This window comes from Moschus berezovskii, chromosome 10 (genome assembly GCF_049115385.1).
Source record: "Moschus berezovskii isolate FMDL1 chromosome 10, NW_MosBer_1.0, whole genome shotgun sequence".
NCBI classification, from domain to species: Eukaryota; Metazoa; Chordata; class Mammalia; order Artiodactyla; family Moschidae; genus Moschus; species Moschus berezovskii.
Window position 1 is genome coordinate 83083182 of NC_142469.1, and position 287966 is coordinate 83371147.

The 287966-nt window shown below is 41.7% G+C and overlaps 3 protein-coding genes across 6 annotated transcripts; all 3 read left to right on the forward strand.

Annotated features, from left to right (window-relative positions):
- The first annotated feature begins 38628 nt into the window (after positions 1–38628).
- Positions 38629–221747, forward strand: ARFGEF3 (ARFGEF family member 3). Of its 4 annotated transcripts, XM_088840780.1 has the most exons (35): positions 38629–38842; positions 45608–45659; positions 86201–86282; positions 90334–90465; positions 113831–113899; positions 124016–124147; positions 127332–127454; positions 130720–130762; positions 133046–133124; positions 141953–142057; positions 142934–143267; positions 152566–152678; positions 153430–154340; positions 163620–163786; positions 165031–165196; positions 168485–168592; positions 168936–169151; positions 169312–169422; positions 171103–171253; positions 173484–173801; positions 175291–175424; positions 178124–178269; positions 179715–179894; positions 184150–184294; positions 185853–185975; positions 191759–191862; positions 195390–195534; positions 198279–198407; positions 202131–202307; positions 205431–205545; positions 206332–206434; positions 206604–206735; positions 208963–209084; positions 216584–217802; positions 219534–221747. In XM_088840780.1, the coding sequence occupies exons 1-35, from the start codon at positions 38758–38760 to the stop codon at positions 219723–219725; spliced, it is 6663 nt and encodes a 2220-aa protein (XP_088696906.1). In that variant the 5' UTR covers positions 38629–38757; the 3' UTR covers positions 219726–221747. The 4 variants fall into 4 exon arrangements, with proteins under 4 accessions (XP_088696906.1, XP_088696907.1, XP_055289698.2 ...); XM_088840781.1 differs by lacking the exon at positions 127332–127454; XM_055433723.2 differs by lacking the exon at positions 124016–124147 and having other exon boundaries at positions 38630–38842.
- A 31681-nt stretch (positions 221748–253428) lies between these two features.
- SMIM28 (small integral membrane protein 28) lies at positions 253429–257025 on the forward strand. Its single transcript, XM_055433011.2, has 2 exons — positions 253429–253539; positions 256639–257025. Exons 1-2 carry the CDS (start codon positions 253429–253431, stop codon positions 257023–257025), a joined length of 498 nt encoding a protein of 165 aa, XP_055288986.2.
- Positions 257026–274923: 17898 nt separating this feature from the next.
- Positions 274924–281744, forward strand: HEBP2 (heme binding protein 2). Its single transcript, XM_055433606.2, has 4 exons — positions 274924–275333; positions 275841–275976; positions 276700–276880; positions 281209–281744. The coding sequence occupies exons 1-4, from the start codon at positions 275232–275234 to the stop codon at positions 281405–281407; spliced, it is 618 nt and encodes a 205-aa protein (XP_055289581.1). The 5' UTR covers positions 274924–275231; the 3' UTR covers positions 281408–281744.
- The last annotated feature ends 6222 nt before the right edge of the window (positions 281745–287966 follow it).

Here is a 287966-nt window from a genome sequence, read left to right on the forward strand (position 1 = left end):
AGGCTGAGCACCGAAGAACTGATGCTTTTGAACTGTGGTGCTGGAGAAGACTCTTGAGAGTCCTTTGAACAGCAAGCAGATCAAACAAGTCAATCCTATAGGAAATCAGTTGTCCTGAATATTCCCTGGAAGGACTGATGATGAAGCTGAAGCTCCAATACTTTGGCTACCTGATGCAAATAGCCGACTCATCGGAAAAGACTCTAATGCTGGGAAAGATTGAAGGCAGGAGTATAAGGGGATGACAGAGGACGAGATGGAAGGACGGCATCATCAACTCAGTGGACATGAGTTTGAGCAAACTCCAGAAGATAGTGAAGGACAGGGAAGCCTGGCATGCGGCAGTCCATGGGGTCGCAGAGTCAGGCACAACTGAGTGACTGAATAATATTCCAATATTCCATTTAAAAATATTATAAAATATTGGCTATATTCCCTGTGCTGTATAATATATCCTTATAGCCTATTTATTTCATACATAGAAGTTTGTGCCTCTTAATCCTATTTTGCCCCTTCCCCTTCCCACAGCTGCTGCTGCTGCTGCTAAGTCACGTCAGTCGTGTCCGACTCTGTGTGACCCCATAGACGGCAGCCCACCAGGCTCCCCCGTCCCTGGGATTCTCCAGGCAAGAACACTGGAATGGGTTGCCATTTCCTTCTCCAATGTGTGAAAGTGGAAAGTGAAAAGTGAAAGCGTAGTCGCTCAGTCATGTCCGACCCTTAGCGACCCCATGGACTGCAGCCTACCAGGCTCCTCCGTCCATGGGATTTTCTAGGCAAGAGTACTGGAGTGGCTTGCCATTGCCTTCTCCGCCCTTCCCACTGGTAACCACTTATTTGTTCTCTGAGTGTTTGTTTTACTTTATTCATTCATTCGTTTTATTTTTTTTTTAGATTCCACATATAACTCATACAGTATTTGTCTTTCTCTGACTTATTTCACTAAGCATAATACCCTCTAAATTCATCCATGTTGTTACAAATGCAAAATTTCATTTTTAAAAAATATCCCATTGTATATATATAGAGAGACATATGTATGCATATGCAATGGCAAGCCACTCCAGTACTCTTGCCTAGAAAATCCCATGGATGGAGGAGCCTGGTAGGCTGCAGTCCATGGGGTCGCTAAGGGTCGGACACGACTGAGCGACTTCACTTTCACTTTTCACTTTCACACATTGGAGAAGGAAATGGCAACCCACTCCAGTGTTCTTGCCTGGAGAATCCCAGGGACGGGAGAGCCTTGTGGGCTTCCGTCTATGGGGTCACACAGAGTCGGACACGACTGAAGTGACTTAGCAGCAGCAGCAGCATATATATATTAGCATATATATATCACATCTTTATTCATCTGTTGATGGATACTGATGTTGCTTTCATATTTTGGTTATTGTAAGTAATACTGCTGTGAATACTGGGGTGCATGTATCTTTTGGAATTAGTATTTTTGTTTTTTTCAGATACATTCCCAGCAGTGGAATTTCTGGGTCATATGATGGTTCTATTTTTGGTTTTCTGAGGAACCTCTATCTGCTGTTTTCCATCATGGCTGCAGCAATTTACATTTCCACCAACTGTGTACCAGGGTTCTCTTCTGCACATCCTCACAAACATTCGTTATCTGTGGGTTTTGTTTTTTTTTTTAATGAAGACATTCTTCTCTGACAGGTGTGAGGAAATATCTCATTGTGGGTTTGATTTGCATTTCTCACATGTGAATTCCATACATTTTCCATTTCAAATTAAAGAAGTGGAAAATATATATCAGTGTTTAATTTAGTCTCCTGTATTTCAGTTTGGTATCCTCAATAGAAACAAAATACTGTTTTGTGTTATGCAGTTCTCTGTGGCAATTTTTGAGGATGAATAAAATAAAATTACTGAGCAAATATCTGAAGCCACCTGAAATAATTTCCCCAACCTTCATTTTACATAAACCAGACTCACATATTTTCATTAAAGGCAAATATTTTCACTTTCAAGGGGGTATTCTGCTGAGAGTTAACTGCATACCGTGTAGACTGTGTAAAGAAAATGTTCTGTTTTCAAAAGTAGTGAAAATATTTGTTTTATTAGCTATATAATAAATGTATGAGGAAAATCATTTTCTTACAAATCAAAGTACTGATTATGAGCAGATTTCAGGCAAACTGAGTGTTTCTTTGGTGTTTTAACCTCTTGGAATAATTTTGGACTAGATATGACTTCTTTTTCTTGTTTCAGTATGTTTGAGGAAAAGAGCCATTAATGCTGAAATGAAAGCAAGCAAAGTAGCTCCTCAGAATTTATGGAAGAGACCCAAATTGACAATGGTTGTTTTCCAACAATAACGTACCTCACATATGATTCCCAGACTATGGAACCAGATAGCTCAAGTTCAGATCCTTTCTCATACTTGCTGTGTGACACTGGGCCATTTCTTCGCGCTTCAGTTTCCTCATCTATAAAACAGCTGGTGCTCACCCTACAGCATCATTTTTGCTATTGTTCAGTCGCTCAGTCATGTCCAACTCTTTGTGACCACATGGACTACAGCATGCCAGGCTTCCCTGTCCTTCACAATCTCCCAGAGCTTGCTCAAACTCATGTCCCTTGAGTTGGTGATGCCATCTAACCATCTCATCCTCTGTCGTCCCCTTCTCCTCCTGCCTGCAATCTTTCCCAGCATCAGGATCTCATTGTAATAAAAATCAAAAGAGCTGGTATATATAAAATGCTCAGAATAATGCCTGCATTCACACATTGGAGAAGGAAATGGCAACCCACTCCAGTGTTCTTGCCTGGAGAATCCCAGGAATGGGGGAGCCTGTTGGGCTTCCGTCTGTGGGGTCACACAGAATGAGATACGAATGAAGTGACTTAGCAGCAGCAGCATAGTAAGTCATGACAAAAGAGTTGCTGGTGATGATGATAATTTTCATATAGGTTTTCCACTTTAATGAGATTGGAAATGGAACTTTTCATGTTCATAAGATGCAAATTCTATGTACGAATATTAACCAAAAATCATTATCATAGACAATGCAATCATTCATCCAGACATATTCCTGAAATGATAGCTTATAGTTTCCCAGGTGACTCAGTGGTGAAGAATCTGCCTGCCAATGCAGGAGACATAGGAGACATAGATTTGATCCCTGAGTGGGGAGAAGAAGGAAATGGCAACCCACTCTAGTATTCTTGCCTGGAGAATCCCATGGACAAAGGAGCCTGGCGAGCTACACTCCATGGGGTGGCAAAGAATCAGACACAGCTTAGCGACAGAGCTTCCATGCTGGCAATGGAAAGTAAACAGTTAAATTGCTCCCCCTACTGGATAACATATGGGTTGCAGAATATTCAGTAACATTGTTTCTTTAAAGTTTTCATAAATCTGACAGGTGTATGGTTATATAAGTAATGAATGTTATAAACAAAAATATGTAAATATATCACTTGAAAATGAAAATTCTTAGTTGGTTTAACCTCCCATCCAGAAAAAGTAATAGTAATCATAATAGTAACAGCTAACTCACATTTGCTGGGAGTTTGCTGTGTGCCAGTGTTTCGCACCCACGCTATGAGGTATGGACCCCTATAGCCTTCACACTGAGAAGACTGGGGTACAAAAGCTAAGTGGCTTGCCCAAGATCGCACAGTCCCTGAGTGGCAAAGCCACACGTCACCCTCAGCAGTTCAACACCAGGGACAGTGTTGTTTACGACAGCCACTCATGAGAGTCTGGGAGATATTTATACAGAAGTTTCTTTCTTTCTCTTCTCTCTTTGCCCTCATAAACATCCAAGACACTGCCAATTCTCTCCCAAGTGAAAGTGTTATTTACTCAGTCATGTCTGACTCTTTGAGACTCCATGGACTGAAGCCCGCCAAGTTCCTCTGTTCATGGGATTCTCCAGGCAAGAATGCTGGAGTGGGTTGCCGTTCCCTTCTCCAGGGATCTTCCAAGCCAGGGATCTAACCCGCTCTCCTACATTGCAGGAGAATTCTCTACCATCTGAGTGGTTAATTGACCCCCATGTAAGTTACCGTGTTCTCACTAGTAAACCAAATTGACATCAGTGCAGTAGAAGAGACGATCATAAAATAAACACGGAACAGAAGATCAGTCGGTCGGAGTTCTGGTTCTTGCTGACCCCGTGTTTCCCCTCTAATCCTTGTCCGAGCTCTTCTCCCTGGTTATGCAGCCTTTTAATTATCTCTACTGTCTCTTTCCTTTTCCTTCCTCAATCAACTGTATCTCCCTTCTACCTAGTGATGTTATGGGCAAAGTTAACCAACTTTCTGAAGAAAAAAAATCCTTGATGTATAGTATTTGCCCATTTCCATTGTGTAGATACTCCCCATGGCTGATTTTCAACGGCGAATTTGATGTCACTGAACACAGAGTTAGGAAGAATATATATATAACCATCTGTCTCAAGCTAGTAAGAGCACACCACTGCATCTACCCCCAATACCCTACTAAAACTCCTCTCACAAAGGTCCCCAGGAAGCTATTTGCCAAGTCCAGGGTATCACTGGCCTCTTTGTTGCACTAGATACTTTGGTATCTTCTTCCATGAAACTTTCTACTCTCCTGGCTTCTATGAAGATGTTGATCTCCAGTGCCAAGGACCACCAGGAACACATTTATAGTCAAATAAAGTTAGATTTACTGAGTTCCTGCAGAAAGAAAGGCTGAACACTGTGAAGATGTCTCAGTGAGAAGATGGGGGGATGGCTAGTAATAAGATTTGGCTTATACTGGGTGATTTTGAAGAGTATTCATGGGAGTGGGTATTGTGTTCTGAGTCACATTATGTCCAAAAGAATTGCATGGTGTTTTTATTTTTTCAGCACTCAAGTCTGATTATGGAGTGGTCTTGTTTTTGTCTTGTTCTGCCACTGACTCAATGGACATGGGTTTGTGTGGACTCTGGGAGTTGGTGATGGGCAGGGAGGCCTGGCGTGCTGCGGTTCATGGGGTCGCAAAGAGTCGGACACGACTGAGCGACTGAACTGACTGACTGACCACACAGAGTAAACTTTTCTGTTTTAAAAGTCTGTGCAATTAACTATGCTCAGCATTAGATCACTTGTTCAGTCGCTCAGTCGTGTCCAGCTCTGCGACCCCATGGACTGCAGCACGCCAGTCTTCTTTCACCATCTCCTGGAGTTTGCTCAAACTCGTGTTCATTGAGTCAGTGACACCATCCAACCATCTCATCCTCTGTCATCCCCTTCTCCTCCTGCCCTCAGTCTTTCCCAGCATCAGGGTCTTTTCCAGCGAGTTGGCTCTTCATGTCAGGTGGTCAAAGTATTGGAACTTCAGCTTCAGCATCAGTCTTTCTAATGAATATTCAGGGTTGATTTCCTCTATAGTCTTGGTTTTGGTTGCCAGGCCAACTACCAGATGTGTGAGATGTTTTTTTCTTTCACACTGGTTCTCCGTTGCATCTTTCCATGCATCCCTTCCCTGTCTCCTTAATATGCTAGTCTTCCTCTGCTTCCTGCCTTCCTCCAGGGTTGGATTCTCTGGGCTTCTTTCCTTGCACCATTTTTCTGTCCTTTCTATACATTTGCTTTGAGTCACATCACACACTTTCATGATTTCTACCCCTACCTACATACTGATGACTTGAAAAAATATGTAATCTCCAGTCCATACTTTTCTCTATGCTCCAAACTTTTATACTAACTTCCAGCAAGATGGTGTTCTCCCCAGATTCTCCCTCGAACACTTTAAGCTCAACCAGTACAGAATTCAAATGGCCCTTTCTTCCCTAAACCATTCGTTTCTTTCTGTAGCACTTCCATCACCTTGGTCACCAAAACTAAAACTCCCAGATCATCCTTGACTCTTCCTTTTATATCCAGTGCATCAGTTCAGTTCAGTTCAGTCGCTCAGTCGTGTCCGACTCTCCACGACCCCATGAATCACAGCACGCCAGGCCTCCCTGTCCATCACCAACTCCCGGAGTTCACTCAAACTCATGTCCACAGAGTCGGCGATGCCATCCAGCCATCTCATTCTCTGTCGTCCCCTTCTCCTCCCGCCCCCAACCTTTCCCAGCATCAGAGTCTTTTCCAGTGAGTCAACTCGTCGCATGAGGTGGCCAAAGTATTGCAGTTTCAGCTTTAGCATCAGTCCCTCCAATGATATGTGATACTTAAAGATCTGCCACCTACTTTACCTCCCAAATATTTCTACAGTGCAGACTCCCTGCTGCTCCTACCCTGGTCCGTTTGTCTTTACTGCCCCAGCTGCATTCTCCCTGCTCTGCCTGTTTCCAGTTCTGAACACTCCCCCATCCCTAATTCATCTTCCACAAGACCTTTAACATGAAACAACCAAATGTGAGCCTGACACGCTCTTCCAAGACCCCTCACTGCTGCTCCCTCACTTCTGTGGTCAGGAATGAGATTTCCAGAAGGGACACACAAATTCCTCCACGGTCTGGCCCCTGTGAGCCTCTCCAGCCTCATCAGTTACCTCTGCTTACTTTACACTTTATTGTTGTTATTGTTTTCCCCTCATATACCCTCTACTTTCTGATGTTATTTCTGGAATACTTCTCTTCCTAGTTCCCACCTTATTCACCCATTTAGTTCTTGCTGAAGATCTGCTTAAGTCCTCGTGTCTTCCAAGAAAATGGCCCTGAAACTTGGCATATTCCCACCTCCAATCTAAGGTAACTATGTACTCTTTCTCTGTGCTCCCAGAAGACTTCAAGCATACTTATTAATCCCTTTGTTTTATAATCATCTTTTTCTTGCCCCCATTAGATGGTGAGATTCTTGAAGAAAGTGATCATTGTCCCAATTGTCTTTGTACCCCCAGCACCTTTTCTAATACAGATGTTAAAAAATTGCTTGATGAATATATAAATTCATGAATGGCTATGTCAATAGCTGCTTTGGTCTTTCTGATCCTCAATATACTCATGTATTTGTTGAGGTCATTAAAGTAGCTCTAAAAAAAGTAACAGTGTTAGTCGCTCAAATAGTTCTAAAAAAAAGTGACAGTGTTAGTCGCTCAGTTGTGTCCAACTCTTTGTGATCCCCGTGTACTATAGCCCGCCAGGCTCCTCTGTCCATGGGATTCTCCAGGCAAGAATAGTGGAGTGGGTAGCCAGCCATTCCCTTCTCCAAGAGATCTTCGCAACCCAGGGATGGATCAAACCCAGGTCTCCTGCATTCAGGTAGATTCTTTACTGTCTGAGGCGCCATAGCTCTAAAAGATATAGATAAATGAAAAAATTCTAATCAAATTGAAAGCAATTTTATTCAGAACAGTAGATGGCGGTAGAACATTGTTATTCAACATAGCATTTGCACAACTTAAAATCCATCAAATAACCGCAGAAAAACTATAGTCACAAAGTAGGATTTTTAAGATGACTCTGTAACCTCAGTTAATAACACTGTATCCATATTGATTCATTAAATGCAACAGGTGTACTATACTAATGTAAAATGTTAATAATAGGAAATTAGTGATTGTTTATGGGAACTCTGTCCTGTTGCAAGATTTCTGTAAATCTGAAACTGTTCTAAAAATATTTTGTAGTTTTAAATGCCTCTATATTACTTGGTAAATAATTTTCCTCATACAAAATGAATATTCCAGTGTCAACTATTTTCCCCATATAAAATTAAATATGAAACCCCCAAATCAATAACTAATCTTCAAATTTTAAAAAGATTTTTAGACATCCAGTGTCAACCAGAAAAAATGTCAACCGAAAAGTTGAGAATTATGTTTTACTGGAGACATTACTGAGGACTTAAGCCTGGGGTACAGTCTCTAAGATAGCTCTGAGGGAATGTTCCAAAGTGGTAAGGGAGGAGCCATAACCATGAACAAAGGATGCTGCTGCCACCATGGCGTTGGCCAGTGAAGCCATGTCCACCCAAAGTGCACCTTGAGAGAATTCAATTCAGTTCAGTTGCTCAGTCATGTCCGACCCATGAATCACAGCACGCCAGGCCTTCCTGTCCATCACCAACTCCCGGAGTTCACTCAAACTCATGTCCATCAAGTCGGTTATGCCATCCAGCCATCTCATTCTCTGTCGTCCCCTTCTCCTCCTGCCCTCAATCTTCAGGATGGAGAAAACCAGGATACTGGCCCTGGAGAGTTAAGGTGCATATCAAAGGAATGATTTCTTTAAGCTCAGACTTTTCCTGTACACAGAAAAGCACTGAATTCATTAACCTGAGATGTCTGGTTTTTCTTTAATTAGCAGTAATCTTTTAATGTTTGGCTGCATGTTTGTTTGGTTTTTTCGTTTGCTTGCTTGCAAAAACTCTTATATATCCTGGCTCCTCCTACCTCAAAATATTTTGATTTATCTCTTCTTTCTATTTCTCTTTTTTTTTTTCTGTATGGACACTGTCAACTTAAAAAAATAGTCACAACCTAAAAGTTGAGAGTTATGTTTTATTCAGTGGAAATTTTTAGGACTTAAGCCTGGGAAGCAGTGTCTCAGGTAACCCTAAAAGAACTGCTCTGAGGAGGTGAGGGGAGGAGCCAGGTAATATAGAAGTTTTGCAACAAAAGACAGGAAGTCTGAACACAGAAGATTATTGTTAATTAAAGAGAAAACTAGATTCCCAAGTTAAGGAATTTAGCACTTTTCTACTTATGGGAAAATGCAAGAGTCTTGGCTCACTGAAATAATTCTTTTCATATGCATCTCCATTCTCTGGGGCCTGTATCCTGTGTTTTTCACATCCTGAGTTCTTCAGTGCTCACTGTAGGGAGTGGCTACAGCCTGATGGCTACCAAATTATGCAGTATTCTTCTCCTTCCCGAGTGCCCTTAGGGCTCGGGAATTCACATTTGAAGGGCCAGAATCTCTGATGATTATGACATTCTTGCTTACTGATATGGCAGGAAATATTCCATTCCTCAACACACATATATCATACATATGTATTGTACGGATTATATATACATATTGGTTTTTACAAAATTAGGATTCAGTTCAGTTCAGTTCAGTCGCTCAGTCGTGTCTGACTCTCTGCGACCCCATGAATCACAGCACACCAGGCCTCCCTGTCCATCACCAACTCCCGGAGTTCACTCAAACTCATGTCCACAGAGTTGGTGATGCCATCCAGCCATCTCATTCTCTATCGTCCCCTTCTCCTCCCGCCCCCAAACTTTCCCAGCATCAGAGTCTTTTCCAGTAAGTCAACTCGACGCGTGAGGTGGCCAAAGTATTGCAGTTTCAGCTTTAGCATCAGTCCTTCCAATGAACACCCAGGATTGATCTCCTTTAGAATGGACTGGTTGGATTTCCTTGCAGTCCAAGGGACTCTCAAGAGTCTTCTCCAACACCACAGTTCAAAAGCATCAATTCTTCGGCGATCAGCTTTCTTCACAGTCCAACTCTCACATCCATACATGACCACGGGAAAAACCATAGCCTTGACTAGATGGACCTTGGTTGGCAAAGTAATATCTCTGCTTTTTAATATACTATCTAGGCTGGTCATAGCTTTCCTTCCAAGGAGTAAGCGTCTTTTAATTTCATGGCTGCAATCAGCATCCACAGTAATTTTGGAGCCCCAAAAAATTAAGTCTGACACTGTTTCCCCATCTATTTCCCATGAAGTGATGGGACCAGATGCCATGATCTTTGTTTTCTGAATGTTGAGCTTCAAGTCAACCTTTCACTCTCCTCTTTCACTTTCATCAAGAGGCCTTTGACTTCCTCTTCACTTTCTGCCATAAGGGTGGTGTCATCTGCATATCTGAGGTTATTGATATTTCTCCCAGCAATCTTGATTCCAGCTTGTGCTCCTTCCAGCCCAGTGTTCCTCATGATGTACTCTGCATATAAGTTAAATAAGCAGGGTGACAATATACAACCTTGATGTACTCCTTTTCCTATTTGGAACCAGTCTGTTGTTCCATGTCCAGTTCTAACTGTTGCTTCCTGACCTGCATACAGGTTTCTTAAGAGGCAGGTCAGGTGGTCTGGTATTCCCATCTCTTTCAGAATGTTCCACAGTTTATTGTGATCCACACAGTCAAAGGCTTTGGCATAGTCAATGAAGCAGAAATAGATGTTTTTCTGGAACTCTCTTGCTAGTTAAATCTCAACATCAGTTCCAAGGTTTGAAAGCCATGAAACAAATGAGAAACATGAGACAGAAATACTAAGCCCCAAATTGTCACCTAGAACCCAAAAGTTTAATTGTGGCTTAGTCGCGTAGTCTTGGACTGTAGCCCACCAAGCTCCTCTATCTATGGGGTTTCCCAGGCAAGAATATTGGAGTCGTTGCCATTTTCTTCTCCAGGGGATCTTCCCGACCCAGGGATCGAATGCACATCTCCTACACTGCAAGCAGATTCTTTACCGCTGAGCCACTAGGGGAGCCCAAAAGTTTAATTAGAAATAATAAATGCTAACATTTTTTGAGTATTTCAAGGTACGTGGCACTATTCTTTGTATATGATGTATATTAATTTCTTTAGTCTCAGAACAACCCTATGAAGTAAGACCAATTATTATGTCTACTTTGCAGATAGAGATGCTGAGACATAGATAGTTTAAATTACATGTTTAAGATCATTCAGTAGCTTAGTGTTAAAGCTAAGAAAAGCCCAGACCAACTTTCTTGATCCAAGAACTCAGCATCACTGTGGAAATAACCAAAATAGCAACTAATGCTTCTCTAGCACTTACTATCGGAGAAGGCAATGGCAAGCCACTCCAGTACTCTTGCCTAGAAAATCCCATGGATGGAGGAGCCTGGTAGGCTGCAGTCCGTGGGGTCGCTAAGGGTCGGACACGACTGAGCGACTTCATTTTTACTTTTCACTTTCACACATTGGAGAAGGAAATGGCAACCCACTCCAGTGTTCTTGCCTGGAGAATCCCAGGGATGGGGGAGCCTGGTGGGCTTCCGTCTAAGGGGTCACACAGAGTCGGACACGACTGGAGTGACTCAGCAGCAGCAGCAGCAGCACTTACTATATACCAGTCCGTGTTTTGAGAACACATTCCTTTCTTTTATCCTCACAATATCATGAGCAACATACAACTGTTGCTTCTACATTACAGATGAAGAAACTGAGGCATAAAGAAGTTAAGTGATTTTCCCCAGATAACACAGCTCGTAAGTGGCAGAGCTGGGCTTCAAACCCAGACATTTGGCTCCAGAGTTTGCACAATTAACTCCCAAAACTCAATTTATTGTGCATATTCTTAAATTTATTGGAGCACATTTGAAATTTGTAGAGCATAGCCAGCTGTCAATATATATTCTAAGACTCCAGTTATCTCTCCAAACCAATTCCAGAGTATGCTCACCCTTCCTCCCTCTCCCTCGCTCTCTCCACCTCTAGTACAAAGATGATTGTTGCACGCCTGGAATAATGATTTTACCGATCGTCCTAAAATGCAGGCTATACAATCTAGGTTTCTTTCAGCCTGGAGAATTTCCAATAAATATTCAGCTAAGACCTAAATGAGTAACACATGCCCTTAAAATACTCCTTTAAAAAATAGCCTTGCAAGATAGAGAAAAGGATGAGAAAGCACAGACCCAGGCTGAGCAGAAACTATATTAAAGATTACACAGACTTGCTTCTTTAGAAAATTGAAGGCATATCAGAGTTGTACTAAAAATTACTTTAACAATGGAAGGGAACATCAATGTTTGGAAGAATTTTTGTATTTAAGATTTTCACTCTGTCTCTGAAATGGGCATTTTGTTTTATTTGGCGTTTTCTGGGAATTCTTCCCAGCTTACATTTGACCCGTTTTGTGAGGTCACTTCTTCCCATCCCATAATGACCTTTCAGAGCCCATTTGGTTTTAACTGTTGCCTCTTCATACATCCATATCATCTCCCAAACTGACCTTAAAACCTCCAAGAGAAGGTTTGTGTTCAGTTGTCCAGTCGTGTCCAACTCTTCATGATCCCATGGATGGCAGCACACCAGGCCTCCCTGTCCCTCACCATCTGCCAAAGGTTGCCCAAGTTCATGTCCATTGCATCAGTGATGCCATCTAGCCATCTCATCCTCTGACACCCTTTTCTCCTTCTGCCTTCAATCTTTCCCAGCATCAGGGGCTTTTCCAATGAGTCAGCTGTTTGCATCAGGTGACCAAAATATTGGAGCTTCAGCATCAGTCCTTCCAGTGAATATTCAGCGTTGATTTCCTTTAAGATTGACTGGTTTGATCTCCTTGCTGTCCAAAGAAGTTGCAAGAGTCTTCTCTAGCACCGCAGTTCGAAGGCATCAATTCTTTGGCCCTCTGTGTTCTTTACAGTCCAGCTCTCACAAATATACATGACCAGTGGAAAGACCATAGCCTTGACTATCCAGACCTTTGTTGACAAAATAATGATTTTGCTTTTCAGCACACTGTCTAGGTTTGTCAGTCCATGACAAACCTATGACAATAAAAGGTTTATACTTCTCTGTATTCCTACAATTTGCACTTAATCTGCCAGGCTGTATCTCTCTGGATTTCAGGAAATAAAACTACCAAATAACAAATTGTTTTGCCATATGGATAGAGATAAAAAGAAAAATATGCTTAAATATATAAATGTTATGTAATATTTAGCACCTCTAACTACCCCTTTCCTTGTTTCAGGAAGTCCATTCTGCCACCATTATTTGATTATCTTTTAATTGGGGCTGGAAATGTTTTCTGAATTTTGTTAAAAATTCAAAGCATTATCTTTATATGCCTGAAAAAGTACAGAATATATGTTAACATTTTGTATTTATGAATAGTTAGTTACAAGTAATTTTTATTTTCACTTTTTAATACATTAATATTTTCTACAATGAATGTATTTACCTTATTCACTTTTCATTATGCATCATAATTCCGTGGTTATAAAGCAACCTCAGTTAAATCAAGCATTCTATTGATGGGTATTTAGGTTGTTATCTGCTTTTTGCCACAACATCCTCTTGCATATTTCTGCAAATATTTCCTTGGGATAAATATCAGTGGAAATAATAGATCAAAGATGATATACAAACATCATCTTTTGACATTTACAAATTTCCCTCCCCAAAGGTAGCACCTATTTTTATTTCCACCAAAATGAAAATGCTTGCCAACATCATATTTTATAAATGATGTCATTTTTGCCAGTCTGATAAGGGAAAAATTAGGCATCTCCTTGATTTGATTTTCAGCTCATTTTAAGTGAGTTGCAGCATGTATATTGGACATTTGTATTTCTTAGTGATTTATGTATAGCACTGAAGTGTGCTATGCACATGTGAAGTGCTTCTGCACACTGAAATTAGGTTGGCTACTACTCAGAGCAGAAAGTGCGAGGAAGGAGGAATCTCTCTTTTATCTGAATTCATATTCAGTGCCCAAAGACCTGCTACCAGTGCTGATTCTTGTAAGATTTATAGCCGTCACTGAATATCTGTGGAGCACTGGTTCTAGGAGTTCCGTGGATGCCAAAGTCTGTGGATGTTCAAGTCCCTCACATAAAGTGGTGTAGTGCACACAGCCTTCATATCTGCAGATGTAGAACCCAGGGATACACAAGGGCAGCTGTCAGTGAGGCTGCAACACAACTGAGCCCCTTCATAAAATGAACCTCACCCAGTTAAGACTCATTTACTTGCAATAAAACCCAAACTCCTTTCTGAGACCTAAAAGCCTTGCAGGACCTGGCTCTTGCTGCTCTTCCCAACCCCATCTACGGCCGCCAACACCTCTCTCCCCAGCCTCTTGCACCTCTTTGCTGTCCCTCTGACAAACCAGGCACTTCACTGTCCCAGAGCTTTGCAGTTTCTCATCCCTCTGCCTGGAAGATGCCCCCTTAAGCTCTTCACATGCTCACCAGACTCTCATCCCTCAGGCTTTAATTCATTCCCCCTCTTAACCAGGCACCCTACCCCTGCCTCGTCAGTTACTCTAACATCACCCTGTTTATTTCATTTAATATGGTTTGTGTCTAGAGGTCCTCCGAGACCATGCTCAGACTCAGTGACTCACTAGAAGGAATAACAGGGCTCAGGATAGCTATTATACTCAAGGTTATGCTTCATCAAAGTGAAAAGATACAGAACAGAATCAGCGAAGGAAAATGGTGCTTCGGTGAAGGCCAGGAGAAACTGGATGCATGCTTCTAGCTCCTCTCCCAGCAGAGTCACGTGGAGATGCCATTCATCCTCCCAGTAGCAGTGTGTGACAACACTGGTGAGCTACTGCTGACTGGGGAAGTGGTCCTGAGCCTTCGTGTCCAGGGCTTTTATTGAGCATCAGTGCCCACGTGACTGCTTACTACTCAGCTTCCAGCTCTCCTTGCCACAGAGGTCAAACTGACACAGCATGGCCCAAGGTCGCAAGCATCTGAAAACAGCCTTATCAGGCACCCTTATCAGGCTGGCCCAAGGGCCAGTCCCCCTGAAAACAGGAATTTCTGGAGAATATTCAGGGTTTGAACAACCTGGGCCTGTTAAGCTAACCCCTTGCTGTACAGTCTGAAATGTCCCCGTTCATTTACTCATTGCTTCTTGACTATCTTCCCCATTAGAAGACGGTTCCATGAAGGCAGAAAGAGCTTGTCTGTGTCCTCCCGTGCTACACAGCCCAGCACCTGGCACAGGAAGGCATTCGATAGATACTTGCTGAGTGAATATGCTGCTGCTGCTGCTAAGTCACTACAGTCGTGTCCTGCTCTGTGCGACCCCATAGATGGCAGCCCACCAGGCTCCTCCGTCCCTGGGATTCTCCAGGCAAGAACACTGGAGTGGGTTGCCATTTCCTTCTCCAATGTGTGAAAGTGAAAAGTGAAAGTGAAGTCGCTCAGTCGTGTCTGACCCTTAGCGACCCCATGGACTGTAGCCCACCAGGCTCCTCTGTCCGTGGGATTTTCTAGGCAACAGTACTGGAGTGGCTTGCCATCGCCTTCTCCGGAGTGACTATATGAATGACTGAATGAAACATCTATATAAGTATTTACAAGCTCCTCTTACCTCTACTTCTTATAGGAGTTTTGTCACACTCACACACATTGAGAGCTTGGAAGAAAGTCGTAAAACATAACACTTTCATGAAGAAAAACAAGCCTCTAAGTTAAGTCCTCATTAGCATAAAATTCCAAGCATTTCCTTCAAGCAATGTTTTAATTTCATAATTATTTGACTTGGCGTGAAAATTCTATCTGAATATGTCAGAGGTTTGAAAAATAATTTTGGCTTTGTAATGAATCTCACTTTATTGCCGTGCCTGCCTTTCTCAAATTATACTAATAATTCTGCTTTAATGTTTTCTGAAACATTTATGAATTCCTTTAACTTATATTTCAGTAGCATCTTAATCTTTTGAACTTCTTGATGCAGAAATATCTTTTTATCTGCTGTCGTAATTACTTGCAATGTATTCCAGCAGAGTAAAAAGAAAAAGTCCTTCAATAAATGAAATAAGTTTCCAATTTAGAACATTTCTGCTTTAGGGGGAGGGGTGTTTTATGATTACATTCCCTGATGCTTAGTTTTTGCCATCTGCTCTTCCTGCTCATTATAAATGACAGGAGAACTCACAAACATGTAACAGATAAAAGTGATTTAAAATCCCTATATCTGTTTCTTTCATTGAAAAATGCTGCTAAGAAGACATTTATGATTATTCATGATTCAGGCATGAACCATGGAATGAACTGGTCATATGTGACAGACCAATTTGTTTCCTGGACTAACGATTTTCTAAAGCTAATATATGCTGGAGTAGGACTATTCTGAAAAGTTCATAGCTTCTTCAGCATTAAGGGAAGATGCTTAGGGTAGGGTTGATAACACAGAGGTAAGTAGTTTCAGCTGTATTCACTTTGTGGGTCTCTGTTTTGAGATGAATGGTATTGCTAGAAAAAAGAAAACAAGATATGATTATATATCTGTATGCTCTGTAGATTCACATAATCAGAATAATAATAAGTCCTGCTGTAGCAGAATAAAACCTACTGCAAACAATACATTTAAGCTCTAATTAAAGCCACAGTCTCATGATAAGCACATTACTCCTGTTTAGGCAAGTGTAGGTCCTTTGCTTTTCAAAAAAATATTGCTCTGCCCTTGTAAGCCAAGTACTGATATAGTAGTTTCCATATGAGCCCATGCTGTGCTCTACGCTGTACTCAGTCATATCCAGCTTTTTGTGACCTCATGGACTGTAGCCCACCAGGCTCCTCTGTCCATGGGATTTTCCAGGCAAGAATGCTGGAGTGGGTTGTAATTTCCTTCTCCAACTATAGACTTGGGTAATAATGAGAATCACTCGGGTGCTTATTAAAATCATAATTTTCAAGGCTCCATGCCTACAGAATGGGTTTCTATAGGAAGGAAAAGGTGTGTCAAATTTGTCTTCCAAATATTATTCTGGGCCAACAGGAAATGACCTTGATATGCCAGACCATATGGTCATTGACAATAGATCTGGGTGTTTATTTACCAAGAATTTCATGTGATTCTTGTGGAGAGAGAATGGGAATGCTCTTGAAGGAATCAATCCTCTCCCTCTGTCCCTTGGGACCTAGAGCGTATCTATTAATAGGAAGAGTTTCTACCTGGAGGGAACCATCTGCTCTGTCACAGGGAAAGGCCTTACCCAGAGAGTGAGCAAAAATCTGGCTTCCCTGATCCCCTGGGAAAGGGAACTCTCAGTGCTAAAGTCAAGTCCTGGACAAACGGAGATCTTATCACCCTATCATGGAAAACCAGGCAAAGCAGCTTCTCCAGAGACTGCAGGACTCGAGACATCGAAAGAAGGAAAAGTGTGACATATTGGGTCCGGCCTCCTGCTGGTCTCTACTATTCAAAACTGTTTGCTTGTTTTAAATATCTATTTATTTGGCTGTGCCGGATTTCAGCTGTGGCAAGAGGAATCTTCAATCTTAGTTGCCGTATACAGGATCTGGTTTCCTGACCAGGGATTGAATCCAGGCCCCCTGCATTGGGAACACAGAGTCTTAGCCACTGGACCACCAGAGAGAAGTCCCTCAAAATTGCTTTCCTAGAAGAGAGGCCTCAGTTCTTATGAATTCCTTTAGTCCCAAGACCTCCTCAGAGGTCAGCAGACACTTTGGGTACTATATCTCACTTAGAAGGAGCTCGGGGCTGGTGCACTGGGATGACCCAGAGGGATGGGATGGGGAGAGAGGTAGGAGGGGGGTTCAGGACGGGGAACACATACACACGTGGCCGATTTATGGCAATGTATGGCAAAACCACTACAATATTGTAAAGTAATTAGCCTCCAATTAAAACGAATAAATTTATTAAAAAATAAGATACAAAAAAAATCTTTTGTAAAACATAGGAAATTAAGATATTTGATGGACTTGTATCTATTCATTATCAAAACACTGCGCTCTTAGTGCAAGCCCCAGTGAGTCTGTTAGTTCCTGGAGTTTGTGTACAAGTCCCCTTCTCTCCCACACCACCCCCATTTCCAGCTGATAACCTCCCCTCTCTTCACCTCCCCAAGGAGTGAGCATATGTAGTTCTAAGACCTGCCCTGCACAGCTTGATTCCAAAGCCCTCACGGCCTAATACAAAGCCTAAGAGAAAGACAGCCTGAGGTTGGAGGGACCTCATATGACTGGGAGTCCTTACTGAGGGAGGCAGGGAAAATTGCCTCTTTAATAGGGGTCCCTGGAGGTCAAGGGTCCAGGGACTTACTGGAAGCATAGCTACCCAGACCATCAGTGGGGATTCAGAGAGAAGTCAGAGAGACCACGCGTGTGACCAGAGGTGAGCAAAGATGGGGCCGTCAGGGCTAAGGAGAAGAGAGGTCACTGGAGAAAGAATTGCGAGAGATGCACGACTTCAGAGCACGGGTGCTCAGTTGTGTCAGACGCTGTGACCCCATGGACTGTAGCCCTCCAGGCTCCTCTGTCCATGGGATTTTCTAGGCAAGAACACTGGAGTAGGCTGCCATTTCCTTCTCCAGGGCATCTTCTCCACCCAGGGATCAAACCCATGTCTCCAGCATCTCCTGCCTTGTCAGCAGATTTTTTTTACCACTGCGACACCTGGGAAGCCCTTCGGGGCTTCAGTAGTGCAAGTTGGGGCTTCCCTGGTGGTTCAGTGGTAACAGTGGTAACATCTCCTGCTGATGCAGGAGACTTTGGTTCAATCCCTGGGTCAGGAAGAGCCCCTGGAGAAAGAAATGGCAACCCACTCCAGTATGCTTGCCTGGGAAATCCCACAGACTGAAGGAGCCTGGAGGGCTATAGTCCATGGGGTCGCAAAAGAGTCAGATCTGACTCAGTGACAAACAACAACAAAACACAGGTTAAAGAGCATGGGGGGAGAGGGTCTGGTCTGTGAGCATGCACCTGAGAAAAGGGCTGTCAAAAGTACAACTGTGGAGCAAGGAGCCCATCGGCCCCTGTAAAAGCTGCTTTACTCCAGGATGAGGTGGCAGCTCTCAGCCTCTACAGACTGTGGAAACAGAGATTTTTCACCCTTGCTTGCCTCTCAAGGGGCAAGAATAGTAGCAGTCACCATGTGAAATAATAAAATAATTATTTCAACAGTGTGTGTCTTTACAGAACATTGCACTTTGCAAGTCTTACTGAATGAAGTAGAGTATGCTTTTAACCTTTCAAACGGGCTTTCTATTTTATCCCAGATTGCAAAAGATATTTTCTTTAATGTGTAGAATAGAAAAGTTCACAAAATCACAGTCGATTTAACTTCTTGTAAGGGCATGATAATAGCTCATTCTAGCATATATTTATGTGACTCACAGGAAAAATAGATCAAGTTTGAGGAAATTCTAATCATTTTTTTCTATGTATAGACTACATCATGGTTTTCAGAACTAAATTTGTAGAGGATTATATTAAGACAGTTTCGAAGATACCTTAAAAAAATAAAAGATACCATGTCATTTCATAAAGCTTTTTCTATATTATGTGGCAGTAATTTCTTGTCTAAATTTTTTGAAGAAAAGACAGCTGAACACAAGTAAATTTATGTAAAGTTTGGGTCCCAAGAGTATTAATATTCGAGAGATGACAATAATAGAGCTTCCCAGGGTAAAAACATTCGTTCAAAAATTCCTGTATTCTCACTCAGACTCTCCAGTAACTAACCATGTAAACTAAACCTTCTTTAATATCTATGTAACTTAGAAGTCTTTCCTACGAAATAAACATGATATATTCAAGAATTAGCCATTTTTAAAGTATGCCTCCTTGCCCTGAAACCCCAGCTGAACTTTCCTTCTGACTTGTCTCACTCATTCTAGCTGAAAATTGCAAAAGACTAATACACAACCCTATTTCTTCCATTTCTGAGTTTTGAAATAAGTGAATGATCAAAGCTGGAATCAGACAAAGAGCAAAATACAAGTTAGATTACTGGTTGAAGATGAGCTAGTGAAGGTAACTTGCAAGTGCTGTAACAAGGGGGCTCCTTGTATATCTATCATTTGAATCACTGGCCCAGTTGGGCCACCTCAAACCTTGCCACACTGATGGACAGAGAATATATATTTGTCCTGCAGAGGGACAGGGTCTAAAGGGAATTGAAGTCCAAAAGGAGCTGAGCCAGAACATTCAGTCCCTTTTTAAAAATGTACCAACCACTTAGGTCATCCTCTTGCCACGGGGAGGAGGGAGAAAACAGAGAGGAGCCAAGCAGATCCCACCCCTATTTCTGTCTCCTACAAAATGGAATAAGCATTGTAAAAATGTAGTTGATAATCGCATAACTCCCTGAATACATTACAAAGCAATAAATTTTACACATCAAATTCATAAATTGCATGGTACATGAATTGAATCTTCATAAAGCAGTTACAAAAACTCAATGACATAAAGGATACATGGAGATCCAACTGCAAGGAAGTCCAACTAGTCAATCCTAAAGGAAATCAGTCCAGAATATTCATTGGAAGAACTGATGCTAAAGCTGAAGCTCCAAAACTTTGGCCACCTGATTGGAAGAACTTACACACTAGAAAAGATCCTGATGCTGGGAAAGAATGAAGGCAGGAGGAGAAGGGGATGACAGAGTATGAGATGGTTGGATGGCATCATGGACTTGAAGGACATGAGTTTGAGCAAGCTCTGGGAGTTGGTGATGGACAGGGAAGCCTGGTGTGCTGCAGTCCATGGGGTCGCACAAAGTCAGACACGACTGAGCGACTGAACAGAACTGAAAGGATATAATTATGTATATCAATTGATTTAAATGGAATTCATTGAAAACCATGTTACTAACATTCACTCAAGAAGAAATCGTCTGAATAGCCCCCATATTTATTGAAGAAATTTTATTTATAGTTACAAACTCCCCCGTAAAAAGACCAGGCCCAGAAAAATTTAATGGTGAATTCTACCAAAGAAGAAATAATAGCAATTTTATACAAATGTTTCCAGAAAGAAGAAGGAATACTTTCCAACTCATTTTATGAGGCCACCCAGCATTACCCGATACCAAAGCCAGAGAAGACATTATAAGAAGAGAAAACTACAGACCAATATCTTTTATGTATATAAACACAAAAACTCTAAACAAAATATTAATGAATGAAACAGTACGTAAAAAAATACATAATAAAAAATACATAATACATCATGATCATATCAGGTTTATGCCAAGAATGCAAGCTTGGATTAACATTGATGATCAATCGATGTAATTCCCCATATTAAAAGCTATATATATATATATGCACACACACAATTATTTCATTAAATGAAAAAAGAATTGGAAAAAATGGAATTTTCATTTACAATAACAGTGGTGAAAGACTGAATGTATTACTCCTAAGATGAAGAAAAAGGCAAGGATGTCAGGTCTTACCATTTCATACATTCATTTATGAATACGTCTGTAGCTTGATTCTTTGCAACCAAAGATAGAGAAGCTCTACACAGTCAGCAAAAACAAGACCGGGAGCTGACTGTGGCTCAAATCATGAACTCCTTATTGCCAAATTCAGACTTAAATTGACGAAAGTAGGGAAAACCACATTTAGGCATGACCTAAATCAAATCCCTTACAATTACACAGTGGAAGTGACAAATAGATTCAAGGGATTAGATCTGATAGAGAGCCTGAAGAACTATGGACAGAGGTTTGTGACATTGTACAGGAAGCAGTGATCAAAACCATCCCCAAGAAAAAGAAATGTTGTCTGAGGAGGCCTTAAAAATAGCTGTGAGAAGAAGAGAAGCAAAATGCAAAGGAGAAAAGGAAAAATATACCCATTTGAATGCAGAGTTCCAAAGAATATCAAGGAAAGATAAGAAAGCCTTCCTCAGTGATCAACACAAAGAAATAGGGGAAAACAATAGAATGGGAAAGACTAGAGATCTCTTCAAGAAAATTAGAGATACCAAGGGAACTTTTCATGCAAAGATGGGCACAATAAAGGACAGAAATTTTACGGACCTAATTGAAGCAAAAGATATAAGAAGAGGTGGCAAGAATACACAGAAGAACTGTACAAAAAAGATCTTCACAACCCAGAAATCACGATGGTGTGACCACTCACCTAGAGCCAGACAGCCTGGAATGTGAAGTCAAGTGGGCCTTAGGAAACATCACTATGAACAAAGCTAGTGGAGGTGATGGAAATCCAGTTGAGCTATTTCAAATCCTGAAAGCTGATGCTGTGAAAGTGCCACACTCAATATGCCAGCAAATTTGGAAAACTCAGCAGTGGCCACAGGACTGGAAAAGGTCAGTTTTCATTCCTATCCGAAAGAAAGGCAATGCCAAAGAATGTTCAAACTACCGCACAATTGCACTCATCTCACATGCTTGTAAAGTAATGCTCAAAATTCTCCAAGCCAGGCTTCAACAGTACGTGAACTATGAACTTCCAGATGTTCAAGCTGGATTTAGAAAAGGCAGAGAAACGAGAGATCAAATTGTATCATCTGTTGGATCATCGATAAAGCAAGAGAGTTTCAGAAAAACATCTACTTCTGCTTTATTGACTATGCCAAAGCCTTTGACTGTGTGGATCACAACAAACTGTGGAACGTTCTTAAAGAATGTGAATACCAGACCACCTGACCTGTCTCTTGAGAAACCTGTATGCAGGTCAGGAAGCAACAGTTAGAACTGGACATGGAACAACAGACAGTTTCCAAATTAGGAAAGGAGTACATTAAGGCTGTATATTGTCACCTTGCTTATTTAACTTATATGCAGAGTACATCATGAGAAATGCTGGACTGGATGAAGTACAAGGTGGAATCAAGACTGCCAGGAGAAATATCAATAACCTCAGATATGCAGATGATACCACACTTATGACGGAAAGTGAAGAAGAGCCTCTTGATGAAAGTGAAAGAGGAGAGTGAAAAAGTTGGCTTAAAACTCAACATTCAGAAAACCAAGATCATGGCATCTGGTCCCATCACTTCATGGCATATAGATGGGGAAACAGTGACAGACTTTATTTTGGGGGCTCCAAAATCATTGCAGATGGTGATTGCAGCCACGAAATCAAAATATGCTTGCTCCTTGGAAGAAAAATTATGACCAACCTCAACAGCATATTTAAAAGCAGAGACATTACTTTGCCAACAAAGGTCCATCTAGTCAAGGCTATGGTTTTCCCAGTGGTCATGTATGGATGTGAGAGTTGGACTATAAAGAAAACTGAGCACTGAAGAATTGATGCTTTTGAACTGTTATGTTGGAGAAGACTTTTGAGAGTCCCTTGGACTGCAGGGAGATCCAACCAGTCAATCCTAAAAAAAATCAGTCATGAATATTCATTGGAAGGACTGATGTTGAAGCTGAAACCCCAATACTTTGGCCACCTGTTGGAGGAGCCTTCTTATTTGAAAAGACCCTGATGCTGGGAAAGGTTGAAGGTGGGAGGAGAAGGGGATGACAGAGGCTGAGATGGTTCGATGGCATCACCAACTCAATGGACATGAGTTTAAGTAAACTCCGAGAGTTGGTGATGGACAGGGGGGCCTAGTGTTCTGCAGTCCATGGGGTAGCAAAGAATCGGACATGGCTGAGTGACTGAACTGAACTGATGTAGCTTAAATACCTCTTCACAGGTTTATTGGTCATTTGTATTTCTTCTTATTGCCCAATTTTCTCTGATGTTACTCTTACCAAATAACACCTCCTTATTAGGTATATTAAACCATTATCATGTATATTGCAAATATTTTTCTTAATTCATCATACTATTTTTAGTCAGTTGCATTTTAATTTTGTTTTTTATTTTCTATAGAAATTAACATTTTTCTGAAGTCTAAATATTATCAGTCTGTTTATTGCCTTTTAATTTTTGAAATTAAGCTATGGACATCACAGAAGATTTCATTGTAGTTACCAGTCCACAGACAGAGGAGCCTCATAAGCTACAGTCCATGGGATCGCAAAAAGTTGGACATGACTGACTGATTGAGTGCATGCATATGTTCACACCAGTCAATCAGGTCTTCTTTCCAGGAATCTTTATTTTTTAAATCTTCTCTGTAAAGATAGGGGAAAAGAAGAGCTTATTCCAGTGAAGATACAGATAACTTTGTATAAGAAGGTCAAGATATTGAATTTTCATGACAAATGTCAATTTTGTCATTTTTTTTCATGAACACTTAATACGCATGAATCACTTTCCAATAACAAATTTAGGACTTACCCATTTTTCCAGATCAAGTATTTCCAAAGTCATTAGAGTAAAATTAACTGCTCTACAACACCTGCCAAATGGTGCTGTTTGAGAGAAGTGCTATATATCCACTTTAGGTGGTTCTAAAGATCACCCATACCTTTTCATCTTTGCATCTGTAGACTTAATATTGTACTTGTTGAATGAATTAACATTCCAATTAGACTAATTGGAGTGAAATGTCTAGAAACTATTATAGGTACAAACACCCCCTGACTGATAAACACTTGACTCAGTAGTACACTGAATGACCACTCCCAGAAATCCTCTCCTGTCACCGATATCCTCTTCTCCAAGAACCTTCCCTTGCTGCTGCTGCTGCTCAGTCACTTCAGTCATGTCTGACTCTGTGCGACCCCATAGACGGCAGCCCACCAGGCTCCCCTGTCCTTGGGATTCTCCAGGCAAGAACACTGGAGTGGGTTGCCATTTCCTTCTCCAATGCATGAAAATAAAAAGTGAAAATGAAGTCGCTCAGTCGTGTCCGACTCTTCACGACCCCATGGACTGCAGCCTACCAGGCTCCACTGTCCATGGGATTTTTCAGGCAAGAGTACTGGAGTGGGTTGCCATTTCCTGGTACCTAATACATGAAGCCCTTTCTATCTGCTGTTGTGGAGACCAATTAGGAGCCCCTGTTTGGGACCTCTCCAGCCAGTGGCACCTCCATCCATTCTTCCCATAGTCAAAATCACCAGGGATTCAGTGTCTCAAGACTCTCAGGGCTTAGAATTGAGAGTGTGAGGTGGTGGTCAGTTCTCTCTTTCTGGGAATACTAAGAACTGTACCCAGGAATATTTTATCCCTGTGATGGATTAAATAAGATTTGGTGAGTTTGGCTAAGAATGTAGCCACCATTTATAATCTTAGGCTTAACAAATACTTTTTGGGTTATATACCTCTCATAAGTTGGGGTTACCTGTAGGATGAACATTAAAAGTTATAGTAATTTGATTTTTTCTTTTCACTTGATAAAATATTAAATCAAATACACATTTTATTTTTAATATTAAAGCCCAGTCCAACTGTAAAGATAAAAAGAGAAGTGTTCCTTTCTGGGCATGCCTGCAGCTAACTCAAGGGATCTGCCAGCCATAAAGGCAAGCAGAATTTCTTTCCCTTCAAGCACATGGCTTGTCAATTCCCTTCTACTTTTGCTTGTTTGTCAAAACCCTAAATTTCTTCGGGGGCATGATCTGCTCTTGTGAAACAATATACATATTGTTCCCCAAGTCAAAAAAAACAACCGAATTGCAGAGAAGAAACATTCAGCCTTCTCCATTTCTGAATTTCTTCAAAAATATCTTCAGGGTTTGCTAAAACATTCAGAACAATTTGGGGAATACCCTGGGCACACAATGTTAGAACTCGGCACTGTCACTGCCATGGCCTGGGTTCAATACGTGGTAGAGGAACTAAGATCCCACAAGCCTTGTGCCATGGCCACAAAAAAGAGAGAAAGAAAAAAAAAAAACATTTCTGCAGTATAAATATCCACATGTTACAAGGAGATCATAGTAGAGCTCTAGAGAAGATCTCTGCAGACTTTTACTACCCAAAAGGCAATTTCATGTCTTTCTACTTATAGAACCAAAAGTTTCTTCTCTTAAACAGCAGGCCCAGGATAAGGGTTCTTTACTTTCAGCATCTATCATACCCTTCCAGGCAGACAGCTCCACCAGCTACCATCTCCATATATCCTGGACTCCTAGACTCTAAGCCATACCCTGCAGAGTTGTAGTCAAGGAGTAGCACATTCCTCCCCAAGTTCCCACAGGTCAGGTGTGTCTGGTCAATTCTAATTCTCTTTCCCAGTTCCCCTGACTTCTATACCCAGCCATAGATGAGACCATTTGAGATTAGAGAGGTGAAGTCCTTTTTCTTTGGTTCTTAAGTTTCAGTTCAGTTTCTGTGAAAGTCGCTCAGTTGTGTCCAACTCTTTGAGACCCCATGGACTATACAGTCCATGGAATTCTCCCCGCCAGAATGCTGGAGTGGGTAGCCATTCACTTTTCCAGGGGTTCTTCCCAACCCAGGGATCGAACCCAGGTCTCCTGCATTGCAGGCAGATTCTTTACCATCTGAGCCACCAGGGACACCCTGGTTCTTAAATCCACTCCTAAATCCCAAGAGAAAATTCAGTTCCGTTCAGTTCAGTTCTGTCGCTCAGTCATGTCCGACTCTCTGTGACCCCATGAATCACAGCACGCCAGGCCTCCCTGTCCATCACCAACTCCCGGAGTTCACTCAAACTCATGTCCATCGAGTCGGTGATGCCATCCAGCCATCTCATTCCCTGTCGTCCCCTTCTCCTCCCGCCCCCAACCTTTCCCAGCATCAGAGTCTTTTGCAGTGAGTCAACTCGTCGCATGAGGTGGCCAAAGTATTGCAGTTTCAGCTTTAGCATCAGTCCTTCCAATGAACACCCAGGATTGATCTCCTTTAGAACGGACTGGTTAGATCGCCTTGCAGTACAAGGGACTCTCAAGAGTCTTCTCCAACACCACAGTTCAAAAACATCAATTCTTCTGCGATCAGCTTTCTTCATAGTCCAACTCTCACATCCATACATGACCACGGGAAAAACCATAGCCTTGACTAGGCGGACCTTGGTTGGCAAAGTAATGTCTCTGCTTTTTAATATACTATCAAGGTTGGTCATAACTTTCCTTCCAAGGAGCAAGCGTCTTTTAATTTCATGGCTGCAGTCAGCATCCGCAGTGATTTTGGAGCCCCAAAAAATAAAGTCTGACACTGTTTCCACTGTTTTTCCATCTATTTCCCATGAAGTGATAGGACCAGATGCCATGATCTTTGTTTTCTGAATGTTGAGCTTCAAGCCAACCTTTTCACTCTCCTCTTTCACTTTTATCAAGAGGCTTTTGAGTTCCTCTTCACTTTCTGCCATAAGGGTAGTGTCATCTGCATATCTGAGGTTATTGATATTTCTCCTAGCAATCTTGATTCCAGCTTGTGCTTCTTCCAGCCCAGTGTTCCTCGTGATATACTCTGCATATAAGTTAAATAAGCAGGGTGACAATATATAGCCTTGACGTACTCCTTTTCCTATTTGGAACCAGTCTGTTGTTCCATGTACAGTTCTGACTATTGCTTCCTGACCTGCGTACAGGTTTCTCAAGAGACAGGTCGGATTCCCATTTCTTTCAGAATGTTCCACAGTTTATTGTGATCCATACAGTCAAAGGCTTTGGCATAGTCAATGAAGCAGAAATAGATGTTTTTCTGGAACTCTCTTGCTTTCTCCATGATCTAGCGGATGTCGGCAATTTGATCTCTGGTGCCTCTGCCTTTTCTAAAACCTGCTTGAACATCTGGGAGTTCATGGTTCACATATTGCTGAAGCCTGGCTTGGAGAATTTTGAGCATGACTTTTCTCTTCCAACCACTAAATTGTTGACTTGGCAAGTCTCTCAGAGCTTGTAACAACATGCAATTCTTTATCTAAAAGTATACCTACTTCCAAAAAAGATTTGAAATAGTTCATGTGTCCCCCTAGTAAATGAACAAAGTTTAAATATAAGCCAGAGCACTGAATCAAAACATAAAGTTAGATGTTTCCAGACACCTGGAGTAATGTTAGTATAATCTTTCACTCAAACATTCATGTATTTTTATTGAATAACAACTATGTGGCAGGCATCAAGTTAGGCACTGGCCTTCGGCAATGAGCAAAACAGGCATGGTTACTTCCTTCTTGGCTCTTAAACTACTTGCACTTGGAAGAGATGGCTGAGCTGGAGCATAAGCACAGCAATAGTGTCAAAAGCTCGGGGAGTGGGCGTGAGAGCCTGTGAAAGGTGAGGAGAAATAGGAGAGGCAGCAAAGAGGGAGGGAGACATACAGAGAGAGAGAACCGTAAGAAAGAGAAAGCTAGGATTGAAGTGCGAAGTTACTCTAATGAGAACCAGTAAACAAAATGGAAGCACAGTGAGAAAGTACAATTAGAATAATAGAAAGTCAGGGGAAGGGGGTTTCACAGAATCCAACAAAAGAGTGTGTTTGAAGGAAAAAGTAGTCAATAATATCAAATGATATCACATAAAGAGATGCAATAAAATGGAGGGCTTGCCTAAAGAATTTAAAGAAGAGACTTGGCAGGAGGGGCAGGGTGGAAACCAGCCCTGAAACCAAGCACTTAGCAGAGGAGTCCTTGGAAGAAGCAGAACACGAGGAACCTGGAACCCTCGCTCTTCTCTATGGTCACCTGGTTCTCTTCTACTTACATTCAGGTCAAAGCTTAGATGGCGCTGCTTGCAGAAAGGATCCCAACCCCCAGCCTTGGTTAGGTGTCCCTCCTATATGCTTTAAAAAATAATTATTATTTATCCATTTGGCTATGCCAAGTCTCAGTTGTGGTACAACAGGATCTTGGATCTTCATTGCGGCAAGCAGGATCTAGTTCCTTGGCCAGGAATCAAACCCAGACCCCCTTCATTGGGACCATGAAGTCTTAGCCACTGGACCAGTAGGGAAGTCCCCCTTCTATATGCTTCTCTAAGCACTGTTTACTTTCTCTCATGGCAATGACCACATTTCTTCAACTGTCAACAGAAACAACTCTGACAAACAAGCAGAATGACAGAAAGGATATTTAGTAGTTCACAGAATTTTCATGGAAAGGCTGTAGAACGAAGCTTAGGAAAACAGGAAAAAATCCAAAGGACACCCAGCAATGTGGACTAGTGTCAAGGTCAAATCTCCAGGTATGGGGTAGGTTAGCCAGTCATCCCCTACCTGGTTCCATCACCGCTATTGCCACCAGATGCTGGGTGCCACTGCCATCATATCACTGCAGGAATGAATTGCAGACTATCCCCTGTCACTTCACTTTATTAAGTTGTGGGGGAGGGGGAACTTACATATAAAAGAAGAAATATAGCATGTATAGTTCAAAGAATAATAGAGTGAACTACTTGTGTAGCTATTGCTGAGTCATGATTTTGAAGCCTCTTGAGTACTCTTCTGAAAATTTAACTATCACTTCCTAGAGTTGGAGAAGTCTTGATTTCTGGGAAGGCATGTCACCTGCTTATTTCTTCTTCCTCGATAGTGGTTTGGCTCTTCTCGACCTTTGCTTTTGCAAATGAATTTTATTTTACTTTATTATTTTTTATCTATAACATTTTTTATAGTCACCCAGTCATGTCCAACTCTTTGCAACCCTCCCAGATTCCCTCTACTATCTTTTTTAAACTTTTTCTTTTTTTAATTTTCACCCATTTCTCCCACCCTGCCCTGATCCTCTGCCCCTGGCCACCATCCTCTGTTCTCTGTATCTATGAGCTTGGTGGTTTCTGTTTTGGAGGATTTTTTAGATTGCATATACAAGTGAGTGAGATCATATTGCATTTGTCTTTTTCTGTATTTTACTTGCCCTCGAGGTCCATCCATAATGTCACAGATGGCAAGTTTCATTCTTTTTATGACTGAATAAAATTCTATAATGTATATACACCACATCTTCTTTATCCACTCACCCATTGGTGGATACTTAGGTTGTTTCCATAGCCTGCCTATTTTCAATAATGCTGCAATGAACATGGGGGTTCATATATCTTTTTGAGTTAGTGTTTTCATTTTCTTCAGATAACTACCAAGAAGTGGAATTGCTAGACTGTATGGTAGTTCTATTTTAAAATTTTTGTGGAACTTCTGTACTGTTCCCCACAGTGGCTGCACCAATTTACATTCCACCAACAATGCACAAGTGTACCCTTTTTTCCACATCCTCATCGGTACTTGTTAGTTCTTATCTTTTAACTAAAAGTCATTCTAACAGTTGTAAGGTTATATCTCTTTGTGGTTTTGATTTGCATTTTCCTGATCATCAGTGATTTTGAGCATCTTTTCATGTATCTATCGGCCATCTGTATGTCTTCTTTGGAAAAATGTTTATTCAGATCCTCTGCCAATTTTCTAAATGAAATTTTTTTTTTGCAGTTGAGTAGTATGAGCTTTTATACATTTTCAATATAACCCCCTTAACAGATACATAATTTGTAAATATTTCCTTCCATTCAGTAGGCTGCCCTTCCATTTTGTTGATAGTTTCCTTTGCTGGGTAGAAGCCTTTTAGTTTGCTATAGTCCTAGTTGTTTATTTTTGCTTTTGAAAATGCTTTTGCTTTTGGTGTCAGATTCAAAAAAATCATTGTCAAGATCTACACTAAGGAGTGTATGGCCTATATTTTCTTTTAGGGGTTTTATGGCTTCAGGTCTCATGTTCAAATCTTTCATTCATTTCTAGTTAATTTTTGTGTATGATATAACACAGTGGTCAAGTTTCATTCTTTTGTATGTCACTGTTCCGTTTTTTCCAAAACCATGTACTGAAGAGAAAATTCTTTCCCCATTGTATATTCTTCACCATATTACATTAACTATATTCAAAGTTATAGCAATTAAAACAGTATGGTACTGGCATAAAAATAGACACATAGATCAGTGGAATACAGTAAAGAGCCCAGAAATAAGGCCACCCATATGTGTCAATTAACTTATGACAAAAGGGCTGAATGAATTTTAAATTCATCCATTTCTGCTCCAAGAAAACACCTGTTGGAAATTTCACTAGAATTGCTTATTATTCAACATTTTATCTTCTTTACAGGAAATGAGGTATGTCTCTTCATTTTCTTGGATCCCCTTGCTGCTGCTGCTGCTAAGTCACTTCAGTCGTGTCCGACTCTGTGTGACCCCATAGACGGAAGCCCACCAGGCTCCCCCATCCCTGGGATTCTCCAGGCAAGAACACTGGAGTGGGTTGCCATTTCCTTCTCCAATGTGTGAAAGTGAAAAGTGAAACTGAAGTCGTTCAGTCGTGTCCAACCCTTAGCGACCCCACGGACTGCAGCCTACCAGGCTCCTCCATCCATGGGATTTTCTAGGCAAGAGTACTGGAGTGGCTTGCCATTGCCTTCTCCGTGGATCCCCTTAAAATTCTTTAATAAAGACTTTGAGTATTCTGAACAAAGGGCTTGCACACATTTCCTTATATTTATTCCTAGCTGCTTTATATTAATTTATGCTACTAATTTTGGGGGGTTTTTGCTGGAAAAATAGAAATCCAAATTGTCTTTTTATATTAATACTACATCTAGAAATCTTGCTAAACCCTTATTAATTCTGAACATTTATCTGTAGGTTCTTTTAAAGTTTCCTTGTATATAATTGTATCATCTATACATAATGACTATTTCATTTATTCCTTTTCTAATTCTTGCACATTTTTCATTGTGCTGCCTGAGATCTTTAGTCAGTGTACAGTTGAAAAGAAGTTGTAAATGGAACATTCTTGTCTCCAGACTATGTCCCTTCCTTCTTCTTGGTGCTTGCTTCAATGTGTCTAATGGACACATTGATGAGGAATAATAAATGCTTCCATAATATGAGGTAGGTTTCTTTCTCTAACCTTCTGAGTAATTTTCAATACACCGTGATGCTGAAGAATAGCAATATAGATTCTCTCCTGCACTGTTGGTGGAAGCAAACATCCACATTCCTTGAACATATTCTGGCAATAAATTGGCAGGCCCTTTAACTGTGTATGCTTTTTGACTCAGCACTTCCACATTTAGGATTTTACTTTAGGAAAGTATGTGGGGAAGTAGGGTAATAATTTAATAACTAAGTGTTCATTGAAGTCTTCTTTATAATAGTAAGAACTGGAACCAAAATATAGATGAGTCATATAACAGAAATGATAAAAGTGAAAGTGAAGTTGCTCAGTACTATCTGAATCTTTCTGACCCCAAGGACTGTAGCCTACCAGGGTCCTCTGTTCATGGAATTTTCCAGGCAAGAATACTGGAGTGGGTTGCCTTTTCCTTCTCCAGGATCTTCCCAACCCAGGGATCGAACCTGGGTCTCCTGCATTGTGGGCAGACGCTTTACCATCTGAGCCACCAAATGATTAGTTCAGTTCAGTTCAGTCGCTCAGTCGTGTCCGACTCTTTGCGACCCCATGAATCACAGCACGCCAGGCCTCCCTGTCCATCACCAACTCCCGGAGTTCACACAAACTCATGTCCATAGAGTCGGTGATGCCATCCAGCCATCTCATTCTCTGTCGTCCCCGTCTCCTCCCACCCCCAATCCCTCCCAGCATCAGAGTCTTTTCCAGTGAGTCAACTCGTCGCATGAGGTGGTCAAAGTATTGGAGTTTCAGCTTTAGCATCAGTCCTTCCAATGAACACCCAGGATTGATCTCCTTTAGAATGGACTGGTTGGATCTCCTTGCCAAATGATAAGCAGCCATTAAAAAGGAAGACATGTCTGTGACAAAACATTGAGTAAAAAGAAACAGAATGTTTAAGAGTGCATATGATGTTACCTCATTTGCATAAAACTACATCAATATTTGGAATTCCCAGGTGGCTCAGTGGTAAAGAATCCGCCTGCCAATGCAGAAGACGCAGGTTCGATCCCTGAGTCGGAAAGATCCCCTGGAGGAGGGCATGGCAACCCACTCCAGTATTCTTGCCTGGAGAATCCCATGGATAGAGGAACCTGGCAGGCTACAGTCATAGGTCACAAAGAGTCAGACACAACTGAAGTGACATATAACACATGCATGCACATCAATATTTGTACCTACATACACACATCTAAACACACAGATTTATCACAACTATGAAAAGAATGTTCATTAAAATTTTATTAATGAGCTGGTATCAAGCTTTTGGGGTTTATTTACTTTATTGTTTATAATGTTATGTGTAATTTTTCATGCTCAGTAACTCAATTGTGTCCAACTCTTTGCCACCCCATGGACTGTAGACTGCCAGGGTCCCCTGTCCATGGAATTTTTCAGGCAAGTATATTAGAACGGGTTGCCATATCCTCCTCCAAACCCAGAAATTGAACCTGCATATCCTGCATTAGCAGGCAGATTCTTTACCACGGTGCCACCTGGGAAGCCCACTACTCATTAGTGGATTGTGAAATCAATTACCGTTTCATCAGATTATATTCTTTTCAGAAATAAAGTAATGTGTAACCTTCAATATCAGAGTGCCATGTGTATATATATTTTAAGTGTTGCTGTCCACATTGCAGCAAATACTGAGCTGAGTGACAGCTGGTAGAGGAGATGTAATGACTATATGCGCTGGCTGGGAGCCAACTGGCCATTCACTCTTCTGTTCATTGGTATTTGGTTTGATTTTCTGGATTTGATCATAATTGTATCTGGAAGTCAATGTTTTTTAGTTTAATGTGTGTCAGTGGAACTTACAGTTAATCATGAAGTGAAGTTTAGAAGAATTTATCCACTATTGGTCAGGACAACAAGACTTTCCATCAAGTTTAGGTTATGTGTTTTTTTAATTAGTTGTAATTGTTAGGCATTTTTTGGCTTTGCAATAACTGTACATTTTAATCAAACTTGTATATGTATGTGTGTGCTCAGTGATGTCTGACTCTTTGCAACCCCATGGACTGTAGCCCATCAGGCTCCTCTGTCCATGGAATTTTCTAGGAAAGAATACTGGAGTGGGTTGCCATTTCCTTCTCCACAAACTCATATACGTTATCTTCAAATAGTTTTTTATTAGAAGAAATGAGAACAACAATGTAAAAAGCACAGAAGCATGTTCTGACTGAACTGCCAGATCTAGCCCTATAAATAGTGACAACATTGGGAAAAATATTTCTTTTAATCAATAAATTTTAAAATTTGAGCTAGTCTAAAAAAACTCAAGCCTTTTTAATAAAGATTAAGTATAGTTTGTCAAATACTCAAAACCATTGAAAATTTATTATTTGTAATATTTTTGCAAATGAAAGCTAAAAATTGTACACATACACAAACTTATAAACTTGTTTGTAAGATCTTCAAATATTTTCAAAGAAAGAATAAAAGACATAAATTCACCAGGTCTAGTTCAGGTCAGTTAATGAAAAAGTGTTAGTATCATATTTAGTTACACATGTGCGGCAAGAGAGAAAATTACTCACAAGGTTTCTGAAAAATCTATTCCTGGCATAAATAGGTTATGCCTTTTTAGAGAAATGGATACATAATTTATGATGTATGTCTTCATAAAGCAGCAAAGTATATAGCCTTTAAGAACAATGTGGAAGAAAAAAAAAGAATAATTCAGGAGAGGAATATTGAATGACATGAAAAGCAGTTTCTACTGTGTAGAAATAGAAGCTTGTAAAATGCTATGTACTTCTTTGCAATAAATGAGCCCAGTTGTATTACTTAAATATTTGATATAGATGCATGGGTAAGTTTTAAAATACATACATATATAAATGGAAAATAAACATAAATTATTAACAGTCTTTTTTCTCTGATGGGGTTATAGGTGAGTTTATTTTTTCCTTGAACATTTTTATTTTTATTATTATAAATTAATTTTTAAGTGGTGAGAAAATGAAATAAAAGTAGAATAGATTCTTGATACATCAGCTGAGAAATTAAAAATTACTTCTCCATGATAGCACATTCTCTTAAACACATTTGTGGTTCTAGGAGTCATTCAGTCGTGTCCAACTCTTTGTGACCCCAAGGACAGCAGCCCACCAGGCCCCTCTGCCCATGGGATTCTCCAAGCAAGAATGCTGGAGTGGGTTGCCATTTTCTTCTCCATGTGGTTCTACAGAACACACAGAATACTTATTAGGCAGATGTGAGCAGACACAGGTTTTGTGATTCTACTTAATGAGAGCACTAATATTTCTATTTTATTTAACAATAGCTATTGTTTTAGATGCTTTTGAACTGTGGTGTTGGAGAAGACTCTTGAGAGTCCCTTATACTGCAAGGAGATCCAACCAGTCCATTCTAAAGGAGATCAGTCCTGGATGTTCATTGGAGGGACTGATGCTAAAGCTGAAACTGCAATACTTTGGTCACCTCATGCGACGAGTTGACTCACTGGAAAAGACTCTGATGCTGGGAAAGGTTGGGGGAGGGAGGAGAAGGGGACGACAGAGAATGAGATGGCTGGATGGCATCACCGACTCTGTGGACATGAGTTTGAGTGTACTCCGGGAGTTGGTGATGGACAGGGAGGCCTGGCGTGCTGTGATTCATGGGGTCGCGGAGAGTCGGACACGACTGAGCGACTGAACTGAACTGAACTGAACTGAATTGTTTTAGAAGTAACACTTTTGTTTCAGTTTTTTAATCTACCTATTCATACACTTATATGTATACTGGGTGGATGCAAAGGTCATTTTCTAGTGTAAGCTGACATTTTTTTAAAAAGGGTCTTTTAACTATTCTACTCTTACTTCCTTCACAGACAACATTTTGAGTGGATTGTTTAGACATGTTTCTACCTGCTCTTAATCTACTACAACCAGGCCTCCCCTGTGATTCTTCCGGGGCAAGCCTCCTGACTAAACTCCCACATCCATCGAATCCTTGGCTGTGTTTATCTTGTTGCCTGGATACTTTTATTTCATTTTCCCACCACTTAAAAAATAATTTGTAATCAAAAAAATAAAAGTGTTCAAGGAAAAAATAAACTCACCTATAACCCCATCAAAGAAAAAGACTGTTAATAGTTTATGTTTATTTTCCATTTATATACGTATGTATGTATTTTAAAACTTATACATGCATCAAATATTTAAGTAATACAACTGGGCTCACTTAGTGCAAAAAAGTACATAGCATTTTACAATCTTCTATTTCTATACAGTAAAAACTGCTTTTCAAGTCATTCAATATTCCTCTCCTGAATTATTCTTTTTTTCTTCCATATTATTCTTAAAGGCTATATACTTTGTTGCTTTATGAATACATACATCATAAATTATTTATCCATTTCTCTGTTGTATAGTTTTCAGTTTTTATAAGTGACTGAATGACACACTAAAATCCTTTAAAACAATCAAACAAAAAACCTTTATTCACTTCCATAATCACTTGCTTAGGATGAATTCCTAAAAGTGGGATTTTTGGGCTGGAGCCATATCTCTGCTATATCCAGAACCCCTCCAGGAATGGGTACCAAGGCCCCTTCCACCAGCACCCATAACATGAAAGAACCTAATTGGCCAGCTCCTTACTAACACTAGGCAATTGTATGTAAAATCTCTCAGCTAATTTTATTAAAACAAAAATTACATTTTATTTAAAAGTCAGTGCTCGCTTGAATTGTAAGTCATTTGTATTTATTCCTCTGTGAACTGACTTCATATTATCATTGTGATTTTAGAGTGTGCATCTGTTTTTTTTTTAATACTTTGTAAAAGCTTTTATTGTTGTTGTTTAGTCACTGCGTCATATCTGACTCTTTTGCAGTTCCATGGATTGTAGCCTGCCAGGTTCCTCTGTCCATGGGATCTCCCAGGCAAGAATACTAGAGTGGGTTGCCGTTTCTTTTTGCAGGGGATCTTCCCCACCCAGGCACTGAACCCACATCTCATGTGTGTCCTGCATTGGCAGGCAGATTCTTTACCATAGAGGTCACCTGGGAAGCCCCAGAAGCTTTTATCCAAAGGTATTTTAAATCATTTTATCTCTGAAAAATTATTTTCCTAGTGTATAATTGAGTTTGTTTTAATTATAAAAGTAATGAATAATCTTTAAAAATGTAGAAAACGTAACCACATAAAATTAAAAGATTTTACTCTCTTTTCTCTTCAGTCTGCCCTTCAGAGTGTCATTTGCTTTTTATTCTTTGTGTGGAACTTTTAACATAAAGCTTCTACATATTGAAATAGTCAAATCTGTTTACCTTTCCCTTTTGCCAGTTTCTTCCTTAGCTAGTCTATTAAAAATAATTTGAATGCATTAAGATAAGTATATTCACTTACAGTTTCTTCTAAACCCTTTATGGATCAGTTCTTAAATTTAACTCCTTAACACATTTGTAATCTACTTTTCTATATGGTATAAAGCTGTGATATATGCACAGATGTGTGCGTACAGTATATATATACACTATTTCCAAATAGTTAAAATGTTGTCTTACATAATTATATTGACTACAATGTTTTTAATTTTTTCTTAGCACTGGAAACCTTTCTTCAAATGATGGCATTATGAGGTATGTGGATGAGTGGAGGGTCCCTAGGGGTCTAGGACTTCGCAAGTTTTGCCTCCTCACCACCAAGTGGACTTAAGGAGCAGTCTGAACACCTCCCTCCCATCTGTTGGACACCCTCCCACGACACTCCCTTTCCTCACTGCCCTCCTGAACCACAGGTTTCTAACTACTCCTTTTCAGTCTCCTCTGTGGGCACACGCTCCTCTGTCCATCATCTGAGGGTAAGAGGTCCGCCAGCGTCCTTCTGGCACTGTGCTCTTTCCATTTTATCTACTCCCTCCCGGTAACCTTTGTCAAATCCTAGGCATCAGCAATTCTCCCTACTTAGTGGCTTTAAATCCTCTTTTCTATCACAGAGTCCTATCCTTAGTTCCTACCCATAAATAAAACACCCTATGAGTGAATGAAAGTCACTCAGTCATGTCTGACTCTTTGTGATTCCATGGACTCTACAGCCCATGGAATTCTCCAGGCCAGAATACTGGAGTGGGTAACCTTTCCCTTCTCCAGGGGAATTTCCCAACCCAGGGATGGAACCCAGGTCTCCCACATTGCAGGTGGATTCTTTTATCAGCTGAGCCACAAGGGAGGCCTCAAACACCCTATGGATACCCTAATTGCCATTTCAAACTGAACTTGTTCATAACTGAACTTGTTCATAACTGAACTCATATACTCCCTGGATTCCAAACCTTTCTCTTCCTTTCTTCTTTAACTTACAGGATGGGACCATCACCCTCCCATTTTCCCAAATAAGAAACCTGGAAGTCATCCCATATATTACCATCCCAATCAGCCAGTAAATCCTACTGCTTCAATTCAAAGATCTCTTGTTATATTTTCCTCTATTCCTTTCCATCTTCCCTTGGCTTAATTTATTTCTAGATCACTGCAGATCTTCTGACTCTTTTCCCAGCTGCCCAGTCTACTCCTCTGCAATTTTACTTCCTCAGTACCATCACAGCTAAATTTCTAAAGAAAAACAAGAACGCCCAGAATCCTTTCTGAGTTCCCAATCACAGCTTTCACAACGGGGTGGGGGGAGAGACTCCAAATAAGACTCCTGCTTTCCCCTCCCTTTTTCCTCCAACATCCATCCTAGGGCCTCCATCAGTGAAGGACTTGAAGTGACTGAAGCACTCTCCTAAGATCTGAGACTCTGCCTCAGGCTGCCTTCCCCCATCCGGCCACCCTTGTCCCCTTCCAAGGTCTGCCTGACACCCTTTTTTTTTTTTTAAGAGGATAACAACTCAGGTCAACAGAGGATTGGAAAGGGAAGGAGGAGAAATTTTTAAAAAGGGTTTTGGATTCAAGAGTCCAAATTTTGTTGGTTTGGGAGGTACCTTAACCTCTCTGGGCCTGATTTCCAGCGGTGTATAACGGGGATGTTAATCCTATCATCACACACACACAGCCCTGGTTCACACCTGGTTTCCTCCTGTGTATAATGGGGATGTTAATTCTACCATGACACACACACATGCACACGTGAGATGGTGTGGAATCCATGGTTGGGCAGAATCAGTCTGTTCACAGGTAGTGCCCGATCCTGGCACCGAGGGCGGCCCAGAACAAGTGAGCCTGGACCGCGGGATGCCGCGGGCTGCGCGACAACAGCAGGCGCCGGAGGTGGGCTCCTCTAGCCGAGGCCGAACAGCCCCGACTCCGCCCGCCCGGGGTGCGGGGGCGGGGGCAACGACGAGGCTCCTCCCCGCCCGCCGCCACGCTCCCTCGGGCCGAGCCCGGCCGGCGAGCCAGCCCAGGACATCCGCCACCAGCTTCCCGCGAGCCTCTGTGCCCCGGACCTCGGCCTCCGCTGCGCAGCCCGCCGTCTCCAGCGCGGCGCGCGGGGCGCACCTGACCCTGCGGGCGGGGCGGCGGGCGGGGCTCCGGGCCTGACGCGGCGGCGGCGGCGGCATGCAGCGGGCGTGATTCATCAGCCGCCGCGCGGGGCCGGAGCGGGGCGAGCGCAGCGGCCGCCCGGGCGCCCAGGGCCGGGCTGCGGTGGCGGCGGGGTCCCCGCCGGGCCTGGCGCGCGCTCCCCTAGCTGTCGTCGGCTGGCCCGCGGCAAAGGTCAAGATGGAAGAGATCCTCAGGAAGCTGCAGAAGGAGGCGTCCGGGAGCAAGTACAAAGCCATCAAAGAGAGCTGCACCTGGGCCCTGGGTGAGCGCGCCGCGCGGGGCGCCGGGCACCTGCCGGCGGGTCCTGTTCGCCGCCGCCGGAGGGCCGCGCCGGGGAGGGCTGTGATGGCCCCTCTGCGAGGTGCTGGTGGGGGGCTTTCGCTGAGCAGCTGTGACCGATGCTTTTTCGCGCAATTGCGAGAGTTGCCTCGGAGAATTGATGGGTGATATGCGAATTTGGATTCGGGCGTGTACATCCATCCGCCTACCTTCTGGTCTCTTTATCTTCTCCCAAACCTTAATGGGGAGCCGCCGTGCTCCCCTCCTGGCGGCCCCTTTTTTCAGGTCCCCTGCACGGCGGACGACGATCACCTATCTCCGAGTTCGGATCACAAGCCGGTGGGAAAACACCGGCCTGATTCCAAAGCGCCTGTGGGCTAGAGGGAAGTTGAACCGTCAACCGCGGTCTCAAGTACCTTGGCGAGTGTAACCAGGAAGGAACAGCTTATTTGATTTTTCCTGTTAGAGGCCAGCTTGTTAAGTATTAGCTTTCATGGTTATTGTAAATGAAAAATAACATACAGGTGGGATGGTGTTACCTCTGCAATTCTATTGTTGTCTGCCCTTCAGACAGATTTGATTTTAGATTTGTGAACTCTGCAAGCACTGAAATAAGTTCCAGGTAGCAAATTTGTGTTTATTGTCAGACTCGGATTGTAGAACTCAACCTCGGAGAATTCGGCAAGACATTCCAATTAGGCAAGAATGTGGGCAATCAAAATTGTCTGGGTGGGAATTCAGGGGGTTCAGGAGCATACTTGGAGTAATAGTGATGCTTGAGGGAGAAAAGGAAAGGCCAAGAAGAAACCAGGGCAGCTCTGTGGGCCCCTGGCCTTCCCCAAGCCTGCATGTGATTCCTTCGTTGCCACCCAGTCAAAACAGAAAATTGAATCCCTTTCTCTGTCAACCAAAAAGCCATCAGTGTTTGTCATGACACTGCTGTGGTACAGCCTGGGAAGGGCCGTTAGCAGGTTTTCTACTAAATGGAGAATTCTGTTGGTGCTCTACGCATCTCGGTTAATATTTAGAAAGTCTGAATTCACATATGTTTGAGTGTGTGTGCACAGACCTTCACTTTTTTTTTTTTAACTTCTGCCTGTCATCACAAAATTTTCTAGAATATTGTCTAGGAAGTTTATCTTGTAGGCTGAATCAGAACCTGACCATTTGTTTACTGTTAGAGGGGGAAAAAAATGGACCAGATACATAAGTGAGCAGCAAGGCTCTTAAAGCCACAGTACTGTTTTTGCATTGCCATTGTCATTCAGTCGAGTGATGGGGTAGATTCTCAAAGGATTCAAATGAAGGGTCACAAATGTCCGGGTAACATAATCTAGCAGGTCCTGGCTGCACTCTAGACAGGCTGTTACGTGTACTTGTTATTATTTTGCTGTAAATTAAGCAGATTTAGATAACATGGGGGAGGAGAGGAATCTAGCATTTTTAATGTTTGGATTTTGATACTCTACATCTTGTTAAGTTAAAGTGCAATGTTACCTAGTTTAGGTCCTTGAAGAAAAAGCCGGGTGCTGAGGCAGCTAGATAATGTAAGCAGAGCCTGGAGTTCAGCCTGATGGGAAGAATAAATGGGATTTTTTTCCCAGGGGCCGTTCTCAGCAAGAGATGGGAGTGCATGAAACAGTTAAATAACAGTGCTTCGGAGCATTCATTGTGCAGGTTGGAAGGAGTAAACCAGGAAAACAGATCAAAGAAGAGGGAGTGAATGTGGGGTCAGGGGTCGGGGGTGGGGGGACTGGTATGAGTTGGTGGGCTTTTGAATCAATTGGACTTGAAGAATGGGTAAGCTGTGGGTTTCTGCTTTTCTTAGCTTGTGTAGCAAAGATTTATTAAGACCTCCTCTGTACTGAGCAGTGGGGAGAGAAAAATGAATAAAATGCTTCCTCCCTATAATTAGCTTGTTAGGAGGGTATGTTGGAGGGAGAATGCTGCAGAAACAAAGACATGAAGGTATGGCCTCCTGTTCTCTTTCCCACTCCAGTCCATTTTCCACTGTTCCGTCTTTTCTTTTTTTTTTGCTATAAAATACTTTTCACTTCTCAATCCCCATACTGTTTTTTTAGAGTAAAGTGTGAATTCCTTAGAATGTTCTTCGGAATCTAGCCCCAGCCTTCTTTCCTGGCGCCCTCACAGCAGGGGTTCATCGGTCCCCAGTAAGCCATATACTTTCTTGTACATACTGTGTGCTGCATTTTCCTCTGCCTGGGCTCATGCTAGTCCTTCTGCCACGGCTTACCTTTCCAGACTCCCAAGGCTCAGGTCACATACGAAGGCTCCCCTGAGCTCTGCAAGTGAATTGGTTGCTCCTCTGTGCTTTTAGCTCTGCCCTCAGGATCCTCTGAGAGCACCTGTTCTTGGGAATTATAGTTGGTTATGCCCACAGCTACTCTTTTAGGGGAAGGATGATTGAGAAATATATTGGATTCAGGAGACAAAAAGAAAACACTCAAGCAGACTTAAATCAAAATAGAATGTTTTCAGTCTATGAACTAAACAGCCCTTGGAAGCCTAGCTGTGGGTTGAGTTTGGTTCAGGGATTAGATACTGTTACAAGGATTTTACTCTGCTCTTTTGGGCTGACAAACACACTCAACATGAGTCTCCAAAGCTTTGAGTTCATCAATCATCACACTTAGACCATCTCAGGAAAGAGGACTCGTCCCCCACTTAGACCATCATGGGGAAAAGGGGTCATTTCTGTACTTAGAGCATCTCAAGAGAAAGCAGTCATCTTATAAGCGAGAGGGATCACCATGACATTTAGACCATCCCAGGAGAGAGTCATTCTTATCAAAGCTACCATGGGAGAGAGGGGTCATCTTCACACTTAGTCCATATCAGAAGAAGGCGGTCATCTCCCACTTGGACTATTATAGGAGAAGGACATTTAGATCCTAACAGGGGAGAGGAGTCATCTCCCACTAAAACTCTCATAGGAGAGAGAGAGCGCATCTCCACATTTAGGCCATTACAGAAGGGGGTCACTTTCCACTTGGCCAATCATGGGATCATCCGAAGGGAGTGGAGCTCTTGCAGTCACTCCTGCCCAGTCCTTGGTGTTGATGGGTTGAGTGTGTATCCCTGAACCAGTCCTCTAGCTAAGGAATGAAACAGGCTAGCTGCCTACAAGGCCCACTGAAATCCCAGAGTCAGCCAAAGATGGCTTCCTCAAAACAAAATTAGGGTTTGCAACTTGAGAGGCAGGTGAGTGGATGGTGGTCAGCCAAAGCAACACATGTCCACAGTGTAGACATGAGCTTCCTTAGCATAGGGACTGTCACTTAGGCTTGTTTGTGGCTCTGCACCTACAATATGAGAGACACATGTTCAATACATAAATAAATCAACATGTGAATGACTTGTTTGGGTTTTAAGTGATATTAATCTTTTTTTTTCTTGTTACAAAAGTTATATATAAAGAAAATAATCTCATCACCCATAGAAAACACTAATCATATTTTGGAGTATTTCCCTTCTGCAAAGGGTTTTTACCACATATAATGGGTTATTAGTTATTTTTTATTTTAACTTCAGGATTTTCTGAAAATTAGTTTTCTTAATGGCTGCATAATAACTGGCAAGGAATATGTATGTGTTTTTTCTCTATTTTGAGCTATCTAGATTATATACTTTTCTTGTCAGTGAGGAAGTGGTCTGACTAAGGAATAGAAAAAGAAAAAGGGACTGGGCCACTGTGTGGAGGGCCTTAGAGAAGATTCTCCTTCAAGGACTGGCAGTCCTGGAGGTGCGGGAGCTGGGAATGGCAGGTTGGAATAGAAGGGCAGATCATCAGAACTGGATCACGCGTCTTTTAGAAACTTTGAGTGTTTTGCATATACCAGGGGCTCCTGTTGAATTGATTTAGAAAATGGAGAAGAGAGAGAAAATTAGAAGTTGGGACGCCAAGTTAAGGAAGAAGGATGGTCTGTGTCACCACCATCCCTTTTTCTTTCTTTCCACCCGCCTTTCCTTCCAACCTCGGTGTCTGCTACCTTCACAGCCAAACTACTTAAAAAGCGGATGTGGTGCCTGTGTCCACGTCCTCACTTGCTGCTCACTCTTCAGCTCACTCCACTCTTTCTCCTCTGTCCTTCCACCTGTTGAAGTATAAGGTACTCAGACCTCAGAGTGTAGCAGAGCGTTCTCACATCCCTCTTAGAGGTTCTCTTGGCCAGTCTGGGCATCTGCTTGACCTTGGCCTCGTGCCTTCACTGTGCCGGTTTTGATTCTGCTCTTGAGTTTTTCTGTCTCCTTTGCAGTTTCAGCTCCCATAGTGGGTGTGTGCTTAGTCGTGTCCAACTCTCTGCGACCCCCATGGACTGTAGCTTGCCAGGCTCCTCTATCCATGAAACTTCCCAGGCAAGAACACTGGAGTGGGTTGCCATTTCCTTCTCCAGAGGATCTTCCCAACCCAGGGGCTGAACCCACGTCTCCTGTGGCTTCTGCATTGGCAGGCAGATTCTTTGTTACTGAGCCACCTGGGAAGCTTCAGCTCCTCCCCAGCCTAAAAGTTTGTGTTTCACAAGAATTAGCCATGAACCCTCTTCTCTGACTCCCAGCCCACCTGGAGTTGAACACTTTCAGAGCCGCAACTTCAGTTTCTGAGAATGCGATATGCACATTTAGATCCCTGGGCTTCCCCTTGCTCTGACATCAGCCCCGTTCTTCCTCCAATACAACTTCCTACCTGCTTCTCTTCTGTGACTTTCTCTTTTCCCTCTCCTCTCACTCTTTGCTAGCACTTGCAGGGTTGGGCACTGTTGCACAGCTTGAGTTAAATATAAACTCCTCTGTCTGATGAGGAAAACTGCAGCGGTTTGGCTGTTTGCTGTCAGACCCTCTTCTTGGGAAGCAGCATCAAGTTATCCTGGATATTGGCTGTGCCCTGCTGACTGCTGGGCCAGACTCACCTGCCTGGCCTTTGAGCTGCTCCCTGTACCTGAATCTCAGGGTTTTGTTTTATGATCCTGTCTCATCTCAAAGAACTGACCTCAGTCCTTCTACTTCCTCCCTTGCCTTGTGACCCCTGCACCACTGACTCATCCGAGCATCTTTCTGTTCTGCTGTCTTCCTCAAACCTGCTGCTGTGTCCCATGGACCACAGCAGTCCCAGATCCTATCATCATGGTTTCTGTTCTTACTCCAGAGTCTCAGGGATACATTTGGTGCCCACTGTTCCCTCTGATCTCTTAGCCATGCGGGAAGAGATGTTTCTCCTTCCCCAGTAAAAGTAATTTAGGTTGACAGGGCTTGTTGACTCTAAAACAGTGGAGAGAGGAGACAAGAGTTTGAACAGAAAAAGTGGAGACAAGTTGGAGCGTGTGATGTGATTTATGATAAGAAATATATATTTGGTCTTGGTCCCTGTTTCTGGCTCAGAGCTTCTAAAATCCTTGGAATTTCCCAAAAGAGAGAGCTAAAAATGTGATTCTTTATGTTAATGAAGTAATTTTGGACCACATCTAAGGATGGGGGCTGGTTGCCAAAACCATCCTTTTTCAGTCCCACTCCCCCTGACCTCCGCAGAGGGGAGAGGAGCTGATAGGTTGTACCTGTGTAATGAAGTCTCCATAGCACCTAAAGGGATGGAGTTTGGAGAGCTTCCTGGTTGACACCCAGAAAGCATGAACTCTCTTTGCCCTTTCCCCATACCTTGCCATGTGTATCTCTTCCACTGGGCTATTCCTGAATTACATCCTTCTGTAACATACCAGTAATCTAGTAAGTAAAATTTCCTGTGAGTTCTGTGAGTCATTCTAGCAAGTTAATTAAACCCAAGGAGGGGTTTTTTAGAAACTTTAATTTATAGCCAGTCCATCAGAAGCACAGGTGACAACCAGGACTTGAGATTAGCATCTGAAGGTGGGGAGGTGGCGGAGTGGGAAGGTTGCAGGGGGGAGTGGGTGTTACAGGCTTGTAGGACTGAGGCCCAGCCTGTGGGGTCTTACGTTCTTTCCAGGTAGATAGTGTCAGAATTAAGTTAAATTGTATGACACTCAGCTGATGTCAGAGAATTGCTTGTTGAGGGAACCATCTCCCCTACCACCCCCTAATCCCACAAACACACATTGGAATTGGGTGCAGGATTCTTAAATCTATTGAAATAGAATAGCTTTTATTTTGAAAGAGAATAGTGAATGTTTCATTATCACTGTAATTGGAGGCTGCAAGAGTGTGAATATCCATAGGAATGGTAAAGTGTTGAGCATCCAGGTGAGGTTAATGAGATTTGGGTGTGAGCCTTCCAATCCGTATTCTTCAATACTGTGTGATTTTTGAAAAGTTTCACCTGCTGTGACATAAATGTGAGATGAGCTGTTACATAAAGTGCTTTGTGGACATGAACGTATACTTATAAGTTATTATTTAAAGGTATTAAAACAGCATTTTCAAGGAAATAGCTCTCCTTTCTCTATTGTTATTGCAAGAATATAGCATTTTTAGTCACTTGTAAATAGATTACATTGGCATTCTGTTTCAGGTTAGGAATTGACTCTGTCTCTAAGGGAACTGCGTCCTAATTTTTAAGGTCTGAGAGGAAGTCTTGTGAGCTGGAAAAGGCAAAGGAATTTTAAGTGTGGATGATTTGCATGCAGATAGTTGAGAATTGACTAATTTATAATTATAGGAATTTTGGGGTGGGGTAAGAAACTAATAGTGAGATTTATGTACAGTTTAGATTCCAAGTCCTCACATATTTATTTTTAACTTTGTAATTTTCCTTTTGCAGAAACCCTCGATGGTGTGGATACCATTGTCAAGATCCCTCCACACTTGCTGAGGTAAGGAGATGGGAGTTGTTGAATATAGTAGAAGTAAAAATGGCCCCCCATGTTTTCTTGAAGGGCCCAGATAACCTCTTTGGCTTATAGCATTTTAGTTGCTGACTGTTGACCTTTCTGCATCTGTGAACTGGGGTATTTCTTGAGTGTCTTAGTGTCGGTGAAATCTGTATTCCAAAAGAACCAGCTGTGGAAGTCTTGGATGAAAGGATAAAATTGGTCAAGGAGAGAAATGACCAAAAGCTAAGAGAGGATGTGGAGACTGTGGATGTGGATACTGTGGATGTGGAGACTGTGGGTTAGTCTGCCACCATGAGTTAGGAAATGGCGCCCACTTTGGGCTTCTCTAGTGGCTCAGCTGGTAAAGAATCCGCCTGCCTTACAGGAGGCCTGGGTTTGATCCCTGGGTTGGGAAGATCCACTGGAAAAGGGAACGGCTACTAACTCCAGTATTCTGGCCTGGAGAATTTTGTGGACTGAATAGTCCACGGGGTCACAAAGAATCAGACACAACGGAGCTACTTTCACTTTGCGGGGAAGCAGTCCTGCCCCGTGTGGGGTGGATTTAAGCTCTCATTGGCCCCTTGGGTGGACAAATTCACAAACTCTGTGGCCACCTGCAGTGGCCCTGAGACAGTGAATCTATTTCCCCAGTTCTTCAACTCTCCCCACTCCCCCTACCTCCATCATTGTGAGAGAAATACATGCCTTTTGTGGAAATTTGGAAAGAGCATACGAAAGTTGCCCGTGATTACACCAACCTAGAATAACCACTGAAAACAATTTAACAGATTCTCTTAACAGACTTTCCCCCCAACACACATACATCTTTTTACAAATTAATATGAGGCTTTGTTTACGGGTTTGTTTCCTGCTTGGTTTTTTTGGTCAGCACTATAGAAGAACGTTTTCTAATGTCAATATATATTCTTGAAATATTGCATATTCTTTTACTATATGGCTGTTGCAACATAAATTATTTAGTAATTTTCTTATTAAACATTTTGATTGTGTCTAGATTTTTCTTTGCAATTATTAAAAACTAAGTTTTTTGAGTATAGTTTCTGTATTGTCAGGACACTTATGATTTATTACATATTTTCTCTCTTTTCAAATAGATTGAAAAAAAAATTATGCTTCTATTTAGAAAATGTATTACTTCTACTGTAGTGCCTGCTACAGCTGATACGTTTGTGTGTTAGTCAATTCATGTATAAGGGAATTCATGCGTTAATCAACATTCTTACCCAGAGGAGGGGTATTCCAGCTGGGGTATGCATGCACATAAAGGAATGTAAAAAATCTCCAGGAGATACAAAGGTATAGATGGTTGAAGGGAGATGATTTCCTGGTTCCTAGTTTCTTTAGTTAACCTGTCTTAAAATTATTTGCTTCAGAATTGATTTTGCTGTGTCTCTTTTTCCATTTCACCTCTTCCAGTCACCCTTCTCCCTCTTGACAAAGGACAGCAGAGCTGTCTCCCACCCCATCCTGACTCTGACCCTTGTGTGTTTTCCTGGTATGCAAAACCCTCTCCCCACCAACAGAGAACTATGAAAATATTAATGCCTGTGTTGGTAAAGGGGTTGAATATAATGACCAAGGCACACATCTTTTTGCAGGTTAGTTTTCATTTCTTGGCTTTCAGTGAAATTGGAAGAGGACCTAATCTGGTTATAACACAGAAAAAAGATTTTTTTGATGATGAATCGCCTTCATTCCTTTCTTACTTATATAAATGAGGTTTCTTAGTGCTTGCATCTTTAAAAGTGGGGAAAAAAGGTATGGAATTTGTATTATATTATTATTATAATAATTCAATTTCATCGTATTATAACAGAGAGTATTCATTCATCAGTATATGAACTAGTTGAGAAGAAAGAGACAAATCCTGTACATTTCTTTAGAGATACATTTCCAATAAATTTTTAATTTCCATGTTAACTATATTAACATTCTTATAAGTAATTATTAATGTTGTTTGGATCAGTTGTGTGCATTAGTAATGATAGCTCAAAGAAGAAAATGGAACACTTTTAAGCCTGACAGCCAGAGGAAATTTTTAAGAATCACTTTATATCCACTTCTGTTGCAGGGAAATATAATAGGAAAATTCATAATAAATATATTAGATTGAGAGAATTCTGTGTGGGGAGTAAAATGGAAATACAAGTTCACGGAGATAACAGTGCAGCCTTTTTGCAAAGAGAAGTTTGTTCATGTATTTATTGATGGGTGAAGATGATTTGCAAATTGCTGTGGTATTTGGATTTTATTGGATACCTTTAAGTGAGTGGTATGTTTTAATTAAAATTGTACTAATTCCAATATGCCAGAATTACAGCCTTTGCAGTGAATTAAAATTATGGTTGAGAAATTTAAATGTCAACTTAAATGTGTGAAAAATAGCACTTAAAATTTGCAAAAATGTTTGATGACACTGCTGTGAAGGTTGTTTCTCTATCCAAGGGGTCGTTGAAGCTAGGTGCAACTTTCTGTGGTTGTGGATCTGTGATAAAAGGTTTGCCTTCGATGTTAGAAGGAAGAAAGTGACAGTGATACCAGAAGAGGCTCCTGGTACAGTGGGCATGAAAAGACAACTGGCATTTTCTACCTCTTAGTGGGTGTGGAACCACATGAGCTGGAGAAAATGCATTATTAATGGGCTGTGTTTGGTCCCCTGCTTAGCCACTGAGTATTACACTTGTCCATGATATCGAGCCCAGAGCCAGCTGGCCATCTTGTACGACCACAGGTTGTTGCTCAGCCGCTGAGTCATTTCTGACTTTGCAGCCCCATGGACGGCAGCACACCAGGCTTCCCTGTCCTTCACTATCCCCCAGGGTTTGCTCAGATTCATGTCTATCGAGTCGGTGATGCCATCCAACCATCTCATCCTCTGCCATGCCCTTTTCCTCTTGCCCTCAATCTTTCCCAGCATCAGGGGCTTTTCCAGTGAGTCGCGTCTTCACATCAAGTAGCCAAAGTGTTGGCGCTTCAGTTTCAGCATCAGTCCTTCCAGTGAGTATTCAGGGTTGACTTCCAAAAAGAAAAAAAAAGTCATCCACAGGCACATCCACAGCTGAGGGTTGCTTCCAGCTTTGGCCCAGCTTCTTTGTTCTTTCTGGAACTGTTTCTCCACTGTTCCCAAGTAGCATATTGAACACTTACTGACCTGGGGGACTCATCTTCCAATGTCGTATTTTTTTTGCCTTTTCATACTGTTTATGGGGCTCTGGAAACAAGAATACTGAAGTGGTTAGCCATTCCCTTCTCCAGTGGACTGTTTTGTCAGAACCCTCCACTGTGACCTGTCTGCCTTGTGTGGCCCTGCACAGCATGACTTAGAGCTTCACTGAGTTACGCAAGGCTGGGATCCATATGATCATTTTGGTTAGCTTTCTGTGATTATTGTTTTCTTTCTGGAGTCTGTGGGATTGTAGTTCTTGCTGCTTCTGTCTGCCCTCTGATGAATGAGGATACGACTGTAAGAGGTAGTCAAAATTGATGGGAAGGATGCCAGATGAGGAACCGTAGATGAATACATATATATGTGTGTGTGTTTACCTGTCTTCACCAATATTAGAATATAACTCAGAGTGTTTGTCTGAATGATAGAGAGCTGGTGATGTCATCCTGTATACGGAGGAATGTGTGTTTTTGCATTCCAGATGTGCAGCAAAGTCTATCAAGCATGCTTATACAGAGAACTGAGCTGTGTGAATGAGACACAGCAGATGTAAGCATTGCTCTCAGAGGTTTTACATTCTCCAAGAGGAGACTGAAAACAAATGTAGCTGGGAAAAAACACTTATGAGGCAGCAAGTATAAATTGATTATGGAATTTTATGCCTATCAGAAGGTTTCAGTTTGACTATGACTTGTAATAGTTGGGAGCCTTTCAAAGCCTGTTTTAGCCTATGTGAATAAGCCATGATCAAACAAAAATGAGCTATTGAGTTAATGAATCTGCTTGACTATTTGATATCAGGGAAACACCATAATGGACTTTCCCCCTCTATGGTAAATCAGTTTTCCTTTTATCCTTTGCTTCTTCTTCCAGGCATTTTTAAACCCACAGTGTACTTGCTCTGTCCAGTACTGTGTTTAACTTGTTTGAGCACAATAAATTTAAAAAAAATTTTTTTAATTTAGGTGCTATAATTGTCTGCTTATAAGTAAGAATTTGGATTTGTTATTTTTCTTCAGTTATACTTCTATTTTAATGTTATATTTAGTATATGAGAAAGAAACCAGATTCATAAACTATTTCTTGGAATTGTTCTGGTTTTATATTCAGATTCAGTTTCCATTTCTGTTATGTAATCACCTAGAAATGATTATTTGTAAAAATGTTTTGTTGTTTCAGGTTTTGAAATGAGCCATCAGGACTAAATTAAATATCAGCTACTTTTGCCATGCTTTTTTTCTTATTTTTTCTTTTGCCATTGATTGTCTTTCAAGTTAAATATGTTCGCATTCTGATAGATAATTACTAATACTATTCTGATCAATTGTGTACGTTAGTAATGGTAGTTCAAACCAAAAGAAAATTGATACCTTGAAAGAACTAAGGTTGTATTATCTTTTTTTTTCCTTTTACCATTGATTGTTTGAGGACTTCTTATGCAAATGGAAGTCCACAAGTCACGTGAATGATTTTAGTGACTCTGGTGACTGGATTTGGTCATGCCCAGGGCACTGTATGGGAGAAACCTATGAAAAAAGGTTTTGGATGGAATGGAGTGGTCAGAGGCATTGCTTATTTCTGCCCCAGGCTCGTTCACTGAACAAATGCCCAGTCTTACTGTTGATACGGTGAGCAGCCTTAGCAACCAGGATGGGGATTCACGTAGAGTACACCGTGAGGTTCAGCGTCAGGGATGGGGGAATGGCCAGGGAACTCGCCCTATAGAGTATTTCCTGAATTTGTTAGTAGATAGTCAGGTGAACATCTCTCCATCTTCCTGCCCATAGTCTTGCTTTTTGATCTTGGGAGTGAGATTTAAGTATCCTTATCTTCCTCCTTGAGGAGCCTGAACCCTCACTCCTTTTTAAGATTTTTTTTTTTTTTTTTGGCTGCCCATGCTTTTTGTTGTGGCTTGAGGTTGAATAGTTGTGGTGAGTGGGCTATAGAGAAAATGGGCTCAGCAGTCATGTGTGGGCTTAGTTGCCCGATCAGGGATTCAGCTCACGTCCCCTGCATTGGAAATTGGATTCTTAACCACCATTAAGTCCCTCTTTTCTCTCTGCTTAAACTCGGGTCTTACATGTCTTCGCAGGGTTGAATTAAACCTGTGAATCAGTGGGCAGTGGTGGTGTGCCCATGCTCAAGGAAGAGGCCTTGTTCAGGCTGGGGTTACCTTCTCCTCAGCCTTCTTGTTTGACTGGCAAAAGGCAGTTTAGGATGTTCCCTCAAAGTTGACGGACTTGATAAAATATCTCTGCCCAAGTCAAGTTACGTCCAGCAGTTACTGACTCCATCATTGTTAGTTGCTGGTTTTTCAGCCAAGTAAGAAATGGATTTGGAAGCTATTGATCAAGAACTATTAATGGTTAACAATATTAAATGTTTTCTCTTCCCTTTTTTCAGCTTTCTCTCACCCTGCACCTCTTACTTTTCCCGCTGGGGTTTGAGAATCAAGTAATGGAACCAAAGTAACCTGATCAGTTATGGAATTTTCAGGGCTGCTCTGGGTTTTGTTATGAATATTCAGGGTTGGTGTCTGTGTTTTGTGAGGCTATCACCAGCCACCTGGAGGGCCCACAACTTCTGTAATGTTTAACTTGTTGCAAGTTGATACATTGGTCTTTCCCTTTCATGCCCTTTGTGATGGCTTGGTTATGATGATATCTAGATCTTTCCCTCTGAAATATTGAAGAACTTATACTTTTTCTAATCCTATGTGTTAAAAGAAAAAGGGCTTATGTCATTTCTGTGGACCATTCAGTACCATTGTTATTCGCAATCACTGGCTCTTCTAGATCTTCTTGACCTGCTGGCAAGTTTCTGAGGAATGTTCCTCCCTTTCCAGTGGACTCCTATGGTGTCCTTCTGCTTCTGAGTCTTGGCTGGAAATGGTCAGTCCCTCTGCTGGCATCTGACCATCAGAGAAACAAGCTCTTCCCGTGACCAAGACCATGTTTAGTAAGAACCCTAAACATGGTCTTAATCATGTACACATGCAAGAGGGTATAAAACTAGAGTTTTACTGAGGGCCTTTCCCAATCTCTGCCCCTCCTCTGGGAGCTATCTCATACACTGAAAAAGAGCATACTTGTTATGAGTCCTCTTCCTTTTGCATGCCAGGACCAAGACAGCAGGTCTAGAGGTCCATGGTTAGCAATCCAATGCTACCCTTTATATGGGACACTGAAACACTGGGGACATGTTTTCTGAGCTGCTTTTTTCATCAAAATTGTTCACTGTGTGTCTTATGCAGTATTCCTCACTTCCTCTTACTACTTATCCTTGAAGACTGACCTATGGTTAGTGAAAGTGACCCTTCTTTCCTTTGTGCCTTCACTGTTTCTGTCATGAATTTGTCATGGCATTTATCATTCAGGTTGGTAATTGTTTAGGGGGTCTCTATGATGAAAGTGAAAGAGGAGAGTGAAAAGTTTGGCTTGAAGCTCAACATTCAGAAAACGAAGATCATGGCATCTGGTCCCATCACTTCATGGGAAATAGATGGGGAAACAGTGGAAACAGTGTCAGACTTTATTTTTTGGGGCTCCAAAATCACTGCAGATGCTGATTGCAACCAGGAAATTAAAAGACGCTTAGGAAAGTTATGACTAACCTAGATAGCATATTAAAAAAGCAGAGACATTACTTTGCCAACAAAGGTCCGTCTAGTCAAGGCTATGGTTTTTCCCGTGGTCATGTATGGATGTGAGAGTTGGACTGTGAAGAAAGCTGATCGCCGAAGAATTGATGCTTTTGAACTGTGGTGCTGGAGAAGACTCTTGAGAGTCCCTTGTACCGCAAGGAGATCCAACCAGTCCATTCTAGAGGAGATCAATCCTGAGTGTTCATTGGAAGGACTGATGCTAAAGCTGAAACTGCAATACTTTGGCCACCTCATGCGATGAGTTGACTCACTGGAAAAGACTCTGATGCTAGGAAGGATTGGGGGTGGGAGGAGAAGGGGACGACGGAGAATGAGATGGCTGGATGGCAACACTGACTCTGTGGACATGAGTTTGGGTGAACTCCAGGAGTTGGTGATGGACAGGGAGGCCTGGCGTGCTGTGATTCATGGGGTCGCAAAGAGTTGGACATGACTGAGCGACTGAACTGAACTGATGAGACCCTTTTTCCAAGGAGTTCATATACATAAGTTTTTCATCTTTTTACCTCCTAGTTCAGTGCCCTCTAAATGTTCAGAGGATGAAAAGGCCTCTCCAGATCCTGCATTGTGCATCTCAGTGAACCTGTGTCCTTATCTCCTAGGTTCTTGGAAAACATAGTATTTGGAAGAATCTGTGCTTTGGCAGTAGAATCTCAAATATCTCATTGGCTGAAAGGATAGGTCCCAAAGGGTAGACCAGAAATCCAACACCCTATCCATTGACCTCAGCTAGTATAGTCTTAAACCCCTTACTCTCTTCTCAATCAAAGCCCTGGCTAGTCTAATGTCTCTTATTGATTGAGGTTGAGTGTTTGTGGTAGTTATTAATGTCATGACCTGATTAATGGTCTGTGTCAAAGGACACTGAATATACAAGGGGTTCAGCTCTCATTAGGTTCCCATGAAGAGTCCTTGGCCCACCTGGGTGAGGCACTCTGCCTGCCCTACAACCGCCCCCAGTGTGAATTTGACTTGGAGTCAAATTTCTGTTCTAAAGAAATAAAGAGTCTCCACCTCCATCCCTCTCCAGTCCAGGATCTTCCCTTTCTCTGAGCCCAAGTAACTTACGACAGGACTGGTCCAGATGAGATAAAACCATCAAGGGAATCCTTGAGCCATCTTGTCAAAAGGCAGCCATTGGCAGCAAACCTCCTGTTGGCATTTCTCAGTGCCTTTTGGGAACAATCCCTGACATCACTCTGGCCATGACCCAACTGCCATTTTGCTTACCTTCTCCATGATTCTTCAGAGCCAACCTCAGCCTAATTGCTTTTCTCCTGCCAGTTGCAATTCCCAGAAAGAATATTTAACAGTCCTACTTCCCATTTGTCCTTCCCATATGTGTCCCCCACTCCCTCCCATCCCCACCCTGGCTGAGCCTCTGCCCAGCCCTGTAGAGCAGTGGCCCCAGCCTTTTCGGCACCAGGGACCAGTTTCATGAAAGACAGTTTTTTCCATTGATGGGGGAGGAGGGATGCTTTCAGGATGATTCAAGTGCATTACATTTATTGTGCACTTTATTCTATTATTATTGCATCAGCTGCACCTCGGATCATCAGGCATTACATCCCAGAGGTTGGGGACCCCTGCTCTAGAGGCTTCATTTTGCCTGCCTGGTCCAGACACTTCTTTCAGCCCAGATGCTGATAGGTTCCTCCTTGTTTTGCCTTAGGGACCTACTGATTTTTCATGGAGGGTGGGAACATGCTCATTAGCATTCATGTTTGGAAAGAACCATCTGTAATAGCTTCCTATTCTTTGTAAGGCTTTAATTGTTTTTCTCTTGCTTTTATCTATTTTAGGGCTTTAGTTCTGTGCTTTGAACCCTGCAGCAACTTCTACAGGTTGTGCAAGTTTTCTGTTTGTTTTTTAATTGAAGAAATAAGTGTCTCCATATCAACTGGGAAGGACTGTGTGTGATTTCAAATGGATCAGTGGGTTTTGGCAGGCAGTTTCAATCTCATCATTGTTGTTTCTGCCTTTCTGAGGACACGGAGAAGTGTTGGGCTCCCCTTGCTGCCTCCCACTGTCAAGAGGTGGAATCAGAGGCTGCCAGTGTAGGATTTCCGGGTCCTGTCTTCAGCTTGTGCTAACTGAACGGAGGATGTTAGCATAAATGCAGGACAGGTGCTTCTGGTGAGGCCTCTGCATTAGTCCAGGTAAATTGCAAGTATCTGTGCTTCTTCCGGATTAGAACTCATCTTGAGGTCTCCACTTGGTGATTTCTGGTTTTCCTCCATACTATGGCTGACTTCTCTTTGCAGAGGCACACACATCTAAGTTTTGACTCCTGATCTTTTTCTGGTTTGGCACCAGAAAATAAAAAGAATAGGATGCTTAAGATACTTTAGTTAGTCTAAGTCTGGCTCATTTTCAGTCTTAGTGAAGTCTTTATCCCTCCCAGCCATGAAAGGAAATATGGAGGGAGCCGTCAATCTTGCCTTGGGTCAGTGGGAATCATTTAAGTGAAAAAGGACTTGCCATGGAGTCAACCTGAACTGTTCCAGCTCCCTGGGATCCAGCTTCCTCCAAACAGGTGAGCAGAATGACATTTCTGGCCACAAAAACCAGTTGGCAGGGAGAAAGTGGCGTGTGGAATAGCCAATAAGTAGCCTATAAGTCAGTGTTTGCGAGTGGTGGGGATGCTGAAATCCATATTAGAAATCAAGGTGCCCCAAAGATCTAGTCTTTTTTTTCTCCTTTTATTCCTTTCCCTACTGTTATGGAAACAAACAGTATTCCCATCACCTTTTAGCATAGTATAGATGACAATACTATATACTATTCCTAACTTACAAGCACCTCCTTCCGTGTATATGCCAGCCTATAAAGCGAATTCTAATGATTTTCATGTTCTAACCTCTTTGATAAGGAAGACCTACAATTAACTTTCAATTACAAAGCTGCTTCTTGTTAATAGCCCTGGACCTCAAAGCACTTTAAATGATGTGGTCAGTTAGAGAAGTGCATAACCTACCCAAGCTGGGATTGTAGGGGTTGTTGGGCTTGAGTGATATTTTGGGATGTGAGCAAAACCAGCCATGGCCACTCATCCTTCCATTATAACAGGTGATTGATGCCTTTATTTTATGGCACTTGGCTGTAAAGGGAAGTGTTAGAAGGAAACATAGAAAACGTGTAACAGTCCAACCATACATTTTCTTTCTTCAGTTTTCATTCCTTTTGAGTGGAATGAAGGTAGGATTTTTGCTGTATGGGTTGTTCTGTGCTTGCTTTTTATAATTGTGTCTTACAGGCAGTTTAGGTCCAAATTTCCTGCCTTAACTTCAGAGTATGCCTTTGAGAAACTGTATTGATGAGTTAAAAAAATGGATTCCAAGAGATCAGTAGGGACTGGAGGTTGTTAATTCAGTGACGTAAATGACTCGGTGAGGTGTTTGTATCTCTCACTCTCCAAAACCTTTCTACTGGGAATGGGGCAAAGACTAGAATCCTGTTTAGTTTCTTTGGATATCTTTATTAAATATTTCCTATTTGTATTGTAGCGCCTATTTCTGTGTAGTTGGTCTTAACTCAGTAGGGTTATGTAATTACACAGTGCCCTGATGTATGTTTTCCCAGTCTAATAAATTTCACACAGGAGATCTCCTATTACTGATTTTATAACTCAGTACTCTGTTAATATGATGCCTCTTGGCATGCTTAATTGCTTGTGATTCACACGGTCTCAACTAAATTTGGGATGCTAGAACCTACGTTGACATTTTTCAACCTTTATTATGTGCCAAGGACTCTTAGGTATTAAACATGCTGGTCTCCATCCTGCCTTTTCTCTTGTGAGTTAGGGGAAGTCCTGAGGCTTGGAAAGACTCCTTGAACCAGGCTGGGTCAGTCAGAGTTGTTAGAGTCAAAGCGCATATTCTTAACACATTACAGAGTATTACCTCTCTCATTATGGACAACACAGAAGTTCATGTTTTCTGATTTGTAATTTATGTGAAATGCTGAGATATATAAAACTAAATTTCATGCAATAAGTTATTTGATGAAGCACCATGATTGAAAAGAACTCTTGGGAAATGGGCTATAGTTAGCTACTGCTCATCCCATAAATGGGACTTCCCTGTGGCACTAGTGGTAAAGAACCTGCCTCTCAATGCAGGAGACAGGAGAGAAGTGGGTTCAATCCCTGGGTTGGGACAATCCCCTGGATGCAGGCATGGCAATCCACTCCAGTATTCCCACCTGGAGAATCCCATGGACAGAGGAGCCTGGTGGGCTACAGTCCATGGGGTCACAAAGAGTAGGACACGACTGAAGCATGCACACACTTCCATGAATACAACTTTCTAATGTACGAGTATCAGTGAGGTCACTTTGTATTGAAAACAATTTTAAGTGCAATTTCCGAGGAGCTGGAGCTTTTAAAGAGGGAGTATCTTGTATGGAGACTGAGGGGCGAGCCATAAGTTATTAGAGCTTTTGAGATAAATGTGTAGATGTGACTTTGCCAGGAAATGATCAAAATTGACTTTTCTTCCCTGTAAGGCAAAAAGAGAGTTACGATGAAAGAGACTCTAGTCTGGGATTGATGTGAATACCCACTGGGAAGCCTGGGTAATTATGTGATTAAAAAATGAACCCGCATGTCTCCAAGTTTTGGCTCATGTGGCAGAGAGAAGAGTCTAGCGACTAAGATGCTTTCTTTAGGAATGGTTAAGATGAGCAAGGGCTTCTCTGGTGGCTCAGCAGTTAAGAATCCGCCTGCCGATGCAGGAGATGAGGGTTCAATCCCTGGGTTGGGAAGATCCCCTGGAGGAGGGCATGGCATCCCACTCCACTATTCTTGCCTAGAGAATCCCATAGACAGAGGAGACTGGTGGGCTACAGTTTATAGGTTCACAAAGAGTCAGACATGACTGAAGCGACTTAGCACATGCTCACAAGATGAGGAAGCCTGCAGAATTACCAAGGGAAGACTTATGATAGGGCCTAAACTAAAGGAATATTTCTAGAACAGGTTATATTTAGAGTGGCTCTAAATACAGGCTCATTTTTAAGTTAATGATATCCAGAGAACTGTTGCATTTCAAAGATTTTTAAAATTCTGCCTGTTGCTTCCTTTGCTTTGTAAGCCCCATTTTCTTTTTCTATATTTGCCAGCTGGGAGGAAAGTCCTTCGAAAACAAAAGGGGTTTTGTGTGCTCATTTCAGAAAGGTTGATAGAGAAGCTGAGAAACTGGGCCCAAGGGTCATGGGGGAGCAGGCAGAGGGATGGGCCTCAGCACAGAGGCCGCCCAAGTTGGGCCTTGGAGGGCAGCTGATCCTACTGGACTTTCACTCCATCTCACTCTGAAATAAAGCTGGATGTGGACAATAAGGCCAGTATCATGACATTTGCTTAAAAGGAGGAGGAGAGCATTCATGTGTTTCAGAGGCAGTAAAAATACAGCTGTAATTAAAGTCAATAGGATATTTGATTAAGAAAGAAAAGGATTGTTAGTTTAAGGTATGTGTGCTGGAGTGGTTAGTACAATGGATGCATTTATAAATATTTGTTCCTGCTGATTGCCTTGCATCTCTGGGTCTTGAATGTCCACATCTCTGTTGGTGGCACCAGGAACCCTGATTGGTAGTAGGAAGAGAGTTCAAGGGAGATCTTGGCTCTGGGGAGGAGGCTGTGGGTTAGAGGGGACGGGTACCCTGGGTTTGGAGCCAGGGCCAAGCAAGCAACATTCTGTGTGCTGGGAACACAGTGGGAAACGTAACAGAAACTCTCCTGTAAGAGCCCACTGCTTGCTGAGGGGGAAGGAAGCATCATAATACCTTAGGTCCTGGGTGCAAGTCCTGGTTCTCCCATGTGGGACCACTGGGCCCCTGAGCTAGTCCTTGTGCCTGTCAGCTTGTATGAATGGAGGAGGACATGGAAGGATGGACCCTGATGAAAGTAGGTGTCTCTGTTTCCCCGCGGTGATCGTGGACTGAGCTGCAGATGTGGAGGAGAGAGATCTGGAGAGACCCCATCGCAGGCCACAGGTGCGGATTCAGCATGCCTGCCTCCCACCTCCTTGCAGGGAAGAGCCTCTGTTCTACCTCCTCCATCTTTCATATGTCCTCAGCATCCTAGCAGGAGAGCAGCTGCACCCGAGGGACTTGTCTCAGGACCCTCTGTGTCCCTCACACACACGTATATATTATATATATATCAACTTTATTGAGATAAAATGTGTGAATTTAAGGTCTGCAATGTGATAATTAAGCACATATTGTGAAAGGATTACCACAATAAGGTTAGTTAACATATTCCTTAGCTCACATCGTTTGTGTGTGCGTGGTGAGAACTCTCCTAGCAATTTTCAGATATATAACACATTATTATTAAACAGTCACCATTTTGTACATTAGATGACCAGAACTTATTCAGCTTCTAACTGGAATTTTGTACCCTTTGACCTCTTTCACCCATCCCCACACCCCATGTCTGTGGCAACCACCAACCACCACTTTGTTTTTATTTGTTCAATTGTTTTACATTCCATATACAAGTAAGATCATGCATCTTTTCCTGACTTCTTTCACTTAGCATACTGTCTTCAAGGCTCATTCATACTGTTGTAAATGGCAGGATTTCCTTTTTTTTTTTGTAGCTGACTAATATTTCATTGTTTGTATATGTAAATTACTGTGATATTGTGATTTATAGAATATATATATACACACACACACAGCTGCCCCTTGAACAACACTTAGCTGGCCTTGAACTGTGAGGCTCCTCTATTTTTTAAAGATTTGTTTATTTTTGAATGGACTGGGTTTCTTTGCTGCACATGGGCTTTCTCTAGTTGCAGCAATCAGGGGCTACCCTTCGTTCTGCCGCGCAGACTTCTCATTGTGGTGGCCCCTAGGAGTGGAGCACAGGCTCAAGGTGTGCTGGCTCAGTAGTTGGGCTGCATGGACTTGGTTGCTTCTCAGCATGTGGGATCTTCCTGGACCAGGGATAGGGTCCTTGTTCCCTGCATTGGTAGGCGAACTCTCAACCACTAGTCCACCAGGGAAGCTCCGAGGCTCCTCTTATACACAGACTTTTTTCACTTCATGCACTCTACAGTAGCACATGAGGTGGGTTGAATCCAAGGATACAGAACCAAGGCTGCAGAAACCGCCTGTAAAGTTTTACTTGGATTTTCTGCTGTATGGGTGGTTGCCATCCCTAACCCCGGTATTTGGTCTTCATCCCATTCTGGCACCAGAGCACCTAAAACTCTTGGAATTTCCTGACAAGAGCCATACAGGTGATTTTGTTCTGTTAATTAATGAGGTTAATGAGTGCCTTTTGGAAAGCACTTCAGGGAGGGCTGGGTGCCCGTAGAGCGAGTGTTGAAGCTCTCAGCCCCCCTTCCAACCTCTGCAGAGGGGAGAGAGGTTGGAGCTTCCATTCAGCAGCCTAGAGCCAGTGATTTAATTGCTCATGCCTGTGTCAGGAAGCTTCCAGAATTCAGAGAGCCTCCTCCTGGAGGTTTTGCAGAGAGTGGAGGACGTTGGAGAGAGCAGGGAAGCTCCTTCCCACACACCTTGCCCTCTGCGTCTCTTCCATCTGGCTGTTCCTGAGTTATCTCCTTATATAATAAATTGGTAACCTAGTGAGTAAGATGTTTCTCAGAGTTGCCCTAGCAAATTAATCCAACCTAAAGAGGGTGTGCTTAGAATGTCCAATTTGTGCCAGGTCCGATAGAAGCACAGGTGACAGCCTAGACTGGTGATTGGCATCTGAAGCTGGTGTAGAGGAGCGAGTCTTGTGGGGCTTGACTGTGGAACTTGATGCTGTCTCTGGGCAGACAGTGTTTGGAGTTGAACTGTAGGACACCTCGCTGATGTCAGAGTTGCTCGGTGGTGGTGGGGACTCTCCCATAGGAATTGGGTGCAGAGCCCTGCTAATCACATTTGCTTTGTTCTGCTGAAAACTCTGCCTCTGTGCACCGGTGCTGAGTCAAATCTGGGAGACAGAGTTTTGGAAGTGTTGATAGAAAAGAATAGTTTTATGGCTTTACCAGGCAAAGGGAGAGACAATGGGCCCGTGCCCCTCAAAAACTGTACATTCCAACCTGGGAGGATTTGGTGAGGAGTTTTATAGCAATGGTTTGAGGGTGGGGTTGCTGATAATATCAGTGTGTCTGCAGGGTCTGCACTCCTTTAATCAGGTCTCAAAGGGTCTCCTCCTAATCAGCTTCTCTGGTTCCTCTGATCTGGCCTTTTTTGGTCTCAAGCTTCTCTGGTTCCTTTACTCTGGCTTCAGGTGGCCTTCTCTGGCAAGAACTCTAACCCGTTTCATTTGTTGACTCTCTTAGTTCTGTGGAGAGTTCAAACATAGTGTTAGGTGTATCCCTGGAGGGGAACCAGGACCCTGCCGCAAGGCTGCATTATTGTATCTTGGCTATAGCTCCCCTGTCTCTGCCTCCCTTCCCTTTCCAGATTAGCAACTGTTTGAGTCTGCCCTTTGGAACTCCTAGAAGGTTGCGGATGCTGGAGTCTGCTCCTTACAAACAAGAAATGAGGAACAGGGAGGCTTCCATACTTAGGAGCCCCACAGGGTCCTGCTTGGTTTCAGTTGGTTCGTTACTTCAATGCAGCAGTTCTCAGACATTTTGGTCTCAAGACCTTTGACACTTTTAAAAATTGAGGATCCCAGAGAACTTCTTAAGATCTTTTGGATTGTATTTACCACATGAAATGTGAAGTGTTAGTCACTCAGTCATGTATTTACCATATTAGGCATTAAAATAGAAATTTAAAAATATTTAATTCATTAAAAATCAGCCCATTGCATGTCCCCTGTAAATACTTTTTTTTTCCCTTAATGAAAAATAGTTGTTGGTTAGTCGCTAAGTCATGTCCAACTCTTTTGTGACCCCATGGACTGTAGCCCAACAGGCTCCTCTGTCCATGGGATTTCCCAGGTAAGAGTACTGGAGTGGGTTGCCGTTTCCTACCCCAGAGTATCTTCCCAACGCAGGTATCAAACCCGAGTCCTGTGTCTCCTGCATTTACCCCTGAGCCACCAGGGAAGGCCTTCATGAAAAGTAACTGCTTTCAAAACAAATGTAGGAGAGCTTTGCATTTTTTCCCATCTCTGTACTGTCTGGTTTAGTAGAAGACAGCTGGATTCTCCGCTCTGCTTCTCCATTCAATCTGTTGCCGTCTGTTGCTTCGGTTGAAATAGATAAAGCAAATCCAGCCTCTACAGATAAGTGGTTTAAAACAGGAGGGGAATTTTAATCACTTTTTTGAATAATTGTGCATTATTCTTTTTTGATAAACTCTAAGGAGATCCAACCAGTCCATTCTAAAGGAGATCAACCTTGGGTGTTCATTGGAAGAACTGATGCTAAAGCTGAAACTCCAATACTTTGGCCACCTCATGTGACAAGTTGATTCACTGGAAAAGAGTCTGATGCTGGGAGGGATTGGGGGCAGGAGGAGAAGGGGATGACAGAGAATGAGATGGCTGGATGGCATCACCGACTCGATGGACATGAGTTTGAGTGAACTCCGGGAGTTGGTGATGGACAGGGAGGCCTGGCGTGCTGTGGTTCATGGGGTCGCAAAGAGTCAGACATGACTGAGCAACTGAACTGAACTGATACTCCTAAGAGATTGAGAGTGAAAAGTTTTGACCTTATGGATCTTTGACAAGGTCTCAGGAGTCTAGGCTATATTTTGAGAACCATTTCTCCGCATGTCAGAAGTGAGAATCTTAAATCATTGATTTTCTGGAATCAACCAATTCTTCCTCTTTTCTGAGAACAGGAGTTACTCTCAACCCTGCCTTCTCAGGGCCTTGCCTTGGCCCGCAAAGCTTTAGGCCTGCGCAGCAACATGCGGCTAAGCTTTGGTGGGAGGTGGCTGTTTGTTCTCCTGCCTCACAGTGAAACTGTGACTGGGAATTTTTAGAACCACTAGCCATGGAAATTGCCCCATCATAATTCTGTGAGCAGTGTCCTCCTTACTGGCGTCTTCTAAAGTTTCCTTAAGATATCAAATAAGAGAGTATTTTGCAGAATGGACAACAAATCATAAGTGAAACTTCCCTTTGATAAAATAGGCTGATGGTGCTTTGGCAGCATGATTGAGGGTTGTTTTATTTCTGGTGCCGAGTTTCAAAGGGTGATTGTTAGATTGAAGAACACAGCTCTGGGAGCAAAGAAGCAGATAAGAATCTGGATTTAAGTAAGTGTTATTTCCAATTTCCAAGAATACAAAGAGGCCTAATTGATCTTTGGGAATTATAAACAAAGCCTGAATTGGCAAGATCTGGAAAATTTCACTGTGGCCCTTACAAATATTCTTTAAAATAAATTCTGGCATTTGGAATAGGGAACCAGAATCATTATTTTTCTGTGGAACAGAAACCTTTGTTTGCCTAACCATCCTCTACCCCAACAGGTCTGATTAGGTATCAGGAACTACCTTTTTTAACTTTTTTAAAAAAGATTTCTTTTTGGCTGTGCTGGATCTTCGTTTTTGTGCGTGGGCTTTCTCTGGTTGCGGGGAGCCAGGGCTACTCTTTCCTTATGGTGCTCGGGCTTCTCATTGCCGTGGCTTGTCTACGCATGCGGGCTCAGTGGTTTTGGTGCACAGGGTCAGCCACCTCACAGATTGTGGGATCTTCCTGGACCAGGGGTCAAACCCGCGTCCCCTGCATCGGGAGGCGGACTCTCATCCACTGTGTTGTGTTGTGTTGTGCTCAGTCACTCTTTGCGACCCATGGACTGTAGCCCTCCAGGCTCCTCTGTCCATGGAATTGTCCAGGCAAGAATACAGGAGTGGGTTGCCATGCCCTCCTCCAAGGAATCTTCCCAAATCAAGGATGGAACCTGTATCTCCTGCATCTCCTGTATTGCAGGCAAATTCTTTACCACTGAAACACTGGGGAAGCCCCTTCATCCACTATACCACCAGAGAAATCCCAGGAACTTGCCCTTATCATCAAGAGCAGGTTGATAAGTAGCCCCAAGCCCTGTGCTTCAGAGGAGGCTGCCCTCTTGCAGCCTGGACCAGCTTGTCTGGCTATGGGCTTGCCCTGTACACCATGTATCAAAATGGAGTATGAGAGATGCTCTCTCAGTCCTATGAAGGTTGAAGTTGTCTTCCTCTGAAACTTGTCACATTTGTGTGTTGCTTGTAGCAACTACAGCTGCTTTGCCTCTATGAAGGGAGCCAGTCAGGGGATAAGGCTGACACATCGAGGGTGGATTAGCAGGAAGATGGAAAGAACCTGGGTTCTTGGTTGTGCCACAAGAGCATGGACTTATCTCATCCTGGAGCCAGCCTGCCTCCTTGTTTAAGCCCCTTAGGGAAGTTGGATCTCCTGTCACTTGCACCTGAAAGCACCCTCTCCAGTATACTCTCCTAAAGGAATCCCCCTGACCCTTAGAGACCCAAGGGTAGGAGATTGCCCAGGTGAACATGGCAGTTGTTAACAAACCTGAAGATCTATTAGTGGGATCTTTTCTATCTCTTCTGGCATTGTTTGGCCATTTTGTTGTCCTTTTTATTTCTTCTGCAGGTCAAGATGAAATCTAAATTGAGTGTTTGGTAACTGGTTGAATAGGAGAGCTGAAACAACTGTGACATTTAAAGATGTAGGCACTGAGAGATGGGGCCAAGCTTCTCTCCTACACCATGGTACACAGGTAGATATCATAGCCTTGTCCCACCAGCAGAAATAACTGATTTACTTGTGCGTTCCACAAGCTAGACCCTAAATGCCACTGTCTTTATACTCAGGGGCTCTGGTATATATATAATGTGCCTGCCCTCACAATACTGAAGGCTACCAATTTTGGAGCCTTCATCTATGCTGAGAATTGTACTAGTGACTTTATGCACTGTCTTTATTAAATTTTACCTCATGCGACGAGTTGACTCACTGGAAAAGACTCTGATGCTAGGAAAGGTTGGGGGCAGAAGGAGAAGGGGATGACAGAGAATGAGATCGCTGGATGGCATCACCGACTCTGTGGACATGAGTTTGAGTGAACTCCGAGAGTTGGTGATGGACAGGGAGGCCTGGCGTGCTGTGATTCATGGGGTCGCGGAGAGTCGGATACGACTGAGCGACTGAACTGAACTGAACTGAATATAACATATTTTAGTGATAAAACAGATTGGAGTGATAAAAACCATTTGCTTGAAGTTACATAGCTAATATGGGCTTCCCCAGTGGCTCAGTTGGTAGAGAACATACCTGCAATGCAGGAGACCTGGGTTCGATCCCTGGCTTGGGAAGATCCCCTGAAGAAGGGAATGGCAACCTGCTTCAGTATTCTTCCCTGGAGAATCCCATGGACAGAGGAGCCTGGTGGGCTACCGTCCATGGGGTCACAAAGAGTTGGATACAACTGTGCAACTTTCACACACACATAGCTAATATACAGTAGTGGTTCAAATACAGATCTGACTTGAAAATTGTTCTTTTAACCAATATATTCTATGTCTTTGCATATTTGCTGAATACCTGTCATTTATATGTGTTAGGATAGGAATGAATGCCCCTATCTATTCCTTCGTTTCCCCTTTCATCTTTGGTCAATGTGTCGAGGCAGAGGCACATATGAGATTACTTAAATATTGGCTGTTCTCTAGGGATAAGTTTTATCAGAGTGTATGGGTTATAAATGCATTCAGTGGTAAATAATAGAAAGCCTAACAGTGATTTGAGGCTTTGGAACTGTGATGTTGGAGAAGACTCTTGAGAGTCCCTTGGACTGCAAGGAGATCCAACCAGTCCATCCTAAAGGAGATTGATCCTGGGTGTTCATTGGAAGGACTGATGCTAAAGCTGAAACTCCAATACTTTGGTCACCTCATGTGAAGAGTGGACTCACTGGAAAAGACTCTGATGCTGGGAAGGATTGGGGGCGGGAGGAGAAGGGGATGACAGAGAATGAGATGGCTGGATGGCATCACCGACTCAATGGACATGAGTTTGAGTGAACTCCGGGAGTTGGTGATGGACAGGGAGGCCTGGCGTGCTGTGATTCATGGGGTCACAAAGAGTCGGTCATGACTGAGCGACTGAACTGAACAGTGATTTAAATCATATGGGGCTTATTTTCCTCTTATAATTCCCAGTCTGAAGGTAGGCCTTTGGCACTGGTATATCTAGGATTCTGTTGGCCTTTCATTATAGTTGGCTCTTCACATCACAAAAAGGCTGTTGCAGTTCCAGTCATCACATGTTCATCCAAAATAGAAGGCAAAAAGACTGAAAGCAGAAGGGCAATGCCAGCTAAACAGGTCTAGTCCTTTATATCAGGAAAGCAAAAGGTTTTTCAGAGCCACAGGAGAAGCTGAAAAAGTAGGAAACAGGATTCTTGGGAAAGGCTTAGATAATCTTAATCTACCATTTGGGGCTGATCACACTATCAACCACTATCAGGGGTAGAATTGATGCTTTTGAACTGGGTTGAAGAAGAATCTTGAGAGTCCTGTGGACTGCATGGAGATCAAACCAGTCAATCCTAAAGAAAATCAGTCCTGAATATTCATTGGAAGAACTGATGCTGAAGCTCCAATACTTTGGCCACCTGATGCAAAGAACTGACTGGAAAAGACCCTGATCCTGGGAAAGATTGAAGGCCAAAGGAGAAGGGGATGACAGAGGATGAGATGGTTGGATCACGTCACCAACTTGATGGACATGAGTTTGAGCAAGCTCTAGGAGTTGATGATGGACACGGAAGCCTGGCATACTACAGTCCATGGGGTTGCACAGAGTCGGACACGACTGAGTGATTGAACTGACTAACAGTATCAGCCAAAACAAAGATGGAATCTGGTTGCTAAGGAAAAGGCTGCTCACACTGCTAACCACACATTTCAAAGTAGAGGCTGTTACAATTTGAAGAGGTGATAGAGATATCCCTGTCGTGTGGATAAAACAGTTGAGACTTAAAAAGAACACAGGTGCCTGAGTCAGGACTAAAGTTTTCTTCAAGTGTACTTCTCTTAACACTACGCCTCCCTGATACTTCTATAAAGTGTTTGATTTAAAACCCTTTCAGGGACTTCCCTGGTGGTCCAGTGGTTAGGACTCTGTGCTTGCTTCCACTGCAGGGGGCACAGGTTTAATCCCTGGTGGGGGAATTAAGATTCCTCATGGTGCAGGGCGGAGAAGGCAATGGCACCCCACTCCATTACTCTTGCCTGGAAAATCCCATGGACGGAGGAGCCTGGTAGGCTGCAGTCCTTGGGGTTGTGAAGAGTCGGACACAAACGAGTGACTTCACTTTCACTTTTCACTTTCATGCATTGGAGAAGGAAATGGCAACCCACTCCAGTGTTCTTGCCTGGAGAATCCCAGGGACGGCGGAGCCTGGTGTGCTGCCATCTATGGGGTCGCACAGAGTCGGACACGACTGAAGTGACTTAGCAGCAACAGCAGCATGGTGCAGGGAGGCAGGGGCAAAGAAAAGAAAAGCCTTTTCATATCTTCCCCTCAGTTCTTCTGTCTCATCGAGAAGGCTGGGAAGGGCAGATCCTCCCTGGTGTCTTGGGAGTAGAAGCTATGTTCCCCAGAGAGCTCAGCAACATGGTTAGGATTATACCCTATGTTTGTTGGCCAAAATGAAATCCTAAACCTCCAGGTTGCATCAGAGTTCTTTTACCAGACTCCATTGTCTCCCACAGTTCTGTGATCTTCCCTATGGCCTTCCCTCTTCCATCAGAGCAAGGGGGCTCTCTGCCCAGAATCCTGAACTTTCAGCTGGGCAGATCTGGCTGCCTGGACACTCCAACAAGAGATGGTTCTGGGGATGACTGAGTGGAGCTCAGCCTACATAGGGACGTTCAGTCCTTCTTTGTCTCCAGGGAAAGAGGACAGCTACCACTGTGAGTGTGGCAGTGAGTAAGGGCCCATAAATTTGAGCCTGAAAATTTATTTCCTGAGTTGATTTGACCCTGTCTTTCAGCACCGGGGTCGCTGGTCATTTTGATCTTGTTCAGCATGTTCCTGCCTCTTCAGGCAGGGACTGACAGTGCCATGATGTCTTCCAGTATGCTGGGGAAAACACCATGATGTGGACAGTGGGCCAAAGTCACCCTTAGTGACAGGGCATCTTGTACAGCCAGAAGAGTGTTTACGTGGTCGAGTCTGTTACTTTCAGTTTTCTGAATGGGGTTCCTTTCATTACCTTGGAAAAGGAGATTCTTTTCTTTAGCTAGAAGAGTCTATAGAATATGATTTTATGGGTAAAAATAGTAATTATGGCAGAATCATAATTACAGTGTTTAAAATATGTGAATACTTGATAAATTCATTGACAAAGTTCCTTTTCTACCGTATGAACATCTTTGTCAGCCTTGAGGACCTCAGCTGGTCTTCAGGCTGGTTTTGTGGCAAGCGTATTTTGCAAACTCACTAAGTTTGTAGTTGAATTTAGGGCATTTACAGCCAAGCCTGTTGGGAATGGCTCTGTTGCGTTTGTTCTTTGTGACCTGTGTTGGATATGCCTGCCAAGAATAACACCCGGAAGACTTGTGTTAACGCCCACGAACAGGATCCGGACAGCCCTCTTGGTTTGGTCAGGGCTCAGTTCTCTGCAGTCCCATCCCCCAGCCCAGGACTGGAATTGTTGTCAGGCAGCCCTTACTGACTTTGTTTACTGTCTTTTGGTTTTTAAAATACTATGAAGACAGTCTGCTACCGTTTCTTCCCTTCAGTGTGTTAACAAATTTCTTTTTCTTCCAGTGCATGTTTCATTTAGGAAGGTCATGCAGTTACAAAAAAGATTTAATATTACCTTGAGAAGAATAAAGCAGCCCGTGGCTGATGTAAATACAGTTGCCTACAGGGTAATCGTGATTAAGGCAGTTTGAAACAGACTAAAAGCTAACTTCCCAAAGTTTGAAAACTGAAACTTTCAAATTGGCACTGTAATGCCCATCACAAGCCCAGCCTTTAAAAATAAATTTAATCTCGAGACACAATATGGTCTTTGCATCAGGTGGGGCAGATTAATGTAGGTCTTGTTCAGCCAACTATACAGGCTCAGAGAGGGGAAGGATAGAGTACATAATGTGTTTAAAGCAGGCAGCCGGTAAGGAACCAAGCTAACCTTTTTGGCTTTCACCCAAGAGCTGTTTTTAGAAAGTGCTTGCAGTGCAGAATCTATTCGGATATTCAGTCTTCAAAATACCACAAATATATTACTGCTGGAAGAAGCTACTGCTTATGGGAAAATAAAATTTAACATCACTGTTCTGTGTCTGACTAAATTGTTTGAAGGGAGTTATCACTGTACATGGATGGCTGAAAGTGACTTTCAATGCCTGTGTAGAAAACTGCAGTTTTTAACAGGGCACAACTATAATGTCAATGTATATGTCAAACTATAAAAAGATGTCATTTCCCTCTCAGCTTTGTTGTGGTGTAGTTGACAAGTAAGATTGTATATATTTAAGGTGTATTGATTTGATATATGTATACATTGTGAAATGATTACCTTAATCAAGTTAATTAACACATCTAACACCTCACATAGTCTGTGTGTGTCTGTGTGTGGTGAGAATTACTCTTAAGATCTTCTTTCTAAGCAAAATTCATGTATACAGATTTCAGGTACACAGTACAGTATTACTGACTGTAGTCACTAAGCTGTTCATTGGCTCTCCAGAACTAATCCACCTCATAATTGAAAGTTTGTACTCTTTAACCAACATTTCCTTATTTCCCTACTCTCCAGCCTCTGGCAACTACCTTTTTAACTCTCTATAAGTTTGACTTTTTAACGTTACACATATAAGTGAGGTAATGCAGTATTTATCTTTTCACCTTTGGCTTATTTCATTTAGCACAATGTTCTGTAGGTTCGTTCATTTTGTAGCAAATGGCAGGATTTCTTCCTTTTTATGGCTGAATAATATTTCATCATGTGAAGTTCTATCTGAAGTTAGTTAGATATCACCTTTTTTTTTAATCTGTTCATTTGTTGATGAATACTTGATTCCATAACTTTGCTATTGTGAATAATGCAGCAGTGCACATGGGAATGTGAATATTTCTTTGAGATACTGATTTCATTTGAATATGTACCCAGACATAGAATTTCTGGGCCATATGGTAATTCTATATTTAATTTTTTGAGGGAACTCCCTACTGTTTTCCATCATGGCCACACCAGTTGTTTATTACCACCAAGAGTGCAGAGGGTTCCCTTTTCTCCTCATGCCTGCCAAAACTCATCTCTGTTCAGACAAACAATTGTCAATTGTACTTGTCCTGAGAGAAGTGGTTTTTATTGCCCTGGCTTTCATGTGCCAGGTTATTTTAGGGGAGAATACAAGAAAGCTGGGTGATTAATATCTTTTATTACTTTGGTTAATTTCCAGGAATGTCTTTGTTTCCATGTTCTAGATGCCTTTCCCTTTTCAGTTCTTGATCCCACTGATGGAGAAGCAACATGTCGCTATGGAAGGAGTGTAGGTTTTTGTGTCATGTAGTCCTTACATTTAAGTCTGGGCTCATTCATTTACCAGCTCTGTTCATGAATCCTTTGACTCTGGGAGCCTCCAAGTCTTGAACTATAAAACGGACTTGATAATGTCTACTGCCCCCTTTCTTACGAGGGTTAAACAAGGTAACATAATGAGGAAGTTCCTAGTTCACAGCCTCTTCCAATGAATGGGCTCATCACTTCTCTTCTATACTGTCTTCTGTACAGCAGTGAACAAAGTGTTCTAGTTTTTTCCTAAGTTTTAACAGTAGGGTTAAGCTTCTAACAGCACCTATTACTTTATAATAGTTTTGTGACATGGGACAGTTTACTTACTATCTCTGAGCCTGTTAGCTTATTGATGATATGGAAATAATTGTCTATCACAGTACTCACACATTCACTTGTAAGTACTGAATTAAATGAGATCATGCATATATGCCAAGTCATAATACCTGGCACAGAGTGGACACTCAGTGACTGGTGGATATCAGTATAGTATGGACATTTCTTGAAGGACAGTCTTCTTCCTGTCATCTTCTTGACTTTGACAGCTTCCTTTGCCTTTTCCTTTGCTAGCATCATTTTTTTCTCTCCACAAACTGACTGGAAGGATTTTTCTAAGCTCTGTCCTTCTGTTTTACATCTTTAACTTTTCCTTGGAAGTTTCACCCATTTCTAGGGTTTCAACCAGTTTTAGATGGCTAACGTCTAAATTTTTCCTGAGCTCCAGACAAGTACATTCAGTTTTCTATTTGTTAGTACCTGGATGCCCAGAGGAATCTTGAACTCAGAACATATATACAAAACTGTAGTTATTATCCTTTCTACTTCCTTCCTTAAAGCTATTCTTCTAGTAGGGCCTCTCCACTCTACTCCTGAGCTGCCTCTAGGTTCTGTTTCCTCCTGTCCATTTTTGAACACAGGCCGAATTGCATTGTATTTTCAGCTCTAGGGCCACAGTATAGTTCCTTCTCCCAGACCTATCCTGCTGCCAGTAAATAATGACAACAAAACTATGATGACAGTAATACAGGTATCATGATAACAACCATTTGTTGAGTGTACAACAGGCCAAGCAGTATCATACTACACTAAGCCCTGGGTAAGGTGGGACCCTGCTTTGAGCTCATGTTTTCGAGGCCCCGTTCTCCTCCTCCTCAGGGCTAAGGGAGCATTCCCACTCAGAGCCCACCCTGCAACCTCAGCTTATGCTTTGGATACTTGAGACTTCAGAGTCCCCTACTTAGATTATGCTGAGCTTTCTTCCAAATACGGCGCGTGGACCCTTTCACCAGCTCTGTCTTTGGCAAGGCACCCATGAGAATGTGCATCTCTGGGCTTGAGGCCTGGCCACATGGCAGCTGTTTGTGTGGTTTGTGGTCTGAGATTTGCCTGCAGCCTGGGATGTCCATACCTGTGCCCATGAGACCTCTTCTGGGGCAGGACAGAGCCAGGAGTGGAAGAGAAGGGCGTTGGGCCAGGGACCTTGAGAAGTGCTGAGAAAGTTAGTGCTGGGCCTGGGCAATCAGGAATGTTTCTAATGTATTAATAGCTTCTTCTCTAATCATCATAATTCTCAATGTACATTATATTACTTCTGTATTTCTAGATTAATAAAATGAAAATTGAAGAGGCTAAATACTTAGTGCATAAGTTGTAGTTGACAGAGCCTGAATCTGCCCCAGATTAGTTTCCCTCCAAAATTTTTATTCTATGATATTTGTACTTTTTACCCATTTTCTACATTGTTCAGTTCAGTCGCTCAGTCGTGTCCGACTCTCCGTGACCCCATGAATCACAGCACGCCAGGCCTCCCTGTCCATCACCAACTCCCGGAGTTCACTCAAACTCATGTCCACAGAGTCGGTGATGCCATCCAGCCATCTCATTCTCCGTTGTCCCCGTCTCCTCCCGCCCCCAACCTTTCCCAGCATCAGAGTCTTTTCCAGTGAGTCAACTCGTTGCATGAGGTGGCCAAAGTATTGCAGTTTCAGCTTTAGCATCAGTCCTTCCAGTGAACACCCAGGATTGATCTCCTTTAGAATGGACCGGTTGGATCTCCTTGCAGTGTAGCCAGTTCCATTTGTATGGAAAATGTCTAATATCACATTATTCCCTTGATTAGAAATCTTTTATTAGCTCTCATTTTCAGTTGGTTGCTGGTGCTGCACATGCAAGATCCTTTAAAACCAGGTCTGCTTTGTCAAACTCATTTCTCACCAGTCTTCCCGCCGTGACTCCTTGGGTCATAATTGTACTTGGGCTCTTCCATAAATCCATTCTGCCTTTGTACTCACAATCTCAGCTGGGTATGTCCTTTTCCTCACTTGACTGACCAAGTCTCATACTGTCCCCTCCATTTCAGGACCAGATGAGTATCACCTTGTCCATGATGACACTTGAATTTTTCTAGGTAGGATCTCTCCTGCCCTATTGTACTTCTATAATTGTGTATACCTTAATACAAGTACACGTTGCCTTGTACCTGTGTTAGCTCTCAGTGAGAGTTCTTGGTTCAGTGAGAGTTCCAAGAGTTCCTTGCCAGGAACTCTGATTCGTCGTTACACGCCTAACACTTCATACAGAACCTGGACGCCTATAGGCTACATAAATACTAAAATCTTTTTGTTACTAAAAATATTCTCAAAAATTATTAGTCAGTAAGGAATACAAATTTTAGTTCTGACAGTTGTGTTGATTTGCTGATAGACTGGTTTTACAGGCATTTTGACGTCATAACTGGAAATTTCTATCTCACAGAAAAGTGTCACTTTACATTTAATCCCACCATTTTGCTGTCACGACATTTACATGTTGAGAGGTCATTATAGTAAATGATACATGTATTATTTGTGAGCTTTAATAGGCTAGTAAGTTCTGAATAGAATCTAGAGAGATCACAGTTCTGTCTCAAAGTGATTAGTTTTGTTTTTAAAGTTACCTTTTTAAAAAAGTATATGTTTCTGAATTATGTTTATACCACAAACTTACTATTTTTCAAGAGGTAATCACATATTTGCATAAATTATCAGCTCATAATGATGATATGTATATATTGTATGGCTCATTTTCTCTTCTTCCCTAAGATCTGAGTATTCAGGTTAGAAATCTTGCTTGTTATCGTGGTTTCTCCCTACTTGCCCCTCCGTGATGGAGATTCTGGGCAGAGTCTTGCCTCTGGATTGCCTGTCGGAGCATTTTCATCATGAAAAAAAGAATCATTAATTAACAAGATACATGTGGTTCCATGTAACAGGGCAGTGCAGAGCAATTCCCCTAGGGTATGCTTCATTCTGTTAGCATTTTTACACTGTAAGCTTGATTATAAGAAAACATGCCATAGAAAGAAGCAAGATCAATTCAGGCAGACTGAGTTTAGACACATGTGACTATGGTAACTATATTTTATGGTCATAAGCAAGCCTATTTTCAGTTCAAAAGATTTGGGGGAAAAGAAGGAATTCAGTAAGTGTTTGAAAGATGCTAAGGAAATGTCTTCGGGGCAAGGGGAACTATTCTAGGAATATTGTCTGCTCTTGATAAAGTGGGAAAAGTGGTGACTTAATAGAAGAGATGAAATTAGCCCAGAGGAAGGTCAGGAAGGATTAGATTGAAGCTGTTTCTGGAAACATGGCCTTCCAGGATTCTAGGCCAAAGCTTTGAAGAGAAGGGAGTGGGCATTTATGCACAGGTAGGAGAGGGCTAGCTTCACTTCCTCTCTATTTCTAAAGGTAGCCTATTTTATTATTGAAAGATTTTTAAATGTTGAAACAGATAAATAATAAAGCCAAAACCATCCATGTGCCCAAAAGACAGAGACAAATTCTAGAGGAGTTTTGAGAAATTTCTTTCCAGCCTCTCTCCTCCACTCACTTGTATGTGTATATGTTTTAATTCAAATGTGGGACCATGGTATGATATATTTTCTCCATTGTATTCTCATTTTTAATTTCTGTGACATTTTCAAAGCATTTTCCTGTGTTAATAAAAACTTTTCAAGATATTTTAAGTTATTCCATTTCAGATATACCAGAATTTATTTACGCTTATTTACTTTATAAATAAAACTACAGATAAATCTTTGCACCTGAGCTTTTGCTAGATCTCTGATTTCTTTACAAAAGGTTAATAGAAATAGAAAATCCTAGGTCAAAGCCTGCTAATATTTTTTTTAATTGGAGTATAATTGCTTTACAACATAATGTTAGTTTCTGCTGTACAACATCGTAAATCAGCCATGTGTATACATATATCTCTTCCCTCTCGAGCCTCCCTCCCACCACCCCCTTATCTTAGGTCTAGAGGTCATCACAGAGCTCTGAGCTGAACTCCCTGTGCCATACAGCAGCTTCCCATTAGCTATCTATTTTACATATGGTTGGAAAAGGAAATGGCAACCTATTCCAGTATTCTTGCCTGGAGAATTCCATGGACAGAGGAGGCAGGCTGCAGTCCGTGGGATCGCAAAGAGTCGGACACAACTGAGCGATTTTCACTCACTTCACTTACACATGGTAGTATATATATGTCAATGCTCCTCTCTCGATTCATCCCACCCTCTCATTCCCCGAAAACGTATTAGTATTTTTAAGTTCTTGAGATACTTTTACAGATTGTTTTAGATGTCATTAGAGAGTAAACTCTTCCCATGGTGCCACAGACAGTGATTATATGAGGGACTGAGAAGTGTACTGATGGAGGTGAGGGAGGGTTTATAAGTGGAAAGATGCAATATTTCACGTGTGAATGATCGATGTGGGAGAGAGTGTGGGGAAGTATAAGGATGGATTGACCATGGACAGAAGGAAGGGAGTTTCCTTACAAAGGGTGCTTCACAGTCTTGCCGTGTGTGAAATGCACAAGGTTTGAGAGTTAAATGGTGACCAGTTACCTCACGTGCTGCCAAAGAGTTTGAGTTCAGGGGTCCGTAGCTGCTGTAGTCCTCGTTCAAGAGTGAGAGTTCCTCTCTCCCCTCCACCTCCCTCATCAGTAAATGTCGATAATGTTCATTTCTCCTCGTTGGGTCCGTGAGTGGCTTAAATGAGATTGTGTGCCTTTGCCCTTAGCCTGGTGTGTGGCACAGTGTTGACATCCACTGCCACCCTCCCTTATATTAGTTAGGAATCCTGTAGTTGAAAGTGACAGAACACTCAATTCAAAGAAAAAAAGCCAGTATGCTATGTCCAGCACAAAGTCTTGTATCCAATGAAATGGGAATACCACTTGATTTGTTTTTTGTTTTTTTAACTGGATGAATGAATAAACAAACAAATAAATGGAAAATGCCTAAGAAGTATTAACAATAAGTCCATTTAAAGATTGGTTGAGCTTATAAAGATAAACAAGTCCAGTTTTTAAAAAAAGACCAAATCAAGTGGTATTCCCATTCCATTGGATATAAGACTTGGTGCTGGACATAGCATACACTTTAGTGTTTCCCCTCTTGATTACACAGAACTTGTATCTTTTGGTAGAAATAGCAGTATTGATAATCCTAGATTGCAAGTGAAAATCCCTAGCCACATTTAATTTTTTTCCAAAAATAAGCTATGGGGATATAATGTACAGCATGGTGACTGTAACAATATAATGTATTTGAAGGTTACTAAGAGAATAGATATTCAAGGAAGGAAGAGTTTTAACTATGTGAGATGATTCTTGTTAACTAAACTTATTGTGGTAGTTATTTTATAACATATACATGTATCAAATCATTTTGTTGTAGGCATTAAACTGACACAATGTTATATATAATATATGTCTTTAAATCATATGGAAATTTTTTCCAAAATGAAAAATTTACCTATTGTGTTTTATATTTTTAAAATATTGCAAGAATATTAGATGAAAACTTTAAAATGAAAAAGGTAAACCCATTTCCCTATCACAATAGTATGACAAAATGTTTTTGTCTTTTATGTTGCTTTCTATTCCTTTACAGCTTATTTTTTAAATTAGACATATCAAATAGCAAGGATAAAAATCTAGATGGTATTTAAGAATTTTCAGGTGATTGATCACCTACTTCACCGCCTGCAATTGTCCTCTCATTACAAAAGCAAACCTGTTAGCACAGTGATGCCCATCAGGTAAATGGAGGTTTGCTTCATGAACAAGAACAGTAGGTATAATTGCCAAAAAGAACATTTGGACTGTAGCTATTAGTGCCAGGAAGGAAATGAGTTCCATATTTAATATTTTCTCTGTGTATGTACAAATCCCTTATTTTGAGCTGAACAGGAGAAGGAAATACTGTGATGTCCATTTGTTGAGGAGCTTAGTGACTTTGTGGCTTTGTAAATATTTTCTTCAGATTTATTGATAACCGTTCTGACTAGTGTGAGGTAACACCTCATTGTAGTTTTGAATTTCTCCAGTAGTTAGTGATGTTGAGTATCTTTTCATGTGCCTCTTAACCATCTGTATGCCTTCTTTAGAGAAATGTCTATTTAGGCCTTCCATCCAATTTTTGATTGGATTGTTTTTTTTGATGTTGAGCTGCATGAGACTATTTGTATATTTTGGAGATTAAGTCCCTGTCAGCTGCTTCTTTTGCAAATATTTTCTCCAGTTCTGAGGGTTGTCTTTTCGTCTCGTTTATGATTTCTTTTGTTGTGCAAAAACTTTTAAGTAAGGGTAGAGTAAATTGGGGGCTTCCCTGGAGGCTCAGATGATAAAGAATCTGCCTGCAATGCAGTAGGCCCGGGTTCGATCCCAGGGTTGGGAAGATCCCCTAGAGGAGGTCATGGCAACCCGCTCCAGTATTCACGTCTGGAGAATTTTATGGACAGAGGAGCCTGGTGGGCTTCATGGGGTCACACAGAGTCAGACACGACTGACACTACTAAGTAGCAGCAGCAGCAGGATGAATTGGGAGATTGGGACTGACATATATACACTACTGTGTATAAAATAGATAAATCATGAGAACCTACTGTATAGCACAGGGAACGCTATGCTCTGAAGTGACCTAAATGGGAAGGAAATCCAAAAAAGGGGAATACGTGTATGCATATATCTGATTCACTTTGCTGTATAGCAGAAATAATACAACGTTGTAAAGCAACTATACATCAATAAAATTTTTTAAAATATTCCCTTCAGATTATATCCATCTACTCTAGAGTTATTATATTAAAATTAACACAAATACAAAATATTAATACAGAGAAAATGAAAGCTCCTCCATGCCACTGTCTGGACATACCCATCATCAGCATTCAGCCCAGCTCTTTCTTAGGTAGCGCCCTAATTGATTTTCATAGCTGTGTCTCTCTGGATTGTTTGGATTTTGTAATGTACATGTAGGCCGTTTATAATGAAATCTTAAAAAGGCGTATTTGGGGAGAAAGTAGGAGCACGACCGTGGGCTTCCCAGGTGGCACAGTGGTAAAGAATCTGCCTGCCAATGCAGGACACACAAGAGACAGGGATTCATTACCTGGATGGGGAAGATCCCCTGGAGTAGGGAATGGCAGCCCACTCCAGCATTCGTGCCTGGAAAATTCTATGGACAGAGGAGCCTGGCGGGCTACAATCCACAGGGTCATGAAGAGTCAGAGACGACTGAGCAGCTGAGCGCACAGACGTGAACATAACTGTATTATTTAGGATTTTCTAAAAAGTTGAATTGAAATATAGTTGAGTTACAATGTTGTGTTAGTTTCAAGTGAACAGCAGAATGATTCGGGTATACATATATATATTCTTTTTCAGATGCTTTTCCTTTATAGGTTATTACAAGATAGTATAGTTCCCTGTGCTATATAGTAGAACCTTGTTGATTATCTATTTAGGATTCTTTTTAACAGTGTATCATGTAAAATTATGCATATTCAACCTTGCCCAACATACAGAAAATATCAGTTTCATATATTCTACTTAATAATTGCAATAGGCTTGCCATGGCATCTCAAAATCCTGCAGAAGTGGGATTTTATGTTGTTCACAGTTGTATCCCTCAGACCTAGAAATGCTCCTGCAGGAGGAATCTAATCTTTGTTGTTCAATATAGAGGTTACTGATGAAGATAATTTCATTAAACTTGGAGTGAAAATAGAAATAAAAGAGAAACAATTTAACTGCACTACAGAAAAAATATCAATCAAAGAACCAGTTCAGTTCCAATTGGCTCCATGATTTGGCTCTGGCAAAAGCTTGCTGCTGCTACTGCTGCTAAGTCACTTCAGTCGTGTCCGACTCTGTGTGACCCCATAGACAGAAGCCCACCAGGCTCCCCCATCCCTGGGATTCTCCAGACAAGAACACTGGAGTGGGTTGCCATTTCCTTCTCCAATGTGTGAAAGTGAAAAGTGAAAGTGAAGTCGCTCAGTCGTGTGTGACCCATAGCGACCCCACGGACTGCAGCCTACCAGGCTCCTCCATCCATGGGATTTTCTAGGCAAGAGTACTGGAGTGGCTTGCCATTGCCTTCTCCGTGGCAAAAGCTTAGTCAATGAAAATTCATCAGTGCTGATGCAAACTGTTGAAAGCATCAGTATTCATAAACACAAATAATAACATCTCAAATGTCACAATAGGGGGCTGAAAACCTTCTGTACTCAAACTAGGAAAAGTGATGGCTGTCACTGAACCCAGCAGCTAGATCCAAAACCGGAGGTATCCTATTCATCCAAACTGTGTGTGCCTTTTCATAACTGCATTCCAACCACCAAATGTAACACATTGTTCCATGAACGACCTGCACAGTAAGATTATTTATTTATTCAATACCTGTCCCATTCTGGTGGGCATCTGGATTGTTCTTTGTAGAGTAGTCAAGGCTATGGTTTTTCCAGTGGTCATGTATGGATGTGAGAGTTGGACTGTGAAGAAAGCTGATCGCTGAAGAATTGATGCTTTTGAAGTATGGTGTTGGAGAAGACTCTTGAGAGTCCCTTGGACTGCACGGAGATCCAACCAGTCCATTCTAAAGGAGATCAGTCCTGGGTGTTCATTGGAAGGACTGATGCTGAAGCTGAAACTCTAACACTTTGGCCACTTCATGCGAAGAGTTGACTCACTGGAAAAGACTCTGATGCTGGGAGGGATTGGCGGCGGGAGGAGAAGGGGACGACAGAGAGTGAGATGGCTGGATGGCATCACTGACTCGATGGACATGAGTTTGAGTGAACTCCGGGAGTTGGTGATGGACAAGGAGGCCTGGCGTGCTGTGATTCATGGGGTCGCAGAGTCGGACACGACTGAGTGACTGCACTGCACTGAACTGATGGCGTACACCACAGGCGATAGGGAGTTGTCTGCTGGCAGAGGCCAAAGAATAGGGGTCTTGAAGACAGATGGTCTAAATTTAAATCACAGCTCTAGTAAGTCAGACAGAGAAGAAGAAATAGCATATGACATCCCTTATATGTGGAATCTAATAAGGAATGATTCAGATGAACTTAGAAAGAGACTCACAGACTTAGAGAACAAACTTATGGTTGCTGGTGAGAAGGGGTGAGAGGAAGGGATGGGGAGTTGGGGAGCTGGATGGACTTGTACACTCTCTTGTATTTGAAATGGATAACCAAAAAGAACCTACTGTATAGCACAGGGAATTCTGTTCAATGTTAGGTGGCAGCCTGGATGGGAGGGGAGTTTGGGGGAGAATGGATACATGTGTAGGTACAGCTGAATCCCTTTGCTGTTCACCTGAAACTGTCACACACTCTTAATTAGTTATACCCTGATATAAAACTAAAATGTTGAAGAAAAAACCTGTTCAAAAAATATTTAAATTACAGCCCTGTCATTTACAAACACGTGACCTTGGACAGGTGATCTCACCTCCCTTAGTTTGTTTTGTTGACAATTAAATCTCTTCATAATAAGATAGTCAGTATGATAATATGAACAGGTACTTGGAACTTATAGGTCGCTGACGTTCCATCAGAGCTGTGGTTATATGTGAAGGAATCCAGACAGTTATTCAATAAGTGGCTTTGATCATAGAAGCCTAGAATTATAGAGCCTCAGCAGACCTCAGAAAATCTAAGGTATCTTTTTGCTCCATCCCATCAAAGTGCATCAAAAAAAGTCAACCTAAAATTCGCAAATGTATTTGGTGTTACATGAAGCTCATTTTGGTGCTCATATTAAAAGGTATTATTTGATAAATCTAACTTTCCCCCATTCACCTATTTTAATTTCCCTTTGTCCATTGTTATCTTGGCCCAATAAAGCTGGTCTGTGAACTGTGACAACACAGTTAAAGAAATAGGCTTAGTTTCCTCGCCATGACCAGAGACTGTCACAGGATGATATCTTCCTTGTGCGTGTGCAGAGCTGCTAATTATCCTTCTTTAAGAAATAATGACATGCCAGGGCATGGAACCTGGGGCCACCGTCTTTATTCAGTTAGGCAAAAGTGAACTTGCACGTGCCCACGCATAAAGAATAATCACTTCGTGTAACTGAATGTAGGTTTTGGTGTGCCTGTTCCCCAATGAGGCAGTATCTAGAAGGATCAAAAGGCGATTTGTTCCAAAACAGTCTGTGCAAAGAGTGTGTGCCACGTTGCATCTTCATTATACATTTCATCCTGAGACTCAATTAACAAGCCTGTTATTCTTTTATTAAAATCACCTTAAAAAATTAAGGCAGAAGGATTTTTATGAGACCAGAGAGCAAGCCACGTAATCAGCTGTGCCCCACATGTGTTCATATCCTGTTACAGTCCTAAACGGAGGCTCATGATTCTAATCTAGGGGATTGCTGGGGCTGAGAGGCCATGAATCCTGAGGAGATTTGTCAACCCCCTCAGCACACACCCATCCACCCACCCGCACCAACACACACACCAACACCAACACACTCACCCACACACATACCGACACAGACCCCCCACATACACCCCTCTTTCTCTCTCTTGCTTCAGGGCTTAGTGTAACATGACTTCAAAGCTTTTCATCCTACTGGGACTGAGCCCAGCCAGGGAACCCAGCCTCTTCTCTGACACACAGAAGTTTCTGCCTTTTGGGGCAGGTCCTTTCTCCTGAAAGCTGAAGCTCTTAACTTGGGATCGATGTGGAGTTAGAGTTTGGGGGGACCTATGTATGCGCTCAGTCACTTCAGTCAAGTCTGACTCTTTGCGACCCTATGTATAGACTGTAGCCCACCAGGATCCTCTGTCCGTGGTATTCCCCAGGCAAGAATACTAGAGTGGGTTGCCATGTCCTTTTCCAGGGGATCTTGCCCACCAGGGATCTAACCCTTATCTCCTGCATTGCAGGTGGATTCTTTACCACTGAGCCACCAGCAAAGCCCAGGGGAAGGGGGAGAAGTATGAATCCCCTAAAATGATTCGTATATGTATCTAGGAAGAGGATCTTTTTGTGTTCATGATTGAGAAAAGATTAAGAAACGGAACTATTCTAGCTTTGTTCTCATCTTTTGACACTAAAGGGTGTTGGAAGAACTTGGGAGTGAGATGGATTTCTGTTCGGATTGTTTCCAGTAGATTTTCGCTGTGTAACCTTGGGCAGGCTATTAAATCTCTCTGAAACTCTATTTTCTCACATATAAAACAAGAGTAAGAATGCCCATTTTAAGACTGAAGTGACTGGTAGATTTAATAGCAAAACAATAAGTAATTTTTATTCTTTTTCCTTCTATGAATAAAATGAAAGTAATTATCTGTTCTATCTTGTTCCTTGTTGGGTCTTTTCATGACAGTGCCTTGCACATAGCAGACTCTCAGGTGTTGGTTGGATGGATAACTGGATGGATGGAATGCCTTGGTTTAGTACCCAGATGAACTTCCTCTGTCTGCTTCCTTAAAGCACTGATTTTCTAAGAGAAATCTTGGTGCTAGAGATCTTGGTGCTCCAAGACCCATGATCCATGTCCTATGCAAAAATCTTTCTGGGTACTACAACAAGATTGGATCTTGTTATCCTGTGCTTTAAATCATGGTCTCTGCCGGGCCTTTGTTAATATCAGGGCTGGGCAAACTAGCCGGCAGACCAAATCTGGCCTGTTGCCTGTTTTAAAACGTAGCCATGCTCATTTATCAACATGTTGTCTCTGACAGGTTTGGGCTATAGCAGAGTTGAGTACTTAGCACAGAGATCATTTGGTCTTCGATGCTTGATGTAATTTTTATCAGCCTCTTTTTCCATAAAAAGTTCTCCAACCTCTGATAAACATTTTCTGTACTTTTTAACCCTGCAGGATTGGTCTTAAGGTGCTTCTTCTGTGGATTGTGAAGCTAAGATTTAATAGTTAAGTGTCTTGACTGAGATTGCACAACTTTAGAACTGTTAAGGTTTCCATCCAGATCTGTGTGATTCCATAGCCCATAGTTTTTCCGCTAAATGATGATACCTTTCAATAAGACCAAATCCTAGATGAACCCGTTACATCTTCCAGTTCTTCCTGGTGACCATGACGGGCTTGCGGAGCAGTTCAGTGGTGTTCCCTGGAATCATGGTGGGACCTGGTAGTGCTGGCATTTATCAGTACTCTTGTTCCAATTTTCAGTATAAATGGTGTGAGTTTAGAAGTAGGTAAGGGAGTGTGATAGCATATTAAAAAGCAGAGATATTACTTTGCCAACCAAGGTCCGTCTAGTCAAGGCTGTGGTTTTTCCAGTGGTCATGTATGGATGTGAGAGTTGGACTGTGAAGAAAACTGATCACTGAAGAATTGATGCTTTTGAACTGTGGTGTTGGAGAAAACTTGAGAGTCCCTTGGACTTCAAGGAAATCCAACCAATCCATTCTAAAGGAGATCAGTCCTGGGTGTTCATTGGAGGGACTGATGCTAAAGCTGAAACTCCAATAGTTTGGTTACTTCATGCGAAGAGTTGACTCACTGGAAAAGACTCTGATGCTAGGAGGGATTGTGGCCTGGAAGAGAAGGGGACGACAGAGAATGAGATGGCTGGATGGCATCACCGACTTGATGGACATGAGTTTGAGTGAACTCCAGGAGTTGGTGATGGACAGGGAGGCCTGGCATGCTGTGATTCATGGGGTCGCACAGAGTCGGACACAACTGAGCAACTGAACTGAACTGAAGGGAGTGTGATGAGGATTTCAAGGTCTAATACTGTCGATAGAAGAGCAGTATGGGCATGCTGCGGTTTATCTGCAAACATAATACTACTCTCCAGAGCTCAGGGGTTTCAGCATTCTAGGAAGATCCTTGTTATTGCTGAATGCTGCATCCACTCTTTTTTGATGCCTTGGTGAGATATATGTAATACTTGTGCATTTTCAGCACACAGCCACTCAACAGAGACTGTCCCTGCTCCAGGCTATGAGACTATAGGAGTTTTGGACCTCCTTGTCTGCCCACAGCTACCATGCCCTCATTGGCAGATCTGACTGCAAAAATTTGAAAGTTCTTTCACAGTCAATTAGTCCTGGTGGAAATTTGATTGTTTCAAGGATTTACAGATGAACTTCTATAGTTCTTCTGTTAGTACTCAATCAGCCCATTATTAGGGGCTTCCCAGGTAGCACAGTGGTGAAGAATTTGCCTGACGGTGCAGGAAACACAAGAGACATGGGCTCGATCCCTGCGGTGCGAAGATCCCCTGCAGTAGGAAATGGCAACCCACTCCAGTATTCTTGCCTGGAAAATTCCACAGACAGAGAAGCATGGGATGCTACGATCCATGCAGTTGCAAAGAGTCGGACATGATTGAGCACGAGCACAATGAGCCCATTATTACTAATTCTCACTTGACTTTCACATTTCCAGTTAACTTTTCCAAGTTTATAAACTGAACTGGTTATGATTAAACAACAGAAATAAAATTGGGAAAATTAACTTTTCCTGCTTTCGCTTGACTGCATAGCAATGCTTGCCTTATAACTGAGACAAGCTGAAGATCATGATAATAGTGAGAAAATTATAGCCACCCAACCTAGATAGCATATTGAAAAGCAGAGACATTACTTTGCCAACCAAGGTCTGTCTAGTCAAGGCTATGGTTTTTCCCGTGGTCATGTATGGATGTGAGAGTTGGACTGTGAAGAAATCTTATCGCTGAAGAATTGATGCTTTTGAACTGTGGTGCTGGAGAAGACTCTTGAGAGTCCCTCGGACTGCAAGGAGATCCAACCAGTCCATTCTAAAGGAGATCAATCCTGGGTGTTCATTGGAGGGACTGATGCTAAAGCTGAAACTCCAATACTTTGGCCACCTCATGCGAAGTGTTGACTCACTGGAAAAGACTCTGATGCTGGGAGGGATTGGGGGTGGGAGGAGAAGGGGATGACAGAGAATGAGATGGCTGGATGGCATCACCGACTCGATGGACATGAGTTTGAATGAATTCCGGGAGTTAGTGATGGACAGGGAGGCCTGGCGTGCTGTGATTCATGGGGTCGCAAGGAGTCGGACACGACTGAGCGACTGAACTGAACTGGAAGTGACACCGTTGGGTAATTTATCCACCTGTCAAAGGATGTACTAATGAAAAATGGTTATACTGTGAAACAATTGTCATATAAAATGGGGTACCGTAACTTTGAGTCAGTAAGGGGACAGTGAGAAGGATCAGGAAGGCAAAATGTTCTTTCTGATAGTCTGGTTTTGTTCTTTGTGGCCAGCATTAGGGGGAGTGTCTGGGTCTGCCTCCATCTGTCATGGAGCTGCTGATGGAGGATTCCACGAAAACACTGCAGGGTGGACAGGAAGGAATCGGAGCTATAATTAACTTTCTGTTTCATTGTGTTCTACACCAGTGACGCTTTTTCCTCTAAAGACGAAATTGCGTGATCTTACCCTGTGGCTTTCACAGACTCTAAAGTCAATGAATCTTTCAGTTTATGCTGAAAATATAAAAGAGATCAAATGAGGCTGCTCTGATTTAAGTGAGGGTGGAGGAGCCTGGTAAAATTAAGTAACATTTCATTTGTTGTGCCAGCGTAACTCTGTGGGGAAATAATGGGTTGATTAAAATTCTTGGTCTGTTGTTTAATTATTTAGAGTGAATGCTTCTTACAGAAAAATAGGTTTCTCTTTGTAGTCCTCTTAGTTTATTCCCGATATATTTTAGTGCCCAGTTATTTTTTTCTTAAGCTTCAAAATACGCAAGTAGCTCTCAAGGTTTTTTTGTTTTTGTCTTTCACTTAATGTCAGGTACTTCTCAGGGGTCCAAGCTGTTGCTGGTTTGATTGTATTTCTGCCTTGGAAACATGTTTATTAAGCCCCATCACAAAATTTAGGTCACCTTCATGGAGACTAACAGAGAAGGCAATGGCACCCCACTCCAGTACTCTTGCCTGGAAAATCCCATGGACGGAGGAGACTGGTGGGCTGCCGTCTATGGGGTCGCACAGAGTTGGACATGACTAAAGTGACTTAGCAGCAGCATGGAGACTAAAGAGGTAATTCAAAAATTATAGGTGGAGTTTCCCTAATGGCTCAGTGGTAAAGAGCCAGCCTGCCAGTGTAGGTGTGGGTTTGATTCCTGGTCCAGGAGGATCCCACATGCTGTGCTCCGCAACTGTTGAGCCATGCTCTAGAGCCTGGGAGCTGCAACTGTGGAGCCCACGTGCCACAATTACTGAAACCCACTCACCTAGCGCCTATTGTTTGCAACAAGAGAAGCCACAGCAATGAGAAGCCTGCACGCCAGAGCTGGAGAGTAGCCCCCACTTGCTTCAACAAGAGAAAAGCCCGTGCAGCAATGAAGACCCAGCACAGACAAAAATAAATACATAAAATTTTTAAAAAGTTATAGCTGATTAAGAAACACTTTGAATTGGGGAGAAATTGACAAGTGTATCAAATTTCAATTTATATTGATGAGGCAGAGTAGTCCAGGTGATGATGCCCTCACTTGCTAGGTTGGGGAGAGGTCTGAGCAGAGGCATAGAAATCTATGTAAACAGTGCTTTCTAGGGTTACACACCCCAGGTGTACTGAATACAGTTAATTATATTACTTTGGGAAAGAGCAAGGCATGTTCACGGACTGGTAAAGGACTTACCATGTGACAACTAGTTCACCAAAACAATTGTTTGAGAGTTCTTGTGTGTGTGTGTTCTCTATAGCTATCTCAAGAAGGTGAGCTGCTGGTACGCTATGATTTCTGCATAGCATTTATGCTGTTTTGTTCTTTTTTATTTTTTCACTCCAGGTGCAGTTTCATTACTGGTCATAGTTCAGTGTATGTATGTGGTGGCATTTGAGGGTGAGTGTACGTAGGCTTGCATCCATTGGCTGCCAGCCTTGCTGAGCTCACATATGGTCCTTATTTATGTGTTGCCAGGGAGAAATGCCTGCTGCCCCTCCAGTTGGCTTTGGAATCCAAGAATGTGAAGCTGGCTCAACATGCCTTGGCAGGGATACAGGTACAGTATACAATACATCCTGTTCTTACCCCAACAGGATGAGAGAAGTTGACAGACCACCTTGGCATTGAAAGAGCAAATAGTTACCATTCTAAACTGTAGCTATTTAAAGACCCCAACAGAAATTGATTGAACTGTGTAATAACCAGAGAGGATAACGATTGTCTTTTCTTTTCCAGCATTTCTCTGCACAGCGTTACCTTGCTGAGCATATATGGTCAGACACTGACTCTTGGAGACTCTGCTAAGCCCCCATAGCAATGAAATAATTTTTATGGCACCTAACTTTTAGGACTGTAAGGGACTCCAAGAGAGACGCCTCAAGTTCTACACCAGCTCAGATCTTATGTGCATCTAGCATCTGTGGTTCTGTGTCATGAGCAATGATAATGATAGTAAGCTGGAACGATTTTGGTTTGTTTTCTAGTCTACAGTTAAGTTGGTGAATGTTTTGTTTCCAGAACGAGATTGGGAAGAAAAAAGAAATTCGGTCTAATCAGAAAAGTCAAATTGCACAAATACACTTCCTTTTCTGAGCATTTGTTCATTCTGTTTTGCACTGTATGTAGTAAGTCTAATTCCAAAGGTGCAGAGTTGTTGGCTATATAAATACATTGACTTTTTAAAAAGGAGTTTTAAAATTGGAATAAACTGCTTTATATGTTGTGTTTGTTTCTGCATACAACGAAGCAAGTCAGTCATATGTATATATATCCTCTCCCTCTTGGACCACCCTCCACCCCAACCCCTCACTCCACCCCTCTGGGTCATCACAGAGCACTGAGCTGAGCTTCTTGTGCTTCATAGCAGCTTCCCGCTAGCTGTTTGACACATGGATAAAGACATCTTTACACACAGTAGAATATTTTTCAGCTACTAAAGGGAACAAAATGGGGTCATTCATAGAGATGTGGATGAACCTAGAGTGAAGTCAGTCGAAGAGAAAAGCAAACATCATATATCAATGCATATATGTAGAATCTAGAAAAATGGTACAGATAAACATTGACTTCTTAAGTGCTTTGGTGGCTGAGTGACAAGCGCTGTGGAGTTCAAGCCTGCAGGGGATTCTTCCAGCATGGCCATGGATTGGTAGCATTGTTGGATGTCTTTTCACATTACTGTTTCATAGTTTGGTCTTTAAGTTTAGAGAGGTCTCTAATACCTTTTCGGTGTCAGTAAATATGAAAGAGTAAGAAAATTATGACTGTTTTTCCGTTAGCAGATTAGAATTAGAGAATGTATATTTCAATATGCAGTGACGTTAGGAATTTTTAAACATTAAAAAAGTTAAACAGTTATTAAAAATTCTTTGCTTTTCTCCAGAGTAACTGTAAAAATGAATAGAAGTTTGTCTCAACCTGCCACTTATGTTCTCTTTTCTCTGGTATTACATAGATTTTCCATTTAGTGTTTTTTTTTTTTAACCCTCAAACTCTGTAAGTTACAATCTCATGTTTTCATGGGAACTTCACTGACATGGGGGACTGGGCATCTTCCTCTCAGCGTCCCTTGTGACCTCCCGTTAACAACTGGAAGTCGCTCAGTCATGTCTGATTCTTTGCCACCCCTTGGACTATACAGTCTATTGAATTCTCCAGGCCAGAATACTGGAGTGGGTAGCCTTTCCCTTCTCCAGGGAGTCTTCCCAACCCAGGGATCAAACCCAGGTCTCCTGCATTGCAGGCAGATTTTTTACTAGCTGAGCCACAGGGGAAGCCCAAGAATACTGGAGTGGGTACCCTATCCTTTCTCCAGTGGATCTTTCCGACCCAGGAATTGAACCGGGGTCTCCTGCATTGCAGGTGAATTTTTTACCAACTGAGCTATCAGGAAAGCGCCCCCCACCATTAACTTTTAAGGCTTTTTTTTTTTTTTTTAGAGTTTTCTAGTCTTTATTACTTTAAGTAAAAACAGGGTTTTGTATATGAACTAACTCTGGGCTGCCCTGTAGAGTCAAAAATTTCTTTTGAGTGGACACTTCAGAGATATTGTGGGTTCAATCCCCAATCACCATAATAAAGCAGATATTACAGTAGAGTGAACCACATGGATTTTACATTTTCCCAGTGCATATAAAAGTTATATTTATACCATACTGTAGTCTCTTAAGTGTGCAGTAGCATTATGTCTAAAAAAATGTATACACCCTAGCTAAAAAATACTTTCTTGATAAAAGAAAATGCTAACATCATCTGAACCTTCAGTCAGGTAAAGTAGTAACATCAAAGAGCACTGATTGCAGATCATTATAACAAACAGAGTAAACCTAAAAAAATTTGAAATATTGCAAGAATTACCAAAATGTGACACAGAGACACTATGTGAGTAAATATTATTGGAAAAATGGTGCCAGTAGACTTAACTGACACACAGTTGCCACAACCCTTCAGTTTATAAAGAAACATGATACTTGTGAAGGGCAATAAAGCTACGTGCAATAAAATGAGGTATAGCTGTATAGATGAATTCAGGGAGTCCTAAGAAGAAGGTTTGAAATACGTGTTTTCTGGATCTGCAGTGACATTCAGCTAAAAGAGGGAGTCATTACCCTGGATGAATCAGAATTCCAAAAATTCTTCATGGTTGCAACCCCATGCTGCATCGGACAAGGACAGTTTTAATAGGGATAAATATAAAATCCATCCTACTCTGGGGTCTCAAAAATCAATTGCCCCAAGACAGATGGGGGAAGAACAGCTTAATTGCAGCCCTTGAGAATGAGGTTTCTGTGTGAGTCAGCGTAAAATATACTGTGACTTACAACTAAGCTAATTTGATCTGAGAGTGTGATTAAACTTCCATATTACTGCTTTTTGTTTATTTGTTTTTTGGTTGGTTTTTAAGCAGTAAACACATTTAATTGTCTCACACAACTAGAATTTTAGAAGTAAACAATTCCAGGTTTGAAATAGGAGGGCACTGACCACCAAAGACTGTGTTTCTTTCCCTCTTGCCATCTTTTTTATTGTTGTTATTTTTAAAAGACTATTTTAGAGCAGTGTTAGATTGACAGTGAAATTGAAAGGAGGGTGCAGAGATTTCCCACATACTCCCTTCCCCTACACATGCATAGCTTCACCCATCATCACTCCCAGAACGATACTTTTTAAAAAAAAAACAAAGATGAGGCTACATTGACACATCCTAATCACCCACAGTCCATAAATGTTTACCTTAGCTTGCACCTTTGGGTGCTCCTGCTCATTGCTATCAGACCACCCTTGGAGTGTTAAATTCACTGGAGGCCAGTTGAGGAGGAAAGTGTCTATGAAACCATGTTATGTGGAGAACGTTTGATGACACCCAAGGAGGTTTAGTGTGGAGAAGAAGAGATTTAGGTGGAGTTCATCACTGATCAGGTATTTTAGAAACTTAATCTGTGTGGCTCCAGGTATAACTAGGGTATACAAGTTGTAGGCAAGGAGGGTTTGGTTCAATTCATAAAGAATTTTATGAAAAATGAGTTGTTTTGAAGTAGAGAAGAACTGTCCTGTGAGATGTAATGCCTTCTGGGAAACCTCATGAAAATGACTGTCTTCTTGTTTAGGTTTCTGTGGGATTGATTTTCTGATGAAAATATATTAAGATTTGTAGATTTGTGAATAATTCCTGGGTAAATGATAGCTCACGTTAGGAAGTACAAATGTGAACAATCAACCTGTGTATAAAACCTCCTTTCCTGTGGCAAAGCTTCATTCAGAAAGAGTGTGTACGAACGTGCCTGTTGTGAGAAGCTGGATTCCCCTTGGTGCATTCATCCTCCATCCCCACCCACCAAACAACTTATTTGTTCACCACATTAGAATTTCACTTCATAAAATTTACAGTAAATTATCTAATAGCAGGAAAGAGCCTTTGCCAAAAACCATTTACCAAAGGCATGACGCATTTTTCTTTTTAATGGCACAGAGCGGAAACTCCTTCCTAATGGCCTCCAGCTACATGCCTCCCGAGTAAGAAACATTATCTGTAGTACAGACCAGGCTACAGCAGAGTAAGGCAGCAGGGGAAAGCCTGTCTGTGATCACTGTCTTGTGCCTCTTTGCAGAAGCTCCTGGCAGAAGAGAGGTTTGTATCCATGGAAACGGACTCTGATGAGAAGCAGCTGCTCAATCAGATCCTGAACGCTGTGAAAGTGACGCCTTCCCTCCACGAAGACCTGCAGGTGGAAGTGATGAAGGTGGGTTTGACGCACTCCCAGTTCGCGTCACTGTGGTGAAAACAAATTGCTGACCCTCATTGTTATCTTAAAGATGCCTCTATGTAGCGATCATTTGGACTATATGATTATTATCCTTGCTTGTGGTCCCCCAGAATAACCTTGATTGTTGAACAGAAATGACAACTAAGTAAAAAGGTTTACTTGGTTTACAGATTTCAGTAAATCTAAGATATTTGGCCTGATCCTGCATATCAAATGTTAAAGATATTTATGCCCTTTTGAGAGAATGCATAGGAAATAGATTTATGACCTTCTGAGAAAATGTACAGGAGTAGTTCCAGCTTGGTGTAGACCTGATCATTCTGGGCATTCTGCCTGCTTGTATATGTTAAAACAAAGCAAAGACCTAATGACATATATTAATGCTATGTAGAATAGTCAGTTTAAGGAAAGGAAGATCTTCCTTTGAAGCCATATCAGAATCACATCTTTATTTCCATCCTCATATTCTGTGAACCTTATCTACTTTCTTCTAATTACCGTCTCCCTTTGAGGGGTGGCATCTCTCTCTCCCCTTTTCCCTTTTTCCCCTCCTTTGAGAGCCACCATAATTGGGAGCCTCTTATACAGATTCAGGGCTTGCCTTGTAGCTTAATCAGTAAAGAATTTGCCTGCAGTGCAGGAGACCCAGGTTTAATCCCTGGGTTGGGAAGATCCCCTGGAGAAGGAAATGGCAACCCACTCCGGTATCCTTACCTGGAAAATCTCATGGACAGAGGAGCCTGGTGGGCTGCAGTCCATGGGGTCGCAAAGAGTCGGGCACGACTGAGTGACTAACACTTACTTACTCACTTATACAGACTCAGGGGTGTGTTGTATCCCGTAAGTGAACAGTGAGTTGGACAGAAAAGGATGGAAATCTCTTGCCTAGAATAGCACCTTGGTCAGAGTAGCACAGCTGGAACCCATGAACTGGACACAACATCTGTCCATTTCTTCCCTAGAGGAGTGCGTACCAAAAAATGTGTAAGCGTAGTTGGTGTCATATGATGGTTGATTTCTTCCTAGAAATGCACTGGTGGATTTTTGTCTTTGATAAGAGATACCAGTCCTTTACCTCTAAGTTTCTCCATTGAGGAAAGATCAACTTCAATCATGGCATTGTCTTAACGCCCTGGGTCTCACCTTAGCCCTATTGGTGGGTAATTTAGTATAGTGATTAAGAGTTCAGACTTTGAAGCCAGCCTGTCTGGGTTTGACTACTTAATTTCTAGTCAGACTTCCTTGAACAGATTTCTGAACCACTTGTGCTTTGGTCTCCTCATCTGGAGAATGGGGGAAATAGTTCAACTCAGTCGTTCAGTCGTGTCCGACTCTGCGACCCCAAGGACTACAGCACGCCAGGCTTCCCGCTCCATCACCAACTCCTGGAGCTTGTTCAAACTCATGTCCATCGACTTGGTGATGCCATCCAACCATCTCATCCTCTGTCATCCCCTTCTCCTCCCGCCTTCAATTTTTCCCAGCATCAGAGTCTTTTCCAGTGAGTCAGTTCTTCGCATCATCTGGCCAAAGTATTGGAGTTTAAGCTTCAGCATCAGTCCTTCCAGTGAATGTTCAGGACTGATTTCCTTGAGGATTAACAAGATTGTTTTATAGTCAAAAGCAACTCAAACCCATAAGATAGCAACCAGTCGTCTCCAGTATCACTGATTTCCTCCCCACCCCCAGAACAGGAAGCTGAGGCAAGAGGGGAGACTGACTCTTGAATATAAGAAGAACTTGGCAACACCCCAGTGGAGCAGAGATGGTGAGGAAGCCAGCGCCTTAGGGTGGGGATGAGCAGGCACCAGACAGCCCTGTCTGGAATCAATCCACTCAGCCCCAGCTCCTTGGGAGGTATTCCTTTGAGATCCCCACTTCTGTGGGGTGAGATGAGGGGCAACTGGTGATGACCCATATCTCCCTGTCCCTCAAATTAAAACATGATAAACTCAAAGTTGCAGTCCAAGGGACTCTCAAGAGTCTTCTCCAACACCACAGTTCAAAAGCATCAATTCTTTGACACTGAGCTTTCTTTATACTCCAATTCTCACATCCGTACCTGGCTACTGGAAAAACCATAGCTTTGACTAGATGGACCTTTGTCGGCAATGTAATGTCTCTGCTTTTTAACATGCTGTGTAGGTTGGTCATAACTTTTCTTCCAAGGAACAAGCGTCTTTTAATTTCATGGCTGCAGTCACCATCTGCAGTGATTTTGGAGCCCAGAAAATAAAGTCTCTCTGTTTCCATTGTTTCCTCGTCTATTTGCCATGAAGTGATGGGACTGGATGCCATGATCTTCATTTTTTGAATGTTGAGTTTTAAGCCAATTTTTTCACTCTCCTCTTTCACTTTCGTCAAGAGGCTCTTTTTTCCTCTTCACTTTCTTCCATGAGGGTGGTGTCATCTCTGTATCTGAGGTTATTGATATTTCACCCAGCAATCTTGATTCCAGCTTGTGCTTCATCCAACCCAAAATAAGCAGGGTGACAATATACAGCCTTAATATACTCCTTTCCCAATTTGGAACCAGTCTGTTTTTCCATGTCCGGTTCTAACCATTGCTTCTTGACCTGAGTACAGATTTCTCAGGAGGCAGGTTAGGTGGTCAGGTATTCCCATCTCTTTCAGAATTTTGCACAGTTTATTGTGATCCACACAGTCAAAGGCTTTGGCAAAATCAATAAAGCAGAAGTAGACGTTTTTATGGAACCCTCTTGCTTTTTCGATGATCCAGGGGATGTTGGCAATTTGATCTCTGGTTCCTCTGCCTTTTCTAAATCCAGCTTGAACATCTGGAATTTCGTGGTTCACATACTGTTGAAGCATGGCTTGGAGAATTTTGAGCATTACTTTGCTAGCCTGTGAGATGAGTGTAATTGTGTAGTATTTGGAACATTCTTTGGCATTGCCCTTCTTTGGGATTGGAATGAAAACTGACCTTTTCCAGTCCTGTGGCCACTGCTGAGTTTTCCAAATTTGCTGGCATATTGAGTGCAGCACTTTCACAGCATCATCTTTTAGGGTTTGAAAGAGCTCAACTGGAATTCCATCACCTCCACCTCCACATCACCTTCATTGGGGGGAAATAGTAGTCCCTACCTAATAGGACCATTGTGAGGATTAAGTAAGTGATAGTTGTAAGGAATTTGGCACAGTATCTGGCCCAAAGCAAGTTCTTAGAAGTGCTGTTTGTTACTTCTTCTATTCCTATTACTTCTGCCACAACTAACTACTGCTGCTGAGTCATCATCTCAGTGGGTGGGTCTAGAATATTATACTCAGTAAACATTGAGAATGTCTGAGCTACCTAATCTTTAAGGTCTCATTGTCTTTAACTCTCTTTAATTCTGGAATGTGTGGTTTTGCCTTATCTTTTGACATATGTTGGACCACTGTGCCTTCCTAGGAACCCAAGAGTAACCATCTCTAGATTTGTTTGACTTCTCCGCTACCTCTGTGCAACCATTGAGAGAGGCAAGGTCAGCCACCATGTCCATCACTTTTACAACTTTCAAGTTAAGTCTGTTTATCCTTCTTCCACTAAAAGATCTCCAAATACTGGAGGTTGAGCATTGATGTTACACTAAGAGACTCACCTCACAGATTTCGTATTATTCTGAAAATTCTCCAAGGAGTATAGCTTTTCATGGAATATAGGAATTTGCATTAAAAATTGAAATGAGAAAGTACCTATTCTTCTAGGAACTATGGAGGAGCAGGATGTTTAATGGTTATATCAACAGAAACACCTGTTTTGAAAACATACTTGCTTTCTAATTCCACCCCAGTGGTACCTTCTGCCAGCCTTGCTGAAGACAGGAGTTGACACATGTTAGCTCTGCTGGAAACCCTAGAAAGCCAGTCTTTATGGACTTTCTAATGACACCATACTAGACAGTGGTACTTGTAGTTAATGTCTGGAAATAGATCAGACATTGTCAGAAAAGAGGAAAACAATCATCTGGATTGCGATTCTTCACAATTAGGTTTCTGAAACTTTTAAAAAGAAGAGGGCCTTTGGTACATGCTTTTGTTTTTAGAAACTTTATGAAAGTGAAAGTTGTTCAGTTGTGTTCAACTCTTTGCGACCCCGTGGACTGCAGCCTGCCAGGCTCCTCTGTCCATGGATTTCTCCAGGCCAGAATACTGGAGTGGTTAGCCATTCCTTTCTTCAGGGGATCTTCCCAACCCAGGAATTGAACTCCAGAAAGGAAATGGCAACCCACGCCAGTGTTCTTGCCTGGAGAATCCCAGGGACAGGGGAGTCTGGTGGGCTGCCGTCTATGGGGTCGCACAGAGTTGGACACGACTGAAGTGACCTAGCAGCAGCAGCAGCAGCTCCCACATTGCAGGCGGATTCTTTACCAGGTGAGCCACCAGAGAAGCCCAAAAATACTGGAGTGGGTAACCTATTCCTTCTCCAGGGGATCTTCCTGACCCAGGGATCAAACTGGGGTCTCCTACATTGCAGGTGGATTCTTTATCAGCTGAGCTAATGTTTTAAAAACTTAAACATTAGAATTGGGAAAAATATTTCAGGCTAGTTTTTTAGCATCAAATGAAACTTTGGAGAAGGTGGTCTGACTGTGAGATCGCACAGCTGAGGGTTCCATGATCATTTCTGATTTCTGAGATTTAAATTACTTATTTTGGTATAAAGACATACACAAATGATAGCATTTGGGGATTAGAAATAAGTTTTATACCCTTTCTCCATGCATGAGGAATTTCTCTACCAACTTCAGTTCAGTCGCTCAGTCATGCCCGACTCTTTGCGACCCCATGAATCACAGCACGCCAGGCCTCCCTGTCCATCACCAACTCCCAGAGTTCACTCAAACTCATGTCCATAGAGTCGGTGATGCCATCCAGTCATCTCATTCTCTGTCGTCCCCGTTTACTCCCGCCCCCAAACCCTCCCAGCATCAGAGTCTTTTCCAGGGAGTCAACTCGTCGCATGAGGTGGCCAAAGTATCGGAGCTACCAACTTCAGTCATCCTTAAATGTGAGCATCCTTCTATCTTGTAATTCTGTAATGCTTGTCCTGACCAAAATAAAAACTTTAACACAAGGACTTGTTTTTCTAATATCATTACCACATGAAAATGCTTTTACCACCTTTTCTCCCCAAAGTAGAGACAGAGAGAAATAGAGAGAAATGAATTGGATGAGTCCTCAGAGGGAATGACTGAATTCCATTACATCTGGAGGATATATTAACTTATTCTTGGTGTTTCTGCATAACTCATTCTGACAGTCAATGATCTAAACTAGATATTTCTTATAAAAATTGTCTAGTCATATTATAGAAATATATTTTAGGAAAATCTTTTAAAATGTGATATGGTAGACCTTTTCAAATAATGGTCTGAGTATACTATTCAGGACAGATAAAGCCGCACCATGCAGTTTTTATTTCTTTCCAAACAGCACAGTACATTTTTATGATAAATGGTAAGTCCTGTTTTTCAGGAAACTGTATCGTACATTTTACTCACATATTGCTCTCTGCTAGTGTTGATAAACATGAGAAATTGAATCATGTCACGTTCTTAGAAGTGTGCAGCGATTGTATTAAATTCCTGGGGAGAAAATAATATGGTTCCTTCTTTTAGAAACTTCCCTGAGATAAAACAGGAAGCAGCTAATAATGAAACCCAAGATTATGATGCTGATGTTCTCATTAAGAAAGAAGGCTCTAGACTTTCAGTTGGAGGGTTCAGAAATATCAATGATGCTTGCTTCTGACAAATTTAATAGGGATGACGTTAGATCTCTTAGTCCAGGAACTGTTCTATTGAATACATGGTTATACTATCTAACAGGAGGGGGAGAAAAGACAACTTTTATTTATTGAAATGGCCGTGGAATCCAAATAAAAATTTTATCACTGAACACATAGAGTGCCTGTCCTGCAGATAATCAGAAAGAGGGTTTCTCTGAAGATACATTACCTTTGAAATGGATTAGTAGATGGCAGGGAGCCAGTTAATATTTAGGTTAAATATTTGTTTGCTTTGGTAACATTTTCCCTGTGGTGTGTGCCATTTCCATAAATGCCATGCAGACTTCATAGGAGCCAGGTACATAACTAATGACTTCTCTCACTAAAGCAATTAGGACTTTTCCCCCCTACTTCCTGATGGATAATTTTTAGTGAGGTTATTAACTGACACAGCTGGCTAAATCTTCAGTGACTGGAGGGAACTGTGGCCGGCCTTCTGTGTCTCTCAGCGTGTTAGAGACACAAGCTGCCTATCTGGGGAGGGCAGGCTGGCTTTGTCAGTAAGAAAGGATGTGATGCTGGATACTGAGCAAGCATTGGATGAACGTTCTGTCATTAGATGTCTTGTGTGCATCTTTAGATAACATAGTTGAATATTGATGAAATGCTTTACATTTTCAAAGGAGAAATGACAGGGGCCAATTTCTTAACATTTATTACACATTAGACACTCTGATGAATACAATCACACTAGGATCACACAGCTAGTGAAATGGCAGGACCGATATTCAAATTGTAATTCAGCCTGGGTCCAAACGTGAGCTCTTGAACAGTGGGTTACCTTGTCTTCTGACTTTATCCTGAAAGACAGGTGATTCCTAGTACTGTTCCCATTTTATAGATGATTGAACAGAAAAGGTAAATTACAGGCTAATAAGGAGCAAAGCTCAGAGCAGCTCAAAGTCCTGTGTTTTCTGTATCCTTCCATGGCCATGTATTCCCTCACTAGTTCTGAGAGTTAGATTCAAATACACAGGAAGAATCAAAGTCTCTTTCCCATCAAATTAGCTCATGACTCAGTATGTGTGGTCATAGAGTTGGGGGAATGGAGAGAGAGTATCATTTATCATTGAGGTGTTATATTTTATAACAAAATCCAACCAGACCTCTACAGAAAATGTAAAGGTGAGAGACTTGTGGAGGAGGGCCTTACTTTCTGTTGGGCTGGTGGACACGCTTCAGGATTTCCATTTAGAACTCTGGTCTTACTGGGTACCACCATGGCAGTCAGCACCGCGGTTTGAGAGTAAAAAAGAGGCCAAATGGAAGGACCATTTCTAAATCTCCACTCTATAATATTTTAATATCAGAGTCTTATATTTGGACTGTTTACCCTAATGGTTAGTTTTGATAACCCTGATTCTGGGCATTTGGTCTTCTAGAGTGCTTTATGGAAGGAATGATCATTAGTAAAGTTTGAGAATGAAATGGTTGAATTGTCCTGACTTCTCATAAGCGAGGAGAAATTCCTTCTTAATCTAAAATTACTAAGACACTTTAGAAGATCTGCATCAGCCTCTAGGATGAATAAAAAAATCCGGTGTTTGGTATGTTTAGAATGTACCATTATTGGAGGTTAGCTATAGACTTACATAGTATTTCTGCACTTAGTGCAAGAAAGTGCTTAAAACATGTGATTCTGTGAACTAAATGTTCTCAAGTAGCCCTTTCTCTTCCTGCTGCTAAAATCGAATGTTGATACTCTTTCGCCTTTGTACATGTATGGAGAAAATTCTTGTTTTCCTTCCATGCTTCTTTACCCTTTGGCATGACTGCATTAAACAGGCAATAAAAATACGTGAAAAAATCAGAAGCAAATGTTGACAATATGTGTGATTTTCCATTAAATATTTTATGCATTATTTGTTTAGATGAAGATATTTTCACTTTATCTTATGAATTTCTCTTTTCTTTTTTTAAAGCAGGCACCACCATTTTCAAGTACCATGCCCTTTGAATTTGAGAGCAGCTCTGCTAAGTATTTATAAAGTTTTCCCTGTGATTTTTGTTAGCAGGTATAAATGCAGAGACTTGCAGTATTTACTGTGGATATTCAAGAATAGGCAGTGGGGACCTCCGCCACTATTTTCAGCCATTTTTTCTGCAGATATTTGATTGCTTCCTGTTAGGCACTTGGCTTCCCTGATAGCTCAGTTGGTAAAGAATCCTCCTGCTATTCAGGAGACCCCAGTTGGTTCCTGGGTCAGGAAGATCCCCTGGAGAAGGGATCGGCTACCCACTCCAGTATTTTTGGGCTTCCCTTGTGGCTCAGTTGGAAAGAATCTGCCTGCAATGTGGAAACCTGAGTTCGATCCCTGGGTTGAGAAGATCACCTGGAGAAGGGAACTGCTACCCACTCCAGTATTCTGGCCTGGAGAATTCCTTGGACTGTATAATCCGTGGGGTCGCAAAGAGTCGGACACGACTATGCAACTTTCACTTTCACTGTCAAGCACTTGCCAGGCATGGAAGAGCCCACGGTAAAGAAACAAAAAAGAACCTTTGTGTGAATGCTAGTGATGGAGATAGAAACCAAAGAAATAGATAAATACACATAAATTGTGATAAATATAAGGAAAGACAAATTTAGAAAAGTGTATTTATCATAGGCACGCTGGAATGCAAGTGAAGAGGACAGAGAAGGTGATCATTAAGAAATGACATTTAAGGGACTTCCCTGGCAGTCCACTGGTTAAGAATCTGCCTCGCAATTCAGGGGTTGCAGATTTGATCCCTTGTCAGAGAACTTAAGATTCTACATGCCTTGGAGCATCTAAGCTCTGGAAGCAAAAGATGACACAGTGAAGATCCCACATGCCACAGCTAAGACCTGACGCAACCAAATAAGTAAATACTTTTTTTAAAAAATGACATTTAAAACAAGTAAGATCTAAAGCATAAGATCAGGTAGGTGAGAAGGATAGGGTTGGAAAAGGGAATGAAGAAAGGAAGACTGTTAGGATTCACTTCAGCTGAAACAAGGCAGGGATTTATTTTTCTTTTGCATTAGCTTAGGTCAGTATTGGCTGAACCCCATTATCAGAGATTCCTATATCTTGGATTATGTTTCTCCAGCCTGTGGTCTACAAGGGCTCCCCGTTTCCGGCCAGAATGTCTACCCTCCACACAACTGGCAGGAGGAAGGTGATGCTGGTCACTTCTGCTTCTGTCCCATTGGCCAGGACTTGGTCATATGGCAGCAATTGTAAGAAGCCTGGAAAGTGTAGTCTTTATTTTGGGCAGCCGTGTGCCCAGAATGCTATTCTTGAAAAACATGGGGATAGTGTTGAGAGAGAACTGGCAGTCGGCCACCATCACTTATCACGTGAGAATCATAGTCTGGCTTCTCTCCCCCAGTTAGAAGCAGCTGGTGCATCTTCCTGTCCACCACCTCCTGCTTTCTTCATCACACTTTCCTCAGAGGGAGGGGGTGATGATGCATTCAGAGAGGTGTGAGGTTAGCTAAGGCTGAGGACTACCTGTCATGGCGTATTCAGGGAAACTGTGTTGTAATTTCTCCAACTAGTTAGTCCTAAACTCTTGACTGAGGCGTAGTGGAAACTTTCACTAGTTAGTAAGTAAAAACTAATCACATACTGTTAGTCTTGTTTTTATCACTTTGGTGCCTAACAGAGCATCTGGCACACAGCTTACTAATTGCTTGCTAATTTAGTTATTGACTAATGGAGAGAGGGAAACACATGTGGTAGTTTTCAGTGGCCCACCGGGATAAATTACAAACAAAAGAAGCTAAAGCTGTGATTATAAATAATCTGAGTTCAAAGATGAGAAAGATCAACATGGATTCACACTTTAGAATCAAAGCTTCTCTTGTGGCTCCGCTGGTAAAGATTGCACCTGCAGTGTGGGAGACCTGGGTTCGATCCCTGGGTTGAGAAGATCCCCTGGAGAAGGGAAAGGCTACCCACTCCAGTATTCTGGCCTGAAGAATTCCATGGACTGTATAGTCCATAGGGTCGCAAAGAGTCAGACACAACTGAGCGATTTTCACTTTCAACCTCATACATCATCAGATTCTTCTTTTTATAGGTAAATTGAAGCTGTAGTGTTCAGTTACTTGTCTGGGCTTAAACAGTTGTTGGTAGCAGGATTGTTTTTTCAACCATTTGTGTTTTTTCTGGAAAGGCTTTGTAACAAGGCTGGGAGTTGATCTGGCTTTGGGATGTCTAGTTTTGAATAGGTAGAGAAGAAAACTTTGCAACCTTGTGTTTAACTTCAAGGTCAGTGTGAGTAATATGACTTCTGAAAAAGAGTGAAATATAATGAGATTAGAAATCTCTTATTAGAGTAGATAGGAATTCATTGAGGAATCTCTAAGTGGCCAAGTGTGTCTGAGAGAGTGACAGAATGGCTTGGTGTAACTGTCCTATGACACAGTCACTGGAAGCTATTTTTTTAAACTCTTTGTTACCCCTTTTCAAAATACCTGGTAGCAGACTGGTAAGAGCATATCTTCTTGAGCTTGAATGCCTGGTGACCTTGGGCAAGTAATTTATCTGTGCCTCTATTTTCTTATCTATAAAATGCACATAAAGCAATGTATTGAATATGATGATGACGATGTTATAGTGAGTCTTAAATGAGTTATTATAAAAGAAGTTCCTGGAACACCCAGTGTATGGCATAGGGTCAGTATTAGCTTTCATTGTTGTTACAGTTACTGGTAAAGAATATGTGTAGCATGATAAGATGAACACCTCTGAACTCACTCAAATTCTGAACCAGAACTTTAGAAATAGCATTGCCTTATACATTTATTCTTATCTCTTTTCTTCCTCTTAGCCACCTCCTATATAGCATGCAATAGAGTAATTTTCTTCTATAGTATAGGAAGAGAATAAAGGAAAGAAACCATATATATTTTTGATTCCTAAAAGAGGACTTCAGTATATTTACTACTGTTGAACTAGAACTTCTTGCTTAAAATAATTTTGTAAATTACTATACATCAGTTATCTACCTAGATATATTTAGGGTCCTTACCAGTAACCCTAACCCCACAGTCTACGGAAAACACCCCACCATTTATCTGTGCCAATGGGTTCTTGCTCTGTGCTACCAGGCAGAGTTCATATGCTTGTTTCATCTTAGTAGGCAGAGTTCATGTGATTTGGATATTCTGGAAGAATTTTATAAATTATTAAACCTTTAACATATAGAGAAGTTGTCTTTAGCCCTTTATAAACTCTGTATCAGGGCTTGATTGGTTTTGTCTGTAAGTCTTGAGTATAAAATTATCAAAAGCCTCATATGTACATGGACAGGCGATCTGAGATGAGGCGCCCTTTCTGTGGAGACTCTTAGAGGAAAAGAGAAAAGGAGGTGTAAATGTGTTATCTGAAACACACTCATGAAATTCGCTTCTTAAAAGTCTAGCTTTGGAATTAGGTCAAAATAAATTTGTTACAGTTAAACTAAAAAAAATAGTTAAATGGATTTTTTAATTTATTTCACTGTGAATATATTTTCATTACCAACAGTATATAAAACCTTATAGAACCAAAAGCAAAACCAACACAAGGATTTATAAATCTAATAGAAAAAAGATAAAGATGTACACAGTTGCCATAATTCAAGATAGTTGTGTGTGTTACGTGGGCTTCCCTTTTGGCTTAGACAGTAAAGAATCTGCCTGCAGTGTGGGAGACCCAGGTTTGATCCCTGGGTCGGGAAGAGCCCCTGGAGTAGGAAATGGCAACCCACTCCAGTATTCTTGCCTGGAGAATTCCATGTGTGTATTATAGCAGAAGAAAAGTTCAACGGGAAAATTCAGAATGAGAACCCATATTCAGCTGAACAGATCAGCATTTCAAAGAAGGGATACTATTTGATTTGAACTTTGAAAGGTGCTTGGAATTCCTATCAGTTATATTGGGAGAGTAGGCATTCTTGAAGTCTTGGAGATGGAAAAACACAGGGTGGAAACTGGGTGAGGAATAGTGGTGGATGAGTTTGAAAAGGAGGTTGAAGCAGATTCTAGAAGGCCTGGTTAGAGTAAGCAGCTGGTAGTCCATAGAGATTGGAGAGTATTCAGAGTAAACAGGAGATTGACAAGTTCAGAGGTGTTAGATATTGAAGGTGGGGGCAAGGGGAAGGGATTTTGCAGGATGCTCGGAGAATAGGCAGAGCCAAGTCAGAGGCACTAGTGAGGTGGTACAGTACCTGGTGACTGTCAGTGGTGTAGCTGGTGAGTTGGTGAAAAGGGGAGAATCCAAGATGATTACAAGACTGGGAGCCTAAGTTTCTGGCCGAATGATAGGTTTTAAGGAGCTAACTTAGGAAAGAGATGGTAAGTTCATATTGTCTGGTATCAAAGAATTGTAATATTTTATTTTATTTTATTTTAATTTATTTTATTGGAGGCAAATTACCTTACATTAATATATTGGTTGGTTTTGCCATACATTGACATGAATCCGCCCCAGGTGTACATGTGCTCTCCCTCCCGAACCCCCCTCCCACCTCCCTCCTCCCCGTATCCTCCCTCCATGTCATCCCCGTGCATCAGCCCCAAGCATCCTGTATCATGCGTCGAACCTGGACTGGTCACTTATGATAATATACATGCTACAATGCCATTCTCCCCAATCATCCCACCTTCACCCTCTCCCACAGAGTCCCAAAGACTGTTCTATATGCCTATGTCTCTTTTGCAGTCTCATATACAGGGTTCAGGTTACCATCTTTCTAAATTCCATATATATGCGTTAGTATACTGTATTGATGTTTTTCTTTCTGGCTTACTTCACTCTGTATAATTGGCTCCAATTTCATCCACCTCATTAAAACTGATTCAAATGCATTCTTTTTGATGGCTGAAAAATACTCCATTGTGTATATGTACCAAAGCTTTCTTATCCATTCGTCTGCAGATGGACATCTAGGTTGCTTCCATGTCCTGACTATTATAAACAGTGCTGCAATGAACATTGGAGTACATGTGTCTCTTTCAATTCTGGTTTCCTCGGTGTGTATGCCCAGGAGTGCGATTGCTGGATCATATGGCAGTTCTATTTCCAGTTTTTTGAGGAATCTCCACACTGTTCTCCATAGTGGCTGTACTAGTGTGCATTCCCACCAACAGTGTAAGAGGGTTCCCTTTTCTCCACACCCTCTCCAGCATTTATTGCATGTAGACTTTTGGATAGCAGCCATTCTGACTGGTGTAAAATGGTATCTCATTGTGGTTTTGATTTGCATTTCTCTGATTATGAGGGATGTTGAGCATTTTTTCATGTGTTTGTTAGCCATCTTTATGTCGTCTTTGGAGAAATGTCTGTTTAGTTCTTTGGCCCATTTTTTGATTGGGTCACTTAGTTTTCTGGAATTGAGCTGCAGGAGCTGCTTGTATATTTTGGAGATTAATTGTAATATTTTAAAAGAATAAATACAAGGAGTTTCACCTTACAGGCTTTCCAAAATAGAAAACATTCAGTGTAGATCTCATCACTGTGACTGACTTTTGTATATTCACTTCTAATCATATCTGTTTATGTGTTTACAGTTATATTCATTGTGTATGTAGGATTTTATTTCTTGCTTTTCACTTTAGATTATAAGCATTTCCCACATGGCTATATTTATCCCCTCACAGATAATTTTAATGGTGGCATAATTAAGAATTTCAGAGCAGGAAGAAGTGTTAGCTGTTTACCATATTAGAGGCTTAGTGTGTTTGATGTAATTTTCGTGAAATTACATATATTCATTGCTGATGCTTACAAGCTGAAGTTAAGGTTTGAAACTTGGGAGAAATCTTGGCTCTAAAAATACATTTGTGAGACTTCTGTTGTTCAGTTGCTAAGTCATGTCTGACTCTTTGCAACCCAGGGCACTCCAGGCTTCCCTGTCCTTAACTATCTCCAGGAGTTTGCTCAAATTCATGTCATTTGAGTCAGTGATACTGTCTACCTATCTCATCCTCTGCTGCCCTCTACTTTTGTCTTCTATCTTTCCCAGCCTCAGGGTCTTTTCCAATGAGTCAGCTCTTCACATCCGGTGGCCGCAGTATTAAAGATTCAGCAGCAGTCCTTCTAATGAATATTCAGGGTTGATTTCCTTTAGGATTGACTGCTTTGATCTCTCCTTGCTGACCAAAGGACTCTCAAGAGTCTCCTCCAGCAACACAGTTTGAAAGCACCAGTTCTTTCGTGCTCAGCTTTCTTTACAGTCCAACTCTCACATCCATACATGAATACTGGAAAAACCATAACTTTGACATCAAAGTGATGTCTCTGCTTTTTAATACACTGTCTAGGTTTGTCATAGCTTTCCTTTCAAGGAGCATGCTAAGAGTTATGTGTTTGCCAAGGAAGAGAGTTTAGAAGAGAAGAGAAGAATAAGAACGGTTTGATTATTTGTTCAAGCAAATTAGCTAAGTTCATCATAATTTAATATTTACATGTGGATATCACTGGTATAGTATGTCCTAGAATTAGGTGCAAAGGGCCCATCTGATGTATATAATGAATATTAAACTTGTGGCAACAAATAAAGACCAAAAAGAACCCAAGATTGATCATAAACCAATTAGTATTTTGCAGTATTTTCCAAACTGGGAAGTCATGAGCTCTAGAAAAATCCATTGACTAAAAAAAGACAAAAACTCTCAGAATAGCTGTTTGCCAGAATTGGGGTAAATTGAGCCAGAAAGTGATTTTTGTAATTACCTGCCACCTCAGCCTAAAGGGTTGGCCAAAATGTTCATTCAGGATTTTCCATAAGTTGGTGCAGAAAAACCCAAATGAACTTTTTGGCCAACCCCAAAAATCAATTTAAGTTGTAAGTGGTAGAATTTCCACACACTAAAATAATTTGATTCATTGTCTTTGGATCAAAATAAAGATTGGGGTTGCTGTGCACCTGAAGCATTGTAAGTCAGCTACACTTCAATTAAAAGATATGTATATATATGAAGATAAAACCCTTTCAGTTCAGTTCAGTCTCTCAGTCGTGTCCGACTCTTTGCAACCCCATGAACTGCAGCACACCAGGCCTCCCTGACCATCACCAACTCACGGAGTCCACCCAAACCCATGTCCATAGTGATGCCATCCAACCATCTTATCTTCTGTCGTCCCCTTCTCCCCTTGCCTTCGATCTTTCCCAGCATCAGGGTCTTTTCCAATGAGTTAGCTCTTAGCATCAGGTGGCCAAAGTATTGGAGTTTCAGCTTCAACATCAGTCCTTCCAATGAATACCCAGGACTGATCTCCTTTAGGATGGACTGGTTGGATCTCCTTGCAGTCCAAGGGACTCTCAAGAGTCTTCTCCAACACCACAGTTCAAAAGCATCGATTCTTCTGTGTTCAACTTTCTTAAACCCTTAGAAAAGTGAAAAAAAAAAAAAGATTGGGGTCATGGCTCATCTCTTCCATTGTTCCCTTCAATCCAGGATCTGTGAAGCCCAGTGAAGGCTTAGTGGCTCACCCTAGGTCCTCTCTGAAAGTTCTGCATTCTAGAGCTGAGGCTTTTGGACCAGAGTGATGTAGGAATTCTCAGTTGTATCCACAAGGTGTGGGTATCAGTGACCTAAGAGTGGTTCTCAACAGGGGAACATTTTGGCTCCTAGGGAATATTTGACCATGTCTGGAGACATTTTTGGTTGTCACAATTAGGGAGTCACTGCCATCTAGAGAGTGAGGGCCAGTGATGCTGCTAAACAGCCACCAATACACAGGACAGTCCCAAAATGTCAATAGTGCTGAGGGTGAGCAACTTGATCAAGATACGAAAAGAAAATGTATATCTTTGGCATCCACATTTTAAATTTAGATGATAATAAGATGTCCTCTAAAATTCTCTGTTGACTCTTATGGTACCTGACCCCGCTCACTCTAAAGATGTGTATTCTGCCTTCTGCTGTCTGCAGAAGACTGAGCCTGCTTTGTTGTTTGTAGGTGGACCATGAGGGGAAATAATCTGTTTCTGTTCATGGCTGGGGTACACTTCTAGCATCTGGCTACATTCCTAGGAGGTGGACAAGCCCTGCACCCAAGAGAAAGGCATTTGATGTCAGTATTCCTGTCCTTGTCACTGAATTTTCCACCTTTGTTTTTGCTGAATTTGACAGAGTAAAAAAAAGAACTGGGCTGTTTCTCAAGAAAAGGAATTATGCAAATATGTTTGCTGCTGCTGCTGCTAAGTATATGAATTTTCAAGCCAATATACATGCGAGTCCAGAAGGCAATGTACATGAAGTAACACAGCTAAATTTTCAGCCAGAACTGGTGTTAGAAATGTGTTAGAAATGTGCCTGGAATCAAGGGTTTCCAGAGTTCTCTCCAAGCAAGAGAAGGATAAGGCCTCTATCGGCTGCACTCAAATTCTGAGTTACTTTTTTGAGCTACAGTAGGTTACTTGGTTTGACTTATAAATAACATCTGATATTTGGAAAAGTGAAACTACCATCACCTCAAAGTATATATGTATAAATTAAGCACTTATGTATATTTTAATGGCTTAAGAAAGAGGGAAAGAAGACTCCTTGTTCATTCAGCATGCCTCCCTGTTCCTGGTGTGCCTTAGGGTAGGTTGACTCTCCTAAATAAACTCACTTCTTGATGGTCTCCTTGTCTTCCTCCCTGTGTTTTTCATTCCTTAATTATATGCGTTGTTGTTGTTCAGTTGCTAAGTCATGTCCGATTCTTTGCAACCTCATGGACTGCAGGATGGCCCGGCTCCCCTGTCCTTTACTATCTCCTGGAGTTTGCTCAGACTCATGTCCATTGAGTCGATGATGCCATCCAACCAACCATCTCATCCTCTGTTGCTTTCTTTTCCTCTTGCCCTCAATCTTTCCCAGCATCAGAGTCCTTTTCAATGAGTCAGCTCTTCACATCAGGTGGCCAAAGTAGTGGAGCTTCAGCATCAGTCCTTCCAATGAATACCCAGGACTGATTTCCTTTAGGATTGATTGATTGGATCTCCTTGCTGTCCAAGGGACTCTCCAGAGTCTTCTCCAACACCACAGTTCAAAAGCATCAGTTCTTTGGTGCTCAGCCTTCTTTATGGTCCAGCTCTCACAACCATACATGACTACTGGAAAAACTATAGCTTTGACTATTCTAACCTTTGTCAGCAAAGTGATATCTCTGCTTTTTAATACATTGTCTAGATTTGTCATAGCTTTTCTTCCAAGGAGCAAGTGTCTTTTAATTTCATGGCTGCAGTCATTGTCAGCAGTGATTTTGGAGCCCAAGAAAATAAAATCTGCCACTATTTCCATTTGCTTCCCATCTGTTTGCCATGAAGTGATGGGACTGGAGGCCATGATCTTAGTTTTTGAGTGCTGAATTTTAAGCCGGCTTTTTCACTATCCTCTTTCTTCTTCATCAAGAGGCTCTTTAGTTTCTCTTCGCTTTCTGCCATTAGGGTGGTATCTTCTGTGTATCTGAGGTTGTTGATTACAACATATTAAATTTAGAGTTCCATTAAAGATGAGTATAGCATTACAAGTGTACTATATTGTTAGACCCTGATAACACTTTTCACAATAATGGTGTATTTTCCCAGTCACTCTTCACAATTTATTGTAATCCCTTATTTTGTTACTGTCTTCAAAACCAGGTGTTAGCTTTATGGAGCTCAGGGATCATCAAGATATCTTTTTTTAATTTACTCCTGTGCACCCAACACCTAATACTGTACCTGACCATTAATGCATCACACCTCAGTGAGTATTTATGTAATGAAAGAATGGCAGCCCAAGTAATGCAGCCCAAGGTAGAGGTGAAGTGGCATGCAGTTGCTATCCAGTAACTTTAAGAATCATTTCTTTACTCCCGCATCCCCTGGAAATGGTCCTGTAGAGGACTCATATACAACTTTAACAGAAATGAGCTCTTGGACCCAGAAATGGTACATGTTACCAATTACTATGTTGAATGCAAAAAAAAAAAAAAAATCATTTCTCAGAGCAGAGAGTGACAGATGTTCTATAAGTCTCATCAGAGATGCCCTCTAGTTTGTAGAGGTGATTTTCCCTGTCCCGCCTGGAGGTCCTGCCAAATAGCTGGACATCCTGAGTGGGGGCTCCCTAAATTCTCATTGCCCTAACCAGGTCATCTGAAACTCTAGTATTATCACCTGTGTGGTTGCACAAGCTGTCACAGTCACACCGTCTGGATTTTGCCAGTCTCACCATCTGGATCTGACGTTTGGATTCTCAGAACAGTTTCCTTCTGTGCTGCCAAGCTGTCTTAGCACACTCCTGACACATTTTACAGTAATGACTGGGCACGCAGATGCAAGTCCCGCTGAAACTCTGTGAGCTTCATTACCCCTATGGACAATGCACAGGAGGGACTGAGCATTGACTGGAACTCACCACACCTCCCAGAGCCCTACATGGCACTGTGAACATGGTGGGCATCAGAAAGTTAGACCTTACTACTAAGGAGCTTGTATTAGTGGGAGATGCAGAGGGCATGCAGATTTTAAGTGGTGTATCTAAACTTCTCCAGATAAATGCTGTGGAATAAGCCTTTTGTGCTTTCTACCCATTCTGGGATGATCACATCTGTAATGTTTTATGTGATGGATTTTTGAACAAGGTTTATCTTCTCTAAAGCATGTTACTTTATTAGTATCTAATATAAAGCTTTATGAAATATAGGGGAATATGAGAGATTTCAACCAGATTGACTAGAATTAGAAGAGAGTCGGTGCGCAGAACAGTGGTTGGATGGTATCCAGATTTCATATATGAGTGACCATTGCCTTCTTTTTGGAAATTCCCTATACTTCTTCATCAAATGCACTCCAGTCAATTCATTGCCATTGGAATGACTAGGATCTGTCTTTAATTCATCTATGTCATATTGTCTGCTTTATCACCCTGATTTCCAGTTTCCCTCAGTACATCTAGTTTTAGTTGTGGTTTGTTGCCCTGACCAGCCCTAAAATAATATGGGGACATTTAAGTTGATGGGTAATAAGGTTCCTGCTAACCTTCTTAGCATCATCTCCAGCCTCTTGTCTTCACACCTCATTCCTTTATTCTCACCATTTCCTTTGCTTGGTAAATCTGTCCCTCCCTTTTTTCTCCTGCATCCATGCTTTGCTCACATTATCTCATCTGTGATTCTGTTCTCCGAAGCTGAGATGTCTTCTAACCTTCAAAAGTATTATATACCTCATGGTTGCAGTAGCACTTACTAAGTCAGCCATGAAGTATAGTTGTACAAGCATTCATTTGCTCAATAGATTGTGAGGGTTTTTTATGGTAAAAATGGTGCTTGCTTTGTATGTGTGACCCCACAGCAATTAGAACCTTGGTGAATATCCCTTGAATTGATTTGGGACCTGAGTCAGAAAACAGGAAGGAGAGAGGAAGTGGAGCTGGATCAGGCAGTGAGGGCTTTGGACCGTAGGAATGGGGCCAGTGATATATAGTAGGAAAGATTTATGATTTTGAATGTGGATGATCTGATTTTTTTTTTTTTTTTTTGCTTAAAATGTATGTAATTTACATTGAAATGGCTGCCATGAGTTCCATCAAATGGAGACTTGTTTATTAATCTCTATGAGGAAACATCCTAGAGATAGATATAGTGAATGTACTCTTTAATAAAAAGTCATTTAATTAATTTTTCCTCTAAATATTCTTCTGAGGTAGGATCGGAATTTTAAAGATAAAGAGCTCGAGGACATAGGCAAAGTCACAGCAATTAAATATTAAATCACATGCCACAATCATGTTACTAAAACATAACCCTGACATCAAAGCCCCTGCTCTGTCATGATTACAATCACAAGGCAGTATGAGCCTGATGGAAAAACTTTAATCTTAATGATAAGGTGCCCTTGGGAGAGAATTAATCCAGGGTTTTCCTGATCAGAGGCGCATACCTGTGATCTTGTACTTGTCATCATTGTCAATCCACTTCTCTCTCTGTTCCTCATGTGGCTGGATTTCCAGATTCTTATCACTCGTGCCCAGGGCTTGCAATAAATCAGCTTTCCAGTCTAGTCTTTTTTTCTCCAATGTTTCTGTGTACGTTTTTATTTGAAGAATTGTTTCTTGTACATAGTAGCCATTCAATTATTGTTTTTTTAATTATTCGGATTTTTATTAGCTTTTGTAAGAATCTTTCCCTTTTTGTGGAAGGTTTTCCCCTGCCTACTTTCTGCATCCCCTTGGCTTCTTTATGGAGGCAGTACCAGCAAGCTAGATTGCATGACACCACCTATCACTCAAGTTCCTGCTGTTCAGTGATAATGTAGTCAATATGCTTTAATGACCCTGTGAGGGATGTATTTTTAACGGAACTGCCCTCAATATTTAGGTGCTCCTGTTTGCCTTGAGGGCAACGTGCTCAGAATATGAATCTAAACTACTTACCCTTTCATTATGCGGTAGAAGGCAGACAGTTTAAATTAATTTGCTGTTGCCCTAAATTTCCTACACCCGGTCTGTGTTTGAATCCAGTGAATTAGTGCTTGCAGGCATTGGGTTTCTCCACATAGCATTTTCAACAAGTCACTTCTGTCTGCTGCATCATCCTTGCTAGACGCTGGAGCTCTTTACGTGTCTTGTCTTTAGATGTCATGGGGGGCCAGGGGCACCATCAGCCCTGGAGTTAAAACCTGCTCTGCTTCCAGCAAAGCAGGCTGCATGAGCTTAAGAAGCCAGCTTCTTTAATGTGCGTCACTTTCATTATTTTTCTTGCTTTTAGTTTTTGCATAGAATTCAGTGAGTCTTTGGTTTTTAGTGGCCAGACATTAGGTGTGAAGAGCCTTTTTTCAAAGATCGTTTGAACAGGGTCAGCCTTGGCTGGGTGCAGGGGTCCTCAGCTTCCTTCGGACTGTTGCAAAGGGCCTCCCTCTACGCTTGCTGGCTTCCCTGTGGCAGAGAGAGTCCAGTCTCCTTGTTCACCTGATAAGCTTGATTAGCAAATATGCCAACTCAGTGAACTTCCTGAAGATCTTACCAAAGACTCTGCTCCCACTTCCTTCAGCCACTGTTGTAAAAAGCAACTCCTGCTCACAGAAAACTGGATTGATTTTTGAAAACTTCTTTCCAGATCTACCCTTGTGCACCTTGTCTGAATGCACAGAGCAACGGAAGGCAGGAAGTTGATTGTTGGTCCTATAAATAACATTATTTTTTGTTTCTTAATTAATTTTTTTTATTGGAGTATAGTGATTTACAGTGTTGTTAGTGTCTGTTGTATGGCACAGTGAGTCAGTTATATATCCGCATCCACTATTTTTTAGATTCTGTTCCCATGTAAGTCATTACAGAATATTGAATAGAGTTCCCTGTGTTATTCAGTTGGTCCTTATTATCTATTCTATATATAGTAGTGTGTATATGTCAGTCCCAGTCTCCCAATATATCCCTTCCCCCTCTCTCTTCTCAGTAACCACAAGTTTATTTTCAACATCTGTGACTCAGCTTCTATTTTGTAAATAGATTCATTTGTACCATTTCTTTAGATTCTACATATCAGTGATATCATATATTTATCTTTCTCTGACTTACTTCACTCAATATGACAGGCTGTAGGTTCATCCATTTTGCAAATGTCATTATTTCATTCTTTTTATGTCTAAGTAATATTCCATTGTAAATAGTTAAAAAGCCAAGAGCCCAGATGGGCCAGTTTACCTCCCCAGACCACCATTTCCACCAGGCACTCTCTCATACCCCATACTTACCCGCCGTGAAACATGGCATAGAAAAAAGAAATATCTCAAGAAAGAGAAGCCATTCGAGGCAACAAAAATCATAGTAAGAAAGCCTCATATGAGAAAGCCTTGAGGACCTTTCAGATGCCCAGTGGATGTTATAGTCTGATGGAAAGATTATAACCAGTAATTTATGAAACTGGTGCTTGCTCTGAAGCAAGTGAAACAAGACGCTGTGCGAGAGGCCATTTCAGAGAGTGTGTTCAGGGAGGGCCACATGCCTGAGGAGGTGACATTTGAGCTGAGACTGCAAAGAAGCCGACAGATGACCCACGCAAGGAACAAGCATGGGAGGAGCGGAGGATAGGAGGGTGTCAGATGGAGGAACCATTGTGTACAGAGACACCAGAAGACATGGCCTCTCCCCAGGCCAAATTAGGACCTGGTGGCATTGCTGTCCTCAGCTTTCATCTCTTCTTGCATACCAGAGCCCGACCCCCAAAAGATAGTCATCACACAAAAGAAAGCCTTTTCCCATGAGGCCACAGGGTAGTATTTCCCACAATGCCTCTTTCTCAACCAGCGTGGCTTGCAGATGCTTTTTATCTGGAGTCGACTCTTGGCTATCAGGTGCCTTAAGGAGCAAAAGATGGAGGAGCAGACCCACAGTGAAGTTATCTAACCTTGTGACTAAAATTGGCAAGCATTCCCTTTTTCCTTCTTTAATTATATACCTATTTGCTTTCTCTGAAGGTGTGACTTCCTAGGGCTGGCCTGGCTAGTAACTGAGACTGAGAGATTAGGAGAGGTTCTTTGTTCCATGGGACAGTTGTGCTTTTTGATGTGCTGACGAGCAGTATGTCCTGATTTAGGCAAATATGCCAGGCCTTGTTGCTCTTTCATGAGTTAGGGAGAACCAGATGAGAAACGTCCTCTGAGGCTGCCACTGACGAGCCGAGCTGCAGACCAGACGTGGCTGTAGGGTTTGGGGATAGAGGAGCAGACACCAGCAATTTCTCATCTGGGGCCACCAGCGAGATAATGTGCTCCATCAGAAGCCAAATGGACAGGGGAGAGGCTATCCTCTTATCTACAAAATTAGCAGCAATTCTTTAAATGCCCTGAGCTTCTATTGATCTATTCCCTAATAGCTCTACAAGTAGAAAGTGGAATTTTTGATGGTCCTGAAAGATCTTGTAAATGTCATCAACTCATTGTCTATGTAACTAGAGAATAAGGGGAAGTTGGGACTAATAAATAAGCCCTGGGCAGTGTTCTGAGAGAGGTAAAGCAAGAAAGAAGAGAGTGCCCATAAAAGACTGTCTAATTCCATGTGGATCTGAGAAGTGACAGGAACAGAAAAATATAGTGATGCTTGAGTCTAGAAAGATATAGAGACAGTATTTCATAGTCGGCAGGGCATGGAGTCAGATTACTTGGGTTCAGATTCAGCTCGACAGCTGGTACCTATGTGACTTTGGGCAGCTTATTTAATGGTTCTGAGCTTCAGTTTCCTTACCAGTAAAATAAGGACAATAGTAATTACACTAAAAAATCAATTTAGGTAATTAATGTTCAGGACCTAGCACTGAGCCTGATTTTCTTTATCAGGCTAGACAGACTTCCTGGAGTTGTTGAGGAAGGCCTCTGGCCAGTCTTAGAATGGTTCTTTCCTTGGGAAGAAGTTTTCAGCCTTTACTCTATTAGTCTCTATTTTATTGGGCAATGTGTGACCACTAATTAGAGAGCAATGAGTGGAATAGAAACAAACATATGAAATAAAGAGCAAAACAATCATAAAACAAGACAGCCTAAGTGGCATGCGAAATGGAAATTTATTTCTAGAATTCTAATCCCTTATCTTTTTCTTCCTCCCCTATTTGGTGGCTGTTAAAGGTTTTACTCTGCATAACCTACACTCCAACCTTTGACCTGAATGGGAGTGCAGTGCTGAAGATCGCAGAGGTAAGTACTGGCTCCCCTCGGACACCTCAACCGTTGCTTGTTTGTGCTGTCTGCTCACAGCTGCTTTACCCCCATCTGGGAGAAATGCCGGGGTGGAGCTGTGCTGCAGCAGTGGGGTGAGCCCTTCTCTGATCATTACTGGGGGGAATTTTCACTAAGGAGTTGATCTGTGGGAAGCAGGCTCTGTGGGCCACTCTGTCAGTGCTCTGCATGCTCTCCTTTGCTTGACTTGAGGCTTTAACCATGGAAATAACAGTACTGGTTCTCCTGACACTGCTATCCCTAGGTATTACACTCACTATTTTTCCTGAGATTAATTGAAAAGGATTTGATCTTTTTAACAAATAGGTTTTAAAAAACCAAGCATGAGATTTAGGGATGATGTTTATTGATTCAATTGCATCCCTGTCTCCTAAACTCTGATGAACACATTTTATAACAATCATTGGAAAACCTTCTCTTTTCCATCTGTATTGCAGCCTAGAGTAATGTGTACCTTCAGCATTCCCAAGAGTATGTCCAACAGAAAGCTTGGCTTCCTGAATGTCTGGCATATGACTTTGGCTTTTGGACACGGCATCATTCCAAAGCCATACTTTAATATGCTTATAATAAATTTCCTTCCACCTCTTGAAAAGGATATCTTCAGGATTTGTGTGTTTTGACAAGAGTACACATGCAGACCTCAATGAGTCAATGATATTCTGAATTCTGAAATTATGCAGAAGAAAATCTAGCTCTCAGCAGTCATGGGTATTTTTTTAAACTGTAATGATTACCATTTACTGAGTTACCAGGTAGACACTTAGCACTTTGGACATGTTTTCTTTTTTTTCCTCTTTTTCTCATCATTGAGGTGTAATCTGCAAAATGTTCAATGTTTCAATATGCATATACATTGTGAAATAATTGCCACAGTCAAGCTAATTGATATATCCCTCCTCATACATAGTGAACATTATCATGAGTAGGATTTATGACTGATACCTGATCTTTTCTTGTATTGTGTGGCATTGACTGAAAATTGAGAAAATTATTTTTGAGCAGGTAGATCATTTTATATGTCAGTCAAAAGAAAAATAGACAGCTGACCCCTGACTACAATATAAATCAGTTCTCAAATGTGTATTTAGGTAGGTAAAAAGAATATTTTTCATTGCCATATTTGTCTGTTTCACTCTATATAACTAAATAAATAGAATAGCTGTCAGTATTTTTAGTTGAATTTTAAGAGATACCAGTGAGTGATCTTATCATTTGTAGGTGTGGATTTTTTAAAAAAATAGCTGTGGTAAGAACCTTTAACATGAGATCTTAACTCACTTTGAAGTGTACAACTCAGTAACATTAACCATAGTTCAATGTTGTTCTGCATAGCAGAACTCTAGAACTTGCTCATCTTGCATAACTGAAACTTTATACACATTGAACAGTAACTCTCCATCTCCCCTTCCCCCTGGCCCCCCAGCAGTCACCATTCTATTCTTTGTTTCTAGGAGTGTAACTATTTTAGATACCCCACGCTGGTTTGCCTTTAAAATGACAAATGTAGTGTTTGATCAGAGCAAGAAACAGGATTGGCATGTAAGATGCTTGTTGGTTCTTTGTTGTATGAAGGACAAGACAGGAAATGCAGTGTGTCACTCACTGCCCAGCCCATCCCCTTCCAAGGAGGAGGTGGGGAAGGAAGACAGGCTGTTGTAGGACCCTCAGGACTGGGCAGCCCGGGGTTCCCAAGATCCCTTTGAGAGGGAGGGTGCCTTTATCATCCTCACAGGGTTTTTGAATGAGAATCTGAAAAGATTTGTTATATATCTCGTTGTGGTCAAAAAGTTCATTGGGGTTTACATAAAAATAAAGGACACAGTTTTCATTTTCAGCAAGAACTTTATTGAACAACAAATTCACTGACCAAATTAACCTTTTGGCCAGCCCAACAATTCCTGAACAGCAGACTCACACTGCTATGGACAACCCAAGTCAAGGGGATCTGTGGGGATCTGGAAGCCAGAATAGAGACTCAGCAGGCCTTTCTAGATAGAATAAAACATCAAAACACGGTGGTCTCAAACACACACACACACACGTCTCTGTCTCAAACACACACACACACACACACACACACACGTCTCTGTCACACACACACACACACACACACACACACACACACACACACACACACGTCTCTATAAGAACCTGTAAAGAAAAAAAAATCTCAACCCAAGAGCAATATACAGATAAAGGCATTGAGCATGGTGGTGAAAGCGTGGGCTCCGGAGACTCACTGTGTTTGGATATAAATCCTGGCTCTCCTACCTCCCAGCAGGGTTGCCTTGGATACCTCCCTGGGTTTGTGTGTGTTCTCTGTGTAAAAGCAATGCTAACAGCACCTGTATTGCTATCTCGCAGTGTGTGGTTGTGCTAGTTAGACAAGAAGAATAGAACCCATGTAAAAAGCTTTCAGCGCAGGTGGCCATGTAGTAAACGCCGGGTCACGGTTAGCTCCTGCTTTCCTGGAACAGCAGATTCATGACATCCAGGCTTCCACTAAATAACGGTGATCCGGCCAGGACCCTGAAGGGATGGGTCATCAGTGGGGCTAGATTCCTGAGACCGCAGTAGCAAGTTGACTCCCCCCACCTTCTTGTCCTACCTGCAGCCCACTGAGATCCCCCAGTTGGAAGAGTTTCCAGCAGAACATCAGCTTGAAGGTCCCAAAGCAGGGGTCAGACCTTCACAGAAAAATGCCTTACTTCCAGTGCTAGCTCTGACTTCTAGTTCAGGATGGGCGCTTGGGACTGTATTCCTCTGAAGGAAGGACTTGGTAAGGATCGTAAAAGGAAACTTTTCATCTGGTATTTGATCGTGGGGGCCCTCCCTTGACAGTGTGCAGGGTTCCAGAGGATGTTTTTAGGCTGTGCCTCTTGTACAGACCCACCAGAAGGTCCTACCACCTCCCTGCCCATGGTGGACCTTAACAGCTGAGAATGCAGGTTCCCCCAGGCCTAGCTGCGATGCCCAACTCCTCTCCGGTGACTGGACACAGGGGCAGATTGTCCAGCATCAGCAGGGGGATGGAGACTGCTTTGTAAGGACCATAATCATCACCACTTCAAAGTGCTTTTGATAAATGGCAGTGTGCAGAATAGCTCCTCTGTGCTAGCCTGGACCTGGCATGGACACCAAGTTCAGGGGAGTAAGAATCCAGCTCTTGCAGCTGGCCAGTCCCTGGGGGAGGACGTCTACACGCCAGTCTGCCGAGAGAGGCAAAGCCATCCAGGAGCACCACAAGCAGGCAGGTGCCAGTGCTAGGGCCTCACTTAATCCAGCAGCCCCAGTCAAAAGCCAGTAATGGAAACACCCTGGAAACTGTTCTCCTGCTGAGAACAGTGGATCTTTTATCCACCAGGCTTGGCTGCAACTCAGTGTACTTCCATCAGGTATTAGCTAAGAGTTCTGGGTTCACTGCTTGCTGTGGCCATTCCCTCTCAGAACTGATCGTTCTGGGGAGGCTTGAAAACATAATATCGCTTGTAGTGATAATAACTACAGGGGGCTTCCCTGGTGGCTCAGTGGTAAAGAATCCACCTGCTAATGCAGGAGACATGGGTTCAATCCCAGGTCTGGAAATATCCCATGTGCTATAGAGCAGTTAAGCCCACAACTATTGAGCCTCTGCTCTAGAGCCTGAGAGCTGCAACTACTGAGCCCACATGCCACAGCTACTGAATGCTGAATGCCCTGGAGCCCATGCTCTGCAACAAGAGAAGAAGCCACTGCAATGAGAAAGCCCGTGCACTGCAACTTCAGAGTAATCCCTGCAACTCGAGAAAGCCCACACAGCAGTGAAGAAATTAATAATATGAAAAAGAGACAAGTGCTTATACTCAAAGTGTTACATGGCTGCTTTTAATACATATTTAGTGTTTACTCTCTGCAAGGCACCATTCTAAGAATTTTCCCTGTATTAAATCATAGAAACTGCACAACAGTACTGTGAAGCGGGAGCTATTGATTATCCATGTTTTACAAATAAGGCAGCTGGCACAGAGAGAGATCCACCAACTTTCCAAGCCACACAGCTAGGAAGTGACAGGACTGGGAAGCAAGACTGGTTGGCGTGACTGAGCTCTCAGTCTCTACACCCTGTGGAACATGTTTCGTAGTCTGGTCATGGAAGAGCTACTTACAGGGACCCTTAACGCTGGCCTCCTGGAAGTTGGTGGTAGTCCTCCAAGGGGCTGCCCCTCCCTTCATCCAGACCACTTCCAGGGGTGAGCACCCTGCAGACACAGCATTGATCTTGCCTTTTATCTTTAAAATAGATCTTTTTATGAAGGGAATAGTGTGTCTCAGTTCACTACAAACAAAGATCAGAACAAGAGACCGGCTTCCACAAGGTTGCATAGGTTCCTAAACAAGGCTGGCTATTTTCAGTAGTTACTTGATTAAATTTTGACTTCTCTTTACCCTCCCAGAATGCATTCTCTTATGTGTGGGCTACTTACATAACATTGGAGGCCCTACTTTTATGTTCGTGGTTCTCCTCAAAGCCTACACATTTGAATCACCTGGGAAGTATTAGTGAAAATAAGATGCCTGGGGTCACCTTGGGAATTCTGAGTGTTTTGATCTTGAAGGGACCTGGGTATACAAATTTTGTGAAGCCCCTGGTTGATCCCTGGGTTGAGAAGATTCCCCTGGAGAAGGGAATGACAACCCACTCCACTGTACTTGCCCAGAGAATCCCATGGACAGAGGAGCCTGGCAAGCTACAGTCCATGCGGTTGCAAAGCGTCGGAAACAACTGAATGACTAACACTTGCACTTTTTTCACTTCCATTGGCTGATTCCACTGTAGAAGTAGAGTTGAGAATCACTGCTCTGATAGTTACTGTTCTCTCCAACAAGCTGTGGTGTAAAACCATACTGAAAGGAGTTGTGAGGCTCTGCAACCTCAAGTGTGATCCACTTGGCAGATGCCTGGGAGCTTATTAGAAATGCAGATCCTTGAACCCCGACCCAGACCTCTGAATAAGAATCTGCCTTGTAATAAGATATCCCATGTGATTCATAAGTGTTATTAAACTTTGAGATGCACTGCCATAAGTGAATATTGGTATAATCTCATTAAAATGAGATCTAAAGATAGCGTTCTGCTAAGACCTAGGTGAGAACCAGCATGCCTCTCTGGCATAGCGAATCGAGCCACCCCCACAAAGTAGGGACTCCCACCAGCAATAACATCCTCTTTATGGTGGCCACCTTGTGAGTGCAGGATTTTGATTTTTATAATTTCCCTTGTCTTTCTTCATCTTCTGCTAAACCCTGTCCACATCTTCTCCTTCCCATTTGTCATTGCTTGATATATATCAAGCATATTTCTTAAATGCTTTTAATGATTTAATCTGCCAGTGTTCCTTCTGAGGGTGTTTTCGCCAATAAGGCCCACTGTTAACTTGTAAAAATATGCCTCCTACCCCAATCCATATTTATGTAATCTGGCATAAGACAAGTATGGAGTAGATCTATTTATATGAAAAGCCTGAGAACAACTTATAAGCTTGTTGAAAAAAAAAATTGCACAATGTGAGAGTTGGGAGTTAAGTATTATTTGGGGCAAAATGAAGACTGTAGCCTGGGACACAAAGTCTCAGATAGCTATGGGAAGTTGCTCCTAGGAGGTGAGGGGAGGGGCTAAGATATATAGGAGTTTTGCAACAAAGGGCAGGCAGTCAAGAACATCAAAAGATTACTGTTAATTTAAAGAAACCAGATATGTCAAGTTAAGGAATTTAGCGCTTTTCTAGGTATGGGAAGATGCTAGAGTCTGGGCTCACTGAATTTGTTTGATAAGTGCCTCACCTATCTGGGGCCAGTATCATGTGTTTCCACATCCTGAGTTTCCTTAAAGCTCACCGTGAGGAGTCGCTGCAGTTTGATGACTGCTAAATGGCAGGTATTCAAGAGAATACACCAGGGTTCACCAGGTCATCATCCGTGGTGGCTGCAGTTGCCAGTCACTGTGACATCCTTGTTTACTGATAGCAGGAAATATTCCATTTCTCAAGTTTATGGATCAGTCATTACAGATAGTAGATTATTAAATGAATGATGCTTGCGTAATTTAAGAAAGGATAATGGTAGAATTATTTGAAATCATTGTTTACTTCAGATATGCCTGATAGGAATAAATATTTTTCTTACTTTGCCTTCATTGTATATTTCCTCAAATTGGCAAAATACAGCCGTTTGGTTTTTCACTATGGAAATTGCTTAAGAAATAATTTTTCATCAACAAGAAGAATGAACTACAAAGGAGACTGCCACAAAAATAATGATATTCTATAGACATAGTGAGACCCAGTGATTTTGCAGATTCTCACATGCTTTCCACCTGCTAATTTAGCCTTTGAAAAATCTGAAACTCTATTTTTAAAGCAGGACATTTCAGCCTAAAACTGCCACTTAGCTCTTGGAAGCTTTCTTGATTGTAGTTTAATTTCTCATAAAAATCAGTCTTTCACTTAAAAAATCTTCTCTCCTGTTGTCACTTTAGATATAGCTAGGGAAACGATTTATAAAAACACCTTAAAATAAATCATTTAAATCACCTGTGGAAATGTTGGGGGAAGAATTCACACATTCTTCTTTCTTACTCTGGTCTGCATTGACTATTTACTGAAGAACAGTGCTTACCCTGGAACCTGTTGATCAGGAAATGAAATGTGTACTTAAGTATGAAAAATGATGTTGTTTTCCTAAGGTACTGCTGAAACTATAAAAGGATCATTAAGCGCTGAAAATGTAAATAAGAGGGCAGCCTTCATTTGTGTGTCTAACTTTAACTTGCTTAATTAAATGGCAGTGATGACAGTTTTTCGAAATAGGGTCTTCTGTGATGCAGAAGGAATAAGAAATATGAAATGAATTTAGAATTGGACAGCTATGAAACAGCCAACATGTTTTCTGTTTAATTTCATGAATGATCATTACTGAAACTCCATATGGATACAAAATTCTTTTATTGGTTGAAAGCAAGACCCTTAGTATTTCTCTTACTATTATGCTCAAGTTAGCAGACGTGTTGACTGTTCTGAGGGTAGTTACCTTAATATAGGAAAAACTGTCAGAGTAAAAATTGCCAGGCCTTCGGGTTAAAGGAAGAGGTGGTGCTGTAGCCTGAAGCTCTGTGAAGCTGAATTGAAGATGGTTAATGATATTATTGTTTCATTGGTAAGATTTGGAGCATATTCTCATGCCTGGTAAAGGCAGCTCTGTGGGATTTTTCTACATGAGAAAGCCTCATTTGTATTTATTTGCTCGTTTGATCTTAGTCATGGAAAACTTCTTTGATCCTATAGCATGTTATGAAGCTCAAGCAGAGTCTCTCTCAAAGACCTTTTTTTTTTCTCTTTAAGATTTTACTTTCAGGAATCTCCCCTTTTCATTCCATCCATCCTCCATTCCTTAATTCCAAAACAGTGGTTAATAATGGTAACTACTGATGGTTGCGTTCCTAGGGCAGGTCAAGTAGTATTTCCCACACATCTTCTTTGGATCTTTACCATAATCCAACTGTATAAAGAATCCCAAAGAAAGGGAGGTTAATTTGCTTGCCCAGTGACTTTAGGTCAGGAAGACCCTAAGGGGGATGGGAGGAAGGGGTCTCCAGGCTGAAGTCTGATTGCACCTGCTCCACTGTCCACATGCTTCCTTTGTAAGCAGGTCAGCAGCACAGCTCCTCCCACTGCCATCTGGACTTTTATGTTGATTTGTTCATAAATAAAAACCAACATTGAAAAAATTTTAGATATTCAAATCCAGGCTTTTTATATTTCAAATATGTGCCGTTAATCACTATGCTATATTGGCTCCTAGATACCCCCAGTCTTAGAAAATGTTAGTGAAATCTTGCCAGTAGCAACCAACTGAAATTCTTGGGATTCTTATCCACTTTACCAAGACATTTAGAGAATGGCTGTATGGTGGTTTTACATGTGAAGCAGAAGTACTGATGCATTTTACCTTTTTTGTGACCGTAGATTAAAGTAATCATTAGACATATGCCAGTTGTTTGGGTATCTTTACACATTGATACTCAGTTTATCTTTTCTGAGCATTTGACTACCATCAGAGGATAGAAGTTTAACACAGTTCCACTTGTTACCCCCAGGGAACTTAAAAAATACTGAAAATCAAGACCTGCTGCCAAAGGTTCTGATGTAATGGTTCTAGGTATCACTGAAGCATTTTTTTAATTGGGCTGACTTCTCATTAAATATTCAGTGATTCTAGTGATTCTTTTTTTTTTTAACTCTACACAGTGATAGCATTATTTCTGAGCCATACTTCGAATAAGATATTTTACAATTAAGGAGCTGAAGGTCTCCAGATACAATCCAGGAATATGGACCAGGTCACCTATGTACTTTTTATCTTGGAAGCATCTTATTTGTCATGTTCCCTTTAGGACTGGGAGGGGTAGCCCCACCTCCTGGCAAAAAAATCAGCCAAGGGAGCTGGCCCATTGCTTTAAATCAGCTGAGGCTACTGGAGTGAGGAAACCCCATTCTAAGGAGCTTCTCCTCTTTTCTTTCCAGAAACTCCTTCCTTCCTCATGGGTCAGTCTGTTTGCTGACTCTGGTTTGACTCCTGGGGGGTGTCTGTTCTTTGGTTGCTTCCTGCCAGAGTTGGGCTCTGAGCAAACTAGTCCTTTGCAAGAAATTCAGCACTTTGCTTTAACCTCTGACTTGCGTGGCTCTTGAACAACTTACCGGAGTTTAGAAGAGACATGGAGGAACGCAGGGGCCCCTCTGCTGCATTCTGGGTGGGTTCATCGGACAGAGGCTAGCGTTTGGTAGACCTTCTGTAGACGAAGCAGAGGGCTCTGCCCGAAAAGGTGCAGGAATTGATGGCTTAAGGTGTCCTAAGGAAGGACTGATGCTAAAGCTGAAACTCCAGTACTTTGACCACCTCATGCGACGAGTTGACTCACTGGAAAAGACTCTGATGCTGGGAGGGATTGGGGGCAGGAGGAGAAGGGGACGACAGAGAATGAGATGGCTGGATGGCATCACCGACTCGATGGACATGAGTTTGAGTGAACTCCGGGAGTTGGTGATGGACAGGGAGGCCTGGCGTGCTGTGATTCATGGGGTTGCAAAGAGTCGGACACGACTGAGTGATTGAACTGAACTGAAGTTATTTTAATATGCCAGCTGAAGCCAAGAAGAACATGAAGGAGGAAGAGCAAGTCATAGTCAGTTTTTTGTATATCCCTGGGCACTTTAAGAATTTCCTTGTAAGTTGAGATCCAAAAGGAAAACCAGCAAATTTCCCTACCCAAGCATGAGACTAGATTTACTTACATAGCTATTTCTTAATAAAGCAGCTTCAGTTTGCTCTGTCTGTGTGTATGTATGTGTGTATGCCTGTGTGCTTACATTTGATGAGGTGCCTCCTGTCACATACCCACCCGTTACTGCTGTTTACCTGGAAACAGCAGAGCTACTGAGCTGTTACCATGATGCAATGTAGAGTTTAGACTTATAGTAATAATCAAAATTTCTATTGATCCTACTGTGATCAACAAACATTCACATAAGAGACATTTGTGCTTTTTTGTAGCTTACTTAATCTCTGATCCTATTTCTTAAGTACCATAAATTGTCATCTCCATAAAAATTTTCCATTCGGAAACATACTAGCTCTGCTCTTGACTAACAGTCAGTACCATGCACTGTTTTAACAAAGCTATGCTGCTAACCCCATTCAGATAGGAAAGAGAAGGTAAAAGCACAGTTCAATAAAGTGAAGGTCATACGCACTTTGTAAAGCTAAGCAAACTTCTACTGTGGCAGCTTCTTTAAAATGTATTATCCCTTTGGTTAATGTGTATTGACTATCTGCTACATTCCACTATGCTGCTTCATATTTAATAATAGTGATTCCACCGTGGTTGTAACCTAGTACTGTTATTTATCAGTCTACTGACTTGATAATCTAAAATTTGCATTGCTTATGTATGGCTTGCACACTTGTGTTTTCTTGTTCTTTTTCCTTCTGCTTTGGGGTCTGTTTTGCATCATTAATGATGTATGTTTTTGCCCTCAGTTGTGTTTCGCATGCCATAAAGCTGGATGTCCACAAATGCATGAAATGATCAAAATGTCCCTTACGACACTCCTCACTGCCCTGTGTCTTCGTGCCTTCCCTGGCGATCCAGGGCCTGTGGCTTTTCACAAGGTATTTGACTTGCCCTTTGACCCTCTGGTCAAGGTGCAGAATTGAGGCTTCTGAAGTGTCAGTTCTGCACCACAAAAGCAAAGGGCGTGGGGAGATAGAACTGATATTGGAGACACAAAAAGAAATTGATGAGTCCCTTCCCAGAAACTCAGCTTGATTTTGGACATGGTATTCTCTGAGCTTCTCTGATTCAATGTGCTCATCTTAGCAGTGTCCTGAGGTAGAGGAAGAAAGACGTTCACAAAGTGAAAAATCATTGGTCTTGAATTACAGTGGTCAGGTTTATTATGGAAACCCTAGTTCTGCAGACCATACTGATTTACCAAGTTACTATTAATACAGTAAGTTTAAGAAACTTCTTTAGAGGATGTCAGGATAGCTTATAAAGCATCTCTTTCTGAGTACCTGAAGAAAGTGATATTATCAGTTACATTATCATTTTTATGTTTAAAAGGATACCCTTTGTCATATTCAGTATTTATATTCACAACTTTAGTAGAATGAGCTCCTTAGATTAATCTTTTTTCAAAGCAAACTAAGCATGCCTGCCTTTCCCTTTATAAAATGCCTCTTGCAATAAGTCATGTCCCATTTTGTATGTGTAATAATAACAGCTAAACATTAAAAATGGTGGTAACATTAAAAACTCATAGAAATATATTGATTATTTATGAAGTTCATCTGTTGACAGCACTGTTTGTGTTTCTTCAGATCCAGTTCTTCATGCATGCGTTCTTTCTTGGGTCTAAAGGGACTGATAGAGTTTTTTAAAGAAGGCTAGAAATGACTGTCCATATTCAGGAAAATCATGTTTATATTAAGTGTGTAGTTCAGCTCTCCAGATAGTTAATCTCACCTTTAATACTTCTAAGCTTAAAATTCCCCCTTAAATTTATAATGTCAGAGTTTAGAGAGCTTAAAGATCAACAGTTATAAAGATTTCTTGGGAGAGTATAAGATTTAAAGAAAACTGTTAGATCTTAAGGTATAGATAATATGAGTATGCCTAATTCTCTCACTGTGGAGAATTTGGTTTCATCATAATGAAATATCACACTCAGATGTATTTTCACAATTTTTAAACTATTTCTTCACATGCAAAAGTAAAAGTCTTTCAAGATTAAAACACTTTTTTTTCTAAGTGCGTATAAATTCTACTTTGAGGTACATTATAATCCATGATTATTTGGGAAAATGAGTTTAAAACTGATATACCCTAAAATGGCAATTTGACAAATATATTTAGGAATTTGTTCGTATTTTTTAACTTAAATTAATCTAAGCCAACTTCCAAATACATTTTTGAGTTTTCATGGCTCATTTGGAATATTAAGCATTCAATAGGAGGTAAATTAAACTGCTAGGAAATATTTACTTTTACCTAGTTAATTTTACAAAAATAATGAGGCCTAACAGAAAGGTCTAGCTTAAGCAGTAGCAGCAGCAAAGGTTCACATTGAGTTTCTCTCCCTTCTCAGTTATCAGTCATCGAATTAAACTTGCCATCCCTGGAGAAGGAAATGGCAACCCACTCCAGTACTCTTGCCTGGAGAATCCCATGGACAGAGGAGCCTGGTAGGCTACAGTCCATGGGGTCGCCAAGAGTTGAACACAACTGAGCAACTTCACTTTCACTTTGGGTGAGAATCCTATTATTTTCATTGTAGTCTTGAAGTTACCCCTAGAAAAATAATCAAGGTATATTAAATCCGTCCCCCCTTTTTTTTTTTAAACTTTATTTTTGGCTGTGTTGGGTCTTTGTTGCTGCTCGGGCTTTTCTCTGTTTGTGGTGCACAGGCTTCCCACTGCAGTGGTTTCTCTTGTGTGGAGCCTGGGCTCTAGGGTACTCCGGCTTCACTAGGTGCAGTTCCTAGGCTCTAGAGCACAGGCTTAATAGTTTTGGTACACAGGCTTAGCTGCTCTGCAGCATGTGGGATCTTCCCAGATCAGGAATTGAACCCAAGTCTCCTGCATTGGCAGGCAGATTCTTTACCACTGAGCCACCAGGGAAGCCCCCCTTTTTTCCTTTCTGTGGGACTAAATATGCTTGGGAAATGAAAAGGATGACATATGTCATGGAGAGGAAAAAGTGGGAAACATTTTAAAGCATGCATTTATTGTCAATTCCTATAGCTTCTAAAAGAATTAGAGGCAATAAAATCTGAAAAGCCATGCCATTTAACATCATTACCATCAAATGAGGGATTTTTCCCCCTCAAATTGGAACTGTTCCATGCTGCAGCCTTCGGGGAGTTGTCCAGTGTTCAACTAGACATTCAGATTTTCTAGACCCTAGTAGATCACAACTGGCTTTATGTTTGCTTAGCAGAATCTAGGACAGGAAATAGAAACAGGGCACCAGTGGGCATTTATCTTTCACAGGAGTCCTTGCTGCAGTCTGGAGGCCCGTCTCTGACTCTCAAATGTCAGCTTAGAAGCGAAAAGATAAGAGCCATCTCTCTGGGTGCAGAGTCACCTTGGATTTGGAGCCCCAGGTTTCAACTGTGTAGGAACCAATATTCTGTAACAACTCCATGAGCTGAGCTGGCAGAGTTCCCTCAGTGGGTATACATAATCAGTGACAAGAGCTACCCAAGGAAACTTCTCACCAGATTTTTATAGTTTGTTCACAGTTTTCTAAATTCAGATGCAGCTTAGTAATCGGGGGGACATTTTTACCCTAAGTCATACTGCCTAGTAACACAGCTGATGTGTCCTACCTTTATCAGGTTTCTAAAAGAACACAGAGAGTTAATCCAAGGTCAAACTTGTTTATAGAGAAAGGGATTCATTAACCCTTTTCCCCAACTCAGGAGTTAATAAAATCTGTTCCTATTTTGCCATGGAGAGAACTTTTCCTGATTAATTTCCAACCACCTGAGTTTGTTTTGGATAGAACTGTTTGGCATATCTAAAAATCACTCATTTGCATTTTTCTGTGATGCTCAGAATAGTAAGCTTTGAAGACTGATTGTCTTTAGGGAAAGATTACTTTTCCTCTATGATTAAAAACAAATTCCCAGGGACTTACAATATTTAATAGTACTCATTGATAACTAGTCCTAAATCAGGCTGACTTTCTCTTTAAGAGGAATTTAACATCCCCTCCGATTACTTCCAAAGCATGTTGGTAATGAACTGATATCTACAGAGTGTGTATGTTGCTATCTTATTTCTTTACCAGGTGTGCATTGAAACATACATATGTAGCTGTCACCAGCGTAGTATAAACACTGCTGTGCGGGCAACTCTCAGTCAAATGCTGAGTGACTTGACTTTACAGTTACGACAAAGGCAGGAGAACACGGTGAGCCTCTCGGTACCCACACGTTCATCCCGGTCTTGCCAGTGACTCTGTGTAATCGCATGATGAGTGTCCCACATATTCTGTGCTTTCCCCTCCCCCGCCAGGGCTGCTTCCTGCTGAAACATTAGGAAGGGCTGGCTTGGTTCACTTGAACGTTTATTTATATAAATTAAACTCTTTAAATATGTTTTTGCCTGTTTCCCTCCAAAGTTTAAAGAGAGATTTTTCCTTGTGGTTACGGTCATTGTTTTAGTCATTATTTTAAAACTCACTTTTCTTTTAAAATCGTGTTCTAAACATCACAGATTGAACAATTTTATATAAAAATATTGTGATGTATTAACAAACACTGAAGTAAATTCGAAATTAAGAAAAATTACTGGCAGTTAATTATGCACCTTGAGAGTTGGGGGTACATGTTCCTCTTTGTGAAATAAAAGACTGTGGCAGTGAAGAAGCTGAATTTATCTTCTCTCTGTCATCAGAGCCCACTTGAGCTTTTCGCTCTTAACTTGAGCAGATTGTTTAAAATGAGCATTCCTGGGGAAAAAAATGTAAATGTAGTCAGCTTCTTGTATATATTATCTTCTGGGAATGTTAATGAGGAGATGATGCCTCTTCAAAACTGGTGTGTGTGTGTTTTTTGAAGTCTGTTTCTAATAATTGAGATTAAAATTTTTTTAACTCTGCAAAATGTATTCTGAATGAACTCTTGTTATTATTTTAGAATAGGATATCTCCAGCGGCAATCTAGAATATCTCAGAAATTAATCTTATAGAAATGAAGAGTTCATGTTTAACTTCAACTATTTCTGATTTTTAACTTCAATTATTTTCTAATTTTTAGAAAATTATGGAGTTGAGTGAAACATTAGAGATTATCTGGTCAAATTCTTTTATTCCTTAGAAAAACAAGTGTGGAAGATGAAGCCCAGAGAGGTGAAATTGAAATCTAAAGTTAATGAGCTTATTAATGAAAGAGCCAGAACAAATGCCCTGGTCTCCTTACTGAGTCCAGTTTAAGTTATTAACATGTGATCTGGCAGCCAGTGTTTAAAAAAAAAAAACACTAATCTGGGGGAAAAAAAAAAAACCTGATTTTTTTGTTTGCTATATCTAAAGCCTAAATTTCTGTTAAAATATTGTTTAAACTTGAGATACTTTTAATTACATTAGCTTTCTCTTTGTTAAAAACTATTTTTTTATACTAGGGTTTTGAATATGATGCTGTAGAAATATTAATTTAAAAGAAATTCAAGTCTGTAAGTAGAAAGCACTAAGAGAAACAAGTATTTTAAAAGAAAACAAACCTAAAATGTTGAGAGACCTCATATTAGTATACAGTCACGTTCCATCCTTGCTGGGTGGCAGTGTGATGGGAAATACTATAACAGTAATGCTTTAAGATGAAGCATTAAAATGAAACGTTGTATTCTCAAAGTGATTTCAATCATGTCAGTTTATTTAATTATACTTTGAAAATCTTAAGTAGGAGAATTTCAGGTTTTAAGTAAAAAGACTGATTTCCAGCTCATCTTGCTCTTCTGTTAGAGTGACAGGTAAGGTGACAGGTATAGTTGCAGAGGTCTGGATAAAACTGGAAGGTTGTGTGCCTGTATCCTGTGTATGATGTGGCTAATCAGCCTTCTGGTCCTGCTTGTCACTGACCATCTGGACTCACCCCATCCGGGGGCAAGATCCCAAATTAGATAGAAAATTAGTGTTTCCTGTTAATTTCCTTTCTGTTACTCAGTAGGTCCCTGGAAATGTTTTTGTGTCCCAGAAAAACATGATTCTCAGGATGCTAATATTTGGAGTACGTTTGAAGTCTAGTAGAGGGAGACATAAGTTTTACTACCTAAGAATGGTTAATTTTAAAACGCTATTACAGGGGAGTGGTCCCTAGGAATGGTGAGACTGCATGTCCTCCCATGGAACTCTAGCATTACTTGGAGAATGTGTATAGTGCTTAGCATGACCCATCACTGGAAACACATCACAGGCCATCTCAGAATTAGAAAGACTTAAAGACAGTGGAAAGAAAATAAATCTAGAATGCCAAAAGCTTAGCGTGAAACGTATCATCAGTTTAATGTCTAGCCCCTCCCCATCCCTATGCCCAGGGCAGATTACTCAGTTTGATTTTGTTTTCTATCCTCAGAAACCCTGAGTTTACTACCAAGCGTTATTATTGAATTATTTCATTGACGAAAGCCATTGTTAAATTATTGTTAAGCATTTTGAAAAGAGAAAATGCCAATGTAAATATCTGGGGGCAGGAGATAGCAGTTCTCCTCTCCATAAAAATGGTTCAGATTGATTTCTTCCAAAAAATGTTCTTCTGACCTTAGTATTTAGCCATGTGCTGAGCTGTCGGCATTAACATCGCACTTCCCCAAAATTCTGTGGAAGCTGCTGAGTTTGCAAATTTATGAACAGAGAATAGTAGAAATATGTGCCTGTAACAAGCTTTAAAAAGATCAGCGCTGTGGCAGTAATTTATATCTGGTAGTTAATTGGCATGAAAATGCCTTCTTATCTCCCAGTGCTAAGAGGTAGGGACGCCGAAGGGCCACCTTCCTGCTCTCAACTCAGTAGTCACTGAATTATCCCTGCAGTGGGAAGTAAGTCTTACTACTAGTAAATATCTCTTCCTTCCTCTTCTCCCTTCCCTCAAGGTTCTGCCTCTACCCTGATAGTCCCAGATCTACCTTGTGATGACCTGGAGTGGTCTGTCTGGTTAGACAATTAAAAGTTAATACCCTCCCGCCTCAAATAGGAACCTGGTGCTTCTGACCAGCAGCCATCGTGGACCTGTAACGTCGAAGTCCAGGAACCTGATCCTTCTTATGACTAAGAATCTGTATTCACTAGGTGCCACTCAGAGTGCTATATGTGACTTTGGGACAACCTGTTCTTTGTGCAAAGAGAACTCACATGTTTAGGCAGGTACTGCCCCCAGTCATGGCTCTGCAACACCCTAGAATGATCTAATGCACTGTAGGACTTAAACTTCCAGGGAGCTGTGGACTCTTGGCTGAGTTATTTTTGAAACTGATAATAACTCAGTTCCAGACATAATAGCCTTTTCATAAGTACCATGAGTAGTGAAATGCTATCAAGAGCTGGAAGGTGCACCTTGGTAAGTTAGCAGAGCCCAGAACACTCAGATGACATTTTGTTTCCTAGACCTTTCCATTGTTGAACAGTCAGGATTTTTCTTGCCTGAATCTCCTAACTGTCCTGTGTGTGTCTCCCTTACTAGATAATTGAAAACCCGGATGTCCCCCAGGAATTCAGGAGTCAAGGTATTGGATTTGATTTTTGCACATTCAGTTGAAAAAGTGGGTATAAGAACACCTACTGTGTGCTCAGTATGCAGATGTAACACGGAATAAAAGCTCTTGGGTTAGCTTCCCATTCTCCTTGGCTCTGCTTAGCTTTAATCAGCCATTGTTTCCTTCTGTTCCTACATCCTGTGCCAGCCATACCTGTTCCTGCTCCAACTGTGCCAGGGAAATTAACTCTTCACACATCTTCCTGTTGGAGGCTGGTTTTTGTAGTTACTCTTCATGAAGTCAGGTTCATTAACTGTTAAAATGAGAACTGGAATACAAAATGGTACAAACCAGACTGGTACCAAATGCTATTACACCTGGAGGATGTTTATGAAGTTTTGTTATGAAAAAATAAGTCATCTCACAGGGAAAGACAGACAGCCAGGTTTAAGTAGCAAATAAAATCAAGGTAAGGAACCTTCATTCTGACTCATAGGAAAGGAAAAAATGTCCACTATAATAGACAAACACTTTGCTTTCTTAAAAATGTTCGATAGTATTGTTTTCTGTAAAAGGGATGAAAAATTCAAATCATCTGATTGAAAAACCAAAATATCAGTTTTATTCAGTAATTTTTAAATGTTGAGGGAGTGGTCCAGTTGCTAAGACTCTACACTCCCAATACAGGAGCCCTGGGTTCAATCCCTGACTGAAGATCCCAAAGGCCACATCTAAGACCTGGTGCAGTCAAATAAATATTTTTTTTAAGTGTTTAAAAAACAAACACTTTACTTTGATATTTTTGCCAGTTAGTGGAAGAAAGGGGTGGGGTAGAGAGAAAAGGAAAAAGAGAGGGAATGTAAGGAAGAGAAAGAAGTAGCTAAACAGCCACAATTAGGAGAAAAAGAATAAATGAAAGAAAATTACTGCTTTAGATCATTTTCTAAAGCATTGCTTGAGTGTGTTTTTGTCACATTTCCCTGTATTCTTGGGCTATGCAGTACTGCAATGTCTTTTCACCTTTTGAAGCTCTCAGTGGTATGAGCCAAGAGTTTTCATCTCTTTTGATTATTGCAGTTCCCACAATGTTTTCACTTTAATATAGGATAATTTTATAAACTAAAAAAGAGATCAAAGTTCTCTTGGTTAAGGATGCATATTTAAATATTGTATCAGTAAAAAATTGATGGACTCATTTGGAATTTACCTAAAATTAAATTTCAGAATTCCTTGTGGGTTTCATTTATTTTAAACTGTCTTTTATCATTGCACTTTATCATTTTTCAATTTTTTTTTTTTTTTTGCATTTAAGATCTTAAATTCTGAGGATCAGCCTTTTCTCATTTACCTGCCATCTTTCAATTTTATTTTTCTTCTTACACTCCTGACATTTTTTTCTCCTCTTCTTTGACCTCATGGTCATTCATTCATAACATTTATACATTCCTCAAATACTTGGCCACATTTATATAGATCTCCACAGGTTTTTATTTTAAAAAAGCAGATGCTTCCACTTGTTACTTCCCTTGGTTTAGCAGTTCTGAGGCTGTTATTATTTAACCCCACTTGCCAAAGGCAAAACTTAAGCTTAATTGAAGCAAAACTGAAGCTTACCCAAGCTCATGCAGTCAACAAGCTGTGGACCAGTACTTGAACAGATTCTGAATTTCAGTCTTTTACCAGTACAATTCTGTGGGAGTTTTGTTGCTAGATTCTGGACATGAACGTGTTTGGAGGAAAAATTATTTTTCTGACATTGACTGTTGCTCATTTAACAACAAAGGCCATGTACCCTGAGGATGCTGGGACAAATAGGTGAAATAAGTGCAGATGGTGACTAACTTATCTTGCCCCTTTCCCTAGTTTCCTAGTTTGAAAAGCCCATCTTTCTTTCATGCCACTGTAGTTTATCTCTCTGGGTTACAACTCAAGTCTGCTCAGAAGACCCAGAAATTCAAGATATCAATAAGGGATACATGTATAGTCTGCTGGGCTAAATATTGAGAAAATTGTTATCAATCGTGTTGTTTCTTAAATTAACCAAATCTTTTTTCATTAAGTGTGAATGAACTTTACTTATAATTAATAGTTTCATATTTCCTTCCTGGATTATCTTTTGAGTGTCTTACCTTGGAAAGGAATGATGGTATTTAATTCTCTCTGATGCTTTTGGTGGCCTGAGGAAGGCTCAGCATCTGAAAATCATCTTTTCAGTCTTGAAAGTATCTAAAGCAGAGGATGGGAAGGAGTGCTGAGGAAGCCTGTAGTGCTCTGCTGCCGATGTCTAATGCCTGTCACCTCCTCTGTTTGAAGGGTCAACAGTCGAGTCCCTCTGTGATGACCTTGTCTCTGTGCTTACCGTTCTGTGTGAGAAGCTCCAAGCCGCCATCAAGTAAGTGCCTTCAACACTGGTGCTCTGGTCTGCTCAGGGCCTATTTCTGAAGGAACTTTTGCCCACAGCATCACTTAGAGTTGCAGAGTATAGGGACAGTGGTTCCTCACGCACCCCCCCCAACATTGGTCAGTTCACTGTCATTCCTGAGAAGTGTTTCCAGTGATCTTGGGCAAGCCCACCTGATCAAACATGATTACTGAAGGATGTAATTTTCTAATGCATTTGTGGAAAGAATGTTGGCTAAGAGCTAGTTGATGTGAGGGCTAGTCCTAACCTGGCTCATCCCAGGTGTATGACTCTAAATGAGCCTTCTTATCAAACTGTTGGACCTTTCTCCTCTGCTAAATGGCAGGATTGGCCTGGGTGGTCATTTTCTATTTTTTTCTGACATCTCCTGAGCCTGTGAGCTCACACACTTATCTTTTAAAAGACTGTGTTATTCTGACTTTTATATACTTTTCATTTATTTGCATGCCAGTTTAATCAGTGGTATTAGGTTATCTGTGATGTTCATTGCCCCAGCTCTCCAGGCAGTAAGTTGATAACTTATGCATTTGTAGTAAAGCTAAGTCATAAAAAGGCCAGATTTGCCAAGGTGAGATGATAACCCCTACCAGATACACATATAATTAACTGCAACACAGTAGGATTCTGAAGTGCCCTTTGAAATGGAAAAGACACATTATTGTTTCATGAAAACTAGACATTTGATAATTCAGAAGATTTTGCTGTAGAATTTTATGTATTGTCATGAGCTGGGAGAAACAGTCCCATTATAGAGACTGTTGAGAGTCCCCTGGACTGCAAGGAGATCCAGCCAGTCAGTTCTAAAGGAAATCAACCCGAATATCCATTGGAAGGACTGATGCTGAAGCTGAAGCTCCAACACTTTGGCCACCTGATGTGAGGAACTGACTCATTGGAAAAGACCCTTATGCTGGGAGAGATTGAAGGCAGGAGAATTGGGTAACAGAGGATGAGATGGTTGGATAGCATCACCTACTCAATGAACAGAAGTTTGAGCAAACTCCAGGAGGTAGTAAAGGACAGGGAAATCAGGTGTGCTGCAGTCCATGGGGTTGCAAAGAGTCGGACACGACTGAGTGACTAATGCTGTGATAAATCAGTTTATTTACTATTGATTTAACTGCATTATTTTTGTTGGATTGTGTGTTAGTCACTCAGTCGTGTCCGACTCTCTGTGACTCCCTGCACTGCAGCTCACCAGGCTCCTCTGTCCATGGAATTTTCCAGGCGAGAATACTGGAGTGGGTTGCCATTTCCTTCTCCAGTTTTGTTGGGTTACTGAAGTCAAAAACCGTGTTTTGCCCCTTACTAGCTCTTGACTTTGATCAAAGATCTCACCCACCCTAAGTTTATATATCCTATAATTAGTTATTGTTATCATGTTATTTTATATTAATAATATGCCTAATAATAATACTGAACTGAACTGAACTGAATAATAATATTGAAGTATAACATAATATTGTATTATTATATTAGTAATATAATTTTAATATTAATATACTTAATGATTATAACATGGTTCAATATATTGTTAATTTGCATTATAATCTAATAATAATATGTAATATTAGTAATATAAAATATTCTAGGGCTTTTGTATGGATTAAGCTAGGAAATTAACCTAAAAGATTGTCAGTGCCCACCAAGATCAGAATAAACAGAATTAGGTGTATTAACTTGCTAAAGCAAGGGAGCCTTTACACTATGAGGAATGATGGGACAGCCAGTAAAAGGGTGGGTGTTAGGAATTGTTATAGGATTTGTACCTGAGTTGGGTAATATCAGGTAGATTAAAGGACTTGGATGTTCTATTCAAGAATTGGGTACTGTCAGAAAGCGAGGGGAAGTTCTAGCATTGAACATCCTTTTGAGTTGGCCAAAAAGCTCCCTTGGGTTTTTCCATAAAATCTTACAAGAAAACCCATATGAACTTTTAGGCCAACCCAGTTGTCGTCATCTAGACAAGAGGGCTAGATGGGAGCCAGAGTTGTCACTGGAGAAGTTAGCAAGGGTCGCTTACAGGGGAGGGTGATATTTGGTCATTTTTGTAATTGTACAGATTTTTTTAAAATTTCTGTTCAGATGTGATTATAGATTGCTTTCATCTTGTTCCATCACCATCTTAAAGAGTCCTTATCTGATATTAACATTCTGTGCAATTGTTGATGTTTCCCAGGGGAACACACAGCTGGCTATTGCCAGCTGTCAAGGATTCTTCTTCTCAGCCTACCCCTCCACCCCCCCGCCACCTCAGGTCTTAGCATTGTCAGAAAATAAACCAAAGACCACCAAAACTTTGAAAATATAAAAGCTATGTTCATTACTGAGCTGCCAAGGGAAAACAAAGAAGTTAAGATTTTTTTTCTGAGTAGTTTGCTAAGGGAAAAATCTAAGAATTTTAAGTGCTACAAAAGTGCTAGTAATAGCTAAAGGTAATTATGCCATGAATAAATTTAAAAATAGTCATCAAGATAAGTGAGAATGAATCTATGGGTCTATAAATGATACCATTGTTTGTTGGTCCAGAATGAGCTTTTAGCAAAGTCCAGTAAGGACCTGCCTGGCATCTGGGGTTCAATTCATGTTCTTTAAAACCTGAATGGCTCTAATGTACCCTACAGGGACCCCTACCTGTAGGGCAACCATATGACCTAGTTTATCTTAAACAGCCCGAAGTAATGCTTATTGTGTAATTATTATTAAAGACATTCAGATCGATATCTTCTAGGAAGAACTAGTATAAGTAGAATCTTTTTTGCTGCACAGCACATAATAAATATTTGATAAATATTAGCTCTAAAAAGCTTGTTTGCTTTCAGAATTACCAGTGCTGATTCTAGTTTACAATGGATTTAGGAGTTTCTTACATTAGAAATTTGGACTGTAGATTGTTAGAAAAATACATTGCGTAAACATCACATATGTGTATTAGAAACTAAAGGTCATACATTTCTTTTTTTTTTAATTTATTTATTTTAATTGGAGGCTAATTACTTTACATTATTGTATTGGTTTTGCCATACATTGACATGAATCTGCCCCCGGTGTACATTTGTTCCCCATCTTGAAACCCCTTCCACCTCCCTCCCCATCCCATCCCTCTTGTTCATCCCAGTACACCAGCGCCAAGCATCATAAGAGACTACTATCAGCAATTATATGCCAATAAAATGGACAACTTGGAAGAAATTCTTAGAAAAGTACAACTTTCCAAAACTGAACCAGGAAGAAATAGAAAATCTTAACAGACCCATCACAAGCACGGAAATTGAAACTGTAATCAGAAATCTTCCAGCAATCAAAAGCCCAGGTCCAGATGGCTTCACAGCTGAATTCTAACAAAAATTTAGAGAAGAGCTAACACCTATCCTACTCAAACTCTTCCAGAAAATTGCAGAGGAAGGTAAACTTCCAAACTCATTCTATGAGGCCACCATCACCCTAATACCAAAACCTGACAAAGATGCCACAAAAAAAGAGAACTACAGGCCAATATCACTGATGAACATAGATGCAAAAATCCTTAACAAAATTCTAGCAATCAGAATCCAACAACACATTTAAAAGATCATACATCATGACCAAGTGGGCTTTATCCCAGGAATGCAAGGATTCTTCAATATCCGCAAATCAATCAATGTAATACACCACATTAACAAAATGAAAAATAAAAACCATATGATTATCTCAATAGATGCAGAGAAAGCCTTTGACAAAATTCAACATCCATTTATGATCAAAACCCTCCAGAAGGCAGGAATAGAAGGAACATTCCTCAACATAATAAAAGCTATATATGACAAACCCACAGCAAACATTATCCTCAATGGTGAAAAACTGAAAGCGTTTCCCCTAAAGTCAGGAACAAGACAAGGGTGCCCGCTCTCACCACTACTGTTCAACATAGTTTTGGAAGTTTTGGCCACAGCAATCAGAGCAGAAAAAGACATAAAAGGAATCCAAATTGGAAAAGAAGAGTAAAACTCTCACTGTTTGCAGATGACATGATCCTCTACACAGAAAACCCTAAAGACTCTACCAGGAAATTACTAGAACTAATCAATGAATATAGTAAAGTTGCAGGTCATACATTTCCATCAGTCACTGAAAAATGGAAACATGTCTGAATCATGTAACTAAATGATAGGCTTTAAATGGAAAAAATAACTCATGTGACATGCATGTGGTTTTCTAGGATTTCTCATTGAATATTGGATCAAAGGTTGCTGTAGGGATATTGTTATAGAGCTTAATGATTTTTTTATAGGATTCTCATAGTCTTACTTGGTTTTTCAAAGCAATTTCCTTATCAGAATTCAGCCTCTAGAGACTTGTTTGGTTACGGTCTTTCCCATCGTGATTGTAGTGCCCTATGACAGGGGTTCTGTTGCTATAGAAGCTGAGGTGTAGCAGGTTTAGTGCAGCTTCACTGGGAGACCTATAGACCACCTGATCAGATGATACCATGCCCTTAGCTGCCCTCACTCTGATTGTTCTATTAATTTTCTTTGTTAGGTTTTCACATCTGTATAGTTTCTTCTGATTTTATTGCTTTGAGTCCTTTTATTTTCTATTGGCTAATCTTGACACCTCTTCTAACTTCTAAATAGGTTCTTCATCTGAAATCATGCAATTGTCATTCAGTTCAGTCACTCGGTTATGTGCAACTCTTTGCGACCCCATGGACTGTAGCAATCCAGGCCTCCATCCATTACCAACTCCTGGAACTTACTCAAACTCATGTCCATCGAGTCAGTGATGCCATCCAACCATCTCATCCTCTGTCCTCCCCTTCTCCTCCTGCCTTCAATCTTTCCCAGCATCAGGGTCTTTTCCAATGGGTCAATTCTTCGCATCAGGTGGCCAAAGTATTGGAGTTTCAGCTTCAGCTTCTATGGTCATTCATTTCTGTTCAGTTCAGTTGCTCAGTCGTGTCTGACTCTGTGACCCCGTGAACCACAGCACGCCAGGCCTCCCTGCCCATCACCAACTGCCAGAGTCTACCCAAACCCATGTCCATTGAGTCAGTGATACCATCCAACCATCTCATTCTCTGTCATCCCCTTCTCCTCCTGCCCTCAATCCTTCCCAGCATCAGGGTCTTTTCCAATTAATCAGCTCTTCGTATCAGGTGGCCAAAGTATTGGAGTTTCAGCTTCATCATCAGTCCCTCCAATGAACACCCAGGACTGATCTCCTTTAGGATGGACTGGTTGGATCTCACTGCAGTCCAAGGGACTCTCAAGAGTCTTCTCCAACACCACAGTTCAAAAGCATCTTCGGCGCTCAGCCTTCTTTATAGTCCAACTCTCACATCCATACATGACTACTGGAAAAACCATAGCCTTGACTAGACGGACCTTTGTTGGCAAAGTAATGTCTCTGCTTTTTAATATGTTGTCTAGGTTGGTCATAACTTTCCTTCCAAGGAGTAAGCATCTTTTAATTACATGGCTTCAGTCACCATCTGCAGTGATTTTGGAGCCCAGAAAAATAGTCAGCCACTGTTTCCCCATTTTTTTGCCATGAAGTGATGGGACCGGATGCCATGATCTTAGTTTTCTGAATGTTGAGCTTTAAGCCAACTTTTTCACTCTCCTCTTTCACTTTCATCAAGAGGCTCTTTGTTCTTCTTCACTTTCTGCCATAAGTGTGGTGTTATCTGCATATCTGAGGTTATTGATATTTCTCCCAGCAATCTTGATTCCAGCTTGTGCTTCTTCCAGCCCAGCGTTCCTCATGATGTGCTCTGCATATAAATTAAATAAGCAGGGTGACAATATACAACCTTGATGTACTCCTTTTCCTATCTGGAATCAGTCTGTTGTTCCATGTCCAGTTCTAACTGTTGCTTCCTGACCTGCATACAGGTTTCTCAAGAGGCAGGTCATTACTTCTTCTCTCAATATCCATTTCCAAAATCAGTGCTTATATACCTCCTGGGGCTTTAGCTTTATAGGGGTATATACTCATGATATATTCAGTCTCCTGGGAGTATTCAGAAAATGCTTTCAGGCACACAGGTTAACTCCCATGCCTTGCAGATGCAGTATTAATAGAGCACTCTATTAGGCAGGTTGAGTTAGACAATGCTGTTTAAATCCAAGAATTTGGGGGGAATCATTGGCCTTAGGAAAATATTTCTTCATTCTCTGCTTGTTGGTCTCCCACACCCTCTCCCACTTCCCTCTCTTCCCAGAACAGAATGTCAGAGAGGAATCAGTGAGGCAAGGGTGGCCTTCATATTGAGCATTCTAATTCCATTCCATGCCTATGCAGTGAACTCTCTCTCTCTCTCTCCCCTTTTTCTAACTAAATTTGAATCTGTTTCTAAGTGAGGTAAAGTCAAAACAGCTCAAAACAAAACCAATTTTAAGAACTCCAGAGACTGAGGGTGTGGTGCCAGGTGGCCTTCACAGTAACCTTGCCAGGCCTGCCCTGCTTCTTCTTCATGGACCCCTGTCACCTCCAAGAGCTGTTCTCTGTGGATCTTGAGCCTGGAGAAAATCCAGAGACGAGCAAGGAGTGAGACCAGTAGATACTCAACCTGCTCCAACAAAAGGCTAGACAGAATGACTCACAGGCATCCTAAGTGGGCACATATTCCCTACTGTATGTTGAAAGTCTTGGCTAGTTTCTAGGCTCCTTTCTGTCCTGTGCATTCCACAGATTGACCTATTGTCAGATAAATATGAAATGTACACCCTGTGCACGCACATCTGTATATCTAGTGAAGGGCCTGCGTGGAAGGTGTGCCTCTAACAACGTGACTCATGCCAGGCCACGAGTACTTATTTTGCCAGACTGCAGCAGCCCACAGGAAAGCAGCCTCATTCAGTCTCCAAGGAGATTCCGGGCCAGTTTCCTTGGCAATGAGCTCTCTCTGTCATCGAGTCTGATGTCTTGGGGTTGCCATATTGCTGTGGCATGCTTTGCTGATAGGTACTCTTGGGAAACTTGACTGCTTGTAACTTTTCTCTGGGTTTATTTCCAGTGATTTCATAAGTTGAGACTTTTTATTGTCTATGGTTATTTTAGTTTTGTGATGATCAACCGACGGTTTGAAAGATAAGACATTTTTTTAATAGGGCATTTAATTATTTTTCTTAATAATGAGTCAAATGATTGGTCAGAAAGACAACCCACTTGGATTTTAATACTTTCTGGTGGATTAGGCAGAAAATTTAGTCCAGGTATAAAAGTGTGCATCTCATAAAGTTATGTGCTTTTTAAAATATCTGGTTCTAATGAAGAACTCTATAGTAAGAACTATTAGAAAAATAATTTGTCCATTGAAAAACACTGGTGCGTTAAAAAAAATAAAGAAGAAAAGCCAAATGCAAGTTAGTAAAGTATTAACGGTCTAAAAGATATCATGGTACATAGTGTCTTGAAAAATTTAGACAATTAAATGTATTAAAATTCAGTATTTCTGGAGTAAACTGTAGACTTAAGTCAATATATCAGTATTTGTTCCTTAATGGTAACTGTTAATTTGTTCTTTAATGGTAAGATGTTACTAATAGGATAAACCACCTACAGGGGTGGGTAAAATATGGTCACGTTCTGTACCATGCTACATTTTTCTATAAATCAAAACTTCTAAAAAGTCAAGTTTATTACAGAAAATTCATCCTAATTGGTTTTCTGGGGCTTCCAAGACAAAGTATCACAAACTGTGTATCACAAAAAAGTGGCTTTAATAACAGAAATGCATTGTCTCATGCTTCTGGAGGCTGGAGATCAGAATGTCAGTGAGGTTGGTTTCTTCCCAGCGCTGGGAGGCTTCACTCCTCATCTCCTCCCCTTGTCTCTTCACATTGTCTTCCCTCCATATGTATTTCTGTGTCCAAATTTCCCTCTTTTATGAAGATGATTGTTTAGTTCCTCAGTCATGTCCAACACTTTGAGACCCCATGAACTGCAGCACACCAGGCTTCCCTGTATCTCACCATCTCCCACAGTTTGTTCAAACTCATGTCCATTGAGTCAATTATGCCATCCAACCATCTCATCCTCTGTCATCCCCTTCTCCTCGTGCCTTCAATCTTTCCCAGCATCAGGGTCTTTCCCAATGAATTGGCTCTTTGCATCAGGTGGCCAAAGAATTAGAGCTTCAGCATCAGTCCTTCCAATGAATATTTAGGGTTGATTTCCTTTAGGATTGACCGGTTTGATCTTGCTGTCCAAGGGATTCTGAAGAGTCTTCTCCAGCACCACAGTTTGAAAGCATCAGTTCTTTGGCACTCAGCCTTCTTCCCACTTCCCTGGTGGCTCAGTCGGTAGAGTCTGCCTGCAATGCAAGAGACCCAGGTTCGATACCTGGATGGGGAGGATCCCCTGGAGAAGGAAATGGCCACCCACTCCAGTATTCCTGCTTGGAGAATTCCATGGACAGAAGAACCTGGTGGGTTACAGAGAGTCAAACATGACTGAGTGACTAACACTTTCAGTCTTCTTTATGGTCCAGCTCTCACATCCATACATGACTACTGGAAAAACCATAGGATACCAATCCTGTTGAATTAGGATCTACCCTAATGGCTTTGCTTTAACTTGGTTGCCTGTGTAAAGACCCCACCTCCAAATAAGACCACGTTTGAGGTACCAGGGATTAGGACCTCAAAGTGTGAAATGGAGGTGGGGGGAGCAGAAGGCAACCGTGACATTACCAGCCTCCCTCCAAATTATCACTGTGTGATGCCTAACATTCTCTCAAGTGTTTCCCACATGTCACCTCTTTAATCTTCCCTTTACTTTGGATGTGTTTGTGTGTTGGTTCTGTCCCCCCACAGCGACAGCCAGCAGCTGCAACTCCTGTACCTGGAATGCATCCTGTCCGTGCTCAGCAGCTCCTCCTCCTCCATGCAGCTGCACCGAGGCTTCACAGACCTCATCTGGTGAGTCCTCGTCTTGATGCCCACCCTGGCTCTGCGCTAGGCCTGGGGGCTCGCTCCATCCAGCTAGGTCTGTGGGTCCCTTCCCATGGCATCTGTGCCTCTCTTGTTCCATTTCTGTGTAAATGTATTAGAGGGAAAGTATGGAAGCTGCTTTGCTTATATGTACCAGGCCAACCTACGGAGAGTAAAGGATAATTATTTTATGCCTCCCAAGGCCCACCTGCATTTTATTTGCATCATAGGATCATGAAAACCTAGGTTCTAAATCATATAAAGTCACCAGTGAATTGCACAGGAGAGATAGTTCAGCTTCACCATAACTGAACCTTCTCCTCAACCTCACCCTGGTACTCTCTTCATCTCAACCTGCAAACTAGTCTCTTAATCACAGTCAGAGATTCACACAATTGACAGGGCCCTCAGGCAGCCAGCAAGTTGCTCTGGGTTCCTGGGCTAATCTGACAGGGAGAAAGTCGAGTGCTGAGTATCAGTGTGATATGTGTCAGAAGTTTAAATTAACTTCTCAAATGAGAAATATAAGTAATTTCATTATTTATAGTAAAATGAAACTTTATCACTAAGCCATTTAGCACTTTGAGTCCATTTTCTTCATAGAAGATGCTTTCTGATACTTCTCATGAGGGTTTGTATAGTTAACCCCAGCTTGAATTATGAAGAAAAGTATTCTGCTGCTATCCCTAGGAGTAATGGAGAGACAGGACACACTGGAGCAGGAGGTAGCCAGAAAAGGGGGCAGTAAAGAGCCCAGCTCTTACTTGTCATTTTGGGGGCACCTGGTATTTACCCTCAGGATAGTATTCATGTTTTATCATCTGGCTCGAAGGGAAACTGAGCTTTCCTCTCCTCTCCTCTCAGGAAGAACCTTTGCCCCGCCCTCATCGTGATCCTGGGGAATCCGATTCATGATAAAACCATCACCTCTGCACACAGCAGCAGCACGAGTACCAGCATCGAGTCAGACTCTGCGTCTCCCGGGGTTTCCGACCACGGCCGGGGCTCGGGCTGCTCGTCCACGGCGCCCGCCCTGAGCGGGCCGGTGGCCCGGACCATCTACTACGTCGCGGCTGAGCTGGTGCGGCTGGTGGGCTCGGTGGACTCCATGAAGCCCGTGCTGCAGTCCCTGTACCACCGCGTGCTGCTCTACCCGCCACCCCAGCACCGCGTGGAAGCCATCAAGATCATGAAAGAGGTGGGGAGGCCGTGGAGGACGCCCCCAGCCTTGTTGTGGGGGCCGAGCACCTTGTCTTGCGCACAGGAAGTACTTAGAAAGCGTTTGCCAGGCATCTGCTGGAGCGTAATTGCTTCTACGCAGTATCCAGTAATAGTATCTTTAGCACTGGGGCTGTGTGGGCGTGTATTGGGAGTTGGGCTAAGGGGGCGTTGATAAAGGCTCACTGCAGCAGAGCTGTTTGAATATTTGAGCCACATGCATCTGACTGGAACCCAGGCTGAGCTTTCAGTTTGCTCCCTAAGGTACTGTCTGTGCAGATGTGTGTGTGTATTCACTTTTGCCAAAATTGGATTTCAAAATGATGTTATATTCATCTGTACATTATCCAAAAATGAGCTTTACTGATCTCTGATTTCTAAAAGGGACCCTGTTCTCCACTCCTTCTTATGCCCTATTTCTCCCACGTGTCATGAGACAAAGGATGCCCAGCTTAGGATATATGTCCCAGTGAGCCACTTCATGATTTTGAGGAGGAATTGGAGCTATTCTGAGGATACTTCAAGAATTCCTCTGCTTCTCAACCGAAAAGAAAAGTGATCAACTTTTTTGTACCTGTAAACTTGTCCATGAAGGTTTAATCACACTAGGTTTTGGTTCAGTTCAGTTCAGTTCAGTTCAGTTCAGTCGCTCAGTCGTGTCCGACTCTCTGCCACCCCATGAATCCCAGCACGCCACCTGACACCAAAAAAATCAGTGTAACAAAATTACTTTGGAGCAGTATTGGCTACTCACCAGTTTTTAAAAAGCTTAATTTGAACAGCTTGCTGATGTTGTTTTCATGAGATTTGACTGTAATCAAAAATGGAAATTCTGACCCAGTGTTTCCAGAAATGAAGGGACAATCCAAGTTTAATTGCTGATTAAGAAAATTTATGGACCCACAGTAGTAATGACCATTTTTTCTTTATGCCAATATTTAACATATATTTTCTTTAATATTCATAATAACTTTGTGAAGTTGAATACCAGTAAAGAATGTTTTCCCTAACAGAGCTTCAGGCAAGGGAGATCAAAGGGTCAGCTTTGATATCTGATCTCCACTTGGTTGATGAACACAATACAGCTTTGGAGGCCAGTGAGACTAGAAGCATTTGGTGGTTTAGTCACTAAGTCATGTCCACCTCTTGTGACCCCTTGGGCTGTAACTGTCCTTGGGGTTTCCCGGGCAAGAATACTGGAGTGGGTAGCCATATTTCTTCTCCAAGGGATCTTCCCAACCAAGGGATTGAACCCAGATCTCCTCCATTGCAGGCGGATTCTTTAGAGACTGAGCTACCAGGGGCCACCACCCAAACAACCGTCCCCTAGGAACCTGCCCCCGCCCCGTGAAGCTTGTCGTCTGGAGGAGCAGGGTGGACTTTTTTTGAATTAGCCAATCTCCAGGAAGAGGAGAGTGGAAGGGGCCACCACGCATGCTCATCTCTTTCTTCTGAGTTCACCAGTCAGACCAGCCACTCCCCCTCCACTGGGAAGAAGTGAGAAAAGGAGAAGGACCCAGAATGTTATTCCACTGGGTGTTCTTGCCCACAGAAACATGAAGCCAGGAAAAAGGAATTTTCCCTCCCACAAAGAAACTACTTCAAGGGGTCAATGACTTGCCCAGGGTCAAAAGAAAGAGAAAAGGTGGGCACTTGCCTGGTGGTCCAGTGGTTAAGACTCTGCCTTCCAATAAGGCGATGTGGGTTCCATCCCTGGTTGGGGAACTAAGATCGCACATCCCAAGGGGCAATGATGAGCCCACATGCTGTAACCAAGACCCTATGCAACCAAATAAATAAATAAAAATAAAATTAACTTTCTTAAAAAAGAGAAAGGGTACAAATCTCCATCTAAACCCAAGCCCCTGGTAGCCCTGGTTCATCTACCCCTTCCATGAACTTGGGTCTGAGTCAGGGTTTGAATCCCCTCTCTGCCACTCATCAGCTAGATACCATAGCTAAATCATTTAACTCTGAACCTAGCAGTTTATTATCTGTACATGGTGACAGTATGCCAAAGGTTACCAGTTCAAAATGCCATAAAGTTTGTATAAGTACTTTGTGAATATTTGAAGTGATAAACAAATATGTGGTGTACTTATGAGCTTCCCTCATGGCTCAGATGGTAAAGAACCTACCTGCACTGCAGGAGACCCAGGTTATATCCCTAGGTCAGGAATATCCCCTGGAGAAAGGCATGGCAACCAACTCTAGTATTCTTGCCTGGAGAAGTCCATGGACAGGGGAGACTGGAGGCCTTCAGTCCATGGGGTTGCAACAAATCAGACACAACTTAGTAACTGAACAAAAACATAGTTCAGTTCAGTCGCTCAGTCGTGTCCGACTCTTTGCAACCCCATGAATCGCAGCACACCAGGCCTCCCTGTCCATCACCAAGTCCCAGAATTCACTCAAACTCATGTCCATCGAGTCGGTGATGCCATCCAGCCATCTCATTCTCTGTCGTCCCCGTCTCCTCCCACCCCCAATCCCGCCCAGCATCAGAGTATTTTCCAGTGAGTCAACTCGTCGCATGAGGTGGCCAAAGTACTGGAGTTTCAGCTTTAACATCAGTCCTTCCAATGAACACCCAGGATTGATCTCCTTTAGAATGGACTGGTTGGATCTCCTTGCAGTCCAAGGGACTCTCAAGAGTCTTCTCTAGCACCACAGTTCAAAAGCATCAATTCTTCGGCGGTCAGCTTTCTTCACAGTCCAACTCTCACATCCATACACGACCACGGGAAAAACCATAGCCTTGATTAGACGGACCTTGGTTGGCAAAGTAATGTCTCTGCTTTTTAATATGCTATCTAGGTTGGTCATAACTTTCCTTCCAAGGAGTAAGCGTCTTTTAATTTCATGGCTGCAGTCAGCATCCACAGTGACTTTGGAGCCCCAAAAAATAAAGTGTGACACGGTTTCCACTGTTTTCCCATCTATTTCCCATGAAGTGATGGGACCAGATGCCATGATCTTCGTTTTCTGAATGTTGAGCTTCAAGCCAAACTTTTCACTCTCCTCTTTCACTTTCATCAAGAGACCTTTGAGTTCCTCTTCACTTTCTGCCATAAGGGTGGTGTCATCTGCATATCTGAGGTTATTGATATTTCTCCTGGCAATCTTGATTCCAGCTTATGCTTCTTCCAGCCCAGCATTCCTCATGATGTACTCTGCATATAAATTAAATAAGCAGGGTGACAATATACAACCTTGATGTACTCCTTTTCCTATTTGGAACCAGTCTGTTGTTCCATGTCCAGTTCTAACTGTTGCTTCCTGACCTGCATACAGGTTTCTCAAGAGGTAGGTCAGGTGGTCTGGGATTCCCATCTCTTGAAGAATGTTCCACAGCTTATTGTGATCCACACAGTCAAAGGCTTTGGCATAGTCAATGAAGCAGAAATAGATGGTTTTCTGAAACTCTCTTGCTTTCTCCATGATCCAGCGGATGTTGGCAATTTGATCTCTGGTTCCTCCGCCTTTTCTAAAACCTGCTTGAACATCTGGAAGTTCATGGTTCACATATTGCTGAAGCCTGGCTTGGAGAATTTTGAGCATGACTTTACTAGCATGTGAGATGAGTGCAATTGTGCGGTAGTTTGAGCATTCTTTGGCATTGCCTTTCTTTGGGATTGGAATGAAGACTGACTTTTTCCAGTCCTGTGGCCACTGCTTAGTTTTCCAAATTTGCTGGCATATTGAGTGCAGCACTTTCACAGCATCATCTTTCAGGATTTGAAATAGCTCAATTGGAATTCCATCACCTCCACTAGCTTAGTTCATAGTGATGCTCTTTAAGGCCCACTTGACTTCACATACCAAGATGTCTGGTTCCAGGTGAGTGATCACGCCATCGTGATTATCTTCATCGTGAAGATCTTTTTTGTACAGTTCTTCTGTGTATTCTTCTGTGTATTCTGTATACACACAGTTCTTCTGTGTGTAAGAACACACACCTCTTCTTAATATCTTCTGCTTCTGTTACGTCCATACCATTTCTGTCCTTTATCGAGCCTGTCTTTGCATGAAATGTTCCCTTGATATCTCTAATTTTTTGAAGAGATCTCTTGTTTTTCCTATTCTGTTGTTTTCCTCTATTTCTTTGCATTGATCGCTGAGGAAGGCTTTCTTATCTCTCCTTGCTATTCTTTGGAACTCTGCATTCAGATGCTTATATCTTTCCTTTTCTCCTTTGCTTTTCGCCTCTCTTCTTTTCACAGCTATTTGTAAGGCCTCCTCAGACAGCCATTTTGCTTTTTTGCATTTCTTTTCCATGGGGATGGTCTTGGTCCCTGTCTCCTGTACAATGTCACGAACCTCCGTCCAGAGTTCATCAGGCACTCTATCTATCAGATCTAGTCCCTTAAATCTATTTCTCACTTCCACTGTATAATCATAAGGGATTTGATTTAGGTCATATCTGAATGGTCTAGTGGTTTTCCCTACTTTCTTCACTATAAGTCTAAATTTGTCAATAAGGAGTTCATGATCTGAGCCACAGTCAGCTCCTGGTCTTGTTTTTGCTAACTGTATACAGCTTCTCCATCTTTGGCTGCAAAGAATATAATCAATCTGATTTCGGTGTTGACCATCTGGTGATGTCCATGTGTAGAGTCTTCTCTTGTGTTGTTGGAAGAGGGTGTTTGCTATGACCAATGTGTTCTCTTGGCAAAACTCTATTAGCCTTTGCTCTGCTTCATTCCGTGCTCCAAGGCCAAATTTGCCTGTTACTCCAGGTGTTTCTTGACTTCCTACTTTTGCATTCCAGTCCCCTATAATGAAAAGGACATCTTTTTTGGGTGTTAGTTCTAAAAGGTCTTGTAGGTCTTCATAGAACCATTCAACTTCGGCTTCTTCAGCATTATTGGTTGGGGCATAGACTTGGATTACTGTAATATTGAATGGTTTGCCTTGGAAACGAACAGAAATCATTCTGTCGTTTTTAAGATTGCATCCGAGTACTGCATTTCGGACTCTTTTGTTGACATAAAGGAAGAGAAAAACATACAGAGAGCTAAAAATAGCAGGTCCTCATTGCCTTCTGCCTGAAGCAGTGAATCATTCAAGTTGGTCTCCTTGCCTCCTGCCTGTGTTTTTTCTCCCTTTTATTTTCCTGGATGGGGTTCCCAGGTGGCTCAGATGGTAAAGAATCTACCTGCAATGCAGGAGACTCTGGTTTGATCCCTGGGTCAGGAAGATCCCCTGGAGAAGGGAATGGATAGTCATTCCCTTCCATTCATTCACTATCAATGATATCCCTTCCATTCACTATCCATTCCAGTATTCTTGCCTAGAGAATTCCATGGACAAAGGAGCCTGGCAGACTACCGTCTGTGGGGTTGCAAAGAGATAGACATCACTGAGCCACTAGCACTTTTCACTATATTCGTAAATGGCCACTGTTAATTTTTCTATTCTCCAGTGGCACATGTTGCCTCTCCTATCAAGCCTAAAATACTCTGCCCAGTTTCCAGACCCTTCCATCATCATTCTCATTTCCCATCATTTTCCAGGATGCACCCTTATTCCATCCTGCTTTGTTCAGCTTCTACATTCCTGCTTCTATTCCAGCTCCCCCTGCCCTGTGCCCATTGGCCACTTCCACTTAACATAGTAAAGTGGTGGGTCACAATAAGCTAGACAGACACTGCTGGCACTTCACATTAGCTTATTTACAGACTTCTTTAGGGATCCCCTGGAGAAGGAAATGGCAACCCACTCCAGAATTCTTGCCTGGAGAATCTCATGGATGGAGGAGCCTGGTGGGCTACAGTCCACGGGGTCACAAAAAGTCGGACACGACTGAGTGACTTCACTTTCACTTTTCACTTAGGGAGATAATTTTGCACCCGTTTTCCAGATAGGAATACTGAGGCTTCATGAGGAATGGTTTACTTGCTCAAAGTCCTTGTGAGCAATATGACTAAAACTTAAACCCAGATGTTCTAATTACAATTGCCTTTCTGTCAAAATCCTTCTCCTTTATGGCTCTGCTTCCTCAGACCAGTGATTTCACTCTTCTCTAAATCCTGTTCCATCATTTAGCAATTGCTTATAATGTCTCATCACACTGACTGCTTCACAGTATAATGTGGAACAAGCCTCTTGTCTCCCTAAACATGGTTGTGTATACATTGTTTTTGTGTGTTTCCTCCGGTATCTGACACTACAGTCCTTGAATAAGAATAAGTGTTCAATAAATTTTGATATTCAAGTGTTCAATATTCTGACCTGAAGACAGAATATCTGCAGAGGGTGTTTTGAAGCCACAGCATCCTTTCTTTCCCCCTCAGAACTTCCCAGGTGATGCAAGCAGTAAACAATATGCCTGCCAATGCAGGAGATGCAAGAGACCAGGGTTCGATCCCTTGGGTTGGGGAGATCCCCTGGAGAAGAAAATGGCAACCCACACCAGTATTCTCGCCTGTAAAATCCCATGGACAGAGGAGCCTGGTGGGCTACAGTCCATGGGGTGGCAAAGAGTCAGACATGACTAAGTGACTGAGCACACAAAAAGCAAGTCCACAGATATGCCAGGCACTGGAGTTATTGTTGCCCACGGTAGAGCCACTAGACAGCCGAATTCTAAGTAAATACTTTGCCTGCAAGGTGTATCGGTCTCAACACACTCTCTATAATAGCTTCCTTTGTACTGCAAAGGAAATTAGTCCTGTGTTCCCCTCTTCGTGGGTTTGCTAGCTCCCCACAGTCAATTTGCTAAGCGAGGCTATAATTGACACCAGGGTAGTGTGTCCAGGCCGTGCTGCCCCGCAGAGCACGACACACTCACGTGGCCCAGGTTGTTCTCACAAGCATCGCCTCCACTTACTGTGGCAATACCAGTAATTTGGGAAGGCTGGTAACCTAGATACCAAAATGTGCAGGGCTCACGTACAAAGGAAACCACTGGGCACCCAGGATGTTTGCTTACTCTTTTGGAGTTTGAACGCCTCGTATGTTATTTGCCATTCTCTCTAATTTGTCTCTCTGCCATGTGTGCTCTGTGCTTATTTATCAGAGGCATACAGGACATTTTGTTTTTCAAAATACATTTTCTTTTTTTGCTTCTACTCCCCCCACTCAAAACATTTCATAACCAAAAGGAACACCTTGCTTCCTTTTCTCTCTCCCACGTTTTGGCTTTAGAAGGAAGGCCTAGTCTTTATCAGACCTGTGACACCCTAGCCATTGACACCAATTCCTCATTCCTACCAGAAGAAGCTGAAATTAAACAAGTCTTGCTTTTCTTTAAGTATTTGTTGAGAGTTCTCCAAAACTCTATTTCCTTTCCCTCCAGACTCTGAAGCACCTGAGAAATAAACACAAGATTAATGTGAGAATTCAAATATGTCATCTGACTTATTCCTGGTAAAGTTGGATTAGGGAATGTAATGGGATCCCAAGAGAGAGTCAGATTTCCCACTCTTGTGCCCCTGAAAGGCACTTATCCTTCTAACAAGAGATGGGACAGCTAGAGGCTCAGAGGCAGCCACTTCACTTGGCTGCAGGTCTGGCAAGCAGACAGATGGAGAGAGAGAACAAGAAACTGCCTTGATCTCTGGTAATATTGCTCCTTTCTTGATGTCAAAAAAAAAAAAAAGTGGAAGCTTGGATGCTTCATGTTTGTGCCTTGTTTTTTCTGTGATCCAATGGATGTTGGCTATTTGATCTCTGATTCCTCTGCCTTTTCTAAATCCAGCTTGTACATCTGGAATTTCTCAATTCACATACTGTTGAAGCCTAGCTTGAAGGATTTTGAGCATGACATTGCTAGCATGTGAAATGAATGCAACTGTATGGTACTTTGAACATTCTTTTGCATTGCCTTTCTTTGGGATTGGAATGAAAACTGACCTTTTCCAGTCCTATGGCCACTGCTGAGTTTTCCAAATTTTGGCATATTGCGTGCAGCACTTTAAGAGCGTTATCTTTTAGGATTAAAATAGCTCAGCTGGAATTCTATCACTTCCACTAGCTTTGTTCATAGTGATGCTTCCTAAGGCCCACTTGACTTCACATTCCAGGATGTCTGGCTCTAGGTGAGTGACCACACCATTGTGGTTATTCAGGTCATTAAGACATTTTTGTATAGTTCTTCTGTGTATTCTTGCCACTTCTTCCTGATCTTTTCTGCTTCTGTTAGGTCTTTGCCATTTCTGTCCTTCATTGTGCCCATCTTGCATGAAATGTTCCCTTGGTATCTCCAATTTTCTTGAAGAGATCGCTAGTCTTCCACATTCTATTGTTTTCCTCTATTTCTTTGCATTGTTCACTTAAGAAGCCTTTCTTATCTCTCCTTGCTATTCTCTGGAATTCTGCATTCGGTTGGGTATATCTTTCCCTTTCTCCTTTACTTTTCACTTTTCTTCTTTTCTCAGCTATTTGTGAGGCCTCCTCAGATAACCACTTTGCCCTTTTGCATTAAGTAATATGGTTAAAAGCAAACACAATATAGTGAATCAATAAAGTAAAATACGGCAGGACTCTGAAAAGACTAACAAAATCAAATAACTTGCAAAAAGAATTCAAAATTCTAAAATAGGTAAAAATAAACAGAAATAAGAATTTTTAAAAAGGGCATATGACCATAGATGTTACAAATGTTAAAGAAATTAACAAAGGTATTAAGGCAACATTAGGCAATTAAATTTGAAAACTTAGATAAAATAGATAAGTCCCTAGGAAATAATGCAACTTAAAAAAAATTAATTCAAAGAGAAATTGAGGACCTAAGTAGTATTATCACCTTTAAAGAAATGGAATCAGTACTTAAAATCTTTCCATTCAGAAGAAATTAGTGGCCCCATACAGCTTGAGAAACAAGGTATACCAGCATTCAAAGAACAGGTAGTTCTAATAATACATGAACTTTCCTAGGTAATAGAAAGGTATATTTCTTAATTCAGTTTTTGAAGCTAGTCAATTTCAGCAAAATAAGGCGGGAGAGGATAGAAAAGTTAAATTATAGGCCAGTCTTATTAAAGAACATAGGCATAGGTCCTTTCTAGTTCTGTGATATAAAAAACTTTGAAGCACTCCCTCAAGGGATATTCTTTGTCTAAGCTGGTCCTGAACTGGGGAGCTGGGGACCCAATGGGTATTCCAAGTCAAGGAGAACACTAAAGTCAAATTTATTAAGATTTGAATTCCAAATTGTGTTTTCTCCTTAGGCCATATCACTCAAAAGAGAATGTATATGTTTATTTGATCTCACAGTTCTTATGGTTTTTTATGATATTCACTTTTCTGTTGTTTTTTCCCCCTTATTCTTAAAGCTGCTTGGGAGCCCAAAGCGTCTCTGTGATTTGGCAGGACCCAGCTCCACTGAACCCGAATCAAGAAAAAGATCAATTTCAAAAAGAAAGTCTCATCTGGATCTTCTCAAACTGTATGATACGTTCTCCTTTTGGATCTTTATTGCTTGGTGAAGACTGCTTTTCTGAATATTCTTAACGTTGTGTCTAAGTTCCTGAAATTATATGAATCTATTATATGAGATATGACTGTGTAGTAATGTACCTGCAAACCAGAGGAGAAGTCTTATTTCAGTATAACTTTCCATATTTTCATATTGACTTAGAGAAAAGCCAGTGTACAAATTGTACAGAAATTCTTCATTGGGCTTATTTTGGGGAAAAACTTTTTGACTTAGTATGTTACAGCTATATGATTCCTTTCCCTAGAGTCCCTCTCGGAAATGGAATATTATCTGATTTGTAATAGTTGTAGTCACATGCATCTCTTCAGAAATACATTTCTTGAGTAAAGGAAGGTCCATACTGTCCTAGAGGCATTATACATGTTTTCTGTTTGGAAAACTGAACATGTTACAAGAGTGAGATTATTCTGTGCCTGTCCTTGTGAAGATTATAAATTTGCATCAGAATCTTGATTTGTTCCTAAATAAACCAGGCAACCGAAAAAGTGTGATTCAAAGCGGGCCACGTTCCAGCCTGAGCACGTTTGTTTCCTTTATTGTTCATTTTATTTTTTTTTGCCCAGATCATTTGATTTCATGTGAATCAAGAGTATCTCTTTTGAATACTTAATTGTTCACCAGTCTAACAGCGCTTGTTCACTTTGTGGCGTTTTTCCATGTTTCCTGTACTGATGCCCTCTGCTCCTTTGAACACTTCCAGCATCATGGACGGCGTGACCGAGGCGTGCATCAAGGGCGGCGTCGAGGCCTGCTACGCCGCCGTGTCCTGCGTCTGCACCTTGCTGGGGGCCTTGGAAGAGCTCAGCCAGGGCAGGGGCTTGAGCGAAAGTCAGGTCCAGCTGCTGCTGCTGCGCCTGGAGGAGCTGAAGGACGGGGCCGAGTCCAGCCGCGACTCCATGGAGATCAACGAGGCCGACTTCCGCTGGCAGCGGCGAGTCCTGTCCTCGGAACACACACCCTGGGAGCTGGGGAATGAGCGGAGCCCTGACATCAGCATCAGCGTTACCACAGACACGGGCCAGACCACCCTGGAGGGAGAATTGGGTCAGACCACTCCCGAGGACCACTCGGAAAACCCCAGGAATGGCCTCAAGTCGCCAGCCGTCCAGGAGGGCAAGGAGACTCTGAGTAAAGCGTCGGAGCCGGAAGCCGTGGACCAGCCAGACGTGGTTCAAAGGAGCCACACGGTTGCCTACCCCGATATAACCAACTTCCTGTCCGTCGACTGCAGGATGAGGTCCTACGGATCCAGATACAGTGAGAGCAACTTCAGCGTGGACGATCAAGACCTCTCTCGGACAGAATTCGACTCCTGCGACCAGTACTCCATGGCAGCTGAAAAGGACTCCGGGAGGTCGGACGTGTCAGACATTGGATCCGACAATTGTTCTCTAGCTGATGAGGAGCAGACCCCCCGGGACTGCCTGGGCCACAGGTCCCTGCGGACCGCGGCTCTGTCTCTCAAGCTGCTGAAGAACCAGGAGGCTGACCAGCACAGCGCCCGTCTGTTCGTGCAGTCGCTGGAGGGTCTCCTGCCGCGCCTTCTGGCCCTGCCCAGCGTGGAAGAGGTAGACTCGGCCCTCCAGAACTTTGTCTCTACCTTCTGCTCAGGTTCGTAATTCATTTTTTGCTATGCAGTACACTAGAATATTCAGAGCATTTTGTTTAACGGGCAGTTACCAGCATGCATGGAGTTTAAAGTGCTCAGAGCCTCTTGATGAATCTTTCGGTTTCTTAAAGAGAGCCAAGGACTGTAATTGACTGGTGGTGGTTTGTTCAAATTGTGCAGCAGTCGATGGCTGGAACACACCGAGAGGTGCATAAATGTGTATGTGCAGAAAAGAGGTAGGTGCCTTCTAGAAAGCTGCTGCTGACGGAAACAAAATGACACTCTGTGATTCTCAGAATATTGAATTCTTCCTATGCTTCTACACTTTGATATCTTAAAATCATAGTGTGTTGCACTGCTAGTTTGTTGATGTGTAAATTATTTCAGATGAGGTCTTGGAGCAGATGCAGGCTGTCCTACCACGTTATTCTGAATTCCCCTGAACTTCCCACAGTGTGCGATACTCCAGTGTTCTGTGTCAGCATCGCATTCTCCAATCTCAGACCCTTCTGTCTGCCGAATGTCAACATTGTGACCCAAACAGCATTTAAACAGGTGTGCCGTAGGCTATATCTTGGCCAGGGTATACCAGAGAGCTATACTAGTTTTGCTGAAGGGCTGAAAATGATCACCTAGGATTTTGGTGAAGAAAGGAGGTAAAGAATACAGGGAAGCAGCATTTAACACAGGGAATAATGAATTTATTAATAATGAATTTAGATCATTTTCTTGTAAGGTATTTGTAGAGGGAGTATGCAGCTTTTTCCTTCATACGTAGAGAAAACCCCAGTTCTTCCTTACTATGCTTCTTTCCTCTTTTATGAGTCACACAGAGCACTGTACTTCTGACAGTTGGTCACCAAATGTGTGAAAGTTTTCCCCTCAAACAACAAGCAAACCTCAGACAGCAGCTGAGTGTTTTACAATATAACTCAGTTCTGATGCTACCTACCCCCCACTACAGATGCCAGCTACAAGACCAGGCTGTCACCTGTGCTTCTAACCAACTGGCTATAAATCAGAGCTTCTCATGACCGCCTCCTTAGGTTCACTTAATTTGTTAGAATAGCTCACAGAACTCAGGGAAACACTCACTTTTGCTTGCCACTTTACTAAAGGATCTGATAAAGGATACAGATGAATGGCCAGATGAAGAGATACACAGAGTAAGGTCTGGGAGGTCCCGAGTACAGGAGCTTCTGAGTTGGAGTGGATCACCCTCCTGGTGTGGATGTGTCCGCCAACCTGGAATCGCCCCATACCCCTCCTGCTGGGATTTATGGAGGCTTCCTCATGTGGTGTGATCAATTATTAACTCCATTTCCAGCTCCTCTCCTCTCTCTTGAGGATGGCATGGTGGGGGTGGAGCCAGAAATTCTTTGCTCCTATCGAGGAGTTATCCAGGAGTCCACCCAATCACCTCTTTAGAACAAGAGATCCTCTTAGTGTTCTTATTACTTGGGAATTTATGAGAGTTTTAGGAGCCCTGGGTCATGGATGAGATCAAAGACACATATTAGAATAGGAGGTACTCCTAGTGTTCTTATCACTTAGGAAATCATAAGAGTTTTAAAAGCTCTGTGCCAGGAACTGGGAGCAGAGACCAATATATGTATTTTCTATTCTTTCATAGTGCTATAGAAAGAAAGCAGTTAATTAGTGCAAAAAAATTTTATAGCAGGAATAAATGATTACCTGACCTCAGGGTGATCAACTGTGCCTTTCCCTGAAATTCAAGGGTCTCTTGACCACACAGAACTGTTAAAAGTCAACACCATCGCTTGCTCTTCCACCACTGAGCCTTGAACATGTGTCTGTCATGACACTTCCTATATTTGACATAGTTATATGAGTTCATGCATCCACCTTTCCCTTTCTAGACTTTCAGCTCCTTGGAAACTACAACCCCATCTACCCCATATTTGGTATTCTGACAAATAACACATCACACACAAATACAAAAAAATTGTAGCCCAGTTCTTGGAACTTGGTAGAAGTGACTGCTGTATTGTTAAGAAGGAGCTTAAGTATCTTAAGCTGGTCAGATTGTCCTTTGTCAAATCGATCCAGGTATATTTAAGGAAGAACATTTTTTAATATGAGAGTGATCCAAAGTTATAGCATAAAGCACCAGGAGAGATACAGCATTTCTAATCCTGGACTACTCAGTAACTCTCTAATGTACCTAGTGGTTAGAAAGAGATGCATATAATTTCTCAACTTTCCTAACTACGTAGCCATTCTTGTTAAGGCAGTAACATATCCATTTCTAAGACTACCCAACATTTTTCTCAATATTTTTCTTTTAAGAATTAGATATAAAAATAGTTGGGATATTTAATTTGTGTGAAGGAATACACACACACACACAAAATCATGTTTCATTTCATTTCAAAAATTACGTTTCTAGTCACTGAAATACTAGAAAAATGTATAAATACTCTTAAAAATTGTATTTCTCCCTAGTACCTCATGTGCACCATCATTAAATTTTCCATTCTTTTATTGAACATTCCTAGTATGTGTGTGTTGTGTGTGTCTCTCTCTTCTATCTCTTTATCTCTGTTTCTCTCACACACACACTTGTGTACCCACACACACAAATGCTTCTTCAGTCAACATTTATAGAGAAACTTCATTGTGCTGTGTCCTAAGGGTGCAAGATATGTGTGATTTATCCTCAAAATTTATTTATTGACTGTAAATTGATGAACTTGCTTTTTGATCCCTAAAGATGTGAATAGTTATGCGCTGAAGGAGTAAAGACTGAGTTGGAAGGGGTTTGGTAGGGTCTCTGAACCTGTGCATCTTCCCAACTGGAAGCATTCTTGGGAAGAGGAGCTTGGCAACTTCTCCAACCAGCTTGGTGTCCCTGGTGACAAGGCAGAGTCTGGCACCCATCAGTGATCCCCCAAAACAGCTGTGTATCAGATCACAGCACTGCCCCTTGTTGCAGTGATGATGGCCTTGAGTAATCAAGAAATGGTAAAAATTATGTTTAGTCCCTTCTATGTAAAAGTAAAATTATCCATACAAAATAACAGCTGCAGAAGTTTCAACATTAAAGAATGTAAGATTTAGCTCTCAGATAAATTCATGTTTACAAACAACATCCTTTAGTAATTAAAAGACGCTTGCTCCTTAGAAGGAAAGCTGTGACAAACCTAGACAGCGTAATAAAAAGCAGAGACTTCACTTTGCCCACAAAGGTCTATATAATCAAAGCTGCAGTTTTTCCGCAGTAGTCATGTACCATCGTGAGAGTTGGACCATAAAGAAGGCTGAGTGCTGAAGAATTGATGCTTTTGAATTGTGGTGCTGGAGAAGAGTCTTGAGAGCCCCTTGGACAGCAGGGAGATCAAACCAGTCAATTCTAAAGGAAATCAACCCTGAATATTCATTAGAAGGACTTATGCCGAAGCTCTAATACTTTGTCTACCAGATGCAAAGAGCTGACTCATTGAAAAAGACCCTGATGCTGGGAAAGATTGAGGACAGGAAGAGGAGGTGATGATAAAGGATAAGATAGTTGGATGGCATCCCTGATTCATGGACATGAGTTTGAGCAAACTCTGGGAGATGGTGAAGGACAGGGAAGCCTTGTGTGCTATAGTCCATGGGGTCGCAAAGAGTTGGACACAACTGAGCAACTGAAAAATAACAACAAAGTAATTCCAGATTAAATGAGTTGTCACAGTGGTAAAGAATGACTTCCAAAGGCCCCACCTTCTTTCCTAGGAGAATTGGGAAATATAATCCTAGCAAAGTCTTTTACAAAATTTGAAGGAAACTTTCACATTTGTGTTTTTGTGTTTTTCAAATCAGTACTTTTTGTAGCATGTGTGGAACAGCACTTGCAGGAATTTTATTTGACCAGAATGCAGCTCCATGAACGTTGCAAACTACTCAGCTTTTAGGTCTATAAAATGTCCCATCAGATCCAATATTCTGTGACATTAATTTTTACATGTAGAAATCAGTACATTGAAATAAGACTTCAAAATCTTTTGGTTGTTTCTAAATGTAGCAGGTTTTTTAAATTTATTTTTTATTGGAGGATAATTGCTTTATAATCTTATGTTGGCTTCTGCCATACGAACAACATGAAACTGCCATAAGTATATACATGTCCCCTCCCTCTTGAACCCCCCCCCCACCACCCATCCTATCCCTCTGGGTTGTGAGTGGTACTGTGTTGAGCTCCCTGTGTTATACAGCAACCTCCCCACTAGATATCTGTTTTACATAAGGTAATATATAGGTTTCAGTGCTACTCTCTCAGTTCGTCCCATCTTCTTCTTTCCCCGCTGTGTCTAAAGTCTTTTCCGATGGATGAACCTAGAGCTTCTTATACAGAGTGAGGTAAGTGAGAAAGAGAAAAACAAATATTGTATATTAAGGCAAATATATGACATCTAGAAAAATGGTAATGATGAAGCATCAGTCCTTCCAATGAATATTCAGGGTTGATTTCCTTTAAAATTGACTGGTTTGATCTCCCTGCTGTCCAAGGGGCTCTCAAGAGTCTTCTCCAGCACCACAGTTGGAAAGCATGAATTCTTCGGCGCTCAGCCTTCTTTATGGTCCAACTCTCTCGATGTAGTTTGTAGTGATTGTCTATAACCAAGTTATTGGTCATTTGTTTTTTTTTAGTTCTGGTGACCTCCACAGCACTTTTTCCAATTAGGAATTGGTCTCTATGTCTGAATGACAGGCTCATCACTCTGTGGTCTGGCTGCCAGTGAGCTGGTTCTCTTCAGTTACTGCATTTAGTGGTTCAGCGGATCCCACTGACTGTTGCTGGGGGTCAGCTGAAGCTACTGGGTACTCGGCTGGGTCCACGTCTGACCTGAGGCAGAACTCTCCATCCACGATGTAAGACGATTGAAAGAGAAACATCTGTACCTGTGAGACAGAGGAATGGCAGATTTCCTTTGTTCACCGAGAGAACGTTCAGTTCAGTTCAGTCGCTCAGTTGTGTCCGACTCTTCGCGACCCCATGAATCACAGCACGCCAGGCCTCTCTGTCCATCACCAACTCCCGGAGTTCACTCAAACTCATGTCCATCGAGTCGGTGATGCCATCCAGCCATCTCATTCTCTGTCGTCCCCTTCTCCTCCTGCCCCCAATCCCTCCCATCATCAGAGTCTTTTCCAGTGAGTCAACTCGTTGCATGAGGTGGCCAAAGTATTGGAGTTTCAGCCTTAGCATCAGTCCTTCCAATGAACACCCAGGATTGATCTCCTTTAGAATGGATTGGTTGGATCTCCTTGCAGTCCAAGGGACTCTCAAGAGTCTTTTCCAGCACCACAGTCCAAAAGCATCAATTCTTTGGCGATCAGCTTTCTTCACAGTCCAACTCTCACATCCATACATGACCACGGGAAAAACCATAGCCTTGACTAGACAGACCTTGGTTGGCAAAGTAATGTCTGCTTTTTAATATACTATCTAGGTTGGTCATAACTTTCCTTCCAAGGAGTAAGCGTCTTTTAATTTCATGGCTGCTATCAGCATCCGCAGTGATTTTGGAGCCCAAAAAATCAAAAGCAGGAGAAAGGGAGAAAGAGTCTCCTGGAGTCATAACCCAGACATTTTACTCATTATTTCCTTCCATGTCAAAAGCGTCAAACCTTATTTTCCCCAAAACTCCCATCAAACATTTGTCCCTGACTGGTTATCAGGGTCCACCCTCCTGGCTGAGGTCAGCCTCACTTGGCATTTCTCTGGGCCCCCTGTTCTCTAATACTTACACATACAGTTGAAATATCTCCTTAATTCCACATAATTCAAGGGGATTTTTCTTCGAAAGAAATAAAGTTTTTTTCGGGTAGGGTGGGGAGTAGTTTGCAAACATCCAGAGAAACCTGGGTTTCATTGAGATATTAATATCTTTAATAGACTACTGGTGTGGGTAGCCTATCCCTTCTTCATTGGGTCCTCCCAACCCAGGAATTGAACTGGGGTCTCCTCGCATTGCAGGTGGATTCTTTACCAGCTGAGCTATCAGGGAAGCCTATCTTTAGTTGAAAGCTGGTATTGAATGTGAGTTGTGACAGCTGCTGAAATGCCTCTGATCCTCCATAGAAGAAAAGGGTGTCTGTATACGGCCTCCTCGGGAGTGAAAAAGCAACAGCTGGCCTCCCACAGCCACTGACAGAGGGGCATGCTCACAGGCTTTGGGATTGCTGTTCCTCAGATCAGTAGTGTTTGGTTGGAATCTGGAAGCTCACTGTGACCAAGTGTGAGCTTATTGCAAGCAACCTAATATTTATCAATTGCCAAACTTCAGGAAAGGCAATATAGATAATGAAAGTAAAAGTGTTAGGCACTCAGTCATGTCCAGCTCTTTGTGACCCCATGGACTATACAGCCCACCAGGCCCCTCTGTCCATGGAATTCTCCAGGCAAGAATTCCTGGTAGCCATCCCTTTCTCCAGGGGATCTTCCTGACCCAGGGATCAAACCCAAGTCTCCCGCATTGCAGGCAGATTTTTTACTGTCTGAGTCACCAGGGAGGCCCAGTATAACTAGGATGAATTTCAGCTGTGCAAGAAATATGTATGTCTTTAAATTAAAACAAATGTGACTCCTGACCCGCAACCTGCCTAGCTGGCTAGACATTTGATCTCTGCTAGCCCTCAGGGTCCCATGCCAGAGTAAATCTAGAAGCAGGAGCTTGTGTGGGGTTTGGAGAGGGAGGCCCCTCACCTTTCATGTCACCAGTGAGCCCTCGTTGTACACTTCACAGGCTTTCTGGGGGTCCTATGAGGTATTTTGCTACCTCCCTGCCAGTGTGGGGACTGGCATGCTCAGGCAAGGATGGGAGGCCCTGTGCATATCCTCTGTCCTCCTCCAGGGTCCTGCCAACCTCCAAATGCTGCCAGGCAGCAAGAAGCCCCAGACCTCCAACCCCTGCCCAGCCAGGGAGTGTCCCTTCTCTTCCTTGCTGCCTTCTCTTTTCATCACCTCTGCTGCTGCTGCTGCTGCTGAGTCACTTCAGTCGTGTCCGACTCTGTGTGACCCCACAGACAGAAGCCCACCAGGCTCCCCCGTCCCTGGGATTCTCCAGGCAAGAACACTGGAGTGGGTTGCCATTTCCTTCTCCTATGTGTGAAAGTGAAAAGTGAAGTCGCTCAGTCGTGTCTGACCCTTAGTGACCCCACGGACTGCAGCCTACCAGGCTCCTCCATCCATGGGATTTTCTAGGCAAGAGTACTGGAGTGGCTTGCCATTGCCTTCTCCGTTTCATCACCTCTGGGTGCATGTCATTTGCATGCACATATTTAGGATGGGCTGTTTCACCTACATCCCTAAATCCGTCCTCAGGGTGTTTATAGGAGCAGATGTAACATTGGGGCGAACATAGTATCAGATGAAGAGAAGTGGACTTGGGTAAGTTTTGTCACCCCAAGCTCTCTGTGACACCAGATTTCTCTGGCTGAATGAGACCATCTTTAGAGCATGAGGTTTCATTGGTTTTTGTTTTTCCAGTTAATTTGTAAAAAAGAAAGAAAAAATATAGGTGTCTTTCAAAATGAAAAGCATACTATGAAATGTAAAAGGATGTTTTCAAAAAATAGTTGAAGGAAACCAATAACTATTTCTTTATACATATATTTGAGACTGTTTTCTCATTTAACAGCTTTTATATTTTAATTGGAGGGTATTTACTTTACAATATTGTGATGGTTTTTGCCATACATCAACGAGTCGGCCATAGGCACACATGTGCCCTCCCATCTCAAACCCCCTCCCACGCCCCTCCCCACCCCATCCCTCTAGGTTGTCCCAGAGCACTGGCCTTGGGTGCCCTCCTTCATGCATCAAACTTGCACTGGTGATCTATTTTACATATGGTGATGTATGTTTCAATGCAATTCTCTCAAATAATCCCACTCTTTCCTCCCACTGAGTCCAGAAGCCTGTTCTTTATGTCTGTCTCCCTTGTGTTAACAGCTCTTACTGAGATATAATTCACATACTATGCAATGCACCCTTTTCAAGTGCCTAATTCAAAGGGGTTTTTCTAATATAATGCATTATTATTTGTGTTAGTTGCTGCAGTGAATATTGACATACACGTATGTGTTCAAATTCCTGTTTTCAGTTCTCCTGGTAAACTCCTAAGAGTGCTGAATTGCTGGGTCATACGGTAATTCTGTTTTTAGCTTTTGAGGAACATTATTACTTTTAGAAAGTGAAGTGAAAGTCGCTCAGTTGTGTCCGACTCTTTGAGACCCACGGACTGTAGCCTGCCAGCCTCTCCTGTCCATGGAATTCTCCAGGCAAGAATACTGGAGTGGGTAGCCATTCTCTTCTCCAGGGGCTCTTTCCAACCCAGGGATTGAATCTAAGTCTCCCACATTGCAGGCGAATTCTTTACCATCTGAGCCACCAGGGAAGCCCACTTTTAGGAAAGTTTGTGCTTATGAGTTACTGCACTGAGCATCTTAAATGTTTTGCATCTAGTTGCCATAGTGAACTTGTTCATTATTTTCATTCATTCAGCAAATAATTTTAAAGAATCCACTATGTATTAGACTCTGTTCTAGGCACTGGTGTTATCTAGTGAAAAGAAATGACAAAATCCCTCCATCTCATAGGTCTTATGTAATAGTAGTAATGGCAGACAGTAAGCAAAAATCTATTAATGAATGCCATTAAGGCAACGAATAAAAATGCCTGGTGAGGAGGAATATTGCAGAGGATGAGGGTAGTGGGTCAGATGCTATTTTAGATGGAATTAAAGGGGAATGTCTGTGACAAGCTAGCAGAGCCCTGAAAGAATCAAGGAGGCAGCAAGTCATCCAGAGATCTTGGGAGACCACTGTGGGGTAGGTGTGGAGGGGACAGAAATGTGAATGCCCAGAGGCGTGTCCCAGCTTGGTGAGGTCAAGGAATGGCAGACAGTTTGGGATGACTAAGGGGAGTAAGAGGAGGCGGGGGTAGTGTTGGGGTTTTTTTAATATTGTGATTTGGAGAGTTTGAGCAGTAGATAGAGGTAATCAGTTATTTTGCCTATCTCTAGGTAAAGAAGGGTTTAAGTGATTTTACCAAAGCTCCTGGGGAGTAACCAACAAGGTTTTCCCAAGTAGGTTCACTCTGGAGTGCATGCTCTTTCCCACTGGGCTAGGGCGCACACCTGCCATGACACTGTTCCTCGCTGGCTGTTGTTCTACGAGATGTCCCTGTTCCTGGGACTGGTTGGTGGCTCCACTAAGTGGTCAGCAGTGTCTGTCCAGCGTGCTGTTTGAGGTCTCTGGGTTTTCTCCTGTAGGTATGATGCACTCACCAGGGTTTGACGGGAACAGCAGCCTGGGCCTGCAGATGCTGATGAACGCCGACAGCCTGTACTCGGCGGCGCACTGCGCGCTGCTGCTCAACCTGAAGCTCTCCCACGGTGACTACTACCGCAAGCGGCCCACCCTGGCACCCAGCACCATGGTGAGTGTGCGTCTTCCCCAACCATGCCTGCCAAGGACCAACGGCAGCCTCTGGGCTGGCACCCAAGCGTTGTTGGCCAGAGAGGGATGACTTGGCTGTGCCCACAGGGCTGTGGAGGGTGGGCATTCACCATCCACAGGAACCTTTGTGCAGGTTGCACAGAGCAGTGAACCACAGAGCTACCCACTTGGTTCCAGGAGCAAAGAACACCAATGTACCCGCATTGGATGCCTGCCAGTGGCACAGTAACTCCATTGGGTGGCATTAAACACACGTGTATAAGACACATTCAAAAACATGATCAACTTATTAAGTAAGTGCAGGTGATGTGCAGAGAATCGTCCCCTTTGCAGAAAATGAAGGTGTGCTGTTTACAAAAACCCTTCATTGGGCTCTGAAATGTACCGAGACGTGCTCAGACCCAGAGCCAAGCTGGCTGACGCTGATAACAAAGCCCCTCTGTAAGGTGATGAGAGTGATGGGAGGGCCTCTTTCATGGTTGGTTGCCTGGCATGAGCAGGGCCCTCCATGGTGGACCCTAGCACCAGTTTGAGAGCCTATAGCCATGAAGCTGCCTGAAGGGATCATTTGTGTGATAAACGATTAACAGATTGTATACTTCTGAGGGTGAGTGGTGGCTATGAGTGTCAATCAGATGTCTCTTGAGACACGTATAGCCTTCAGGGAGCACAGGCCACCTCTGGTGCTGACGGGGCGGTGAGAAGGAGGTGCTTGGAAACATCTCTGGGCAGGTTCTAATCCTCCCACACGTCAGAGAGTAAAAATATCAAGTGCGGTATCTCTACTGCTTCTCTTGTTGTTTAGTCGGTTAGTTGTGTCCTACTCTTTGCGATCCCATGGACTGTAGCCCACCAGGCTCCTCTGTCCATGGGATTTCCCCAGGCAAGAATACTGGAAGCAGGTTGCCATTTCCGTCTCCGGGGGATCTTCCCCACTCAGGGATCGAACCCACATCTCCTGCATTGGCAGGAGGATTCTTCACCACTGAGCCACTAGGGAAGCCCACTCCTGTAGGTTTCTTAAAAGGATCATGCAAGTGAAAGGACCTTCATGAAGTTTGTGACCTTTCCACCGCAGTTTCCCCTTCCTTCTCCACCTCCTGAGCCCAATCAGCAGAGTTGTGTTTTTCCTGTAAGCAGTGACTCAGTGACTCCAGGGACGTGGGAGCCTGTTGGTTGCAGGGGGTGGTATTTGGTCATTTTCTCCTGTGATCTTCTCTGCAGAAAGAGTTCATGAAGCAGGTCCAGACCAGCGGGGTGCTGATGGTCTTCTCCCAGGCCTGGATTGAGGAACTTTACCACCAGGTTCTCGACAGAAACATGCTCGGAGAAGCTGGCTACTGGGGCAGCCCTGAGGACAACAGCCTCCCCCTCATCACCATGCTGACGGGTCAGTGGCTCCTTGCAGGGCTCCGTGGCACTCAGGGGTGGCAGGGCTCAGGCTTTGAAACAGCACCCACAAAGCCTCCCTGGCCCTTGGTGACAGTTCCCAGGAAGTGTCATGAATTCACCTCACAATAGCTTTCTGTGCTGCTTCCGTGTGGGATCGTGCAGGCTCACTGTGCCCCATTAGATTAGGAATTAAAAGTGAAAGTCCCTTCAGTTGTGTCCAACTCTTTGTGACCCCGTGGCCTGTAGCCCGCCAGACTTCTCTGTCCATGGAATTGTCCTGGCCAGTATACTGGAGCAGGTCGCCATTCCCTTCTCTAGGGGATCTTCCCAACCCAGGGATCGAACCCAGGTCTCCCACATTGCAGGCGGATCCTTTACCATCTGAACCACCAGGGAAGCCTAGATTATGAATTACTTAGCATCCATGTCCATTGGGATAAAGCCGTAGACCTTTTCTGGGGATATGAAGTACTGTCTGGGCGCAAAGCCCAGAGTTAATCCTGGAAACTCTCACAATAGATACCCTGTATCATTCAGTGCTCCTGGGAATTTGCCAGCAATGTAAAATGATTGGTTTTAAACTTGGCTCCATCCCCATTTCTTGTCCATATCAGAGGTCCTCCCTTACCTTCCCAGCTATACCAGAGTTAAAAATAATGCAGGAAGAGATAAATTGGAAGACTGGATTGATGTGCACACACTACTATATATAAAATAATTAACTAATAAGGACCTGTGTATAGCACAGGGAACTCTACTCAATACTCTGTAATGGCATATATGGGAAAAGAATCTAAAAAAGAGTGGCTATATGTATAACTGATTGACTTTGCTGTACAGCAGAAACTAACACAGCATGGTAAATCAACTATACTCCAACAAATTTTTTGTAAAGACCATGAAGGGGCAGTTGATTAAAGTTGAATATGGATTTGAACTACATAATAAAATTTTATCAGTGTTAGATTTCTTAAATGTTACTGTATTTATGGGTAAAAGGACTGGATGTTTCCACTTATTCTAAATTGGTTAAGAATATATATATATATACACACACACACAATGCAGATACATACACAGAGAACTGTGGAATCAATGGGGAAAGGTGAATGTAACTGATGGATCTGTGATATGTATGTGTGTGTGATGTCGCATATCAATAATACACACATATATCAATAACGTGTCTCATACTTAATACATACACTCAAGGAGAGTTCCTTGTACTATTCTTGTAACTTCTGAAATTTGAAATTAAAAGTTACAAAAAGATAAAAAAAGAATGCAAGATAGTTGCCCAAAATCTATATCTTTAACATCTAGAGTTTTAATTTATATTAGAAATTTTTGGAAGCAGTATGGGATGTGGTCATAAGGGAACATTTTGGCAAAAGCAGCCATTCATGGCTTTACATGGTATAACCACGATGTCAGATCAAGATCAGGGGTTGCTCAAAAGTTTGGACTGGTTATCAGGAACCTTAAAAAATAAGATCTACAGGCTCATCCTATATTTGATCTGATTTCCTAGACTGGTTCCTCATCTGAGTGATCATCTCATGGCTTCTGCTGACAGGATAAGTAGAGCACGGCCCTACACAGACACCATTTATTTTATTAATTATGATAATATTTACATCAATTTGAAAAATAAGAATTCATATTTATGAAGACATTTATGAGACAGTCAGTCTGCACAAACTGACTTCAGACTGAGATTACAGTCCTGCCCAGAGCTTCTAAGTGCCTTGGAATTTAGATGAGGATCCTAAACCTGCCAGTCTTAATTTTCAAATACCATCCTTTCTGCCAAAATTAATCTCTGAATTTATTCCCTCAACCTTAGTACAAGGAGTCATTTAGTAGATGTAAAAATGAACAAATACCAGGCTATTCACAGGAGTCATTTTCATTGGTCATCACTGTTAATCAGCTGTCTCTTTTATAATGGAACAATAAGTTCAATTGCTTCATCCATAGAAAAGTGATCTAGCTTTAGATTAGTGATAGAAAATCAGAAGCTTTTCATAAGAATTCTACAGATTTAGATTCTATGATTCTTTGTAACAAATTTCAAGTATGAAGTGACAAGTGAATTTGAGCAGCAATTAACCTAGAGCTTAGAAAACATCCATCTGGTCTTTTCATTTCATGCAAGGAAAAGCAATAGTAGCAATCTGGTGATCAGTACTGTACTACCTGTGGCCATTCCTATGTTATGTCATGTCAGAGTGTTCTGTACAACTGGGGATTTTAGCACTTGGATATGCTTTGTGTTACTTGAATTCATCAGTTCATTACCTAGCATGTAGGAAACAAAACTGTGTTACATGGCAGTTTCTAGGATGTCATTAGACCGTTTGACCATCAGTCAAATTAATCCAGTGAAACTAGTCTGTTCCTACTGTAGTGGTCAGAAATTTCTCACTGACTTCCCCCAACCCAGTTTTACTGAGATACAACTGACAAAGAATGTGAATACTAAATCTGATTTCTTCCTTTGCCAGCCTCATGACCTTGGGCAGTTTACTTACTTTGAAAACTTATTTCCTCCTCTGTGAAATATCAATAGGAAAAATAATACCTTCCCTGCCTGCCTACTTGGAGTTGTTGGGAAGATCTAATAAAAAAAAATGTTAAGTGAAAACATTTTGAAAATGGTACAGTGTTATTAGTAAGATACTGTGCTTTCCAAGGGCTTCCCCGATAGCTCAGTTGGTAAAGAATCCGCATGCAATGCGGGAGGCCCCGGTTCGATTCCTGGGTTGGGAAGATCTGCTGGAGAAGGGATAGGCTACCCACCCCAGTATTCTTGGGCTTCCCTTGTGGTGGGTGCTTTCCAATCAGATTATGTGATAATCTTACCAAAGATACTTATCCTTCTCTTAATTCTTATGAGGAAGTGCTGAAAGATCCATGTTGGAGTAACCTAGTACATATAAAATGTGGGAATAATGCCTTGGTTTGGAATAAAAGGGAGTATTCAGAGGTCAAAATATTCTAAATCAATAGATTTTCTAACAACAGACATAGCAGTATTTATTTTTTCAAAGAAAAAATATGCATCAGCCTATGCATAAAGAAAGCTCTAGCAATGAAAGAAAACTGTGCTGAATGGATAAAACAAAATTTTTAACATTCTGATAGACGGTTGTTACGTACTTGGTACATAATGGATCCCATGGCTATTCACTGGGGGGAAAATGAATATTGTGGTAGTTGTTTATTTTTGACTAGAGTGTTCTTTATAAAGGGGGGGAAACAGCTTTCCCTTTTTCCTTGACAGATATCGATGGCTTAGAGAGCAGTGCAATTGGAGGGCAGCTGATGGCCTCAGCTTCGATAGAGTCTCCTTTCACCCAGGGCAGGAGAATTGATGACTCCACGGTAGCAGGTAGTGACTTGGGTCTTGGGTTTATGAATATGCATCCATCATATATGTTACTATCTATTAAGTTACTATGCAGCAGCTTTTTGTGCTGACATAAATGAATTAAGATTTTGGTCTTGGCAGGAAAATACCCGATAGAAGTTACTGGCATCACCCAGCTGCTGATGCCACATTCCTTATTTATAAGCATAAACTGAAACACAGTCTGATATCCATTCCATTGTGTTTCCTGTAGTAAAATTGCATACACCTCAGTAATGCTAATGGGATGGCCAGAGAATCCCTGCCATTCATCACCAGGTCATTTTTGTCTCTGGAAGGTAACCCACGCCCCTTGACATTCTAGGTGTGGCGTTTGCTCGCTATATTCTGATTGGCTGCTGGAAGAACTTGATCGACACTTTATCAACCCCCCTGACCGGCCGAATGGCAGGCAGCTCAAAAGGGCTGGCCTTCATATTGGGAGCTGAAGGCATCAAAGAACAGAACCAAAAAGAACGTGATGCTATCTGCATGAGCCTCGATGGGCTGCGGAAAGCTGCGCGTCTGAGCTGCGCCCTAGGTAAGGCAGGTGGAGTATTCCTGACCCGTGGCCCAAGGGGTGTCCCTGAGGAATGAATTATGAGTGGCCCTGGTGGACAAGTCTTTTAGAAGTAGTTTTGCCAGATGAACGGCCAGAGAATAAACTCAGTTAAAGGGTGATTTGTTTGTTTTCTCTAAAGGAGTTGCAGCCAACTGTGCTTCAGCCCTCGCCCAGATGGCAGCTGCCTCCTGTGTCCAGGAAGAGAAAGAGGAAAAGGAAACCCAGGAACCCAGTGATGCCATAGCACAAGGTAGCAACAGAAGGGCCAGAATCCACCTGGAACCTCCTGTGAGGTCTGCACACACAAGCAGACACATTCCTCCCTGTTGCATATGTGATCCACGGCGCACTGTATACACCACTGATGATGAGACCCTGCCCGACCACAGACTTGGGTCTGTTTTATGGGCTGATTCTCCAGACGCTCAGTAGATCCCTGTGAAGATAGGAGATATAATGGCCCCTGGTGACTGAGAAAGTGCATGTGGCTGCTAGCCAGAGGCCCCCCCACTCAGCTCTTCACACCTCTGGTGTTCTCTGACCACTGGCTTTGGAACTTCCTAGAGTGCACATTTGAGGACCCCTCCAGCTACAGGGGGAGGGCAGAAGAGCCCGTGTTCTGAAGCGGGGATCACACTGATGGAGGAATCCCGAGAGGAGGCTCAGGAAGACTTTGCTCTTGTTGGAGAAAACCCGAGCTTTGTGAACTCAGGAAAGAGTTGATTTCTAACTTGATAAAATCAGTTTATCAGTGAAGCAGATGGTTATCTAGATAAGAGAATAGCCTTTCTCATAGCAATGGAAGATGAATGGCAGGCAGGAAACAAGGAAGAATTGGGAACTTGGTCCGACTTGTGCTAACAGTGTATCAGGTACAGAAAATAAGTAGTCACAGAAAGAGTTGGAATCTTTTTAGCTGAGAAAATACAGGTTAGGTTGGTGTTCCTCGAACTTGAGTAATAGAGACCCATGTGAAAGCAGAGCAACTCTCACACATCCCCACTGTTAACAGCAAAAGGGTATCACACTTGCACTAAAAATGTACAACTATAAGTTACATAAAAGCACTTAAAGATCCCCAAAAACAATTAAACCAGAGCTAACATTTGAATTATAGACAGAAAATTAAATTAGTATCACATCCAGGAGATAAATGATACTTTACTAAAAATCAGTTTGCCCCTTACAGTAGGAGCATGGTTTGGCTTCCTCTGAAGTGAGCGTGCTGTGTTTCTGGGTTCTGGACTCGATTATCCTACTAGACCCATCTTCCAATGACTGGACAGCTTGGTTCATGGAGGATGCTCTCATTTGTCCCTGCCTTGGCATTTTGCATAATTGACATTTTCGGTCACCTTCTACATCCTTTCTCATGCATTATCTACAATTTTAAAATTATTATTTGAAGATCACAAGTATAAATGTAAACTCTGGGAGTAAAATATGGGCATTTTCAGTTATAAAGCAGTCATCATGGTACTCCGAGTATACAAGCATGTTGTTTTAGATGATCATCATTGTGAACACCTAACAATAAATACACCTCAGAGGACTTGCTGACTGCCAGGAACTCTTTCTTATTGTCAGTATGAGTACACAGGGGCAGAGCATGGGTCTGGGCACAGTCAGCGTTAGCTGGGATTGGCACTCAAAGCCCATCCTCGCTGCTGTGACTGACCCAGATCCCAGCTTGAATCCATCCACTTCTGAAACCACAGAGCTGGTGTAACCAGTGTCTGTGGGCTGGGTAGTTTGCATGATGAGCCTCGGGAACGTGTCATTGAAGATTTCACTGCCAGTGACCTCTAGTGACATCTCCAGTCTCCTGTTGCCCTTGCACAAGCACACGTTCTTTCCTTTCCCTCCATTCTCCCTCCCCTTCTGTCTCCCTTACTTGGACTGTACTGTAATGAATGTCTTTCTGGTGCAGTGAAACTAAAAGTGGAGCAGAAACTGGAGCAGATCGGGAAGCTGCAGGGGGTGTGGCTGCACACAGCCCACGTCCTGTGCATGGACGCCATTCTCAGTGTCGGCCTGGAGATGGGCAGCCACAACCCCGACTGCTGGCCACATGTGTTCAGGTGCGCAATGGGATCCCCGCCCTGCAGGCCTGGCACCTGCCTGCCATGAGGGTGGGGAAGGGGGTGCTGTGTGGAAGAAGTAGACTTCCATGCCTGCCAGCACTTCAGTGGTGCTCAGTCACTAAGTCATGTTCGACTCTTTGCAATCCCATGGACTGTAGCCCACCAGGCTACTCTGTCCATGGGATTTCCCAGGCAAGAATACTGTAGTGGTTGCCATGCCTTCCTCCAGGGGATCTTCTGACCCAAGGATCAAACCCATGTCTCATGCATTGGCAGGCGGATTTTTTACCACTGAGCCACCAGGGAAGCTCCTGTAGATTACAGTAAGTCACAGAGTTTGGATAAATGCTAATTGAGAGATTAAAAAGAGAAGAGGGAATAAGGGCCCAACTGAATATATATGTTAAAGAACAGAGTGACAGGACTGAATTTAGAAAACAGTGAATTATCACTTGACATTGTCTGAGAGGCAGATATGTTATCCCAGCGAAGAAAAACTGATTCTTAAATAGAGTCTGCTAAAAGACCACATAAGTTAGGTGAATAAGGCATATCTAAAAGCTGATCATGTGTCAGTAACATAACATTCCTGTATTTTTAGTGATGTCTTTATTGAAAGGACTTTTGATAACTTACATGGATACATAATAAATACAACTTTTAATTTAGCTAGACAAAAAAAATGGAGTAGCCTTTTGTGTCAAAATTGTCCAAAAATTTGGCTCTTAGCTTTGTAGTATCAAAATAAAAAGAATCTCCCATGACACCTGCAAAATAAAAACAAGGGAAGAACGCTACAGTCCTCCCACGACCAAGAAGAAAATCCTTCCTCCCCCAGCACTGGCAGTCAGCCAGGCCTGAGACAAAGGAAGGACCACTGTCCCCCAGCAGCATGCACAGGACAGCTGCCTGCCTTCTTACCCTTCTCCTCGGCATATACCCGCCGTCTCCAAGCTCAGTTCTGGCCAAGCAGCGGAGGGGCACTCGGTAGCAGGATGATAGCCCCACAGATGGGCTCAGGCATCCTGATCTTGCCTAGGGCAGTGGCCTAACCTAAGGTTCTGTTTATCATCCTCAAAGAAAATCCAGCCTTGACCGAGTTTGGTTGACTTTCAAAGATCCTTCTAGGGTTGAAAAGCCCACAAGAGGCTTTTGTGAAGAGGAGCGTGTGAAAGGGCCAGGACGCATTGGTCTGGAGCCCAGTGGGTTCTACTGTGGGGGCTAGTGACCTGATGTTCTCCATTGCTCTCACAAGCAAACAGGGAAAATATTTAAATTGTACCCGAGCGGTTTATTTTGATCAAAAAACTGGCCCGATTATGGAACATCAGAGAAGATAATCCAAAGTAGTCTTTCCTAGTAGCTGGACTTATCCTGGGGTGAGGGGTCTCCAGTCCCAGGTCCTATCGGGGAACAGTTTGTTTGGAAGCTGAAGATTGTACTATGCTGTGTCTTTTCTCTGAGTTGACTGTGATCAGGTAACTACTCTGCTCCAGTGGGGGTTACGTGGAGCTGTCAGGACCCAGTGGGACAAAGCTGGGCGGAATCCCTGAAATGAGGGCCCACTGTGGCCAGAGAGCCAGTCCACCATATGTATATTCATTCTGGGATCTCAGAGAAAGCAGATGTTTTCCCAAATCGTGACTAGAGCACAAGACAGAGAGGGAAGAGGGCCCTTTGGGAAAATGCGTTCAAACAGACAAAGTCTTGATAAGCCAGTATCTGGACAGGACAGACTGAGATGAACAGAGTTTTGTTCCCATACTTTCCCCGAGGACTCCCCCCCACTCCCACCTCCACCTCCAGGCTGTCTGGTCCAACTCAAAATAAATGTATATAGGGAGGGCTTCCCTGGTGGCTCAGAGGTTAAAGCGTCTGCCTCCAATGCGGGAGACCCGGGTTCGATCCCTGGGTCGGGAAGATCCCCTGGAGAAGGAAACGGTAACCCACTCCAGTATTCTTGCCTGGAGAATCCCATGGACGGAGAAGCCTGGTAGGCTACAGTCCATGGGATCGCAAAGAGTCAGACACGACTGAGCGACAGAACAGAACAGAACAGAGGAGAGAGGGAGTAGGGAGAGGGGGAGGGACGCAGCCTTCACTGGAGGAGAGCGACAATTCAGGAGGGCCGTGAGGCTGGTCCAGCTCCTCTGTATTGCTTTGTGGGGTTGACCATGCTGGCCTGGCTGGCTGCAACTCAGCAGCTGCTTATATGTGATCTCTGCAGGGTGTGCGAGTACGTGGGCACCTTGGAACACACCCACTTTAGCGATGGCACTTCTCAGCCCCCGCTGACCATCAGCCAGCCCCAGAAGGCCCCCAGAGGCGGACTCCTTGGGGACCCGGAGAGTGAGGGCTCACCCCAGGAGCAGAGCCTGGAGCAGGAGAGCTCCCTGAGCGCGGCCCCCATCATCCAGCCGCTCTCCATCCAGGAGCTCGTCCGAGAAGGCAGCCGAGGCCGGGCCTCCGACTTCCGTGGGGGCAGCCTCATGACGGGCAGCAGTGCCGCCAAGGTGGTGCTCATGCTGTCCACGCAGGCTGACAGGTGCGTGCCATTCCCAACACACCCGGGGCAGTGGGGGGAATGGAAGGCCCCTCCCCTCCCCCTTGCCTGTTCCCCTCCCTCTCCCCTTCCCTGTCTCTCCCCCCTGCCCCCCAGAGCACCCTTCCCCTGCTGACCACACTGCACCCTTCTCTTCTGCTCACATTTCAGTCAGAAATGACTGAAGAGATCTAGAAACCAAATGGTATTGAAATTGCAAACCACAAGAAAGATGTATTTGTTTCAATAATTTACAAATGATTAATCTACCGATTCCCATCTTAAAACCGTGTGTATGCCTCATGTCACCTCTTCAGGGCCTTGTTATTCAGCTTCTGTTGGAGACACTCCCTTTCACAGCACACGGCACCCCACAGGGCTGCTTGTCCGTCTGGTGTCGTTATGGATTTGGAGGTCGGGCATCAGGCTGACCCCAGAGCAGAGGGAGGCTGACTCGCCTCATTCCTCAGGTGCCAAATAAACTGGTGTTTGGTCCATCATTCCGAGGTCCAGTGAGCCTCTGATCCTCCTGTGAGCCCTGCTACCTGCATTCCCTTCCTTCTCCCTAACTCCTTCTAGAAATGTCTGTGCCCAACAGAGTGGAAAACAAGAAACTACAAGGTCCATCATGTTAAGGAATATTCATTATTGAAGTAGATGCTTGAGCGTTACCATGTGCAAGGCTCTGGGTATATGAGTCTGAGGAGTAAGAAGGTCATTTCCTGCCCCAGGGGGTGTACAGATCAAGTTGACCCTGCTTCTGAATCCTGCTGCTGCTGCTGCTAAGTCACTTCAGTCGTGTCCGACTCTGTGTGACCCCATAGACGGAAGCCCACCAGGCTCCCCCGTCCCTGGGATTCTCCAGGCAAGAACACTGGAGTGGGTTGCCATTTCCTTCTCCAATGTGTGAAAGTGAAAAGTGAAAGTGAAGTCGCCCAGTCGTGTCCGACCCTTAGCGACCCCACGGACTGCAGCCTACCAGGCTCCTCCATCCATGGGATTTTCTAGGCAATAGTACTGGAGTGGCTTGCCATTGCCTTCTCCGCTTCTGAATCCTCCTCCGGGCCAAATCCAACATTATACTAGTTGAAGCCCAACAAAGCCTTGATTAATTTACTGGGATTTTCTTTACTATAGTTTACAAAATCGAAGTTAATTGTGAGGATTCCATTCCCAGTTGTTCAGCCTCTATGAGTGATGCTTTGCCATCTTTCAGCTTCTTGCCAAACATTTAATGAGTGCTCATCTCAGCTGAGTTATGCCATGGGGTTACAAAGATTTTTTTTTTAGGATGGTCTGTGCCCCTCAGATTAAAATCTTGTAATTAGAGCAGACTTGTACTCAGTAATAATAGATATAACAATACTGTCCATTTCTTTATAGTGTTTACACAACATTTTCATTAATCATATTTAAGAAAATTACCATAATCATTCTGTAGAAAGACTTTGCTGAATTGTTTCTAAGTAACAAGTCTTTTTGTTTCATCCAGGCTCTTTGAAGATGCTACAGATAAACTGAACCTCATGGCTCTGGGAGGTTTTCTTTACCAGCTGAAGAAAGCATCGCAGTCCCAGCTTTTCCATTCTGTTACAGAAACAGTTGATTACTCACTGGCGATGCCAGGTAATTCTTTCCCGCAGAAACTGGTCCATGAAGCTAGCAGCAAACAACCCAGATCTCTGATGCCAACAGCCTGCCTGAAGACTTGAATCCCCGCTCCTTTCATACACCGGCACCCTGGCTAAGTTCAAGTGCAGATTTGTCATGTGGAGTTGAGACATGATCTGTGTGGGTGGTGCTGGTAGGGGGTTGGTTATTATCCTTCATGAATGGAAATGTTGCTGCTGCCACAGTTGCAGGTATTGTCACTGGTTGTTCTGCTAAGTTTTGCTTGTGATGTAGAAATGGTGTGGTAACTCGGTGTAGATGGCTTCATATCCAGGGAGGAACTTTTCCCCATATCACAAAGCACACACCTGCTTTAGTCCAGCCAACTTGCAGAAGCAGCTTCTAATTCCAGAAAGGCCTGGAAGAGAAAAATGGAACAGTCAACAGAAGCCTCAGGCCACTCTTAGAAAAACTGTCCCAGGGGCATGTCAGAATCACTGGGCTTCCCAGGTGGCTCAGTGATAAAGACTCCACGTGCCAAGCAGGAGATGCAGTTTCCATCTCTCAGTCAGGAAGATCCCTTATAGTAGGAAATGGCAACCCACCCCAGTATTCTTGTCTGGGAAATCCCATGGACAGAGGAACCTGGTGGGCTACGGTCCCTTGGGTCGCAGAGAGTCAGGACATGACTTAGTGACTAAATAATGAGAGAATCACAGTCTTCGTGGATGTTACCAGGTGAACACCCTCTTGAAGACCAACACGTGGGAGAGTGGGTAGAGTTGTATTGAATCGCCCATGAGTGGGTCCCAGGTGAGGTGGGTTTTGCTCACAAAAGCACCTGTCCATCGACAGGCAGGTAGTTGTGCTGTTAACAGTGAGTACCTTGTTCCCAGAAATTCAAGCAGAGGCACAGAGCTGTGTGCCAGGATCACACTGTGGTGGTAGGTTGAAGGGCACAGCCTCTGAGGTCCTTTCCACCATTAGGAATTTTGACTCTTATTGCAGATTCTAATTTGAGAACCACAGTGCTTTCCTGTGAGTTTTTAATAGACTTTAAAACCTTAGCTATATAAAGCCAACTTTCCAGACCCAGCCAACTGCCAGAGAATCTCTGAGCCCAGGGGCAACCTTCAAAGTATTTTGCATGGAGAAATCAGCAGACTCTGAGCTTACAAAAAAAAAGAGCTGTGAGGGGCAAGAAGTAGCAGCAGACCTGGGAGGAGGAAGCGTTGACTTTCAAATCAATCAGATCCAAGTTAAAATGCTGCCTTCACCACTTACCAGCTGTCAGTTTAGTCAGTTCACCTTTCTGATCCTCCGTTTTCTAATCTCTATGTAGCAATAGTTGCATTTACTTCTTAAGGTTTGCTTTTAAAATTAAAGTGATCACAGACAGAGAACAGACTTGTGGTTGCCAAGGAGGAAGAGAGGTTCAGGAGAGATGGACTGGGAGTTTGGGGTTAGCAGATGCAAACTATTATAAAACAACAAAGTCCTATTGTATAGCATAGGGAACTATATTCAATATCCTGTGATAAACTGTATTGGAAAGTAATATTTTAAAGGTATACATATGTATACCCGAATTACCTTACTGTACAGTAGAAATTAACGCATTGTAAATTAACTATACTTCAATAAAATAAAAGCAGTTAAAGACACAAAGAACCAACACAATGTCTCATGCAGGGTAAACATTCAGTAAATGTCAGTGATTTTTGTTACTGTCATTTTGAAGTTTGTTTGCTATGGCCAGGCTAATTAGAAAGGCACATTCTGGTTGATAGAGGCTGATTGTGATCAGCATTTTGTGGGCATTGTGGGAGGAGCAGGAGGACATGACCAAGAAGAGTGACAAAGACTAAGGTGGCAAAGTAGTAGCAAGAAATCAGAGCAAGCAAGGCTTGTACAGAAGACAAAGCAGGTTAGATCGCGTGTTACTGGGTAGCAAAGGGGCCTGACCTGCTTGCCAAGGGCTTCAGAGGTGGTGAACGATGGGACGATAACCACAGCCACTGTTGCTAAGTGTGGAGGGCAGGTAGTCTGTGCCAGGCCTGTGCTGAGTACTTCTGAGTATTAATCATATTTCACCCTTGAAGTAACTTTAAGGAGAAGGCACTGTTATCCCACTTTTACAATGAGAAACCGTGAATTAGAGAGGTAAACTTCCGGTCTGTCATAACCCAACTGTTAAATGATGGAGCCAGGATTTGGGCCTGGGTAGCCGATGCCCTTGGAGAAGGAAATGGCAACCCACTCCAGTGTTCTTGCCTGGAGAATCCCAGGGACGGGGGAGCCTGGTGGGCTTCCGTCTATGGGGTCACACAGAGTCGGACACGACTGAAGTGACTTAGCAGCAGCAGCAGCAGCAGCCGATGCCCTAACCTTTCTATTGATACTTAACCACATCATTCCTCCTTATCACAAGCATTGTTCACACTTGTCACTGCAGGCACTCGGGACGCTGTAGTGAACAGATGGGTGGGCTCTGATCTTGCTGATTCTTGAACAACAAGATCAGATTGTTGATTGTTGAACAAACTCCTGTTCATTCTTGAATCCAGGCTCCTTTCCTATTTTGGCAAATACGCACCAAATAATCCTGCTTATCAAGTATGACTCTTTGATTTTCATCCTCTAGCCATGCTTAGACAGGTCAAACTATTTCTGAGTTTGGGATTGATGGCTTTTATGGTCTTACCTTCTTGTAGGAGAAGTGAAGTCCACCCAAGACCGCAAAAGTGCCCTCCACCTGTTCCGCCTCGGGGACGCCATGCTAAGGATTGTGCGGAGCAAATCAAGGCCCCTGCTCCACGTGATGCGCTGCTGGAGCCTTGTGGCCCCACACCTGGTGGAGGTGAGCGCCCTGAAAGTGGGAGGCCCGGGGACTCCAGGCAGGGTGGGGACAAAGACACTGTGGCCACATTGCCTGGTCACGCGTCATCGTTCTCTGACTATACCGTATGGCTCCTATCAGCCCAACGGTGGCACTGCCCTGTCTCACTCTGACCCTTCTTTACACTTATGTGACTTAGCTGGGCACCTCACACAGCCAGTTTCTTGTTCTTCATGGTCTGCTACCAGCCTGAGTCTGGCACTTCCTTTTTGTATGCAAACATAACAATGTCTTTTGTTCCTGCCAGGCTCCCTTTTCTAATAGCTAAATATATTCCCTTTACATAGGGGACCCATACATCCTGGTTTTTGCAACTGAATTAACACTCCTAGGACCTCTTTGACTTTCCAAAGGAAAGCAGTTTATATGATAAATTATATGGTAACTCCATCTAAATATCTCAATATATGATGACTGGCTACTTCTAAGTTGATGGGGAAATTGTTGCCCTGTTTGACAGTGGTAACTAGTCCGCATAGCCCTTTAGCACTTAATCTGGTAGAGCTATGCCATAGCTCATCTGGTCTCTCCTCTAGCCGACTAGCCCTGGCTTGTTCTTGTGGAATTCTTAGGATTCCAAAGGAAAGCAAGAGGGCAAATCCCAAATCAGAATTATTTATTCAGTCCTCTACTTACATAATGCTTGCTTTTATATAATATCAAATATTATATAAACAAAGCAAGTCACATATCCAAGCCCAGGGTCAGTGTGGGAGAGGACTACTAAAGGACACAGATACAACGATGTGAGTCAATTAATTCATTATTGGTGCAGTCACCCCACATCCCCGAGGGACAAATGACTTATCTGATCTTCATGTGTTTGAAGCACAGCTAGCAAGGATACCATGGACAGTTTCCAGACAAGGTTCCAACATTTTTAGTCAGCGCGTTCTATACTACCCCAAAAAAATGTCACATTACTTGGAAAAAGAAGAAGAAATTATCGTACTGTGTGTGTTAGTCGCTCAGTCACGCCTGACTCTTTGCGACCCTATGGACTGTAGCCTGCCACACTCCCCTCTCCACGGGATTCTCCAGGCAAGAATACTGGAGTGGGTTGCCGTGTTCTCCTCCAGGGGATCTTCCCAGGGATTGAACCCCGGTCTCCTGCATTGCAGGCAGACTCTTTATGGTCTGAGCCACCAGGGAAGCCTGGTTATTAGAAAATCTTATTTTTCTAGAAACTTCAAAGTGAAACTGAAGATGTATCTGATCAGTTGGTTAAATTATTTAAAATGCAGTTTAGTGTGCTGTTCACTGATACTTATCCTTGAAATCTTTTACTTTAGCAGAGTTGCTGCTTCCACCTCCCTCCAGGAAGGTGGGTTAGGAAAACCTTCAGGAACCAGGTTCTTAGTTGCCTGAAGTCCTGAGGGTGTCGGACTCTCTCGTGAATTTTGCAGGCTGCCTGCCATAAGGAAAGACACGTGTCTCAGAAGGCGGTTTCCTTCATCCATGATATACTGACGGAGGTTCTCACGGATTGGAATGAGCCACCTCATTTTCACTTTAACGAAGCTCTCTTCCGACCGTTCGAGCGTATCATGCAGCTGGAGTTGTGTGACGAGGACGTCCAGGACCAGGTCGGTGTGTCACCGTTGCAGCGCCGCCATCTTTGCCATTAGCCTGCTGGCCCTCCCTGAGTGCACTGGCAGGACTGTTGTGTGAGCGCTGCAGATTTAATCTTTCCAGTACTGTCAGCCTATGTGAAATCAGGGACCAGAAGAGGTTAAGCAGTTTAGCTAAGGATATATGATTAGTGATTGGCAGAGCTTGCATTTGAACGAGGCACCCTGGCTATACTAGACTCTCATACCCACACTGTGCTCTTAACCACCATCCTGCCCTCTACGGAAAGACAAATGGTAAAGAAACTAGAGACTTCATATCTTTCTTATGATGATGATCTAAGAATACAGATCCTCTGTCTCTGGAATCTACTAAAAGTATTAAATAAGGGCTAAGCTTTTTATTTTAAATACACTGACACACAGGCAAGAGAGCAAGGAATACTAAGGTGCCTAAAACTAAGCAACAGTGGGAAGCCAGAGAAGCAGAGCTCTGAGACTGGATTGGCCATGAGCAAACTGACCATCAGGTAAAGCTAAATGTCTGCCTTCGGTCAAAAATAATTGACTCATTAGGAAATAACATGTCATGAATACAGAAAGAAAAGCAAACAATAAAAATAGACACATACACCCTCCCCAGCTCCCCACCCAGGATCCAGATATTGTTGTTGTTAGAGACTGACTTTAAAATAACTGTGTTTATTAAAATTCTAAACAATCATTTAGAACAGGAGAGATTTTGGCTGCAGTGGCATAAAGAAGTTAGCAAATTCTCTCCATAAAAATTTAGTCTACAAAAAGAAAAAATTGTCAAAAGCATCCATTGCAGGGCTCTTGAAATTGACCACGGGCAGATGACAAATTGAGTAGCGTTTATGCTGAAAAATAGTTCTTGCCATAACTTTGTTTAAGGACAGTGGGAGCCTGTGACCTGCTTACTGAGGGTGGAAGTCATCACTTACGAGCTATTGATAAGAATAGTAATTTGACCAGTAGTAATTTGTAGGCTGACTGGGAAAATCAGCCTTTCTGCTTAACAGACAGGCTTGGTTTGAAGAAGACTACTGGCTTGTCCACTAGAAAATATAGATTTGGTAGGAAATGATCAATAGAATACTACAGTGTTGCTGGCCTAAGGCTGCAATGGTGAACCAGTAACAAATGTAACATGAGATTCTGGAAACCAGAGATTTCAGAGAAGGACAAGGTAAATTCCTTATGCATCTCTAGCTGACTGAAATATGGACATATGCAGGATAGACTGTCTAAATCCCATCAGAAAGCAAAACACCAGAGAGAGTTATGAACTGACTGAACTTTGAATATTCTCCCCAGCTGGTTGGCAGAAGGCAGTCTCCTTAAAGGCTCAAAGTATTTGAGCAAAATCTCTGCCTACTTCAGCAGCTTATGACTAACCTATGCAGACATGAAGACAGCACTAGGAAGTCAGGCTGAAAAATGAAAGAAATTTAGTAGAGATGCTTGTGCCTCACACCACGGGAAGAGCAGAGATAGGGTCTACAGTATAAGTCCAAGAAATTGAGTATAAAAAAAAAACCCTCAATAATAAATCAGAGTCCAGCATTGCTATATTATCTAAAATGACCAGTGTTCAGCAAAATTATGAGATATTCAAAGAAATAAGAAACAATGATGTATACTCGGGGGTGCAGGGGGAAGGGCGGACAATAGAAACTGCCTTAGAGTGAGACCAGATGTTGAATTAAGCTAAAACCAGGATTATTTAGATCCAAAATTCTGATTTGGAGGCGGGAAGACAAACAGACACAGGATCTAGAAGAGGTGGTGTCCCTTACCAGTGATACCTTCATGGTAGAAATTATAGAATATTTAGCCAAAGAAGTTCAGCACATGTGATAGGAAGAGGGCTCTGTTCACTGTGTCTTGGCTGTGGCTTGGGATGTTGAATTAGGGGACAGAGACTTTGAAGCAGCTACTATAAGTATGTTCAAAGCTGACAATGTCTGAAAAATAGATAATCTACATGGAGAAATGGAAACAGAAAGAATACAAATTCTAGAGTTGACAACAAGTGAAAAATCCACTAAATAGGCTTACCAGCAAGATTTGAGATGAAATAGAAGAAAGAATCAGTGCAGGATTGGTTTAACAGCTCAAAAATCAGTCATGTATCTTTTTAGTAGAATAAAGGGTTAAAACCCAATGGTCATCTTAATAGACACAGAGAAAGCATTTTACAAAATCCATCACTCATTTTAAATGAAAAACTTTCAAGAAATGAGGAATAGAAAGGAGTTCACTAATTGGATGAAAAGAGTATTTGAGAATCGAATATCAAACTTCACACAATGGTCGACTGAATGCTTTTTCCCAATAACTGGGAACAAAGCAAAGATTTCCACCTTTACCAGTTCTGTTCAACATTATAAATTTTACTGACTGTACCGAAAAATTAATGCCATCCAGTTTTTGAAAAACAAAATTGTCTTCAGTTCAGTTCAGTTTAGTCCCTCAGTTGTGACTGACTCCTTGCGACCCCATGAATCACAGCACGCCAGGCCTCTCTGTCCGTCACCAACTCCCGGAGTTCACTCAAACTCATGTCCATCTAGTCGGTGATGCCATCCAGCCATCTCATTCTCTATCGTCCCCTTCTCCTCCCGCCCCCAATCCTTCCCAGCATCATAGACAACATGGTCTTATATATAGAAAATCCTAAGGAATTTATTTTTTAAATTACTAGAATTAATAGTGAGTTTAGCTTTGTTACTGGATATAAAAACAACACATTAAAGTCACTTGCATTCCCATATCCAAGATGTAAGTTATCAAAAATTGAAATTGAGAACAATTCCCTTGACAAGAGCATCAAAAACAAAATATTTAGGAATTTAGCAAAAGATGTTAAATACCTGTATGCTGAAAGCTACAAAATATTGCTGAGAAAAAAAAAGAATATTCAAACAAATTATGAGAGATGCTACATTCATGGATTGAAAGACAATATTTTTAAATGGCAGATTTCCCCAAGTTGATACACAGATTCAGTACAATTCCTATCAAAATCTCAGCAGACTTTTTTGAAGAAATTGGGAAGATGATTCTCAAGTTTATATGCAAGTTCAAAGGATCTAGAATAGAGAAAACACATTTGAAAAAGAACAGTGAATTTGGAGAATTTACACTACCCAATTTCAAAACTTAAGGAATCTATACCGTGGAATATTGGTGTAAGGATAAACTTATTGATCAGGGGAACTGAATAGAAAGTATAGAAATAAATTCTCACATTTATGGTAGATTTTTGACAAAGATGTCATTGCAATTCAATAGCAGGACAGGATATTCCTTTAGCAAATGGTGCTTGAACATATGAAGTAAAAATGAATTTACACCCTTTCTTTTGCCATACAGAAAAAATAACTCAAAATGGGTCATAGGCTTAAATAAGTGCAAAGCCTATAAAAGCTTCCACAGAAAGCATAGGAGACCACTTTGGGTTAGGCAGAGATTCCTTAGAAATGACACCGACAGGATCTGTAAAAAGAAAAATTGATGATTTGGACTTCATCAAAATGTAAAACTTTTGTTCTTCAAAAGACATCATTTAGGGGCTTCCCTGGTAGCTCAGTGGTAAGGAGTCTGCCTGCCAATTTGGGGGACATGGGTTCTATCTCTGGCCCTGGAGGATCCCGCATGCTACGTGAAACGGCTAGGCCCATATGCTGCAACTATTGAGCCTGTCCTCTAGAGCCCCAAAACCACAACCACTGAGCCCACATGCCACGCTCCTGAAGCCCACGTTCTGCAAAAAGAGGAGCCACTGCAGTGAGAAACCCACACACCACAGCTAGAGAAAGTCCAGCACAGCCAAAAAATAAATGATTTTTTTAAAAAGAGACCATTTAAAAATAAAACGACAAGCCAAAGCTGTGAAAAAGAATTTGCAAACCATGTGTCTTGGAAAGGGCTTACATTTAGAATGAGTGAAGAACTCAGTGATAAAAAGACAGTAATGAGAAGACAAAAACCTAACTTCAAAAACAGCAAAATATTTACAAATAGCATGTGAAAAGTTGCTTAGAGACACTTAGTAAAATGCAAATTAATGCAGTGTGGTTGCTCATTTGGAAGACTTTTGAGTGAGTTTGTCTAGGTTTTGATTTTTCTCTTGCACTAAAATTAACCCAGAAATAGGGAGCCGGGAAGCACAACCATCTTCCCAGGAACTCAGCTGCTTCTTAGAAGGAAAAGGCACTAAGTGCCACCCCCTTTGCCTCTGCAGGTTGTCACGTCCATCGGGGAGCTGGTTGAAGTGTGTTCCACCCAAATCCAGTCAGGCTGGAGGCCCTTGTTCAGTGCCCTGGAAACAGTGCACAGCGGGAACAAGTCTGAGGTGAAGGAGTACCTGGTGGGCGACTATTCCATGGGTAAGGCTGTGTGTTGATTTTGCATCCTGAAACTTGTTTATTAGTTCTATATTCTAATGACTGTACTTCTGTGTTTTCTGGTGGAATCTTAGACTTTGTATATATAAGATCATATCATCATCAAAAAGAGGCCATGTTACTTTCCGATTTGGATGCATTCTATTTCTACTCTTGCCTGATTGCTCCGGCTAGGGCTTCCGATTCTGTGTTGAATGGGAGTGCTGATTTTGGCTATGGGGCAATAGCTTTTTATGTCAAGCTTCATGCTATCAAAAGAAGTTGGAGAACAGGGAAGACTGGCATTCCGCTGTTTCATCAGCAGGAAATGGTGTAGCAGGAACACAGATTCTGGGTTCTGCCAGCAGGTCGAGAACCTTGAGCGTTCCCAGGCCCTGCTCTCAGTGACAGAGAAGACAGAAGGCTGAGAGACTTAGGTCATTTCACTTACACATATCTGTGTTGAGTTCATTCATAAAACCAAAAGGAAAAAATGTTATCTACTATCTAGGAAGAAGCAGAAAATATCCAAATAGCAGGGAATTCGAATTAGGGAGATGAGGTCTGGCTGGAAATAGATGGGCAGCCATACAGCAGGCCCGGTGACCAGGAGTGTTGGGTCAGGGGCCTCCAAGACTAACCTTGCATTTAGAGACCCAGCAGGACTCATGGGACTCAGCATGTAGTTATGCCAAGATTTATTACATAGCTCAGACTTATTCATGGCTCATGGCCAAGGTTTATTACAGTGACATGGTAAGGACGAGCCAGATCCTAAGGGGAAAACACAGAATCCGTGTACATGCCTCCCTGAGCTCTCCCCCTCCCTTGAGGGGCCCACAGAGCGCTTCACCTCCAGTGGAGAAAATGCAGCAATATATATGACCAGGGGCAGTGTGTGAGCCTTTCTACCCAGGGAAGCCCATTAGAGACCCAGCTAAGGGCTGGTCACTTAGGTACCCTCTGCCCAACACATTCCAAACCCATACTTCCTGGAGGGGAAAAAAAAAAGGGTGTTCAGATCAAACTGTGTTCTTTGCGCCAACCATCCAGGCAGAGTAACCCATCCAGTTAACGGACTATTCGGTGAGCCAGGTTCCCAGACCAGCCAAGGGTCAACCCTTGAGGCAGGCCTTTCTGAGGATAGCAGCCTTTGAGCCTTCTATATTAGCTCTTTTCAGCACAGGTATGAGTAAGTTAGTATGTGCCATCCAGGGGTTATATAAACCTTCCCATATCTATGATGATTGTGTGCAGGAGAAGGCCAAAGGAGCACATGTTTAATGGCCCTATGTAGACCTACACATTTCTCAGCCCTGCATTCAGCCAGCTTTGCCCTCGTCTGTCTACTAAGCTCTCCTCACAGCCGTCCACAGCTCCCCCTGCAGGCAAAGCTGAGAGGGACAACACGGGAGCCAAGCCAGTTATCCAGTCCAAAGACCTGGGCTTTGCTCCAATAGATATATATATATTTTAATGCTCTTTGGAAGGTGCTGGGAGTATGGGCATGCTGAAGGGTAGACACCTAACTTTCTTAAAACTCTTTACCTTCCTCCTTCAGGAAAAGGCCAGGCTCCAGTGTTTGATGTATTTGAAGCTTTTCTCAATACTGACAACATCCAGGTCTTTGCTAATGCAGCCACTAGTTACATCATGTGCCTTATGAAGTTTGTCAAAGGACTGGGTAAGTGGAGCCCCCTCTTCCTGCCTCCTGACAGCTGGAGACCCTTATCCATATGGCTCTGTGTGAGTTGGCTGCAGGCATCCTGGGATAGAAGCAGACGGTGCTATGTTGTGTGCTCAGGAACACAAAGCACACAGCTTACTGTAAACACAACTTGGATTTTGTCCAGGGTTGATATTTTTCACTGTGTTCATGGAATAATTTTATAATGAACTGTGTCTTCATATATTATTTTACTCCAACTTCTTTTTGAATCTTAAAACATTGAATATTATATTTAGTAATTGCTTTTATGCAGGAAACTGCTATCCTCAGTGTCACATAATTAAAGAGCCTAATTAGAGTTTGAGTTCCCAGCTCTTAAGCAAAAGTTAAGATGCCTTCCCCCAGACTATATTGATTACAAAATGTAGTTTGAAAGTGTTGGAATCACCCTTCCTTGAGATTTCATGTGTTTCAGGAAATACCTACCTGATTTTTAGGCTTAATTTAGAAATACTTTAACACAGTAGAGTGCTCATTGGAAAAGACCCCAATGCTGGGAAAGATTGAAGGCAGGAGGAGAAGGGGATGACAGAGGATGAGATGGTTGGATGGCATCACCGACTCCATGGACATGAGTTCGAGCAAGTTCCGGGAGTTGCTGATGGACAGGGAAGCCTGGCTTGCTGCAGTCCATGGGGTCGCAAAGAGTCATGGGGTCACTGAGTGACTGAACTGATAAAGCATGACCTACTGTTGGTATAGCTCAGTTTTATCTGCGGTGAAAGTGAAAGGGAGTGGCAGTTAGTTAAATGCAAAGTTTAGAAGAAACTTCAAGTTTTGAGACTTTCACCCTGGAGAGCTCTTATATATGGAGCCTTGAGAACCTTTTAAATAAAGAAAATATAAGGTCAATCCTTATAAAAATATAAAGGATATCAACCCTGAATATTCATTGGAAGGACTAATGCTGAAGCTGAAGCTCCAGTACTTTGGCCTCCTGATGCAAAGAACTGACTGAGAATGATTGGATGGCATCACCAATTCAATGGACATGAGTTTGAGCAAGCTCAGGAGATGGTGAAGGACAGGGAAGCCTTGGGGCTTCATCCATGGGGCTGCAAAGAGTTGGACACGACTTAGTGACTGAACAGCAACAAAAAAATTATTTTGTACTCTTGCAAAATAACTGACAATTTCTTTGCAAAAGAAAATAGGACATGGAGAAGCGAGGTGATTTCATCCATGTTCCCCTTATTTTGGATCAGGAATAAAATGCAAGTTTCAAGAAAGAGGCTGGAGGCCACAGGTCTGATCCGTAGACCATCCTTGTTACATTATGTTCTTATATATACATTCTGTTTTTCTCTGTACTCGGGGAAGTAGAGGGCTGAACTGAGGCAACATGAACGCCCCTCACTTATCCACTACATATGTTGGGCTTCAGAGGAAGATTTCTTTGAACAGAGTAAGATTTTACTCTTTTTAAACTCTTTTTTTGTTGTTCAGTTGCTCAGTCATGTCCAACTCTTTGCAACCCCGTGGACTGCAGCACGCCAGCCCTCCCTGTCTCTCACCGTCTCCTGGAGTTTGCTCAAGTTCATGTCCGTTGAATTGGTAATGCCATCCAACCATCGCATCCTCCTTTAAAACTCTGTCCTACATTAAATAGAAACCAAATAGTTTAGTATCTTAATCATAAGAATACCTTGAAGCATGAGGTAATCTCTGCATTAGATAGTGAAAAAATTCAGTGCTTATTTAGAAAACACTTCCTCCTATGCTTCTCCTTTACTGTGTCAAGTACTATCTCCCTCACTGGAGTTCTGATACCAGATGTGCCTGGGGTTTGTTCCCACACCAAGCAGTTCTCTGTGACACCAGCCAGGTGCCCTACTGGTCAATTCAATTCTGACACTAACCAGAGTTAGCACAGGTTAAGGGCTCAGTCCTGTGTGACTGCCCCCCATTTAAAATGACAGTTGCAAGTAGTGGATCCCCAAGTTACTCACAACTCTGTCCAACTTGGCTACAAATCAGTAGTTCCCATGATTCCCCCACCCGTTGGATTTGAGGATTTGTTAGAGCAGCTCACAGAAGAGAGGAAAATACATTCACCAGTTTATTATATAATAATGCATATGATAAATGACACAGATGAACAGTCAGGTGAAGAGATAATACAAGGTGAGGTCCGGAAGAGTCCCAAGCTCAGGAGCTTCTGCCCCCATGGAGTTGGGGTACACCTTCCTCCCAGCATATAGATGTGTTGACCAGTGCAGAGGCTCTCTGAACCCCATACTTTGGGGATTTTTTTATGGAGGCATCATCATGTGGGCATGATCAATCATTAACTCAATTTCCAACCCCTCTCTTGCCCCATGGTCTTTCTGGTAACCAGCCACCATCCAGGAGCTCACCAAGCTTTGCCTCACAAGAACAAAAATCCTGTCACCCAGGAAATCCCAAGGGGTTTGGGAGTTCATCATCAGGAGCTGGAGTCAAAGATCAAGTATGAGAACAAAAGATGCTCCTAGTATCCTTATCATTTGGGAAGTTAGGGTTTTAGGAGCTCTGTGCCAGGAACTGGGGGCAGAGACTAAAATATTTTCTAGTGTTCCACAGTCTTACATTTCATCTAAGAATCATTATCAGTAGTAATGCAGGAGATGTGGGTTCCATCCCTGGGTCAGAAAGATCCCCTGGAGGAGGAAATGGCAACCCACTTCAGTATGCTTGCCTGGGAAAGCCCATGAACAGAGGAGCCTGGAGGACTGCAGTCCCTCGCTGTTGCAAAGAGTCAGACACAATTGAGCACACACGTGCACGAACACACGCATGCATGCAACACTACAAAACAGATTATTGGTATTCTGTTGTTCAGTGAACAATCAAGTGCCTGGTACATTGGCACAGTGAATAAAACATGCTTCCTACCTGTGAGAGGTTTGCTGCCTCTTCTGGGAAACAGACACATAAATCAATAATCACAGTTCAGTAGTAAGAATACTTTCATAGATGCTAGTTAGAAAAAAAAAAAAGTCATTTAAGTTGAGATAAGCAAGCTGCTGAGACAGGGTGCTGGGTAGCAGACCCCGTGCAGGCTTCACAGGAGAAGTGACCTTTGAACTTGGTGGAGTTAACTGTAGGTTTACTTTTCTAAAAGTTGGGTACCTTGTAGGTACCCACAGAGGAAGGATCCTGGATAATGAGTTGGAATGGGCCCTGCATGCCACATCAGGGGACTGAGAATGTGCAGAGAAGTTTTCGAAACTAAACTCTGGCGGGCACGTGTTCCTGTGGGCGAGGATAAAAGGCTGCAGGCAGAGACCAGTGTGCAGTAGTTTGGGAGTGAGCAGTGTGCATGGGATTCAGGACATTGTAGCGGTGGGATCAATCGGGCTTGGACTGCTATGATGTGGGGCCCAAAAAGAGGAGGAACTGAGGCTGACTCCCCCTCCTCAAATTCTCTTCAGAACTGATGTTACTCAGAATCAGTATATCCAAAAGGAGTGGAGGAGAGGGAAAAGTCATGAATACTGTCTTTGGACATTTGTACACGTTAAGTTTCTATGAAATATTCAAGTAGAGATGTCAGAATTTTGAGATCTTATCTTGAGGAGGGGGTTGGGGTCTGAAATAGAGCTGCAGAATTGTCAGTGTGCAGCTGAGGATATTTCAGACCAAAAGGTTCTAATTTTTCTGTGAATTATGAGGCAGAGTTATTTGTGTGTGGCTTAGGGTCAGTGGGACATCTGTTGTTCAGTCACTCAGTTGTGTCCGACTCTTCGCGACCCCATGGAATGCAGCACTCCAGGCTTCCCTGTCATTCACCATCTCCTCAAATTCATATCCATTGAGTTGATGATGCCATTCAGCCTTCTGAGGCCCCAATATAGCCATGCTGGCCGTGTCCTGCCCATCTCCAGGGAGCACAGACTTTGATATGTAACACAGAAGCCTGGATAAAAAAACTTTGGACCATTCGCTGTGGTTAACAAGACGGGAAATGGATTTATTTGTTTGGGTTTTTTGGGGGGGTGGTTACTTTTTATTTTACATTGGGGTATGCATGCTCAGTCGCTTCAGTCATGTCCAACTCTATCCTTGGGATTCTCCAGGCAAGAATACTGGAGCAGGTTGCCATGCCCTCTTCCAGGGGATCTTCCTGACCCTGGGATCGAGCCCACGTCTGCTGCACTGCAGGCAGATTCTTTACCCACTGAGGCACTTGGGAACCCCGTATTGGGGAATAGCCAATTAATAAACAATGTTCTGATAGTTTCAGGTGAACAGCAAAGGGTCTCAGCCATATACATACATGTATCCATTCTCCCCCAAACTCCCCTCCCATCCAGGCTGCCACATAACATTGAACAGAGTTCCAGATGCAATACAGTAGGTCCTTGTTGGTTATCTATTTTAAGGGTAGCAGTGTGTACATGTCAAGAAATGAATTTATTTTTAATTCCCACTTGGTTATTTCAACATGAATTTGAACTACTCTGTGTTTTTATACTGTAAGGTATGTTAATCTAACTAGGAGTTGGCAAGCTATGGCCCACGGGCCAATCCCATCCACTCAGAGTTTTTACAAATAAAGTTTTATTGAAATACAGCCAGGATCATTTGTCTATGGCTGTTTTGTGCTACAGTGACAGAGTTGAGAAGTTGCAACAAAGACGGTGTGATCTGCAAAGCCTAAAATATTTATATGTAAAAGAAGTTTGCCAATTCCTGATCTAAAACATAAGAAGTGGTTTTCCCTTCTTTTTTGAGAAACATGCCTCTTTATCTTTTAAACTTCAGCAAATGCCTAGTAATTATGTCTGTTTTCCTGAAGGGAGGCTGCTAGTTACTACCATTGTAGACAATTAGAAATAGTTATGGTACTATGGAGTGATTTTATTAAAAAGTATAAGAATAGATTCATCATGCAAGAAGAAAATTGGTAATTCTGAATTACTTATTTACCTATAGACTATCTAGATGTCCTCTACAGATCTGTTACATTTCTAGATATATACACAAAAAATAGATCATTTCAGTTCAATTATGTAGTCACCACACCCAAACTGCAGATGTTTCGAATCCTCCCAGAATCTTCATTTATGATCACTGTTTAGTGCTGAGCACTGGCAACAAACGAGGTCCTTCTCTAAACAGAGAGGGGCGTAGTGCTTCGTTCCAGCCCAGCACATGGCTGGTCTCCAAGATCATCCTCTATCATAAAAGCTTCACAAGTCAGAGCATCAGCAGCAGGCCCAGGAAAGTGAATTACAGTTACAGTGTGCCCAGGTGCAAAACACACACCCTCCAGCCTCTGAAAGTACTGTGGCAGGATATTTGAAAAGACCCTGATGCTGGGAACGATGGAAGGCGGGAGGAGAATGGGTATCAGAGGATGAGATGGCTGGATGGCATCACCGACTCAATGGACATGAGTCTGAATAAACTCTGGGAGTTGGTGATGGACAGGGAGGCCTGGGGTGCTGTAGTCCATGGGGTCTCAGAGTCAGACACAACTGAGTGACTGAACTGAACTGACTAATGAAAAGAGGAATTACAGAAGTGAATAATTTCAACAAGGTATGATGTGTACTATATGACCCCCAACCGTGTTTAACATGTAACCTGTGGGGAAAATGTGACTGAAAGGGCTTTCTCAGGGTTGTGCAATGTAGAGTGCTTTTTCTTTTGTTTTAGTAGGCATTTGGTGAATGAATGCTGTGTGACTAAGTAAGTCTTCCGTTAGAAGGGGATGAACAATATTTGTTTCTGTCTCACCCTGCTGCTCCCAGGAGAGGTGGACTGTAAGGAGATTGGAGACTGTGTCCCAGGACCCGGAGCCGCAGCCCCAGACCTGTGCCTCCCCGCCCTGGACTACCTCCGGCGCTGTTCTCAGGTATCCAGACCCCCAAACCTGCCTCTGAAGATGCTCACGAAATGTGCACAGGTGTCTTTGTGAAGCCCAGGAGCAATTCTTTCTGCTGTCTCTGAGGAGAGTGGGGCTTAGATTTGGAGTATAAATTTTGGTCCCCACCCCTTCTACAAGGGAGAGAAAGAAAGTCATGAGAATATACTAGAACACGCAACTGGGTTTTGAGATCTCTGAAACTTCTCATTTATACCTTATGAAAGAACTACCATCATCTCTCTATGTCAGGCTAAGAGGTCATGAGAAATCTCCCTGATGAGACCGAAACCTGGACAGTACGCTGCACACAGTGAAGACAGACATAAAGAGGGTGGTGTGCAGTCAGGATCTAGTAAAGAAACCCAGGGAAACATCACTCTACAATGTGAACAGTGACCTTCCTTGTGCCGAGTCCAGTTCTTATCTGTGTCACGTGCCAGTGGAACAGTCTGATGCTCCTCCCCTGAAGCCCTTCCTCCTCAAGGCTTCGGTGACACGCTTTCACCATGGCTCTTCTCTTCTCTTCTCAGGTGTGTCCCTGGCCTCCTCTTGTCTGTCTGTAACCCCTCCCTTGGCGACGGGGTTGACAGCATTAAGCCCAAGTGCTTTAGAAAGGATGCACCACCCTGACTTCCTCCTCCACATGCTTCCATAAGGCCCATGTGACCTGACCTCGCTCCCCTACCCCCTCAGCTGCTTCCTTCTCTCTCACTGTGCTCAGCCACGCGCCCTTTCTCACCCTCAGACATTCCTGACTTGTTCGTGTTCGGGGCCATTGCTGTTCCCTCTGCCTGGAGTTTTCTCTCCTTGGATCTCTGTGTGGACGACGCTCCTTATCGCCCAATCTCATCTGAGACATCACCTCCTCAGAGAGACCAGGGCTTAAGTATCTACCTACTTTCTGCCTACATCCCCCACCCATCTGGTCACCCTTTCTAGGAGCCCCCTGTCTAATTTTTCCTATAACCTTTCTGTCAGAAATATTATTATTTGTGAAAGGAGTATGTCTGTAAGACACACACGGCTAGATTTCTGTCTGTCTCGCTCACAGCTGTTTCCCTAATTTCTAAAATAGTACAGGCACAATTCTAATTTGTAAAGTACAGAGTTTCTTGTGAGTTTGTCCCAGTGACAGCCAGGGAGTCAGGATGATAGCAGTGACAGGAATGAGAGCCCAGGGCGGCCATTAGCTCTGCTTCTCATGCCTTCATCTTGCCCACCCTCCCCTCAGATTCCTCCATCCTCAGTGCCCCATATTTCCTTGATGTTGAGTTGGGGGAAGGGAAATAGGAGTCTGGTAGCTTATTTGTCTACAGACTCTCTTCTCAGTGCTCCCCATAGAACAACTCACCCACAGGCAAAAATTCTTAACATGTTTCATGGTTCCCTTCATAGGTTTATAGTTCGTTAGTTAGTTCAGTCACTCAGTCGTGTCCGACTCTTTGCAATCCCATGAATCACAGCACGCCAGGCCCCCCTGTCCATTACCAACTCCCGGAGTTCACTAAAACTCATGTCCATCGAGTCAGTGATACCATCCAGCCATCTCATTCTCTTTCGTCCCCTTCTCCTCCTGCCCCCAATCCCTCCCAGCATCAGAGTATTTTCCAGTGAGTCAACTCGTCGCATGAGGTGGCCAAAGTATTGGAGTTTCAGCTTTAGCATCAGTCCTTCCAATGAACACCCAGGATTGATCTCCTTTAGAATGGACTGGTTGGATCTCCTTGCAGTCCAAGGGACTCTCAAGAGTCTTCTCTAGCACCACAGTTCAAAAACATCAATTCTTCGGCGATCAGCTTTCTTCACAGTCCAACTCTCACATCCGTACATGACCACTGGAAAAACCATAGCCTTGACTAGATGGACCTTTGTTGACAAAGTAATGTCTCTGCATTTTAATATGCTATCTAGGTTGGTCATAACTTTCCTTCCAAGGAGTAAGCGTCTTTTAATTTCATGGCTGCAATCAGCATCCACAGTGATTTTGGAGCCCCAAAAAATAAAGTCTGACACTGTTTCCACTGTTTCCCCGTCTATTTCCCATGAAGTGATGGGACCAGATGCCATGATCTTTGTTTTCTGAATGTTGAGCTTCAAGCCAACCTTTTCACTCTCCTCTTTCACTTTCATCAAGAGGCTTTTGAGTTCCTCTTCACTTTTTGACATAAGGGTGGTGTCATCTGCATATCTGAGGTTATTGATATTTCTCCCAGCAATCTTGATTCCAGCTTGTGCTTCTTCCAGCCTAGCATTCCTCATAATGTACTCTGCATACAAGTTAAATAAGCAGGGTGACAATATACAACCTTGATGTACTCCTTTTCCTATTTGGAACCAGTCTGTTGTTCCATGTCCAGTTCTAACTGTTGCTTCCTGACCTGCATACAGGTTTCTCAAGGGGCAGGTCAGGTGGTCTGGTATTCCCATCTCTTGAAGAATTTTCCACAGTTTATTGTGATCCACACAGTCAAAGGCTTTGGCATAGTCAATGAAGCAGAAATCGATGTTTTTCTGGAACTCTCTTGCTTTCTCCATGATCCAGCGGATATTGGCAATTTGATCTCTGGTGCCTCTACCTTTTCTAAAACCTGCTTGAACATCTGGAAGTTCACGGTTCACATATTGCTGAAGCCTGGCTTGGAGAATTTTGAGCATGACTTTACTAGCATGGGGGATGAGTGCAATTATGCAGTAGTTTGAGCATTCTTTGGCATTGCCTTTCTTTGGGATTGGATGAAGACTGACCTTTTCCAGTCCTGTGGCCACTGCTGAGTTTTCCAAATTTGCTGGCATATTGAGTGCAGCACTTTCACAGGATTTGAAATAGCTCAACTGGAATTCCATCACCTCCACTAGCTTTGTTCGTAGTGATGCTTTCTAAGGCCTACTTAACTTCACATTCCAAGATGTCTAGGTCTAAGTAAGTGATCACGTTATCGTGATTATCTTGGTCGTGAAGATCTTTTTTGTACGGTTCTTCTGTGTATTCTTGACACCTCTTCCTTGGTATCTCTAATTTTCTTGAAGAGATCTCTTGTTTTTCCTATTCTTTGTTGTTTTCCTCTGTTTCTTTGCATTGATCACTGAAGAAGGCTTTCTTATCTCTCCTTGCTATTCTTTGGAACTGTGCATTCGGATGCTTGTATCTTTCCTTTTCTCCTTTGCTTTTTGCTTCTCTTCTTTTCACAGCTATTTGTAAGGCCTCCTCAGACAGCCATTTTGCTTTATAGGAGTCTATAAAACTCCTATGCCATTGAGATACTGAAAAGGTATCCACGTAATCCTCTTCTAGCTTTTTGTTACCATTGACTCTTTTTTATCTGCTTCACAGGATTAATGCCTCTTGTGAGCTGCCTTATACTCTCAAATCACAACCAAGTTTAAAACTTTCCTGGACTGGGAGCTTTTCTGGTTTTCTCTCCACCTTTTCTTACCTGTGTATAGTTTTGTTGTGGTTTAATAGAGTGCAGCTTTTTCCAGTATATAATTGCAGTTTGGTATTTTTTTTTATTTAGTTGTTGGCCAAAATCTACAAAATGCCCTTGAAGCCAATATTCCTTAGTGGGCGACTTGCTAGCTTGCCCCGAAGACTTCAGGAGCAGTCAGCGAGCAGTGAGGATGGAATTGAATCAGTCTTGTCTGACTTTGATGATGACACTGGTAAGTTAATTGACTGAGCTAAACTGGGTTCTTTGCTAAGTTTGTATTCCCAAAAGCTGAAGTCAAGAATTCAGTAGCTCATAGATCATAAATGACCATCCACTTACATTGTTATTATTTATAATTCTAACAAAACAAGCCTACCTAAAGTTTCCATGGACTCTTCAAAAACATTTTACAATCAAGGTCTCCAAACCCATCCTTTTTAGATGGGTATGTGTTTGTGTTAATTGCTCAGTCATGTCTGACTCTTTGTGATCCCATGGACTGTAGCCCACCAGGCTCCTCTGTCCATGGGATTCTCCAGGAAAGAATACTGCAGGGGGATGTCATTCCCTTCTCCAGGGGATCTTCCTGAGCTAGGGATCGGACCCAGGTCTCCTGCATTGCAGGCAGAGTCTTTAAGTCTGAGCTATCACAGAAGCCCCCGCCTTTTAGATGGATACCTCCATCTAAAACCAGTGTAGATTTGCAGATTCCACTAAATAAAGTTTCTAACTCCAAATTCTCTTGAATTTAGCAAATTGGGTTATGGTTGTATTTGGTGCATTGGTACTTAAAATGCCTGGAAATTGTCTTTAATACCTTCTAGGAAACACAGTCATTATATAATTACTTCCTATAGGACTATTTGGTTAGAGACTGGGGAAATTAAGTCATTACAGAAGAGAGAGTCAGTTTGTGACTGGGTGAAGCTTAAGACTCATTAAAAGAATAAGTTTAAAGAATGTTTCAAATTAGTTGCTATGTAATTTCCTGTGAATTCCAGTTCAAACTAGTAACTGGATAATTTTCAGATTGGTTCACTCGTTCACTTTTACTGTCTTCTAATCCAGATTACTCTGTCCTGTTTCTAGACCTAAAAATGGAAATGATATCCTTCTAGGGATCTAATATCTGGGCATAGGTGTTTCAAACCCTTGTAAAAGGACTTTTGGGGAAAGATTTTTTAATTTACTTTTTGTGTTTAATTCTTCTGTTTTATTTTTTAGATACAAATTCATTTATGGGGATGTCTAGAAATTTTCCAGTTTTGCATAGGGAGCATTAACAGTGAAACCTTACAATTTCACTAGTTGTTAGGAAAATTATAGGAAGGAATAAATATCTAATATAGAGAACAAGTAGGTGTTGGAAAGTGGCTAGGTGTTGCCTGATAGAGGTTTCACTGAAATGATTAGGTAAGAATTTTTACTTAGCATCTTAAACCTCTAACCCAGAAAATTAAAAGCTTATGTTGCTTGTCTATAATACAGTCTTTAAAACAGTTGTAAACCATTTGTACAAGTAACAGTGAGCATTCCCTTCCCATTTTTGCAAATTGCTAATCTTTTTTTATTCTAGGCCACCCTAGAAATAGATCAAGTTCAGCCAAGCACCAATTTAAGGTTTCCAACAATATAAATTCATTAACGACTTTAAAGTTATATATGTAACATATCAGAGAAAATACTAAAAACTTTAAGTTGGTGTTAAAAATTACTCCTTATCATTGATATGTTTAGATAGTATTCCTCTTGTTTCTGAAGGCATATAACTGCTTTTCCATTTTCCAATGGAAATTTCAAACACATATAAAACTAGACAGGATGGTATAAGGAACCTTCATATACCCATCACCCAACCAATTTGCCAGTTTTCTTAAATATATCAGTTAATTTTCATAATTCATGTGAGCTCTACAATACATGCTTGTCTGCTCCATCTCTTAAATCCTTGTCAATCTATAGATCTTCTTCTTCAAGTTTATTTGTTGGAGGAGTGAGGTTTTTGTCCTGCAGAGTTTTCCTCTTGGATTTTATTGGTTGCACCCCTCATAGTGATGTTTAACATGTTTTTCTGTCCTATGCATATCCTATTAATTAGTTTGTCCACCCCGCTTATATTTTGAGGTTCATGAGAATTTATCACCTAGTGTTTTTATACTTATTGTCCATGACTTCGGTTTTGCCTCCTATTAACAGGGATATTCAAAATTAGGGAAGTAGTTTTTTTTAGTGGGAATATTTAAAAACTGCATCTTCTCATAGTTTTGCTGAACAATTAGAAGTATTAAAACAAAATCTAGAATGAGCTGTTTTGTATATTCTGCTCTAGATATTTTTGTACCTCGACAAACAAAATGTGGTGTGTACATACAATGGAATACAATTCATCCATTAAAAAGTAATGAGATTATAATGCATGCTGCAAGTGGGTGTACCTTGAATACATTATCCTAAGTAAAATAAGCCAGACAGGTTACCAGGGGCTGGCGTGAAGGGGAAAATGCAGAGTTATTGTTACCAGTTACTGAAGTAATGAAAAGTTTTGGAAATTAATGATGGTTGCAATAATACCACTGAATTGTACATAATAAAATGGCAACTTTTTGTTTATACATATATCTATAATAAATTTTTAAAGGATTAAGGTGATGGAACTAAAAGGATGCATCACTTGTAACATCAGCTCCCAACAAATATAATTATTTTATTTAGTAGAATTTACATACCACATCACCTTCTTCCTGAAGGAGAATAAGGAAGAAATGTGAACAGTATTTCTTTTCCTTTGACTGTGTCAGAATAGGAAATCAATTTGTCCATATTTCTAGGCACTGAAGGCTGCCTTACAAGGTGACGGCTTACATCCCTAAAGCTTGGCAGTTTACAGAAGCCTTTTACATATATTGTTCACTGTAATTTTGTGATGATTATGTATTGCTCAACTGAATTTCACAGCGGTCTGCTTTTGGCTCCCAGGTCTGATAGAAGTCTGGATCATCCTCTTGGAGCAGCTCACAGCAGCTGTGTCCAACTGTCCACGTCAGCACCAACCCCCCACTTTGGATTTGCTCTTTGAGCTGTTGAGAGATGTTACCAAAACACCTGGTAAGTATTTCTGTGTCTGTCTTTTCAGGGTATTTTTATACATATAGCTCTTTCCAGGAAGGTATTTCTGTGTCTATTTCACTGCTGTAACACTAGAGAGCATAGCAGATGCTCAATACATATATTTTTAATGGCTGCGACTCAGTGACTTTTAAGACATGTCCTCGTACTGTTTATGGGTTTCCCACCAGGTCTTTTATAAATAATGGGTGGTGGCCAGTTAGTTGAATGTGTTGAACCCCACAATATTCAGGCCAAAGCTCTGGTATCAGTGTCCCCTTGAGCCAGCTGGCTTTCTCGGTTCCATGGTTCCAGCCTTCCTCTTGGGCTGGGTCACACATGCTCTTAGCCCCAGGGCATCAGTAAGGCTCACCAGATCTACCACTGATGTGAACCAGCCATTCAAATGTATATATAACATAAAGATAGCAATATCTTAATTGTATAAGGGGAATTGATGATTAGATTTAGGGAAAGACATCTAGTGATTACCCTGATAGTACAGGGGAAAAGTGACCCTTAGGAATTTATTTCTTGTAATGAGTTAGTTAGGGCTAGCATACACATTGAATTAGCCAAATTTTCCCAATTTCAAAGAAATCTTGGTGTATGGTGTTAGGAAGTGTTCTAGTTTCATTCTTTTACAAGTGGCTGACCAGTTTTCCCAGCACCACTTGTTAAAGAGACTGTCTTTTCTCCATTTTATATTCTTGCCTCCTTTGTCAAAGATAAGGTGTCCATAGGTGCGTGGATTTATCTCTGGGCTTTCTATTTTGTTCCATTGATCTATATTTCTGTCTTTATGCCAGTACCATACTGTCTTGATGACTGTGGCTTTGTAGTAGAGCCTGAAGTCCGGCAGGTTAATTCCCCCAGTTCCCATTTTTCTTCCTCAAGATTGCTTTGGCTATTCGAGGTTTTTTGTATTTCCATACAAATTGTGAGATTATTTGTTCTAGTTCTGTGAAAAGTATCGTTGGTAGCTTGATAGGGATTGCATTGAATGTATCAATTACTTTGGGTAGTATACTCATTTTTACAATATTTATTCTTCCAATCCATGAACATGGTATATTTCTCCATCTATTAGTGTCCTCTTTGATTATTTTCAGTAGTGTTTTATAGTTTTCTACGTACAAGTCTTTTGTTTCCTTAGGTAGATATATTCCTAAGTATTTAATTCTTTTCGTTGCAACAGTGAATGGAATAGTTTCCTTAATTTCTCTTTCTATTTTCTCATTATTAGTGTATAGGAATGCAAGGGATTTCTGTGTGTTGATTTTATATCCTGCAACGTTACTATAATCATTGATTACCTCTAGTAGTTTTCTGGTAGAGTCTCTAGGGTTTTCTGTGTAGAGGATCATGTCATCAGCGAACAGTGAAAGTTTTACTTCTTCTTTTCCAATTTGTATCCCTTTTATGTCTTTTTCTGCTCTGATTGCTGTGGCCAAAACTTCCAGAACTATGTTGAATAGTAGTGGGGAGAGTGGGCACCCTTGTCTTGTTCCTGACTTTAGGGGAAATGCTTTCAGTTTTTCACCATTGAGGATAATGTTTGCTGTGGGTTTGTCATATATAGCTTTTATTATGTTGAGGTATGTCCCTTCTATTCCCACTTTCTGGAGGGTTTTTATCAGAAATGGATGTTGAATTTTGTCGAAGGCTTTCTCTGCATCTATTGAGATAATCATATGATTTTAGAAATCTTTCATAGAAATTTTAGTTTTCACTAATAGAATTAGAACCACAAATGAAATCACTAGTTTAATTCCATAGTAATAAGAGGAGCTTTTCAAAGATCATGGCATCTGGTCCCATCACTTCATGGGAAGTAGATGGAAAAACAGTGGAAACAGTGTCAGACTTTATTTTTTGGGGCTCCAAAATCACTGCGGATGCTGACTGCAGCCATGAAATTAAAAGACGCTTACTCCTTGGAAGGAAAGTTATGACCAACCTTGAGAGTATATTAAAAAGCAGAGACATTACTTTGCCAACCAAGGTCCATCTAGTCAAGGCTATGGTTTTTCCCGTGGTCATGTATGGATGTGAGAGTTGGACTGTGAAGAAAGCTGAGCGCCGAAGAATTGATGCTTTTGAACTGTGGTGTTGGAGAAGACTCTTGAGAGGCCCTTGGACTACAAGGAGATCCAACCAGTCCATTCTAAAGGAGATCAATCCTGGGTGTTCATTGGAAGGATTGATGCTAAAGCTGAAACTGCAATACTTTGGCCACCTCATGCGACGAGTTGACTCACTGGAAAAGACTCTGATGCTAGGAAAGGTTGGGGGTGGGAGGAGAAGGGGATGACGGAGAATGAGATGGCTGGATGGCATCACTGACTCTGTGGACATGAGTTTGAGTGAACTCCGAGAGTTGGTGATGAACAGGGAGGCCTGGCATGCTGTGATTCATGGGGTCGCAGAGAGTCGGACACGACTGAGCGACTGAACTGAACTGAACTGATAACTGATACTATTTTAAGATCCATAACCAAGTTTATATCAGAATTATTTTTAGGAAAACCATTATGACTACTCCTATGCACTAAAAGGTTAAAGATTTTCTATCTAAGAATAAGCAGATATTTTATAGAATGAATTATATGCTATTATTTGAAATCAATTTTATTGGCCAGTGCCATTTTCTTCTAAGTGTGGGTGCCCAATAATTCTACTTCTAGAAATCTATTAAAGGAAATTAATAGTAATGAAGATAAAAATCTATACATAATGAAAATTGCTGAAGCATTGTGAATACCAAAATAATTATGAGCAACATAAATGGGTTAAGTAAATTATGGTAAAAGCATATAATATTCTATAAGCATTAAAATGAATATTTGTGAATAGTATTTGATGACATGAATAATTATTTATAAGGCACTATGTTAAAATATATATATAGTGTGTAGTACAATCTCAACTTTATGAGAAGCATTTATAAATACAGATACCCAAACATACATACATTCAAAAAGTGCTAGAAGGAAACATATCAAAATATTTTCTTCCTTTGTATTCTCATGTTTTCTGTATTTGTGATAAAAAGCATACCTTGCTTTTGGAATCAGAATTTTAAAAATCTATCAACATTTCCACAAAGATTCTTATTATGGCATTGTTCATAAAGCAAAATATAGAAACCTCTTAAATGTCCATTAGTAAGGGAATGGATAAGTAAACTAATGCATATACAGTTTGAGTAATTTGGAACAGAATGTAGTAATAAAAATGAGGAATATCTAAATTTGCTGACAAAGAATGATCTCTAACACATACTGTTAAGGGCAAAATAATCATACAGCCCAAGGTTTACAATATCCCATTTATAAAAAGTAATAAAACTATATCCCTCTTTTCATATAAATATATGTACTTAGAGTTTAAAGGGTACAAACCATATGCATGTGTATATATGTCTGGGGACTAAGGAATTGATCAAGTGATGCTTTAGCTTCATCAGCGTTATTTGAATTTGTAGTGAGTATATTTGTGTATTCCTTGTGTAATTAAAATCATGCAGAAACAAAAGAGAAAAATGTCACCGAAGACCATATATTCCCCAGGCAGTGGTAAATTCCTTTTCCCTGATCCTTCTCTGATAATGAGGAGCTCCTTCAAAAAAGTTAGGCAGGGCCATGAGATGGCAGAGAGCTTCCCTTTTACTGCAGGAGAGGTGCTAAGATCACAATTCTGACACTGGCTTTTCTTTTTCAGGACCAGGGTTCGGCATCTATGCAGTTGTTCACCTTCTCCTTCCTGTGATGTCTCTCTGGCTTCGCCGTAGCCATAAAGACCACTCTTACTGGGACATTGCCTCAGCTAACTTCAAGCATGCCATTGGTCTGTCCTGTGAGCTGGTGGTGGAGCACATTCAGAGCTTTATCCACTCAGGTATCTGTGGTACCAGAGCAGCTCATACTGAGTCGTTGTTTAGTAGACAGCATCCTTGTCTAAAAGTGCCTAGTTAAAGACCAGTGTGTGATTTTAGTTCTGGAAATTATTAAGATAGAATTAAGGTCATTGCGAGCCTTATGCAGGAGACATGAAACAGTTTCAACCCCTGGATCGGGAAGATCCCCTAGAGGAAGGCATGGCAATCCACTCCAGTATTTTTGCCTGTCCTCTGTCAGAGGAGCTTAGCAGTCTACAGTCCGTGGGGTCACACACAGTTAGACACAACTTAGCACACACGCCAAAGATAAAATACCTAATAAGGTCTAGGGTATCTATGCATTAGGAGAGGGAAGGCAAGTTCAAGTATTGATATGTAGGAAATTGAAATATCTGTATAGCCTGGGGGTAAGGGAAGGATATATCCCATTATCCTGTTGCATCTGGGTAGGGGTTTTAGGAAAGGCTCAAATTATGGGCAGGAAGTTACTTAACAGATAAGGGGTGAAGAGAGAGGTCTTAATGTCTGTGGCACTTTGGAAAAGATTTGCAAGTGTCGGGTGGATAATATGTCGAAGTCAGCAGATGGAGAGGGAGCTAGAGGCAGGAGAAATCTGTCAGCTGTTGTACCAATGGAGTAATATTTGTGAAATAGGGATTCTTGTTCATGATTCTTGCTGTGGAAAGATCTGGAAATGTGGGAACAGGAGAAATCTTGCTGCTCACCCTAGAGGTTATAGGGGAAAGGTGTTGTACAGAAATATAAAGAGCTAACGTTAGAGACCAGATGCCATGATCTTTGTTTTCTGAATGTTGAGCTTCAAGCCAACCTTTTCACTCTCCTCTTTCACTTTCATCAAGAGGCTTTTGAGTTCCTCTTCACTTTTTGACATAAGGGTTGTGTCCTCTGCATATCTGAGGTTATTGATATTTCTCCCAGCAATCTTGATTCCAGCTTGTGCTTCTTCCAGCCCAGCGTTCCTCATGATGTACTCTGCATACAAGTTAAATAAGCAGGGTGACAATATACAACCTTGACGTACTCCTTTTCCTATTTGGAACCAGTCTGTTGTTCCATGTCCAGTTCTAACTGTTGCTTCCTGACCTGCATACAGGTTTCTCAAGAGGCAGGTCAGGTGGTCTGGTATTCCCATCTCTTGAAGAATGTTCCACAGTTTATTGTGATCCACACAGTCAAAGGCTTTGGCATAGTCAATGAAGCAGAAATAGATGTTTTTCTGGAACTCTCTTGCTTTCTCCATGATCCAGTGGATGTTGGCAATTTGATCTCTGGTGCCTCTGCCTTTTCTAAAACCAGCTTGAATATCTGGAAGTTCATGGTTCACATATTGCTGAAGCCTGGCTTGGAGAATTTTGAGCATGACTTTGCTAGCGTGTGAGATTAGTGGAAACAGTGTCAGACTTTTTTGGGATCCAAAATCACTGCGGATGCTGATTGCAGCCATGAAATTAAAAGACGCTTACTCCTTGGAAGGAAAGTTATGACCAACCTAGATAGCATATTAAAAAGCAGAGACATTAACTTTGCCAACAAAGGTCCGTCTAGTCAAGGCTATGGTTTTTCCAGTGGTCATGTATGGATGTGCGAGTTGGACTGTGAAGAAAGCTGATAGCCGAAGAATTGATGTTTTTGGACTATGGTGTTGGAGAAGACTCTTGAGAGTCCCTTGGACTGCAAGGAGATCCAAGCAGTCCATTCTAAAGGAGATCAATCCTGGGTGTTCATTGGAAGGACTGATGCTAAAGCTGAAACTCCAATACTTTGGCCACCTCATGCGATGAGTTGACTCACTGGAAAAGAGTCTGATACTGGGAGGGATTGGGGGCAGGAGGAGAAGGGGATGACAGAGAATGAAATGGCTGGATGGCATCACCAACTCGATGGACATGAGTTTGAGTGAACTCTGGGAGTTGGTGACGGACAGGGAGACCTGGCATGCTGTGATTCATGGGGTCGCAGAGTCGGATACGACTGAGCGACTGAACTGAACTGAAGGGAAGGATATATCCCATTATCCTGTTGCATCTGGGGAGGGGTTTTAGGAAAGGCTCAAATTATGGGCAGGAAGTTACTTAACAGATAAGGGGTGAAGAGATCTTAACGTCTGCGGCACTTTGGAAAAGATTTGCAAGTGTGGGGTGGATAATATATCGAAGTCAGCAGATGGAGAGGGAGCTAGAGGCAGGAGAAATATGTCAGCTGTTGTACCAGTGGAGTAATATTTGTGAAATATGGATTCTTGTTCATGATTCTTGCCGTGGAAAGATCTGGAAATGTGGGAACTGGAGAATCTTGCTGCTCGCCCTAGAGGTTATAGGGGAAAGGTGTTGTACAGAAGTATAAAGAAAGAGGTAAGGTTAGAGAAACTCATGAGGACTTGACCCCAAGGGAGGGTCAGAAAGCAAAGGTAAGAAATGGGGTTTCTGCTAAGCACGAAACACAGCGACTGAAAAGGAAGAGAAACATGCAGCCACTAACCACATTCCTAGGGGTAGTGTCTCTGTCCAGGTCAGCACTTTGCCCAGCTCAGTATCCTTGCAGATTCTACCGCAAATTGGTTGTGTTACATCACAAAGACTTTGTGGAAAACAGAATGTTTTGGAAGGTCTTATTTTCTTTAGTCTGGGAGCAACATGCAGACTGAAGCCAAACTGAAAAGGTTCAAGAAGTGGTAGTTAATACAAGAGCATTTTGTTTACTAAGAGCATTTAATTAAATATATTAATAATTCAACTAGCAGCAGTAAGGAATGTTTGTTTTATCTTTCCCTTTAAGAATTAATATATTTTACTAATTAGTATTCAGTCTATATACAGTATATGTTGTATTCTGCTTGAGTAGATGAATTATATACTTTGAAAAGTCAGCCTCATGCATTTCATCTTAATATATCCAGAAATGGATGGAACAAGCCAAGATTAGATAAAAATCCAAGACAATTTGTGTTGCAATGGGTATTTTGGTGGTTATGGCCATTTTTCTCATTGTTCTATTTTCTTGATATGTCTGTGTGTTTTTCACACTCAGCCTTCCCTCTTTCACCATTCAGCCCATTCCTTTGCACTACCATTGAATGCAGTCTCACTTTGATTTCCCTGTAGACATCAGGTATGAGAGCATGATCAACACCATGCTGAAGGACCTCTTCGAGCTACTGGTAGCATGTGTAGCCAAGCCCACGGAAACCATCTCCCGAGTAGGCTGCTCCTGTATTAGGTGAGAAAAAGGTTTCCTGACTGTCTACAGTTTTTATTATGAAGTCCAGGGAAATTAAATTCTTTTGTGGCAGCAATCTACTTTTTATAAATAAAAATGACTATGCTACTAATTCTTCATTTCATTCAGTTGGCCAATATATATTGTGGAAGTCATTCAACAGGGTGCTCTACTGCCCAGAAAGTGATGTGACCAAGGCATCTACCCTTAGGGAGCATATAACCTGTTCTAAAGGACAGAACAGGCAGAGTCATGGGGAGAGTGGTAACAGTGAGGGGGAGCTAGAAAGGCAATGAAAGGACAAGAAGCCTAGGGAGCAGGGCAGTTGACAGGAGCTTTTTGTGGTAATGATACTTGGTCAGAGCTCCCAAGGTGGGTAAGCTTCTGATAGGTGGTGACGTTATAAGCAGAGGAATAGCATGAACAAATACATAGAGATAAGAATTACAAGTGACAAGGGGTTTTGTTTTGCTACGTGTAGAGCAGTAATGGAAAACAGGGCCAGAATGGGAAAATTAGTATAGAATATATTTATATATAGTCTTGCATGTGAACCTAAAGTTTAAACATTGGCCTGTTTGTAATGGGGGTCCATTTTTATATCCAGTGGGTTAGGAAATAGTGTTAGGACAATGGTGTACCAGATGGGCAGAGAGCCCAAAACACAAAGACAAAAACTAGCAAATCTTATAGGGAAACTGTAGACTAAATCTAGGCACTCGCTGGGAAGGGCCTACCTTTTGTGACATTAAAATGTCCGAATGCAAGACTTGTTCCTCCCGGCAGGTATGTCCTCGTGACCGCGGGCCCCGTGTTCACGGAGGAGATGTGGAGGCTGGCCTGCTGTGCCCTGCAGGATGCCTTCTCGGCCACGCTCAAGCCGGTGAAGGTAAGCCACTCAGAGGAGGGAGCAGGGCCCCTGGCTCCTAGGAGGCGGTCTCACTGGGTGAGAACAAGGTAGCCATGTCAGTTTGTCCCAGACTCTGTGACAGTGTCAGATCCACGACAGGGCCTGGAGCCGTGCCCACCCAGCAAACGACCACTGTGTTGCTCCCTAGGACCTGCTGGGCTGCTTCCACAGTGGCACCGAGAGCTTCAGCGGGGAAGGCTGCCAGGTGAGGGTGGCCGCCCCGTCCTCCTCCCCAAGTGCCGAGGCCGAGTACTGGCGCATCCGAGCCATGGCTCAGCAGGTAAGGACAGGGGCTTTGGATCTCAGGGGCTCAGGAAGCTTGAGATACTGTTGGAGGTCCTTCTCAAAGGTTGTGCATCACCAAACTGCCTTTCTTTCCCTTGGGGACATAAACCCCCTGGCTCTACCTCTGACCAGTGCTGATTTTTACTAGAAACAACTTGAACACAATCAACAGCATTAAGGTCCTCTCACCATCTCTAGCTTGTTACATCCTCCAGCGTCCTGATTACATGGGGTCCTTTTCCACCTGGACACTGCACTCCATATATAATTTGCTTGCCCTGCTTATAAATATTTACTGTAATAGTGTTGTTAATCCTCAACTATGAGTGCTTAAGTTAGGATGGCAAATGTACTTGTTTTTTCCTGTATCTCCCATAAGGAACATAGAGCTTAACATTTACAAGTTGCTTAATAAATTTGAGTTGAATATTAACAAATCAGTAAAATTAAAATGTACTTGTCCATGCAGGAATCACCATGTACCAGTGGCTTTTTCTTCCTGACATGTGGCAGAACTCAAATATTGGTTGTAAGCCAAGCCAGGAGCAGAGAACATATTCTGTGTATTTTTCTTGTCAGTCCTAGAGCAGGGCAGATAGAAGGCACTTCTTAAATGTTTGTTGGGTCAGTGACTCACAGAAGGCCTTACAGCTTTATCATGGGCCACAGATACACACTCAAAAACTTAAGTGACCTGTCAATCTGCCTCTAAGATACCCTGCATGTGGCTTTCATCAGTAGTGTACCTTAATTTATGTATATTCATAACAGTTCTATTCATAATAGAGGAAGAACAAAATTGGACTAAATTCCAAACCACTATTGATTGGCTAAACTCTATCATGAATTAGCAATAGACATATTTGAATTGTGTTTTCCTATGCAGAAGATAATTTACATATACACGTGTTTAAAATATTAAGCAGTTATTATAAATGCATATGCACTGGGAAAATGAAGTAAGTTGGGGTTTATCTTCAAAAGTTCCCTTTCTCTACAAAATCTATTTAACTTCTTAAGGGAACCTCCCCTCAGAGTGTGGGACAAGAACCTCCCACCTTCAGCTTCTCTTTGATCTGCTGAGCACATCCCTCCCGTAAAGCAGTGAGTCTGATCAGGAGCCATAAGGGAAGGCAAGAGGGTGGGCCTCCAGAGGGGTGGCTTCTCCAGGTAGGAAACCATCCTGGCTGGCTAGATGAGGAATTTTCCCATGTGCCTCCAATGGTCTTTTCAACCACATCCTACCACATAGTGAGAAAATGGAATCCTATTCTGAAATAGATTATTAATGGAGAAGAACAGCTAGTGAATCTTTCATTTCCTAATATTTCTTTCTTCTTCAGTCATAAACCTTCCTCCCATATTCACTCTTCAGATAACCCAATATTCAATTATGATAATTTAACAAAATTTGGAGCTTCCCTCGTAGCTCAGTCGGTAAATGCAGGAGACCTGGGTTCAATTCCTGGGTCCAGAAGATCCCCTGGAGAAGGAAATGGCAACCCACTCTAGTGTTCTTGCCTGGGAAATCCCATGGACAGAGGAACCTGGCTGGCTACAGTCCATGGGGTCGCAAAAGTCAGACACGACTTAGCGACTAAACCACCACCAACAAAATTTGAAAAGAGAGAGTTCTTTAAAAACACTCATTTTCAAAGGTAAGTCATGAAAATGGATTAAATAACATCAAGTGAAATCATTTAGATCAGAATCCAAGCAATGGTTCCTATTTTCTAAGTCACTTCTCCCAGTGTCTAATAGAGTAACATGGCCACATCGCTGTCCTGAAAGGAGAGATCCCAATTAATCTCCCATTCCTGCATAAGAAAGATGTACCAAACAGACATCCAAACCAGAGAAGATCTCTTGCAAACTTAGCTCCTTTTTATTTACTCTTAATTAATATTAAATGTCAGTCCTTGCTGTTTAGAATGTAATGACTTGTCATGTGGTAGAAGTAGTAGTGTTATTACTATTAGTGCCAGCAGCTAACATTTATTGAATATTTACTCTTCTAGTGCTCTGCATGTGTTAATACACTTATTAATTCATTTAATTCAACAAACATACCAAGTAGGAACCATCACTGACCTCATTTTAGAGGTGAGAAAATGAGCAGAAAGAGGACGCCTCTGGCCGAGGGTCATCCATCCAGCTGATCCCTGGTAGAGGCAGGTCAAGGATGGTGGCACTCTGAACTGTACCTTTCTTTACCTGTGCAGGTATTTATGTTGGATACCCAGTGCTCACCAAAGACTCCAAACAACTTCGATCATGCTCAGTCCTGTCAGCTCATTATTGAACTGCCTCCTGATGAGAAGCCAAATGGACACACCAAGAAAAGGTAAGCAGCTAAACTTCAACCGGGCAAGCACATACAAACAGGAAAGTTCATTTATTCCCAGCTCTTGTTCATTGTAATTTAGTCTTCAGCCGAGAATGCCAAAAACAACTGTGCAATCACTTAGCAAAAGTTTTCATACAAAACTGTTAATTTCCCACATTTCACATGTCTTAGCTTGCTAGGACTGCCATAACAAAGTACCGGTGGCTTAAACAATAGAAATTTAATTTCTCTTAGTTCTGGAGGCTAGAATTTCAAGATCAAGGTGTCAGCAGTGCTGGTCTCTTTGGAGGCCTCCCTCCTTGACTTGTAGATGAATGCCTGCTCCCTGTGCCTTCCTGTGGTCTCTCCTCTGTGTCTTTGTCCACATTTCCTCTTCCTATAAGGACGCCAGTCATTTGGATGAGGGTCCATCCTAATGCCCTCAGTTTAACCTAATTGCTTCTTTAAAGATCCTTTTTCCAAGTACATATTCTGTGATGTTAGGACTTCTATGAATTTGGGGAGGATACAACTCAGTATATCTGTAGCATCGTACATATTATAATCCTTTTTCTTTTCAATAATCCTTTTTTTTAAAGTAATTTGAGGCCTGACCCATACTATTTCAGTGAGAAATATTTCTCATGAGCAGTACAGTTGTTAGGATAAAGAAAGATCTGTGTGTGCCACAAGAAACTTGCCTTTTTAAATACTGTCATCCTGCCCAAAAACCATTGTTCCTAGAGTTCAGGATGAAGCCAGTGACTGAAAGTTTCCATTTTTAAACTTCTGGACACACTAATACACCTGTGCATGAGGAAACATTCAGGGAGACTGCGGAGCAGGGGACCCAAAATCAAATCCAGGTTTGGCCAAGTGCGGTACCTGTGTCCTTTCCCATTTAAGGGAAAGAGTGTGATTTTTTCAAAAGTTACAGCAGTTAATATAGCAGTTTGATTAATACACCTAATTTGGGTAAAATTTCTAGGTACTGATCTTTTAGTCAATCATGTATGGTACATACAAAAGACTGTGTGGAAGGTTCATAAGTTATAGACCATGACTAAAAAGTGAGATAACTAATGAAACTGCCACTGAACTTCAGACGTAGAACTTTACCAATATCCCCTGTGCTCCCCCCAATTCTGTGCCTGCTTCCCTCCACTGCAGGTCACTGTTCTATGTACCAATGGCTGTACACTCCTTTCCACATCTTTAGGCTTTGATCTGCTTTTAAAATGTAGTTCTTTTTTTATATTTCTAGTCCCTTCAGCCAATTATTCCTGCTAAAATAACTTTTGAAGTAGGAGAAAAAGGAGAGAAAGGAATAAGCTGAATTCACAGGATAAATAAAACATAGAAAAAAACAGGATCACCTAATATTGCCGTGTTATTGGTTTAAGGGCTTTAACAGGTTAAGATTTACTAGACATTTACCCCCTCAATGAAATTTCAGCACAACAGGAAAAGTGTTATTAAATTCTTTAGTAGAGACCACTATGCCTAAAAACATTCTCTAAAATTCTTTGAATATTTTGCATTGTTGGACTGGACTCACTCACAGGGGCAATTCTTAGCATAGAAGGTAGTAAACAATGAGTTAGATGTAAGAAAAGTTTGTGTATCTGATGGTTAGGTGCCTCCTAAGAGGTCCACATCGAAATCACCCATGGGAGGAAAAAAAATAGACGAACTAAAACCAGATTGTAACATTTAAGAGAAATTTGGGTTTCATTTTTAAGTCATTTTGCCATTGACAACAACCCCATGACATTTAAATAAGCCCCATAATCTTAATTTGAGCTTTATGATGTACTTTTAACTGTGAATCTGTTTATCTCTGCTACTGACATTAGCATGTTTTAAGTCAGCCACTTGTTAAGCAGTTCACTCCGAATGACCCTGTCTGGAGGCTTGCTTGCCTGTACACCTTGCATGAGAAGCAGGAAGGGAAGGTGTAAGTTTCTCCACTTCAAGGTTCCCGTCATAAAGGGTGTGCTGGAGAAAAAGTACCTGTTGATTTTTGTTTGCTCCAGATCTGTCTTGTCTCCTGTCAGCATAGATGATGATGAAGAGTTGCTGGTCTATAGAGTTATTTCACTGTTTCAATATTTTTCTGAAAGTTTGATCTCTTCAGTATTACTGCTTCTTCCCCATTGCTTTCTTATTGCTGCATTATGTGGCTTAAATCTAAGGGGATTCTCTGTCCTTTTTAACATGTTCAGTTAGAAATTTATATCTTAAAGCATCAAAGGAAATACCTTGGTTGACAGGATGCTTTGACATGGCTTTGATCAACTCTCTCTTAAGGCATTTGCTGGTAAAGGGCTTTGCATTTGTCAGGTAATAGTCAATATTCTCCTGAGCTAGGCTGCTTATACCTTCAGAAGTCACACACACACACACACTCCCTGGGTATGCATCTTACTTCAGGAGTCCAGACTGCCAGTGGAAAGGGGCTGAAGTATCAGAGCCATTGCTTCTGGAGACTATTTCCTCCGGGTGCCTACACTCAGCACTTACCTGGTTTTTCTTATTTTGTTCGAGCATTTCTCTCACCATATACTTGCCCTGGAACAAGAAGATGAATAAGGCACTGCCTTGTCCCTTGAAGATCTACATCTGTGACTCTTCCTGTTTTGTAAATAAGTTAATTTGTGCCATTTTTTATTAGACCATGAATTCAAAAATTATTTTTATAACTAGCAGGAAAAATATTTTAACTAGCAAAGAAGAAAAAAAAACCCTCCCATACATTTTTGAAAGGCTGACTTTTCCCTTTGCATAGTGGTATCTCAGAGACAACATTGTACTTTCAGCAAAAATGGAATAAGTTCAAAGAACTCACATAATCCCTTCTAACAAATCACTTAAGCAACTTCTTTTGTGGTAAAATGTATATAACCTAAAGTTACCGTGGGGAGGCCAGATAAGTGACAGGATTTCCCTTCTTAGCGTCCTATAGTTGCAGGCCTGAAGCACTAGACCAAACTGGTGGCTTTCACAGCTGCTTCTTCAGAAGAGTATACATATTCAGGTCTCCTGATAACTTCCCAAAAGTTACTTCTGTGGCAGGGAAGTTGAGAGGGATTGGGGAATTATTTTTTAATGGGTTCAGAGTTTGTTTGGGATGATGAAAAATGATGTAGAAAAGATAGTGGTGATTACACAACATTGTGTGTGTACTTCATGCCCATGAATTGAACTTTTAAAAATAGTTAAAATAGTAACTTTAAGTTATATACATTTTACCACAAAAAAAGTTGCTTAAGTGATTTGTTAGAAGGGGTTATGTGAGTTCTTATGCAAAGGGCAAAGTCAGCCTTTCAAAAATGTATGGGAGGGTTTTTTTTTCTTCTTTGCTAGTTAAAATATTTTTCCTGCTAGTTATAAAAGTAATTTTTGAATTCATGGTCTGAAAAAAAATGGCATAAATGAACTTATTTACAAAACAGGAAGAGTCACAGATGTAGAAAACAAACTTATGCTTACTGGGGGGGAGGTATAAATGGGGAGATTGGTATTAACATATACACACTACTATATATGAAACAGATAACTGATAAGGATCTACTGTATAGTTCTACTCAATACTCTAATGACCTATGTGGAAAAAGAATACTTAAATCCACTCTTGAAATCAATCCTGGGTGTTCATTGGAAGGACTGATGCTAAAGCTGAAACTCCAATACTTTGGCCACCTCATGCGACGAGTTGACTCACTGGAAAAGACTCTGATGCTGGGAGGGATTGGGGGCAGGAGGAGAAGGGGACGACAGAGAATGAGATGGCTGGATGGCATCACCGACTTGATGGACATGAGTTTGAGTGAACTCTGGGAGTTGGTGATAGACAGGGAGGCCTGGTGTGCAGATTCATGGGGTCACAAAGAGTCGGACACAACTGAGCGGCTGAACTGAACTGAACTGAACTGATGCACTTGGCTCTACACCTGAAACCAACACAACATTGTAAATCAACAGTACTCCAATAAAACTTTTAAAAGAATAAAGCAAAAAATATGAACAGATTTATAGTATGAGTGAGTTATAATTTTGTCTTTATCCAGTTATGAGAATTAGTTTGCAACATGATCTAAGCTATTTTCATGAAATTCTGAGAGCAATGAAAAGAATGAGAAACCATAAACCCAAAGCCACATTAATGAATTAAAATATTTTCTTAGTACAGGAGTCCAACCAAACAAAAGGGGCTGCATCACCAAGTATTTGAGTATTCACTTGTAATGTTGCTTTATCAGGTCTTTGCCCTGATTAGGAAATTGTCATGACTGGTGAGTTGCATCTGCTTTTCAACCAGGAGATCTGATCCGATGTCTAGAGAGTATTCACTCCCTTCCACTTCCCCCAAGTGTACATCCAAGGCCCACAGAGTCCCACGTCATTGCTGACAGAAAAGGATGCAAGGAAGGAATTAGCCTGTTCTGAGCGAATGCTTTCTCTTCTAGGTTTGCTTTAGAATGCTGTAAATTAAATTATCAATTTCTTTCTTTGAACATGTTAGCCTTATAATACCTCTAAAGTTAAACCTTTTCAATGTTTGGATCTCTTCTATCACACACTGGAAGAAATAAAGCTTTTATACATATGCATCTAAAGCATGAACATTTTTGGTCCTGGAAAACTGGTTTGGTGCCTACAAACCAACTTCAATAAGATTCTAAAACTTTGGGTTTGAAGATGGCAGAGTAGAAGGACGTGAGCTCACCTCTTCTTCCAGAAACCCCAATCACAACTAACTGCTGAATAACCATGGACAAAAAAACCACGAACCTGCCAAGAAAGATACCCTGCGTCCAAAGACAAGCCACAAGAAGACAGTAGGAGGGGCACAATCATGATAAAATCAAATCCCATACACACCATGTGGGCGACCCACAAACTGGAATGGAAAACAGTTATACCACAGAAAGTCTCCCACAGGAGTAAAAGTTCTGAGCCCCACATCAGGCTCCCCAGCTCGGGGGTCTGGCAACAAGAAGATGAGCTAATGAGGCCCCAGAGAATCTGGCCTTGAAAACAAGTGGGATTTGATTGTAGGAATTCCATCCGACTGAGGAAAGCAGAAACTCCACTGTCGGAGGGTGCACACAGGGCCTCAAGTGGATAGCAACCAGAGGAAAGAAGCACTGACCTCATAAGAGAGAGGGCCACACTTATCTGCTAGTATTGGAGCGTCTCCTGTGCAGGCAGTCAAGGGGCAAGTGTGGCTCGATGTGAACACTTGTGGCAGTCATTCTGGGGGAGTACTCGTTGGTGTGAGCCCTCAAGGAAGACTCCAGCTTAGCAGCAAATGCTGAAGGAACTTCTGTAGGTAGAAAAGGCCACAACTAGAAATAAGAAAATTACGAATGGAAAAGCTCACTGGTAAAGGCAAACATGCAATAAAGGTAGGAAATCATCCACACACAAATATGATATTGAAATCAGCGGTCATGAGAACAGGAGAGCACAAATGCAAGATAACTGGAAATGCATTCAAAATTAAAACACCAGCAGGGATTTCCCTGATGAATCCGCCTGCTAGTTCAGGGGACACAGGTTCGATCCCTGGTGTGGGAAGATTCCACATGCCATGGAGATACTGGACTCATGTTCCACAACTAAGCCTGCCCACCTAGATCCTGTGCTCTGCAACAAGAGAAGCCACCTCAGTGAGAAGCCCATGCACTGCGACTAGAGAGTAGCCAAAGATCACTGAAACTCGAGAAAGCCCCAACGTAGAAGTAAATAAATTAACATTAAAAAAAAAAACACCAGCAATTTAAAACAATCCTATTTATGTATAGACTGTTACAGTATCAAAACCTCATGATAACTGCAAACCAAAACTCTACAGTTGATACATACACAAAAAAGAAAAAGGAATCCAAACACAATACTAAATTAAATGATCAAATCATGAGGACAAAAGAGGAAAGGAAGAAAAAAGATATACAAAAACAAATCCAAAACAATTAATGAAATGGCACTAAGAACATACACATGTGCGTGAGTGCTAAGTTGCTTCAGTCGTGTCCAACTCTGTGTGACCTGATGGACTGTAGCCTGCCAGGCTCCTCTGTCCATAGGATTCTCCAGGCAAGAATACTAGAATGGGTTGCCATGCCCTCCTCCAGGGGAATCTCCTCAACCCAGGGATCAAACCTGCGTCTCCTGCATCACAGGAAGATTCTTTACCGCTGAACCATTGGGAAGCCTCAGAACATACATATAATTACCTTAAATGTTCCAACCAAAAGATATAGTCTGGTTGAATGGATACAAAAACAAGGCTTGTACACATGCTGTCTACAAGAGACCCATTTCAGATCTAGGGACACATACAGGCTGAAAGTGAGGGAGTAGAATAAGGTATTCCACACAGATGGAAGTCAAAAGAAAGCTGGAATAGCAATACTCATATCAAACAAAATACTTTAAAATAAAGACTATTACAAGAGACAAATAAGGATACTACATAATGATCAGCAGATTGATGAAGATGATCTAACAATTGTAAATATACATTCACCCAACATAGGAGCTATACAACACACTATCACATCCTGACTCTGTACTTTCAGAGGCTATCCCTGAACAAAATAAAATTCTGCTTTTGGAGAAAAGAATACTGTGGAATCTTGCAATTAGTTATTTCTTGGAATTCCCTAGATAAGTAGCATAATAGAGGTTGTAAGCTCTTAAGCCTATCTTAGTGAAATAAAGACCTTATTCATAGATAGGCAGGAAAAAGTGAAACTGAGGAAAAGAAATGAACTCAAAGGTCCAAGCATAATGTCAATTATGATTTTTCTATTAAAAATTCCTCAAGCAATACTTTAAAAATAATAAAAGCCTTGGGTTTAAGGGAAAATGCCAGAGGGTAGGCTAAAGGCCAATTAAAATTAGTGTGTGTGTGTGCGCTTAGTTGCTCAGTCCTGTCCAACTCTTTGCGACCCCATGGACTGTAGCCCACCTGTCTGTGGAATTCTCCAGCCAAGAATACTGGAGTGGGTTACCATTTTCTCCTTCAGGGGTTCTTCTGGACCCAGGGATCAAACCCACGCCTCTTGCATCTCCTGAATTGGCAGGCAGATTCTTTACCACTGGTGCCACCTGGGAAGCCTAAAATTAATATAACTCAACAGAAATTGTTGTTTTCTTGATTTGTTTACTACTCATAACTACAAAAGAAAACAGGTTATGTACTGTAATTGTGCCCGTGTTAAGAAGTTTTTATAAAATCACTCTGTTTCCCAAGTCTTGTTGACAGTCGTTAACTCACTATCATAACATTAAATCTATAGCTCGTAGACTTTTTTTGGTCAGGAGTTCCATTATTTATGATTAAAGTTGTCATCCTGTAATGTTGTCCAAAAAATTTGTCCTTTTGGAAGAAAGACATTAAAATACAAGTAGTTTGTACTTGTGTCTAGTCATTCTGGTTTTGCTTTAAGGTATAAGGCAGCAGGCTGTTAACTAATGCCTTTTTTTTTTCCCCCTTTCATTTGAAGTGTTTCTTTCAGGGAAATTGTGGTGAGTTTACTATCCCATCAAGTATTACTCCAGAACTTATATGATATCTTATTAGAAGAGTTTGTCAAAGGCCCCTCTCCTGGGGAGGAGAAGATCCAAGGGCCAGAAACCAAGCTGGCTGGCTTCCTCAGATACATCTCGATGCAGAACCTGGCCGTCATCTTTGACCTCCTGCTGGACTCCTACAGGACGGCCAGAGAGTTTGACACCAGCCCGGGGCTGAAGTGCCTGCTGAAGAAAGTGTCTGGCATAGGGGGCGCTGCCAACCTCTACCGCCAGTCTGCCATGAGTTTCAACATTTATTTCCACGCGCTGGTCTGTGCTGTTCTTAGCAACCAAGAAACCATCACTGCTGAGCAAGTGAAGAAAGTCCTTTTTGAGGACGACGAGAGGAGCACGGATTCGTCCCAGCAGTGTTCATCGGAAGATGAAGACATTTTTGAGGAGACCGCCCAGGTGAGCCCCCCGAGAGGCAAAGAGAAGAGGCAGTGGAGGGCTCGGATGCCCTCGCTCAGCGTCCAGCCCGTCAGCAACGCGGACTGGGTGTGGCTGGTCAAGAGGCTTCACAAGCTGTGCATGGAGCTGTGTAACAACTACATCCAGATGCACCTGGACCTGGAAAACAGTATGGAGGAGGCCCCCATCTTCAAGAGCGACCCCTTCTTCATCCTTCCCTCCTTCCAGTCGGAGTCCTCCACCCCGTCCACCGGGGGCTTCTCGGGGAAGGACACGCCTTCCGAGGATGACCGCAGTCAGACCCGGGATCACGCGGGCGAGCCCCCGAGCCTGAGGGGCGCCAGCGGGGAGCTGCTGCTGCTGCCCCCGAGCCCCAGGGTGGAGAAGAAGGACCCCAGCCGCAAGAAGGAGTGGTGGGAGAACGCGGGCAACAAAATCTATACCATGGCGGCCGACAAGACCATCTCAAAGCTGATGACCGAGTACAAGAGGAGGAAACAGCAGCACAACCTGCCCGTCTTCCCCAAAGAGGTCAAGGTGGAGAAGAAGGGAGAGGCGCTGGGCGCCAGGGGCCAAGGCTCCCCGCTGCTCCAGCGGCCCCAGCACCTGATGGACCAGGGGCAGATGCGGCACTCTTTCAGCGCCGGCCCCGAACTGCTGCGCCAGGAGAAGAGGCCCCGCTCCGGCTCCACCGGCAGCTCCCGGAGTGTCTCCGCGAGGGACGCAGAAGCCCAGATCCAGGTGGGTCCCCGCTCACCGGAGGATGCAGGAGGGTGGCTAGGTACCAGGGATCCATCTGTCCCCCCTCAGGGAGCACTCAAACACATCCTGAGCCTCCAAGATATAGGATCCATCAGTATATCCTTGTGAAACTGAAATCTTATTCTCAGATAATTTCAGAAATTCTTTTTATGGGTTATAACAGATACTATCCGGAATTAGGACCCCCACCCCCCCCACACACCCCAGCTGTGTAAATAAGATGACTCCAAAGCTTAGAAAATGAATGGACTTTAACTGGCATCGAGTCCTGATTTTCTCCTTTGAAGTTAGCACTGAAGCAATTCTCTAGTTAGGAAAACTTACGTAAATGGAAAAGGCAAAGTGCACATTATGTGGTTATTCCAATGAATTGTTCTAGCCCATTCTGAGCACAAAATTCTCATTCTTCAGAGTTTTCCTATTCCTTTATATATTTAATAATTGTAATTCTATGGTACATCCCAAAAATGAGCTTGAGAAGTAAAGAATAATGGCACCATTTTGTTCAATTTAAGAAAAGAGGAGATGGGAAAAGAGAAATAGAGGAATCTAAACTCATCGAGGGCCCTTTAGAAACAATCTGGATGTTTATCTTAAATTGCAGATTTCTGTTGCAGGCACAGTAAGTTAGGAGCAATTGGGCAGGACTCTGTAAGCCTATATAGGAGTGTTTTCTTATAATGAACATAACTTTGAAATTAGTATGTATCTTGCAAGCTACTTTTTTGCACTGATGTATCTTGGACATAGAACTTAAACTTCTTAATTCAGAATCAACAAAAATTATCTTAGACAAGATTTGAGAAAGTATCCAGATTGAGATGTAAGGTTGTTCTTTAACAGATAACCTTTTTGACAAGTAAATGTTAGTTGCTTTTTCATGTCTTGGAGATTTGCTTATCATTTTAGATGCTATGCTATGCCTGCATGCTTAGTCGTGTCCTACTCTTTGTGACCTTTTGGACTGTAGCCCACCAGGCTTCTCTGTCCATGGGCAAGAATGCTAGAGCGGGGTGCCATTTCTTTCTCCAGTGGACCTTCCCGACCCAGGGATTGAACCCACATTTCCTGTGTCTCCTGCATTGTAGGAGGATTCTTCATCTGCTGAGCCACTGGGGAAGCCCCATAATTTTAGAAGTTTTCCTAAATTAAGGCAAAAAGTGAAAGTGTTAGTCACTTAGTCATGTCTGACTCTTTGTGACCCCGTGGACTGTAGGCCACCAGTCTCCTCTGTCCATGGAATTCTCCTGGCCAGAATACTGGAGTGGGTTGCCATTCCCTTCTCCAGGGAATCTTCCTGACGCAGGGGTCAAACCTGGGTCTCCTGCATTGCCATCTCCTATTTACCATCTGAGCTACCAGGGAAGACCTCTTCCAAGTTCTCTAGGTATTATAGAGGCTATTGATTAAGTGTCTTATGGCCTATGAAACTCTCATTATGAGAAGGCAAGAGATTTTTTAAACATCTGAAGAATAAGAATTTTGTACTTTGTAAAAATTGAAAATAAGATATTCCTAATGTTAGAGGAGTCTCTGCTACGCTTTATATGTATGAACTTAAGCTGACATTTTATTATAAGCACATTAAAGTAAAGACTAACTTACTGCAGCCAGAAGCCTGAGAAAACTCATCTGCAGATTATTCACACTCAAATGTACAAATGAAACCACTGGAGAAAACTGCTCATTCTCTTAATTCATTTCTCTTAGGCGTGGACCAACATGGTGCTAACAGTCCTCAATCAGATTCAGATCCTCCCAGACCAGACCTTCACAGCCCTCCAGCCAGCAGTGTTCCCGTGTATCAGCCAGCTCACCTGTCACGTGACTGACATCAGAGTTCGCCAGGCTGTGAGAGAATGGCTCGGCAGAGTGGGCCGTGTCTATGACATCATTATGTAGAAGACCCACCTTCCAGGCCCATGGAAAAATGCTAGGAGGGTTTAGAGTATGTCTGCCAATCCAACTGATAGCATTTTCCCCACCACCAGCCCCAGTGTCTCAAAGAACATCCAGTCCGTCCCTAACTAATCAGTATTGGGGCTATTCTGGATACTAAGGTTATACTTGGATGACACAAGTGATCCTCTAATTTTGCAGAGCATTTCTGAAGAGTCTACATTCCTTTACTCATTTCTAAATCTTATTTCCCAATGCATTTGCCTGTACTGTTATCCCCAAATGGGTCACTTTCAAGGACCACTCGTATGAAAACACTACATTGATCCATTGACTATTTTTAAAAAATGCAGTAGCTAAAGAAATGTGGTAAGTCAAGCTGATGTACATGCAGACATCTCCTATCAGACATGATTAATTGGAGGAAGATATATATTATGATTATGAGTTCGGCAGGGAAGAAACAGTTGGAAAAATGTATTCTTGGGTGTCCTAATCAAGAAAGGGAAGATTCACTTCCTCTATAAAATATTCCAGAATATTTCAAAATTGTTCCTAAGTTGTCAAGATTTTCTGGTTGGTATTCACCAACTTCATGTAAGGTACTGTTGTGCCTTCATGTCCCTGCTTCTAAAGGAAGAAAGTTCTTTCCTGGCAGGGTTTTAAGCCTGTGGCATGGAAACCTTTTATGCATAGTACCCAGTGGTATTGGCTGACACAGTGCCAAATGTCTCGACTGGCCACCCTGACAGTCCCACTAGTCTTTGCTTTTGCTCCCAAGGCAAGAAATGAAAAGGGAAAGCAAAAATGGTGCCTTAGTTCCTTGTTGCACAGACATTTCTATGCTCCACAATAATCTGAATATAAGGTATAACATTTGGTTTTTAAGAAAACAAGACAACTCATTTTATATCAACATGTTTGGAAAAAAGGAACTCAAGAATTTGCCGTCCAGGAGGATTGGGGGTAGGAGGAGACGGGGACGGCAGAGAATCAGATGGCTGGATGGCATCACCGACTCGATGGACATGGGTTTGAGTGAACTCCGGGAGTTGGTGATGGACAGGGAGGCCTGGCGTGCTGTGGTTCATGGGGTCGCAGAGAGTCGGACACAACTAAGCGACTGAAGTGAACTGAGCTGACTTCTCAGGGAAGGGGGCAGGAAGTATAGGGGTAGGGAGACAGTTGGAAGGGGTGGGGAAAAAGATGATGAAACCATTTAAAATCTGAAATATTAGACAACAATCATATGAAATTGTAGTGTCATTCATATATGCTGTAGTCTCAAAATAAAACTACAGAAGAAAAGGTCATAGAATGAAGTTTAGGAAATAAAGTTTTTCAATTTAAAATATTTCTCCTCTCTGGCAAATAGATTGGCCATCTGTTTGAGGCCTTTTTATTCAGGCCATTATTTTAAGTGGATATTTATTTTCCTAATTATTACTAAACAGCTTGGAATTTTTGTCTTATTATTTACAGTATATTTAATATTAAATTATAAAAGTGATTGCAATTCCTCAATCAAGCCCACTCACACATTCTAAAGAGTTAGTTGCTAAGATGTATGTTATAATTTTCCCAGCTCCTAATAATTTTTGAAAATTGAACATCTTATCCCTAAAGCATCAGGTCTTCAGTGTGGAAATGTAAGGATTGAAAACCAACAGCTTTATTCAGTGTTAGTATTTTTAAATTTTGTCTTCCATGGGAATATATAACTCTATACAAGGTTAATAGGAAGACAGGGCTCCCTGATTTATTTAGGCATTCTAAAGTAGAAAACCTTATCATTCAATATGCCATCTAGAGATCACCACAGAATTCAGAAGACACGTTTCCAGTTCCACAAAACACTCCTTGCCTTCAATTTTTGCTCATTAGACAATAATGCAGGTTTAGAGACAGATGAACAATTTGATCTTAACAGGCAATGAGTTGTTGGGATAGCAGTGAGTTGTGTTCTGTACTTTTGACTTTGTATATTTTTTAAATGGAATTCAAAGTTGGATACTTTTTTTTTTTTTAAACAAAAGCCATACACCATGCTTGTTTTGTTTCTTTTTGTAGCTTAGCTAAGGTTCCTTTCCCTGCGAACCTGTGAGTATTCCACAAGCCATGCAAGTGAGAGAGGAGCTTCAGCAAAGCAGAGTGTTAGCAAATTAATCACAAAACATTTATACCTAGCACTTTTTATAAAGTATAAAAGCTCTAAGGAAGCCAGGCTCAATTTATGAATGTCATGTCCTGCTGCTGCTGCTACTAAGTTGCTTCAGTCGTGTCCGACTCTGTGCGACCCCTTAGACGGCAACCCACCAGGCTCCCCTGTCCCTGGGATTCTCCAGGCAAGAACACTGGAGTGGGTTGCCATTTCCTTTTCAAATGCATGAAAGTGAAAGTGAAGTCGCTCAGTCGTGTCCGACTCCTAGCGACCCCATGGACTGCAGCCTACCAGGCTCCTCCGTGTTAACTGCTTAGATCAGAATTTATTCTCTATCCCGGGATCCATGGTGCGGTTATGAAAACAAGTTTACCCCACACTGTATTCAAACTCTGTTCTAGTACCAGCTTAATTATAGGTCCCAAGAATAAAAGATGAGAGAATGTACATCCGTTCTCTACCTACAATTTTGTCAGAGGGTTTCAGTCCCTTTGTATCATCTTTTGTCTAGACCACCCCTAGGCCTACAGTGGTCTTCAGCCCATCTCCATTCTCAACATGCACTGTGCACCACATCCATGTCAGATTTCAGCTGGAAAGTTAGCTAAGCCACAGTAATACTTTTCAGAGGTATCAACAGTTTTCAAAAAGGACATTGCTTGTTGCAAATAATCTCCAAAGAATAGTACTTCAGGTCATGGTGAAGTCAGTCAAATCTTCACAGGGGTGGAGAAGAGAGAGAGATAATTAAAAACCCTTAGTTGAGTGGTCTCTGCCCAGAGTGCCCCTTCAGTCCATCACTCTTCCTGGTGCTTCTGCCTTTCCCCATCTCTTTCATCCCCTCCCATGATCTCTGAAAGACCAAGGTCAAGACAAGCCTTTGTAGTTTCAACAGCTATTACCATATATTTTCAGATCTAAGCAGAATAAGATTTTGCACCTTGCTTTTAATTGCCTGTATTTATTGCCAAAAGTGTGTTACACTATGGTTGAGTTTATTCTTTTTCTAATATTTTCGTAAAGTGTTTATCATCTTTTCCAACTTGAAGAAGCACCTGTAAAACTCAAGTGCAAAAGAATCCCTGACTGAACAGCCCATCCAGTTACACCACACTACAACAGATTTCTCCTTGCCATGGGAGATTTGAGGGAAGACCAATAAATTGCTCATGGCATCTCTCCTACCTTGTGCATCTCCTGATCAGCTTTTACAGATGCTTAGGCTGCCTCTTTACACCCTCTTGTCATCTCCCCCTTATGATTATTCTTCTGCCTTCTCCATCAATACAAAACTAGGACACCTTTTTACCACTGAGGCCATTTGACTGACCAACACAGATAACATATATCAGTTCAGACTGAATCCAACATGACAAAATGTTAACATAATTCCATAGTACCTTTAAATTGAAACTTCTTGGTACAATGATCACTAAGTTTTGCTGTTGTTCTTATTGTTCTAAGGAGAGGGCTTATATAAAGTCAGCTGAGAAAGTTACATAGCCTTAACTATGTAAGGTAATGCGATCATGTTAATAGACACTTTTGACTTCCCCGAATACATCACAGTATTGCTCATGTAGGAAAGTTTTCTCAGAAAGAAAAATTCATTCATGTCATCAGTCCCATCAAACTAAGCAAATAAAGACCTTTGTTTAGAGTTGATAATAGTAGCAAGAGGTTGCAAACAGCAGGAGGTGGGGAGATATCAGTGCTTCTGAGACTGTGGACCTTAACCTAGATTACCATATTTAACTACCAAAATAACACTGTGAAACAAGTATTGTTGTCCTCCTTTTTTCAGATGAGGATGCAGACCCAGAGAGGTTCAGAAAACTTGTCCAAGATAACTCATAAATGGTAAAGTTGGTTGCAAAAGAGATCTGAATTCAAAGGCCAAGGCCTCTCTACAATACCATATCTAAATGCACAAACATTTCAGTGTTTCAGGAAATTAAAGTTAAAATAAATTGAAGATAGTTCATTGATATCCCTATCTACAATGTTATAGAGAATTTTCAAATAGAATTTAAAGAAGAATAAGATAGTGCTTAGGCATAGTAAGGTCATATATAATATAAAGAAACCAAATCTAAACTTTTAAAGCAGATCCTCAGTGGAAATTTTAAAAACTCACCAAATTAGGTGGAAATGATGGAATAATACTGTCTCTGGCCAGATGTTATACAGAAAAACACGACAGTCTGTGTCTGGAATGACAGGATCTGTTGACCTTTTTCAATTACCATTTAATCACTCAGAATAAAGTGCCCTGTAGGCAACAGTGCCTCTCTACTTCCCTAGGAAGTATGTGGGTCTAAATGGTAAGTCATCATCAAACTTTGGGAATATGCATAAAAAATGACCATTTTTCAAAGATCATGCGCGTTCTCTGAAGAGGAAACAACTGGCCAGACAAGATAGCTTAAAGATTCAGGTACTGCGGGCATCAGGTCACTATCCGTAGTAACATATACTGTAACACCTAAATAGTCTACTTGCTTTGTACATAAGGAAACAGGCAAAAGGAAAATCCAACATATTGCATTAAGTGGATGACAGAATTTACATCTGCTTGGGTACCATTTAGGGAAATTTAGTGTGGCCTTAAAAAGCAAACGACTATTTTTAAGCACTTTTTAATTGGATATATGAGCTTATTATATGATGTATGAAACTGGGTAAAGAACTCAATTATAATTATGCCTCATCCAAAAAAAAAACGTGTTTTCCTTGTTCATGAGTAGAGCAATCTAGAAAACTTTGTCTCTGTTTTTCTGTGAGATCCCTTTCCTCTGGCTATATTGTAATATATGTGTTTGATGTGGAAGTAACTAATAACTTAATCAAGATTTTTTATTAAAACACCATTTAGATTTCCAAAATACAGTGATTACTTCAGGGAAGATAGACCAAAAAAAAAAAAATCATCCCCTGGGATAAATTGTGTAAGAGAACTTACTTGAGAACAATGCCTAATTTCCTTGTAAAGAGGGGCACTACTTATTAACTGAAGAAAAACACACCACTCGCACCATACAAAACCTTTCCCCTCTATCTTTGTATAATAATGCAAAGTGGGGATTGACGGGGCCAGGGGCCAGAAAGGAGAGACTAGCTGGCTATCTTACTGATAAAACTGCAGTCAGCTTCTGCTGAATTTCATCCAACTCTGGTCCTTCCAACCGTTTTAACTACCAGGAGTTACTTGTACTGTTAATTCCTATCCTAAAGGTTCAAGCAATGGTTGTCTAGTATGTTATGACTTTACAACAGTACTTGTCAAACTTTAGCACACATCAGAATCACCTGCAGGGTTAAGACACAGATTCCTGGGCTCATGCCCAGAGTATCCAATTCAGTAGGCCTATGGATTTGCATTTTGCATTGACTTTCTAACAGGTTTCCAATTAAGGCCAGTGCTGCTGATCTGGAGACCACACTTTGAGAACCAATGCCTGGAAAAAGTTTCTAACTACTCCCTTTAAGATCAGCCTGACTTATCAAGCACTAGAGAAAAACTGAACTTCCCCTTGGGCAGACAACTTGGATTCTCTACAGCATTCCTGTTCATTCTTCCCAGTTTCCAGGTTTATCATGCCAACAATTGATTTTTACAAGCTAGAAGACAATGAATGTATACGTTCTATGGAACAGTGAGATCAGTGTGAGCTTCTCGTCTTTGTATTTAGAAACATTAACTCTATGGACAACCTTTTGTATCATGTTGACTTTTTGACTTGTACTGAAGGTGATTTTAAAGTATGTAGTGTTTTAATTTCTTCTGTCCACACAGTTTTGATGAGATGTTTCCATGTTGATTCCATCATAACCTTGGCTCCTGGCTCCAGAAATGTTTGAGTAATTGCTCCCTTGCCAGTAGTTTTAGATCCCTCATCAGTCACCAGAATATCAGTACATCAAGATGGTATCATACTGCTTGATGTGCCTTCATCTTTCACTTAACTGTCTGGTGTAAATTAATATTTTAATTTCCTATGTATCTGTAAAGAGTCTACCAAACGGCGTCATGGAAATTTGCAAACTGAACCAACTCCCTTCTGAGCAGCATATGTGCCTGTTTTAAGGACTTTACGGTAAATATGTTATGTTTGTGCACATATCTACCCAATTGAGACCATATCTATTACCTCATCTTCCAAATGATGAGAAAAGTGTCAAAGTGCATCAGTATGTTTTGGGAGTACAGTGAAATCCTAATCATGTTACATATAAATGGGGCCTTAGTTTATCTCCTAACTATTCACTTAATTCACTTTGGAAATTCTTTTTCTATTAAAAAAAAAAGAAAAAAATTAAGTACCTTAAAATAATCTCCCTTTTATAAACATATTAATTACACATAATTTTTATTGGTCATTAAGTTTCTTTAAAGACTTCTCTTTAAGTATCCTGACATTATTTAAACTGTTATATAAGTGGAAAATAATGACTATATTTACTAGAATTAGATGAGAAAGCATATCAGTGTCAATGATGTCAAGGATTCAAGTTCTTGCCTCTGTAGATGGAAATAATTGAAGCTTTCCTATTGCAGTTGCATTTCCCATGATAATTTTTGGAAATTATGTATGCATTTAGTTCTTTTAATAATAACTGATATTGAATTACATTTTAAAAGTTAATCTCTAGAAATAATTTTTGTCTTACCAACTGGTGCCAAAAAGGGGAGGGAGGAATCTAAAGGCCAGTCTTTTGAACTAACACGTGAAGTATATTTTCTCTTCACATCGGAAGTGCATGGCCCTGACTCCACCAGCCGCCAGTGGCCACCACGGCTGCCTCATGGTTAAGTGCAGGCAACTCTATCCCTCCCTCTGACGTCTTTCATCGGATTTTTGTTGGAAGTAGTTCACTCTAATAAAAATTGGTTTCCCACAAAATAGGTAAAACTGGACAAAGGTTAATGCTTTTGGTATTTTGGGTTTCACTTCAACTGAAACCATGTGGTAGAATTCCCAGGTATGGCATGACTGGGGCAGGAGCAAGTGCCCAGAGGGAAAGGCTGGTTTTGTCTGGTTTTGTTTCTTGATTTGTTTTTAGTGGGAGGGAAGAGCCAGTAATAAGTTTCTTGCCCTAATCGTGCCGAGAGATGATTTTCCTGCTGTTCTAAGAGGAATAGACTTAGATAAATTATGTTATAATCGGTTCCCCTACTACCATTAAGTGTGAAGCCAATGGGTGGTAAGGGTCCTTTTATCCTTTCTTGTATTATGCCAAAGACTAGACTTGTTTTCTTTGAAAATTATAAATTACTAAAGCTTGGTATAGCCATAATGATTTGAGTCAGTACACCATTTTATCCATAGAATGCAAAACTCATCTTTGCAATCCCCTGCACCAGGAGCCTTGAAGCATTTTGTTTACCCCAAAGGACTTGTCAAGGAAGTACAGCTTTTGTTTTGCCTTCTTATTCAGTAGGTTGGTCACATTTATTTTTTAAAAAATGAAAACTACTGTCCTTTATATGTTGATATAACTATTTGATTTGATATAATCTGTCTGTTGTTTAACAGGTTCCTGTAAGCAAGCTTGCAAGTGTATTTTGTGTACATTTTATCTGAGGTGAAAATGAAAATTCTAAAGAGAAAATATTTTAAAAGATATTGTATTTATGTTGCTTGTGTTGTAGAATAAAGATTCAGATGCATTAAAAAATATGGTATGTGAAACCGTTTTTTTCACTGAATAAATACATCAAAATAATCTATGTAAATATCCTGTTTACAGAATTCTGCTAAATGAACTAGGTTCCTTTCTTTGGTGTTTCATTACTCTGAAGAAACTCTCCCCTTCACTATAATTTTGAGATAGTCACTGTTGATAATTTGGTGAACACCTAGAAAATACATCTGAAGAAAAAAATATATATAACATAGTATTATATATTATATACAATACTATATATAATAGAGTATGTAGCTATATTATATATAATACTATGTAGCTATATCATATATAATACTGTCTATAATATATCTATATTATATATAATACTGTAAATATTTACTTCATATACACCATTGGTTCCTTTTTAACAATGAGGGCTTATTTTGAAATGTTATTTTGATGCTTATTTTCCTGAGAATGGATATCAAATTGATATGAGTAAATATTGATGTCATTTATTTAAAAAAACTAAATGAATGTTACCTTGTTTGTTCATAAGCAACCAAATCCATAAATTAATAGGATATAATTATTAAAATGTAATATTAAAAAGAAAAAGGCCTTTTTAACTTTTAATAGCCACTTTTAACTTCATTATCTTATTGGATTGCAGTTTTTAAAATGACTCTTTCAAAAGCCTATTGAGAGCATAAGTCTAGGAATCATCATGCCCAAATTGTGGAAAACAGCGATTTGGCCACTAGAGGGATCAAAGCCATACAAAATGAATGGAATCTGTGTATATGACCTTAAATCATGATTCTATCATTCTGTCACACACACTCTGGTAAACTCACAGTTGTACTCAGTCCCTTCCATTGTATGAACAAAACTAAAATAGACAGTAACATACTTTACATAAGGACAACACCAACAAGGGACCAGCCATGTTCATAGAGAGCTGTGGCAGCGTACAGAAGCTCTTGGGACTCAGCCAGAAAAGCTGAGGTCACATGCTAAGCATTGCCCCTTCCTGGGAGTAGGAATACCAGACAACACTTGGGTACAGAGCTCAAGGTTCCTACTCCATAAAAGGAATATAAATCTCAACAGGCTGTTTCAAGATAACACAAAAACTCCAGTGTTGCAGTGCTTTATAAATGCTAATGCCTAATAAATGCTATTATGTGTTAGAGAATAACCCATTTCATAACTAGCCCCACTATTTTGCAAGATGATTTTATACTTGAGATCTAGTGTGTACATATTCTTGACATTCACATCCGTGAGTGTACCACAACACAGAAAGCTTAATGTCTTGTAGCCAGTCTTCTATGAGGTCAGCAGCTCATATGCAGATCCCTTTAACCGAACATTTTAGAAATAAATTCTAGGTCAAACCAATTTTTCTGTTATTAATATCCAGCAATAAATACAATATGTGCATAAACCTATATGTATTTCTTTAGAGACTGGATATGCTTCAACTATGTGGCTTATGACCAAAACTTCTGTTATGATTTAACTTTGATAAATATTTCATTTCACTCATCAGAAAATTCACTTTCCCATCCAGCTTAAAGATAGATTCAGTACAGAAGTGAAAATAAAATTGAAGTATAATGTAATATTGTGCCTTTTAAATATTGACCAACATTCCTATTATTTCAAGCCTTTGGAAGAGCACTCTAATTATCTCTACTTTCTTTTTACCGTATTTCAAGATTCCTAGTTACAACATCTAATCATTTGTGCCCTAAGTCTGCCCTGCTAACTTAATCTGGTTGCACAAAATGTTTGGTTGTCAGAGAAACAATCCAATTTAATGATCTCATCCAAACTCAGAGATGGTACTGCATAATTAAATTCCAGAGAAATTTATAGCATTTTCTAAATCACAAAAAAATACTATTTCAATATGAAGGGATCAGATTTATAACACTTTAGAGCAGAGAATTCAAATATTGAACTTTAATTGATTTTAATATGGTTTTATCAATCTTATTTGCTATATTGAGCTATTCTTGTAACTAGTGCAAATGATATAAAGAAGTAAAACAACATACTTTTGCTGTTCTCTCCAGCAGAGAATAATCTTAAAGAAAATAAATTAGATGTTAAATATTGTAATACAGAAGCCTCCAGTATAATTCAACTTGAAAAACTAGGTATTGAAGTTAATTTACCAATTATAAAGGAACAGACACTATTGGATATACTAGAGTTAACAGTTTAATAGTCTAAGGTTTGTTTTAATCAGCTCCTGAGATTGCTATTGAATCAGTAAATACTAATGGATTTTCTAATATAACAATGAATTATAAAAATAGCATTCTTCTCAAACCCTACATAGATTTATTTTTGAAGTAGAAGAAATATATCATTACAAACCTCTCATATCAAAGTTATTTAGAAATAGATTTCTTGGAAAATTGAGCATAGCTGACATCTGTTCAGTATCTATTCAAGTAGATAGTTGGTTCAGGGATCACTGTTTCAGGGGAGGGCTAGGAAGTGATGGGGCGGAATGACCAAAACGCCTGTGAGATTCTCTGGCTCTTATATAACGAGATAGGGAGGGAGGGAGGGAGAAGGAGGAAGGGAGAGAGGACATTTTGTTTGGGTTGTGAGGGAAGGGTGTCATGGAAAGGAAGAGGGTAGACAAATTCTCTAAGGGAAAAACATGAAGGAAAAGAATTCCTTCCTCTTTGACTAGAGCTGAATTCCCTGGGCTGGAAGAAAGAGGAAGAAGGGGTTTAATAGCAGAAAGGCTGCAGGTCAGGAAGGACCTCTGCATTGGAAAAGCTATAAGAAAAGGCAGTCCTACATAGTATTCCTTGGTTGCAGTCAGGCCAGATAGCATGGAGAAAAAGTCCCAAACCCTATGTGTGGCACAGAGCAGCAGAAAGATGGTATAGAAGTAGCAGAATGATCAGCCATCCTGGCAGAATGAGGCTCAGTACACTTTTTTAAGTTAGAAGAAAAATGAAAATAAAGGAAATTGAAATTTGATACGTAAACTTGTGGACTGAGATTTACATCAACTTTTGTAGTGAATTACCTAAAATCATGATCTGGTTGGGTTTACAAGGCAATTGGAATCAGCAGTGGGTGGGGGTAGGCAGAGACAGCCACTCCTACTAATGCAAATTTATTTCGAAGGAAATGCCCACACAGTTGGTGCTTGAAAAGCTCTCCCAAGTCCATTGTCGTTAGCTCTTGGCAGCATCAGAAAGGTTGCTGCCCACTTAGGAAGCAAAGGCTGTCTCATCAGGTCCTCTTCCTCTAAGGTCCCAAATTCTCTCCCCTGGGATGTACGAGCTGTTTATGGCAGAGCAGAGCTCAGTTCCTCCCATCTGGGGGCCTCAGATGCTGCATGTAAACCAAATGTGTCCTCCATCTGATTCCACAGCCTCCCTTCTAGTTACTTCTGGGTATACTTGGGCATCACACCTCCCTTCTGCCAGTGGCTGCTTTAGTCCCACTTTATATTTTAGCTAACCAGGAAGACATCCCCCACTTCATGTGAATTATAGTTACTCAGTCATGTCCAACTCTACAAAGTCCACTGGGTTCCTCTGTCCATGGAATTCGCGAAGCAAGAATACTGGAGTGAGGCCATTCCCTTCTCCAGGGCATCTTCCTGATCCAGGGATCTAACCTGGCTTTCCTGCATTGCAGGCAGATTCTTTATCACTGAGTCACCAGGGAAGCCCATGAGGACTATCAGTTCAGTTCAGTTGCTCAGTCGTGTCCGACTTTGCAACCCCATGGACTGCAGCATGCCAGGCTTCCTTGTCCTTCACCAACTCCCACAGCTTGCTCAGATTCATGACCATTGAGTCAGTGATACCATCCAACTATCTCATCCTCTGTCGTCCCCTTCTCCTATCTTCAATCTTTCCCAGCATCAGGGTCTTTTCCAATGAGTTAGTTCTTCGCATCAGGCTGTCAAAGGATTGGAGCTTCAGCTTCAGCATTAGTCCTTCCAATGAATGTTCAGGACTGATTTCCTTTAGTATGGACTGGTTGGATTTCCTTGCAGTCCAAGGGACTCTCAAGATTCTTCTCCAATACCACAGTTCAAAAGCATCAATTCTTCTATGTTCAGCTTTCTTTATAGTCCAACTCTCACATCCATACATGACTACTGGAAAAACCGTAGCCTTGACTAGCTGGACCTTTGTTGACAAAGTAATGTCTCTGCTTTTTAATGTGCTGTCTAGGTTGGTCATAACTTTCCTTCCAAGGAGTAAGTGTCTTTTAATTTCATGGCCTGCAATCACCATCTGCAGTGATTTTGGAGCCCAGAAAAATAAAGTCAGCTACTGTTTCCACTGTTTCCCCATCTGTGTGCCAAGAAGTGATGGGACCAGATGCCATGATCTTAGTTTTCTGAATGTTGAGCTTCAAGCCAACCTTTTCACTCTCCTCTTTCACTTTCATCAAGAGGCTCTTTGTTCTTCTTCACTTTCTGCCATAAGGGTGGTGTCATCTGCATATCTGAGGTTATTGATATTTCTCCCAGCAATCTTGATTCCAGCTTGTGCTTCTTCCAGCCCAGTGTTTCTCATGATGTACTCTGCATATAAGTTAAATAAGCAGGGTGACAATATACAGCCTTGACGGACTCCTTTTCCTATTTGGAACCAGTCTGTTTTTCTGTGTCCAGTTCTAACTGTTGCTTCCTGACGTGCATACAGGTTTCTCAAGAGGCAGATCAGGTGGTCTGGTATGCCCATATCTGATGTATAATATGTCCTAAAATTAAAAGACTGTAAGCTTGTTCCCTCAAAGAAATTGTGTAGATAGAGGCCCAGAAATGGGTTGCAGTTGTTCAAGAATTTAAGCCCCCCGGTAGCTCTACTTTAGAGATCTGTAACTTGGGTATGCATATAATTAAGTGATTCACAAACAAGAAAGAGAAAAATATAGCCTTATTTTTACTGACTTCTGAAATTTAACATGTCATTATTTTGAAATGTAGGCAGCAAACCTGTGACGATGGCAGGCCAAGCAACTTGTTACCCACAAAATCACAGATCTTTTCCTATTGCAGATCCCTCAAAATTTTCATATTTAGGAAGCTCTTGAGTTACTAACAGAACCACTGCTAAATCTTGTTATTTAATGTGTTAATGGGAAATAATTCATATACAGTACTTTTTCCAAAGTTGAGTATTTTGATAACTACCTTGGTTTCATTTGTAATAAAATATATTCTACTCTATGCATTTAAAGATATTTAAAACATTTAAAATTACAAAGAGATTTACAGACCTTCTCAAACTGCAAAGGAATCTGTGGCACAGTAGTCAGTGAAAGAAATTCTGTTCTAGGATGATCATAAGGAAGGATGGCTATAAATCCAGGGTAAACTCATCCAGCTATATGTGGGACACGTGCATTTCCTCTCAGGTCACCTTATATTCTATTGTGATCACCAGGGAATCAGAAGTCCTAACTCCCAGTGCCAGACCAACACAGGGTGTTTGCAAGCAAATTACCTCAGAGTTTCGTTCTCTCATCCCATGTGACACAGCTCCTGAAGTGATTGCCAACATCCATTAAAATATGAACAACTCAGTTTCCTAACCAAAATTCTGATGGCAAGGCAGCTCCTGTAAAGTCTCACAAAGGCTCCTGCTTTGGAGATATTCAAATAAGGAACAGTACACAGATTTTCTTCCTACTCCAAAGTATCTCCCTGCTCTAAAGTTTACTAAAAATATAATTTTGTACATAGCCATGAATTTCATACTTTTTTTTTTAAATTTCACTTGGTCTGCGTTTTAAAGTACTGTAAGAAAAAAGAATTTAAAAATAGAAAAATTCAATGTTCTAATATCAGGATTGACCCTTTAAACTAAAAGAATACTAGTCTGATGTAAAATTTTCAAACTGTTTTGAATTAGGAATATTTCAAAAATAAAAATAGAGCTAACAATGTTTAAAGATGACATGGGTAATGTGTTAATCAAAAGATTGAATTTTAAATTCTTATCCAGATTCAGCTCCCTATAAGTGAATATACCAAACATTACAGGTTTGGAAACAATTTGACCACTAATTACTAGGCTGTCATTGTAAGATATTCAGTACCTAATTCTGGCAATAACTTTACTAGGAAAACATGATAGATAAATGATCAAACTCATTTATCATCACAATCTCGTGCTATTAGTCAACAAACTATGAAATAAATCTAGGAGAACTTTACCTGTGACATCAGTACTGAAGCAACCAGTGTTGACTAATCGTTTCTTCATTATTTTTTTCCTTATTTTCATTTTAAAAATGAATTTATACACCACTGAAGTAAGCTGCTTAAGAAAGGTAAGACTAAGAGGACAGAATTTTCCAGAGGAATGGGAGTCTGCTATTCCATGTTTAAACTTCTGACAGAATATTTCCTGCTTGAATGGAGCATGAGATGGTAAAGAATCTAATCAAGTTCCCAAAACCATATCCTTACTATCTCAATACTCAGACTGTACTAGACAATGTACTTGTAGTATCTCCTCTTATTCTCACCAAAACACTGCAAGGTAAGTGTCTCAGATCACATTTTACAGGTGGAAAGTTAAGGCTCCAGAAAGTGGAAGGGAGCATAAGTTGCTAAAGGTCACATGACTAGAGATTGGCATAGCCAGAATCAAACCCAAATCAATCTGACCACAAAACCATGCTCTCTCCATCACAACATGATGCACTGGGGTGAAAATGAAATTAACAACCTGGATAAAACCCTGTCCAGTGCAGCATCTCCAATCTCAATCAGTTGAAATCGCCCACAAACTTAAATTTCAGACATTTTTAAAAAATCTGTATTCTCAAAATAATTGTGTTACAGTAGTCCTCAGGATGAGAGACAGCCTGGTGTCATGATCATGAAAAGTGAAAGTGTTAGTGGCTCCATCATGTCTGACCCTTTGTGACCCATAGACTGTAGCCCACCAGGCTCCTCTGTCCATGGAATTCTCTAGGTAAGAATACTGGAGTGGGTTGCCATTTCCTACTCCAAGAGCTTTTCCCCCAGGGATTGAACCTGGGTCTCTTGCGTTGCAGGCAGATTCTTTACCATCTGAACTACCAAGGAAGCCCCTATGACCTTGAAAAACACCAAATAAATCCATCTGCTATAAAAATAAGCAGCACAAAATTCGACTGATGGTTGTATTCAACCCAACAATTTAGCACTTGCAAAAGGATAACTTGAGAGAGGTAATATTCCGGACAAACATAAAGGTCATTTTAAATATCCACAACTTTTAGAATTTCTAATTTTATTCCTGAATTAGGCTATGCTGCTGAGTAGCAATGTATTTAGACCAAATTATCTCAGCTTCCTCTAGAAATGCCTTCACTGAATTAAGATTTAATGTTATACCCACAGCTTTTAAAGAGGGTCGATATGAGAAATCGCCAAGCTTGTCTTTCATAAATCTATATTAATAGCAGGTGCCCATTACATTACTCATTTGTTTTCTTATATAAGGAACCACTAGGCCTGTTTTTCCAGAATTGAAAACCAGAATCTTTGATAATAATTATTTGATCTTATACTAACTATTGACTTTTCAAAAAGTAGGCAATTGCTTGCTCTAGTTTTTACTTTAACTTTCAAGAAACTCAGAGCTAAATTCAGGCTTATATGGAGAATGGTGTTGAGGAGCAAAGAAATAACAACCCACTGGCCCCATGTTACTTACTGCATACCTTAGCTCAATTTATTTACTCTTTACAATAACTCAACAAAGTACTTTCAATTCATGTCATGTTATGGCAAGAAAAGTGTACCAAGGTAACTTTCCTAAGACTGCCAAGCTAAGAAAATGGAATCCAAGCCCAGGTCTGATTCAAAGTTCAACTCTTCCAGCCATGTGGAAAGAATTGTTTCACTCTTATCCTCTGGTAGCACTCATCACCCTGCCCTCTAGTTTTGTATTGTTTTTATTTATGAGCAACCTTAAAGCTTTCTTGCAAGCAAGTGATACATAAATCACATGTAAATAAAATATTGGGTTGGCCAAAAAGTTCATTCAGGTTTTTCCATTACATCTTATGGAAAAACCCAAACAAACTTTTCGACCAACCCAATATTTTCCCAAGAAATATGTGGTCTAGCTAACTCTATAATAACTGAAACCATGCCCCACAGGCTAAAAAGCCCACCATGAAACTGTGTCCCATAGGTTTAACAGAAACTGGTGAGTAACTAAAATACTTGAGCTTGTCTCATAGGACAGTCAGTAATGGAGCAGTTTGTTAGAAACCCCTACAACTGCAGGTCAGAAGGGAGTGGCATAATATATTTCAGGTGATTAAAGGGAAAAACTTACAACCAAATTACTCGACCCAGCAAGGCTCTCATTCAGATTCAGCAGAGATATCAACAGCTTTACAGACAAGCAAAAGCTAAGAGAATTCAGCAGCATCAAACCAGTTTACAACAAATGCTAAAGGAACTTCTCTACTTCTCTAGGTGGAAAAGAAAAGGCTTGAAACAAGAAAATTACAAAACGGGAAAGCTCACTGGTAAAGGTAGACATACAGTAAAGTTTGGAAATCAGCGACACGCAAATCTTATATCTAAATGAGTAATCACGAGAGGAGGAGAGTACAAATGAAGGACATTTGAAATGCATTTAAAAACAAGAGACCAGCAACTTAATTGTGTATACATAGAGACTGCTATATCAAAACCACATAGTAACTGCAAACCAAAAATCTATAATAGAAAAAAAGAAAGAGGAATCCAGACACAACGCTAAAAATAAGTTACCAAATGACAAGAGAACAGAAGAGGAAAGGAAGATAAAAGATCTACAGAAAGAAATGCAAAACAATTAACAAAACGACAGTAAGAACATACATATTATAATTACCTTAAACATAAACAAATGCTCCAACTAAAAGACAAACTGGCTGAATGGATACAAAAACAAAACCCATATAGATGCTGTCTACAAGAGACCCACATTTGTATTGTTAGGAAGATTATAATCTTGTTAATCTTATCCATTCTAGGGAGATATGTAGTGACAGCTTATTGCAGTTTTAATTTGCATTTCCCTATTGACTATGATGTGGAAGATCTTTTCATGTGCCTATTTTTACCTCTATTTTGGTGAAGAGTCATATCTGTTTTACTCAAAAATTATTTATCTTCTTACTGTATTATAAGTGTTCTTTTGTATTATAGATACAGTCCTTTATCAGACAAAGGTTTTGTAAATCACTGTCTTGTCTTTTCATTTTCTTAACAGTTAATTTTGAAAAGCAAAAGTTTTAATTTTGATAAAAGTTTTAATTTTAATTTTTGGGAGGTCATGATTTTTATATCTCAAAGAAATCTTTGCCTAACTTAAGTCTATAAAGAAATTTGTCTGAGGGGTGGCGGGTAGGAGAGAGACTGAAGAAGGAGGGGATATGTGTATACTTATCCTAGATTTCATGTTGTTGCATGGCAGAAACCAACTCAACATTGTAAAGCAATTATCCTCCAATTAAAAACAAATTTAAAAATTTGTCCTGTGTTTTCATCTAGTAGGTTTTTCTGTTGTCACTGTTATTTAGTTTAAGTCAGTGATCCATTTTCAGTTACCAAGTTCTTCTTTATAGTATAAAGTAAGCATTGGCTTTAATTTTATTGCATATGGCTATCAAATATTCCAGCACTATTTGTTGAAAAGATTATCATTTTTCTATAAATTGATCTTGGCGCCATTTCAAAAAAAATCGCTAAATCATATATTGTGGGCTTGTTTCAAGTTTTTTTTTTCAAGTGATCTATACACTTACACTGTACGCCATCAACATGGTTACTCTTACTTTTAGAGTAAATCTTCAGTCAGTCAGTTCAGTCGCTCAGTCGTGTCCGACTCTTTGTGACCCCATGAATCACAGCACGCCAGGCCTCCCTGTCTACCACCATCTCCCGGAGTTCACTCAAACTCATGTCCATCAAGTCGGTGATGCCATCCAGCCATCTCATTCTCTGTTGTCCCCTTCTCCTCCCGCCCCAATCCTTCCCAGCATCAAAGTCTTTTCCAGTGAGTCAACTCGTCGCATGAGGTGGCCAAAGTATTGCAGTTTCAGCCTTAGCATAAGTCCTTCCAATGAACACCCAGGATTGATCTCCTCTAGAATGGACTGGTTGCATCTCCTTGCAGTCCAAGGGACTCTTCAGCGATCAGATTTCTTCACAGTCCAACTCTCACATCCATACATGACCACGGGAAAAACCATAGCCTTGACTAGACGGACCTTTGTTGGCAAAGTAATGTCTCTGCCTTTTAATATACTATCTAGGTTGGTCATAACTTTCCTTCCAAGGAGTAAGTGTCTTTTAATTTCATGGCTGCAATCAGCATCCACAGTGATTTTAGAGCCCCAAAAAATAAGGTCTGACAATGTTTCCCCATCTATTTCCTATGAAGGGATGGGACCAGATGGCATGATCTTTGTTTTCTGAATGTTGAGCTTCAAACCCTTTTCACTCTCCTCTTTCACCTTCATCAAGAGGCTTTTGAGTTCCTCTTCACTTTCTGCCATAAGGGTGGTGTCATCTGCATATCTGAGGTTATTGATATTTCTCCCAGCAATCTTGATTCCAGCTTGTGCTTCCTCCAGCCCAGTGTTTCTCATGATGTTTCTCTGCATACAAGTTAAATAAGCAGGGTGACAATATACAGCCTTGACGTACTCCTTTTCCTATTTGGAACCAATCTGTTTTTCTATGTCCAGTTTTAACTGTTGCTTCCTGACCTGCATACAGGTTTCTCAAGAGGCAGGTCAGGTGGTCTGGTATTCCCATCTCTTTCAGAATTTTCCACAGTTTATTGTGATCCACACAGTCAAAGGCTTTGGCACAGTCAATGAAGCAGAAATCGATGTTTTTCTGGAACTCTCTTTCTTTCTCCATGATCCAGCGGATGTTGGCAATTTGATCTCTGGTGCCTCTGCCTTTTCTAAAACCTGCTTGAACATCTGGAAGTTCACGGTTCACATATTGCTGAAGCCTGGCTTGGAGAATTTTGAGCATGACTTTACTAGTGTAAAGTAGTTTGTGCGGTAGTTTGAGCATTCTTTGGCATTTCCTTTCTTTGGGATTGGAATGAAGACTGACCTTTCCCAGTCCTGTGGCCACTGCTGAGTTTTCCAAATTTGCTGGCATATTCAGTGCAGCACTTTCACAGCATCAGCTTTCAGGATTTGAAATAGCTCAGCTGGAATTCCATCACCTCCACTAGCTTAGATTGTAGTGATGCTTTCTAAGGCCCACTTGACTTCACATTCCAAGATGTCTGGCTCTAGGTCAGTTATCACGTTATCATGATTATCTTGGTCGTGAAGATCTTTTTTGTACAGTTCTTCTGTGTATTCTTGCCACCTCTTTTTAATATCTTCTGCTCCTGTTAGGTCCATACCATTTCTGTCCTTTATTGAGCCCATCTTTGCATGAAATGTTCCCTTGGTATCTCTAATTTTCTCGAAGAGATCTCTTGTTTTTCCTATTCTGTTGTTTCCCTCTATTTCTTTGCATTGATCGCTGAGGAAGGCTTTATCTCTCCTTGCTATTCTTTGGAACTCTGCATTCAGATGCTTATATCTTTCCTTTTCTCCTTCGCTTTTCGTTTCTCTTTTCACAGCTATTTGTAAGGCCTCCTCAGACAGCCATTTCGCTTTTTTGCATTTCTTTTCCATGGGGATGGTCTTGGTCCCTGTCTCCTGTACAACGTCATGAACCTCCATCCAGAGTTCATCAGGCACTCTATCTATCAGATCTAGTCCCTTAAATCTATTTCTCACTTCCACTGTATAATCATAAGGGATTTGATTTAGGTCATATCTAAATGGTCTAGTGGTTTTCCCTACTTTCTTCAATTTAAGTCTGAATTTGGCAATAAGGAGTTCATGATCTGAGCCACAGTCAGCTCCTGGTCTTGTTTTTGCTAACTGTATAAAGCTTCTCCATCTTTGGCTGCAAAGAATATAATCAATCTGATTTCAGTGTTGGCCATCTGGTGATGTCCATGTGTAGAGTCTTCTCTTGTGTTGTTGGAAGAGGGTGTTTGCTATGACCAGTGCATTCTCTTGTCAAAATTCTATTAGCCTTAGAAAGACTATAGAGTAAGCAAGACTTGTGAGTATATCATCCAAAATTTTTCCCCTCAAAATTGCTTTGGTTATTGGAAGACTTCAATTTCCATACAAATTTTAGAAAATCCTATCAGTTTCCTCAAAAAATCTGCTAGAATATGAACTCAGATTACATTGAATTTGTAGATTAATTGGGGGATAAATGACATCTTATGAATACTGTTCTGTTACACAAATATAGCATCACGCTGAATTATCTTTAATTTTGCAGTTTGTGCACAATTCTTGCACATATTTTGGTAAATGTATCCACAAGTATTTTATTTGTATGATATTATCATCTGTATTGTTTTTCCAATCTTCAACAGCTTTTGCTAGTAATATAACTGATTTTTTTATATTGACTTTATATATTGTGACCTTGCTAAAGTCACTATTTCTACTAGTAAGAATAGTATCGTATTCTGCGTGGACAATCTTGTCATCTGAGAATTAAAATAATTACAAAACTTTTATTCCTTTACTGGCCTTACTGTACTGGATTTAGCTTCCAGTAAGACATTAAATGGGAGTGATGAGAGTGAACATCTTTGCCTCATTTCTTTCCTTAATGGTAGAAGACTGACTGCTTTCCTTCTAAGTGTAATGTTAACTGTTGAAAAACTTCTCTTCTAAGTCCTCTTCTACTTCCAATTTGCTGAAACTTTTTTTTCTCATGAGTTGTTTTTGAAGATTGTCAAATGGCTTTTCTGCATCTGTTGAGGTTATATGATTTTCCTTTAGTCAGTCTAATGTTAATCCAACCTTACATTTCTGGGAGAAACTATCTGGTTAATGTATTAGTCTTCTAGGACTGCCATAACAGAATACCACAAACTGGATGGTCGAACAACAGAATTTCATTTTCTCATATTTCGGAATCTATAATTCAAGACTGAGGTGGTGGAGGGGTTGGTTTCTGGTGAGATGTCTCTTCCTGGTTTGCAGATGGCCCTTCTTGCTAAGTCCTCACATGGTCTTTTCTCTGTGCATATGCAAAGAGAGAGATCTATGGTAATCTCTCTACTAATAGGATATCGGTCCTATAGGATTAGGGCCTCATCTTTATGACCTCATTTAACCTTAGTTATCTCTTTAAAAGCCTTATCTCCAACTTTGCTTACATTGTGATAGGGTTTCAACCTGTGAATTTGGGGTGGGGGGGAAATTCAGTCCATGTAAGTCATAATGTATTATTATCATATCAGTTCAGTTCAGTCACTCAGTCGTGTCCGACTCTTTGTGACCCCACGGACTGCAGCACGCCAGGCCTCCCTGTCCATCACCAACTCCCAGAGTTTACCCAAACTCATGTCCATTGAGTCGGTGATGCCATCCAACCATCTCATCCTCTGTCATATACTATTGTATAATTTGCTAATTTTTAAAGGATCGCTACATCTATATTCATAAGCAACATTAGTATGCAGTTTTTTTAATCCCTTTGATTTTGGTATCAGGGTGATACCACAACGAATGAATTATGAAATGTTTCTTCCACTTCTATTTTCTGTAAGGGTTTTTGTAGATTTGGCATTGGTGTTTTGGTTTCCTTAGATGCTTAGTAGAATTCACTAATGAATACATCTGGGACTGGGGATTTCTTTTGGATTAAGTTTTAAACTATGGATTTAGTTTAAGAGATATTGGTTATTCAGGTTATCTTTTTCTTCTTTTATATAATGGCTTTATTGACCTTCACATACCCTAACATTCACCCATCTAAAGTGCACAATTCAATGGACTTTTTAGATTCAGAGAGTAGTATAACTCTTGCTACAGTAACTTTCAAAGCATTACATCACTTCAGAAAGACACTCTAACCTTTAGCTGTCACTGCCCTCCGCCTCCCCTAAGCAGTCTATTTTCTGTCTCTCTAGAATTGCCTGTTTTGAACATTTCAAATAATGGAATACATGCTACATGTGATCTTCTATAACAGGTTTCTTTAATGTATCATTATGTTTTCAAGATTTATCTGTATTATAGCATGTATCAGTACTTTATTTTTTATAACTGAATAACAATACATTGTATGGTTATATCACATTTTGTTTATCATTCATCAGTTGATGGATGTTGATGGATATTTGGGTTGTTTCTACCTCTTGATTATCATGAATAATGCTGCTGCTATAAACATTTGTATATAAATTTTCTTTTCTCTTGCATAGATACCTAGGAATGTTATGGCTAGATCACATGGTCTATATTTCTTCTTGAGTGAGCTTTGGTAGGAATTTATTAATTTCATTTAAGTTGTCAAATTTACTGGCCTGAAAGTGGTCATGATATTTCCTTATTTGCTTAATACCTATTGTAACATTCCAATCACTCCTGAAATTAATAATTTTTGCCTTTTGTTTGTTTTTTGATCAGTCTGGTTAAAAGTTAATTGGTTTTATTACTTTCAAATAATCACTTTTAATTTAATTTTCCATAATTTTGTCTATTTTTAAAATTTCTACTATTTATTATTTTTCTCCCTATTGCTTACTTTGTGTACTACTTCTTTTGAAGTTTCTTAAGGTGGTATTCAGTTCAAATAATTTGCCTTGTGATTTTTTTACTTAGTTGTGTTTTACTGAAAAGTGAGCTGTTTAATTTCTAAATATTTGGTTATTTTTCCATTGATTTCCAATTTAAATCCCATAGAACATGATTTCAACTCTTTTCAATTTATTGAGACCTTTATGGCCAAAAATAAGGTTTGACTTATTGACCATAACATGGTCATATATTCTATATATACCTAAAGAATGCATATTCTACTGTTGTTGGGTGGAATGTTCTCAAAATATTAACTAAGTCAATTGTACTGAAAAGGAATGTCAAAATCTCCAACTATAATTGTCCATTTGTCTATTTCTTTTAATTTCTTATGTTTTGCTTCATATAGTAAACCTCTGTTATTAGGTACATACGTTTCAGATTGTTTTATCATCTTAACAAATTGATTCCTTGTGTTGATATCAATTTATCTGATCAATATATTGATATTAATCATTTGGTTAATGATAACATGATATATTCTTTTCTATTATTTTCCACCCAATCTACTTGGACTTTTATATTTAAAGTTTATTTTTTGGAGAAGGCTTACCATTGGGGTCAATCAGTTGGGCAAAAACAAGCCTGTGGAAGAGTGGCTCACAGAGGAGACTGTGAACAACCAGCTCAACTAGTGGAGAACAGACTGTTACGAAGTCGAGTAAGTGAGCGCTTCAAGAACAGGGTTTCCAGCAAGAACATCCAGTGAGATGAAGGCTGGAAATAGTCCCCAGTTGATCTGAAGGTTGTGATAACTTTCATTAGACCAACCTCAGGGCAAAGGTGAGGGCAGAAGCCACACTGTAGAGAAAAGAGCGTTTGGAGAAAGGAAGACGGAACAATGACCCTTTTAAATTGTGGAGATACGGAGAGCAAGAAAGGACAATGATCAAGGAAAACAAAGTTTTTGTTTTGTTTACTTCAAGGTGGAAGATAATCTAATGCTCGTGGACTGAGAGGAAACCATTTGAAAGAGAGGTTAGTCACTGTGTGCTAGGGATGAGGGGTGGGGCGGATGTGGCACCCTGTGGTAGGAGAGAAGGGGCCAGGAGAGACAGAGAGGTGGAGAAAGAGAACAGGGTCCCAGGAGGGAAGACGCTGGGTTGGATGAGAGACTGGAGGTGGACCTGGGCAGACAGAACCTGCTTTGGACCAAAAGAACAGCTCTTCCACAGCAAATCCCCGCCATGACGGATGAGAAGAGAGGAGGGAGACTGACAGAAGTGAGGTGGATAGAGTCTTGCTTAGTAGTTATTTCAGAGAGGAAAATGAGCCAGGAGCAAAGAGCAGGAATTGGCATAGGGTTTAAAGAGAGTAGTGAATGTTTGGAAGGAACAATAAAAGAGCTAATTGCATATACTGCAGTCCATTCTAAAGATCAACCCTGGGTGTTCATTGGAGGGACTGATGCTAAAGCTGAAACTCCATTACTTTGGCCACCTCATGCGACGAGTTGACTCACTGAAAAAGACTCTGATGCTGGGAAGGATTGGGGGCAGGAGGAGAAGGGGACGACAGAGAATGAGATGGCTGGATGGCATCCCCGACTCAATGGACATGAGCTTGAGTGAACTCCGGGAGTTGGTGATGGACAGGGAGGCCTGGCGTGCTGTGATTCGTGGGGTCGCAGAGAGTCGGACACGACTGAGCGACTGAACTGAATTGCACATATAGTCCAGAAGACTGGTCCTCACATTTCTATTAGGTCTAGATGCCCTCTTCTAGGGTTCCAGTTGCATGTTTGGATACAGAGATTCCCAATTGCTTCACAATGACCTCTAACTCATCATTTTCTTGTCTCACACACAGTCACAAGTTTCTTTGGACAGAGACTGTTTTCTATGTACACATCATAAAGCGTAGAATTTAATAGATAAATACCCAATAGAACTGCTTGCTCAATAAATGACAAAAATATTGCCAAGTAGTAAAAGATCTATACCATGTGCTTGGTAAGGTTACTTCAGAATCTGAGGCAGTGAACTAAGAACCCTTAAAACTCCAGTATCCTATAATTCAGTGAGTGAGGGAGAAAGAGCTTCAAATTTCAATTCAATACTGCTTATTATAAATGGTAAAAAAAAAAAAAAATACCTACATGCAGGAAGAACTACTAACCAGGGTACTAAATATATGTGCAAAGTATAAGCAAAATATATAAAAGTAAGAAATAGAAATAGAAGATTCAGCAAACTTTTTAGTTACAATTACTATTTTTAAGGCATGAAGCTTAAAATGAGAATACAGATTAAAGTTGGCATTTCAGATCTGATGTCCCCAAATTAAATTACCAGTATCCCAATTGTATATCAAAAAATAGCACTGTTAAATAATGCACATTTCAATTCAAAGGCTTTCATCTGGATAAATGGATCATGAACTTACTTATTAATGCCTTGCCCCTCTGTATTTCAACAGCAATACCCTAGAGTATACAAATACCTTTCTAAATCACCTAGCCTAATTATTGAGAAACTACACAGCATATACTCCAATCAGCCACAATACCTGTTATAACATCAACCCCCTTCAAAAAAAATTATCTCTCCAAAAAACATATAAGTAAAATCTTAAATATTTTTCATAAATATCTGCCCCAAGTCATTCTTAGAAATATGTCTAATGGTGAAACATGTCACATACATTCTACTTATGGAAATTTCCAGGGTTAGAAACCACACTGGATTTATGGTGTAAATGAATTTTCCCTGGTTCTAGTGCTAATTCTTTGTGAAATACTGGACAAATCACATAGCTTCAGTCTCTTCACCTATAAAATGAAGTTGTTGAACAGCATTTCTCAAGGAATGTTCATTGAAAAACTAGATCTGAATAAGCCCTTCTACAACCCACTCCAGTACTCTTGCCTGGAGAATCCTGTGGAGGGAGGAGCCTGGTAGGCTACAGTCCATGGGGTCGCAAAGAGTTGGACATGACTAAGTGACTTCACTTCACTTCACCCCTGACAAAAGCCCCATGATCAAATAAGATTAAGAAATTCTCTCTCCTCAACAACCAAAAAACAAACAACCCAATCAAAAAATGGGTGAAGACCTAAAGAGATGTCTCTCCAAAGAAGACACACAGATGGCCAATAAGCACATGAAAAGATGCTGCTGCTGCTGCTAAGTCGCTTTAGTCATGTCTGACGCTGTGAGACCCCATGGACGGCAGCCCACCAGGCTTCCCCGTCCCTGGGATTCTCCAGGCAAGAACACTGGAGTGGGTTGCCATTTCCTTCTCCAATGCATGAAAGTGAAAAGTGAAAGTGAAGTCGCTGAGCCGTGTCTGACTCTTAGCGACACCACACACTGCAGCCTACCAGACTCCTCTGTCCATGGGATTTTCCAGGCAAGAGTACTGGAGTGGGTTGCCACTGCCTTCTCCATGAAAAGATGCTAAGCATCACTAATTATTATGGGCTTCCCTGATAACTCAGTTGGTAAAGAATCCACCTGCAATGCAGGAAACTCCAGTTCGATTCCTGGGTCAGGAAGATCTGCTGGAGAAGCGATAGGCTACCCACTCCAGTATTCTTGGGCTTAAATACATCTCACTATCATTAGAGAAACGCAAACTCAAACTACAGTGAAGTACCATCTCACACCAGTCAGAATGACCATCATTTAATAAGTCTACAAATAGCATATGCTGGAGAGGATGTGGAGAAAAGGAAAGTCTCTTACACTGTTGGTGAGAATATAAGTTGGTGCAGCTGCTATAAAAAACAGTATGGAGGTTCCTCAGAAAACTAAAATAGAATTACCGTATGATCCAGCAATTCCACTCCTGTGCATATATCCAGAAAAAAAACATAATTCAAAAAGATAAATGCACCTGTATGTTCATAGCAGCACTGTTCACAATAGCTAAGACATGGAAACAACCTAAGTGCCTATCAACAGATGAATGGATAAAGAAGATGTGGTACATATGTACAGCAGACTACTACTCAACTATAAAAAATCAAAATAATGCCATTTGTAGTAACATGAATGGATCTGGAGATTACCATACTAAGTGAAGTAAGTCCAGAAAAACAAACAGGAATATCATATCACTTACACATGGAATCTAAAATATGGCACAAATGAGCCTATCGATGAAATAAAAACAGACTCACAGATACAGAGAACAGACTTGTGGTTGCCAAGGGGATGTGGGGTGGAAGAGGGATGAACTGGGAGTGTGGGGTTAGCAGATGCCAACTATTACATGTAAAGTGGATAAACAACAGGTCCTACTGTAGAGCATAGGGAACTATATTCAATATCCTGTGATAAACCATAATATTTTAGAAAGAATGCACGTATGTGTAAAACGAGTCACTTTGTTGTACAGCAGAAATTAACACAACACTGTAAATCAACTATACTTCAATTTAAAAGTTTAGAAAGGAATTTTTAAAAAAGAAATGCTCTATCCTTAGCAATATGCAACAGGATACTCAAGAATCTATCAGGCAGGGTAACGTGAAAATAAAACTAAAGAAAAGAACAGCAAGGTAGACTTGCCTCTATCAAAACGGAATTAAAAGACTGAGGGGTGTGTGTGTGTGTGTGTGTGTGTGTACATGTGCATGTACATGTGCTCAGTCGTGTCCGACTCTTTGTGACCCATGGACTGTAGCCCACCAGGCTCCTCTGTCCATGGGGTTCTCCAGGCAAGAATACTGGAGTGGGTTGCCATGCCCTCCTCCAGGGGATCTTGCCAACCCAGGGATCGGACCCATGTCTCCCTCCTTGGCAGACAGATTCTTTACCACTGAGCCACCTGGGAAGCCCCATAATATGAAAAAACAGCACCTTATTTTACCCAAAGCATTCAAGCGCCTACAAGATGTCAGTACTCGACTGAGCTTTAGGAGAATGTAACTTAAAAGATAATTCTTTGTCTTCTATTAGAGTGAACTAAAGAAAGACCTTCATACAGTTTCAACACAAAATATAGCATGTGAGCTAACAAAAGCATATATTGGGTTAGCCAAAACGTTCTTTTGGATTTTTCCACAAAATGTTATAGGAAAACCCAAACAAAAGTTTTGGCCAACCCAACACGTGGTACAGAAGCAGTTCAGAGGAAGTGGTGGTTGACTGCGTCCAGTGATGGAGGCAAATCAAGGGAGGTGTCAAAAAAGAAGTGATGCTATAAAAAGAATATGAGTTCTAATTTTTCCTATGAGGCTTTGTATTTATGGTCATAACACATCTGCCATCTAGAACTGTGCACCAAATATAAGACTGCTGCTGCTGCTGCTGCTGCTAAGTCGCTTCAGTTGTGTCCGACTCTGTGCGACCCCACAGACGGCAGTCCACCAGGATCCCCCGTCCCTGGGGTTCTCCAGGCAAGAACACTGCTACACCTGTTAAAAGAGGGACAGTCTCTGTCATCCAAACTTCCTTTGCTTCACAAAAAGTGAGGAATTTGGTACATTCAGAGCTGACTCCTGGAACTGTATCCTCTCGGAAAACCTTGGACAACATTTCCCCAAGATTGTTTAATTCAAGCCTTAACTTCCTAATCTACAAAATTAGTAACAATTCTCATAAGAGTTACTGTAAGAAAAATAGATGATAATAATGACAGTTGAAGTATCGAATAAGTCATGAGGTTCTTCCATCCCATCTAACCCACTCTCTCTATCATATATATGAATAAAGATCTATGAATAAGCAACATGGATGGAGCTAGAGATTGTCACACTGAGTAAAGTAAGTTGGACAGAGAAGGAGAAATATGACATAGTTTATGTGCAGGATCTAAAAAGAAATGATACAAATGAACTTATTTACAAAACATACCCACAGACTTGGAGAATGAACTTACAGATACCAGGATGAAGGGTGGGGGAAAGGATAGTTAGGGAGTATGGGATCAGCATGCACACACTGCTATAATTAAAATGGATAACTAACAAGGATCTACTATATAGCACAGGGAATTCTGCTCAATGTTATGTGGCAGCCTGGATGGGACGGGGTTTGGGGGAGAGTGGATACATGTACATGTATGACTGAGTCCCACTGCTGTTCACCTGAATCTATTATCAGCATGTGAAATGCCAGGCTGGATGATACACAAGCTCAAATCAAGACTGCGGGGAGAAACACCAATAACCTCAGATATGCAGATGACACCACCCTTATGACAGAAAGTGAAAAGAAACTAAAGAGCCTCTTGATGAAAGTGAAAGAGGAGAGTGAAAATGCTGGCTTAAAACTCAACATTCAGAAAACTAAGATCATGGCATCTGGTCCCATCACTTCATGATAAATAGATGGGGAAACAGTAAAAACAGTAACAGCCTTTATTTTCTTGGGCTCCAAAATCACCACAGACAGTAACTGCAGCCATGAAATTAAAAGACGCTTGCTCCTTAGAAGAAAAGCTATGACCAACCTAGACAGCATATTATAAAGCAGAAACATTACTTTGCCACCAAAAGTCCATCGAGTCAAAGCTATGGTTTTTCTAGTAGTCATGTATGGATGTGAGAGTTGGGCTATAAAGAAAGCTGAGTGCTGAAGAATTGATGCTTTTGATCTGTGGTGTTGGAGAAGACTCTTGAGAGTCCCTTGGACTGCAAGGAGATCCAACCAGTCCATCCTAAAGGAGATCAGTCCTGAATGGTCATTGGATGGACTGATGTTGAAGCTGAAACTCCAATACTTTGGCCTCCTGATGTGAAGGACTGACTCATTGGAAACGACCCTGATGCTGGGAAAGATTGAAGGTGGGAGGAGAAGGGGACGACAGAGGATGAGATGGTTAGATGGCATCACTGACTCGATGGATATGAGTTTGAGCAAGCTCCAGGAGTTGGTGATGGACAGGGAGGACTGGCATGCTGCATGGGGTCACAAAGAGTCAGACACGACTGAGCGACTGAATTGAAACTATTATAACATTGTTCATCAGCTATATTCCAATAAAAAGTTTTTTTAAAAATAAACCATGCATAGGCAAATTACATGAGAAATTTTAATCTAAAATCCACCCACTAGTTCCTGTTTTAAATTCATCAATATGATTTCTACACATTTGTGATCATTATTCTATTTTAAATATGCCGAGGTTTTCCTTGATTCCTGGTTCAGAAAACCAAAGGCCAAATGATTGAAAATACTCAAATTCATAACCAGAGAACACAGTAAGCTTATAAATTTCATATATTCTGCTCCCTGATTTTTCTGGAGAATTGAAATGTTAAAAAATACTTTGTAGATAGAAAACTTTAAATAACTGACAGAAGGAGGGAAATTTCTTGGATGATGGAAATGTTCTATATCTTGTTTCACGTGATGATTATAGGAGTGAATAAAACTGTCAAAATTCAAACTGAACACATAAGATCTTCATTCTGTTTGATATTATTCCCTCATAAAGTTTTTTAAAAACCTTTTGCTCAAACCTCGCTTTCCATAAGAGCTCATATTCTTCCAAAGTAAACTTGTATCAATAAATTTTTTTTATTGTCATACCTAGTTGGTTTTAAAACATCATTCTCAGGTTTTTTTTTTTCAATCCATATTGCTAAGGACTTAGTCAAACTGTTTATGTCTTTCCTTCCAGATTATCAGGGCCAAAGTTGAACAAAAACCAAGGCCAAATCTGCTGACCCTTAGCTGAACCCCTGGGCCTCCATGGACTCTGATGCAGGCGGTGATTTCTCACAGTGCTGCCTGCCATCTGCTGATTAGTTTTTCAGTCATCCTAATCAAATATAAGCTTATTTAATTCCTATAATTGTATCTTGAGAAAGTGCACTGACAAGTTTGCTAAAATTCAAATGTATTTACTAGCTTAGAAATTAAATGTTAAAAAAAAGAAAAATCCTACCATTTTACAGGCATATCTCATTTATTTCAATCTTCCTTCATCTTCAGTTTTCAAGGGCTTTTTCTCCATCACTGGCCCAGAAGATGAAATGTGTAACACAAAGTCAAACTCCCATAAATTCCACAAACCAGAAGGAAACCAAAAAATCTTGGTAGTTGTTGAAAATAAAAATAGGAAATTGACAATGCAGAGTTTAAGGAAATTAAGAAAAAAAATATCAAATGGGAGAAAACAAGTCAATGTTAAAGAAGAGGGAGAAAAGGAAAAGAATTCAGTACAATATGGAAAAACTCTTCTCTCAGTTCTAAAATACTTAGAGAAGTTTCAGAGGTAGCTAATCAAACTTTCAGAATTATTGTAGTCAGTCTTTATAATTAACATCAAGTTATACAAGTCCTAAGCAGAAAAGTCTTGGTGAAAAGCCCACTGAAATAGGAAGTGTCCTGTCTTTTAGTGTAGAGAAAAAGAAAAGGATCATGTACTCTGGAGACCTAAAAAATAGAAAGGACTTTAATTGCTAAAATCCATACAGGTATAACTTTCTAAACACTACAGCATTTCTGTAAGCAGTTACAGCAAATTCAGTCTATTGGCCCTGTAGGCTAAGCATATATTAATAAATTGGAAGTCATCCCAGAAATAACATTATTTCATTAGAAGTTTCAAACCTCATTCAGATTTTTTAAAATCACTAAGATAATAAATTCTCTAGGCTTTTAGCAGTAATACTAAACTTCTAAACCAATTCTGAGAATATAAAGAAATATAATGGTATTAAAAAAACCAGGAAATTACATGTGACAGACTATTAGTAACTAAAGTACAGATTTTATTCAAATCTCACAAAAGTTTATGCTAGACCCTGATGCTTGGAAAGATTGAAGGCAAAAGGAGAAGGGGGACGGCAGAGGAGGAGGTGGTTAGATAGCTTCACCCACTCAATGGACATGAGTTGGAGTGAACTCCAGGAGATAGTGGAGGACAGGGATGCAACCCATGGGATTGCGAAGAGTCGGACATGATTTAGCAACTGATTAACAACAACCCTGACAATGGGTTCTGACTATTATCTGTGGTCCAGTTCTCACTCCTAAACTCCAAATACCCAAACTCACATATATTGCAAACTTACCATGCCCAAAACTCAACTCCTGACCTTTATTTGTCTTGCTTAAAAAACAAAACAACCTGCCCTATCCAGTCTTCCCCTTCCTATCACTGACATCTAAACCAGAATTCTTCTTGATCATTTTTCAGTCTTCTACCACCTTTAGTAGAAGAAGTAGAACAAACAAATCTTGCTGACTCTAAAATATATCTAGAATCTCACCACCTTCACTTCTATAATACTAATCTGGTCTGCTATTTCTCAAGAGTCCTTGCTTTTGCCCTTAATTGTTATATCAATTTCCCACAGAGGCCTGAGTGATTCTTTTAAAATGGAAGTCAGATCTTGTCACTCCTCTGCTCAAAACTGCATGGCTTCTCCATCTTACTTGTTTTCTATCTTCTACTTTATTCCTGGCCCACTGCTCCAGCCACTCTACCTACCAGCCATTCTGAACACTTACCATGCATGTGACTGTCTCAGGGCCTCTGCATGGCTATTCCCTTTGTCTGCAACGCTCTTCCTTCTGAAACCTTCATGACTCAGTCCCTTGAACCCTTCAGCTTTTTACGCAAATATCACTTATGCTGTGAGATCCTAATTGACTTCTTACGTTAAAAAATGCCTCCCCGCTTTCAGCATTTACTCTCTCCTTCTGCTTTTTCTCCATAGAATGTATCACCTTTTGATGTAGTACATTTTATTTATGTAATTATATTTGTTTCTCTTGGTCCCCCCAGAATGTACCCATAAAAGCAGGAAGTTCTGTCTGATTCATTCAATGCTGGAGGAGGGTCAACATTACAGATTTACATTTAATGCATTTGGTCCAGATTTCCAATCTGCTTCTCAAGAAAGGAAGGTATTTAAACAAGTAGATAAGATGGAGAAGAGGCCAAGGGCGTAGTATTGGCAAGGCCGTTGACATGCAAAAAAGTAAAATAGTGCAGTGGTCCTAGGTGCTCCTCATGTTTCAATGTGGGGATACAGGATTGACTTAAAATAGGAACACATTCATGGAACAAGGTAACGTGTCAACCAAAAGCACAAAATCAACTAATTCCACAGTAAGAAAGGAAAGCATGAAATGACAAAGGTGTTCCACAGTAGGATACTGACCGATGTACTGGGATCTTAGTGAAAACCCTTATCACAAATAAGTTTGACAAAGTGCCAAAGTGTATTGGGGAGGACAGTTGTCTTTGAAAATGTAATGAAAACTATGGATCTTTCCACAAAAATGAAGTGTATCTAAAAGTTCAGAAAGTTCATCACCCTCCCCCAAACCTATCTATAGACCACCATGGGCCAAATGTTAAGAATCTTAATTAAGAAAAAAAAAAATCCCACTCAATATCCCACTTAAAAATATGACTTCAGCATCATAACAATCACTTGAATGATGCCTGGATAGGAATATTGGTAGTTGCAATATTGAGTTGTAATATTTTGAGTAAATATTTGAAGCTAAAGTTTACTAAAAGGAAGAATCCAACAGCCATGTCTTAAATGTTAAGGTCTCAATATGTATGTAGAATTAAATATCCCCAAGTTACCTCAGTGAATATGTAAACTGAAAGTTTCTTACTGCTTGATGTAATTTTATAAAGTTCATAAGGTAATCACAAGGAAGACTATGTAGGTACTGGTAATCTGAATTTTTTAAAAAAACTGAAAACAGCAAACATTCCATCCAAACAATCTGAGCTATTGTCTCTCTGGCTTCTGTACAATTTTATCATTTAGCATCTTTCATCTAAATAATTCATCAAAATATAATTAATGAGTCTTGCTTCTCTACCAAATACCCGTTTCTCTCTGGACCACAGAATCCAGAAATAATTAAAGGAAATTCAGGTTGGGTAGTTTTTCTTGCTCAGCTATATGTCTGGAGAGGGGTGTGGTAAGAGAAGGGAGAGGGTCTTATTTACATCAAATACAAATAGCTCTTTACTCACTGAGACCATTTGCGGCTCTGTAATAACGCGGATGCAAAGAACATCTGTCTGAAATCTATTCCATGTCTGGTATCTGATGCCATGCTTATAAGATGAAGGCCACAGAAGCAAACCCAGAGGCACGGAATTTAAATATAGTCCTCAGAGGTCTCTCTGGTTGGTTTCTTTTCCCTTGTTGATCCTCATCAGAGAACAAATTTACCAAGAGCCATCAGCCGAACACACCCAAGCTGGATGTGGGCCAAGAAGCAGCAGCACTGTTGAGATCTGGGCAGCGAGGTGGAAGGGTGACCAGGGCACCAGTCTGGTAAAAGCATGCGGGCACTGCAGGGCAGCAGCTGGGGGAAGTTTGGCCACGCCGGCCGGGAAACATACGAGTGGTTAACCAGCGAACCCAGCCTCCCTCTCCTGGAAACTCAGCGGCAGGTCTGTACCTACAATTTATGCCTTTTCTTCCCGCAAAATATCCTTGTTAGCTTTAAAACCCACATCACCTATACTGTTAGGAAAACTTACTGGCAACATTTTGCATTACAGGTGTGACAAAAATATGAACTCACTGACTTGACCTGGTGCAAGGAGGTAACTTGAAAGCTGGATTCTTTTGACAATGATAAATTCAAGTAAAACTTGTCACAGGATATTCTAAGAACACCTGAGATAACAAATATATAAAAGAACGCCTGAAGGCAGAAGTCAGCAAATTCTTGTCTGGGTATGACAAGGTTGCGTTTTTGCTCAGTAAGCACTGTCTACATTAAAAAAAAAAAAAAGAAAGAGATTCCCTTTGGCCCTCCAGCTGTTTCTAAGAAGCCAAAGATCTTACGTCAGGAGGGGCAGCAAAGAGTTAAAGAGGTTTTGCCTCTTAGAAATGCAGCAGCTGCTTTGTTTTACCTGGGAAATCCCCAAAGGAGTCCCAATCTGAGGGTTCATTATGGAAAAATAGTTACAGAAACCTAAAAACTCAAAATTAATTTTATGGTCAACAGGAAAGTGAGTGATACCACTGTCCCACAAGAAAGAGGGAAAGAAACCTATTTTCTTGTTTTCTAGAAAGTTGAGGGTTGAGATTGGTATTTAAGTTCTCTAAAGCCAATTTTTACAGAAATAAATTATACACATATATGATATATCCTTCAGCAGTTACACTTTCTATTGCCTTTTTCTTTAAAGTAATTCCTGTACTGCAAAGTCCTTGAGAAATATTAAAAAGCCACTTTGAGGGTAATGAACCATTTAGAATATTTGACAAAAGACATTCTTTCTGCATTAAAAAAAATCCAAAACAATTTGAACCAATATACTATGAATCATTTAAAAAACAAAGATACCATCATAAATTTGTTCTATAGCTCCATGGTCTCTTAATTAGGAAAAAAAAAAAAAAGAGTTCTTTATCTCAAGAAATTGTCCTAATCTGCTGTATAAATGTCGATATCTGGACAAGATAACTCACCCAAAGGAAGTACTGATTACAGAAGGGGACAGTAGCATCTTTCTCAATTTTTTGCAACTAATACCATTAGTGGTATAAAGAGGATTACATAAAAACTTTTCAATAGAATATTAAGTATCTTCATATTCAATGCATATGGAACTTAGAGGGTATAACAATATTTAAAATTTGATGCCCACAACAGTTTAGAAACTATTATTACCCAGATTTATTGAAGAAGAAAGAAGAAAAATCAATTATACAAAATGGTCCGTGGTTATCAAGGTTGAAGAGTAAGTATTAACAGATAATAGCTTTAACATTTTAAATGATTTATCTAGTGGGAGAAAATAAACATAGTTTAAATTGCTTTTTGAGTCCAACTTGATTTTTTTAATAATTGTAGTAAATTTGAGTTCATCTATTAAAGCTTATATAATCAAAGTCCTTGTTTTATCATAACAGATTTTAAGAGTTCTGATAAACTAGATTATGTGTGAGAAAACAGAACAAATTCATAGTGCGTTGATTCATTATATTCTCAAGCCAACCTTCCAAAAAAGATGATTTTACTCTCAATTCATACTGAAGGAAAACTAGAATCAGAGGGGGTAAGTGAATAGTCCATGGTCACACAGGTTATCAGAAGGTCATATTGGAATTCAGAACCACAGCTGTCAAAGCCCAAAGACGATGCTCTGCTGCTCAAGAAAACCTTAAAAAATTGCAAGGATTTTAAGCTAAAATATCATAACTCATATCTTACCAAAACAAAATATCTAACAGTGTAAATACTAAATAGACCATCTAATTTCAAGTCAAAATAGCATACATAGTTGTAAATTCTTTAGGAATTAAAGATAACAACAAAAAACACTAGATAAGTCAGTCTCTTAAAACGTCAAGACCAGCAAAACATTTGTTCTTTTCACCAAAATCAAGGCAGAAAACCCAGCTCTCATAATTTTACTAGTGTAAGTTTTATTTTAAATCAGTAGATCTTAGTATGTTGTTTTTTTAAACACAATTATAAGGTTTTCTTTCCCTCTGTAGTAGTAGATACTAACATTCACAGGCATTGTGAATAGAGAAGCATTTTAATACTTATTTCTTAGCAGCTTTATGTAAAGACATGTCTACACAATTTGGAACAGGACTTCTTTTTTCATACCTTGCTGTTGGAGTATCATTCTGTGCCTATTATTTACTCCATCAAGAATCATCATTACTCTTATAAGCTGATACTATAAAATCAATACCTTTTCAGTTCAGTTCAGTAGCTCAGTCGTGTCTGACTCTTTGCGACCCCATGAATCACAGCACGCCAGGCCTCCCTGACCTTTTAGGTTACTTAAAATTTTACCTGCAATTCTTTTCTTGAGTTCCAAATTTCTATACTTATCCTACAAATATTGCAAAAACAAACTGAAGGAATTTCACAATCTCAATCATCATAAGCACTGGCTATCCAATCAGATTTCAAATGTTATTTATATGTCACAGGAGCATGTAACAATGTCAGATTTTACTCCAGAATCAAAGAAGTTCCAAATGATCCTTGTGCAGCATAAAACATTATTGGTCTAATTCTAAATAAAGTAAGTACATAAATAGTAAGAGTTCTCATTCAGTGAATGTGTGATGGACCTACCAACTAAACCTTATTCTAATATTTTTACTTCAGTGGAAATACCGTAGGGTATCCTCGTGTACTTTTGACATTCCGAATTCATACTTTATAAGTACACTTTAATTCATTGGCATAAATGAATGATTAGTGTGATTTTTAGAGCGAGTAAATTATTGTGAAAGTGAAAATCTCTCAGTTGTGTCCAGCTCTATGTGACCCCACGGACAATACAGTCCATGGAATTCTCCAGGCCAGAATACTGGAGTGGGTAGCCTTATCCCTTCTCCAAGGGATCTTCCCGACCCAGGAATCGAACCAGGGTCTTCTGCATTGCAGGAAGATTCTTTACCAACTGAGCTATCAGGGAAGCCCAAATGATAGTAGAATACAAAATGAAGACAGAGGCCAACCTTAGTCTTCTTTTCCAGTCTTCTAACTCTATTCCGTTCCCCAACTCCAGGGCACCCAGAAGAGAAGTTCCACCCGGGAAGATGTGGAGCCCTTCCTGTTCATCCTTCTTCCAGCCACCATCCTGCTCTTCCTGGCCTTTCTACTGCTCTTCCTGTATCGCCACTGTCAGACCCCTCGGCCCCAGGGCCAGGTTTCCGGCCTGGACCTCCCAGAGCACCCGCCTTCGGGGGAGGTGACCGACTTCCTGCCCGGCTTACCCTGGAGCAGCGAGCAGACCTCCCCTTACTCCCCACTGCCCCCGGAGGCTGCCCTTCTCTCCAAGGCGTGTTCACCGCCCTCTTATGAGGAGGCCACCAAGGACGCTCCTGGGGAACAGGCTCTGGATGTGGGCATTCAGTATGGAGTGGGTTCACCTGGACTGGATAAGCAAATATAAACTGCTCCTGAAAACCATACAGAACATGGCCCTCCGCCCTTCAAATAGCCCACTTGGGCAGGGGGACAAGGACCTCTGGACCTAAGAAGCTGTTAGTTACTGGTGGACATCGGCATGAATGGGGTGGGGGGTGGGGGTGGGGGTGGAGCTTGACAAATGTCAATCTTGTTAACTCACTTTCAAGTTCCTTAGGAGAAACTTTCCCCAGGTTGTTCTAACAATGACGGGGCTCTTCTATAACATATACCCCTGCGAAAAACAAAAAGTTCTAATATGAGTTGAGGGGAAAAAAGAATTACTAGGGAACATAAGAACTAACTCTATAGAGAAAAGAAACAGAAATATGTTGATAAGCCAAAGATAATTGCTTCGGCCACCAAATAAAATCTTTCTACACAAGTTGTCCAGGGCCTCATTGTTTCACTTCTGTGTGAAGAGGCTTGGAGAGTTCTAGAAGGAGAGAAAAAAACAGCTCTAGAGCTGCAGGGGTCAGTGGACCCAGTGCATTTTCAAGACTGTTGTAAATAATGGTGAAGTATATTTCAATATTAATGAGGAAAGAACTGACATTTGCAAGCATTTTAGCTAAAATAATAATAATAAAGTGCTACAAAATCCTCTTGTGAGTAGCGTCGCTCTTGTTTACCTTCTGACTTGCTTCCTAGATTGTAAGGATTTGGCTTGGTTACGTGGGAATGTCTCACACTAGACTATCATGGGCTGTCCAACTGTGCCGTGGCAGGACAAAAGATGGCTGTTCCCACACACTCTCCTGGGGGAACCCGGTGACAACGTATGTTCATCAAGCAGTATTAAGAGTAGAAATCAGTTTAACATTGGAAAGGAAAGGTCAAATCTTTTTTTCCCCTTATATAGGATTGAAGTATTGTTCTATTTTTTATTTTTGCTATACAGTAGGTCTTTGTTAGCTATCCATTTTAAATGTAGCAATGTGTACAAGGAAAGGTCAAAATCTTAAAGAGAAACACAGATAAGCTCTAACAGGGTCTTATAAATCACACTGTTCAAGCTCTTGCTTTGCAGATGTCAAAACTAGAGCTGAGAGAGGTCAAATACCTCCTAAGAGGCAGAGCTGGGACCAGAAGCCTGGCCTCTCTACCCTGGGTCAGAACACCTTCCACAGTGCCAGCTGGTCTCCCAAGAAAACTGCAAATGTGGAATTTCAGTGCCCACTCCAGACTGAGGGTCAGGGCTGAAAATAAGATGGACACAGCTGAATTTGGAATGGATACAAATCTCCCTCTGTGATTTCCAAATGGGGAGGTAGAAATGGGTCATTTACACTTGGGGGCTGTATCAGGATACCCATGGGGGTGGCAAGGTGACACACAAGGTCCTTAAATTTGTATTCAGTGCTATAATTTCAGGGGTAAAACTTTTTTGTTTTCATAGTATAAATTAAACAACCTTCTGATGGTTCAAAATGAACAAAAAATGATGACTCTTCAAAATTTTTGACATGAACATTTTTATACTAGATACACAACATGGTAGAGTTGTAGAAAAATAACAAAGTACAATGCATTACTTTTCAAATGTAATCTGATAGAAATAATAGCAATTTCTTTCAAAACTGAAGCAAAATATAATCTGAGTGAAAAATCAATAAAATTTATTTCAGGAAAATTGTACTGAACAATTCTCTAATGGTCTTTAAGGGAAGTAAATAAACAAATGGCAATAAGAAGCTCAGCAGACAGCCTTCTTTTTTAATCCTAGGAATCTAATACTCTCTGAGACTCTGTTGATTTCCCAACTGCCATTTCTTCCTCTTCCTTGCTAACAGAACCATGATTTGGTTCTGAAATCCTGAGACCACCTGTGAGAGGCAGACAGATTTCCCTTCCCCCTGCCCACACCAGTGGATGCACAATGAGAGTTAATCATGGTGATCTCAATTCCTTTGCCAGGGACTGATTTGGTCTTTGGAGATGTACACAGGAGGAGAGGCTTGCTCTAAAAAAGACTGCCTCACATTAAAAATAAATGCATGGAAGGAAACACTCTTCCTCTCTGCTGGATGTTACATGTCTGCATGCGGTACCTAGGGCTGTTCCTTGCAACCAGGAGCAAGACATTGGCCAGGACTAGGAGAAGGCAATGGCACCCCACTCCAGTACTCTTGCCTGGAAAATCCCACGGATGGAGGAGCCTGATGGGCTCCAGTCCATGGGGTCGCTAAGAGTAGGACACGACTGAGTGGCTTCACTTTCATTTTTCACTTTCATGCATTGGAGAAGGAAATGGTAACCCACTGCAGTGTTCTTGCCTGGAGAATCCCAGGGACGGGGGAGCCTGGTGGGCTGCCGTCTATGGGGTCGCACAGAGTAGGACACGACTGAAGCGACTTAGCAGCAGCAGCAGTATTGAGGATAGTAGAGTAGAAAGATGGACAATACCTGGGTTGATGATTGTCATGCTGCCTAATAATCCTGCAAATGTCTATATTTTCATGAGAGAATACCTTTCCCACTACTAACCATTTAAGCCACACTTGATATTTGTAGACAAAAGCATCCCAAATACTGCAACTTCAAATATGGAAATGCATTGTCATGTTTAAAAATATTCTGATAGGGTTTCCCTGGTGGCTCAGCGGTAAAGAATCAGCCTGCCAATGCAGGAGACACAGATTCAATCCCGGGTCTGGGAAGATCTCACATGCTGCAGAACAACTCAGAGTGAATGCCACAACTACGGAGCCCACGTGCTGCGACTCCTGAAGCCCGAGTAACTCAGAGGCAGTGCTCCACAACAACGGAGCCACCGCAAGAGACGCCTCCACAACGAGAATCCCAGGCATCCCAGCTAGAGAGTAGCCCCGCTCGCCACAAGTAGAGAAAAGCCAAGACCCAGCACAGCCCAAAACAAGCAAACAATAAATGTGTTTTGGTAGACTTACTTAAAATAATTACTCAATGCTAAGACTCAGGCTCAGAGGTTAAAGCGTCTGCCTCCAATGCGGGAGACCTGGGTTCAATCCCTGGGTCGGGAAGATCCCCTGGAGAAGGAAACGGTAACCCACTCCAGTATTCTTGCCTGGAGAATCCCATGGACGGAGAACCTGGTAGGCTACAGTCCACGGGGTCGCATAGAGTCGGACACGACTGAGCGACAGAATGGAATGGAATGGAAGACTCATTGAAAACTTTATCAGTGATGTAGTTAAGGAAACATTTTCTTTTGTGGAACCAAATCAAGCTGTAAGAAAATAAACTACAGCCCCCAGGCCGAATTCCACTTGCAACCTGTTATGGTACATCCTGTCAGACAGACTGATTTTTACATTTTTCAATAGTTTTTTTTAAAAAAAGGATATTTCATGACACATGAAAGCTATATGAATTAGAATTTTAGTGGCTAGAAATAAAATTATTGGAACTCAGCCATGCCCACTTGCCTATGGCTCTTCCTACATCAAGAGCCGAGTCACTATAGCGGAGACTATTTGATCCTCAAAGCCCCAAATACTTACTGCCCAGTTCTGTAAAGGTTTGCTGACACTTGCTGCATACCAGTGGACTTCAACCTAGTGCATGGTAGAATTACTCGAGGAACTTTGAGAAATACTGATATCAGGACCCATATAGACCAATTAAACAGAAGTAGAGCCAGAGATTCTAATACAAAGGCAAGTCATTTTCTAGGTAATGTGAGTGGATACAAAATACAGGCGAGCTTCTACCCAGGTGTAAGTTACCATGTTCAGAGAAAATAAGTCTGTAAATCTAGCTTTGAGCCATCATTTATAACCCAACATTCTCTGTAAACACTTCCCTGAAGCCATCAGCGTAATGTGCATCTGCTACCAATTCAACTCACAAAGCAGGATTTGCAAGCAGAATATTAGAAACAATCGTGTAAATAGTGCATCCTTTTTTAAATGTTGACACAACTGGCATACACGGGTAGTACTAGCTGTTGGCACACCAAGCCAGAGAGTGGAGTTGATAAAAATCCAGGGAAGAAAGAACTAGGTTTTAACAGCTAAAAAGTATTTGGAGAAGCAATAACTGTAGCCAGAAAAGATTAAGAATGGGAGGGAGGCAACTTCCCTGGCAGCCCAGTGGTTAAGATTCCACGCTTCCAATTAGGGGGCTTGGGTTCTCTCCCTGGTCAGGGAACTAGATCCCACATACCACAAGTAAAAACCGTCAAGGCTGAAACTAAGACCCTGCATGGCCAAATAAGTTGTTGTTGTTGTTTTCAAAGAGGTAGTATAATAGTAACAGTGACCAGAATATAGACATTTTCACTAAATTCTACACTGGATCAAAAAATATCACTAAGGCATCATTTTCTACAAAGGAAAAGGAGTCCAGTTTCTCTCTGGCATGAAAGGAGCTTGAAAGTCATTTCTCCATCATAACAACAACAAAAAGCCCAAGAAACTGAAAAATCAACAGCTTCCCTTAAATTCAGCGAACTGTGGTCACAGGGCAAACCACTGGCCCCCAAACTTGAGAGAGAAGGATTCAGAAAATCACAACTTACCTTGAGCAGAAACCCGCACATAGAAACCTCCTCAGGAAACTGGGCCAGAGTTGGGGAAAACTGAACGGCAATTGAAGGACTGCCAGAGCTCAGAGTAGGCAAATCTGAGAACTGAACACTCCAGAGGGGCCCACACTCTGTGAATTTTGCCTCTAGGAGCCCTGCCAGATTCTCACAGTGGAATTCTGAGAAAAAAAACCTTATTGTGCTTCCAACGGAAAGAGAGGAAGAGGAACCATCCCCAAACCCTTCAGTATGTTCTATTCTTTGTAACAAAGTCTGCCCTCAGGAGAACTACCTCTCCAGGGCCTAACCTGCTCGGGTTTTCAGTGATCAATGCAAAGAAATAGAGGAAAACAACAGAATAGGAAAAACGAGAGATCTCTTCAAGAAAATTAGAGATACCAAGGGAACATTTCATGCAAAGATGGCCTCCATAAAGGACAGAAATGGTATGGACCTAACAGAAGCAGAAGATATTAAGAAGAGGTGGCAAGAATACACAGAACTATACAAAAAAGATCTTCATGACCCAGTTAATCACGATGGTGTGATCACTCACCTGGAGCCAGACATCTTGGAATGTGAAGTCAAGTGGGCCTTAGAGAGGATCACTACGAACTAAGCTAGTGGAGGTGATGGAATTCCAATTCAGCTATTTCAAATCCTGAAAGATGATGCTGTGAAAGTGCTGCACTCAATATGCTAGCAAATTTGGAAAACTCAGCAGTGGCCACAGGACTCGAAAAGGTCAGTCTTCATTCCAATCCCAAAGAAAGGCAATGCCAAAGAATGCTCAGACTACCACACAATTGCACTCATCTCACACACTAGTAAAGTCGTGCTCAAAATTCTCCAAGCCAGGCTTCAGCAATATGTGTACTGTGAACTTCCAGATGTTCAAGCAGGTTTTAGAAAAGGCAGAGGCACCAGAGATCAAATTGCCAACATCCGCTGGATCATGGAGAAAGCAAGAGAGTTCCAGAAAAACATCTATTTCTGCTTCATTGACTATGCCAAAGCCTTTGACTGTGTGGATCACAATAAACTGTGGAAAATTCTGAAAGAGATGGGAATTCCAGACCACCTGACCTGCCTCTTGAGAAACCTGTATGCAGGTCAGGAAGCAACAGTCAGAACTGGACAAGGAACAACAGACTGGTTCCAAATAGGAAAAGGAGTATGTCAAGGCTGTATATTGTCACCCTGCTTATTTAACTTCTATGCAGAGTACATCATGAGGAATGCTGGGCTGGAAGAAGCACAAGCTGGAATCAAGATTGCTGGGAGAAATATCAATAACCTCAGATATGTAGATGACACCACCCTTATGGCAGAAAGTGAAGAGGAACTCAAAAGCCTCTTGATGAAAGTGAAAGAGGAGAGTGAAAAGGTTGGCTTGAAGCTCAACATTCAGAAAACAAAGATCATGACATCTGGTCCCATCACTTCATGGGAAATAGATGGGGAAACAGTGTAAGCAGTGTCAGACTTTATTTTTTTGGGCTCCAAAATCACTGCAGATGGTGATTGCAGCCATGAAATTAAAAGACGCTTACTCCTTGGAAGGAAAGTTATGACCAACCTAGATAGCATATTAAAAAGCAGAGACATTACTTTGCCAACCAAGGTCCGTCTAGTCAAGGCTATGGTTTTTCCAGTAGTCATGTATGGATGTGAGAGTTGGACTGTGAAGAAGGCCAATTGCCGAAGAATTGATGCTTTTGAACTGTGGTGCTGGAGAAGACTCTTGAGAGTCCCTTGGACTGCAAGGTGATGCAACCAGTCCATTCTAAAGGAGATCAATCCTGGGTGTTCATTGGAAGGACTGATGCTAAAGCTGAAACTGCAATACTTTGGCCACCTCATGCGAAGAGTTGACTCACTGGAAAATACTCTGATGCTGGGAGGGATTGGGGGCAGGAGGAGAAGAGGACAACAGAGAATGAGATGGCTGGATGGCATCACCGACTCGATGAACATGAATTTGAGTGAACTCCAGGAGTTGGGGATGGACAGGGAGTCCTGGCGTGCTGTGATTCATGGGGTTGCAAAGAGTCGGACACGACTGAGTAACTGAACTGAACTGAACTTACTTGGGAGGGGACGGGGAATTTGCAATCCCAGCTGATTCTAGTCTTACAGTGCAGAGTGGGTAAACACCCAACTAGCTTGTTCTAATAAAGGGGAGAAAAGAAAAGACAACAGAGAAGCTCTTTTGAAGTTCACAGCCCAGTGGCACAGGCTCACTAAAGGACTGAGACCTAATCATAAAACTATAAACTATTTTCCATTCCCCCACATCTAACCACAGACCACCACGTAATTAAAGGCCTACTTACTGCAGTTCTTTTTGCCTAGGACATTGAGTTTACCCTTCAAGAAAGAATTGTAAAGTATACTAAAAGGCACAAAACACAATTTAAATTAACAGAGCAAGCATCAGAAACAGATCCAGAGATGGCAGGAATGTTGTTGGAATTATCAGACCAGGAATGCAAAACAAATATGATTAATATGCAAAGAGCTCTAGTGGAAAACACAGACAACAAGAACATAAGGGCAGTCTGCAGAGAGACCGAAATTCTCAGAAAGAACCCAAAAGAAATGCTCAAAACTAAAAACACTGTCACAGAAATGAAGAATGCTTTTGTTGAGCTTATCGGTAGACTGGACACAGTTGAGGAAGGAATCTAAGTATAAGGAAATGCTTCCCATTTTTCAAAAGGGAAAAGCAAATAGAAACAAAAAACTGGAAAAAAAAAGCAAAACAATATACAAGAGTTGTGAGACAACTATAAAAGGTGTTGGTGCGTGTGTGCTCAGTTGTGTCTGACTCTTTGCAGCCCCATGGACTGTAGCCCGCCAGGCTCCTCTGTTCATGGATTTTTCAGGCAAGAATACTGGAGTGGGTTGCCATTTCCTACTCCATAAAAGACCCTGATGCTGGGAAAGATTGGAGGCGGGAGGAGACGGGGACGACAGAGGATGAGATGGTTGGATGGCATCACCGATTCGATGGACATGAGTTTGAGTGAACTCCGGGAGTTGGTGATGGACAGGGAAGCCTGGCGTGCTGTGATTCATGGGGTCGCAGAGAGTCAGACATGACTGAGTGACTGAACCGAACTGAAAAGGTGTTACATAGGTATAATGGGAATACCAGAAAGCGAAAAGAAACATTAGAAGCAACAATGACAACTAATTTCCCTAAATTAATGTCAAATCACAGATCCAGGAAACTCAGAGAGCATCAAACAGGAAAACAAACAAAAAATACCGCTACACCTGGGCATTTCAAATTCAAACTGCAGAAAATCAAAAATAAAGGAAAGATATTGAAAGAATTCAGATGGGGTGAGAGGGAAAGTTTTACATATAGAAGAGGAAAGATGAGACCAACAGCTTCATCTCTGAAACCATGTGGTCCCAAAGACCAAATCAGTCCCTGGTGAAGGAACTGAGATCACGGTACTCTGATACTAGAATAAGACATCGTAAGTCCCACCGTGTTCTCAGTGCAATGCAGGACTTAGACACAGAGTTAAAATAAAGCTTCTCCTCCAATTCCTCCCCCCCCCCCATTCAGACAATACACATATTTGGATGTTTTGAAAGGCCAACATTAGCATTCATCCTATCTGGAATCTGAACAAGGCAAGGAAAAAGTTGAATATTCTCACTTCAAGCACTGAATCTTCTTGGTTCTAAATTATTCATTATTTACTCCTTTCTCACACTAATAAGCCCTGCCTCAGAGAGTTGTTAACAAAAGGATCCAATGTTAAAACATACATCCACCATAAGGGCAGAGGAAGTATTTTGCCTTTCTATATTTATCTTCCCATATACTACATCAGATGTTCTCACTCTCTTGTAGGGAAACTAAGAAATCAGAACCTACTCGGCCATCAGCCTTACCAGGCTCAATGCCCAGAACTCACATCATTTTTAGGGGCCCATGAAAATATTTTCTTTTAAAAACCAGAATTTAAAAAGTTAATTTGGGGGGTCAAAAATTATATTCATCTTTATAACAACAGAGACATAAAATACAAATGTTTGTATTTTTCTGCAGAGGAAGGGACCCACCAAAGCAAAAGTGATTTGGGTCCATCACAGTTATAATGCAGCCCTGGGAGGAAGGCTGTCCCAGATCAAAGGAAGCCAACTTTAGGCAAGGAAACCAGAGAAATCTGACATTTTTTCAGAGGAAATACCTGTGTCTCTCTCTTCCCTACACACACCCAGTGGTTCTAGCCACGTTTCCCCTCCCTCTCTCCTCCTCTTGTTCTGTTAGAGTCAGCAAAGCAGTAAACAATCAAGTGATCTCAGTAAGTCTTCTCCTTAGGCAGAATGTATAAGAACATGCGTGCTGAATGAGCAGAGGATCAGGTAAGTTCAAAGAACCAATTTCAGTTCTTAATGAACTGGTCCAGAGTTTTTATTCACAAAAGACTATACCACTAACTACTATTTATCAGGATACGACACACAAAACATTGGGCCAAGAGATGACCAGGCATTACCTCTTGGAATCCACAATAGCATACGAGGTGAATCCCATCCATTTGCACAAATGAGGAAACAGATTCAAGAAGGCTGAATCACATTCCCAACACCACACAGCCAGAAAGTAGGAGAGTTGAGATGGAAAGCCAGACTCTTAAACCTTGCAGCAGGCATCTTCTTCTGACCTGGTGGAAAGTGAAATTGTTAGTCGTTCAGTCGTGCCTGACTCTTTGTAATTCCATGGACTATAGCCCATCAGGCTCCTCTGTCCATAGAATTCTCCAGGCAAGAATACTGGAGTGGGTAGCCATTCCCTTTTCCAGATGATCTTCCCAACCCAGGGATCGAACCTTGGTCTCCTGCATTGCAGGCAGATTCTTTACCATCTGAGCCAGCGAGGTATAGAAGTTGTGATAATGGCAGGATTGAAACCACTGTAGCCCCAGAAACTGATGCCCAACTCCAGTTCACTGGTATTAAAAATATATTTCAACTCTTACATTCTCACAAGTAGAATGAACTATGTACTGACCACATACAGAGACTTTGCTTTGATTATCCTGTACTTCAAGTGCAGGTCCTAAAGAACTCCAGCTGTGAAAGCAACATTAATGGGAGTCCAAGCTGTCTCTACCGTGTCCATCCAACCTGTTTCATCTGCATCTCCAAGCCTAGAGAAGGTAAAGTCAACTCACCAAATGATATTCCATTTGTACAATAAATATGAACCTGGAAAAAGCCCCATGTTTCTGAACATTAAATAAATAATAAAAACCAAACTAAAACAAAAATGTATACGATGTGTTTCAACATGAATTTATACTATATTTTCCCTGAGTTTTTTGAGAATGTGAGCTACCTAATTGTGGTATATTTGGTTTCCACTTTTACTTCACATCATGAACCTGTTAACATCAGTGTGGATATCCCTCTCTGTTTTTAAAAACATTCACCACAGTCTCAGAAGTTATATCATCCTCATATTGATTAGAACTGATGTTTTAATTTTTAAAGACATTCCCAGCTTTAGACCTTAGCTTTTTTATCCTCAGCCCCACATTCAATAAATGTCTCTTCATTTTCTGTGGTCCATGAGAAAGGTGGTTCACAGGTGCTTCTAAAGACACTCAATCACAATCTGTGTCTGATAAATTCAGATTGGCACTCATTCAACATTTATCAAGCAATTATGTGTCAGGCATCAAGTGAAAATGGGGCTTCATGGGTTTCTTTGTGTCTAAATAATGGATGACTATTAAAATTCTTACCCAGACTAAAGGAGAAACCAAGCAAGATTACATTTTCCATTAGAATACCAAGTTGCTATCCATTTTATAGTTATATTTGAGATTGTAGGAACTGTAAAAAGACCAAATATTTAATTATATTATTAGCACAAGAATGGCCTCTGAGTAAACAATGACTTGAATGTAAGATAAAAAAGGCTGAGCACCGAAGAATTGATGTTTTCCAATTGCAGTGCTGGATGAGACTATTAAGAGTCCCTTGGACAGCAAGGAGATCAAACCAGTCAATCCTAAAGGAAATCAACCCTGAGTATTCGTTGGAAGGACTGATGCTGAAGCTGAAGCTCCAATACTTTGGCCACCTGATGCAAAGAGCCTACCCACTAGAAAAGACCCCCTGATGCTGGGCAAGATCGAGGGCAGGAGAAGAGGGCAACAGAAGATGAGATGGTTGGACAGCATCACTGACTCAATGGACATGAATCTGAGAAACTCCAGGAGATAGTGAAGGACAGGGAAGCCTGGAGTGCTGCAGTCCATGGGGTCGCAAATAGCTGGACTCGACTTAGTGACTGAACAACATTAGCAACAAAGGACAAAATTTTACACATTTCTAAACCCGACCAACACCTGCTACAGCACTAGTCATAGATGACATACACAATTACTCTTTTAGCTATTATTCCTGAAATAAACCACCTCAAACAGAGTGGCATTTTTAAAAGTAGGCATTATTTTATGCTCACAGATTCTGTAAGTACTGCCTGTGTCTGCTCCGTGACCCCTGGGGCCTCAGCATGGCAGAAGGGAGGCTGTCTGGAGGATATGGACATGGTGCTGTCGGAACCCTTGGTCACTCACGTGTGGTGGCTGTCGCCAGCTGTCAGTCGGGACCTCAGCCAGGAACCTACACGTAGCTTTCCATGGAACTGCCTGGGCTCCCTTTCAGTAGGGTTGTTGGATTTCTAAGAGTGGGCAGCCCGAGAATTCGGTGGAAGTTTTTCATGACTAGGCCTCAGAAGTCACACAGTCTGCCCAGTTTCAAGGAAAAGGAGCAGAGACCTCATTCTCTCAATGGGAGGTGCAACAAAGTCACGGTTATTGGAACAGCATGTTGGATGAGAAACAATGTGGCAACTATCTCTGGGAAGTAAAATCTGCTTCAAGTATGGAATAATCAATGACGAAACGATACCAGCAATTGGCATTAGTACTGGAGATCAGTCCTGGGTGTTCATTGGAAGGACTGATGCTAAAGCTGAAGCTCCAACACTTTGGCCACATCATGCGAAGAGTTGACTCACTGGAAAAGAGTCTGACGCTGGGAGGGATTGGGGGTGGGAGGAGACGGGGACAACAGAGAATGAGATGGCTGGATGGCATCACCGACTCGATGGACATGAGTTTGAGTGAACTCCAGGAGTTGGTGATGGACAGGGAGGCCTGGTGTGCTGCGGTTCATGGTGTCGCAAAGATTCGGACACGACTGAGCGACTGAACTGAACTGAACTTCTCTCATATATTTGAATTCTTCTTTGACAACACAGTGTGAGTGCCCTTTCACACCCTCCCAAAGTCAGTTAAGGCCTGATGATGTGCTTTGGTCCATGAAATATGGATGGAAGTGACACATATAACAGTGCAGGAAGCACTTACAGTCAATCCTCATGCTTCCTAGATTCCATACTTGCAAATTCACCTACTTGCTGATATATCTTTGTAACCCTCACATCAATTCTTCACTTTCTGGCTTATGGGTGGACGTGTATATGCATAGAGCGGTGAAAAAACTAAGCCACCAAAGACACATTCCCAGATAAAGTCGAGCAAGGCTAAGTTCTGTTTTCTACTTACAGGTCTCATACGTTGTCCTTCTCACAGTTTATTTAGTGGCACATTTTTCACATTTTTGTGCTTTTTGTTGGTGATTTTGCTCTTTTAAATGCCCTCCCAGGCATAGTGCTGAAGTGCTGTCTAGTGCTCCTAAGAGAAAAGGATGGGACGTGCCTTTTGGAGAAGATATATAAACTTCAAGAAGGCATAAGTTACAGTGCTGTTTTTTGTGAGTTCAATGTTAATGAATTAACAGTATATATTAGGGACTTCCCTGGCAGTCCTGTGTTAAGACTCCATACTCCCAATGCAGGGGCACGGGTTCAATGCCTGGTTGGGAAACTAAGATCCCACATGCTTCACAGTGTGGTAAAATAAACTAATAAAAGCAGAGTTTGTCAGAATGGATTTTAAAAAGTATATATTAAATGAGTTATCTTTATGCAATAACACACATAAAATAAGGCCACATATTGATGAAAATGTAACCAGAGGTTCACAGGAACCTCAGTCTGTATTTCCTCTAGGACCAATGGTTCAGTGTTCACTAGCTCAGTGTCCATGGTGACCATAAACACATACATAGCTGCCATGAATAATGAGAACTGGCTCAAATTCCTGTGCGGGATTCTCCTGGGCTTGCTCCCCTGCTGGGATGAACTTGGAGCCCCTGGTGAGATAAAGGTGCCACAGTACACCATCACAAGTGCCGTAAATCTTAAATAAAACGTCTTCACAATGTCATGTAAACACTGGTTAAACATGAGCTAATAAAAAGAAAAATTTTACTTTAATTAATCAACAAGAAAACTAGCTAGATAATTTGACATGTTAGTATAAAACATGTCTTCTGAATTTCATTGTTCATTCTAACTGAAATTAGTTTAAAGTAAATCCCTTTCTTTCCTTCCTTCTGTTCTTTTACATGACTAATTATCAACTTGTAAATATAGATTAAAAAAAAAATTCCATGGACTGAGGAGCCGGTGGGCTACAGTCCATGGGATCACAAAGAGTCGGACACGACTGAGCAACCTCACCTCAAATATAGATAATTCAACTTAGTCACCTGTTATCTTAATTAATAGTATATTCCACACCCTATAAAATGAATGTCTCCAAATGTAGCCTCAGTTTTTATACAAATAAAATGCTCTTCCCCTCAAAAAGCATTGATAACTGTAAGGTATGCTGCAAGTGAAAAAGAACAACAGATTTCTTAAGCAACACTGTAAATTACTTTCTTTTCCTCTTAAAAAATATTTCTGTAAAGTAAAATTGTATTCTCAACTTGGCAAATTTACCTAGGCAATGGATCACATCTGTTACATGAGTTAAAATAAACAGGCTATTTAAAAATAAGTCAAAATTCATTATTTAGCCTTCACTAAAGAATTCAAACATAGCAATAATAATAGATTTGCTATAAACCCTAGAAAGTGTCATATATCCTTAGACCACTGTTTACCTGTTTGAGCAGGAAAGGAGAAGGAAACAAAAAGACATCAATTGCTTGAAAAGCACTAGGCCCACAGAACATGATATTATCCAGCAACAGAAAGGAGTAAAGCACTGATAGATGCTGCAACATGGATGACTTTTGGAAGCATAACACTAAGTGACAGAAGCCAGTCACCAAAGATCACATATTATATACAGTTCCATTTATATGAAATGTCCAGAATTGGCAAATCCATACAGACAGAAAGTAAAGAGTCAGAAATGACTGAGTGACTAACAATGTACTCTATACACTATTGAGACAGAAAATAGATTACTGACTGCCAGGGACTGGGAGGTTGGGTGTGCTGTGTGCTCAGCTGCTTCAATCATGTCCTACTCTTAGCAAGCACATGGACTATAGCTCGCCAAGCTCCTCTGTCCATGGGATTCTCTAGGCAAAAATACTGGAGCGGGTTACCATGCCCTCCTCTAGGGGATCTTCCCAATTCAGGAATCAAACCCAAGTCTCTTATGTCATCTGCATTGACAGGGGGATTCTTTATAATCTGAGCCACGAGGGGAGATCAGGAATAACTGCCAAATTGTATAGGGCTTTTTTCTGGAGTGATGGAAAGCTCTAGAATTAGTGTTGATGCTTGTATAATACAATGAATATATGGAAAAACAATGAACTGTATTTGGTTTTTTTATTTTTTTTACTTTACAGTATTGCATTGGTTTTGCCATACACTGACATGAATCCACCATAGGTGTACATGTGTTCCCCATCCTGAACCTCCTTCCCACCTCCCTCCCCATCCCATCCCTCTGGGTCATCCCAGTGCACCAGCCCTGAGCATCCTGTATCATTCATGGAACCTGGACTGATGATTCGTTTCACATATGATAATTTACATGTTTCAATGCCATTCTCCCAAATCATCCCACCCTCGCCCTCTCCCACAGAGTCCAAAAGACTGTTCTATATATCTGTTTCTCTTCTGCTATCTCGCATATAGGGTTATCATTACCATCTTTCTAAATTCCATATACGTGCGTTAGAATATTGTATTGGTGTTTTTCTTTCTGGCTTACTTCACTCTGTATAATAGGGTCCAGTTTCAACCACCTCATTAGAACTGATTCAAATGTATTCTTTTTAAACGCTGAGTAATAGTCCATTGTATATATGTACCACAACTTTATTATCCATTCGTCTGCTGATGGACATCTAGGTTGCTTCCATGTCCTGGCTATTATAAACAGTGCTGCGATGAATATTAGGGTACACGGGTCTTTTTCAATTCTGGTTTCCTCGGTGTGTATGCCCAGGAGTGCAATTGCTGGATCATATGGCAGTTCTATTTCCAGTTTTTTAAGGAATCTCCACACTGTTCTCCATAGTGGCTGTACTATTTTGCATTCCCACCAACAGTGTAAGAGGGTTCCCTTTTCTCCACACCCTCTCCAGCATTTATTACTTGTAGACGTTTGGATAGCAGCCATTCTGACCAGTGTGAGATGGTACCTCATTGTGGTTTTGATTTGCATTTCTCTGATAATGAGTGATGTTGAGCATCTTTTCATGTGTTTGTTAGCCATCTGTATGTCTTCTTTGGAGAAATGTCTGTTTAGGTCTTTGGCCTGTTTTTTGATTGAGTCTTTTAGTTTTCTGGAATTGAGCTGCAGGAGTTGCTTGTACATTTTTGAGATTAATTCTTTGTCAGTTGTTTCATTTGTTATTATTTTCTCCCATTCTGAAGGTTGTCTTTTCACCTTGCTTATAGTTTCCTTTGCTGTGCAGAAGCTTTTAATTTTAATTAGGTCTCATTTGTTTATTTTTGCTTTCATTTCCAATATTCTGGGAGGTGGGTCATAGAGGAGCCTGCTGTGATTTATGTCGGAGAGTGTTTTGCCTATGTTTTCCTCTAGGAGTTTAATAGTTTCTGGTCTTACGTTTAGATCTTTAATCCATTTTGAGTTTATTTTTGTGTATGGTGTTAGAAAGTGTTCTAGTTTCATTCTTTTACAAGTGCTTGACCAGTTTTCCCAGCACCACTTGTTAAAGAGATTGTCTTTTCTCCATTGTATATTCTTGCTTTCTTTGTCGAAGATAACGTGTCCATGGGTGTGTGGATTTATCTCTGGGCTTTCTATTTAGTTCCATTGATCTATATTTCTGTCTTTATGCCAGTACCATACTGTCTTGATGACTGTGGCTTTGTAGTAGAGACTGAAGTCAGACAGGTTGATTCCTCTATGAACTGTATTTGTTAAAATGGTGACTTTTACACCCATGGCTGATTCATGTCAATGTATGGCAAAAACCACTACAATATTATAAAATAACTAGCCTCCAATCAAAATAAATTAAAAAGATAAATAAAATGGTGACTTTTATGTTATGTGAACTATATATCAAAACAAAAAATTTTTAAGGCAGACCCACTGGAATGGCTATAATAAAAAAGTCAGATAATAACAAGTGTTGGGTAAGGATATGTAGAAACAGAAAGCTCACACCCCACTGAGCTTAAATAAATAAAATGGTACAGTCACTTTATTTTTTTGGTATTTTTTTTTATTTTTAAAATTTTATTTTCTGGCTGCATGGCACAGCTTGTGGGATCTTAGTTCCCTGCCCACCCCCACCCCTCCTCAGTGGAAGTGTGGAGTCCTAACCAATGGACCGCCAGGGAATTCTGTGGTACAGTCACTTTAAAACACAGTCTGCCAGTTCTTCGAAAAAGTAAATATAGAGTTACCATTTGAGCCAGCAATTCCATTCCTAGCTTTTACCCAAGAGAAATGAAAACATGTCCAACAGAAACATGTATACAAATGTGCACAACAGTATTACTACTCAAGCCAAAAGTTTGAAGCAATTCAAATGATTATCAACTGATGAATAAACAAAATGATTATCGAACTGAATATTTTTCAGTCATTTAAAGGACTGAAGTACTGATACATGCTACAATATGGATGAACCTTAAAAATATTCTGTTACATGAAAGCAGCCAGTCAGAAAGGTCCACGTTCTATATGCTATGTTTGTGTCCTCCTAATGAGATGGCTGGATGGCATCACCGACTCTGTGGACATGAGTTTGAGTGAGCTCCGGGAGTTGGTGATGGACAGGGAGGCCTGGCGTGCTGTGATTCATGGGGTGGCGGAGAGTCGGACACGACTGAGCGACTGAACTGAACTGAAACATTTGTATGTTGAAACCCTGATGCCCAATATGATGGGTTCAGAGGTGGGGGCTTTGGGCAGTGATGAGGTCATGAAGAAAGACCCCCACATGAGTGGGGTTAGTGCCCTTATAAAAGAGACCAGAACAAACTCCTTCCACCATGTAAGGGTACAACAAGCAGTCTGCCAGGAGGAAGAGAACTGTCATCTGACCTTGCTGGACTTCTGGCCTCCAGAACTGTGAGAAACACATTTCTGATGTTTAGAAGTTACCCAGTCTGTGATATTTTGTTATAGCAGCCAGATGTATTAAGACATTGTGTGATCCCACTTATAGGAAAGGTCCAGAACAGAAACAAAGGTTCAGGTGAGTGGTTGCCTAGGACTGGGTGGTGAAGATTTAAGAATGATGACTAACGGGGTTTCAATGGGGTTTCTTTGGAGGGTGGAAGATGAAGACAAAGCTCTAAAATTCACTGTGGTGACGCTTGCGCAACTGTGAATACCATTGACTGGTATGTCTTAAGTGGGTGAATTATATGGTAAGTGAATTTTTTCTCAATAATTCTCTTAGAAAAAAAAAAAAAGACTAAATCTAACCAAAACTTCTAAAATCACTGGGGCCTGGCCACTGTCCCCTTTCTCTTTCCCACCCGCACTTTCCCAGCCTGTTAGTCTGATGGGGTGACTTAGGGGATTGGGGGCCATTTGGTGGGGAGAGGACAAGAAACCAGGACAGTTCAAGATTTTCTCTGGTTGTGACTTCGGCCTCACCCACTTCCTTCCCCTGGGCCCGACTGCTGTTTGGACCCTAAGCTCCCATCTAGGTGTGAGTGGGGCGGCCCCTTTGCCTCTGTCCCGGGATCCAACCCGGGCCGGAGCACTCGGCCCACAGGGGTGCAGGCAGGGGCGGCCAAGGTTAGAGTCGGGAGGAGCATCGCCTCACGACGCACCCCGCCTTCCACTGAGGCACTCAGGAGGGCGAGCCGCGCTCACGTCCCTCCGCAGGAGTAGACCGGTCAGCAGAACCGGCTCCACGCGCGGGCGGGGCAGCGGGAGAGGTTCCCTGGCCGGTTACACCAGGAACCCCAGGGCCAGCTGCTCCGCCCTCCTCCGCCCCCGGCTGCCGCGGTGGACGCCTCTGCGTGCCGGTTAACTGGAACACGCGGGCGAGGGCGGAGGACTCGCAAGGAAAGCCCGGCCAAGCCCAGCCTGCCCTCCCGCCTCCCGGGGGACCCGCAGGAGAAGCGGGCGGCCCGAGCTGCCCCCGGTCGGGATCGCGGGCGCTGCGGCCCCTCCCGGTCGGGGCCCCGCAGTGTCCCGCGGACTCGGGGCTCCCGCACTGCGTCTGCGGGGCGGGGACTCGGGGACACGCAGGCGGGGCGGTCCCGAGCGGCCCGGGCGCTGCCCCCTTCTTGGCGCAGCTCGCCGGGCTCTTTCCCCGGAGCGTCGGCGCCGCCCATGGCCGAGGTGCTGGAGCCCGATCCCGCGGCAGCCGAGGGCTCGGAGGCCCCCGCGGTGGAGACGCCGGGCTGGGAGGTCCCGGAGGATGCGGGCCCCCAGGTAGGCGTCGCCCGCAGGCGCGGCGGGTGCGGGCTGTGGGGTGGCGAGCGCGGGGGTGTTCCCGAGCTGATCTGCAGCCAAGACGGAGGGTCCCATAGGTTTAACTAAAAGATACATTTAAAAAATTGGTCTGAGTCCTAGCCCCAGTCCTACACAAACAGGAAAAGGGGATCGGGAGCCACATTTCAATTTTGTTTCTTTGAGGCTAAAAAAAAAAATTGATCATGTCCCCAGTCTCTTGATGGGACCCTCCGGGCAGAGGGGCGGAACAGTTGCTTGCTTTTAAACTGAATTGAGAGGCCGCCAGCGTCTCTAATGTAAATATGGGAGCAGCGGGGGAGGGCCCCTGTCGGCGCTGAGAAGTCAGAACCTCGGGCCGGACCCCAGGACAGCGCCCCTCCCTGGGACAGGCCGTCCCAGTGGATCAGAGATCAAGGTATCTGTACTGTTGCATCTCTCGTTCTGCCATAGAATTGTCTCCTCTAAGTTTTCCCTGTTCCATCTTAGCCCGGAAGTTATGAGATCCGACACTACGGGCCTGCCAAGTGGGTCAGCACTGCGGTTGAGTCTATGGACTGGGATTCAGCCATGCAGACTGGCTTTACAAGGCTGAACAGCTACATTCAAGGCAAAAACGAGAAAGGTGAAAGCGGTTTACCTTTAAAGAGTGTACTGTGGCCTGGCTTATTGGGTTTTCACTTATTAAAGAAATATATTTTTAGAACAGAAAAATAACCAGATGATCAAAGACAATGTCCGAAGAGAAGGGAGGACTATGCTCAGGATCCCTCGTGTCTCGAGGAGGGTACTCCTGGGCCTCTGATCTCCTTTCTGTGACTCTGCTGAATGAACTGGGCCTTTGTGTACCTAGCCTTAAGGCCTTTTCATGGCAAATGCTTTGAGATAATTTGATGACTGGTAAAACGAGATATTAGGAGGCAGGAAAGGTCAATAAACACAAGATCCAGAGTCTCAAGATCTGTCTTCTGGTTTGGCACTGATGCTGTTTAGATTTTAGCAGGTCTTAGCCAATGAGACCTCAGTGTCTGAATTGTATAAGTAAAGAATGAACTAGATCATGTGATTTCTAATTGTCCCTTCTATCCCTAAAACTATGGACTAATGAAAAAATACTGATGGTACATAAATAATTATAATATTAATAGTACAGAAAGTGTTTAATGTGCACAGTCGCTAATTGTAATCTTGTCCTTATTTTTATTAAGATGAAAATTACCTTAAAGGTAAATATCTATGTCAAGAAACTCAGGTCAAAAAATAATTATGTTTTAAAATGTAGTCATAAATACACTAAATCTGCTTTCATGGTCTCCTTTGCATCTAAATATATATTTTCATGGCACAGAGATGAAAATAAAGATGACAGCTCCAGTGACGAGCTACGTGGAGCCCGGCTCAGGTCCTTTTAGTGAGTCTACCATTACCATTTCCCTGTATATCCCCTCTGAACAGCAATCTGATCCGCCCAGGCCTGCAGAGTCCGATGTCTTCATTGAAGACAGAGCCGAGATGACGGTGTTTGTACGGTGAGTGGTGGATATCATTCATAGTACTGCTGACTGCTGGTTTTACTTGTGGGCACTCATAGTTTAGCGCCTGTGTAGTTTAGCTCCTGTGCTTTTCACCCTTACATGAAAAAAGGCCTAATGCAATTTGTGGTGTTTCTCTAGTGACTTGGTTCATATGTTACTAAGGGTCTGTAACATGAAAAAATGAATTCATTTGAAGAGACATCTCATGGCCCTCCCACAAATAAGAAGCAACACAAATTACACTCCCACCCCACCCCTCAAATGCATGAAACTGCCTTTACCTGCCATCGAGTTAAATCTGGAGAAAAATGCTTTAAAACAGTGCATGGTACCCCTCCTCCCAAATCTAGGTTCTGCTAACCTCAAACTCTTCCTTGTTCCTGCAGCCTAAAGGATGGTAGCTGCTTCCTACAGTTACTGCCTCTATTTGTTTACTGGTTCCTTTTCAGTTTTTCAGACCTTCAATACCTTTCCACTCATTCCTCGTATTAAATTCTCTCTGTTGGTATTTTTAAAGAGCCCCACAAAGTACATAATAGTTTTGTATTCAGTTCAGTTCAGTCACTCAGTTGTGTCCGACTCTGCGACTCCGTGATTCAGAGCACACCAGGCCTCCCTGTCCATCACCAACTCCCGGAGTTCACTCAAACTCATGTCCACCAAGTCGGAGATGGCATCCAGCCATCTCATTCTCTGTCGTCCCTGTCTCCTCCTGCCCCCAATCACTCCCAGCATCAGAGTCTTTTCCAGTGAGTCAACTCTTCGCATGAGGTGGCCAAAGCATTGGAGTTTCAGCTTTAGCATCAGTCCTTCCAATGAACACCCAGGACTCATCTCCTTTAGGATGGACTGGTTGGATCTCCTTGGAGTCCAAGGGACTCTCAAGAGTCTTCTCCAGCACCAGAGTTCAAAAGCATCAATTCTTCAGCGATCAGCCTTCTTCACAGTCCAACTGTCACATCCATACATGACCACTGGATTAGAGTCCCTTTGTTATTCCCTTTCTCACCCTCTTATATCTCCTTAGTGACTCAGATGGTAAAAAATCTGCCTGCAATACAGGAGACCCAGGTTCCATCCCTGGGTTGGGAAGAGCTCCTGGAGGAGGGCATGGCTACCCACTCTAGTATTCTTGCCTGAAAAATTCCACGGACAGAGGAGCCTGTGGGCTACCGTCCATGGGGTCAAAAAGTAGGACCGAGTGACTAACACTTTTACTTTAACCCTCCCTTGTTAAAAGACTGTCTGTCTCTGTTTCCTCAAGTCCCATGTACCTGTCAGACCAGCACAGCCTGGTACAGCCTCACCTGCTCCTTGGGCTCCCGTCACCCTCCGCAGCACACTTGAACTTGTCACTCGAGGGCAGTGCTCTCCCCTGTGCCTCCTGCAGCATCCTTGTGCTGACCTGTCTGGCCCCATGATCCCTGTCCATCCTGTAATTCAGAATGTCACCCTCTTGTCTTTCCTCTCCTCCTGGCTCTCTCCCTCTGGCAGCACCTCATCCACTCCCCACCCAGGGGTCACTGTTGATGGTCCTTACTGGCCCTCATGTCAAAGCAGACGTGCTCTGGGCGGTCTGTTCACACTGCTTCAACTATCTGTGGCCCATGACTCAAATTTAGTGTCTCCAGCCCTGATTTTCCTACTAGTTGGGCATCTTCGTGTGGGGGTGGAAGATCAAGCTCAACAGCTCTGAAACCCAGCTTTCCCCCAAGCCTTCTCTGACCTTACAGTGCCTGAGTCAGTAAAGCATCTCATTGGTCTGACAGCCTCCCCAGCAAGGACCACTGTGGCCATCAGCATGCTCCACCCTGATAATCAGTCCCCAAATCCAGCCCATTTGCCCCAGAAACAGTCGTGATTCCGCTCCCTTCACCCCCCACTGTCACTTCCTCAGGCCCTCACCTTACAGGGACCTCAGCTGAGTCCACTGTGCTACCCAGTGCTCGGCACATGCCTGACGCTCACCAGATACTCCAATATTTTTCAATCTCAGGTTTCCCTTCAAGAGCCTCCCAAGTATTCTCTGCCCACCAGTCTCCTCCTCTCTCCTGCCCTCCACTCTGGAACTCCGATCTTTCTTACAACAGCAACAAAACCCCAACCTGTTACAGCATTTAAAAATCTGTTGGTTTCCTCTTGCTTCAGCGTGACATTCACAGTTGACAGTGTATGCATCGCCTTCATAATGTGGCCCAACCTGTCTCCCTGACATCTATGCTCTGCTATCCTCCTGCCCTTCACTGAGCAGGCCAAATTCCTCCACATCTCTTTACCTTTGATTTTGGGCACGTTGCTGAGATTTTCCTTGCCAAAATCTCCTCATCTATGAAACATGTATAGTCTAGAGTACCTACCTACTTCATAGAGTTGCCATGAAGATCAGATGAGTTAATTCACATAAAATACTCAGAGCACGAGCAGGATCTTACTACCAACTTTAGCTCCCTCCCTCTTCTCTGCTTGGAGAGCCTGCTTTCATCCTTTAGGACCTAGATCAATGGACATCTTGTCCACGAGGCCTTCCTCAGTGTCTGCAGTCAGCAGCCACTCTGTCCTATGACTGTAAAATCTAATGATCTATTTATAGATTGTAACATCCTCAAGAATACAGCAACATGTTTCTCTGCCCGAATCCATCCACTCCTGGCGAGGCAGGTGTTTGGGGGAAGCTCAATATTTGTATGTGTCCTGAATAAAGCCATGGATAGATCACTGTAGAACAACATGTATTCAGAGGACGAAAGATGATCTCTAAGTAGGAGGTTCAAGATTTGATTTCAAGAAAGAAGTGAGATCTGAAACAGATTCCCTTTAGGCAGAACATATTATACTAAGAGTTGACTATTCCTTAAGGAAATAAATAATAAATTTGGCAGTCAGAATGTTTCCTAACACATGGTTCAGAATTATTATTATCAGTCAACATGATGAAGATTAAGGAGAGTTTTGTCAATTGTCTTCAACATTTTATTTTATATACATGTGCATAGATTCCTATACTTATTCAATTAGGATTTAAAACGTACTGAGTGCCAGGAATGACTAGGTCCTGGTAGATATTGTTGAATAAGACAGGCCTGGTTTGTACTCTTGAGACTTACATCTTATCTGAAGAATAGTAGGAATGCTTTTCCATTGGCATATTGATAATAAACTTTGTGCCAAAGAAGAATTAGAAATCCTATTAGAAATGTTGTTTGTTTTCCTAGTCTCAAACTTCAGATTCATCATGTTTACATGTCAGCGGCTCAGCTAAGTCAATGCGCTATCATGATTTAATCTCAGGGTGTTTTTGTTTGTATACTTTAAAATCTATACTTAATCTTTTAGCTTACCAATTTTTATTAGAATCTTTTGACTGCCTTTTCATCCCCATCCTCTTAGCAACCTCCTCACTGGTCCCTTCTCCGCAATCTAGTTTCCATCTCTCTGCCTATATTCTTACCCAGATCTGATCAAGTTACTTTTCTGCTCAGTATCCTTTGGAATAATCTAAAAAGGCTTTAGGATGATGCACAGAGTTCTCACTTCCATGTCTGACTCGCCTTTCAGACTTCAGTTCTGCCTCACTATGAAAATGCTTTGGGTTTTTTGGACTTTTGTTCTCTTATCCTTCTCCTTTCTCTGCCCAGGAAAACCATCCTCCATTCTAGACCCAACTCAGAGACACACCTTTACCCTTGATCTAATCATATCCTCAGTGTTCCCAAGCACTTTGATTCTGTCTCTGATAAAACTCTGCTTGGACTTTATGGAGAGAGTCGCCAAAATGTCCATCTCTTCCATTAGACTGAAAGTTCATAGGGTCAAAACTATATTATGTTCATCTGTCATACAGCACCTACCCTTTTCCAAGGAGAAAAAGAGGTAGTGTTTGATAGAAAGTAGAAAGTCTGAAAGGGAGCCTACTGAAGGGGTTTCACTGTGGTCCTACCCGGAGCATCAGCATTATCAGGAGTTTATGAGAAATGCAGGCACTCAAGCCCCACCCCAGATACCCTGAACCAGCATTTTCCCAGCTGACTTGCATGCACATTCGAGTTTGAGAAGCACAGCATTAGAGCACAAGATGGTGTAAAGTCCAAATCTGCCCAACAGATGAGACCCTGTGCCTCCTCCTGGGTCCCCACGGGGTGTGTGAGGTCACACTGAGCCTGAGAACCAGAGAAAGGGAATAGGTCAGTTCAGGTGCCTAGAGGGAGGAACTCTGAAACTGCGCTTCATCCAGATTTCCTTGTATCAGCCTCTGCTTTTTTTCCTAAACTAACATTCGCATCAGTATTAAAATCATTGATGGTCATTTACTTTCTCCTTTGTAGGTCTTTTGATGGATTCTCAAGTGCCCAAAAGAATCAAGAACAACTCTTGACACTAGCAAGCATTTTGAGGGAAGAAGGAAAAGTTTTCGACGAAAAGGTTTACTACACAGCAGGCTACAATAGCCCTTTCAAATTGCTTGACAGAAATAATGAAGTTTGGCTGATCCAGAAAAATGAACCCTCCAAAGAAAGGGAATGAGAGGAGGAGAGAAAGATCTACTGTCTGGGGCAAAACTTTTGTTTAACATAGACATCATCATTACCTATAAGCAGAATGTATCTAGAATCTCTACCTGAGAGTACTACTATGAACTGAGCTTATTTCCACTGTGCCTTTTTAATGCTTGATGCCTTAGATACACAGATAATAGGGGACAGGATTCTATAAACATGTAAGTCTGGCTTTATTTCTATGAGGCTCCAGGGAAATGGAGTGTTCACTCTTCACTGCTGTATCACAATCATGTTGCCTTATTTCTGCTTGGATTTGCATCATTATCCACTCCAGATATTATCAATAAAAATGGTAACGTTTATCCTGTGTGCAACTACAAGGCTGTCAAGCCTGGAGAAATGAAGTTCAGTTGGAAACAAAAATCAAACCATCTTCTGCAGCTGCCACTCCTACTTTCTATGTTGAGCCTGCTCTCCTATCTGCCCACTGCCCCCACCACACAAGAAAAACTCACAGTACTCAGAAGTCTTGCTAATATTTGGTGATAAAAATATATTTGTGAAGTTAGGGACTACTGACTTAATTTTGATACTCAAGAAAGACATGCTTTTTCCAAACAAATGTATACAAACATAGATTAAAATTCACTTGAGTTTTTAAAGTATTTTACTTGGTATTTCTAGAGGTCACATAAAAATGATTCAGTATTCAAAGAGTGGGTTGTTGCAAAATGAGGAAGTTTGAAAATTGGACCTAATTGTATTGGAAAGTGCTCGTTCTGGAGAAGACATCACATTCAAACACCTGGTAGCCTGTCATGGGAAGCTTTACTGTGGGCTCCTAGGGGATGATGGTTGTAGGTGTGAAGGAGAAAAGCAGGTTGGAGCTCAGTAACATCCACTGAATGACATTACTTCCTGTTCCCATCTTTGTGTGTGTTCAAGCAGGGATCATGTGATCACTTGTATGGAAGATTTGGGTATCCGGTGGATGAAAGAATGGGGCTAGATGATGCTCAAGGTCCTTCAGCCCCATCACTATACAGTACCTCTTAGAATTAACCTCCCTACTCTGGATACACTAGACCAACATACCTACAGTGAATAGTTTCCATAGCTATTTACGGATTGCCTTCTAGGTATAGTCTTCTAAGCGTTTCACTTGAATTCCCAGTCAACCCTCAGAACAACCCTGTGTGTCACCTTGTGTCATCTCCATTTCACAGATGAGGACATAAAGGCACAGAGATGTTAGGTAGCTTGCCCCAGATGGTGTGATGAGGGCAGAGGCCGAACCCAGCCAGGCAATGGGACTCCTGGGTCCAGGCTGTTATCTGCGCCTACTGGCAGTCCTTGTTTAAGACTGCAGTTTTTTCAGGCCATCGGCAAGCTCAGACTGTGTGGAGAGGTTCTTCCTGCATGTGATTACATGCATAGTCAACATGATCATGACCTCAGAGAAGCCTTTTAGATTATAATTTTTGATAGGAAATAAGCTGGGTTTCCAGTTTCAAAATTACTATATGGATCTACTTTTTAAAATCTTAGGCAATTATTTTCCAAAGGTATTTTGTTGCATTAATTCGTTTTGATTCTTTGCATTTTTGTGTTTGCTGAGAAGTTAAATTTCTTTACCAAAACTAACTGTGGGTCTAACCCTTCTAGCCTTCCTACTGATGAAATGTCCACAGTACTTGCCTCTACTGGTATGAGCTAAATATTTACATATTTGCTCTATAACCCTATAAAAATAGGCATCTCTTATGTAGTAAATTCCATTTTAGATGAGAAAAACATATTTCCGATTGCCAAGATGTAGTTGTAATCTGAAACATGTTCCATAAAAAAGCAATTTTGTACTCTAAGCCCAAGGTATGCCATTTTTCCCTCCTCCTCCGTAAATCATAAATGAAAACATTTTTCAACCCTAAATTAATCCAGACCAGACAGGATTTCTCACAGCAGTGAATCAGTTATTTTAATTATGTGGCTGGCACTGACTACAAAATATCCCTCAGTATTTCAGTTGAGCTTTCTCTTCTCTTATGGATAGGAAATTCATGTCTAGATTCCTTTCTAAGGCTAAACCTTCCACTCTTCCTGTTGGTCTAATTCATGCTCCATCATTCCTCCATCTTCAGGCTCTCTCTTTCCTCATGCTCTAAACACTGCTCACCAATAGGCTCTGATTCTGCCTGATCTCCCCCACCCCCAAAAAATAAAATCCTAGTTCCCCTAGACCCTTACTTGGGAGAGTAATTTCCATCTCTCCCTTGCCTTGATTATCCAGTTTCTCTGGAAAGAGTTGTCCAGAGGCTCCCTTGGAGCTCTAGGTTGGGAGGACACATTTCAGGAACCGTGACAGGGAATTAGGGCACTAGTGTTAAAGAACCCGCCTGCCAACGCAGGAGAAGTAAGAGATGCAGGTTCGATCCCTGGGTTGAAAAGATCCCCTGGAGAAGGAAATGACAACCCACTCGAGTATTCTTGGCTGGAGAATCCCATGGAAAGAGGAGGCTGGTGGGCTACAGTCCATGGAGTCACAAAGAGTCAGACATGATTTAGTGACTAAGCAGCAGCACCATAGGGAATTAAGATGGGCAACACCCCCCATCACTGTGTTTTCCACAGACCCATTTACGTTTATATGTCAATTTATCATGAGATACACTTTTAAGTCTGCAAATTCTTTTAAACTCAGTTCATTCATTCATTCTTTTCTAGTCATCCCTTAGCCCTCTAGAAATCTTTCTTTTCCTTCTAAATATTTCATGGAAATGTCATTTCTTTTCATCTTTCAGTAAGCCATTATGGAGTTCCTCCTGTGTCGCAGGCCCTGCGAGGGGTTTGGCTATAGTGGCAGGCAGAAATTGACCCCCATCAGCGGGGTGAACCCATCAAATTCAACCACGTGTTCTACTCTTCTACTCAGTCCAGCTTCCAGCTGAGAATACAGCAGTGAGCAGGACAGGCAGGGCCCCATCCTCGTGGAGTGTATGTTCCAGAGAGTGAGAGAGTGCAGATACCAGTGGGGCCGTGGAGTAGAGTGTGGCTGTGTGGGGTGCAGTGGCTGTCACGTGGGAGGTCAGATCAGGCCTCCCCAAGGAAGAGACATATGAGACCTGAATGGTGAGAAGGTGCCATTCAGATGACAGCCTGGGGGCAGGGAGAGCCTTTTGAGCAGAGGTGACACGTCAAAGGAAGAGGCCACCTTGGGTGTCCAGAATAAAGCTGCACATACCGCTTGCTGAGCAGGGAGCACTGTGCTGGCAGGACACAGCCTCTCCAGACAAAGGGAACCGCTGACTTGTACAGGGTTTCCATAAGTGCAGAGTTCTAGGATTAGCAGACTTGCAGAATCACTTAGGAACTGACTGAGCTTTAGTTGTGGAAGTATGGTTACCAGAGTGAGGCCCCTGCTGATGAGCATGTTTTAGGAGCCTGGTTCAGAGGCAAGATTACTGATGCAAAGTTGTCATCGATCACTTCTGGCACGTATTTGCAATTGTGGCCAAAGCACGGGCCTGTCTTCTCTGAGATTTGGAGTCCTGGCAGGCAAGCACAGGGAGGTGGACCATTTGGATCTACCTTCCCAGAAGGACCGTTGCCCAAATGTGAGGGGTGTGATTAGCTGATGTCACCAGCTGTTACTTTCTTCAGGATCCACTGCAGATAAAGACACACTGCTCTCCAAAATAAAGACACACTGCTCCCAGGGAGGTATCTTCCCTACAAAGGAGGCAGGCAGTGAAAGCTGACAGCACGCTTTTTTCTGGCATCTTTCAGCCAGTGACTGAGCAAGGTTGTGTTACAAGGACCTAGGCATTTCTGTCTGACTCAGGACCCTTTGTATAAAATCTTTGCTCCAGAGTTCCCTAGGGGGCTGGGAAAAGTGAAGTGAAACTGCTAGTTGCTCAGTCGTGTCCAACTCCTTGCAACCGCAAGGACTGTAGCCCACCAGGCTCCTCTGTCCATGGAATTCTCCAGGCAAGAATACTGAAGTGGTGGCAGTTCCCTTTTCCAGGCGATCCGGACCCAGGGATCAGAGACTGTCAGATCTGTGTTGCAGCCTCCAGATCTCTTCTTCCCTTTCCCTTTCATTGGTATGACGTCACCATATGTCTTTTGTATTCCCAACCCTGTCTCAGCATTGAACTGGCACAGCTGGTATCAGAGTGGTCCCAAGATGATGGGCAGTAAGACAGCACTTTGGGGACTGGGTCACAAACTGCCTGTCTGGTCCCATCCCTGTGGACAGGCCATCCATACACAGCTCCTGGCATGAGGCTGTCTAGTTATTAAGTTTAGATGGAATGGCATACTAGGGGGAAGGAATGCAGTGACTGGTGAATGATTCAGGCATTTTAAAAACTGGGGTTGGGGTGGATAATGAGTGTAAGGGCAGTGGACTTGAATGGTCATTACTGAGTTAGATTGTTGTCCCACAATGATTCAATGTCCCAGGTGGATCACGAAAGTTAAGGTTAATTAACATTTAAAGCTATGCGTAAGGGCCAGAACCTCTTTGGTAGCTTGTTAAACAGTCCTCATCTCATACTGAAGGCAAGTGCAGGATTGGATGGCAAAAGTAAGAACTGCCAACAGATGTTCAAGCAAGCCTGAGGTGCTATCTCAAGGTCAGAATCAAACCTGGAATGTGAAATGGGGACATGTGGTGTGTGCCACCCACAGCTTTGACTCCCTAAAGTTTCTGAACATTCTGAGCCTGTAGAAGAGGCCCACCCTCCCTCCAGTAAGAGCTAGAACTACCATCTCTCCCTCCTCTCACCCCAGCACAAGGAAAGACAAGATACAGGTCTTCCCCCCATAAGGCGGCAGGCAGCCCTAGGAGCTGTCCCTACCCATCTCCCAGCTACCAGGCATTTATCCAAGGTTAAGTAACAGCATAACCTGGCAGAAGCCAAGCTGGGCCTGATGAAGAGATGGACAATGTGCCAAGGTTGCCACATGGCTAGCCAGCCTGTCCTGGCAGGGGCCAGGAGAATACCCTTGGGACCAGGCTTTAGAGGTGCTTGGTCAAAGATGCCAGGACACAAGACTGAAAAAGGGAAAGTCTGACTTGGGAATATTGCTCAGAATACAGCATTGAAGGCCATGAATAAAACTCCAGGGGACAGTGAAAACTCACTGCTTTAGGGCCATGCCTAGTAGCCAGAAAAAAGTGATAGAAATGTTGAAATGCCTGAACTGCTGGGAGAGGTAACAGAGGAAGGAAAAGTCTCACAGAAGGGGCGTGCTGGAATGGGTATAGCACATGTGGCAAGGAGGTCTGTCAGATTTTTGTCTTAGTCTATTTGGGCTGTTCTAACAGATCATCATAGACTCGGTGGCTTAAACAAAGAGAAAAGTTATTTCTTATGGTTCTGAAGGCTGAGGATTCCAAGATCAAGGTTCTGGCTGAATAAGTGCCTGGTGAGGCCCACTTCCAGGCTTGTAAATAGCTATCTTCCTCCCACCTTCTTACACAGTGGAGAGGGAGGGGGCTCCCTGGTCCCTTTCTCTTCTTATAAGGACACTTCTAAGTACACTAGTCCTACCTGGGGACTCCACTCTCATGACCTCACCTAAACCTAATCATCTTCCAAAGGCCCATCTCCAGATAGTAATACCATCACCTTGGGGGCCAGGGCTTCATCATTTGAATTTGAGGGGGAGACAATGCAGTCCACAGAAACTGTGTTCCATGGGAAGGTTCAGAGAAGCCACCATTTTCCAAGGCCAGTGGGCATGTACTTGTGCAAGAGGCATGCACATCACCAAGGACTCTGTGGAGGCTCTCTCTGCAGTCTGGGCTGGAGAGGCTGGGATAGGGCTTTGCTTGCTGAGAGCGATGTGGGTGATGATGCGACCTTGCAGAGGCCAGGTGGCAGTGCTCACCGCAAAAGTCAGGATGTATCAATTATATTAAACACTAAGGTCAAAATGGCAGCCAAGGGGGCCTGTCTTGTTAAGTCTTAGGAGATAGTTAACATGACATCTTTAAGGACAAAATACTTTGGCCACCTGATGTGAAGAGCCGACTTATTGGAAAAGACCCTGCTGCTGGGAAAAATTGAAGGCAGGAGGAGAAGAGGGTAACAGAGGACAAGATGGTTGGATGGCATCACTGACTCAATGGACATGAGTTTGAGCAGACTCTGAGAGACGGTGATGGACAGGGAAGCCTGGTGTGCTGCAGTCCATGGGGCTGCAAAGAGTTGGACATGATTTAATGACTGAACAACAAAGGACGAAATACAGTAACCAATAAGAGTCATTATATATAATCAAGAGAGCAAGGATGGGTCAGCAGGGGGCTGAGATCATCCTCCCCCTCAACTCCTCCCAAACCCCACAAAACTGTAATCCCTTGCCCAGTTTCCAGACACAAAACTCACTGGCTGAATAACTGGATCCTTAGGGCGAAGATCACTGCAATATTTCAGCAAGTGTATACACTAAAGATTCCCCAAGTGTTTTTCCAATAGGTCCTATGGTCATTTACTCAGGCGACTGTACACTGGAGAAAGAAAAAAATACCCAGATATGTCAGGGTTCAAATTGACATTTGATACCTAGAAACT

Coding starts and splice junctions, on each gene's coding strand:
- ARFGEF3 (XM_088840780.1), top strand. CDS start 38,758: ATGGAAGAGATCCTCAGGAAGCTGCAGAAGGAGGCGTCCGGGAGCAAG. Junction 130,763..133,045: donor CCAGGAATTCAGGAGTCAAG/GTATTGGATTTG, acceptor CTCTGTTTGAAG/GGTCAACAGTCGAGTCCCTC. Junction 206,736..208,962: donor TCCGAGCCATGGCTCAGCAG/GTAAGGACAGGG, acceptor TTACCTGTGCAG/GTATTTATGTTGGATACCCA.
- SMIM28 (XM_055433011.2), top strand. CDS start 253,429: ATGCGGGCACTGCAGGGCAGCAGCTGGGGGAAGTTTGGCCACGCCGGC. Junction 253,540..256,638: donor TCCTGGAAACTCAGCGGCAG/GTCTGTACCTAC, acceptor CCCCAACTCCAG/GGCACCCAGAAGAGAAGTTC.
- HEBP2 (XM_055433606.2), top strand. CDS start 275,232: ATGGCCGAGGTGCTGGAGCCCGATCCCGCGGCAGCCGAGGGCTCGGAG. Junction 275,977..276,699: donor TCAAGGCAAAAACGAGAAAG/GTGAAAGCGGTT, acceptor TTCATGGCACAG/AGATGAAAATAAAGATGACA. Junction 276,881..281,208: donor GAGATGACGGTGTTTGTACG/GTGAGTGGTGGA, acceptor TCTCCTTTGTAG/GTCTTTTGATGGATTCTCAA.